Raw genomic sequence first — 288,358 nt, 5'->3', positions numbered from 1 at the left:
AAGCTGAGCATCAATTCCAAAGGAATCTGTATGATCTGGAGGGTTACCCAAGTCCACTTTAAGGCTGTAAATTATGCTGGCCCACAAGCATACAGGTCACAACCTGATTAAATCAATCTAGATTGATTAAATCAATCTAGAGGCTCTATTTCTTTTTTTTAAAAAAAAAAAAAAGATTTATTTATTTATTTAGTATGCACTGGTGTTTTGCCTGTATATACTCTGTATGAGGGTATCGGATCCCCTGGAACTGGAGTTACAGACAATTATGAGCTGCCATGTGGGTGCTGGGAATTGAACCTGGGTCCCTGGAAGAGCAGCCAATGCTCTTAACCACTGAACCATCTCTCCAGCTCCCTAGAGGCTCTATTTCTACTTGGCTTCAGTAGAGGGGCTTTGTGTTGCCTCCTGGTATTGAACAATGCTCTTTGGACTGAGATCCAAAAAAATAGCTTTCTGTTTCCTGAGGGGCAGAATCTTGCTTCCAGCTTTGCAGCTCAAGATTAGAAGAGTGATGAGGACAGCCACTCTTCTGTGGCACAGTCTCAGAGCTCTGGCCAGGACAAGCATTTGTAGGCCTGCCTGGCACTGATTTCACAGAGACGGACATGACACAGTCTCAAATCTAAGACTGTATTTAACTCTTGCCCCTTCAACAAGTCCTATGCATTTCCCTTCAGGAGGCTTGGAGGTGAGGAAAGGTGACTAGGGAAACCCCTCCTTCTCTCTTTGTTCAGTGAATCTTCTCCTACTATCATAAAGCACCAAGGTCTCTCTCCTCACTCCTTTAACTGCTGTGAAGGTAGTTTGTTGTGTGAAAAGCTGTTCCAATTAGTACATCCAAGGAGAAATAGTCATCGCAGCAGTGGTTCTCAACCTGTGGGTCGTGACCCATTTGGGGGCCACTTTTCAGATATCTGTTATATCAAGTATTTAAATTACAATTCAAATCAGTAGCAAAATTACAGTTATGAAGTAGCAATGAAATGAAGGGGCACAGCATTAAGAAGACTGAGAACCACAGCACCATAGGATCTTTTACCTTTTTCTGCCTTCAGAAATAACTATGTTTATACAAAACTAAAAACCCATAGTTAGATCTAATGCACACAGAAATTTAGCATGATAAATATGTTACTTCAATCAAGTATCAGAGGATAGATTATTTAACAGACAAGTGATGATATACGTACAAAAATTATTTATAACTTTTGCCTTACACAAAGAAAACACAAATACATCAGGTAGTTAAATATAAAACTAGTCTAAAAGTGCTAAGATAAGCCATGATTTCTGTATTTTGTACAAACAAAAATTTCAGATGCTTAAAAAATGGTTTATATGCATGAACACATATTTTCTCAGAAATACCATCAAAATAAAAGACAAGTGGCAAATAGGAGAAATCTGAATTTTGCCACTGACATGTAATTTGTTTATATATCAGAATCTTATACCTCAATTAAGGAAAATCTAATACTACTTATAAAAGTAAATATTAGTAAAACTATGTGTCAGCTAGTATTCTGTTGCTGTGAAGAGACACCATGACCATGGCATCTCACAAAAGAAAGCATTTAATTGGGGCTGGCTTACAGTTTCAGAGGTTTAGTTTGTTATCATCCTGGTTGGAAGCATGGCAGCAGACAAGCAGACCTGGTGCTGGAGAAGTAGCAGTGAGTTCTACATCCAGGAAGGAGAGACTGTAGCAGGAAGGAGAGACTGAGCCTGGCTTGAGTTTTTGAAACTCCAAAACCCACCCTCAGTGACACATTTTCTCCAAAAAGGCCACACCTCCTAATCTCTCTCAAGTAATATCAGAGAGTGATATTACTTGAGAGAGATTAGGAGGGACCATTCTCATTCAAACAACCACAAACCATAAGAATAGATTATTTTATAATCTTTAGTAAATCAATTTTATACATAATAACTATAGAAATTATCTTATTGACTTGGTAATATACTGAAAATTGGACACACAAAAGGATAATTATCCTAACATTGTATTAGCAAAAGATTGTCAGGAATACAGATCTACAATAAACTGATAACCCAAAAGATGATTAAATAACTGTTCTTATATTCTAACATGGTGCTTCATTCCACAATAATGAATAGTGAAACATACATAATGTATGCACATATGGAGACAGCATATGGAACCCCATAAATATGTTCTATTTGTGCTATTATGTAGCAGGTTTTTTAAGTTTCAAAAAATGGTGAGTTTTATCATACATTTTTACCAGGGAAAAATCTCTAAGATACCCTAGGTACAAAATTCAGTACAGCCTCAAGAAGTACATGCATTAAAATAGTATAATGCTGATCATATATTTGACATACTGTTATATTATTGTCTTATAGATAGTTTATGATCCATAGTGCCCTGTACATATTTAAATATGTGCCTATGTACATTTGTAAATATTCAGTATTATAAAATATAAGGACTACTCAAACTCTCAAACAACCATTAAAGGAATTCTTTGTACTATTTGTATTATTTATGTTATGAATAATTAAAGTCATTTAATTACAAATTTAATGATTTAGTATATAAATATGATTGGAAAGGGATTACCACCTTTAGGCTCTCCTGTATGTGAGTAGGTAGAGCAAAGCAAGTCATGTGCCGTGACAAAGTCCTCTCCTGGACAGTCACTACATCTGAAGAAACAGAACTGCCTATGCCATAGCACACCAAACACACCGGATCTCATCTGGAAAAAATAAAAACAGAACCATAGTGTATTTTCTATCAACAATATCCTGTACATACTGTCTTCAATAAATTATCAAGTAAATAAGATAAAACCTTCATAGATTTAGTGAAATAAAGAGCCTGGACATTTATACTTTTGATAAAGATTGTAAAACACCTGTCCTTTAGGTTTTACTGGTTTTTACTTACATAAACATTATTGGACTTTTATTAAATTGAGAGGTAAAATATTGAAATATAAACAAATTAGTTCTATGTCATTGTTAAAACTGATTTTTCTCCTGTTTACCCTTTGTCTTTATTTTTTTAATTTCTATAGTATTGCTAGGAGTCTTAGCTGGGGTCATCCTTGTAGATTCTTGGGAGTTTCCCTTGTATCAGGTTTCTCCCTGACCCTGAAATGCCCCCTCTTTCTAGTCCTCTCTTTCAGTACTCTCCCCCTCCACCCATCCCCAACCTGATCCCTGGAGTTCCCATCCCCACCTATCCCCAGTCCACCCACAAGATCCCTCCAGGGAAGCACTTTTGAAGAGCAGTAGAAAGCATGCTTTTTGTTTTGCTGGGTGGGAGACTGAGATGTCACTTGTCAATAGTCACTCACTTGTAAAGTTGTTTAAAGAACATTAATTTTCTACATTTCTCAATGTGGGAAGTGTTCTGTGGGATGTGGACTACCAAGTTTGTTGGGAAATGTCAAGAAAAACAGCAATGGCTTAAGTAGTAGCCATGTGTGTGCACTGGAACATGTGTGTGTGCACTGGAACATGTGTGTGTGTGCACTGGAACATGTGTGTGTGTGCACTGGAACATGTGTGTGTGTGCACTGGAACATGTGTGTGTGCACTGGAACATGTGTGTGTGCACTGGAACATGTGTGTGTGCACTGGAACATGCTACCACAGGTGGGACAAACAGATATGGTGGGTGGAGAAGGAGGAGCAGGTGGAGGAGGAGGAGAGGAAGAAAGAAGGAAAGAGAAGAGGAAGAAGTGGAGAAGGAAAAGAAGGAGGAGAAGAAGAGGAGGAGGAGGAGGAGGAATTCTCTGATGCAAAGAAATAAAATGGAAGGCTGAAGGCTGTAGCTAAAAGAGAAACTACCTCATCAATGCATTTCCATCATACCATATGTGATATCTCCAAATGTCTCTAAACTTCATCCTGCAGATGGCTGTTATCTGGCAAGGTTTAGTGAGCAAGGCATAGAGAGCCTTGTGTACTTGGGGACATATTTGCAAATTTGGGTATTTAATGAGCTTGATGGTAGTCACCAGTCAAAATGTTCATTTCAAATTTTATTTGGAAACTTCTACCAAATAAGATGAGGCCCCAAGTCAACAGTGTTCCCTACACATAGCTGTTCCTATTCACCAAGTTTAGTGCCTGTTGTAATGGAGCATTCTGACGTTCCTGCTTCTCTTTCATCATGACCCTCTCACAGGTGAGCAGCTGGAACCAGATTTCTTATCTTTTCCCCAAGTCACCTCATGAACTTGAGACTTCTATCTCCATTGACCCTCAGATCCTTTCTCTACAGAGTCTGCTGACCTGGCAGAGATTCACTCACCTAGCTTTCCAGAATGGCTCCTGAAATAGTCTTCCTAATTCAACCCTGCTCACCTCAACCAGCACCCCTTTCTCAGAAGTCCTTGGTGTTTGGGCTTCTTAGCACCTTCTAGCATTAGCAAGATGGAAAAAAAATCTCTAACTTTTGCTCCCTCTTTTTTCTCCTCTCCATCTTAAATATATGTTCTTATTTTTCATATCTTCAGATGAACTACATAATTATCCTACAGAGCAAAGAGCCCTAAGCATGGATTTGAGGGGTGAACTCTTCCAGGATATGGATGCCTTCATTAACTCAGAACTCAAATTTCAATGTTCAAGAGATTTCCATTATTAATTGCATTATTTCCCCTCCCCCTCTTTCCTCCAGCACCCCCAGAGCTCCATCTCTGGCCCCAAATATTTCTACTTCCCAGGTGCTTGGTTGGAGCTGAAATTTCCTTCATAGCCAATATATATTAATTTTTCTCTTTCCTTTTGACAAGCTAATTACCACTTGACCATCAATTTAAAGGTTTGAAACTTTTATTTCTGTTTTTCTTATCCTTGTCTCTATTTTCTTGTAGCTTTAACCTTCTGAAAATTACTTGGCTGTCATTTGAATCTAGTTTAAAGAATGAGTTGACACAGGTGCAGTCATTCCATTGGATTGAATCTTTATTATCTAAACATAATTACATGTGCTGGGGACATTTTATCGTTAGTGTTATTCTTTGAATAGTCCATGCATACACATAATAAACATGCTTGCTCGCATCCCCTTGTCTTTTATCCCCTCCCATCTCTGTCAACCCTTCTACCTTCCCTATCACTCCAATTCCCAAACTCATGGTTTGGATTTGCTTTGATGATTCATTTAGTTTAAACAGCACTTGTGTGACCACTGAACTGGAACTACCCAGTGGTCCATTGGTAAGATTGGTGATGGCTTTTCTTCCTTGAGCATCCTGTACAGAACCTTTGCAATTATGAAAGGCAGCAAGAAGAAGTTTTCAGTTAAGTTACAAGCTGATTTCTCTATGCCCTGCAACCAAGGTATACAAGGTCTTCAGCAACAGAGTCTTATCATTTAGTTCTGGTGGGCAATAAAGAGGAAAGGCCAGAACCTCTGTGACCTTTCTTGTTCAGCAATTTCTTAGGGCCTATCCCACTCCTGGCCTGGGGTTTTTGTTGAATACCCTCACAACTTCTAGAAGCACCTCTGCCCAGCTATCCAAGTCCTCCCCCCTCAAACTTTTTTTTAAAAAATATGTTATTTTTTTCATTTGATTATATGATAGTTGTTTCCCATGTAGCTTTTCATACCACCTTCATTTGGTCAGGCCTAGTGGTGGTTTGAATAAGAATGGTCCCCATAGGCCCATATATTTGAATGCTTAGTCAACAGGAAGTAGAACTGTTTGAAAGGATTAGAAGGACTGAGAAGTATAGACTTGTTGGAGGAAGTGTGTCACTGGGTGTGGTTATTAACTTTTCAAAAGCCCACACCAGGCCCAGTCACTCTTTCTGCCTATGGATCATAATGTAGCTCTCAGCTACTTCTCTAGCATTATGCCTGCCTGTGTACTACCATGCTCCTGCAATGATGACAATGGACTAACCCTCTGAAGCTATAAACAAGCCTCCAGTTAAATGCTCTCTTATATAATTCCCTTGGTCGTGGTGTCTCTTCACAGCTTTAAAAACAATAACTAAGACAACCCTCTTTCTGCATCCTCATATTCTCTAGTCCCCTATTTTCTTCCTGTTTAAACCTTTCGACACCCCTATTATTCCTCCTCTATATTTCTGTATTAGTTGCATTGTTATAGTTCTACTATATCCTGTACAGCATGTGGTAGGAATTTTAATAAATGAATATAGCCTATTTTCTCCTGAGCCTCTTCACAAAAAATATACATAAATTTACTTATAATTCAGATAAGACAGCCTTCTAAAATCCCACTTATCCTTCTGAGGCAATAACAATGTTTAGTGGATGGAATACCAGACACGTGTAAAACATCTAAATGCCCAGAATTTAGTCTTCCCATAGAAAGGGGAAGCTGTCTTGGAGAACAGATATACCTCTATGGCAGCTTACACAGGATGTAATACACAGATACAAACTGGTAAATAAGATCACAGGAAGAAAACCATTACAAGAACATGAAGTAAGAAATCTTGTCAGTAACACTCATCTACTTGATGGCTAGTCACATATAAACATACAGACACAAGCCATGATTGGGAGTGGCAGGGCCTTTAGGAATCATTCACACCACAGTTTAGGGTCAAAGCATTGCAGCCAGCCAGTAACCACTTCTATGAATGAGCTCTGTTGATTTTGTAGCTTTGAAGACATTTCCTAAGAGAAAAGAAATCACTCAGGAAAACAATGGCATATAGACCAGATTCTTGTTGATTGTTCTTTCAACCACTCCACCCATCAGCCTCTTCTAAATCATGCTAAACTCATTGTGGTGATTTGAAAAAATGCCGCCCAAAGGGAGTGTCACTATTAGGATGTGTGACCTTGTTGGAGGAAGTGTATCACTTTGGGGGCAGGCTTTGAGCTCTCTTTTTCTGAAGCTTCCCTCAGTGTGACAGTCAGCTGACTTCCTGTTGCCTGCAAGATGTGGCACTCTCAGCTCTATCACCACATTGCTGCACATCCACCATCAAGGTCCCCATGATGATGATAATGGACTGAACCTCTGAAACTGTAAGCAAGCCATCCCAACTAAATGTTTTCTTTGTAAGTGTTGCCATGGTCATGATCTCTCTAGACAGCAAAGAAAAACTCTAAGACACTCATGTACATGTATATATATATATATATATATATATATATATATATATATATATATATTCCACTTAGAAATTCATTTCCACTTCACATGTAAGTAACTAGAGACTAATGACTTTATAATGTTGTCTCTAGCATTATGAATTGTTGTCTTTTTCTTTTTCTATAAAAGCTTAGATTTCATTCAATTGGAAACAAAAACAAAATACTAAATATTTCATTGATTGAACACACTCTCAGCCCTTGTTATAACTACATACATATCTCAACTTTATGAAGGGGAGAAAAGGAAAAAGGGGAAAGAAGAGATTCTAACAATGTAGGTATTATCTCTATCAACAGATACTGCCACTGTCCATCTAATGGGGACAGTTTTTCTTTCTTCATTTGAATACTTTTGTGCAGTCTATCAATTCAGTGGGTGACTTTGCCAAAACCAGAAGTAGTAAGAGATAATTATCTCCTTTGAGGTTTTGCTTGTTTGATTTTCCTTCTTAACATGGCCTATTCATTCACCAAGTAATTAGAACAAGAAGAACGAAAGCTAAGGACTTTTCCACAGTGTTTGTCAAGAAGAGACACAATTTAGGAACTTCATATACCAGTTAGACCTTGTGATTAAAGGGTTTGATCTTCTGTAGTTCAAATTACTAAAACTTACCCCCTGCTTTTATTTACTTTTAGCATTTAAAAACTGATTTTAACTTTTAGAAATATAGATGAATTGCCTTTATGTTTATTTCTCTTTCAAATTTACAATAAAGAAAAATTCTGCTTTGGTTATAAGAAATGGATTGGTCCAGGAGAGGAAACGGAAGACCAGAATATATGATGCCATTTCTATGTGGCTGTCAAGCATTCAGCCTCAGGGCCAATTCAGGAAAAGTGAGTGTAATCTCCAAACACTCCTTAGACTGTTTCTTTCATGGAACTACCTCCACAACTCCTAAAACTAACCAGGTGGCATCATATACATCAACCTAGTTTTGTTTTTCTGTCTTCTTTGTTTCTTTCTTCTTCATTTCAACCTCTGAGTCTCTGGCTACACACCTCAACAGATTTTATTTTTCTCTATCACATATCTTGATAAAAAATATTTTTTTCTAGAGTTAGGTTTTTTTTGCTTTGTTGTATTTTTCCTTCTTTGCACAAAAGCACCAGAGACAGAGGTTGAGTAAGCAGGTAAGATACCAGATGCTTTCAGTTCCTATCCAATGTTGGGAGAAGAGAACCACTTCTAAAGACACTCATACTGATCAAAATAGAAAAAAAAAAAAAACACTGGGATATAGGCTAGAAGAGGCCACAGTCCTGTCAACCATCATCACTGAGACCTATTCACACTATGACAATATGGTAGCCACTGAGAAAGGTAGATGTATAATTTTTTGGAAGAAATAATTTGAATTTAACTACTAAGTAGTCAGCCATAAGCATGGATTTTACAAGCTGTCAACTGAACCAGTCACTTCCATGAGCCATCCGTGGCAGTGAGCAGGTCCCTACAGAGAAGGTAAGAAGTTGGACAGGGCCTGGAAGTGAGCCAGTCCATGGTGGTTGGGAAAATCTTGCAGCCTGACTGACTGGCAGCCAGAGGGCTTCTTTATTTATACAGAATTTAGTAAGCAAGGATGCATTTATGGTGTTCCAAAACATAGGTCATATCAATTTTGTTTCTGGACATGTGTTTCACTTCCTTTTGCCCTTCTTTTAGTCATCAACAATAAACTATGACAGAACAGAGTTATCATTTCCAATCTTTTTCCCTCAAGTTTTGACATCATTAATAAATAGAGTTATCATTCTTACTTATTAACCCCATAACCCAATTTTTAATAACCTAGAGGCATATGGCAGCCTATTTTCAGGCCAGTAGCTATTTCAGCTACAAGGACACTAGATCAAAACAAAATCTTCAAGCCAGTCCAGTCATATTGCCATATCCCAAGCAGAGTATTATTAACTCTTAATGGTCAGATTACCCAAGAAAAGTCCTCAGGCCAAAGCTGCTGTGCTGCAGTTATTATTCAAATTTTGGCAAACACAGTGTTTATATTCTATATCTATATAGAATTTGTCTATGAGTCTATTCCTGGCATTCTGTTGTTCTTTGATCATAACATATGACACCAGAATGGCTCTGCATGAGCTAACTTTTCTAAGAAAGGGGGGTATTGATATCTCATTCTTTTATCATCTTTCTATTCCATTCTTTGGTCATCAATTTAAGTCTCTGTTTAGGGCAGAGGTAATTTCAGCAAATCTAACTTTGTTGATGTATATGCCATGTAGTCGCCTGAGTGTATAGTCGGAAGAGGTTTGCAATCTAAACTATGACCAACTCCTCTAGCCCACTGAAACTTGTTGACCTTTTAAAGTTTACTTTGTTTTGATTATCTTGTTCCTGAGTAAGTACAGGGACAGACGTTTCAAAAATGTTTCATAGTCTCTATATAAAGATCTGTGTTCTTTTTTTTTTTTTTTTTTTTTTTTTTTTTTTTTTTTTTCTATTTCTGTGACCTCTGGCTTCTTTATGTGTTTCACAACCTCCAAGGCATAAGGAAGAACTTCAAGTAGGTAAGGATTTCTCCCTAAAAGTGGTAGGGATAGCATGTTCAGGGAAGCTTATAAACAGCATTCCTAGAAGAAAGCATAAATGATTCATAAGAAATTTTTCATCAATCCAATATCCCCAAATTGTACAAATATTAAAAGTGCCCCAAGTATGCAACAAGTGGAGATGAAACCAAAGTTGTCCTGGCATCCATCATGTGGCTCAGCTTTGCTGGATCTTTGCCAAACAGCTGTGTTGGCCTTATGACTTTTGCCATTCCCATCAGGTATGGCTGTGCCAAGTCATTCTTCACTTGGTTAATTGTTTTTAACTGTACAGAAGCATTTTGATTTTTTGAAGTTCTGCTGTCAACTATTGGCCTTGATTCTTGGGTAACTTCATTCCTATTCAGAAGATTCTTCCCTAAATTTGTATCATATAGGCTATAGATTATCTTTTCTTCTAGAATTTTCAGTGTTTTTGGTTTAGGTATTTTATCCATTTGTGGTTAGTTTCTGTGCAAGATGATAAATATGAGTCTAGTTTCATTCTTCTGTCTGTGGGCATCTAGTTTTCCCAGTGCTATTGAAGATGCTTTATTTCATTTACCTTATGTTTTTGGCATCTTTGTCAAGTATTAAGTGACTGAAATTGTGTATACTCATGACTGGATCTTCAGTTTTGTTTCACTGATCTGCACATCTGTTTTTATGTTAGTACCATATTATTTTCAATACTATGGCTCTGTTATATATATTAAGATCTGGAATGGTAATCCTTCAGTTTCGCTCAATTCTTTTATCTATCTGGGGTCTTTTGTAGCTCCATATGAATTTTATGATAGTTTTTTTTTCTATTTCTGTGGTGAATGGGATGGAGATTTTGATTAGGATGACATTGAATACATAAATAACATGGGCAACATGGTCATTTCACAATACTAATTCTATCAATCCATGAGCTTGGGATGTTTTTCATTTTCCAGTGTCTTTCTCTCTGTCATTTTTTAGAGATTTTAAAGTTTCCATTGTAGAAGTCCTTCACTTCCTTGCTTAGGTTCATTCCTAGATATTTTATTTTATTTGAGGCTATTGTGAATGGAAATATGTCCCTTATCTCTTTCTCTGTATTTTTATTGTTGGTATATAGACAAACCTTTGATTTGTGCAAGTTGATTATAGTGCTAGAGGTATACATAGGGGAAATCTGGTAAGTTAGTCACAGCTCAAATTCAAGATTATGGATTTGCATTGGAAAGCAGATTACAGGATGCTTTTGGGTCCTAGAAAACCATCTAATTATGGGATATTAAATATGATGTTAATTTCCTGTTATGAGGTGACATTTTTTTGGACCACAAGTAATATAACTGAGTGTACACAATAAGCATCATATAGTAGAAATGGTGTTTCTATAATGGAATGAGTCTAGCAAGCCTTGTGTCAGTCACATGTGACATGGTACCTAACTTTGCTGTACTTAGGCCTTTTCCTCAGTTCAGACCTCTGACTTCATGCGAGGTAATAAGTTAAGGGAGAGCCCTAAGCTCAGCTGAAGGCTGAAGAAGGTAAGCAGGTCTGTTCCATGGACCGACTGAGTAAATGTTTTAGTTAAATCTGAAAACTACTGTGAAACCTAATTCTTCTTGATTGTGGCCCTGAAATACAGACGTCATGGGAACATGTTCAGTGGCTAAGCTGTCAGCACTATATTTGATCTTCAAATGGGCACTGAGGAGTTGGGCCTAGTCATGCAGGCCTAGATCCCCAGCTGTGGAAGCTGGAAGTTCAAAACATTGATCTATATAAGTGAGTTCAAGAGCAGCCTGGGCAACTTACAGATGGTGTCTAAATTATTTTTAAAGGACTAGCAATATAGCTTAATCGTAACACACTCATTTACTATGCAGAAGGTCTGAGAGTCAATCCAAGTATAATACATAGGATGTTTAGCCTTATGGTGGGCTACAAGCCTCTATCTCAGTGATTCCACAATGGGTCTCTGAGTGGGATTAAAAAGGAAAACCTGGCAGGTATAAAGGTCAAACATAGGCCCACAGCAAGAGCTTTTTAGCCGTATTTGGTGGTCTATGTTTAAATCCCAAATTGTCAAAGTGTGAGTCACAGACTGAAGAGATGCTAAAACATAATGGCTTCCCTCGTTCATAGTAACTAGTCACATATTTGGACTAATTAGAGGAGTTAGGGAACTGTTTTTTTACAGCTTCTGCTCTGAAAGGTCAAGAAAGTAATCCTTACTGAGACTGTGTATGCTCCATTTGCCTTTCTTTCTCTCCTGACTTGAATAATACCATTATTCAAAGTCTCGCTGAAGAAATGGTCTACGAAACAAGAACCTATAGCATCTTGCCATGGATTAGAAGGACCACTTTATCACATAGGAGTCTGATCATGTCATCTGATAGAGTCTATTCATCCTACTAAGCATCATATGAAAGTGCCTAGTCCAGCTCAACATGGAAATTGATTCTCAATAGGCCATTTAATATATCAGTTCAGAATTAGCATTGTTCAGATTTGGGGCTTCTCCTTAACAGGCAAAGTAGCTATCACATGCTATGGTACTGCTCCTGGCTGCCATGAATGTGAGCCAGGCCAAGAGGTAGGAAGGTAAACACTAAGAACACACGTGATTTCTAGATGAGGGTTATAAATGGAGGTAGAATTTTTCTGTCCTGACCACCCAGCCCCAAATAAACACACAAAAGCTTATATTAATCACAAAATGCTCAGCCAATAGCTCAGGCTTATTATTAACTAGCTCTTACTTTTAAATTAACCCATTTTTATTAATCTAGGTGTTGCCACATGGCCAGTGGCTTTACAGGTCCTCTGGCATCTTGCTCCTTGGTTGGCTCACTCACTTGTGTCTCTCTCAACTCCTTCCTTCTTTATCCCAGTCCTGAGTTTTATTGTCGCAACTAACATTATCCTGCCTTGCTATAGGCCAAAACAGCTTTATTATTAACCAATGAGAGTAATAATATGCATTCACAGCATACAGAAGGATCATCCCACAGCAGAGGGGTGCTTCCATGTGTCAGTTAGTCAGTACAGTCAAGAAATCAGAAGTTGAAGATGCTCTTACAGTCTGTATGTCTGCAAATCAAGAAAAAAAATCTGAGGTCCCAGGTGAAAATGAGTAAAAAGTAATGCCTGCGTAGCTCAAGAATGGAAATTTGTGACACAGAAGTAGTACAGAGAAAATGTAACTAAGGGGACTTACTGTGTCTTTGCTTAGCGCTTTCATTCCAGATTATGCCTCGAAACAGGCAATTGTAGTAATCATAGCCTGACATGGGCACAGTAAACAAGGTTAAATAACTTTAGAGTGGTGATCCTCGTCATCCACTGGGAAGGAAACATACATCTGCAGAATTGCCAATTGAAATGAAGGAGCTCTACCATGCATAATACAGGAAGTTCATAATAAATGTCAAATGTATAGCCTGGGAGTCACATGTAGATGAATGAAACTATATCTCTCATGCTATACAAAAATCAATTTTAAATGGATCAGGGATCTTAATTTAAGAATCAAAACTCTAAAACTGGGAGAAAAGAATATAGCAATACCCTCTATGGTGTAGGGAAAGGCAAGGATTTTCTGACTATTGCTCAAGCAATAATACCAAGAACTCACAAATGAAATTGCATCAAATTTAAGACTTCTGTCTAACCTTACTGTTCTATTACTGTGAAGAGATACCATAACCAAGGCAACTCTTATAAGAGAACACATATAATTGGGGGCTTGCTTATAGTTTTAGAGGGTTAGTCCATGATCATCATGCTGGATACAGTACTGAAGCAGTAGCTTTATATCTTAATCTACTGGCAACAGGTAGAGAGACAGAGACAGAGAGAGAGACAGAGAGAGAGACTGGGCCTAGCATGGGCTTTTGAAATCTCAAAAACCACTCCCAGTAATACACCTCCTCTAACAAGGAATGTCATTCCTAATCTTTCCAAATAGTTCTACTAAGTGGGGACCAAGCATTCAAATATATGAGCCAATGAGAATCATTCTCATTTGAACTACCACAGGTTCTAAAAAGGAAAGCAAAGAATTAATTGAGTGACATATTACAGAATGGGAAGGAACCTTTTCTAAGTACTCTGACAAAGGATATTATCCTGAATACATAAAGAATTCAGAAATACCAACCCCCCCCCAAAAAAAGTCAATAAATATGCTAACAGGAAGCTCCCAGAAGAAAAAGTGAAAGTTGCCAATAAACATATTACAAAATGTTAAATATTTGTATTAGCCGATGTTCTTTAAAGGAACAGAACTGATGGAATGAATCTCATTCCTCCCTCCCTGTCTCTCTATCTCTGTCTCTGTCTCTGTCTCTGTCTCTCTCTCTCTCTGTCTCTCTCTCTCTCTCTCTCTCTCTCTCTGTGTGTGTGTGTGTGTGTGTGTGTGTGTGTGTGTGTGTGTATGATTCATTTAGAGTGGTTTACAGGATGTGGTCTGGAAGTCTACCATTGGCTGTCTCCCAACGGAAAGGCTAAGAATATGCTTGTTGTTCACTCCATGATACTGCATCTCACAGCAGTTCAATTCTGCTCCTGGGGTTCCTTGGGAATTCCTAAAGAGCTGCTGGTATTCAGTCTATGGTGGGATGCTGAAAAAGCAGGCTCTAATACTAGTGAAGGAATGTTTCACAGCAGGATAGATGGACTTGTAAGCAAGAGTAAGTGCAAGAAAATAAAAAGCAAAAATTTCTTCTGTCATGTCCTTTATGTGGGACCTTGAAAGGTCTGACCAAAAGGTGTGGTCCATAGTTAGGGTGGGTCTTTCCCCCTCAAATGATCTAATACAGAAAATCTCTCACAAGCACACCCCATTTCTAGGTTTTAGTTGATTACCTCTGTAGTCAAGTTGACAGGCAAGTTTAACCATCACAGCACTGTTTGCTACCAGGGAAATGTACCTGTAAATCAAGCAGAAAATCATGTTTCTGAGAGGACTGGAGAGACAGCTCAGCAAATAAGTGTTATGGGATAATCTTTTTGTATGCTATGAAGACATGTCTCTGCCTAAGGTGCCTTCTGATTGGTTTAATAAAGAGCTGAATGTCCAATAGGTAGGCAGGAGAGACTAGGCAGGATTCTGGGGAGAGAAAGGACTTGAGATGAATATGAAGCATGTAGGATTAAGCCAGCAAGTCATGGAGAAAGTTAGACTGATAGAATGGAGGAGAGGTAAAAATCCATTATGACAAAATATAGATTAATAGAAATGGGTTAAGTTATAAAAGCTAGCTGGAAACAAGCCTAAGCTAAGGCCAAGCTTTCATAATTAATAATGTCTCCATATCATTATTTGGGGGCCAGAGGTCCCGAAAAGCAAAGTCTGACAACAGATAAGAGCACTTTCTGCTCTTGCAGAGGACCTGTATTTGGTTCCCATTACCCACATCAGAAGGCTTACAACCATCTGTAATTACAGATCTAGGGGATCAGACACACTATAGTGTCCATTGGCACATGTCCTTAGGTAGCACACACAACAAGTAGATATACACACATACATTGATAAAAAATAATGAATCCCCCCTAAAAAAAAAAAACAAAAACAAAAAAACAACAACAAAAAAAAACCCGTGAAATTCCATCCCACCTATGTCAAGATGCTTATCACTGAGAAGGTACTACTAACAAATATTGGTAACAATGTAGGGGAAAAGGACCTTAATCCACTGCTAATGTGAATGTAAATAAGTCCAGCTACTATAGAAATAAAACTACAAAATGACATAGCTATGCCACTCACGGATCTGCATCAGAAGGACTCTAAGTCATCATATCACAGGCACTTGTACATTGATATTCTGGGAGTACTGCTAACAAAAACCAAGTTATAAAATCAACTTATGTGTCCACCAGCAGATTAACTGGTAAAGAAAAGGATGTGTATACGTGCAAAGAAAAATGAAAGTAAGTCATTTTCAGGAAAATTAGGTATAACTAGAGAGCCTATCAAGTGAAGTAAGTCAGAATGTCTTCTGTTGTTTGTAAGTACTAGGTTTACTCTAGATATAAACATTCACATACGTATGTGTGTACATATGCCATAAGTAGAAGTACCACTGTCTGGGGGGACGGAAGGGGAACTAGTAACAGAGAGAGAAGCAGGAAGGGTCTTGCCATAGTCCATCCCATGAAAATGTCTTTATGAAGTCCATCATTATGTACAATGAATATATACCAAAGAAAATTGGTGAAGGCCTCTCTTCTTCAAATTAAGCTAAAACATCTGAAAATAATATCATCTTGTTTCTTCTTTGTGAAGTTTCCTGATAGGAATATTTTTTTCCAAGTTCATACATCAGTGCCAGTATTTTCAGGAGCAGGTATGGTGTCCCAGCTCCTCATCAAGGGTCACAATGTGACACAGTACTTGTGTCCCACTTTCAGCAAGCTTTTTGAAACCTTAGAGTTGATCTTACTTCTACAATTTAGAGTAGGCCTTAGTTCTACTCCACATTTAACGTCTTTGTCCCACCAGAAGCATTTGGGATCTTCTACTCCAAATGTAAACTTCTCCTTCCGATGCTTACTAAATTCATGCTTGCCTTTTGAGCCTCAATGTAAACAAGAGTGTGTCCTGGCACCACATCAAAATTAAGTATCTTGATTATTATAGCTGGCAATATTTTATATTTTTACTGTCTCTCTTGTCATGATTTGTGTGTGTGCATGTGTTTGTGCTTGTATATGTGTTTTGTGTGTGTACATATGTTTGTGTGTATGTGTTTGTATATGTGTGTGTGTTTATGTTTGCTTGTATGTGTGTTTGTGTGTATGTGTGTGTGATTGTTTGTGTTTTTATGTGTGTATGTTTGTGTGTTTATGTGTGTGTGTATGGTAACTAACATCTGCCATGGTAGCTCAGCTCAGAGATCAAGCATCATACATGATAAGTTATTAAACAAATTAAAAGCTCATGGAAAACAATCAATGAAGATTTGGTGAAGAAAGAAATAAAAATAATTAAAAGAATAGAATTTTAAAAGCCCTCCTAGTCTTGTGATGGATTACCTAGGTTAGATACCTCATAGAAAGGAGCAAGTATGCTTTTCATTTTATTTTATCTGGTTTTGGCAGGACTGTAGCGTAGAATATCTTTTTAAATGTGATGCATAAAATATTTAAATTCCACAAATAAGCATTTCTTCTCTCTTTTATTCTGTAAGCTATAAATATTTAGTGCTTTATTCTTTTCATATTTTCTAGCATAAGCTAATTTCTCTTCTCTACAAACAGATAAGCAGGGCGAGAATCTGTGTGAATGGTTGGTGTTAGCATTTGTGCTTCCTAATCTTGGCTAAGCACTTGCATCCATCAAGGCCATGTGTTTTCTTTCAGCTCTCTCCTATTTGTTTCATTTCCTTTCTCTATGATAATTTTTCTTTGGACTTATTTTCTTCTCTTTACAATGCGGAGAGAGGCAAGGAAGCCAGTAAATATCATTAACAAGTTAAATGTCGTACTATGCAGTTGAAAACAGAATAATGAGCTATGTTTATGATTTGCTTTTGTTTTTCTTTTTCAGTTTTTTATTTTCTATGTCAGTATCATTATAATTTCTTTTTCTTTAACCACTTCCACTAAATGTCAACTTAACCTATTTCCCATGTAATGTCACATGTTGTGAATCTTCAACTAAACCAGATGCTCAATTCATTTAGGATCCACTGAATGAATATTGGTTGAATGAATGAATGAATTAGTGATTGTTTATTGTGATTATGTGTTGACTCCTAAATGAATTGACTTGGTTCAAATGCTTCTTTATGAACTAAGAATACAGCAGATGACAAAATGGGGACCTTGTCATCATGAAGTTTATATTTTTAGCAGAAGTATAGAAAAAAAGATAATATAAACAACCATATAAACACAGTATATGTGGACTCTGGAAAAATTATAAAAGATATTAACTATAAATGGCTGCAGGCAATTCTATGAGAATTATTTCTACTTTGAGCACAGCCAAGATTTAAACTGTGTTAGATTCTTTTAGAAGAAGGAGACAGGGAAAGAGGCAAGAATGAAGGAAGGGAGAGAGACATAATAAGGAATTGTCTAATGTAATGAGTATGTGCTGGTAAATATGAAACTTTCAGGACAGCTTGCCAAGTGTGGTAAGAGTTAATATTGAAATTTTGTGTTACATGCAAGTCTGAAGACAGAATCCCTCCTTCCATGGGGGACGTCAACCTCTTTTAACACTGACTTCTAATTGGATGAGGTCTGAAAGATGACCTCTGATTGGATGAGTTCTATCTGTGTTTTGGAGAGGAATTTGCTCTACTCAGAGTCACCAATTTAAATGTCAATCATACCACCATTTAGGCTAGTGTTTGACTTAACAACTGAATGTTATAGCCTAGCCAAACTGACACATAAAATAACACAGGCATATTTGAGGGGGAAAGTTGCAAAATGTTTCAAAGAGGACTTTTGAGTATCATGTGGCAAGGATGGGAAAAGATTTTCTAGGCATGGAAAATAGCTCCATGGTAATGTATTTCATGGACAGATAAGAAGAAGATGTAGATGAACTAAGGTTGTGTGCACATGAGTCACCAGGGAGGAAGACAGAGAAAGGAAGGAAGAAGGCAGGGAGAAATTGGACTATGAGTTTTGCAAGGGCAGCACCAGTTCTGGATTTTGGCTTGAGGCATAGTCAGATGTGATTTCACTTTTCTCAAGGATCATTTTGAGTGGAAAGTAAAAGGTAGTGAAGTGTAGGACTGAGGTTTATCGACCAGAGGACCCTTGATTGCACCAAGGTACTAAAGTTCTGCCTCCATCCAGGTCAGAGTTCTGCTTGTGACTGGAGTTATAGTCTAACAGTCCCAGTCAGAGTTTACCATGGGCCCAAGATACCCCAGTGGACCCAGAGTTCACAGAAAGACTGAAGTTCTAACTCAGCCATTTCACAGAATTCAGTGTGTGACCAGGCTTTCGATTCTTGCAGGTCATCTTGTTGACCAATATATGTCCCTGCCCAAATCCCACCGTCACCTAATCAAGATCAGATCATCTCAGTCACTCCATCCAGAAATCAATGCCAAGGTTCTTCAATCCAACTGAACTTCCTACTGACTTCCCTCCAGGAAGACTATCAGAAAGCAAAACAATCAAGTAGAATTAAAAGAAAGAAAAGCTAAAACTGGAAGTTAAGTCCATTCCAACAGAAACCAACCTAAAAAAAGGAACAAGGAGAAATGAACTCCCCACTATACCCACAACCCCCATCCCCAACCTTTGGAGTATAAAAACACAGAGACAGAAATAACTCAATAATAGTGTCTCAGAAATAATTCTGAGAAATAATTCAAACTATACCTTTTAGAAGAATTATTGACCACATGGAAGATTCAGACAACAGATTCATGAACTAAACAAATCTATGCAAGACCTTGACAAGACAATCTCCAAAGTGCATGAAATATTATATTGGGAGAAAAATTCAAAATATGTAGGGAAAAATTATCAATAAAATTGAAACATTTAAAAAATGCCTTAGTACTTCTTTAATAATTTAGAAGCTTAGCTAGTATGGCCTTGCCCTGAAGTCACCCATCTCTATGTTCCAGTGCTGAGCAGGAGGCCTCTTCTTAATACACTAATCACATATCTTTCAACATTAAGTTTGGTGGTGCTATTTTGTTCTTCAAACTGTACATTTCATATTTTTCCTACCCTACTTACTCTTTTTCATTGTAGACCTGCAAAACAGCCATTAATAATAATCATACTATAGACTTAGCATTTTGATACCTTGAAATTTCATCTACCAAAGAAATTGCTTTTTAATCTGACCTCTGGTAAGTTCTTAGGACAAGGACAAAAGGTATGCAGATTCTTCACCAAACAACAGGGGATTGCTATTACAGTCATTGCTTCCTTCAGGAACCTCTTCAACCATACCTCCATAGTGAACTCTGCTCTCAGAGTTGTCTTTAAGATCCTGTGAGGATGTTCTCTTAAGTTCTGCTTTCAGCATTCCACCATCTTCTAGTTCGAAGTTCCAAAATCTCCCATATTCCTTCAAAACTAAGAGTGAGGTTCTTCACAATATTCCACTCCCTGGTATCAATTTCTATATTAGTTACTTTCTGTTGCTATGGTAAGTCACTATGACCAAAGGCAGCTTAAGGAAAATAAAGTTCATTAGGGTTCCAGAAGAATAAGAGTCTATGGTAGAGTCATGGCAGCAAGTGGCAGGCACGATGGCAAGAACTGGAAGCTGAGGGTTCTCACTTTGAATGACAAACAGGAAGTGGAGAGAATGGACTGAAATTGGCATCAGAATTTTTAATCTCAAAGTCCATCCTCAATGACATACTTCCTCCAGCAAGGCTGAACCCAACCACATAAACCTCCCTAAACAGTGTCACCAAGTGGGAACTAAGTATTCAAAAATCACAAGACTCTAGGGGACATTCCTCACTCAAACCGCAACAGTATTCATAAAAGATTGGCCTATCCTTCTGTTTTTATTGTTGTTGGTTTTTCCCTGGTTTGAGTATCAAGGTAATATTGGGTGCATAAAAAGATTTGGAAGGAATCATTCCATCCTTTTGTGTCTTAGAGAACAATTTGAGAAGTACTGGCATGATTTCTCCTTTGAAGGTCTGGTACAATTATGTGGTAAATCTACCTGGCCTTAGACTGCTTTTAGTTGAGGTTTTTAAAAGTAACACTTCCTTCTTATTTGCTGTAGTGAATCTATTTAGATTATTTATTTCATTGTGATTTGATTTTACTGAATAACTAGACATAAATCTGTGTCTTCGATTTTCCAGCTCAGTGTACTATAGGTTTTAAAAGTCTGCTCCTATGCTCCTTTGAATTTCTTTAGTATCTGTTGTATTGTTCATTTCTGTCTCCTCTTTCTTTTGGTTAATTTGACTAAAGTTTTGTCAATAGCATTAATTTATTAAAAAGAACCAACTTTTTATTTCATTGATTATTTTTATTAGTTGATTGGTTGTCTCTTGTGGGAGCCTGTGTAAGTAAGCTATGAATTCACTGTGAACTATAGATGGGGCACAGTGAAGAATGTTCTTCCCACAAAGTGGCCTTCTAGAAAGAATTGGATAAGCTATGATAAGTGAATGCACTTGAAAACAATCACATGAAAGGAATGCCCTGAAACATCCCCGTTGTCTCTGTGGGAAAGACAAAGACCTGGGAGGAAAAGTCTTGGCTCCTTCACCTGGCTGAAGATAATATTCATGAGAAATAATGCAGGTACATTCCCTCACTGTACTTATATATGCTTAAGCCACTGTAAATATTACCTCATGTCTTGCTTGCTTTAATAGTAAAAATGAGAAGTACTTTGTTTGCACTACTTTTGTGCTCCATTGCCTCAAGCTCCTTGACCTCTCCATTCACATGGTTGGCATTTCCTTTGATTCACAGAGACTAAGCTTTACTGATGGAGTGGGTAGACTACCTCTATTATACATTGTCTGTATGTATATATGTATAATTTTTAAGCCTTTACCCCATCTCTGCCTAGCTGTTTCCATGTAAAATAAAACTAAGTTTTATTTCAGTTTTGCTTTTCTTCAAGGAGTCTATACCTTAATTAAATTCTGTTTTCATATCTTTCTTTCAATATTTCTTTCAGCTATTTGTGCTTTTGTGGTCTTTGTTCATGCAATTATTCATGTCTTCTTTGAGTTCCTTGAACATATTTATAATTACTGTTTTAGAATCACTGTCTTATAAGTCATCTAAGTTGCTTTTCTCATGGAATATTGCAATTGGGGTGTTCATTTCTGAAGGAGACATGTTGTCTTTGTTATTCATATCATTTGTGTTTTGGCAATAGAACTAGACATGTGGAGTAATATTATTACTGGTCTTTCTTGGTGTGAATTTCTGGTCACACATTTGTTTAACTTGTCTTGGAGCCTTATTTGTCATTTTGCTAACCAGCTGAATGGTGCTTGGAGTTTAGATTTGATTGACATGCTTGTGTTGATGTGTTAAGGGTGTCAGAAGTGCTTTCAGTTCAGCTAGAGATAAGAACAGCTTCTAAGCTTAGAAGCAAACCTTCTGTGGGCTTAAAAGATCCCCATTGTCAGAAAACTGTGGAATGTTTGTCAGGTTCTTAAGTTTTCATTGAGTGGCAAGGACTACAGCAACAGTGAGGGTGGATGGTGTCCTGTAAGGGTAGACCATTCCCAGGTCAAGATGGTTGAGATGGAGGATAGTCCAGGGGTCCTTATCTGAGGTCATTGGTGTAAGATGCCACAAAGTAATTGGGTATCTTTTTAGGCGAGGTAGTGAATTGACTCTGCCCTTCCTGGCATAGAAGTTGTAGGACATCACATAGTCACTGGACTGAGCTGTGTGGGGGTAGTTGATAGGCAGGTGGACTGGGACAGGGGGTATCTATCTGGAGTCATGGTTATATGATGCCACATCATCCTTGAGAGGTCAGGTGGATGGCTGACAAGTAGGTGGGAATTTTGGCTCTGGGTATTCCTACCTGGGGTTCTGGGACAAACTCCATATGGTCTCAGAGCAACACAGTATGTGAGTTGGCTGATGGGCAGGCAGACTGGCTCAGGGTGTCACTACTTGTGTTTCTAGGTTTGGATCCACTTGATGTCAGGGTTATATGACGGCTGATAGGTGGACATGTAGGCAGAGTAGGGCTGGTGGTTCTTAGCTGAGGTTCCGGGTCAGTCTTATCAAGTATTTATATTTATTTTCATTGGTGTTAATGCAGTGATTCGTGGTTTAAAAGGTGCTAAGAACATGGGACTCTTGAGTGTTCAGCCTTAAACGAGATACCTACACCACCATCATTAAGACTCTGGGAACATTCCAAGACTGGTGGCCCAAAGGACATGGCAGCCAGATGATTGGAAGGAAAGCTGTGACATGCTGTCTTAGGGGCATGACATGGTTATGGTACTCAGGAACTCACAATAGTCATATTAATCTGCATAAAATTTGTATAAGCCCATGGATACTCAATCATAAATGTGGGAGGAACTCATGGGGCCTTGCTCTTCCCAGGGGAATGAATAACAGTTGAGAACTGCTGGAAAAGAAATAATCTTTGTCTTTAGTGATGTAGCCACTGCTGAGTTACTCATGGTTCAGGCCCTAGTTTAACTCAGTAGTTCATAAAGTAAAAAGGGAAACAAAACAAAAAGACATGAAAATAGGATGATGACTTGTGGATTTGCTCTGATGTGGAGGGTATGAGGAGAAGGATGAAGAAAGGAGAGGTAGAGGGATGTCTGTGACCAGAATATTCTATCTATACATATGTGTATGTATATATAAAGTTGTCAAAAGGGGAATTAATTTTACAAAATAAAATATAATGGCTATTTGTCATGAACACAGGCACAGAAATAAAACAAAATATTTGCAATTTAAGTATAAAATTAAAATTTTTAATATTTTGTGATTACTTGAAGTTTATCTCAGGAATTCAGTTCCCTCAAAATTTTCAAACATGGATCAAGTTAATGAGACTAGCAGAACGAAAAGGGAAAACTATCTATGTGAAGGCCAATCTTAGCTGTTGACTTCACACATCTGGAGAACTAGACCCTTTATTCAGTAACTCCCTCCATCGGACTGACCTCCATGTCTGTGGAGCATTTCTTAATTGCGAATCAATGTGGGTGGGCTAAGCTCACTATGAGAAAGCACCCCTGCCCCCAGTCGGTGCATCTAAAGGTGGACCTGGAAGTAAGCCAGTAAGTGGTGTTCCTCCATGTGATCCTTTCTTCAATTCCTGCCTCCAGGTTCCTGCTTGTGCTCAGGCTCTGGCTTCCTTTAATGTTTGATGATAGACTATAATCTGTAAGAGGAAATAAATTCTTTTTTCCACTAAGTTGCTTTTGGTCAGTGTTTTACCACAGGAACAGAAAGAAGAGTAGCACACTATGTATACAAATGTGTACACATTTGTCAGAACCAAATAAACTATACAATTTTAATTGTGTTCAGGTTATAGGTATCTTAATGAAAATTTAGTGGGAATAGTTAGCCTCACTATTGCCTCTATAGGACCATATCCACAGACTGGAGGTGACCCTGGTGATACAGTAGGTAAGAGTCTAACAACTGGGTCAAAGGCTGCATAGAGCATCTAGAGAGGGAGGCTTGAGAACATGGTGCATTCACCTCTCTTAGTCATTACTGTGTATGTAACAGCTATAGATACTTGCAGCTGTCATTTCTGGTTTTCCAAGTTGCATATAAATTCCTTTAATGCAGAACCCTAAAGGGAGTTCTGGGGAACGGATTTGGTATTAACCAAGTCGATGCAGTATAAATCACCCCAGTAACTGAATTTCTTTCATTCTATGTAGCAGTGAGAACACCTGAGCCCAACAATTTCATCATCAGAGTTAGGAAAAGGTGTCTGTGGTAACTCATTGTAAGCACTTTTTGAATGGGTGTTTTTCATCTCCTTTTACACCCTAGTGTTTACTGTCTGGCTATTGCTGCGAACATCTCACAAATGTATAATTACACTTCAGGTTTGCACCTAGCTGAGCAGCCTTCTCCAGGAGGATGGGGATCTTCTACAGTGTAGCTGCCGTTGTTATTGAGCCGTTTCTCAGGCTTACCACCTAGGAGCAGGAAGAGTAAAAAGAAAAGGGCACGCCTCTGCTCATTATTCTTCTGGTGCTGGGACATGGATTTGTGGTCATAAATAATGATTTTTTCTTCCTACCAAGTTTAGATACTAGATGTGACTTCTCTTAGGCAGCTAATGAGCAACACCAGCATATGTGAGTGAGCTGCTGTAGGCAGAGCATTGATTCTTACCCTGGACTTAATGCTTCCACAGTTTCCAAACTGTTTCCCAGTTTGGGCTTCTTATTTTGTTATTAACATTTATATTATCTTAGTTTGTAAAAAATATACGTAAAACAAGTAAATTGTTTTCATCATCCTCTTAATTAGTTAATTATCAAATCCCATTACTTTTCATCTATTCTATTTGAGACTAAACATTTACCAGGTATTGTCAAAGAACATGAGCTGAGAGTGTTGGAGGAAAAACTATGAATATAGCATGGCTGTATTCACTCTTCTCCCATGAGTTGTATGTTTGGTTCTCTGTGTGAGACTCCAAAAGCCATTCGATGTCTTAGTCAAGCTCACTAAGCTTATATTGTTTGCCCCCTCCTGAAATTACTTGCTATGGCTTCTAGTAAATGGTGTGTGTGTGTGTGTGTGTGTGTGTGTGTGTGTGTGTGTGTGTGTGTAATACTATAGGGCCTCATCAGATTATATTTAGGAATTTATTACTAGTTGCAAATACATATATATGTGCAATAATAATCAGTGAAAGATGAAGCCCTGAATTTGAAGGAGAATGGGAAAGGATTGGAGGAAGGAGATGGAAGGGAGAAATGTTGTAATTAAATTATAATCTCAAAAATAAACAAAACAAGTTAATGATAACAAATCCTCATTCCATAAATGACTTTCCACCCCGGAAAGGTTACATCCTAGTATAATCTTATGAATCCATTGTTGTGCCTTTGTTTCCTAGGTACATGTTTTCCTAACCAATTTATTAATGAAGCATCACTTGTTTTATAATCTGCATAACTTCTGGCAGGCCGTTGAATTTGAAGACAGTTGTAATGTTGGGAGGATGAACCCATATCTGAAATTCCATGCTGGATTTCCAGCTTAGCTGCGCTCTGTGCGATCCCAGGCTTGCTGTTTCATTTCTCTCTGCATCAGTGCCTTCATCTGGAAAATGCTGATAACAGCATTGCCTCTCGAGGGGCTGCGGGAAGATTAAAGGAGTGAAGCCATTGGTCCAAGTGTGAGAACAGTCCCTGAGACACTGCCGAGTGCCGAGGAAAGACTGGGTACTATTAGCACCAAGGAAACAGTGGTTCACTGGAAATAAAGGGACACATGCACTAGAGTAAGCGAAAATGCTTAACAAAAATACAGACAAGTAGTCACTCCTTCTGTGTGGTCAATATATATATACTCCTTCCAGTTTCTCCATGTGTCACATTTGCCTGGCAAACTCCCTCTCCTGAAAGCTCTTCAAACGGTTCTTTCTTCACTGACTGTTTCTCTTTTGCACAGATGAGCATATGTGAAGAAAACCAACCACACTGGCTCACCTCAATTTAAATTTGTGAACACTGAATGTCAGTCAGTCCTCAGAATTATGTGTCCAGTCCATGACAGTCACCGTGCTCTCATAATCCTTGGCCAAGTATTTCACACCTTCTTACTTCTTAATGCTCTAACTGTTTCTTCCCCCATTCTTTTGTATCTTTCCATATATTCATGGTGCATAATGATGGATGGGTTTAACAAAGAGAAAAATACATGTATATTTATCTGAATATTTTTTCTGAATCTGGCTTATTTCACTCAATATGATGATCTCTGATCTCCAGGTACATCAACTTTCTTTCAGATGACATAACTTCATTTTTATGAAGGAATGAAGCTCCACTATACACATACCACATTTAATTTGTCAATTCATTGGGTGATAGACACATTGGCCGATCTATAACCTGTCTATTTTGAACAGTGTTGGTATAGGCACGAGTGCGCAGGTATGTCTGTAATACCCTGGCTTACATCTGCTGGGTATATTTGCAGAATAGATGTAACTTGTTTGTGTTGTAGTTCTACTTTTGTTTTTTTGTTTTTTGATGAACCTCCACATTGATTTCTAGAATGGCTGGACTAATTGACATTCCCATCAGCAGTGTGTGAGAGTTCTCTTTTCTATTCATCCTGACCAGCATTTGTTGTTACATGTGTGTGAAAGTCAGAGGACAACTTGTGGGTGTCAGTTCTCTGCTTCCACAGTGTGGGGCTTGAACTCAGGTTGGCAGTAATCACCTTTTCTCTCTGAGACCCCTCGCAGGCCTACAGATCATTGCTTAGTGTAATGAATTGCACTTGTTTGTGCTTGACTTGGAAGTCTTTCCCTCTGCACTGATCTGAAAAAGACGTCTTTGTTGAGTATAATTATCTTGGTTGGCAGATAGTTACTTTTGGGATTTAAAGTGTATTATTCTATTTTTTTTGGATTTTAGGGTTTCTGATGAGAGTTCTTATATTACTTGGGCTTGCCTTTGTGAATAGTGTTTTTCTCTGGCAACGTTTGTCATTAGAAGTTCAACTAGAATATGTCATAGTGAGTTTCACTTCTGGCCATGTCTATTTAGAATTATAAATGACTCTTGTACTAAGATGTCCATTTTCCCCTAGATTTGGGTAAATTTCTACTTTGATGTCAAAGAGTATTCTATAACTTTATTTTATGTCTCAGCTCCCTCTTCTACCCCATAGATTCTTGGATTTGCTCCCTTGATCATGTCCAAGAGTTCTTGTAAGTTGTAGCTGTGATATTACTTGTTTAATTGTTTATTTATTGGTGTCTTTATAACATACATTTCCTGGGGAGATGCAACACACACACACACACACACACACACACACACACACACACACACACACATCCCTACTCACCCCAGAAAGGGAGCCCACAAGAAACAAAGTAATGATTGCATCAAAGTCTAATTTGATATACCAATGAGTTTGTACTAGCAGGAATAGGAGTGGGTGGTTAGAGGGACAAGGACAATTCAAAAAAAAAAAAAAAGCAGCTGGATCATCTAAACAGCACACCGTCCACAGGTGACATCTTGGGAAAGCCACAACCCTGACAGCTTGCAGGTAGATTGGCAATCTGAGCCTCTTTCCTCTGCAGCTCTGTGGTCAGTCTCATTTCTCAACAGTTGTTAATTTGTTTTATAAAACTAGAGAGGAGACTTCAAGAATCTTTGAACTCTCTTCTTTTCTAGATGTGGCCTTTTCTCCACATGCTGAGACTCGTGAGCCTCCACACTCTTCCTAGAGCAAATGTGTCTTTTGGAGGAGGTTGCTATATAACACATCTGAAGATAACATTTCCTCACCATGTCTTCTATTGCTCATATTCTCTCTTCTGCTTCATATAGTATATTAACAGTGATTTCTTCTGTGGTTTTATTTCATTTCTTGGGTTTTTCATTTCCCACCTTTCTGTCTGTGTCCCCCAACTTCCCCAGCAAAATCTCAACTTCCTGGCTGAATTTCTCATTCATGTTCTGATTTCCTTATCCAGATTTTGAATTGATAACCTCACTTTGTTCATCTAGTTTTTATCATCTATGAAGTCATTGTTTAAGCAGGCTCTTGATTTTTTATCTGGTATTTTACTTATTTTCTTGTGTTTCCTGTGTTTCTTTCTTCTGATGTACATGTTGTACTGGTCAAGTGAGGGCAGCGTTTTCTTGATGGGCTTCCCTTCTCTGCCCACAATCTAAGAGCTGTTGCTGACCTCACTCAGATTTCACCCCATGGGTTGGGAAGATTCTCATTCAGTCTAAAGAATCCAAGAACTGGCTAGTGTTCTAACCAAGAGATATGTCCCTAGTAACTGAAGAGTGGGAGGGGTGTGGGCTGTCATGCCCTTTCTGCTGAGAATGACTGGCATGGGGGAGGAGACTGGAAATTGAATGTCCTGCTGAACCCGAGCTTTAAAGCTTTCAATGCCATGGGCTGGTAAGATGGTTACGTGGGTAAAGATGCCTGCCAGCATGCCTGACAATCTGAGTTTAATCCCCAGAACACACATGGGTGGAAGAAGAGAAATCATTTTTGTGTGAATACACACACACATACACACACACACACACACATGTATACACACATATGCACGCACATATGCACAAACACACACACATACACACATACATACACACACACATATGCACGCACATGTGCACAAACACACACACACTAAAATAAATAAGGAAGGAAGAAAGAAAAAATAAAGAGGGAGAGAGGGAGGGGGGGAGGGAGGAGGGAGGGGGAGGAGGGAGGGAGGGAGGGAGGGAGGGAGGAAGAGAGATGTAAAATGCTCATTCCCATTGGCAATAAATGATTTGGCAAAAGGTAACTCTAGAGACTGTGCAGGCTAGATAGAAAATAGTCAGGCTGGTAATTGAGGGATCAGGGCAGTAAATACAGAGGCCAAGGAGACTTCTGGACAAGGACTCAGGGTTACAAGTCCTGTCTTCTTCAGGCAAATTTTGCTCCTTGCCATAGGGTTAGGGCCTCTAATCACCATGTTGTCACAGCCCTGGCTTTTTGCCACTGGATTTCTCAGTGGGTTGACTTTCAGCCTGCCTCACAAGACATCTCCCACCCAGGGACTGTGACAGGGTGTCCCCTATTTCTATCACTTGTGATTGTTACTTTTCAGGCCTAAGAGTAGGTCATTCTCACAATAGACTGTCAGCCAAGGACTCACCTGGATAGAAATCCTCTAAGACAGCAGTTCTCAACCTGTTTGACATGACCCCTATGGTGGTCCCTGTTCAGATATCTGGCATATCAGATATTTACATTATGATTCAAAACTAGCAAAATTACAGTTATGAATTAACAATGAAATAATTTTATAGATGGTGGGTCACCACAACATGAGGAACTGTACTAAAGGGTCACATCATTAAGAAAGTTGAGAACCACTGCTCTAAGATATAGTGAGTGACAGAATAGTAGTTACCTCCAGTGCCAACTACAACATAGAACAGATACTGCTATATCTAATCACCCAAGTTAAGTCTTAAGCAAACTGTGAGGTTTTTCCTGTGAGTAACATTGACTTCAGTCTCTTTTCACTAGGTCTATCTTGGTCCTCGCCTGAGAACTGAAGTCAGAGCCAGGACTGCTTTCTTACATTTACTGTGCAGTCACTCTGTTCCTCTTTGTCTTTCAGCTGCCCCCTTTATCTCTTTTGTGCTTTCTTATGCCCTTTCCTCATTTTCTCTCATTAGAATAGAGTCCATCATTTCTCTCTCAGGCCTCTCTCATTCACAGGATCCCAGCATCCGATCACCACCATTATTATTATCATTACCATTTATAAACTAAAAGTTTGTGGCAAGTCTCCATCAAGTACGTTTATCAAGTTCAGTTTTCCAAACAACACGAGCTCACTTTTGTGTGTGTGCACTCTGTGTAACGTTTTAATAATCTTTGCATCATTCCAAGGTTTTCCTTGTTATGATGTTCCGGTGGTCTGTGATCTTGCAGTTTTAATCCTACTATTAAAATTGTTCTAGGGATGCCAGGAACAACATGCAGAGAAGATGGCTAACTGGATTAATAAATGACATGTATGCTCTTACTGTTCCATTGTCTGGTATGTTGCACACATTTCTACATCCCCTTTTAAGTTTCCCACTTCCTGAGAAACACAGTATTGAAACCATGCCAATTAATCTCTTTATAATGGCCGCTAAGTGTTAAAGTGAAAGGAAGAAGAACAGCACATCCTCACTTGAAATCAGCAGCCAGAAATGATTGCATTTAGTGAGTAAGTCATGTTGAAAGCTTGGCACCTTGAGCCAATTAGACACATTGTGAATGCAAAGGAAACATTCTTGAAAAAAATTACAAGTGCTATTTCAATGAATACATGAATAATAAAAAAGCAAAACAACCTTATTGCTTGAGGAAGGAGACAGTTTTAATGGTTTGTGGAGACCAATCCAATCACAACAGTCCCTTAAACCAGAATCTAATCCACAACAAGGTAAACTCCTTTCCATTTATAAAGGTGTGGAAATGGGAGGAAGCTGCAGAAGGAAGTTGAAGTTTAGCAGAGATTGGTACATGACACTTAAGACAGAAAGCATTACAATGACATCAGAATATAATATTTAGCCATAAGTGTTGATACAGAAGCTTCAGGAAGTTTCCCAGAGGATGGCACTGTAATTGATTAAGGTCACTACTAAACACCAGATGTTTTTTTAAAAAAAAAAAACAAAAACCTTACTTTATTTTTATGTGTATGTGTGCTTTGCCTGAAGTATGTGTGAGTACCATTCACATGCCTGGTGTATTAGGAGGCCAGAAGAGGGAATTATATTCTCTGGAACTGGCATTATAGATGGATGTGAGCCACTGTGTGAGTGCTGGGAACTGAACCTGGGTCTTTTAGGTGAGAAACAAGGGCTCTTAACTTCTGAGCCATCTCTCCAGACTCCAATTTTTAATATAGTGAAAACAGCCTTCTCTTAAAAGTTGGTATCTAGAATTTTCATAGCTAGAGAGGAGTCACTGTCTAGATTAAAAGCCTCAAAGAACCTACTGAGTCTTATTTACAGGACTAACATAGATGATGACTTTAAATTGAAGTCAATGCTCATATACCACACCCAAAACTGTAGACTACTTAATAATGTTCAATGTTCTCTGTGTATGCTTTATAAATAGAAAAACAAAACAAGGTATACTGGTTAGTTTTGTCAACTTGACACAAACTAAAGTGATTTGAGAAGAAGAAAACTCAACTTATGATTTCTCTCTACAAGACTGACCTATGGGACATTTTCATGATGCATGATTGATATAGGAGCTTCTTGCCTGCAGTGAGCGGTGGCATCATCCCTGGGCAGGTGGTCTTGTATCGTTCAAGACAGCAAGCTAAGGAAGCCAAAGAAATCAAGTCAATAAGCAGCATTATGCTGTAGACTCTGTGTCAGTTCCTGACTCCAAAGTTTCTACCTAATGATGGACTGTAACCAGTAAGGCAAATAAACCTTTTCCTCCCCAAGTTGCTTTTGGTCATGGTGTTTATCACAACAGAAACCTAACTGGAATATTTGGATTATATTGCATCTTCTTACAACATGTTTAGTTGAATAGTTTGAGCACACTGTTGAGATCTACTGCTCAGGAAGAAAAAAAGATTCCTTTAAAAATATTAATGTTCCTTGCTAGTGAACTTGGTCACCCAAGAGCTCTGAGGGAGATATGTAATGAGATCAATGCTGTACATATACTGGATAACACATAAATTCTGTAGACAATTGAGTGATTTTAACTTTTTAGTTTTATTATTAAGAAAACTACATTCCATAAAACCATAGCTGCCAATGGTGGTGAATCCTTCAATTGTTCTGGGCAAAATGAACTGAAACCTTCTGGAATGGAAACATATCTATTCTATGTTCTGCTAAAAGTATCCATGTAGTCAGCTGAAGAAGTAAGCACCTCTAATCCCATCACCTAGGAGGTAGAGTCTAGAAGACAGCAAGTTTGAGGCCAGCCTGGGCTTCACAGTAAGACCCTGACCCCCAAAAAATTCATAATAAGTCAGCATTTCAATATTAATAGGAATTTGGATTGAATGAATTTATTTCAATTCCGAAAGAAATTCCCCTAGGTGGGCTAAGGTTTAGATCTTAATGTTTCCTGTCACCAGGCTGTGGTGCTACTGGGAGGTGATAGGAAGAATCTTTACGAGGTGGGTTCTAGATTTGTCATTGTTGGTCAGCCCTTTGAAGGACTTACTGAGGCCTTAGCTTCTTATTCTTGTTCTCTGATTCCCAGCATTTATAAGGCAAGCAAATTTATTCCAACACACACTCTCTGTTTTGATGTTCTTCTTCCCCATAAACCCCCCCCTTTCAAAAACAAAAATGTGTCCAAGTGACCATGAATGGAAATCTCTGACACCATATGCTATAATAAACCTTTTTCCCCCGTTTTAAGTCACTAATCTTGGGTAGTTTATCATAATAACAGAAAACTGACTAACACAGTAGGAAACATGATATCATAGTATACTACAAAGGAATTGTTCATCAAAGAAAAGCTAATCAATGCAGCAAACTTCACTATTGTTTTCTATTGTGAAATTTCCACAGCCACTCCAGTCATCAGAATAAGGCACTCTTATCTGTCAGTAGCCACCAACATCAGGCAAAACTCTGCCAATAATAGCAAAAATTATAACTTATCAAGCTCAGATGATCATCAAAATTTTTGGCAATGAAGAAAATTTCAAAGTTAGAATATATACATTTTTAAGAAGGTGAGTTTAGTAACTTGTATATTTGGTTAGGCTTTCTATTGTTGTGAAGAGACACCATGACCACCATGGCAATTCTTACAAAGGAAAACATTTATTTGGGGTGGCTCAATTAAAGTTCAGTGATTCAGTCCATTATCATCATGGTGAGACATGGTGGCACACAGACAGATATGATGCTGGAGAAGTAGCTGAGAGTCCTACATCTAGCAGGCAACAGGAAGTAATCTCAGTGTTACCACTGAAAAAAGAAGCATGAGCAAAATAGACCTCAAAGCCTTCCCTCATGGTGACACACTTCCTCCAACAAGGCCACACCTACTTCAACAAAGCCACACCTCCTAATAGTGCCCCTCCCTTTGGGGGACCATTTTCTTTCAAACTACCACAATAATAATGTAATAGTATTTTTATGAGCAATGAGAAAATGAAAATTCTGCAGCTACTTTGTTGTGATGGCAGCTTTATTATTGTGGTCTCTAAGCAAACCCACAGTATCAGAGATATATTCCTGCACCTAAATGCAGGAATTAGCACCTCCAGGCACCCAACAGAAAAGGAAGACATACAAAACTTCATAGAATTTTGAGACTCATTGCCCATAAAAGAAGGTGCTATAGACAGAAGAAAGGAAGAAGAGAGAGAGAGAGAGAGAGAGAGAGAGAGAGAGAGAGAGAGAGAGAGAGAGAGAGAGAGTCCTGAGTACCATACACTGGAGAACACTTAGGAGGCCCTTTCTGTGAAAATAAAAGAACAGAGCAGAAGCTAGACCCACTAAGAGAAAGAAATGTGAATGAAGCTGTGCAAGGACACAGCAAACCAGCTGTCAACCTTATCTTTAGAACTGTGGTTAGAACCCAAGCATCATCTACTCTTCTCATCATTTTCATTGTTAGGTCAGTTAGCTTGACTTTAAGGAGAAAACAAAAAGAAAATTATAAATGAAATAAAAGTAAAATTGGCTCAATCTGGGAAGAGGGGACTGGACCTGCCTGGACTGAGTCTATCAGGTCAATCTCAGTCCTCGGGGGTGGCCTTGATCTGGAGGTGGTGGGAATGGGGGGTGGGCTGGGGGGAAGGGAGGGGGCAGGAGGGGCTGTTATGTAGAACTGAATAGTATTGTAAAATAAAATTTAAAAAAGTAAAAAAAATAAATAAATAAATAAAAAGAAAAAGTAAAATTGCTTGAAAAAGGAAAGAGGATAATTAAAACTCAGTGAGATTTCAAATGTTCATTGAAAACCTTTGAAATAAAAGTATAGTATAAAATCGAAATTGCCACTAAGAAAGGTAAAATCACAAGACTCCAAGAATATAGGGCACAAGATAAAAACAACATAATCAACAAGGGGTTTGGTTGTTATTGTTTTAATTTGTTTTCTTACATTGGAAATGGATTTTTTTCATATACTATACTCTGGTTATAGTTTCCCCTCTCCCTACTCCTCCCAGTTACTCCCCACCTCTCCTTCTATCCAGATCCACACCCATTCTGTTTCTCCTCAGAAACAAACAGGAATTTAAGGAATAATAATAAAATAAAATAAGAGAAAGAAAAAACAAACTAATTGGAATATGATAAAACAACCAAATAAGAAAAAGAAAGAAAATGTACAAGAAATGTATAGAAATGCAGAGACATGCATTTTTGAAAACTCAGGAGTCCCATAAGAACACAAAATCTGAAGACATGATATATATAAGGACCTGTAATGGGGGGAGCATCAAACAGAACAAAAATACCCTAACAACATTATGAGACAAAGAACCTCCAAAGATTGCTAAGCTCATTTCGTATTGTCTATCTGCTGCTGACTACAGGCCTACTCTTCAGAGTGGTTTGTTTCCACAGTGGAAATCCCTTCGATAAAACTAATTTTTCATTTGCAAGTCATTATCAATTAGAGATAGCTTCTGAGTAAAAGAGGGAATGTCTGACTCCTACTCCTTTCAACTTAGGACCCTTCTGGTGCAGACCTCTGAAGGCATGTGCATGCTGCCAATATATGTACCTGCCCTGTTGAGTCTAGAATGCCTTGATTCCTTGGTGTCCTCCATCCTTGGTACGACCCTCTCTAACTCCTTTTTTGGTGGGTTCCCTGAGCCCTGAGGGAAAGGATTTGATGGAGACATCTCACTGATGTCAGAGTATTCCAAACTCTCTGCATAATGTATGCTGACTGTGAGTCTCTATATTTGTTCCCACCTGATGCAGGGGGAAACTTCTCTGACGATGACTGAGCAAGACAGAGATCTACAAGTCTAGCAAAATGTTTTTAGGAGTCATTTTATTGCTATGTACCTGTAGAAGAATAGTAGTACTTGGATTTCCTCCAGGTCCCTGGCCTATCTAGTCCCATTAGGTACGGGTTCCATTTCACAGTGTGGGTCTTAACTCAAATCAGATATTAGCTGGTTACTCCCACAAGCTTCGTGCCACTATTCCATCCTTCTATATCCAGCCATGCAATCTGGCCAGCACCACTGTTGAAGATACTGTGTTTTCTTCCTCCTGTGTGTATTTCTAGATTCTTAATAAAAAAAAAATCAGGTGTTCATAGGTGTGTGAACTTATTTCTGGGTCTTCAATTCTGTTCCATTGACCAACATGTCTTTTTTTGTGGCAGTACCAATATTAAGAGTTATTAATGTACACTATGTGTTGATTCCTGTTGTTTTGTTATTGTAGTATAGCTCCACCTCCCTTTTGATTTTTTGGTCTGATATCATTTTCTCGTGTTTCTTAGATATGGCTAACTTCCTGGATTGAAGTTTTTCTTCTAGCACTTTCTGTAGGCCTAGATTTGTAGATATAAATTGCTTAGATTTGGTCTTAATTATAGAATGTCTTTCTTTCTCCATCTATTATGATTGAAAATTTTGCTGGGTATAATAGTATGGGCCGGCATATGTTGTCTCTTAGAGGTTGTAGAACATCCATCTAGGCCCTTCTGACTTTTAGAGTCTCCATTGGGAAAAAAAGAGGTGTTATTCTAGTAGGTCTGCCCTTATAGGTTATTTTGTCATTTTCCCTCGCAACTTTCAATACTCTTTCTATGTTCTGTACATTTGATATTTTGATTATTACACGCCATAGAGAATTTCTTTTCTATAGTCAAATCTATTTGTGGTTCTGTCTGTTTCTTGTACCTTAGTAGTAAACACCTGCTTTTTAGGCTATGGAAATATTTTTCTATGATATTGCTGAAAATATTTTCTCTACCTTTGACCTGGGTTCTTCTCCTTCCTCTATTACTATTATCTGTAGATGTAGTCTTTTCATAGCATCCTGGATCTTGTGGATGTTTTGTCCCTGGTCTATTTTAGATTAGGTATTTTCTTTGACAAAAGTATGCAATTCTTATATCTTGTCTTCAGTGCCTGGGATTTTTCTCTTCTATTTCTTGTATTCTGTTGGTGAGGCTTGCTGCTGGGGTTCCCGTTCAAGTTCCTAATTTTGTCCTTTCTAGTTTTCCCTCGGTTTGGGTTTCCTTTGTTGACTGTATTTCCACTTGCATGCCTTAAGCTGTTTTCTTCATTTAATTTCACTCTTTCATTGTACTTTCATAGATTTCTTTAATGGGTTTAGCCATTTCCTCTTTAAGGACCTTTAACTTACCCATAAAGGCTGTTTTGAGGTCCTTGTCTTGTGCTTCAGCTATAGTTCATTTCCCAGGGCCTACTGAAGTAGGGTTGCTAAACTCTGGTGTACTCAACTGTAATTCATTTTGTTTTTACATTGATGTGTAGGCATCTGAGTTTTGGATAATTGTAATTCTAGGTGCTAATACATGGTCCTGTCTTCATTGGGTCGGTGTTCTGGTCCTCTGTTTCTGTTACTCTCTCTGGTTCTTAGAACCTATGTTTGCTAAACATTGCCTTTCTTTTAATACTAAGGAGAAATAAAGAAAGGTAGCTTTGATTAAATACATGTAATTATTTGTGTCTGTACTAGACATGTATGGACTCTTTTCTCATTCTTTAAACAGCACATGTGTCAAATGCTTATGAGGCACTTTTGTTGTATAAGGTATTATAAGTAATAGAGATGATTGAAAGTACAATCTATGTACATCTGAATATTTTAGTATATAAGTTGTAAGAAATATAAAAGATAAAATTCATGATTATATAGCTATAGCTTATAAAATATAATAACAACAGAACGGGGCATAAACATGTCACCAACCTTACCAGAATGCTTCAACCTAATTTTACTTATTCATTTTATTTTATTTTTTTAAGTGAATGTGTGTTTTGCCTCTGTGCATGTATGTGTGTACATGGAATTGAATAAAATGTAATTAATAAATCACAAATTGAACTCTGATGTTGTCATGCCTATACAGATAGATTCAAATAACCATACAAAGGACATCAAGTAAATTACCTGACCCAAGTAAATTAAGAAGCTGTATTTTTCTTGTTTAGTTTCTGTCTGTCTGAGCCCTCAAAGTTGCCATTAAATTACCTTATTGGCTACATCTTAAATTCAACTGGTATTTTCATTATGATTTCAAATCTATTTCCTTAATTAATGCAAAAGTACAATGAAAAGTTTTCTGAAATGAATGTGTAACTGTAAACATTTAAACATTTAGAGTGAAATTCCAAACTTCAATGTTAGGTGTAGTGTGAATCTTAAAAGCTCTTATTAATAAGAACAAACCTGGAGCCAGGTATTGGGGTGACCACTGGAAGATCAGAGAAGCAGAACAAGCCAGAGCTAACCTCTACATCACCAGTTCCTCAGCTGATCTTGTTTCCTCACACTGGAAGCCTTTGTGTCCTCATCCAAATGGATCTCAGCTGAACTGCTGCTAAAAGCCTAAAAGCTTAAAAAAGGCTCTAGTTCTTGGTCCTCATGTCTTATATACCTTTCTGCTTCCTGCCATCACTCCCTGGAATTAAAGGCATGTGTCTTTCCCAAGCAAGACATTAGATCTCAAGTGCTTGGATTAAAGCTGTGTTAATTACAGGCATTAATCACCATGCCTGATTGTTTCCAGTGTGGCTTTGAACTCACAAAGATTCAGATGTATCTCTGCATCTTGAATGCTAGGATTAAAGACGTATGCTACCACTGCCTAATCCCATGTTTAATATAGTAGCTGCTCTGTTCTATGACCCCCAGATAAGTTCATTGGGGTGCACAATAGATCAACCACATTTCCCCCTTTTTGTTTAAAATTTAAAAAGTTATAGCAAATATAAGAATAAGTATATATAACAAGTATATACAATATACAGTAAAGAGTTACATTAACAATGTCTAGTGCATTCACATTTAACAGATTCAGACAAAAAACTCCATTATATACATTATAAATGTCCAATCCATTAACATTTGACAAATTCAGACAAAAAATCATTATTTATCCTATTTTGGTGAGTCCAATACAAAATTTGTAAGCAACATAGAAAAATTCAATCTAATGTAAAATATTTAAAAACAACTAGTTCCTTTTTAAAAGTAGATTCAATAACCTTCCTTTTATCATATCCAGTTAGACAATATATTTGAAAACATAGCACTCTTTTTGGACAAATTACCATGTATGCACAAACATGTATCTATGCAAATACACATTATTCTATGGTAATAAGTGCTGGAAAGTTATCCTGGCATGTCAAGGGTGCTCAGGCCACAACCTTTTCTTGGGCCAGCATCTTCATTTCTAGCCACTGTGAGTGATTCCTTCTAATGACACATAATCCCTCATTGTTCTGTGGAATTGTCCTCAGTTCAAGGAGCTCAGGGAAGTGCATGGTTCTCACATCACTCCCAGCTATACATACGCACAGCCAAGAATAACCAACTTGTCAGCCACTTACCTGAATGAAACAAGAGAATTGTTAGTCATTGAGTACACTGGTGTTCCCTGGCCTGATTCTTCTGCTGCTCCCAGGCCAAGGCTTAGTGCTATGTAAAGCAAACTGTATTCTGCTTCGACTCTCTGTTTCCATCCTGCCACATGCACTCTTTCCGGGAAATGGCATGCCCTTGATGAACCATGCAATGGAAACCCTCATCTGCTTCCAGGGAAACCAGCAAAAGCAATGTAGCAACTTCTTTTCTCAGGAGTTGCTTGACATCTAATTTCATTATTTTTTTAACTAACTCAAAAAAATCACAATACCCATTTGCTAATAAAAATATGGAAAAGATAGATAAACTAGAGAAGATGGAAGCTACATCTGTTTCTGAGTATTTAAGTTTTTCTTTTTTTCCTTTGACTAAATATATGCATTCCTGAGTCATATAGATCATACTTCAAGCCAGGAATAGCTCCTCCCAAGCTCAATATTATTCATAATCTTCATGACTTTTTTTCACAAATCATGTCCACCCTAAAGCCTGTTTGGATCATCAAACTCAATGCTCATTGCCTGTGCATATGAATAAACCTATGCTTTTGCTGGAGGACTTACTGAGGTCACTTTGTCAAATTCCTTTTTTTTACATATTTAGACAGACTTCACAAATCCATTGCATAACAGGCAGCAAGAAGATACTGAAATAAAACATTTGCTTAGAAATAAAACAGTAGAAACACAGCAACTGTGTTTATAACCCATTCGTGGGGGAAAACACAAGCATTTCGATTTCCCAGAAATGCATGTGCAAGCTTCAATATTTCAGAAATATTTTTGTCTGTTTTCAGCTTCCTTGTTAATGAGCAAATAAACCATCCTGTCACCTGGAATATAAAGGTAAGGGATCTGAAAACAAACTGTGCAGCATGAGCACTTTTTCTTTGCATTGCTGTCGTCTAATCTACAGAGAAAGGGGGCTTGTAACAAGACATAAGTAGTTGGGAGAAAAGACATCACAGGCGGCTTCCTGACAGAAAGACGAAGATTTAATCACCCCAAGCTGCGGATGCGGCATGTTAGCTTCAGCATCAGGAAGCAGACTGCTCATCAAGACAGCAGTAAAGTAAAGGAAGGAGACTTCTGCCAACGCACTGCCCGCAGACAACCAGATGAGCCTCAGCTGCCATTCATTTCACGTCAGTACGTTTTTGAACTTGTGTTATCTGTAGAAAACACAGCACCTGTATATCACTACAAGGGACAACGGGGCCGGGGAGATAGGTATTAACCCTACGAAGGGGGATGGTGAGAGTGTTTGGAAGTTAAAGATCCTCGTCAGAATCCTGCTGCCGAGCAAAGTACAGATTCATTTTAGTCATAACTTCAAAAGCTGTTACATCCTAAAGGCACATAATTAAAATTTCTGGCATAGAAAGAGGGATGGGATAATGAGGTTTATGTATTCTGTATACTGTAGTAATAGCTATAGGTAAAAATCTCCTTCAAGTCAGCCAAGTCAATCACACTGCTAATGTGACCTTGAGAAAATGACTTCACAATTGTGACATTCTCATAGGCACCTCTTCATTTAATAGAACAAGTGTGTTAATGTATATAACAACCATAAATGGATTAATTTCTCTCCATTCCAGAATGAATTTCCACATTATACAATTTTATGTTCTGTGTCATCTTCAAATTATGGTTACTCATAACAGTTCAATAAATATTTCATATAAAAACAAAACAAAAGGAGTAATTATATATTGTAATGCTTACTTATCCTGGGCACATGTGAGACTACATAGATGATTGAAAGAAGAAAAAAAGTAGAATGTTGTCACAGTAGAAGATGACCTCGTGCAGAATTGTCATTAATTTCATAATGTTACAGTTTACTACATTGTTGTGTCTGTGGGAGAAGAATTACATGAAACTTAACTCATGTAATACATTCAAACAATTTTTTTATAAAAGGGGTTTTTAGTACCTATTTAATTATAAAATTAAATAATGGTAAAAAATAACGACTGCCCATGGAGCAGACAGTACACACTCTCCTAAAGGACCTAAAGCAAGTTGAATGATGTTGTCTGTTTTCAAAGGCAGACCTGCCCAGAAACTATGAATATGAATGTGTTGGGGAAAGGGTGACAGTATAGTAAGGATCTTGATATAAGGTGTCTCTAGATTGAGCATGTGCTACATCCATTGGTATGTGTCTTTAGGAGAGAAACAGCAGAAAGCAAAGGCCCAGAAGAGGTCTATAGAGGTAGATCAGATCTGCAATGATGTGACATGGGTTCCTGAGTCATTGTGACTCTTGACTAGAGCTCACAGGGGAATGAGGTCCTGGGAACATTTTACTTTAAGGTTTCAGGACAACAGAATTTAAGAGAGAAGTTTCTGTCCTTAGCCTCCAAGTGTGGCATAGGAAAGTAATACAGTATCTTTAATTTGTTTTCATAATAACTACAGGAAATAGAGGCTAGTCTCCCATTTTCCAATTTAAGAAACTATCTCAGCTGGAAAGGGGCTGATACAGTGCAGTGGTTTGATGAGAATGGCTGGATAGGCTAATATATGTGAGTACTTAGTTCCCAGCTGGCAGAACTGTTTGGGAAGGATTAGGAGGCACATCCTTGTTGAAGGAGGTATGCCATTGGGGATGGGCTTTGAGGTATCAAAAGATGCATGTTATTCCTGGTCTCTCCCCTCCCCAACTCTGTCTCCTACCTGTAGATCAAGTTGTGAGCTCTCTGCTTTTCCTGCCGTCATGCCTTCACTTCGCCATCATGAAATTGTAGGCCCAAGTTACAAGCTTTCTTTGGTAAGTTTCCTTGGTCATGGTGTCTTCTCTCAGCAATAGAAAAGTAACTAAGACACTCAGTCATTTGAGCTGGTGGCTGATCCTAGGTATATATAACCTAGATTTCCCAGCAGAGTGCCTTCTCCAAAGCAAAGTCTCGATCTCTTCCTGAAATAATCCTCTAACCTATGAATTTTTCTTGCCATTTATGTTTCCCAGAAAATAACAGTTTATTCTGAACATGCATTAAAGGTCACTCCCTTCACACTTTTTAATGGACATTGAAGTTCTACATAGGCCAGGCATGTCCACTCTGAGATACTGCTGGCTGAATTACTACTGTGTTTCCTGACTCCTACTTATTCCTGATTTGTAAAAAGGCCCAAGGGTTCTCAAACATGAGTTGCCAAGGATCTGGAAGTTCTGAGATCATCTCTGAGACAACTCTGATGGGCAACAAGAGAAACAAGCAGCTGTGTAAAAATAGTGACTGCCAGGGGATATCTCAAGACAACGTCAAACCTGCCAATCAAATGCAGCCTTAGGCATCCAATTGCACTTCCACAAGGTCAATTGTCACAGACTATTTACACAAAGAAGTCTAGTATGTCTTCTCATCCCATTCTCTATATTATTTCCTTTTATTTATTCACAAATCCTCACATTTATTCACACATTTTTAAGTTTTTACAAATCACAATTTGAGATTAAAATTAATCATTTAAGTATGCACTTCATGCATATTGGCAGAGTATATATTCCTTTAACTATACTGATTGTACAAATAACAAATATTGTATAGGACATTGTGTTTAAATCTATGTAGTATAAATATTTTCATCACCATAAACCCTCTGATTTTTGAAGATCAGTCTCCTCCACACCCAGTCTTAGGCATCCCCCTCCTGTTTTCTCTTACTACAGTTGTTGAAGCATCATATGAATGCAGTCATGAATTAAAAATGTTTTCTGTCTGATTTCTTTCACTAACCATGGTGGCTTGCTTATTTAAAATGACTTTTTCAATGTTCAGTCATTTGTTCTTATTAATTGCTGAATTTCTATTGCATGGTTACTTTATAATAATGAATTGATGGACATAGGGATTATCATCAGATTGAGTCTGGTTATGAATTATTCTAATATCTAACTCTATTTGCCTCTTATCTTCCTTTCTACTATACTGTTAAAGAACATCTTCCTCTTTCTTATCCCAAACTGATGAAAAATTGAGTTCTATATTGCTGACTTTGTCTCTCAACTAAGGATGACTGTGGGTTCCAGAAGATCTGTAATGATACCTGAAATAGTTATGATTATTACAAATCGGTGTGTGGATTATCCTACTATCTAGTATAAAGAACTCAGTGACGCTAACAAACACCCCATAATATTCAGGAAAACCACCCACAACATGAGACCATGCAATCCAAAATATCATGAGTGCCATGACTGAGAAAGAAAAGCCTATAAAATAATCTTGGAAAGAAGGAATATCATAGGAAATTATTACTATTGATCTTAATGTTACTGTCCAGTCAAAATTCATATCCTGGACCTTAACTTCTAGTATGATCATATCAGAAGGAGGAACCTTTTGAGATGTGACTGAGAAACCACAGCTTTGTACCCATAAAACCAAGAAGAAGGCATTGGATCCTTGGTACTGGAGATACAGATGGTTGTAAGCCACCATGCAGATGCTGGAAATCAAACCTAAGGCTTCTGGAAAAGCAACAAGTGCTCTTAACTGCTCAGCCATCTCTCGGTTGAATTAGTGATGTTGTTTGAGAGACATAAACCATCTCTTTTCCCTTGTGCACTATCCCCTTGTCTATGCATGATTTTTAAATTTTTACACCTCCCTTTTGAATTGCAGAACCATTTGAGATACATTGTGCTTAGAAGGTATTGTGGAAAACAAAATTACATTGCATTATCACATTCTAATTTGTAATGTAAATATGTTCACACTTCAAATGAAAATTTAAGTAGAAAACCTCTGTCTCTTTCTTTAATAACTAGGTACAAAAGCAATGAAGGGACAAGGGGAGGGAGGAGGGAAGGGAAGAGGGAAGGAAATGCAAGGGTAGAAAACTGCCTGCTTCCGTTAACCGGCAGCCGAACACCCTTCTGTGCACGAAGCCCTTTGCATCCTCTTGTCTGGAGACCTTATTTCTTGGTCTCTGAGTCTGCGCCTCATGGAAAGTGCTAAGCTCATGATAGTAATGTATTCAATGATGTATAGAGAGTCTGTTCTTCCTCACAGGGATAAAGGAAACAGATGTCTTTCTTTATGCAAGAATTCCTCGGGGAATTACATCACTTGAAGAGGGGGGCTGAAAGAAGGGAAGAGAAAGGCTATACTCCCAGAAGCAAAAATGCAGAGTGGAATTTTTATGTGCTGGTCTCATAGAGATTATGTGCACTGTTGGAGCAGGAGAGACAAGCATTCTGCCATTCAGAATGGCTTTTTCAAATATGATTTTCAAGTAGATAATTCCAGATGTATTTTTAGTACATTTAGTTAAAATCCAAGTGCTATTTCTTGCTTGGAAAGACATATGAGGGCATCTCAACATTCTCCCCTAACAGCAGTTTCAAGGATTTTATTCTACCTCTAAATTCTTGTAAGGGAGTTTCAGGTGAAATCAAATAAGGTATTGTAAAAACATCTTTAAAAAGGGGAAGAAAGATTGCAAAAAAAAATTGGGTTAAAATATACAATTACTTGCATTTAAATTGAAGATGTCTTCAAGGTCATTAAAACAAACCTAATCCTGCTGTCTTTTTGCTCAATTTTTGAGTGCTTTCCCTAATAAACTGTTTTTGTTTTGTGTAAACATGACATCAGCCTTGACCACTGAGTTCTCCCTGGGGTGCTCAGCTTCAACTGTGCTGCTCCCTGACAAAGAGTGCCCATTTTCTCCTAAGTGCCTTGATCACTCCATGTCACTGTCACTACCGGGAGTCCAACCAAACTTATGTTCCAAGTTGCACCCTCTATGGCAGGATCTGGTTCTACCCACCTGACTTTTCTATTTCTCTGTACCACTGTCTTTGTACTCTGTACATACCTGCTGTATGAACATCCAAAAATGATTATCACTGTGACTGTTAATTAGCTATCAAGTGACATTATGAGCACAGAATAATTTCCCACAATTATGAACTTCTACAAAGGATTTATTGTCTAAAAACCCGAATAAATAAATGAGCAGATGGATGGACCTATAAACTGACTATCCTTAGAAACCAAAGGTGCCTATACACCCACAAACAGCACCTCCTCAGACTCGCAGAGGGTCAGTATTGGTTTTTATAAGCAGAACTTAGAAATGTAACCTGAACGCCTGTAGGACTCAATCCTATTACTTCACCAGTCACCCAAACACACCTACATATGTAATAATCATATAAACAACATAACCTTGTTCCCATTTACCACAAAATCTTATCCCCACAAAAAATATGCCCCCTGGTACTCAAAACCTTTATGGGATTGCAAGTCTCCTGAGTGCCTTCTTATGACCAAGTTTCTTCCCAGCAATAACTTTTGCTCCCATGAAGGTACTTCACTGTTGTAATTCCCAATGGAGGCATCCTCTAGCAGTCAAGATATGGTCTCCAAGGATCCTAAATTTGCCAATTACTGGCAAGACCACCTGCCCCTGTGTCTATTGGTGCTCATCTGGTATCTCAAATTGAGTCTGCATCTGAGTTCTTAAAGTGAACCTTCTCCCTATGCCTGTTTCACAGTTGCTTAAGTAAATACATAAGGAACTTAGCTTCTTCATTGTTATCTGTATCTCCTCAAAGATCAGTGCGCCAACCTCTTCTCTAATCCTGCAACAAAAATTACCAGGATTTTATGTAAATAGATGACTGATTGACTCTGATGGAAGTTCCTCAAATAGATCAACTTGATTTGAATTCTCCCCAGGATCATCAAGCATTCATTCTGGCTACAAAATTATTACACTGATGTAATAATTTCAGAATACTACCCTCCTACTCTGAAAAGGTTACCTCAAAGTCTATTTCATACATCTTTTATCTGGCCACAGAAAATGATCACAAGTAATATTTAGAAGAAACATTTGCTATTCACCCACTGGCAGTTCTGAAGACATGCATAACAATGAACAGTGCAACTCCTTTGGAAATGAGAAGATGGAGTAGATAAGACACACAGAGTTTAGAACATATATAATAAAGGGGGAAATTATAGAAGTTGCCATATTTCTAAGAAAATTGTGATCATGTTGTCATCTGCAACAAATAGCTGTCTAATGGCTTTACAATCAGTTGAATCAGACAGTGACAGATTTTTTTTCAAGTGAACATACTTTGGCAACCCAACCACTCAGTGACCATGTTTCATGTTGGAACATCAGTCACTTATGAATAGGCTTACTCTAATAAATAAGCCTCTAATAGCCAATCTATCAAGTGCACTGTTACTTAAGTAACCATATATCTGTAGGTGACACAAGCCCATCTTTTAAGCACCAATTCCCAAACTCAGTATTTCCCAACAACCATTTATGAATCACCTGCTTGTTCTGCTCAAAGAGGCAGTAATTAACCAACATAACATTCCCTCACTCTTGTAAGCAAAAGTCCAGCTCAGTGCATATTCTCAGATACTAAATGGTACTCTTATCCTTCACTATCACCAATTTGAACAGGTGCCATTGGCTGGCAACAATGTCCCAAGAAATTTCAATGTTAATGGTAATTACTATCAGACCACTTCTAGCTTAATGTCAAGCCAATACATGAAGAACAGTTATTCCTATTCCCAATCAACATTTTTTTAGATTTTATTTGTTATTATTATTTAATGTGTGTGTGTGTGTGTGTGTGCATGGAGGAGGGTGCATACATCATGGCAAGCATACACAGATCTGAGAACAACATTATGGAATCTGTTCTCTCCTTCTATCATGTGAGTTCTAGGACCAAATCATTACCCAGGTTTGAGCAGCACATGTCTTCACCTACTGACCTTACTCCATGGCCTCAAACAGTGACTCTGGAATAACTTCATGGTCCTTATTTTCACAAGATTATGGGCTTAAACATTCTTAGTCTTCCATTTATTCCTGTAATATAGATAACAACAGTGTCTTTCTGTGCTAATGTAATTGTTTAATTACATAATAATGGTGTTATAGATTACCAAGCATTAAATGCTGGTAAGTGTTCATTAAGAATCTACACAGCTTCATGCATTCTGGGAATCAGAAAGGTACAGAGAAAAGAAAAGAGAAAAGCACTTCCTCCTGCCCCTGCACTAACCTCCCTTCTTCCCTTTCATGTGGTGGATATGTTGTGCACCCCAATAAACTTATCTGGGGGTCAGAGAACAGAACAGCCATAATATTAAACATAGAGGTTAGGCAGTATTAGCACACGCCTTTAATCCTCGCATTCCAGAGGCAGAGACCCGTCTGGATCTCTGTGAATTCAAAGCCACACTGGAAACAGCCAGGCATGGTGACTCATGCCTTTAATCCCAGGAAGTGATGACAGGAAGCAGAAAGGTTTATAAGGCATGAGGACCAGGAACTAGAGACTGGTTAAGCTTTTAGGCTGTTAGCAGTAGTTCAGCTGAGATTCATTTGGGTGAGTACTCAGAGGCTTCCAGTTCAAGGATACAGGATCAGCTAAGAATATGGCGAGGTGAGATCAGCTGTGGTTTGTGTTCTGTCTCTCTGATCTTCCAGTATTCACCCCAATACCTGGCCCTGGGTTTGTTTGTTATTAACAAGGCCTTTTAAGATTCATGTTACACTGTAAATATATGTATATTTTCATATACATATAAATATATTTATATGTATATGAAAATACACATATCATGAATGAATAACAATTCATGTTACACATATACAGTAGATGTGAGGAGTTTCTGCTAACTTATCCCAGATTCATTCATATTCTAATGTAAGTATTTGAGTATGTTCTTACAAGCGTACAAATTTTCTCTATTTTAATCCTATTCTGTGCCTAACATTTTTCATTAACTGTTAATCTGAATGTTCATTCTGTAACAACATAAATAAAACTGTTGTGTGTTTAATGTTTCTCTATGTGTGTGCATGTAGGGGGGGTGATACTCTTTCTACCTTTGTGTTTTTGATCACATAGATAAAATAAACTCAGTGACAGTACAAACATTAAATCCCCTTACCAATTATTCCCCTAAACTAATTATACAGTCTTTATTGTCAAATCATTATAATTTGTCTTTTTTTTTTAATTTGGGTGTGTGCCACCATACCCATAACCAAGCACTATGGAAACTGAGGCAAAAGATCCGAAGTACTAATTCAGTCTAAAATATATAGTGAAACACATCTCTCCAAACCATAAAATCAAAAATTTTTTTAAAAGATCTTTTTAGAGAAGAACTGAAAGGCCAGTTTGTTTACTTTGTTTATTTAGCACAATGATAGTGTTAGACTCTCCCCTAGGTAGCGTGACAGAGCCAGACATGGAGTTTCTAAGCAGTTAATGGTACGGGCGTGGACTCCTTCTTGTGAAGTGGGCTTTCAGATCAGCCAGAAATTGGTTGGTTGCTCCCAACATGCTAGTGCCATTATTGTACCCGTGGGCATATCTCGCCAGGCCAGTCATTATTACAGCTCAACAGGGTTCAAAGATATGTATGACTATTGATGAGTTTTCTGTCCCAGTAGCACACACAGAACCTTCTAGCCTATGAAAGTCGAGAAGAAACTTCTTCTGTACCAGGTTGATTTTCCCCATGTCCCATAACTCAGGTGTATGGTGTCTTTAGCAATAGAGTGTTACCACCAAGTGCTAAAGGGTAACAAAGATGAACGACAATAGCCTATAGCATTTGTGGAAGTGTCCATGGCTGACCACAACTCAAAAACCGGTAACTAATATATGACGCTAGGTTTTTAATTGAATAGGCTATGGTATTTTGGGGAGGCATTCTACCCATTATAGGATGCCCTCACTTAAATTCCCTTTTATGCATGCATATGTATATATTTTAGGAAGCTTCTCTAATAGGTTTCCTATGGCATTTTCAAAAGTCCTTAGTGTTCTCCTTCCTCAGACTCCTGAGAGAGAGAACTCATAAATATGGGAAGGAAATGTGGTGTGAGAATTGCAGGAAGACATGGACAGGAAGGAATAAGAGATGGATTGGATTAAAACACATTATATACATATATATATATGCTTCCATAGGTGGCTGACTTAAGTTGGGCTTTTAGATGGCCTTGGGTTAAAATAAAAGAGAGAGAAAAGAATATGCTATAGATTTTAATTACTCCTTTGCCAACCACACCATGAACAGGAACTATAAAAGTTTATCATCTGACAAATGTTCCCTTTTACTGAAGTGTAAATGCTGCTCTAACAGTCATTGTGTTCTAAGCTATTGACTTTAAACTGTTAGAAAGGGAAGAAAACGCAGGCAGAGGTGCCAGGCTCTGCAGACGCAGCACCTTCTCAATTTCAACAGCTTCCCTTTGGGGATCAGCCAGCCTCAAGTGGCTGGCAGCGCCCAAAGAAACACAGTAAAAACATCTGCAATGCCTCTCTCAATGCTTTGTGAAACAATGTGGAAGTCCTCTCTTCAAAGACAAAGTCTAAAAATCTGAAACTTGGCATGAGACTTTGGGCACAAGCAAATTACAACTTTAGCTTGTATGACATCAGTTAGAATAAACTACTCTGTTTCTCCCCTTCTGTGGTGTGTGTGTGTGTGTGTGTGTGTGTGTGTGTGTGTGTGTGTGTGTTTATATGTGTATGTGTATGAACATAGATTCATCCACATTCTTTCTAAGTAAGAATACATACTTAGAAAAGCATCTGTCAACATTAAGAACTCATTCACTAACCCACAAACTTTTGAAAGCCCTTGTGATTCTTTTGGGTTTTAGTAAGAGAGAGGAGAGGAGGAGAGAATTGAAAGAGGGACTCTGGATGAGACAGACAGAACAGATAGTAGAGCAGGGGTATGAAATAAAGCCCCAGCCCAATGCCCCATGACAGACAAAGCAAAAATGTCTTTTAATTTAGGGAGCATGGAAGCTTTACAGCTCAAAGATACAGGGAAAGGTCTGAGTTAGGTTGAAAGAAACGATTTGCCTAGGGATTTGGTCTGAAAGGGGAGGTGCCTGGGAAAGGTAAGGCACATATTAAGGTAAATGTTCAGATGGAGACTTTTGCAGAATAATGGGCCTGTTTAGTCTGTGACAGGCAGAACACACTGGGGTGGTAAAGGTGATCTGTGAGACAGGACCTTACTCAGGCTGCCTCTAACCCAGCAGTAATTAACCTGTAGGCCACCATCTCTTTGGGGGTTGAATGACCCTTCCACAAGCCTTTCCTAAGACCATCAGAAAACACAGATATTTACATTATGATTCGTAATGGAAGCAAAATTACAGCAGCAAAAACAACTTTATGGTTGAGGGTCACCACAACAGGAGGAACAGTATTAAAGAGTAGAAGCATTAGGAAGGTCAAGAACCACTGCTTAACCCCAAAGGGTAAGGAAGGTGGTGTGGTTTTCTCCCTTTCTGCTTAGGGCCTGCTTACAAGGAAGTCCTGCATCCCTCTCTGTGTGACATGACATTTACAAGGCAGAGCAACACAGGCTATGTGAATTGTGCATGATAGCCCTGTGCAAAAGCAAAACAAAGTAGTACACATGAAGATTTGATTCCATATTCTTAGTAGATGTTCAACCAATTCAGACACAGGTAAATGTATGCTAAGTAAACAAAAATAATAACACCAACCACAGTTGCCAATATTTATTGAGTGCAATCATGCTAAATAAGATGTATGTAGCTGGAGTTTTCTCTCCAGGTCCCGCCAAGCCCTGACAGTCCGACAGCCCACTTGCCCCGTGACTCGTGGCTTACCGGCATCTTCACATGCTGCTTGTCATGGCAGCGGCTGGCAGTGTCTCCCTCCACCTTCCTGTTCCCTCAATTCTCTTCTCTGTTAGTCCCGCCTATACTTCCTGCCTGGCCACTGGCCAATCAGTGTTTTATTTATTGACCAATCAGAGCAATTTGACATACAAACCATCCCACAGCAGATGTATATGTGTATTCTCATATAATCTTTTTTTCTACAGAAAACTATGTAATTCTTCAGCATCATTCATCAAGTCCTTCATTTGCAAAGATTAGCATCTCCCCAATACAACCACATCCTGTGATGTGTCTTCTAATATCCCTGGACATTCAAGCAGTCATGCAGATGATTCGCCTTTCATTTCTCAGGTGACATATTTTGAACACACCATCAGAGACTTCCCAAAGGTGCTGATAGTAAGATGTTATTACATTCTGCCCCCATGAAGACAGAGCAGGAGAACACTGAGCACTGTAGCAGTCCCCAAAAGATGAGATTGCTTGAAAATCTCCACACTGTACTGTGCTGATGGCAGGAACCTCTATTAAGGTGTATTCGTCTTATCATTGCTGTCGTTATTATTATTATTATTATTATTATTAATTGGAAATGGCTCAATGATGTGGCCCGGCCAGTGGGATCTTCAGCAGAGACCCTAGAAGGGGGAATGGCAAGTGAAATGGACAAGAGACACAAAGAATTGACAGCAAGACAGTATTCTGATCAAGCTGCAAAATTTGATTTTTCTCAGGTGGGTTTTATAGTAAGCAGACCAGGAAACTTTCTTTGGAAAAAGATCAGGGGACTGTTGAGTTGCCAAGCAACCCAACCAAGAAACCTAACCACAAAACATTGTTACTAATGGTCACTGTAGCAGAAAGATAAGGAAATGTTAAGTTATTTTCTAGTAACTCAAGACTTGTCCAGGCACGTCAAAAGTTTCTGGTTAGTGGCTCAATACTGGACAACAGAAACTTAACTCAGGCAGACAATATGGCATGGCTCTTAAAACTGTCTTCAGCAATGATGGACTACTGAAATCAGCTGGCGGAGATGAAACACCACTGTCACCCCCCTCTCCCGTTGTCTTTGGTGTGATAACTCCTGTTTCTGACATTCCAGAAGCCAATGGTGCCAGCTTTCTGCTCAGTGGACATACATTCCAGCTCTGATGGATGTTAGCAAAAACATACGTCAGATCAGGTTACTATACCCCTATAAGAAAAAAATGACAGGCCAGTGGGAACCATCCACCAAGCTGAAACGGTCATATGAGGCAGAAGATGACAACAGGACAGTTAAGGACTTGCCCATATCCTTTCTGAAAGCACTAGCACATGACTCAGGGCTTCAGAAAGCTGCAGAGATATTTCATTCTGGAGTCTCTAAATTATTCACCTTTATCATTTGGCCTTGGTTTGTGGCTCTCAAAGTTTAAGGAAATGAACGCTCTCTTTTTTCCATAATATTTTTCTTGATTCTTTGGGAATTTCACATCATGAACCCTGAGCACACTCACTCCCTAGTCCTCTAAGGTCCGACTCCCACCCTTGTGGCTTCCCCTGAACCCCCTCACACACAAAAATAAAAAAAGAGTAAGAGGCCAATTTGTGTTGCCCATTTACTACCTGGAGCATGGTCAAACTCACAGTGAGCAGCCCCTTAAAGAAAACTGCGTCTATACCGGGCACTAAAACAAGGAGAAACCCTGTCTCAAAAAAACAAAAAAAAAAAGAAAGAAAGAAAGAAAAAGAAAAAAAGAAAAGAAAACTGAGTCTTTTTCCACCCTCACCTCGCCAGAAGCCATCAATTGTGGAGAGTTATACTTTAACATCATTACCACAGTTTTAAAGAGTTCCCTTCAGTGGCTTTCTGTCTAGGCTGGTCATTTTTTGGGGGGTTGGAGTGGGGTGGGGTGGGGTGGGGTAGGGGTTGTCATGGAAGCTTTCTATGTCCCTTTCTCAACTGTGAGTCTGCAGCCATCAATACCATGGCAAATGTAGCTCCCTTGCCCTTTACAATCAGCAAGAACATGAATCATGGACTTACATATGGTGTCCAGCAACAACACAGAGCGTGGACATCCATATGGTCTCCAGTCAGCAAGTGCCATGGACCTCAGCATAGTCCCCAGTGGCAGTACTTGTGTTGGTTTGTTTATTTGCTTGGGTTCTGGTTTTTTGAGACAGGGTTTCTCTGTGTAACCGTGGCTGACATGGAACTTGCTCTGTAGACCAGGCTGGCCTCGAACTCACAGAGATCTGCCTGCCCCTGGTTTCTGAGTGCTGGGATTAAAGGTGTTCACCACCATGCCTGGCTAAATGTGGCAGTACTTTTAAAGTGTACTCCCAAGATCAGAAATTCCAAGGTATCTCAAGGACCAAATGGGAGAGATTTCACAGCACAAGTACTGAAGGAGAAAGTGTTTGTGCGTTTTATTGACGTTCAAACAAAGCAACTCCACTGTGTGGAATTAATGGCTGGGAAAAAATGGTTCAACTATTAAAGAATTTTTGAAGGCCATTGATTTAGTAACAGTGTCATCAAAAAGGTTTGTGAAATGAATATGTAAATCTCTTGATACAGACTGTTCCCATGCATAGCCTTTAAAACAGTGAGTCACCAAGCAATACCCAAGATCTTATTTATAATTCTCACAACAGCTGTAGATCTGAAGTTATATAAACTTATCTGTTAGAGAAACAGACAGACATACAGAGCTGAGAGAGGGGCGAGAGGAGAGGAAACCAGTCCCCTCGGGAGATTATGAAGTGTGGAGAACATGTTCTATTTTGGATCACATGCCTTACGACAAAACATGTTAAGGGTGGGGGTTGGAAAGGTGGGAGGGTGGTTTAAATATTTAACAGCTCTCAGTGAGATTTTGCTTTAACACATAAACATAAATTGTGAATCCTTGTGGAGATGTACGGCTAAAAATGCTTGCCATGCCTGTGCTGTGGGTGAAAGGATTTCTGTCAGACAGTTCCGTGGAGAGCCGTACTGTGAGGGAGCTGCCATGTGGGGAGCCACAGGAGAAAGAGAAGAACTCAGAACTAGGAAAAGTTGCTTGATGTCACAGAAGAGAATCTCAGAGGACAGAGGGATATGCAAATGCATGACTTGCGTGCATAATTACACAAAATAATGGCAGGCTAATTATAGAGGTAAATGTCCTTCTGAGGAACAAAAATCTCTTGGAAATCCTGGAACATCAAACTTCAGAACAGCTGAGAAAAAAAAAAAGGAAAGTACAGGCACTGACAGACTGGAGAATCAACAGGTTTTCACAGTTCACCTACTGTGACAGAGAAGTTCATTGCTCCTATATCTAGATGAGTTTGAGCTCCTTCTTGTCTTTGCTAAGTTCTCCTTTCATATATTGCCAATACTAATACCAATTCCATTTTGTAAAATTGTCTTATTTCTTTGATATCGTCATTATTGCATCATTTTCCTCCCTTCCCTTTCCTCCCTCCACACACTCCCATGTACACCCTCTTACTGTCTTTTAAATTCATGGTCTCTTTTTCTTTAATTGTTGTTATGCAAGTGCATGAGTGTGTGTATATCCAAATGTCAGATTTTCAATAAAGCAAGATTTTAATAGCAATGAATAAAATGATTTGTGCAATTTCTAAATGTGAAGTTGTGTTACACAGAAAAGGTAAATGTTTAAAAAAAATGAGTCAATATCCAAACAGATAAATTATTGTTTTCTTTTTTTTGTTTGTTTGTTTGTTTTCTTAAATTCAAATCAAGTTTATTATTCCTACTTATGGAAGGAAATTCCAGTTTTTTCTTAATATTCAAGAAATATATTATTTGGATGAACACAATGCTGCTAAACTGACATCACAGCTAGTGCGGTCTTGTACCTATATCTCAGTCTATGGCTTGTACATAGAAGTGTCCAGATTGCAAGTATTGTCCTTATCAGAAGATGGGTGGGTATCCTTCTCCCTGATTCTCATCTTTGCTCTTTGCAAATGTAACAGCCATAGTCTGACACCAGATACATGACCATGGATCCCAACACCATTCTCAGATGTGAAGATTAGCTCACAGTAGCTAACCAGACTCATGGAACACAGAAAAGCTATTATACTCACTGAGAATTATTACAGATGAAAGGAAACAGACTTTATTGGCAATGGAACAAGACAGACAAGATAGAATCCAGGAGCTGGAGCAAGCTGGATAATAGGTCCCCTCCCTAGTGACCCAGTCACTTCCCTAAGATGTCACCTCCTAATACCAGTGTCTTGGCAAAACCAAGGCAGGGAACAACAGAGGGAAATGTAGAAGAGTACTTTGAAAATTTTGACAAAGAACTCCATATTTTCCCAGGCCTAAAATAAGCAAGCAAAGAAAAAAATCAAAATCTTTCCCTAATGAGTGGAAGAGCAAGAATTAGTAGTGACCGTCAAACAGCATCTACTAACACTGTCCAAGTGGTACCACTCGACACTGCCACTGGCAGAGGTAGAGCTATTCTTACTTCCGTCACAGAATGGAGACCAGCAGTTTATATTAGCAGCATGTATTCATTGACATAACACAGATTATCTTTATGTCTCATTCACCTTGGATTCAGTAAGAATATCTACAGTTTAATCCCTTTTAATTCATTACTATATAAAACAACCTTTAATTTCTCAATGGCCATTTATTGTTTATCATATTGACAATAAACAGATCTTCTCTGTGTACCTGGGAGTGCTATCTTTATAATTAATGTCAATTCTTTAATGTTACCATTAATAGGGATATCTTGATTCCTTTTCAATATAGTTTGGTATTAATGTACAGAAATAATATTGATTTTTGTAGATCAGTTTGGGACCACAAACTTACTTATGAGTTTTAGTAAAACTTTGGTAGCAAAAAATTTTTTATTTGGTTTTTTGAGATAGGTTTCTCTGTGTGGCTGCAAAAAATTTTTTTTAGAGATTTCTACAAATAAGACCATACCATCTCTATGCAGAAGCAATTCTGTTATTTTGTTTCTTCCTTTTTGTTGTGCATTATTTTTGTTTGTTTTGTTTTTCAAGAAAGGGTTTCCCTGTGTAGTCCTTGCTGTCCTGGAACTTATGCCAAGCAGGCTCGAACTCACAGAGATCCACCTGCCTCTGTCTCCTGAGTGCTAGGACTAAAGGATATGTGTCACCATCCCTAGACAGGTTTGCATATTTTTATAATTTTTCTTATTTATTCACTTTGCTCTGACTAGACTTTCTACTAATATGTTGAAAAAAAGGGCTAAAAATAGATATCTGTATTATTCATCTTTCCATTGCAAAATACCTGAGGTAGCTAAGTTTACAAAAGAAAGAATTTTACTAAGTTTGTGTGGTTTTGTAATTTCACACACATGATGACTACATTAGTTCAGTTTTGGCAAGACTCTTCTGACTGCATCACATTGTGGTAGGAGTATCTGAGGAAGGAAGTGGTCATTCAGGAGTCAGGAGCACTTTGTTGTATCACTTTCAGTTGTGAGACTTCTTAAAGGTACCACAGCACCATACAGTACAGAACTCTGGTGACTAGGTATTAAGTCCATGAACCATCAGAAACAAAACTATATCAAAACTACAGAAGCTGAAGAGAAGGTGGAGCCATTAAGAACACATATTGCTTTTTGCAGATAACACATCAATTCCCAGCACTCATAGGGGGCAGACCACAAATGCCTGTAACTCTAGTTCCAGGGGCTCTAAAAGTCCATTCTGGCCTCCATGGGTACCTGCACTCAGGTGCACATACACAGACATAGAGGATCACACATAATTAAAAATAAAAATATAGCTACATCAAAGTCCCAATATATCAATGCAATGCTTCTCATCTTGGAGGAAAGACCATTCAACTTTCACCACTGAGAATGATGTGAAACAGGTTTATTATGAATTATCTTTATTTTGTAGAGGTATGTTCCTTATATATTTAATTTGTTGACAGTTTTATGTAACAGATTGTTGTTTTGTCAAATACTTTTTCTACACCTATTGAAATGATCATATGATATTTCTTATTCTTCATTCTATTATTATGATACACTATATTTAGAGATGCATATGTCAAATCATTCTTGTCTTCTGAGGCTTACATTCATCTCATCATAAAGAGTGGTCCTTTTAATATTCTTGGAACTTCATTTGCTAATATTTTGTTGAGAATGTTTTGTATCTGTTTCTGAAATACAAAAGGAAAAACAGTGTTCTCTATGGTATAGAAAATTAATCACAAACTATATGTCTGTCCACATAAGGAAGCATAATAGAAGGAGCTTACAGCTCAATAGCAAAGAGAGCAGGAACTAGTTAAAAATGGGCAAATTACCTAGATAAATGTTTTTCCAAAGATTAAATTTGAACAACCAATAAGGTTATGGAAAAATGTTTCCCACTAATTATCAGAGACTAATGATATTTTATCTTTTATCCAAGATGTATCCAAGGGCTGGAGAGATGGCTCAGAGGTTAAGAGCACCAACTGCTGTTCCAGAGGTCCTGAGTTCAATTCCCAGCACCTACATGGTGGCTCAGATCCATCTGTAGTGAGATCTGGCACCCTCTTCTGTGTACATAATAAATAAATAAATCTTTTTTAAAAAGATGTATCCAATACAGCAACAGCAACACACACACACACACACACACACACACACACACACACACACACACCCACAAGCACATACACATATCAGATTAAAGGATTTGCCTTTCGAGAGACAAGGAGATTGAAATTAGAATAAAGCCCATGTCTCATTCTAAGTACATAGGGCTTGGCTAAAACAGGTAAAAGCTGGATAAGGATAGGTACAATCTCTATCCAAATGAAAAACAGGTAACTGAAGTCTAGAGTTAAAAGACAGAAAACGGAGAGAGAACGTCATTGCATAAAGTAGAACAGCAACAATAAACCTGGAAAAATCCACCCAGCACTTCAAATCAACACTAGAACAGTAATCTACAGTCTGTGTCATGAGAAATGTAAAGGCTTTGCATTGCTGAATTTAGGCATAGCAAAAAGCAAAAACAAATCTTAGAAGAACTACTGATGAGAATTTTTCAATCCTCAAAGCTAATAACTAGAGAGAACAGCATCTCAACAGTTTAAATAGAAATACTATTTATAAATATAAAAACCACAAAAAATCGAGATGTAATATTTAATAATCTGCAGATGAAATCCACATATGTTCAAATGTTAGATCTATTAAATTAAATCTTTAAAATAACAATACTTATTACACTCAGTGTTTCTGCAGTAAAAGACAGAACATAAGATCCCCTGGGAAATTGAACAAAAGGTGGAAGTGATGGGTCAAATAGAAATACAAGAAATAAACACATGAAGATGAAGAATCCTCTGGGTGTACCTATCAAACCCGGAAAAGCTGAGAAAATAATAACGCCGAAGGTAGGTCAGTAGAATTTATCAAAACAAAAAGAAAAGTGAAGTGAAAAATCAAAACAGAATTCCAGAGTTGCAAGACAATAACAAATGGTCTAATAAGTTCTGGAAGAAGAAAACAAAGCAGAAGACATATTTAAAGAAATAGCAGCTGAGAATTCTCAAAAATCACTAAATGATGACAAGCCATAGTTCTAAGAAGTGTGAAGGACTTTGAGTGTCATATGGACTTGCAAATAGTCACATCAACACTAATGTGCTGAAAGACAAAGAAAAGAGGAAAATAATGAAGATGACCAAATGACAAGTACACATTGTTATCTATCAAAGTGCATACCAGATTTCTTGACAGAAATTCATAATGCAAAACTAATCACAATGTAGCTTTGAGACAAAAACTGTCAAAGCAGAAACCATTGCTCCACAAAAACAGTTCACATGATACAGCAAAACAAAGAGTTGTCCAGACACTAGAGAGTAAGATGCATTATCAGAAGATCGTCGACTGTAACCCACGTCAAAGGGGCAGGGGTGGTGGCACAGCTCTGTGACCTCAGCACTTGGAAATTGGAGCTGAGAGCATCAAGAATTCAAGACCATCTTCAGATATATGGTGAGTTAAGGCTAGCAGAGAGAACCTAAGACCTTCTCTCAGAAAAATATTCATGAAAAAATATTAAAGTTCATTAGGCTACAACCATTTTACTAGATTAAAATTTTTATTTATTTGATGAATTAAAGACCTACAGGAAAGACAAAAATTAAGTGATTTTTAAGCTCTGTGGGTTGGGTTTTTTTTGTTGTTGTTGTTGTTTGTTTGTTTGGTTGGTTGGTTGGTTGGTTGTTTTTTTACTCAAACCTTTTTAAAAACAATTGCCAAAACTTAGGTGGAGAGGTTGTGTTATAGATGTTTTGGTTAAGATTGGGCACCCCACAGTCAGTTCTCTGCATCTTGACAAGTAGACTACTGTAATGGTCTCCATCTACTGCTAAAAAAAGCATCTTTGATGATGGATGAGAGCCACACTCATCTATAGATATAATGGTAAGTTCTAGAATGTAGTTAGAAGCTATACTGGTCTAGGAAAGCAGCAGTTGGATGTTCTACTCTGGGTTCTGTAACTTCATCAGCCATGGATAGTGAGTTAGGTTTGCAGTTTCTGACATGAATTACTTCTTTTTGAGTGGACCTTAAACCCAATTAGACGGTTATTGGTTACCCTCAAATGTACCACTATTCCACCTTTAGAGATACCCAGCCATGCTGATCAATGTTGTAGCTTGTAGGTTTTACTGCTTGGTAGGACTTCTGATCACTTTTTTCCATTGATAATGTACATAACACCTTCCAATACTGTGGAAGTTAGCCATCAGGAAGGAGGTTTCCAGACCAGTTCTAGCTTGATTGCCCCAAGTCCTGTGCCCAGAAGTATATATTGTCTTCCGCAATAGGTCTTACCTTCCAATTCTGGGAGGCAATCAATGGAAATTGCAATAGTCTTTGTTCTTTGGGGAGTATCTTCAACTCCCCTGACACAACTCAAAGGGAGATTTCCCATGTCTGGCACTAGGGCTTTTGTTAGAAGGTCTACAGATCTTTAGGGAACCCAAGTGGCATTGTTTCAGTGGGGGAGGGATGTGTGGGGAGGGGTGGATGTGTATGGGTGTGTGTGGATTTTCAATACCCTTAGTGGTTTTCATCCTTCCTCTGACACTCACCCTTTAATTTGTCTCCCTCCCCATTCCCAAGTTAATCCCCCCATAATTTTTAGATTTACCACTTCATATACCATGGGTCCTACTATGCTCCTCTCAAGAGCTCTTTCTCTGTCCTTCTCCCACCTATGGTCCCTTTTCACTTTCCTGATTTGTGCGGTGACTCCAGGTTATATACTCACAGCTATAGATCCAAAGCTAGTCTCCACAAATGGAGTGGAATATGTGGCATCTTTCCTTCTGGGCTTGGGTTACCTCACACAGTATAAGGTTTTCTAGTTCTATCCATTTGTCTACAAATTTCATCTTTCTTTGAACTGAATAGAATTCAATTGTTTATATGTACTGTAGTTTCATTACCCACTCATCAGTTGAACAACATTTAGGTTGTTTTCATTTCCTAGCAACTGTAACTAGAGCAGCAATGAACATGGCTGAGCACATATCTACAGAGTAGGATGTCCTTTGAGTAAATGTTGAGTGGTGGTGTAGCTGGATAATATGATAGATCTGCTTTTAGCCTTTTTTGGGGATTCTCCACACTCATTTCCATAATAGCTGTACCAGTTTGCAATCCCAACAACAGTGAATAAGGATGTATTGTGATATTTATACATATTATGGAAATAAATCTAATGACAACATTATAACAAATGGAGAATGTAGAAAGGCAAGAAAACGTTACACAAATGAATCTATGACAAGCTATGATAAATGCTGTGAAGGATACACTAGGCTTTCAAGAACTGGATCATTTATCATTTGACAGCGTGTGGTAAGAATGCAGGACCGCGTCAAGAGCAGAGAGTGGTTGTGAGGAAATGCTACACTGGGAGAGCTGTGGAGAACCTGCTTACTTCAAGGGAAGGGGCAGCACAGACTCAAGGGCAGCAATCGGAGGCTACCGCACAGTCCAGGGACAAACAGAAGCTGGAAACCCGAGTGGGTGCAAGGTCGTACAGGCTGACTGGAAACACAATGAAGACATTAAAAAAGGAGGGATAAAAAGTGACAAGGGAAGTCCTGGTGCTTCTTTTCTCCACTAGTATCATGCCGGACTCCTAGTAACACCGAAATTTCCCTTCCCAAGTAAAACAAATAATATTCAGAAAAAAAATATTTATGTAAAGTTTTCTAGATCCAAATACGGTTATAATTTAAGATATAGAACATATTACAATATTTTTTTCTAATTCGGGTGTCAAATTGATAGCCAGTACATATTGTAGACATTTAAGTTCCTTCCCAGTCATTTGATCCCTGGCTTTGTACGTTCCTGCAGGCTGCCATTTACGAGGACTGTGAGCTGCGGGATTTTAAATATAGATGGTCATTAGTACACAACCATGACATTTTCTCACAGTTTGCTGCCGTTGATTTTTAATAACACATTAAGCACCCTGTCGCACCCATTTGCACAACTACAACACTTGCAACTTCCAAGAAATGTAACTTGCTGCAATGGTCACTGCTCCAGCCCTTGCCGTTGAAAAGACCTTGAATCTGCACAAAGCAAAATAGGATTATTTATCATGCTTTACTTGGAATTTACTTCTTCAAGTTTTTTTAAAAAAAAGACTACTGGCAATCTCTTAAATAGTACCTCCAACATCACAGTTTTGAAGCAATTCCTCTGGTGATTTATGCTGGATGTTCTAAATATTAATTTGATGATGCTTTGCTTCTCTGATGTTTCTTTCTATCTGCTATTTGTACTCATTCAAAAATTGAAAGTATAGACACAGTAGATCAGTCTCTAGACTGTATAAAACACACACACACACACACACAGAGAGAGAGAGAGAGAGAGAGAGAGAGAGAGAGAGAGAGAGAGAGAGAGAGAGAGAATTTTAAAATGTTTTATGTTTACAGTTTGGATTCAGCATTCTATTAATTAAATGTTGCTGTGCTGGACTATCCTCTTAGCCAAACAACTGCTGTCTTCATAAAATCAGCTATCTCTGCTTGCATGACGTCATCAGAGCTAGGATTGTTGACTGGTAATGTCTGTTCATAGAAGGGAGGGGCAGACAGGTTCACTGAATCCTCATTGAACCTCCAGCCACTCTTCATGGTCACTTGTGTTCAATTCTGCCCTAACTACATGTGGCCTTGCCTCTTGATTTTAGGGAGCAGGTAGAGTATACAGGATGAGGGAGACAAAGGGTAGGGGGCCTCACCTATGCTGCTGAGTAAAAGGCATCATCCAATCTGGGTAAAAAATTTCCTCTGTGGCAGCTTTTGGGTCACCAGTGCTCCCATTTATAACCCCTCACCCATGCTCTGTTAGTAAACCTAAGAAACCCATTGGTTACCCAGAGTGAAACAGGATTGTTATTGGGGCCTAAGGCCTAATAAGAATGAGATAGATACTCCTTAACCTCTCTCAACCCCCTACCAAGGAGAACCCAAGAAGAAGTTCTCACAACAGATGGTCTATTTGTTAATCTACTAGGGTTTGCAGTATTAAAAATGAAATAAAATGAAAGGGAAACACTAAGTAGAAAAAAAGATTAAAATGGTGTGAAAATAAACACATTTTTAATAAAGAAGAATTTGTGTCTTTAGACTGAGATCGCTGGATGCTTTTTCAGAATAGGGATAAAAGGCTGGCAAACCTGAGTAACTTTTAAAGGCAAGCTATATAAGTGAGCTATGTAAGACATGTAAAAGGTGAGGCTTGGAGATGACATGATTTTAAATTTTCTAAGGTCAAAGTTCAATACATTGATGTCAAATTTCTACTTATACCAAAAGAGTTCTCCAAAGTCATTAATCCTGTCTTGGTAATAGTTGAAAATACTGTGTTAAAAGAGTGAACGTATATGTCCCATCAGAATTTATTTAAAAGTATTTGGATTTCAAGCTTTATCTGAATACTGAACAATGGTTAAAAGTACCAGAGTGTTGTAGCTGACTTTCTGGATGTTCAATGGCCATACTTGAAAGCCCAGACTTGAGGGATTAAAGGGAAAATATTCTCTCCCCTCCCAGACCTCCAAAGTCAAATAGCTCTCAGGAAAATGTGGGATACCTCTCAAAATATTCTAAGGCCTGGTGGGTCCCCTGTCACTTTCAGGGAGGTCATGGCTATCTCACTGGGTTGACTATGACCAGTGTCTGGTCTACAAAGGAAAGGGCCAGCACAGAGGGAGAAACATGCTCTCAGTGCTTCTAAAACAAGCAAGTCTTTCAACTTAGCTTCACAAAGATGGAACCACTGGTTGTTTAAAAAAAAAAGACTAAAAGAACCAGAGACTCTTGCTAAGCCCAAGTAAGGACCAGAGCCTCTACTAGCATTAGCAACCAAAAGGAAATGCTTCATCTTGTCTACTTATGTAGTTTTAAACACTTAGCAGCAAAGTATAAACAAAGACTAAAAGATGGCACATTTCAAATAATTCAAGGGATCATATCTCTCAGGCATTATGTATAAGTCCAAATGAGATATAGATTAGAAAACTATTTTTCACTAATGATTTTCTTCTTGATGAATGTGATGGTTTGAATGAGAATGGCCCCCACAGGCTCCTATATTTGAAAGTTTGGATCCCTGTTGGTGGGCTGCTTCAAAAGATTAGGAGGTGTGGCCTGGTTAGAGGAGGTGTATCATTAGGGGTGGGCTTTGAGGTTTGCAAAGCCCATACCAGACCTAGTACTGTTCCAATGCTATGCCTGCCTGCCTGCCTGCCTGCTGCTCCCAGTTAAATGCTTTACTTTATAAGTGGCCTTTGGTCATGGTGTCTCTCTCTGGACAGCAGTAAAACAGTAACTAAGGCAATGAGAAAAATTCTTCCCAGGTCTAAGAATGGCCTTAGCTCAGATTCAACACAGTAGCACTTACCTAAAACCAAGGCAGACAGATTCACTATTGCTTCAACCAAAGAAATGAAAGATGGTTAAAGTTCTTCCATCTTTTCCTCTCTGGAAGCCATTGTGGTATCTCTCTCACTATGATTCTAACTAATTCTACAGCTATCAGAGTGCTCCTCAAGTCTAGCCTTGGAGGCCAAAGGAAAAGCAGGAGGAACCCAACAGATGGATGCTTTTGTAAGCCCACTGAAGTACAAGAGTTTAATGAACGATCTGGACATTTTAAAGGTACCCTGTTCTGGCTTTTCCTGGGACACATAATTCTAATAACTCTTACCTTTTCTTCTCCCTCATATCTCTTTCCAGGCACTAGTCAGAGATTTCCTTTCCTCCTGCCATTTAGCAATTATACAAATTAAATCACTGGTGTACTTTTGTGGTCTTTTGGATAGGCTCACTGCCACAGTTCGAGTTACCTCTGGGGGAATATTGAGATATGGAAGATAAAACCCAAAGAGACAGTTCAGTGCAGTGACCCCAAACATAACAGGTCCAAAAATAATCTTTACCTGGCAGATAGTGACAGAAGGAAGCTCTCATTTCTCAATTTCCTCCTGGATATGCAGACCTGCTTAAAGACTATCTGTGAGGGAAGGGCCTAGAACTCCGCTCCAGCATTGATCTTTTCTGATGAACAACTTTGGAACTGGATCTCTACATTTTCATGGTAAAGTGGGTTTATCTATTATCCAGCTTCAGACTATCCCCTACATGATTTTAAGGTTACCTCTTCAGAAGGGGTTATGTTTTAAAGAATAGAACATACCTCTAGGTGGAGACATGCCATTAAGAGAGTCCTCCATATAGAGTATCCAGTTGGGCAGGACCATGACCCAGCCAAGGGTCCCCTCTCATAAAAGCAGGACCACCCACAGGAAGGCCTGTTCACCTTAAGCCCTGCTAAAGAGACAGGCAGAATAATTAGCTCTTTAATGAGATAATGTACTTTTCCATCACAGAATTCTGGTCTACCGGTGCAGCGTTTCAGAGTGCACCCAAGCTGCTTTGTAAGCTAGCCCAATTTTTTCATTAAAGAGTGATTTTTTTCTTCTCCTCTTTCTGTCTGTTCAAACCTGCTTTCCCTAACATTTTTGGCTTGGCTCTTTCTCTAAAGCTCCCTTTCCTGCCACGTGGCTGCCTGCCACCAAGTAACTAGCCTCTATGACTGCCTAACTCAAGGGCCGTCTTTTCTTTTCCTTCCCCTCTGAGCAGCACCTAGGATTTACAGCTGCCTACTTGCTCTGTCGTGCTATTTTCTTAAACTGAATAAAATTTCCAAGAAGAAGAGCAGGAGGAGAAGGAGGAAGGGGAGGGAGAGAAAGAGAGACTAGAGAATAACAAAGAAGGAAAGCTCAAAGGCATAAAAACGTTCTGAAATTCAGATTCACATCTATATTGTTTTCTTTTAAATTCATTGGCTAATATGATCATGTTGATTTTCAAAAAATACAATGATAAGGAATCTAAATAAAAATATGTAATTAGAAAAATATCCACTATACTTAATGTCCTGGCACTGCATCATATATATGTGTGTATGTGTGTGTGTGTGTGTGTGTGTGTGTGTGTGTGTGTGTGTGTGTGTGTGTGTGTGCTGGCATTGCATCATTCACATATACATTTCGTTTATGATCTTGCTGAAATTATAGAAAAATGTAAAAAAAAAAAAAAAATAGCACATCCCTAAAAGCTTTCAATGCCGGAGAAGCTCTGTGGAGAACAGCTTCTCTGCCCTATTAAGTCCCCAGTGGAAGTTCAAGGTGTCATTCACTGTGGCAGAAAATAAGAAAGGACCCTGAAGTGATGATTGAGGTTATTCTTAAAGACCACAAAAGAACTGATGGGTCCATTTCTAGATGTTGTGGTTAAAAGTTATTACTGTACTCATCATATCCTACTAGTGTACATCACAGCAGCCACCAGTCTGTGTTATAGCTCCAGATGTCATGAACCATGGGAGAAAATTGTCATTTTAACTTCCCTTAAAAATTACCCTTTTATGTAGATTTTACAACTCTCTCAATAGAGCTGTATCTAGCATGCACTGCTGAACTATTTAGATACTGGCTACACATATTTATGTACATTTTCTTAATTTATTTTTCCTACTATTTGGTTTTTTTTAAGTCATAATAACCTTTGTAGCCCCCTTAAAACATATAAAGTTTTGTACTTTTAGTATAACACTAGGTATTCCTAAACACTTCCGCTTTCATTCGGCTCATGCTTATCATATTTATTACCCATATACTTTGCAAGACAGCCTTGTAAATCTTCTAGTAGCGTTACCAACATTGCCCAGTTCAGTCAGTGATTATCACAATGGCACAAATTTTATTCAGCACCCATCCCTACTTAAGTTTTTCAATGACTTCTGGTTATGTATCCACTGGGAAAAAGGCAAATTCTAAGATCTCTAAAAATTCTGTACCCAAACATCCTCCCCTTGTCCTCCCCATTTTATCCACACCAGACTCCTATGAGTGGGTCATTTCCTCATTCTGCTGGCCATTCCTCTGCTAGGAACATTCACCCTGGCTATCTTTAGTTGCATCTGGTCCAATCTCCTTCATATCATAGGTGAAATATTGTTTCTCAGACAAAATCCTTGAATAGTCAAGGTCTCTAAGACAGTCATTCCAGCACTCTTCGCTGTCTCATTCCTCATAGCCCCCGCCCCAAACATGGCTTGTACTATTGAGTGAGACTACTCATTTCTATTTCTCTAACTTACTGGAAGCAAGAGCAAACACCCACTAATTGAGCTCCTACTCTACTGGAAGACATGGATTTCATGGGCATCCAATACATTTTTACTAGTTTAACTAATGAGGTTAAATCTATGAAATTTTGAGATGAGATACTGCTATAGGATGGACAGGAAAACCTTTGCATTTGAAAGGAAACACTTTTAAGTTCTCGAACCGCTCTGACTCCTCATCAAATCTGATTTATTAATAATTTTTGTATTGAGTATCTCCTTGTTTATCTCCAAGTTTCTTTTCCATGAATATAAAATATATCTGTTTTAGGTTGTTTTCTTGGAGACTTTTTTAACTCTACCATTTTAATGTATGTTATCAAGTGTGTAGTTTTAATATTTAAGGATGCTTTAGATACTTGGCACCTGTCACAGAGTATTATCTCTTTTAAACTTTCCTTCCAGCCTATGTGTTGCTTCTATTTTCCTTTAATTCCACTTCCTATCTACTATGCTAAGCTTTGGACTTCACTGTGTAGGTGTCCCTCAAGTGTTTAACAATCATTTTCAGTTTTTTTATTGTTGTGATTAGTGGACATTTTAGAAATTTCACATGTATGAGCATATTTTCTTTCAGTGGAATCCAAAGAATTTGTTGAGATTTCCCCAAGTGTTGGTAACTTGCTACAGAAACTGTACAAATTCTTAAGAAAGAATGTACTGAGTAAACTTTAAATGCTCAGCAGTGTTGTACCAAGAAACATAAATACAAATCTAAAAGAGAGCTAGATTGTCTCACCATTCAGAATGCAAGTTTTCACGGATTAGTCTTTTTGTAGTAAGGTAACAATAGCTTATATTTTTATATTTGCTTTCTGTCCCTTACCCAAAGTCTCTTGATTCAATTATCCCAAAGATGAAACCCCCAGATCTCCACCTAAGTAAGAGACAGACAGATTCTTATCTGTTTAGAATGACAGAGAGGATTGCTTTCTTTATAGTCTTCAATTTGCACTATTGGAGGTTTTCATAAAAACCACTGTATTTTAGAACATAAATGTGCATATGCTATGTTTATGTGTATGTGTGTGCTATGTGTATAATGCATAGGTTTATGTGCATGTGTGATGTGTCTATGTGTATGTGCTTATGTGTGTGATGTGTGTATTTGTGTATGTATGGTGTGTGTGTGTGTGTGTGTGTGTGTGTGTGTGTGTGTGTGTGTGTGTGATTCTATGACTCAGATGAAGAGCAATAAACAACATTGGCTGTGCAAGCCTTTCAACCTGAGTTTAATCCTCAGAACCCATCTAAAGATTTTGGAAGGAGGGAATTCTACAAAGTTGGTCTCTAACCCTCACACTTGAATTATACAGGTCTGAGGAAACACTGAAGGAGATCCCAGACTCAAATAGTATGTAAAAGCAAAGAGTGTTTATTAATATTCCAGCATGCATGCAGGGTAGCTCACTTGTACAAAATGGCGATGGCACAGAGTTTTTCTCTCCGACTCCTGTCAAGTCCCTGGCAGTCCCTTGCCCACTTATAAAATAAACATGCAGATGCTTATATTATTTAAACTGCTTGGCCATTAGCTCAGGCCTACCATTGTCTAGCTCTTACTCTTATACTCAGCCCATTTCTGTTAATCTATATGTTGCCACGTGTTCCGTGGCTTTATCTGCTGCCTTTACAAGATGCTCCCTGGACAGCAGGCTGGTGTCTCCCCCTCTCTGCCTTCCTGTTCTCTCAATTCTGCTCTCTGCTCATCCCACCTATCTTCCTGCCTGGCTACTGGCCAATCAGTGTTTTATTTATCAATCAATCATCCACAACATGTTTCAGTTAAGTATTCTCATACATAATTGGTTAAACAAGCAGCAGTTACACTGGTATACTTTTAATTGGTTGAGGTTTAGTCTTATCATTTTGGACACATCTGCACAAGCTTGAGCAAGTCCCAATGTGGACTCAGAAGGGGGCTGCTGGATTTGTCCTTGAGACACTGTGAAGATTGCTTAGGCCTTGTGTTTGTTCTCTCCCTTGTCCCTGAATGCAAGGGTATTGTGCATAAATAGCCCTTTGTTGGGAGAGACACCTGTTTTGCTCTTCTCAGAGAACTAAATTCAGTTGTGAGAGTGGGAGAGTTTAACCCTTTCAGAATCATGGCATGTACCTCACCAGCCACACACACGTACATACATCATAGTAAGAAAAAATATTAAAATGGTTCTGTAATTATGCTTACGACATTATTCTGAGACTAAAGTGCTTCAAAATTAGTGGCCATTTATTGGAAATCTCTCCCTGGTTGCCACATCTCCTACATCCAGAAGATAGCTCATCCCATGTTTTTCCTTGGGTGTTTCTTCTCGGACAGTAGACTGGAGTTTGCAGGTAGGCTTGAGTGACTAAACAATCACAGCTGCTGTAGTTAGGAGCTAGATTTTTCTCAAGAATAACAAGGATCAATGAGAAAAATGTATCAGTTTGAGAATACAATGACATAAACAGCAATTCTCACTTCCTCAAAATGTTTAATCCTGTCTTTTCACAGCTCAGTTACCTTAGCTGGACATATATGGTAGGGCTTTTGTATAAAAAAGATGAGACTGGATTAGAGACTACTAAGATCATTTCTGTGTTGTGTGCCCCAGGACTGGCAAGTGTGGTAAGACTGAGTGTCAAGTACATTTTAATGGTAGAAAATTATGTATTAGATTTGTAGTAGAGCATCTTGACTAAGAAATTAACTATAGTCACCCAAATATGGAAATAGCATAGCATATATGTCTTAGATACTTTTTGATTGCTATGATGAGATACCATGACCAAGGCAACTTACAAAAAAAAGCATTTAACTTGGGATTCACAGTTCCAAAGGATTAGAGTCCATGACCATCAGGGTGGGAAGCGTGGCAGCAAGCAGGCATGGTATGGGAGCATTAGCTGAGAGCTTACCTCTGATCCACAAACACAAGGCAGAAAAAGCTAACTGGGAAGTGGCATGGGCTTTTGAAACCTCAAAACTTACCCCCAGTGGCACACCTCCTCCAACAAAACCACACCTTCTAAGCCTTCCCAAATAGTTCCACCAATGGGGTAGGGACTGAGGAGCAAGTAGTCAAATATTTAAGCCTATGGGGCTGTTCTCATTCAAATCAATACAATGTCCATATTACACTATGTGACTTCCAAAACCTTAGGTCTGGGGCTGGGGAGACAGCTCAGAGATTACAGAAACTATTGTTTTGAAAGATGACACAAGTTTGATGTCCAGAACCAATGTTGAGTGGCTCACAACTATCTCTAACTCTAATTCTACGGGATCTGACACATCATCTAGCCCCCACAGACACATACACATGCACACTAACATATACTCACACACTGACATGCATCACATGCTTAAAAAATAATTTTTTAAAATTTAGTTAGTCTCAGGTTTACGTTTTTTAAGTCAAATAATGTAACGTGAACACATTATAATATCTTCATCTTTGGGTAGCTTTGTAGTTCATCTTGACATCCTTTGAGTGAGGAAGCCTTAGTGTAAGCTCAGTAGGTACTGATCTCCTGCCATAACCTACTTGATGCTCAGGCTCATCATTCTTCTCAATACTGTGTCTAATACTCAGTCCTTCAATGGTTCTTTCTTAATACTGCCAGTGCTTGGTTTCTTTATACAAATGTATATATGAGTTTCATATGTGTATATATGATTTTATATTTTTCAATATATTTACTTGAATTTTTAATCTAACTACAATAATAACAACAAGGAAATTGGTAAAACAGGTTTTGACATTATGTCCATTTTTCAGTGGACTCCTGTGAGGGCCAATCTTCACTGTCAATTTGACTGGACTAGGAATCACCCAGAAGACACATCTCTGGGCATGTCTGTGAAATCATTTCCATAAAAATTTAATCGAGGAGGGAAAACCCACCCCAAATGTGAGTTATATCATCCCATGTGTCTGCTTCTCAGAGTAACTAAAACAGGTGAAAGCAAGCTAAACACCCATATCAGCTGTCTCTCTGCTTCCTGACTACTGACAAAATGTGACTAGATGGGGCTCCTGCTACCCCTCGTCCTGCCATGATGGACTCTTTCCCATCTTAACCCAGGAGACAAAAGCAGTTCTCCTTCCTAAAGGTGATTCTCTAAGGTCATTTGGGCAAAGCAATGAGAAAAGTAACTATGATAGCCATATAAAGAGCCTCCAAGTGTCTCAAAGAGCGAAATGAGCAAAACAAGGACTTTTGTCGTCAGTCTGGTTTCAATGTCTAATGTTGTCTAATGTTACTTTCCCTGTAGGAAGAGTTCTGAAGTGAATACACTGTTCTTGTAAAGATATAGCTGAAGAGTTTATTAAAAGCCAAAATTAAGTGAATGTTATAAATCAGTTCTGGATACAATGTCTCATAGTATTCATGCTTAATGTAACATTTCATTTCACAACTTCATTTCAGAATTGGTAGCAGTCAAAGCTATATGTGTCATCTAATTTCTACAAGGTTCTCTCTAATGTACATAGTTAAAATAATCATCTCTATGAGTATGACCTTCTCCTGGGGAGTCTATCTCCATTCACCCAGTTAGGGAAGGCAGCAAGAGCACAAAGAATTAACTTCATTCAAGTGCAGCTTGATGGGCTGTGTTCCTAGCTCGGTAGTGTAGCTTTGGCCTAGCAGGTGCAAAGGCCCAGCACTGTATAAATGCAAACAAAAACAAATTCAGTTAGGTGAACTATTGAGTTTATTGGGACTTCAAAAGGAGTATGAGTAAGGGAGTTGTTTATAAGAATATGAGCAGCTTATGAGAAACTGCGTCACTGCGAAACACCCTCCCAACACACAAATAATTGTTAACCCTCATGCGCTCTTCTCACCTTCAACAAAGCCATGTCAATGAGCCTAATCTGCTAAGAGTCTCATATCTGTTGTCAAAGCTGCTCTAATTTCAAGGTGTTCATGGCCATGTCATGCCTGAAGGCCAGCACTTATCCACAATTCTCCCACAGTCATTTTCATGACTTCTCATCTTTATGGGCCGCGGAACTTAGAGAACAAAGTACATTTAGATTTTATTATTTCACTTGCCCATGAAAAGTGGGGCATCTTTTGCTTAACTTCTTCGTGCCCTCGACTTTAAAGGGGCAATAACAATTTCCAGTAGTACCCTCTACATAGATAAGCACACTTCCAAAAAAAAAGAAAAAAAAGTCACATTATGGCCATGGTAAATATCCCTTCACATCACTAGCTACTATCTTTCCTGGGGCTAAAGGATGCCACCTTTGTTTCCTCAGTTGCTTCTCCTAGGCTTCAGAGACAATGACAGAGTCCCCTTGAATCATCTATGATGGATGTCTCATGCACTGTCACCTTCATTGCAAGCAGGCATGACCCCATCCTGACAGCAAAGCTCTTGCTTCTCAGGAGTGAGTCACTGAGAACGCACACTCCACAGAAGCTGCCAGGGTTGGAGGGATGAATTTTCATCCAGAATTCACTGAAGCAAGCAATGAGCTGAAATGTATCATTTACCCAACTTCCTGTGAATAAGTCCCAGTCCTAACTTAGATCCTTGAAAATCATATCCTTTCTATAATGAAATGGAAAATAGAGGATAAAATTATAATGTAGCATCCAACATTTTCATCCTGAGATTGCCCAGCAATGTAGGGAACTATTGACTTACATAACTGACCTGTATGGATATCTGGAGGATAAAGTGACTTGACACAGTTACTCCAAGAACATCACCCAGGCTTTGCTTCTATCTAAGCTCCACTGTGCTTTGCTAATACAAAGCCTCACCCTCAGTTTCCCACCATTACTATCATGGTGCCCTCTTCTTTTACAGTAAGAAAATACCTGTGTGTTTTATAAAATTCCTATCCTCATGTCCTACCATGACTTTTCCTCCATCTGACTGACTTTGACTGGGTCACTTACCACCTCCCAGTAGGTCTCTATAGAGGATAATTTCCAAGTTCAGTTCAACCACATTCAAACCATTTTATATAAGATGAATGATGGAAATGAGACATGACCACTTCTAGGTATGTTTGAGGAGAAGGTTTTTATTGTAGATATGAGTGGGAGAACACCAAAAGGCATCTAGGAGAATCCAAACCGAATGTGGCCACCAAAATAGATCAGGTCATGAAAGAATGGTGGGGAAAGAGTGAGATAGGAAGAGAAGAGAAAGGAGCAAGAGAGGGGACAAGGAGAGGGAGAAGAACCAAGAGGCCAAGGGCTCCAAGAGAGCCAATAACCAGGAGAGATTGTAGCCAAAATAGCAGAGTTACATAGGAATTAGAAGCTGGGAAACAAAAGCAGGACTCAGGGGCTAGAGTGGTCTTGGGTGGGGGGCTGAGTAAGAGAGACTGGTGGCCAGAGTCTGCTCTGATATGTTAATTAGCATCTCAGTTAGCCATTTGTCCTGGGTCTCTTTGGGACTTAACTGAACATTTCCCAAACTGTGGATTCATTTGTGAGGCATACATTCAAGACAATGTATGACCAGTGCTGATTTTTAAAAGAATATTATAAGTAGAAGTATGACAGAAAATCACCAGTCAAAAGATTATTTTACCTTGAGACTTGTTTAGTTGTATATAAAGTTACATTATTTGGTGAAAAGTCATGTGCTGCTTTTCCTACAAATTGCAGTAAAATGTTTGAAAGGGCACACAGAATAAGAGAAAGTCGAGTCATCCCAAGAAAAGCCAAGGTACTGATTAGTAATGGGAATGAATGCCAGAGCACCACAGATAAATATAAACTACATGGTATGAATATGCCACCCACTGATTTATAATCTTTCTAATATGCAAATGATTTGTTCTCTCTTTACTAACTATATTTTGAGTATGAGTAATAGCAGTTTGACAAATGTCTTCTGTGCATTTAGGAAAGCAATATTTTAAAGGCCATTTAAATCTATCTTCTCTGTCACCATCAGTAGAAAGTATTTTTTTAATCTAATGAGCTTATCCACCCATGACATAGAGTGAGAGCTTCATATCTAAAGCCCACCTGTACATTCAAATATAAATTTCTTCAAAACAATGCTGTATGTTAAATGATACCTTAAGATACAGATTTCTCTGTCTCTGGGTAAGTGGATACAGAAGGAAATGAGTCGGACAATGTAAGGACTGCCAGACACTAGGCCATGCTCCGCTGTCAATCAGCCCCAGAGTCCTGAACGAAATCCAGGTTCACTGTGATTCAGTTTCTTAAAATGTTAAAAGAAGGAAGATGGTGAAGTCCATGCCTAAAAGAACTTTATGTAAGATATTTGGGAAACAAGAACACGAGCAGAGTTGTAGAGGTGGCAATAATATTAATAATAATAATAATAATAATAATAATAATAATTTTTCTGTTTTACCATTTCATATCACAACAGAAAAAGAAAGTAACTGACTTCAGTTAACAAAACAAAAACATATTCAGCAGAAGAAACCACAGTAGGCTGAGTAAAAGTGGTCAGAAGTTTCCTTTCAGCACCTTAGATCCACACTCACTCCTGCCTCCTTCTTTGTATACCGTCTGAGCATTTTACACATCCCTCATCTCTTGTTTATTAATTAACAGTGTGTGCATCACATCCCCACACACTGATTTTCCTTTTCTGAGGTGATAATTATGTGGTCAAGAGCCTAGAATCCTAAGAATTGGAAGACAGACAGAACCTCTCACATATTAGCTCTGAAATCTCCTCAGGTTACTTAAATCCTTGTTTTTAACAAAATAGAGATAAAATATAAGCCTCACAACATCAAGTTTGTTAAACAAATTAATATGCATGCAGTGTCTAGCACATTGAGTGTTGGTAAGCTCTCAATAAGAGGGGAGGAATGTCAATAAATATGTGGGAAATAATGTTTTATTTCATCATCAACTAAAGAAATACAAATAGTACAGTAATATGTTACTTCTTACCCAGAATCTCAGCAAAGATGAGTGCTAGTAATTGTGTCCAAAATTATTTTAAGAATGAAACAGGTTGAGGGGCCCCCAACGGGATCAGGCCCTCTGAATGGGTGAGACAGTTGATTGGCTTGATCTGTTTGGGAGGCATCTAGGCAGTGGGACCAGGTCCCGTGCTCATTGCATGAGTTGACTGTTTGAAACCTGGGGCTTATGCAGGGATGTTTGGCTCAGTCTGGGAGGAGGGGACTGGACCTGTCTGGACTGAGTCTCCCAGGTTGATCTCAGTCCTCAGGGGAGGCTTTGCCCTGGAGGAGGTGGGAATGGGGGTGGGCTGGGGGGAAGGGGAAGGGGCAGGAGGGGGGAGAACAAGGGAATCTGTGGCTGATATGTAGAACTGAATGGTATTGTAAAATAAAATAAAAGGAAAAAAATTTAAAAAAGAATGAAACATAAACATACAGACATACACATAAGAAGTATCAAGGAAAGTATAATAGTTAATTCTGGGTTGAGGTAAAAGCAGTGAACAGAAATGTAGAGAAAATGTTTACAAGCTCCAAGACCATATCCTTGACAAAGCACTCCAAGGCTCCAATTCTGTTTCACATATGGCATGTCTTCTAGAGTTCCTGATCCCTTGTCCAAACCTGTAAGGAGCATTTAATTTGAGCTGTGTCTATTACCTGCTAATTTTGGAGCTGTGGATTGTGGTGAACATATACCAAGAACTAATTTTATAAAACAGATAAGCCTATTGGGAAGACTCCACATTAGAGAAGACAGCCTCCTTGTAGCAATGCATACAAGCCTAGTCATAAGCAGCTGGCTGTGGGGTAAGTGGTATGGCGCACCCATGAAGAAGTATAGACAGACTATTGAGGAAAAGAGAGTTCTCTTGGCAAGACAGAGTCTATTACATCCTTCTACAGGGTGTCTGCACTGACCCCTGAATAAACCAAGATATGAATTTAACACATATGTCTGAGGGCTCAGGTTAACAATACCAAAGAAAGGATGAAATGGTGCTTGGAAAAACATTTCAAAGTGATGCTAGTGGATTCAATATCCAGTCACCTTCTGCCTTCTCCATAACTTCCAAGTGTCGAGGCTGTTTTGTGCTTGAGATGCTCACATGGGTCACTCTACAGCTATAACTGGTATAATTGCTCTGCACCTTCTTCGAGGCTGTCACACACCCATCTCTACAGGGATGAAATGATGGTATATAGTGTAGTGTGGGGGGATATAATTAGTAGCAGGTGCTAGTAGGCTCAAAACTTATGGAGCATTTCTGCAGGAGAGAAAAACAAAACTGTGCAAGACATAAACATCAGAGCAATTTCAGCGGAGCCTTCACTATGAGATTTTGTGAGGCTGAGGGAATCTTATAAGATGCCCTCAATTACAGGGACAATCTCAAGGAGACGCTCCAGTGAGGACAGGTTGTTCTAGAAATGCAGAATGTGCCTGAAAAGGTGGCTTCTCAGCAGACTGCAGGGTCTTAACAGCGGGATTCTTCATCACTGCAGTGCATTCCAAAGTAGGGGCATCAAATCTTCAATGCTGAAGTCGAAATCTGGGTGGTACATAGGTGGCCATCACGTGGTCCAGTTGTTAAGGTGTCATCAAGGGACTCATGCAGAGTTCTAGGGTGCTTCTCCCCACATGCATTGCCCTTCTCTTTGATGCTATTGCTTAAAGACTTCAACCTACACCTAATAATGGAAAGGTAGGTGGGATGTAAGGATTGTTTCATGGTGGATTTTTACCTTTTTCTGCCTAGCTATCTTACACAAGTAGAGTGTATGAAGAGCAATTCTGAGAGAGTAGAAAGACAGCATCATTAAAAGAGGTTGACTCTCAGGGGCTCACAGCGCTATAGCATCTATAACAAAGGAAGGTAACATGAAAAGACGACTTGTAACATGAAGACAGCAGAGAGTGTCTATGACGTTGGGACTCAGTACGGGTAAAGCACATACATTGTGCCCTGAAGAAGAGCTCCAGCAGTCTAAGGCTCTGACCACAGGTTGCTGCAATGTACAGGATATTTCAACAGACCACATATGTCAGGGATTTTGTGTGAAATGTACAAGTTTTTTTAATTTCACCACTAATTCAAGTTTTTTTTTTCATTCCATTCAGTTTCTACAAGCTCTAAATTTTATATGAGAATAAAAGTAAGGACGAAATGATAAACCATAGACTATCAATGATATACAGCTAGTTTGGCTTTTCTTTGCTGATTCTTCTCAGTATTTCATGCACACAGACTACTTCTTGCTAAAAGAAACCTGTGACATCATAAAAAAAAGCACAGTGGTGAGCCCTAACTGTGTAAGATTCCAAGCTGTGTATTTGCATTTATACAAAGCCACACATAGACTTATGAAAGTGATCATTTGGGGGAAAAAAGTGCTCCATGATGATGCTCACTGTGTGACGAACACACAAGGAAATCTTTTATTTTTCCACAACTTCCAAATTCTCTTTCTAAGTCCACCCATCCTTCTATTATCACTTCTCATAAGCAATGCCCTCATATCACATATTCCATCTCTCTACATAAATCCAGGATGCATGATCACAGAAGATGAAGAATTTGTTCAATCCTTTCACCTCACTCACTACTACAATATCCTGGTTGACAGAAGATGACAGAAGCATGAACCAGGGGACCAAACCTCCCCCAAGAAAACAGCCATCAGTCCTAGTTTGTCAGATTCAAGCCAGATGAGCAATGGTAGCCAAAAAAAGAAGCCAGACTTCGATATCTGTCCAAGAGACTAATCAAGGCCATTTCTATATGCTGCATCTTGTAACTGCTGGGTTACTTCTGGGTTGGACTAATCCAGTGGTGTATACTTCCGTATCATGGCTAATAATGACCCTATGCATTTCTTGGTGTTGTTTCTAAGGTTGAAAGGTTATGGGACATGTTTAATGTCTGAGAGTGAGAGACAAAGGACTGTGCAACAAGGATATTTATAGGAGGATCCTCTCTGACCTTCGCACCTGAAGAGCAATTTCATAGGCAATAATGGGCCCTAAACTTACCTAAGGCAAGTATTGGGCCCTAAACAGGTGGTTCTAGGGTTCCAAGCGTCCTGTGGGTAGCTGCACAGAAACCACAGTCTCTAATCAAGCAAAAGATCTCTCAGTGGAAACTGTGCAAAGCTTCCATTCCTGCAATGCTCACATTAGTGGGACCATTGGTGCTATAATGTGCCCCACCAAACAACCACAGAACTCAGAAATGTAGGAAGCCAGGTCCTACCGCTACGATTTGTATTCTCACTAGCTGCCTTTCGGTCATATTTTTTCTTACTCTCTATGTGAGTTTAGCTGAGTTTCTGAGTCACAGAGAGCCACAAAAAAAATTAATCTAAAACAGTCATTATGAGAAAAATTGAAGTCTGGAGAAGAAGCAGTGGCATCAGGAAAGGTCCTGTGTAGAGACCAGGAAGGCAGAACATCAGGGAGCCCCGAGAAGAGACACAAGCAGAGTTCAGTAACCAACTGACAGCCCCCTAGGAGAACAGATGGATTAAACACACTGCAATGAAAGTCACTTGGACAGTGTAGTTAAATAAAAGTAATGGCCTATTAAAGGTGAAGAAAACTTCATCTCATTTCTCAGATTTATAAAAGAAATACAGAGCTTATAGGAGAAGCAGCAGACCAAGAAACTCGTTAAGATATGATAAGGTGTTTAACACAGAAAGCTCTTATTGAAGCCAGGGTAAAGACATAGATGATTGCAGTTACAGGACATATGTTCCAGACTGGAGTATAATTAGCCAGAAAGGCCCCCAATGTCCTATATGTAATCCATGACTTATTTTAAAATATGTCAAAGAGTCAGCTGTTTTATAAATCTAGTTTGAGGGAACATGAACTATGAATGTTTGGATCTGTTGACTTACATAAAAAGACAAAACTCAATGCAAACTGCAACATACTTAAAGTGAACCTACAATTCAAAATGGAAGGACTGTTCATCCTAAAGATGTAAATCAGAGTATGCCACTGCATTGAATGAAGAGCCAATAACCGAGGTCCCATCACAAACGTCAGTAAGCTGCAAAATTAGATTCTCTCTTCTAATTTAAAGCATAAATGACTTCTTACTTAGGATTAGGAGGGGAAAAGACACTTCATTTTGTGGCAAATAATGTACAATCTGTCTGGAGAGGAGATTTAAAATATTTCTTTTCTTTATAGATTAAATGCATTAAAAAAACTCATTTGGATAAATGTAGTCAAATAAAGGCAATGAGCTATTTAATGTGAGGATAAAAGTCATCGTGCCTTTCAGATTTTACAAGAGGTATCTGTATCAAGTCAAATAGAATGCAAGATCGGCAGTCTGACAATCTGAACATAGAATATGGCTTAAAGATTTCCTGGGAGTTATTCAGATCTGTTCTGTGCATAAAACACTCTGGAACTGAAAGGGAATTTCACTGCTTTTTGGCTTTTTCACTTTGTGTTGAATCTGCCACTCTTTCTAGCCAAACAAGTAAGTGAGCATGTGCCTCACCCTAGGCATAGGGTACTAACTGAGTTTGCTTTGCAAATAGCTGAAGTATTCTAAGATTGCATTATTTCTGGTTCAGTGTGATGTGAAAGTTATGTGCCAAGGGTGGGAAACTAAGTAGAGCTGAGATTTCTCACAAGAATGCTGACTGAGGCCCAGAGAACTTGTTTGTCGATCAAATTGGAATTAATTTCCCACTTCCACTGAGCTCTCTGCCATACAGTTCTGATGAAGGCTAAACTGTGACACTGGGACCTGCCAAGGCTGGCTCTTTGAGCTGCCCAGTGCAAAAGAAAGCAGTGCCCTGCACCTGAGGGTCTTGGAAGATGGAGCTGGGGTTCACTTGCTGATTTCTTGGAATGGGTTCATCACAGCCATAAAGAACGTGTGCAAGCTACATAAGGTTTTATAAAAACATGAATACTTTTGTTTCCAGCAGGAAAAGGAATACCAATGTATTTTTTAAAAAATCTTTTAAAATACATCAAGGAAGAAATAGAGAGAAGCCATGGAACAGTAAAATAAAAGCAGTAAATCGAGTATAGCCCTCATCTGCTGAACACATGTCACGAAGCAAGGCGACAGTTACCCGGGCCCTTCCCCCATAGAAGCTAAAAAGGCATCAAACAAACAAAGGCATGAAGTGCTGGTTTCACAAGGTCAGAACATGGCTGCTTTGAAGGGATGGTGTGGAGGTTAAGCCTGTTTTTGTTCTGGAGCTATGTCATTTGCTCCAGTTTTTAAAGGATGGGCAGCACACAGGGCAGCATGTTTCCTGTAATTAGAAGTACAAAGATTCGGAAATTAATTTATTTCCATGAAGTGTGCCCAAGACTACACAGTATGCTGAGGCAAACGATTGCTGTCTGTGCGGAGTTGCAGGGAGCATCCCGGTGTATGGCAGAGCAACACAAAGATACTGTCGTCTATCTGGTAAAAATTGGAATTCTCCTTTCTCACAGTTTTCCAGCCATGTGGTCCCCAGGGTATATTTACTAAGGTTCTTCCGGCCTTAGTCTTGGTATTATTTTTCAAAGACAGTTGAATAAAATTCCCTAAAATTCATACCCACCCAAAACATCCAAATGTGACTTTATTTGAAAACAAGAACTTTCAAGAAGTAATTTATTGTGGGTCTTAAAGGGTAATCATGTTGAAAATAGTGTGGTCCTTGAATCCAGTTCAAGCATACAAATAGTATTAAGAGATTCAGAAATACCCAAATAAGTGTGCCACATGAAAATAAGGGGCAAAGAGTGAAAACTGAAGTGACATGTCTTTAAGCCAAAAAAAAAAAAAAAAAGCCTGTTCTGAGACTGTGACCTTGTAGGTATTCTAAAAGCCCAGGTGGCTAAGTTTCAGACCCCATCTTGGCATCACTGGGAGTGATAGAAGCTGTTAAAGGCAGGACCTGGTAGAGTTCTTCAGTCACAGGGGGATGTCTTTACAGGAAACTGTAGGACACCTCCCTCTTCATTTCTGTCCCAGTAATAAGGAGAACAGCTTTGCTCATCCTTTTTCTCTACTCCATGGCTACCAAGAGTCAAATAGCTAGGGATGGAAACCTCAAAAAATGGGAGGTAAAATTAACCTTTTTTATTCTAAATTAATTATTTCAGGTGCACGTTTCAGCAACAGAACTCTGACAATCTGAACAAAGGAGGGATAGATACACATCAAAATACAAAATCGTACTTCAAAAAAGTCATACTGCCACACATGGAAGTATGCAGACAAGCGTGAAACTTAGTTAGAAAGCCAATATACACCTGCTCAATTATATCAGTTTCTGCAGCAAACCGAGGTCTGTTTGGAAATACAAGTAGATGAGATGGGGAGAGCATATTTCATTAGATAAGAAAGCTTAAGTGAATCTCAGTGACACATATTTTTACACCAGGTCCTGAAACCAAACCCAGAGACAGATGTCTGAGCTGACATTGGGATCCATATGTTAAGTAGGAAATGGATAGAGGACAAGCTGAAGACGAGGGGATGAGACTTTTTACATGAATGTTTCACTAAATCAATAGATTAATACAATACACACATTTAAAGACATTCACTTTTTAAAAGCTACAATTTACATGTCTAAAACTAATAATTAAACTAATAATTCCTACCCTTCCTTCACTTTCCCTCTGAGCCAGGCCGTAGATTTTTACTTGTGATAACATTACACACAACGTTTTGTTTTCCACTCTTTTCTATTAACCTGCCATTCTACTTCAGCTTGAATCACCTTCATATATTCTGTGTTATAACACAATGATAGCACATGACCTGGTTACATCTTGATTCAGTAAGTTGGTTCTATATATTAAATGTATTCTTATTTGTTCATTATAATCATCTCTGTAATGAGCTCTTTGTATGTACCTTTCTTAAGTGTTTCTTGAGGGTAACTTCCTAAATAATGAAAGCACAATGTCAGAGAGCGTAACTTCTCTGCGGTTTATGACATGTAATATTAAACTGTTACATAAGAACTATATGGATTCACCTTTCATGTGCCAGCCTTATTGGTGCTAATTTAAAAGTTGTTACCAATGCTGTGTTGTCTTGTAGATTTGTCTTCCCTTAGATATTTAGTAACGTCAAATGTTTATAATAATATATGGTACACTGGATTACATATTTAAACAATATTTTTCTTTTCCTAGGTGAAATGTAGAAACAAGCTACTTCATTATGTATCCTAACAGCACAGTAACCCTGAAGAAAGAGAAGGAGGTGGAGGTAGGGCTTCCTCCGGCCATGCCAGTATCCAACACAGCCTACAAAATCACTCATGGTTAAAATCATCAATTCATGGGACTATTTTCCTGGAAAAAGTTCTACAATAGGGTGTTCTTATATTCTAAATATATAGAGGGAGTTAAATAAGTATTTTCTGTACAGCATTTTTACTTAATTCTGAGATAGTTCTATGTGCTTGGATCAGAAAATAAGACAATGACAATATTTACTCATAGGCTAGTCATTATTATCAATACTAGTTTTGTCTGGATTCCCAAGGAGTAAAGAGAACACAGGACACTTTAATGCCCCTTTAGAACTGAACCTAAATACAAGCTATCCTTCGAGGAGTGATTTGGACACACGGCATTTTCACACATCCCTTACAGAGCCCACGCTTCCTGCCTTTTCCATAGTGTGGTTTTGGAGTGAGATGTCTCTTTATCAGGTTCACTGAAGCTATAAAATATCTCTCTGATTTGAGGAAAATCTATTCATCTTATTTTTGCTGGCAGTAATTCAAAAGAGACAAGGGGATGTCGCAAGAAGGACTATTTCTAGATGTCTCCAGATTATTTTTCCCTGTTGTTTTCTTAAAATGGAACAGAAAATAAATGTTACATGGTTAAAATAGATGTCATGAAATTGAGTTTAAGAGCTGAAAAAAGAATTATACCAAGTGTTAATATTAGTTATTTAAAACTTATTTTCATGATTTTTCTTTAAGTTTTAGAGTAGATTGATAATGAAAGGTCCTTTTAACACTCAAGAGAAGGCAAGTTCCCATTTTATCAGTTAATGTTATTTATAGCTAGAGGTTGAAAATATTCTAAGAAATCATGAACTACGGAAATGCACGTGCACTACAAATAGAGAAGAGATACACATAGGGCAGAAAGGGGAGATGCAAGGGCAAGGAAAGGAAGGAAGATTAAAGAATAATGTGGAATAGAAAATTCTAGAAAACAGAGGTAAATATTTAATCCCATCTCGAGCTGCAGGAAAAAAATCTTATAGAATCAATTAATCTAATCCTTAAAAATGAGATTTGTATCGCTTCATAACAAAATGGTAAGAGGTTCTATAGACCAAAAAAAAGCAGTAGAAAGAAAGACAAAAAGTGAAATCATACAGAATCATAGTTAACAATTATCATATGCAAAGTGAGGACTGTTAAGAAATTCTCCAAAGCGCGGAGTGAAGACATCAGAGAGGAAAAGTTCTGTTTAATTATAAATTCCAATTTTAGTTTTAACCAAAGGCATGCAAGTTAAAACAGTGAAATTCCACATTTTACCCATCAAATTTCTGAAGATTTGGCAACTGTGTAGTAGAATATAAGGAAAAACTCCCAGTGTGGTAGAAAGTATCAGCTGGCACACCCTGCTGGGAAAGCAAATTTTAAATATGCACCAAATGTCTTAAAAATATCCATACCATTTGATGAAGCATCTCTATGAGGGATGAGTCCAAAAGGGGGAAAGAATCCAACCTATGAACAAAAACATATGTGAAGAAGCAGCTCCATACGTTACATCATTTTATGACAGCGAACCTGATCAGCCCACTTAGACTTTTGTGAATATGTGTTTATATAAGATCAATCATCTTTGTAAACATGTGCATTCATAAGTGTATATGTAAGCGTATTCATTTCATTTCTTCATCTCATAGATATGTATAATTATATGCAAAGATGTATTAAAGGCTAATAAAGTTTATTTTCTAATAACTTCTATAACATATTGCCTAAGTGATCAGAAATATTAAAAGAACATTTAAAGTGAAATTTTTAATGTTATATTGTGCGTTCATTTTAGAACATAATGCTAATTATGTAAAGAAAGCAGATTCTTACTTTCCCTGGAAAGTTAAAAGTTTATAATTTTGTAGGATATAGGAGAGCCTTGGATTGTCCTAAGCAGCTAGAGACAAAGACTGTGTGTAACTCTGTATGGGACACCACTAACAGTTTCTCCTCATTTTGGGCCTTTTGGCTTTTCCATTTAGATCAGGATACTTAAATTGTTCTATTGTGTGCTTTTGTAAAACTCTTTGGTTTCTTCATCACTAATACAAGATTGAATTTATCTAACAAGCTCATAACCAAATAAATCACCTCTCTCTCTTTCTCTCTCCCTCTTGCCCTCTCTCTCTCTCTCTCTCTCTCTCTCTCTCTCTCTCTCTCTCTCTCTCTCTCTCTCTCTCTCTCTCTCTCTCGGACAGGGACCAAAAACTGCTGTAAAAAATTCCAGCTCCCAGGTCTAAAAAGGAAGGCAGCCCCTTTTTCTCTCATTTATCCTTTCACCTTTTAATTATGGAATCAAATTTAAAGTATTCTTAAATGTACTCTGAAATTAAATATTTGAATCTTAAGCAGGTTGCAATTTTATCCAGTTTCCTGTTATACAAATGTGAACAACTATACATTCTTCTAACAGCCAAGTATATATGACTTAAATTTTGGAACAAACAAGCCTTTCAGCTTCCAAATTACTTAACTGTCCTTCCCGTCTGACCTTTCAGTACATCTCAGAATCAAAAGAGAAAAAAAAATCAAAGGACCTTCACAACCCTAAACTTAAAAAAGCATCAGAGAGCAGATTTTATGCAAAATATTTCCCGGAGGCTAAAGGGTGAGATCACACAAGCATTCTCTAGTTCCTTAGAAACTTAATTCTTTGTCTTGCACTTTCTGATAAAAGAGAACTCAGACCATGAATGATGATGCTGTACAGAGGGACAAATTGCAGCTAGAGTGCCCATTAACCCACAAGACTGTGGACATTTGTGACGTTAATGACAAACGATGCTTTTCTATATTAATGCATTACTTTATTCACCATAATTATTGATCCCTAAAAGCCCTTCTTTAGACTAAAGTGCTTTAACCACTGTGGATGAAGATTCCTGGAAAGAAGACACACTTGCTTGACAGTGTGCGGATCCGAACTCCCGTGATTGTGGAGATGTCGCAGGTCCAAGGGTAATTACAAGTTATCCTGGGCTTTCTGTGGCCCTAAATAGCCATTCGTTATCATCTTTTATGTTATTTAACACTTCCGTGACTACTAATGTATTCTTTAGAATATACTTTAAAAAAAAAACAACCTCCAATTTCCACTCAGCAAAAGGCTAAGAATGCCATCAGAGTGTATCTGATGTCTATAGTGAGATTCCTCTAATCTTTAGAAACACATCTACCTGATGTTTCTATCAACATATGCAAAAGTGTGGCGGTTTATGATTTCTTTTGTTCTATTACTACTAAGACTTCATGGAGCTGTTACTAGATTGGAACATAGAATTAGAAGTAACCAGAATCTGTGTTCCTGGGCCATGCCCACCTATAGTTAGCTTCAGAATAAACAATCACTATCCCCTTTGAGGTAAGAGTTGTTTTTGTCTGGAGGCCACAGTGCCCTGACAGAAAGTTCATTTGTGACCTCATAAAATGATACATGAGCAAAAGGAAAATATTTAGGGGAGTTCAAGCACACACATAACACATTCTTGAAAATACCATGTGTCATTACAAATCCTTCAACAGATTTCACATATAAACAAGTAATATAAAGAACAATCCAAAGCATGTGGACACTGGGCTGGGCCTAAAATGGAGACAACTAAGATTCCCTGCAGGGAAGCTATAACCACCAGTCACTGGACAGACATAGCAAGACTGTGAGGAAAATTGGGATAAAGTGTTGAAACACACTTTGAGTAGTCTTCCGATCAAATCCTGGAAATCTACCAATAATGGATTTTAAGAGGATGAATGTGTTCTGGCATAGTACAGTCACTCTTTTTTCACCTAGTAAGGTATAACACACACACACACACACACACACACACACACACACACACACACACACGTAAATCATTTTGTGTTGAATCTGTTTGTACTGTGTGTGGCTTTGTACAAGAGCTGGGCATGGTTGAGCTAAGAAGAAACACTAAAGCACTCAGACAAGGAAAGGTTATAGTCCCTTGATGGCAGCCCAGAATTCATTTGTACTAATCTATGATTAGAATCGAGTTCTTTGTGGCTGCTGGAATTAGAAACAGCAGAGCTAAGACAACTAGGAATCTTGCATTCAAATCATTACTACACTAGCAGGAAGCAATACTCAGTAAGAACTAAAAAACTCACATGCTTTGTGTTCTCGCTGTGCTGTCCACAATGTTACATTTCCAGTGAGCAATTTAAAAATAGAAACAAATTCATTTGATCGATTTCTTTCTCTCTTTCTTTTTTGAGACACTCTAATGTATTTTTTATATTTTTATTCATTTTACATACTAACTAACATTCCCTCTCCCCCCCTCCTCCACTCCCCCCTCCTCCCCCAATCCACCCCATCCACTCCTCAGAAAGGGTAAGGCCTCCCATGGCATTTGATCAGTTTCTGTGGGAGAAAGCCTTGCGCTCTCTTTCCAGAGACAGAGTCTGCAGTCAGTAGGTTACACATTCGTTATTTTTAATAATTACTAGTATATTTGACATTATGGTTTACATGCCACTCCCACCTCACCAATTCTCTTTTGTTATTTATTTATTCTACTGTATTCTTCTCAGTACATACTTTGGATATTTATTTTATTTTATATATTTATATATTTTTATTATGAGAAGAGTTAAATACACTATAGAATGTATTGTGAACAATGTTGTTTGTCTAATAAAGATGTCACCTAGAAAAATTACTAACTCTGTTTTGTAGCGTTGATCATTCCAATGATGTGTTTATCTACTTAAGATGATTTTTCACTTAACACTATGACAGCTCTGAAGTTGTGACCTACTATTTTCCTTAGCAATTAAATTGATATTTAGTAGTAATAAGCATGACCCTAAACAGTTTTGGTCATGTTCAATAATTCATAAGTACTTTAACTACATGGTTTATCATATTAGAAAAGTCACCTGATCCTAAACTGAAACTGATGACGAAAGCTAAAATCTCAAGTCTAACCCATGGTCTGTCCAGACAGAGCAAATGTCAAACTGGTAGAAGGAAAGACTTCAGCCTCTGCTTTTCGCTGTGGCAGGTGACAGTGTCACCAAGACCAAACCGGTAATACATCTCCTTCCTGCTGCTGTGTGAAGGCCTCAGGCTGAACCTCCCACTTTTATATTCTCCTGATAATATTATGTTTGATGAAAAACTTTGATCTCTTCAGTGATGCTTCAGGCACATGAGCATGTGTTTTGGGCAGAACTCAGGGCGGTCAGTCCTAGCATAAGCATGCAAGCACTTGTGATCAAAGTCTATACCCTCCTTTCCTCCTCTGTGAAAAAGACATTGTTCGTGCTGTGGTTCCTTTATCTTTGTGTCCCAGGATCCATGCGCCCTCCTCCACTACAATTCAGTCAAGAAAATATGGGAGGAGAGAAGAGATGTTAATAAGAAACAATAATGTATTATTTAAAGATCAAGCCATAGTACCTCTCACAGGAATTTGATGGGAATCTGCTGCCCCTGTGGAGCATCTGGCACTTACAGAGGGGTGAAGATTCATCTTCATCTCTAATTTTAGAGCTTCATGAAGTAATTTCATTTTATTATTCTCTTCACTCTGCTTCAAGGCTCTTCAATCATTCTAATTTTATTTTCAGTGGGTTTTTGCAGTACCAAATTCTTGCTGAAATAAAGCCCAACTGTGAGTGCTTATACGATTTGTTGTCAGTGTGACCTTTCATCATAAACATGTCCCCTGCCTCCACTATATCTCCATTCTTTAAGGGCCTAATGCAACACTAGCATGTTGTTTATGGGAAGAAGTGTTTTCATGTTTGAAATCATAAGCAAAGAAAATCACACAGCACTAAATTATTTGGAAATTTTAGGATAAAAAAAAGTACAGAAAAAATGACAAAAATGTTTATAAGTCAATTTCTAACTCTGCTTACTAATTATAACTTTCATTTATAGACTTGATAATTTAAGTAAAGAGACTGTGTCCCAAATTATAGCACATGAGAACTATCAGAATTCATAGGGCTGGGGAAGAAAGGGATACTTTAAATCCTTAAATATCGCATAGTTTCATGTCAGAGGTAAGGGAAATTTAGGAAGAAGGGGAATTGGGAACCTTCTGCTTCACAATGCACTGGAATCACATACAGCCATTGGTAAAATGCAGCTACCTAACATTCCCCACCAGAGGCTGAGTAAGTAGGTCTTCGTAGATTTAGAAGGATCCTCATTTTAGCAACTCTTCTCCCTGATTCAGATTTAGAATCTGAGAAGCACTGGTCTAGGCAAACAGTACTCGGCCAAAGCCTCCAGGTTTGATGCTGCTTCTTGTGATTTGGCGGTGACTTTCAGAAAGTAGTAAACAGTCCTTTCTTAGAGCACCTGACTGCTTAACTGCACAGAAGTCACTTAGCCTCTGTCCATACTGCTGTGTTATGACATGAGAGAGGAATGACTAAGATGTGATTTGTGGCTCTGACTTAATATATAGTTGGGGGCATGCACTAGAACAGAATCTCTGACGAGTGGTGAGATTTACAAGGACACCACCACCTTGAACACACCTGGGAGCACAGAACAGCCTTTGATTTAATAGCATAGAATGCATTCTGGTAAGATGGGCTGAGCTTCTCTGCAGTTGGAAGCGATCCTTAAAACAGAAAATCATTAAAATACTTTATACTGAAACTTAAAAAAAAATAAAACTGCATCAAAATAAAATCTGGAGCCATGCATGAAGTAATTTTCATTGTGCTAAACAGCTTTCTTCCCCACCTGGTCGAAGGAGAAGCCTCTGCCCACTCTACCTTGATCAATCAGAAAAGTTACTGGATATAAAACTATGCAAAATATAAGGCATTGTCAATCAAAGTTTTTTTTTTAATTTTCATAATGAGAAGGAAAGATTCAGCTATACGGAGTAATTATGAGATTTTGTAACAAATAAATATTTTTATAACAACCATTAGCATGGCATGAAAAATGATACATGACAAGAAATCAATCGTCATTTTCATAAAAATAAGTGGATTGTTCTGGGGTATGAGCAACCATGGTTGAAGCCTCATTCTTCTAGTAACTTGAAACTCTGACATTCTTGCCTTCTTCACCAGTGAATGCACAAGTGATCATCTAAGGATTCCTTGAAACTGTGTCCAAAAGGCAAGACTAACAAATGCAGGGGAAGATGCAGAGAAAAGAGATGCATATGCTGGTAAGAAAGTAAATTAGTGCAGTCGTGAACCAGAACAGTATGGAAGCTACTTTAGAACCTAAAATAAAACCACATTATGGTCCAGCTATCCCACTCAGGGCACACATCCATAGGAAAAGGGATCAGTGTACTGAACAGGTCGCTTCACCCATTTGTCTATGTAATAACAAACACAATAATTATGATGTAGAACCAGACAGCAGATGAATCAATAATATTTTCATAAAATAGTTATTCGTAGCAATAGAAGGAATTATATTAACTAAAGTGGACTAGATAGAGAAAAAACAGTAAATGCCCAGCATTCATATGCATAAACTAATAAAGCCCCAAAATAGGGACACTAGTGACTTCTGGGATGCTAGAAATGGTTAGTTGCAAGGGTGAATAGGGACATTGAGCAATGGGGGACCAAACACAGGAAGGAGGAATAGTCTGTTACCCAGCCGCCAGGTAGGACGGCCATATTTTACAACAACCAGTTACATATTTTAAGAACAACTAGAGAAGAAGAATCTCATGCCCTAAACATAAAGAAAGGATAACAGAACAAAACGGCCAATGATAACAATTTGCCCATTACTATTACATATATGTATTCAATTATTGAATACATATATGCATTCAATCCCTTGAAAGCCTACAGTTACCATCTTTTAATTAACAACATTTGCAAGTATTTCTTGGGTTCACAATAAAGCTATTAGGCAATTCCTCCTCAGCTCCTCAAAGTTCTAAAGCCCACATCATGCATGGTGATGTTCCTGGAGTCATAGGGTCAGAGCCTGGGTCCTAACAGCCAGAGCAAATAAGCCTCAGGTGCCCATCCTCAACAGGCCAACTAAAAGAACTACCACAGGAAATGCAGGGAAAGGAGATGCACTCAATGTGTCCACATGGGGAAGAGAAGCAAAGAGGACCAGTGACCACCTCCATCTCCCAAATTCATGGTGTGGATTGGGCAAGAGGTTTAGGTCCAAACAGGGGGTGAGAGACATTTATCACTGAAAAGTCCAGGTCAAGGTTTGGTCCTTGTGGCAGGTTTCCTGCAACACGTTCTCACAAATTGCCAGAGCTGTGTGAAATCTCTACCTGGGAGACACGTTACTCCTCTGGTTTGCACCAGCTCCATGAGTGTCTGAGGAAATTCCAGTTCCCTGGGCAGCATCTCTCCATAGCCTGATAGCTCTCTGTAGTCAGATAGCCAACAGGATGGAAGTAGAAATCTCTCTTTGGAATATCTCCAATACAATCATAGAGCTCGTATTCATACTCAAAGCTGCTGGACTGGTGATGAGCGTTTCAACATCAAGTCAAAGCTCAGCTCTTCCCGGGGCTCTTCAGTAGCAGCACTCCCCCTTATAAGAAAACCCAGGAGAAAATTTTACAGTTGAAAACCAGAGTTGCATTTTTAATCTCACCTGTATTTTAGCTTTCTAATGATAAAATCTGTTTGTTTGCTTGCTTGCTTGCTTGCTTGCTTGCTTGTTTTAATTCCCTGTATGATCCTGAGAAGTTATCAGATTTAAAAACTGTTAGGTACAAAGTGGACCCCAACCCGCAAAATGACAATCTGGACTCCGGTCAAGCGGACTCTGATTAGTAAATGGAAGGATTGTGAGCAACTATACAAAGGCCTAAAATCAACAATCCTCAGACACTCGTGAAGAGAGTTTCTGTTTGTCAGGAGGAGCCACTACCTCCTTTGCCTGCCCCTACAGCTGACTATTTCCTGCATCTAGTCCCCTATTTGCACATGCCGGTAACACATACCAAAGTCTCCAGCTAGCTCCCAGCTCTTCTGGCCCAAACCTTCTCCCCACTACCCTATCTTCCAAGCTCTCCTGGATTGCAACACCTCCCTCCTGGCAGCTGTCTGCTCCCTTTAAAACTGTCAAGGCTTTCTCTACTTTTTGTTATCCTGTCTTTGGAGAGATAGCCATGCAGCTTTAAATTTCCCACAGTAAACGCTCTTCCTACCCATGGAGCAGTCCAGTTGGGTTGCTGATGTCACTGTGCCCTCACTTATACAAACAAGCTACTCCCCCCTCCACAAAAACCCCCCAGTACCAGTTGTCTCCCCCAGTACTCTCTCGCTCTGTCTTTCCCACCATCCACCTGATCCCTCCTCTTCCCATCCCCCCCCCCTGCCCCAGTCCACCCACAAAATCTATTCTGATTGAGGCATACCTCCTTTGAGCCCTTGTTACTTAGCCTTTCTGGGTCTGTGGATTGGAGCGTGATTGTCCTTTACTTAACAGCTAATGTCTGCTTATGAGTGAGTACTGCTGTGGATATCGCTCTGTATAAATAAACACTGATTGGCCAGTAGCCAGACAGGAAGTATAGGCGGGACTAACAGAGAGGAGAATTGAGGGAACAGGAAGGCAGAGGGGGAGACTGCTGGAGCCCGCTGCCAGGACAAGGAAGATGTAAGGTACCAGTAAGTCACGAGCCACGTGGCAAAGTATAGATTAATAAAAATGGGCTAAATATAAAGTAGGAACTAGACAATGATAGGCCTGAGCTAATGGCCAAGCAGTTTAAATAATATAAGCATCTGTATGTTTATTTTGTAAGTGGGGTAAGGGACTGCCAGGACTTGGCAGGCCCCGGAGAGAAAACTCCAGCTACAGAGTACATAACATGTTTGTCTTTCTGGGTCTGGGTTACCTCACTCAGGGTGATATTTTCTAGTTCCATCCATTTTCCTACAAATTTCATAATGTCATTGATTTTAACAGCTGAGTAATTGTGTAAACATACCACATTTTCTTTATCCATAATTCAGTTGAAGGAGATCTAGGTTGTTTCCAGTTTTGACTATTATAAATAAAGCTGCTATGAACATAGTTGAACAAGTGTCCTTGTGGTAGGATGGATTGTCCTTTGGGTATATACCTAAGAGTGATATAACTGGGTCTTGAAGTAGATTGATTCACAATTTTCTGAGGAACAGCCTATTGATATCCATCGTGTCTGTGCTAGTTTATACTCCCACCAGCAATGGAGGAGTGTTCCCCTTGCTCCACATCCTTTCCATCATGAGCTGTCACTTGTGTTGTTGGTCTCAGCCATTCCAACAGGTATAAAATGGAATCTCAGAGTTATTTTGATTTGCATTTCCCTGACAGCTAAGAATGTTGAACATTTCTGTAATGTTTCTAAGCCATTTAAGATTCCTCTGTTGAGAATTCTTTGATTAGATCTGTATCCCATTTTTTAATTATATTATTTGGCTTGTTGATGTCTAGTTTCTTGGGTTCTTTATATATTGTGGATATTAGTTCTCTGTTGGATGAAGGGTTGGTGAAAATCTATTCCCATTCTGTGGATGACCACTTTGTCCTATTGATGGTTTCCTTTACTTTACAAGCTGTAGACTGCTTTTAGTAAGATGGTCATCTTTACTATGTCATTTCTACCAATTCATGAGTATGGGAAATCTTCCCCATCTTCAGATATCATCTTCAATTTCTTTCTTTAGAGACATGAAGCTTTTATCATCTAGGTCTTTCATGTGCTTGGTTATGATTACCTCTAGCTATTTCATTTTATTTGTAGATATTGTGAAGAGTGCTGTTTCCCTGATTCCTTTTTCAGTCCATTTGTCATTTGTGCATAGGAGAGCTATTGATTTTTTTTAGTTAATCTTGTATCCAGCCACTTCACTAAAGGTGTTTATCAGCTGAAGAGTTCCCTGAGAAAATATTTGGGGTTGCTTATGTATACTATCATATCATCTGCAAATAACAAAGCTTTCTTCTTTCTTCCCAATTGGTATCCTCTTGGTCTCCGCGAGTTGTCTTATTAGAAACCTAGTGCAGTGGAAACCCCCTGGAATCTATGTGAGTAACTCTATCAAAGTCTCCTAATAATGGGGGGGATACAGAGCCTGAACCAGTCATCTTTGATAACTAAGCAGGCCTCCTAGAAATGGGACTGGGGGATCAACCCAGCCACAAAACCTTCAACCTATTATCTGTCCTGTCTGCAAGACTTGCTGGGACAATGGTGGCACTAAACTTATGAGAGTGGCCCACCCATGACTTGTCCAACTTGTAGCCCATACCACAAGAAGGAGCCCTCACCTGAAACTGCCGGGATTGCCAGGAGCCAGAGGCAGGGCTGCCCAGATAGAGGTAGGATAGAGCCAAACACAACTGGGGAAAAAAATCAATAAAATGATTCCTAATGATACTCTGCTATAGTCATAGCTCAGTGTCTAGCCCAGTTTTCATCAGAGAGGTGTCCTCCAGAAACAGATGGGAGCAGATGCAGAGACCTGCAGTCAAACAGTAGGCAGAGCCAGAGGAACCCCACAGAAGAGACGGAGGAAGGATTATAGGAGCCAGAGGGTTTGGTGACACCACAAGAACATGGCCGACAGAATCACCTAAGCAGGGCTCATAAGGGCTCACAGAGTCCGAAGTGACAAACATGGACCCTTTATGGGTCTGAGCTAGGTCCTCTGCATATACCTTATGGTTGTGTAGCTTGGTGTTCTTGTGGGACTCCTAAAAGTGGGAGTGTATGTGAGTGGGGAGAGGGGGTCTCTGACTCTTTTGCCTGTGCTTGGGACCCTTTTCCTCCTACTGGGTTGCCATGTCCAGCAGTGATATGTGGGTTTGTGCCCAATCTTATTATATCTTGTTATCCTGTGCGTGGTGGTAGATATCCCTGGAAGGCCTGCTGATTTTATTTTGTCTTGAGGAGGAGTTGATCTAGGAGAGCGGGGAGATGTGGGGAGGGACTGGGAAGAGTAGAGGGAGGAGAAACTTCAGTCTGCAGTTGGGGATGTAATATATGAGAGAAGAATAAAAATTAAAAGAAACTAATTTTTCTTTCGTTAATCTATAAGTTGAAAAAAATAATGATAATAAATAATAATATAGCATATTGTCTAGACACTAAATCCTTAAACTGGCATGTGATTCCATATGAGAGTCTCATAACTTCATGTGTAATTATGAAAAACTGGTAACAGTAAAAAGCCTTTGAAGAAGCAATGCCCCCAAATTATTTCCAAATCAAATTTGTAACAGATCTGAGATGGTTCTGGCAGCACCTGCCAATGTGGCCATGTGAGGTTTCATTGTGGTCTTGGTTCTGAACATAATTTGAATACTGTCACACTGTTTCACACTAATGAACACCATCTAAAAAAAACCATCAGCTCAGATTCAAGACAATTCTCAGTGTTTTTATTGCACATGCATAGTTTTCTGTCCTTATAGAAAGGTGATAGTTTAATTACAGAAAATAGACTTTAATGCTTTTCTATTATCTTTTTTTTTAAAAAAAAAAAAAAAAAGCAAGCTACAAGCCTCTGCTGTACACAGTGCAATGTGCACCATTGGAAACAGGCACCAGAACCACTGCAGTGCTAAGATACACACCTAAGCAGCCTAGGCTCAGTTCAGGAAAGCAGTGAGCACTGTGGCTGTGCCTGCTCTGACAGGAGCTCTGGAAAGGGAAAGCTTATGAGTGCTGACTGCAACCTGTGTTTACAGTGACTCTGTGATCACCAACTTTTTCAAAGGTCTCCCTGAACACTTCACCATCACATCCCAGGGCTCAGGTCCCAGAAATCTGGCTATGACAGAGAAGGAATAAAGAAAGGACAGATATACATACAGTGAATCTGAGATCAAATGGGGTTCTCTAACTGCTAACACTATAACTCAGAACCTTACCACATTTATGGGGGCTGGGGGCAGGCTGCTAGCCTTCATTGGAGCTCTCTGTAGGTGGTCTCAGGCTGTTAACATCTGGCAGGAGGAAGCCCTGGTTCCTAGTCTTTATCCACATTGATAAATCCTTCATAAACACTCATATTAGACTCCTGAGGCAAGATTTACCATTCCTCTGGAGCCTGGTCCATACAAGTACTAGCTTTGCAAATTTCCCAAGGGTCAATTGGCCTTGGAATCCTCAATAGGTTGTGCCCGTGTCAAAATATACATTCACTTAAGACTTTGCCCATTAAGGCTTCCTCTGTTACCCATACATCATGCCTTTGCATTCTACTCTCCTTGTCTCCCAAGGAGCTCATATGAACAGGCTACTCACACCAGTCAAAGTGGGCATTAATGCAGTGACCAGAACCCCTCTTTACCATGACTTGGTCTAGCAGATAAGATTTTTGCAGATTTACAAAATTCAGGTGTGCATTTACTTATACTCAATTTTGGTGCCCTTCTCTGATCACATGTGAAATAAATTAATACACATTTCATGAAAATAATCTTATTTTAGTCATAGAAGATATTTTTATAAATTAGATTTAGGTTTTGGAACCCCTGGGACTGAAGTGACAGAGAGTTGTGAGGCACCACATGGGTACTGGGAATCAAACTAGGTTCCTCTGCAAAAACAAGTTCTCTTAACCACTGAGCCAACACCCCACCCGACAAAATACAGTTTTTATTGGAGCACTAAGATGCATTTATCACGTAGCTGTCTGTTAACAGTTTAGATGTAATAGATCACTCATAAGCATGTCTGAATACTTGTTTGCTAGCTGGTGAGGATTTTGTGGGATGGTGAAATCTTTTTATGTTTTGTTTTGTTTTGAGACAGGGTTTCTTTGTGTAGCTTTGAAGCCTGTCCTGGAACTCACTCTGTAGACCAAGATAGCCTTGGACTCACAGAAACCTGCCTGCCTCTGCCTCCAGAGTACTGGGGGATTAACGGCGTGCGCCACCACCCCCCAGCTGGGATGTGAATCTTTAGGCAGTAGAGTCTAGCTGGAGAAAGTAGGTGGCTCCGGTCTGGGCTTTGGGGATGACAGCCCCACGCCACTCTCGTCTCTCTCTCTCTCTGGTTCACTATGGCTGCCTCAGCCACCTGTGTCCACAGGCAGGAGCTAACTCTGATGCAAGGTAAGTAAACCTCTCCTCTGGAAGGTTGCTTCTGTCATGGTGAGGAGAACAGTAACTAATACAATACCCAACAAAAATGCAATTACTCAGCCATAGGCAGTCAAGGAAAAGGGAGGTGAGGAGAGGAGGGAGCTGAGGTGAGGAGGCAATTGCTTATGCTGAGTAGTGTATAAAGCAGGCTTTCTTGGACCACCAGCCCCCAAAACATGACACAGAAACTTACTAATTATGGAAGCTCAGCCTATAGCTTAGATTTGTCCCTAAGCTCTTATACCTTAAATTACCACATTTATATTAATCTACGTTTCACCTCAGGACTTTTTACCTCATTTCCATCTTATACCTTCTGTTTCCCCTCCGTGTCCTCTGGCATCTTCATCTCCTCTTCCTGTCTCTCTGCCTGCAAGTCCTACCTAACCTCTTCCTGCCTAGCTATTGGCCATTCAGCTCTTTATTAAACAAATCAGAAGGCGCCTTGGCAAAAACACATCTTCACAGTGTACAAAAAGATTGTTCCACAACAAATGTAAAAGGAGATGTCTGTGATGAAAGACAGAAATCATGGAAATCTGACTTGTTCTGGAGTTTCATGGAAATAAATGAAAGATGTGAACGGGAATTCCTTCAAAGAAGCTGTGTCTGCAGAGAATGATTAAATAGACCTTTAGTACTCTGAAATGTCACAGCCAGAGCTAATTACCTTATTGTGGGCTATCTTCAGCCACCGTATTAGCATACTTGCTCACCTCTGTGTTGGAACTAGCACCCTACGGCTAATAGATAAAAACATTTGAAATCTATTAACTTTGAAGATCATTGGCTTCCACCAACCCAGAAGCTGAGAATGTCATCAGATTGCACCTTAGGCCTAAGAAAAGCTTCCCCCATCTTGCTGTAACTACCTCTCTGATGTATCCATCAATGTATTTTAAATTTGCTTTGATTTATTATAGAAATGTTAGGATTAAAAGGTAGATTATTGAATGTACTTTTTGTATATAAAAAAAGCAACTTCTAATCTCAAATATTTTACATTGGTATGGATTTTTGTATACTGATATAAATTTAAGGTTATTTTTGTCACACTGTATATATGTTTTTACTCTTGTTTAAGTACTGTATCTATACAGATCATTTAAAATGTACAATATAAAGATGTAAAGTTCTAGTCCTTAAAAGCTATTATTACAAACTGTTTGGGATAATTAAGAAATACAGGTTAGTAGTTAGTCATTTATAACAATCAAACTTGTAGTCATGTTAAGGTATGTTTTTAAGGTTAAACAGATATCAGTTTAGATACATAGGTAGTCTTCAAGCACTTTCAGAGACTTACAGAATATGGCATTTAAGATGTTTTAATAGCATAGGCTTTTGTGACAGTGAGACACATCTGCTCCTGGAAATACCAATTTCCTTTAAAAAAATAAAGTATCAAAGAATCTCCATATGGAATTTGCTTTCACTGTGGCAATGTTAGCCACTGGGCAAGGAAACTGCCCATGCCTTGACTGCTGAGAGTATGCTGTCCAAACTGGACATACAGGATATAAAGGAAGGTAGACTGCCTAACTTTGCTAAGACAAGGTAGGACATTCCTTCAAAATTTTTGCTTCACATAAAAGTCTGTCAGATATTCTAGGCCAGTAGGCCAAAGATGGATGCCCCAATGTTGCAGAGGAACCTTGAGTGACTGTTCAGACAGCCAGCTGTTTCTGTCATTTCTACAGTTTTGAAAGTTGTTTGCTTTGCACTTCCTCAAGTAATATTTTCTCAATATTATATCCTTCTCGGGTCTTCGATGGGGTTGAAAACTAGATAGTTGTAGTTGCACTTTTCCTTGTTGCCAAATTCAGAAAAGAAATTCACAAAAGAGGTGTAAAGTGTTTTAGGGTGAGAGACATAAAAGCTTAAGTTGTTTATCTAAGAAGATGTTTTAAGGTCCAAAATGATATTTTCAGGATGGTAATCCAAGTTATGATAGAAAGCAGTTTAGGTTTAAAACTTTGGACTCATTAAAATAGGATAAATAATATAGTAGTTTCTCCAAATTTGCCAAATATATATGCACTGGACATTGTGAATCTCCATGTCATTATTTGTGGGCTGGCAGTCCCAATGAGAAAGTACTACATATTTATGACTTTCTTTGTTGTATAAAACATAAAACTTCATCCTACATTGGAATACGGAATTTAAAGTGAACTAAATCTGTGTTTTCAGCCCATGGTCACTCAAAATGGCTCTGAAATAAACTATCTTATTCCCTTTTTGAAATGAAAGCTGTTCTTTGCATTGACAGAGAACTCAACTGAATTTTCAAGGGAGGGTCCACTTAGGTAAACATACAGAGATCATACAAGCTGACAGGTTGAGCAAAGTTGGAGGAATGACCTAAATAAGGCTTTTTGGGGACAGACAGCTTTACTAGAGTTAGAAAGTGTATTAGGAGATAAACTTATGAATAGATACTGAGTATAAGGAGCCATAACTGCTAAAAGCCTTGAACTTGAGAAAAATTTAATAAAAATCCTCAAAGTAAGATTTAGCAAATTTTCAACTTTAAACACTATAAGTAATGATATGGCAAGTTTGAGTTTGCATGAATGTTCAACTGGCAAATGAAAATTTAAACAATTACATCTTTGCTTGTGAAAATATAAAAGTTAAGTAATAATCTGATACCCATCAGTGAATGTAAAAGATCTAGATAATTTATTTGTGTATTTAAAATAAACCACATCAGTGGAGTTTCCAAACATCTGATGTCTCTGCTTAGTTATTGAGATTTTCTGTAGATAGAAATGAATGACCCAAATGAGGTTTTAATGATTGGACATAACTTACAGAATGGACAGGGTAGTCTTCCCCAATCAGATAACATTTATCTGATTGGTTTTTGTCCACATTATAATTATATATTTTAAGTTAATTTCAACAAGCATTATCTTATTGACAGAGAAGCTGTGCCATTTAAGTATTACATACATTTAATATAAAATTCTTCCTTAAAAAAACTTAGGGCAAAATATTAAAAAAGAATATATCAAAGTGTCTCTAGAGAGAAGACATCTCGGGGTGCAAAGTAATAGGGGGTGTTTCTTTTTTTTGGTATGGATTGGGTTTTCCAAGTCACCAATAAATAGCATGAATTGCTAGAGTAAACAATAAAGCTGAAACACAGCCCAGTTAATCTGTACTTTTTAAGGTAATTCCACATTCAGTGATAAACAAACAGAATAGCACTGGCAGCTTAGAGAGGTGCTCAAGCTTACTAGGACTGCCCTTGTACCTCCAGTCTCTTTCTCTCAAGGCCCCCATCCCCCAAAGGTGTAACCCTTAACTAGTTGTTCCAGTAAAGTTGTAGCTGAGTCCTAGGCTTTGAGATACAAACAGATATAAAAAGGAAAAGAAGAAAAAAAGAGGGCAAAATAAGAGCCAACTGTCACTATGGTGTGTGGTGGCTGTTTGTCAACACATAACAAATTGCCAGTGAAAAAGCAACAAGGGCAACTAGCAATTGTTTTCTCAGGGTTTTCACAGGCCAGGAGTACAAACACATCTCAGTTCAGGAATATGGACACGGAGTAGTTCTTCTGCTTAAGTGTTCTCAGTGCTATCAAGATATTGGCTGTGCCACATTCCCATGTGGGGGCTCATCTGGGGCATATCCATTTCCATGCTTACTTGAGCTGTTAACAGGGTTCATCTCCTAATTTCAAACTAAGGGCCCAGCTTCTTGCCGGCTGTTGTTGTTGGTTAAAAGGCGCGCTGCTTGTGGCTGGCATGCCGGAGGAGGAGAGTGCTGATTGAAAGAATCACAGCCATGGTTACCTTCTTAGAGCTTTATTGGGGGAGGGGGGAAGAGAGGGAGAGAGAGGACAGATGGAAGGAAGGAAGGAGCAGAAAGAAAAGAGGGGGGGGCACACAGAGTACCCACCCGCTCTTTAGGCTGTGATGCAGTCGCAGGCTGATGACGTAATTAAGCACAGAATCCTTACAGTTGCTCGATACCCTACAGTGTCCTATTTATGGGTTGCTTGCCACATAAGCCCATTCATTGTGGTCACTCAGTACACCAGGCCAAAAAAGAACTCTGACGGAAGGGAACAAGCATAGTGGCATTGGTTATAAATGAGCTACATGTCCTATCTGTGCTCCAGGGAAAGGTATTTTACAAGGCTCTGACCATCGGCAGGTGGACTTCAGTGATGCTTTCCCAATGTTGTCCCCCACAGGAAGACTCCCAGACACCATCCACTCCTTTGATGAGCCCATTGGCAACAACTGAGCCAGAGTTGGACAACACAGCCATTTTTTCCTAGATGCCCATGCAGAGTAAAACAAATGCTCTTATTACGACTAGATGCAGCTTTGTGAATAGAATAAAAATTAAAGTCTTTTAAAAGAAAACAGGTGATGTGGCTGGAGAGATGATTCAGTGGTTAAGAGTGTGTGCTGCTCTTCCAGAGAACCCAAGTTCAGCTCCCAGAACCCACATCAGGTAGCTCACATTCTCCTGTCACTGGGGCTTGCGGGAGAATCCGAAGACACTGACCTTCACAGGAACACACACATGTACACATAATTAAAAATAATAACAATAAATATTTTTTGAAAGAAGATGTGTGACTATAAATCGTGTTCTTTTCCTCACTAAGATCTTGTTTCAAATAAATCAAATTTAGCTAAAGCTGTGATTTTTCACTCTTGCACACATGACTGATCTGTACATATATATATGTACATATATATATATACACACAGATATATAAATCTGTTGTCTTCATGTAATCCTTTAAGAACATCATACCCTTCACATATGCTTTATTCTAAAGTGCCCTTTCAAGGCTCCATTCCTTATTAGGTCAAGGAACAAGCCCAAAACTAAATAACTGACAAGAGACGCTGCCTCTACCAAGACTTCACTGTGTTGCAAGGCCAAAAAATTGACATCATTGAAGAAAAATGCAATTTGCTAATCATTTTCCAGAAATGTGGGGAGGCGAGATAAGAAGACATTGTTACCGGCCCTCGCTGCTCTGCTGAATGCCCTGTGCCCTCCAGCTGAAAAAATGGGTGAGAAGAAAAAAGAGAAGGCGAGGAAGCCAGAGGGAAGAGTTACCGAGGGATCCTTCTAGGACTAAAGAATTTTAACACGCGGGTGTGTGTGAGAAGTTTTCCAGTAAAGAAAATGGTTACGGGCTGGAGAGATGGCTCAGAGGTTAAGAGCACTGGCTGCTTTTCCAGAGGTCCTGAGTTCAATTCCCAGCAACCACATGGTGGCTCACAACCATCTGTAATGAGATCTGATGCCCTCTTCTGTCGTACAGGCATACATGCAGACTGAACACTGTATACATAATAAATAAATCTTAAAAGAAAAAAAAAAAAAAGAAAATGGTTACTTACATCATTAAACCAATTCTCTATGGGAAAGAATGGGATAATGGGCTGCAAGACAGACACCCTTCCTATTTAAGGTGCCTCCCACCATTCCTCTACTCACCTCTCTAATGCTCTGAATTCTCTGTGGGCTCTGCGGTGTGTGCGTGTGTGCATGTGTATGTGCATGTGCGTGGGTGTGTGGCTATGAGTGTGTGTGTGTGTGTGTGTGTGTGTGTGTCCTGCTGAATAAAAAAATAAATTGAACTAGATTGCTCGATTGACTGAAAATCAGCCTCTCCCCCTCTCCACATCACCTTTCAGTCTTTCCCATTTTCCTTAGGTTGGTCACTTTGCCATGCGGTACTTAAGACAGAAACAGCTATTACAACTCATATTGTCATTAACTTAACATGAAAATAGATGAACCAAAACATTATAAAAATCAGGTGGTCAGAGGCTTTTGCATCCATTCCTAGCTCACTGTGTGCTATTTCTGGAACACAGCACAGACAGCATGGTATGGTGCCATCACACATATTTACTAACTCATGAAAATAACAAATTCATTGGGAAATGGTGTCAATTTGGTAAAATTATCCTGCATAAAATATAATTTCTGCCTTTTCTTCCCCCAGTTTACCTAATCCACATGGAATGTGACTAGCGTGTGTTTAGATTGCCTACACTTGATTTTTCCACTTCTACATAATTAGAATAAATCTGTTTTGTTTCTGCCTTTGCAAACTGTCTAACACAGCATGTACAAAGCTAAGACTTATGACAAGTGCTTTCCTGGCCAGTCCTGATGTCAGGAGGCTAACAGACGTAGGTCTGGGTACAAACTACTAATAGACTCTTTTCAAATATTAATTATATTTTATCTAATGGCCTGAAGAAAAAAACAATTTTAATGATCAAATTCATTTGTCCAATTGGTATTTACCTCTTTCCATGAGGGTAATTTTCAGAAGGAAAACAAACTGAGTATAGATACTCACAATTAAAATTAACATCTATTGGGGAAAATTATAAAGGCCACTCCACGTAGTTAAAAGGAAGATTTATTTAGTGGATGACTTACAAATGAAGGAATGGATAGGTTGCGGGGGTCTGGGGAAGGTGTATCGCAATCACGGTGTTCTGGAGCTCTGCACAGTCAATCTCCACGTCCAGGGTCAGCGCAGAGAGCACGCCAGAGAGAGCGCTTGCATCAGCTCTCGGTTTCAGCACTCCTCGCCCGCCTCGTAGCGGACAGTTGCCAGATCTCAATGGGTTGAACTTCCAGATCCAAGCTGGAATGGCTACCCACTACAAACATCTATGCTTGAACATCATCTCTTATAATTTCATTGTGTCCAGGTTCACACCTTTGATTCATGGATGAGTGGCAGGAATGATGGGTAAGAGCATCTGCTACCTTTGCTTTCAGAATGTGGAAGATGGTGCACAATACTTAAAGCCAGTGCATGCCAGCAAGGGCACCTGCTTGTGTTAGAGGGGTATGAAGGTTATCTCTGCTCCCTTGCTGTGGATGTGATGTGAACACCGTGACATCCTTTTTTTTTTTTTTTTTTTTTTTTTTTTTGGATGAATTCCTAAAGGTCGTATAATAAAAAACCTGGAGCCAGATATTGAGGTAAATGCTGAAAGATCAGAGAGACAAAGGAACAAGCCACTAGAGAAACTTCTCATCATTACCATATCCTCAGGCCAAATGGAAAGCAAGATCCTATCTCCATGAATCCTCAGACTGAAAGCCTCTGAGTGCTCAGCCAAAAACTCTAGTTCCTGTTTCCTCACACCTTCCTTCCTAGCGCTGGGATTAATGGCGTGTGTGCTTCCCAAATACTGGTAGCAAAGGCATGAGATCTCAAGTGCTGGGATTAAAGGCCTGTGACTCCCGAGTACTAGGATATAAAGTGTGTGCCACCACTGCCTGGCTCTGTTTATCTCCTAGACTGAATCAATCTCATACAGTCCAGGATGGCTTTGAACTCACAGAGATCCAGACAGATTCTGCCCGCCAAGTGCTAGGATGAAAGGTGTGTGCCACCACTGCCTAACTTCAGTGTTTAATCTAGTAGCTGGCTCTGTCCTCTGATCCTTAGGCAAGCTTTATTTGATACCACACCCTTTCCCTGATGGTGGACCATATCTTGTGGCAAAATAAACTGTTTCTCCTTCACTTTACTTTCAGGGTGTTTTATCGCAGCTACAGGAAGCCTGACCAAGATAAAAAAAAAAAAAAGAGGGAAACAATTAAAATTTCAATGTTCATACTAACAGACCTCTAAGGTACATTTGGTGAGGGACTCTGTAAAACCTTAAGCCTAAGACTATTGGATTTTTGTTCATAATGTACAAGGCAACTCCATTTGTTACCTCTACTTCTCTGTATTCTAACAACCCCCAATCACTACTGTAAAACACAGCTTCAAAATTGATTCACACAACTACTTGAATATTTAATGTTTTCTTCAACCTCTTGAAATCCAGTGATCAGATGTAATGGAGAAATATCACAGTTAGGTGGTAGTGAATATTTTCTGGGGTCTTCACAAAGCTTCTTTTCAGACAAAATGAGAAAGAAATCATCCATTTTATTCCCACAATGTATCTCTCTCTACTGCATGGCATGAGGCCAAGCTATAAAACGATGTTTTAATGTGGCAAGCTACATGAAAGAAACACCTTAATGATGTTTGGTCCTGCCTGAATATTAAGAGATAGCTTTGAAGACTCACACAATAAGGTCTACAATCTGATGATTGCTTGTATTTTCCCATTAAAGATGCAGCAAATGTTATTTGAAAGGTTTATGCTAGGCCTACCTATAGATAGGAATGTTTTTATTGCCAAGTTGTCATCACCCAAAGCTCGCAATTGACGACACAGCTTATGATCGGACATAAAATTGTAAATTAGTATCACATGGGAAAAGCTATTGCTGAGGACAACACATTTACAAATTGAAATGGAATTATACAAAATAATGAGGAGAGGGAGTTCACTTAGCTAAGAAAAAAAATTTTTTTTTTAATTCAGACAGAATAGGACAAAGTGGTGTCCTTTGAGGACATGATAAAATAGGACATACATAACTAAGCAATTTCCCTTTTCTTTATTGTAAATTAAATGACCTTTAATGTACAAGGCACAAAAAACACAGAAAGAGCTAGTGATGCAGGAATCCCTCTGAGGTGAGAACAGAGCTCCCATTTGCCAGTTTCTAGACTTACTACTTTAAAGTGAGACATTATCTAACTGATCATATAGAAACCAGTGAAAAGTACCGAGTTTATTGTATATTTATTTAGATTAAGGAATAAATCCAAAACTTTGGAAACTAAATAGCTTATATAGACACAAACATTTACTCTTGAAAATGTGGAAAAATACATTCTGTTACCAAAGTTGGCTTTTCTTGAATTGTGGATAGTTGCAACTGAGCATTTGTTGAAATGCAGATTCTTGGGCCCCTGCCTGATAGAAAGCACTGAGGGTAGATAGAGCACAGTGTCCTGAACCAAATCCCCAGGCAACCCTGATGTCCACTAAAGCTGGAGCCACACCTCCAATCCTCCCACTGAACCACAAATCTGTTTCTTAAAACAAGACCTTTGGTTCCATGTAGTTCTTTGTCTGGGGGCCATACCCTATTAGTTTCCCCACTTAGACATTAGCAAGTCTACAGACACTGTCATTGTTGTTCAGGTATTGCTTAGGCTGAGAGGGGGAATTAGTGTCACACAGGGATGAGTCCCCTAATTGATTACCCAACACAAAGTCATCAGCTCTGAAATCATATCTACATAAACAACATAAATGGACTTAGCAGATCGGTGCAAATCGATATACGGAACAACAACAAGGCCATCAGTTTGAGAAGGAGTGGGGAGTGCATGGGAGGAGTTGGAAAGAGGAAAGGGAAGAAGCGATATAATTACATTTTAATTAAAAATTATATTTTTAAAAAGGCCTTTATACCATCTACTCCCCCTGGTTCGTTTATAAGGGGCTCTCCGTAAGAACACTGGAAGAAGGCAGAGGTAACTTCTCTGTCTGCAGCTGCGTAACATCCTGACTCCACGCAGGTCCCTCTTCAATCAGTCATTTTGGGGGGATGTTTGGTTTGGGTCCGTTTTCAAATGACCATCTTTTGAGACAGTAAGAAAAGCATGTCTCCCCTTCCTTGGCTAAGTTAGAAGTTGGTAGCTAGAGTATATTCTATTAAGTCCTCACCCCATTGCCTTAAGCATATCCACAGAGTTACTACTACAAGTCTTAGCTGAAGATTTTAAAAGAAATTGTAACACACACACTTATTAGTTGTTTCAGATAAAAATAATATGTCATTTTCATTTTTTAATCTTTTCTCAATAAAGTAATGCATGGATTGAATTTAGACATTGAAAAATTGAAGAGAACTCTGCAAATATAAGTTCTCAAAATCCTTTCATAATCAGTACCCTCCACCTAGAAGCATTTAGATGAGGAAGAAAATCCCATCAAAGGTTGTAATTTTAATTTATATAAGGCATGTTATTAAATCTCTACATCATCATGAGTTACTATCAGATGCTGTCTGTCAGAGTGGCTAAATACAGGATTAATTATTTCAATATATAAAAATGCACTGTTTTGTTATTTTTGTTTTTTTGTTTTTAATCATTCCTGTAGATTTTTAATTTATAGGCAGATTCTCGTTTGGGGTTTCTTTTTTTTTTTAAAGATGGGTCTCTGATAAACAAAATGTCTCATAAAATCTAGGCCAAATAAAGTAACACTGAAAGTGGGGGAAAGTAGATACATTTTTCTGCCTTTCCCTTGCTTGTAGTGTATTGCTATGGGGTGGGCAGTATAAGATTTCAGTGAATGGACCAGAGTCACAAATCCACACACTCCTGAATGTTCCTCCATGCGTAGTCAGGTTTGGAAATGGCATTCACTTTTCATCTTTTTCTATCTTCTCTGCACGAAAGGAAAAAAAAAAAAACCACAGGGAACCTCTTTAGCCTATTTAAGACTGACTGTCTTTTGAAATTGCCGGGTCAGGTGGAACAGGCGGAGTCCTTGACAGAAGTCTAAACCTCTTCTACTTCTGAGGCCCTCGATATTTGCATAAATAGTAAAAACAGAAAGAACGAAGGTGGTTATGAAGAGGTCAGTGCTAATATAACTCATTTATCACATTAAACATATTGAAGCTAATTGGGAAATGAGTAAATTTGAGGTGCTTCCCCAATGTGAAGCCCGGATTCAGATGGGCACAGGTTCTTCGTTGCCTATGGTGAAGCACACGGCACTGGGGTATCTGTCTACTAGAGAAAAAATAGTTCCCTGGCCTGTTGTCCCCACATAAGGTAAAGAAAACAGGAAAGAAGGGCTAAAGTGAGCAATGTTGTCCCTCGTGTGTGGCCCCTATTTATCTCTGCCAGGCAAATAGTTCAGGGGTGGAAGGAAATACAGGGAACAGATCTGCTGTCATACATATTCGTAGATGTAAACTTCTATAGCAGAGCTATGAGATTTCGGTGTATCTTGGGAGAAGACAGCCTATCCCTTAGCCATCTGCATTTGCAAATGGATGGCTAGGAACACCAGGTAAAAGCAGCAGCAGGCTCCAAAGCACCCAGGAAGCTGACTGCGCCTGTTCCACCTGACCCGGGAATTTCAAAAGACAGTCAGTCTTAAATAGGCTAAAGAGGTTCCCTGTGCTTTTTTTTTTTTTTTTCCTTTCGTGCAGAGAAGATAGAAAAAGATGAAAAGTGAATGCCATTTCCAAACCTGACTACGCATGGAGGAACATTCAGAAGTGTGTGGATTTGTGACTCTGGTCCATTCACTGAAATCTTATACTGCCCACCCCATAGCAATACATTACAAGCAAGGGAAAGGCAGAAAAATGTATCTACTTTCCCCACTTTCAGTGTTACTTTATTCCCAGAGCCACTCAGTTCTTGTTCAATACTCTTCTATATCTATTTACTTTTTAATTGAAAACAGATTTTTTTTTCATACAACGTATTCTGATCATGGTCCCCCACCCCCGCCTACTCCTCCCAGTTCTTCCCCACCTCCCCTACCATCTGGATCCATACCCTTTCTGTCTCTCTTTATAAAACAAATGAGCATCTAAGAAATAATTATAAGATAAAACAACAACAACAAAAAAAACAAATCAGAATAGGACAATCAAACATGAAAAAGTACAAGAAACACATAGAGACGCAGAGACACAGGTTTACATGCACAGGAATTACAAAAACATTAAACTGGAAGCTGTAATTTATATACAAAGGACCTGTAAGAAAAAAAAATATTATCAAGAGACAAAGATGCCACTGAGCTTGTGTTCTGTTGGACATCTACTGCTGGACATGGGGCCTACTCTTAAGAAGAATTTGCTTCCCCAGTGAGATTCCCTTGGAGAAAACTAAGTCTTTATTTGCAAGTGATTATCAATTGGAGATGGCTTATGGGTTAGGGATGAGGGTACGTGTCCACTTCTCTTTCTAGGACCCGTCCGGTGCAGACCTGTGCATGCTGCCTCAGTCCCCATGAGTTCATATGTGTGCCAACAGCTGTTGTGTCTAGAAAGCCTTGATTCCTCAGTGTCCTCCATCCCCTCTGGCTCATCTATTAGGGAAGGGGGGTTGTGGGCCCTGGTGTGAAGGTCAGAGGGCAATTTGTAGAAGTTGGTTCTCTCCTCCCACCACGTGGGGCTGTTCGAACTGAACTCGGGTTCTCTGACTTAGTGGCAAGTCTCTTCATTCTTGAGCCATCTCCCAACCAGAAGTTTCCTACCGCTACATGGACGCTGTGGAGCAGGGCAGGCTCTCTGGAGTAAGCATATAAACACAAACAGGGTGTTTCTTGGAAGACACAAGACTCTCAAGAGAGACTCCAACAACAGAAAATAAAAGTAGGAGATTCATTCTCATACCTGTCATCTAGCCAAAGAATTTTACTTGCCTAATACTTCTGTAGCTCCAGCAGAGATTGTTTCCCTCACTTCTCTATACTCTTCTACTCATGGAGCAAGAAAAAGATGGATTTTTTTCTGACTTAGAAAGAAAAAGGCAGAAGGCCAGATTAGGGATGTGGCTCAGTGGCATAGTGTTTGCTTAGTATCTACACGGTTCTGGGTTTCATCCCCCCAGCACCTAATAATAATACACCAAAAAAAAAAAAAATGAAATGAAATGCCAACTAACTCAAGATATTGTAATCTGCTGAAGGCACTGTACATCCGAATGTCATTATAAATGTCCTTATACATCCAAAGGCTGTATACATCCGAATGTCTTCCTAAAATCATCAAGCGATACAAAGTGTTTGATTTCTCAATCATCTGTATCCCTTTCTTTCACTACTAGTTTCCAGAAAATATAAGCGGACCTGTCTTAAGCCAAAAGTCCATTTATGGATTCTTGTACGACAACACGTAAAGGTGGGAGGTATCAGTCTCACCGGGGTTCAAAGCGCACCTGTGCGCGCGCGATCTCCAAAACCTATGTTTGCATCCCTGAACAGGAGCGCTGTCTTCAGCCCTCAGAGGACCGTGAAACTTCAGCTGCGCTTCACTCGTCAGAACTCAACATACGACAGCACACTTGCATAGGCAGGGCCCCAAAACATCTACAAATGGAATCTTTTGTCTCTGGATGGCTAAGCTTGGTCACGTACTAATCCTAACCACCGAGAAAACATGGTGCCACCTTTGGCCAGACCTGAGTTCGATAGCCCCAAGTCTGAGCATTGACCTATGTCACTTAAAGCAAGTGGGACGTGGCACCCTGTGAGGTGGTGACTGGTCCTCTAAGTATTATCATGTCCACAGAAATGTCCTTTACAAGTTACCATTGGTGGATTGCCCCTGTCTCAAACTGCTTTGCCTTGGTGTGGCCGACAGTGTCTTGGAAGACACCTTCCCTTCGAGCTTTCGCCCACCCTCACCTTGAATTTAAAAATGCCTCTTTATCTGTCTTTGACCTGGCGCCAGTCTTCTGGGCTGGAGAGGACCCGGCCCTAGGAGGCTAGTGAGCAGGAGGAAAGCGCGCGGGATGTGCTATCCGGTGCTGGGCACCGGCACCTGTGGTGTGGCTCTGCCCGTCCCTGAACCCCTCCCGCAGCTTCGAGGGCTGGCAGGAGCTGGGTCCTGGCTCGCGCCTCCTCCGCTCCGGCGGGCGTGCGCAAGCTGCAGGAACCCGGAGACTGCGCCGCGGCGTGGGGCGAGGACCGGTCCCAGAGCGCGCGCCAGGGCGGGGCCCTCCGCCCCGAGCGCCTGGACCACTCGCCCTGCAAGCCCCGCCCGCCCCGCGCGCCCATCCCACTCGGCCGGCCGGCGAGCCCGGGCTGGGGGGAGGCCGCCGCTGCGGTGGCCGCGCCGCGGTAGCGCAGAGAGGAGGTGGACCGGGAAGCAGGATGCCGGCGCTCCGCAGCCCGAGGTAATCTCTAGGATGGCGGGCAGGTTCCACACCTAGGATCCCACCCCTGGCCACTTGAAATGCGGACACTAGAAATGGCAGCGCGCGACCATCGCAAGTTTCTAGCGACTGGAAACGAAGGGTCTCGAGGTCGACACTCGTTGAATTTACAGTCCACGTCTCCTTTTCCGTCTTAAATGCGTTGATTTTAAACAATGCAGAGACAAACCTCCTGAGTCACTGTGGGTTGTAAATATAATAATGAAAGTTTTTTTGCATGGTGTGGTTCTTTGCTTTCTCGTGTTTATTAACCTGTTAACTCGGGCTAGTCAGAAACTGGCCTTTAAAATCTTCTTTGAGGAACAAGGGCAAGTTTCGCTGCTGCTTTCAGACATCTGGTATTTATCAGCTTAGTTAGCATCTGTCTTCCCTGAAGTGGTCCCAGCGCTGGTCCCTTGGAGATGGGTCTTGCATGTGTCACTCTTGCCCTCTAGTGCCTCACCCGCTTGGTAGCAGTCTGATGGCTAATATTAATAAGATGTTACATAACATGAGGGGACCGGCCAGGACTGGCCTCACTGCCACTTGCAAAGGCAGAAAGCCCAACCGAAGGCTGCACATGCTCCTCTTTCTGGCTTTTTTGTCTGTCGATTGAAACTTTTCCCTGCATTTTCCAACTCTCTGAACTTTAATTTCAGGTAAGTGCATCTGTTTATTTATACTTTGTATTGCCAGTTCACTTAGAGGGGCTTTCAATAAGAGATAACTTTGTTTTCATCCCATCCAGAATCACTGTACTGAACAAGTGCCTAATTTTGTTAGCTAAGATACGGAGATAGCCAGTAAGGTATTTCATCGTCTAAAGATCATTTTAAAGTTGCACTTTCTTTAGGTTAAAGAATTAAGGAGGTGACTCTCTCAGTTGGTTAAGGTGGACACTAACAAATTCATTATGCAGTAGTAGCATGGTTAATCAACTGCATGTCCTTTGGCTGTTCTGAATTTTGGAAATAATATTAAAGATTTAAACTCTAATCAGCAGTTTATCGTGTAGTCACAATGCTTAGCAAAGCTTCATATTTGGTATAGTTTAATAACATTTTTAAGATGATATGATAGAAACATTAAGTATAAACTGAAATAAATAATTTGCCTAACTATTGAATAAAGAAGCTTTCAATCAAATGAAAATAATTTTTTTTCCATTTAATATAGCCACTTTGGGGGAGGGAATAGGGGAAAATCAAATTACATTCTCAGGAGCTTAGTCCGGTCACTTCCCAACTACTTTTTCCAATACATGGGCACTGTTTAGACTTGAAACTCATTTAATACCTATATTTTTTATAAACACATTAGGATATAGTAACATCTGTAGTTAGGGAGAGCATTCAAGAAATCAGCATAAACACATGAGTCCCTAATATTAGGTTTAAGGTACATGTTAAAATAGGGAGTCGGGATGAAGCTGAGCTCAGGTCAATGATTTTTCTTTTTGTCCTTAGAAAATATCATATGATCCACTATGGAACAATGCTGTTCATGGGAGCAGAATAATGAGAGGTGGTCTACTCTTCAGCTGAAAAGATTTCTTTTCCTTTTTTCCAGTCATGATTCCTTGTCAGTTTTGTATTTGAGGAGGTTCAACTATAACTATACATATGAAAGAGCTGACTTTTCAGATTCTCCTGAGGATACCAGTGGCTTGCACCAGCAGAGGCTTCCTCCTGCCTTGTCTACTTAGCACTGTGTCTGTACTCTGTAATGCTGTCTTTGTCCTCTCTGGGCTATGGACGGTAAAGCAGGAGGCTTGCCTCTTCCTGGAAGCAAATGCCAGCTGAGTTGGTAATTTACCCTCTAGTCTTTCTCAGGTTACTAAAATGTTTGACATCAAATGAGGTTTCTATCTCTTTGTAGAGAATTTTGTAACGGTTTGGTTTGGTTTAGGTCTACTATAATCTTCTCTTGGGATAAATTTTCTCAAAGAAAAATCTTATTTCTGAACATTCCAGCAAATAGGAGATTTACTTTTTGTTGTAAATGGAAGATTTCCTGAGATCCCTTCCTTCCTTTGAACCACATCCCTCTCTGAAGAAGCTATTAGGATCTACAGTTGAAATGTGCAGGGGCTGTCTTTACTTAAACACTTTAAAGCCATAAAGAGATAATCATCAGTTTACTTTGATTCAAGATACCTGATTATATGGATTCATTTATCATGGCTGAGGTTTCACCTAATATTTGGTGATTATGGTCAACTTCTAAACTGGCAAGTATATTTGCTGAGTTATTTCCAAAGGACACTGCTTAAATACATATGTTTATGGTTCCTCTGAACTTTATATGAGAACAAAGAAATAGAATTAAGGATAACCACACTATTCCCAGCTGCTTAGCATCTTAGACAGCAATGGTACTTCCTTTCCCCAGGATGTGGTCACTGCAGAGGAGCTGGCCACAGACGTGCAGGACCTCTGAAGGCTGGTACAGATGAAGGGTACTACTGGGTCACAATAATATCAGCTGTGCTCTAAAGATCATTAATCTGAACCATACTCCAAAAAATTATATGGTTTAAGTTCCCCTTATAATTGTAGAAAAGAAGTAAGCTATAGTTCTTGTCGTTTTAGTAAAATCTATACAAGTAAAGTACCTGGTTACCATAGTGAATACTTTTTTAAAATTTCATTTTTATTTTACGTGTATGAATACTTTTCCTGCATGTATGTATTTGTACCATGTGCTTGACTTGGGCCTGTGAAGGTCAGAAGAGAGCATCAGATCACCTGGAACTGGAATTACAAATGGTTGTAAGCCACCATGTGGGTGCTGGGAACTGAACCTGGATCCTCTGCAAGAGCAGCAAGTGCTCTTAACCACTGAGACATCTCTCCAGCTCTGATTTATACTTTTATATTATTCTAAATATTTTGATCAGTTTCATGCAAGTTATATGGCTAGAAAGAAGTTCAGCCCTATTATGATTAATGCCCATAACACACAATTTCACAACATTTCTCAAATTACTGAGGCTATAATTGCTGAATACCTGTTGCTGAACCAGAGTTTATAAACATCCAGCATCATAGACCTTAACTGCAACTCTTAATTATCTCAATCATGGCATCCATTTTACATACAGGCCAAGTTTCGGTCCTTTTGTTTAATTACAATGCTTGTAAAAGCCACAGTAGACTGGATTCCGGTCCTGGCTCTGCCGCAACAAAGTCCCCAGAAGGCCCTCTCTGGCTCTGGGATTGGTTTTGTCACCCTTGTAATGATCTCAGGGCCTCTTCCCTGGCCTTTTGTCCAGAGCTGCAGAAATCCTGTGAAACACCATCAGAGAATGACACAAATCTTAACTTGGAGAGTTATTTTCTAGAGCTGTTAGCAGTTACAATAACAGTTACAGCCATTTACCTTATACAGTCACTGTTGACACACTTCACATATAAAATTTTAATATGTGCAGTCTTCATGAAGCCCCTTTCAGCTAGATACTATTCCCATTTAAACTGAGGCACTGAGAGATGAACTATGTAAGATCACACCCCTGGCCAGCTGTGGAGCTGGAATTCAGACTGAATCTAGCTTCAAATGCGCACGCAAGGCAATAACCACTGCTCTGTTCTGTCAGCATCTCTGCCATCAGATGTGCCTGTTTGATATGCCTCTTGCTATAATGTAAACAAGCAATCCAGTTCTTCTCCAGCCATTTCATAGCATTCTACCCTAGCATGGGAGATACGGCATTTATAAGAAGGTATTTGCTGAGCACGGGTTCTGTACCAGACGTAAAGCAGTACCCAGGACGATTAAATGTAGCCCGTTCCTTAATGAAGTATAAACAGTCAAGTTTAGTTGCTATTTCAACTGCTTGGTGCCCACAGAAGAAGAGGAAACTTTAATCTGACTTCATTGTGAATGAATTTCTAGGCTAGAGCCATGGGACCAGCACCCACACCCCGGTCAGAATTCCCTATTGCCTTCTCTAGTCTTCAGTTCCTACTTTGGACCCACTTTCTCTTTAGAGATTGACCACCTGCCTTTTCTGGCTTATGTAATCTACCTAAGACATCGCCCACAATCATACAGTCAACTACATTATACAGCCAAACCGTATCTTGTAGGAAAGACACCAGTGACTCCCCTGGTTCTCAGATATGTTATGAACAGATTATACTCTTAGTGCTGCTGAACGTGCCTGCCATTAGGTGCATATTCTAGCTCCACCTAAGAAATAATAGGCAGATGTTCTTCCCCTTCAGCTTTACAAGCAGGCAGAACTGGCAGCAAACCGTAATGCAATGTTTTTCTTCTCTGCCTTGCTCAATGGCATAACTCTGAAGGAAATGAGCTAACTATGATCTTCCCTTCATGACTTCTAAATATGAAGAGGATGGGGACATTATGGCAGTCATTTTCTTTTTAATTTACTATACAAAGCTAATGATCCCAACTGCAGCTTTCCTCCCATCCTTTTTTTAAAGCCCCTGTTCCAGAGACAGAGTGTGTTCTTGATAGTCCTCCACAGAAATCAATTTATGTGCCTACCACAGCAGGGTTCAATTAACATGACACAATTTCCCACATTCTTTCCAAGAGGCAAGCATGTTCGTTGTCAGTTTTTAATGCTGCTAAATTACTCTTAGCATAGTCAGTAAAAAGTAGTTGAAGGCTCCCAATGCATTTTTCAACACATACATAATGAATTTGAGAAAGAGGAATATTGTTTAGACTCCAATGTCTTTCAACTGTGTTAGAACCTGTGGCTCCTTAGTTACTAATACTCATTTTCTAGATGGCCATTTATTTTAACATTTTATGTTCTGCCAATTTCCACACGGTTCTATTCCATTTGAAATTGATTTTTACTTTAATATGATGATAGGTGTCAGTGGAAGAGAAATGTTACCTTGGTAAACCAGTCCTTCTTGTGGATATTGTAGGACCTTACAGAATGTTTGTATATATTCAGTTCCTCCCTACATGTTTGGAATGGCTTGTTATTACACTTTTACTTTTTCTTAATGAAAAATAATTACAAAATGGCTAATATTTTCTTTGTGGAATCTTTTTTTTTTTGATACATCCAAAGAAACTCTAGCCACACTAAGTTCTGCAAAATGTCAGAATTGACAAATAGAATCCAAGTAAGAATCCAAGTGAGAGGTACATTCTGTAGGTCCTGATTTATGGCTCTGGTCAAGATGGTCATTGCTGCTCTCAATGTTTATATTATTGACCTGACTGTTTGAGGCCAGTGTGATTGATAGTTTGACTTGAGTATTGCCCTAGTTTGTGAATGAGCTGCTATTTATAAAATTGAGTAAAGGCCCCTTTTCACCCATTGAACAAGTATTTAATGGGATGTTCTTCTATTAAGAACTGTTTTTGTAGTCACTGAGAACAAAGTGAACCATGAGAGTACTCACAGATGTTTCTCCATCTATGGAAAACACTACATAGAACATTACAAGACTAGAAACTGTGGGATGTGCCACAGAAAAGGTGCAGGGCAATGGGAAGATGTTTCATCAGCGAGGCATTGAAGATCTGGGATTGATGGGTGACCTCTATGAGCTGAGACATTTATGCTTAGAATTAAGATACAGCAGATGAAATGGAGAAAAAACTTCCAGACATAGGCAATACCATGGGAAAAGACCCTGAGACAAGGAGATGGTCTCTTTGGGAGAGTAAGAGAAAATCCACTTTACTGGAGTGAACCACACCATCTGATCAAGCAATACAGGTCAGAGTAGGCTACTAACCACACAGGGCCTTGTGGCCATGTGTAGAAATCTGAATTTTAATCAGCAATTTTTGCAGCCGCTGATAAAACTCTAGCTCTAAAAAACAATTTGAGTTCCACTTTGATGCCACACAGAAGAAAAGTAGTGGGGACTGGTCATACCTGTGCAGGATCCTTTGCATGATGGTTTCATGTCTTCTGGATGAGGAGAGATGTACCTGAATGAAATGAGTTTGGGTAAATGGAGTTGGAAAGGTGTGGTTTCATTTACATATGCTGGACTGGAATGAAAGACTGTCAAGCATGAACCATTAGGTGCTGTGTGGAGACAAAGAAGAATTCAGGCTGTTGTGGATCAACCTTTCATTTTAGAGGGAAACTTAGGTGGGGGTGTTTACAGGCAAGTGATATAACAGAATGTTCTAAAGGGAGAGAGGCTTCTTAAGACAGGAAGTTAGCAACACTAAACTGCTTCAGGAAGTCCATGAAACTGACCAAATTCACTAGGACCCTCCCTCTTTCAAGAGTACACAAATGATAAAGACTTCCAAGAGTCACTCTCCTCTGAGAAGACAAGCTTCAAAGAAGTCTCTCAAACAGTCCCAGCCCCTGGAAGAAGCAGAGACCAGGAAATCTGCCTAGAAAAAACAGATGAGTGGTACAGACTAGAAGAAGCTTAGACCAACTGGGCCACCTGGAATGGACACTCTACAACCTGCTGAGCTGCCTGCAGGTTGTACAGTGTCCTCAAGGCTGTCAGCCCTGCTGATCTGTCATGTTGGGATAGGCTTTGGTGATGCAACCATCTTTGTATCATTTCTGCTTCTGTAAGAAAGTAACCCTTCACCCCTATTCCTGTAAGTAACCCAATAAAATTCATTGGTTCACAAAAGTGGCCTTTCATGGTCCACTAGTTTTGTGTGTCAAATTGACACAAGCCAGAGTAAAGAGAAAGAAAGGAGTCCCAGTTGAGGAATACCTCCATTAGATCCAGCTGGAAGGCATTTTCTCAATTACTGATCAATGGGGGAGGACTCAGCCTAGGTGCCATCCCTGGGCTGGTGGTCCTGGGTTCTATAAGAAATCAGGCTGAGCAAGCCATGGAGAGCAAGTCAGTAAGCAGCTCCCTTCATGCCTCTGTGTCAGCTCCTGACTCTTGAGGTCCTGCCTTGTTTGAGTTCCTGTCCTGACTTCCTTTGGTGATGAACAGCAATGTGGAGAGTGTAAGCCAAATAAGTCCTTTTCTCCACAACTTGGTTTTTTATCATGTTGTTTCATTGCAGCCCTAGAACCCTAACTAAGACAGGTGGTATCCATACTTTGTCACCAGCTTCCTATCTGGGATGAGTAAACATTTGTTCCTATCTCCTGGGGGGGGGGAGGAATCTTCAAACAACATAGACAGAAGATCACAAATTCAATTTTGAATATGTTGAGTTTGCTTTCAAATGATTCCATTGGAGTTAACTGGCTACACAGTTGATATGACTTGATATTGCTATTTTATCAAGTTTCTGGTTGTTTTTGAAGAACTAGGCCTTAGACTGTGGGTGTCTGGGATTCAAATAAGCATTTGGAATTTATTGGAGAGTAGATGGTAATAAAAACTAGGGAATGTGTGACTCATCTAAGGAAAGAGAGGGTGGAAAGGAGCCCATGGATGTGGTAATGTGATGCCTCTGAGCCTCCTCTTTGCTTGGAAGCCCATGTGACTCTCCAAGGGTTGGTATCTGTGCCTGCCACAGCTCCACTCAAGGTGAAATGTATGCAGCTGCCCTTATGGTGCTCAGTGAACTTTAATTGTCAGATATTTCTGCCATGGTTCATTTCTATATCAATCTTCCTAATAATTAAAAACAGGTTGCTTTGTTTATTCGTTCTCTGTGTATCAGATGCTATTCTGAGGAAGTTTAATGGTTTATATTCCAGCTTCTCTAATCGTAGGTCATGATATTATACGGGATTGAGGTAATGAATGTGGGGTTGTGAAAAATTCAACACTAGTAAGAGGTCTCTGAGTGTGCAGTGACCACAAGTTGGCTCACAGTCCATCCTGTGATGAAGCCGAGGTGTGTCTGGTGGTGCTAGCCCAGGCTGTATCACACAGCTTCAGACCAGCTTTGGTTCAGAACAAGCAGCAGACAGTGCTGCCTGTGTGATGAAGCCTGCCGGAGAGGCTTCAGCTCAAGTTTGGGAGCATGCAGAGGAAGTTTTTCGCTCTTAGGGACAATGTCTAGTTACAGAAAACAGACTCAGTATTTTCCTGCCGTTATTCCTCAGCATGTAACTATCAAGTTAGCATTTCTTTGGATTTCATTATTCTAGATTGTTGAGCTTTTAAAATTGCTGTTTGAGTCGCTGACTTGAGCTTCATAAAAAAAAAAAAAGTTGTTAAATTAATGTAGGCTTAAGAATAGAACATAATTTTCAACAATTTCTGAAATGGCTCTGAACATGCTTCTGCCATTTTGTTGCTACATATTTATGCAAAACAGTATTCTCGGCATTGGTGATCATAAAATCAAAGTATTAATCCACTCTGAAAAGCTGAATATGCTGCACATTCTGAAGCATCAAATGTTCAGCAACACTTAATTCTCTGTATGAAAATAAATAAGAACATCTATTTGTTAGTATGCAAATTTGCTTTAATGTTTAAGAAGTGGTAAAATCATATATGCACCAATAAGTAATAAATTTGTATATTAGTTTACATACCTATATGCCCAGGGTCACATAAAAGTTTCTTGAATGAAAAAAGATTATGAGAAAAAAGGTTAAGAAGTCTTCTTTAATAGCATTATCATTCAGAACCCTAGCATATAAAGTACCTGGGGGAGGCACAGCTGAGTCATCCATGCCCATTGCTTCTCTATTCACAAGATCTGGGGAATGGAATCAGTCTAGATGTGTGGTACATGTGCATGATGGGATTTTATTCAGCTATGAAGGAAAAATGAACATTTCAAGAAACTGAATAGAACTGCAAAACATTATATGTGATATACCCAAAGCTCAGAAAGACAAATAGAATCTACATATGGGAGAGAACATAGACTAACTCTTACTCCTGGTATGGTAGGTATATCTAGGTGAGGGTAAGTGTGAGTAATGTCAGAAATTAGAACTGGACCATGAGACTGGGGAGAAGGAGGCTTTGAGGCAGACAATAGGACAAAAGTAAGGAGAAATACTGGGAATAAAGGGGTACAGAAGGAAAGAGAGGTGGGTAGGTAAAGAAGGACTGGGGCAGTGGAATCAAGCAAAATGAAATATGTATGAAAATGTCACATGAAAGCTTGTTATAGTGTAAGTAAATTTTAAAAATTAGTATGAAAGATTAAAAGCAAACTCAAGGACGTAGCAACCACAGTACCACTGCTTCCATGTGAGGATGCTGAAGTGTTCCTTTCCTATATGTCCCCAGCAAGGGAGAGAAGGTGTGCTGTAAGTCTCTTTGGTGCAGGCTGTCAGCTCATCTTGCACAAGCTGTGACATCTTGGGCTGTTGCTCAGTCGCTAGAGAGTCAGGACAAGGTCTGCACAGGCCAACTCCTCTTAATACCTTTGAGGCTATTGCTCCAACTTCCTGGGTGGTACTTCCTTCAGGGTGGCCTACAGGAGAACCTCCTGAAGTGGAAATATGAAGCTGGGCCAACCTTCCTGTACCTGTGTTTATTCACAATGCTGCCTACATAGTTTATTTTCCAAATGTAACACACATTTTTAAATGCCATTCAGCCTCCTTTCCTCATCCTAAAATGACTAGGAAGCATGATGCCTCACAGCCATCAATTCTGTAGTGCTGGTGGAGACCCTGGTCAGTATGCTTGTTTCTTTAGTTATCACAGTTAATCCCCGAAAAGGAGGAAATGCCTGTAATTTCCCATGTATTTGTGGGAGCATTTCAAAAATACAGTGTATAAAGTGTTTTCCTATTGATCTTGGTTTTTAAAACTTTTTTCTGTGAAAAATAACAAGATACCCTTTGCCTTTGAAAATGTCAGCCTAACAAGGAACAGACACATTGAACAAATAGTTTTGCCAACAATATTTTAGGAAGATTCACATTGAAGATTCACGTGGGGGTGATCTGACCTTAAAGGGAACAAGGCTGGCTCGAGCTGGGGTTTTCCTGAGGAACTGGGTTTGTGTAGCTTGTTGAGATTTCAAAGATTCTCTTGTCTTCAGTCAGTTACTTGACAGTGCCCTGCTCCTCTGCATGCTGTCACACAGCAGTTACCCTGCCTGGCTGCCTCTGAAATGAACAGCACCAGCTCAAGTCCATTTCCCCTCGAAGCTTTGTGCTTCCATTACTGACCCGACAGCTTTAGCTTTTAATCCTCAAGTGTGCCTCTACTCCAACCATGACTTCTGCTCTCCTCCCACGAGTTTCTTCATTCACGTTCTCCCTGATGGCCATCTTAGTCTGGACTCAGATCTCTTCCCGTGGAATCGCAGCAGCAGCCCTTAGCTGTGCCTCTCTGGAGTCTGCGCTCCATCCTGTGTAGCATAGGCAGTCTGTCCTTTCACTGCTGTGTGCTCACTGCCCCACTAAATGCTTGTGCACACTGTTTTCGCTGGCTTTCTGTTCAAGTAGTCTAATGCTGTTTCTGAGTTGAAAGACACGCGTTAATCTGCTGTACTTTTTAACCAGGTATTATTTCCAATTTTATCGCAGTACATGGTGTCATAGAATTAGTCTAGTCTGACTCTTGGACAAACACACTGTAGTCATTTGGTTTCTTCTGCCTGGCCAGAGGCTTTTCCTGACGTTCCCTCCCATGCTCACATCCATGCCTTCACCACTGTGTTAGGTGTTCCTTAGGTGCTGTGGCTCCCGGGGACTGTCACTGACTTCCCCGGGTCTTATTGATCTCTCTCTCTCTCTCCCTCCTCCCTCCCCTCAGAAGGTACAAAAATGCCTTACTTTTAAGCACAATTTACCCTATACGACAGAGTTGGCTGTTTTCTACCATAAGTCACATCTTACCATGCGTGCCGTGGTGTTGACTGTTGTCTCCCAGGTCTCATTGCTGTCGGTGAATCCATCCTTACAGATGCAGTGATTGTTCCTAATTTCAGTTCTGTGCTGTCTTCAGCATTGACTACAGCACTAATCTCAAATTAGTTTTTCAGTAATTACCTCATGGCTGATTGCAGAGCAATTTGTGGGTCGTTTTTTTTTTATGTTGTTGTTCTTGTAGTCTGCCTCTCTCTCTCTCTCTCTCTCTCTCTCTCTCTCTCTCTCTCTCTCTCTCTCTCTCTCTCTGTGTGTATGATGATTTATATCAACATTTATCACATGCCAGGGAGTTATGATTGCATTTACTCCACATTCAATAAAGCAGACATCCAACATGAAATCCAGCAATTTTTAGCAACTATAATCATTAATAGTCATGGTAACCTTAAAAGATACATTATGACATTAGCATGAAGTAGAAGTGTCTAATAAACCTACAGGCACAATGAGCCATTGAATTTAATAAATTCTACCAACAGTCACTGAGCTTATTTAATGCTGGGAACAGGGCTGCAATGATAGATAAATGAGGATTTAATTCTGTCTTCTTAAAACTTCCACCCAATAGGAAGGATGATCTAAAACAAAATTTTCATTATTATGGTAGTTAGTACAAGGGAGAGGATTTTATCATGACCGTGTGTTATCTACTGGGTCTTTGCAAGTTTGAAAAGTCAGAAATTTTGCCAAGAGAATTGTGTGGGCAAGATTAGTTTTCCACATTTACCTGTCCTAGGGATGGCTCATTCATGACCGACTCAGAAGTTGATATCCTTGCCTCTGCCTGTTCCTACAGTGCCATGCCCTAAAAGAGGAGGAACACCATCATTTCAGTCCATCCTGAGGTTTTTCACAAGCACAAGAAAAAGCATGGGACAGGAAGTGGCTATTTGTGAGTCCACACTGAGGCTAAAGTTGGCCATGGGCAAATGAGGCATTTGTTTGAAAAGATTTGCATAGAAGCCAGGCATGGTAGTTAATGCCTATAATCCCAGCACTGGAGAGGCTGAGGCAGGAGGATTCAGAGTTTTAGAGATCCAGACCAAGCTGACTACATAATGAGAGCCTATCTTTAAAAAAAATAATGGTTCAGAAAGCAGGAGAGTTTTCACTTATCCATGTTAAACTAACTCTTGCCCTTGGGAATATAAATAGGATAACCTTTGATATCTGAAGGAAATTTGGAGAATTGGATGTAAAAGAAATGACTTTGGCATTTTATATCTACAAAATCTAGTGAAAACAGGGCCTGTCATTGCACTTAAGGATTTATCACTCGCTATAATTTGCATTAGCAGTGTGTAGTCACAGTTAATTTTTGAATACTTTTATCTTATTTTTCTACTTTCCATTCATGACTTTTTCCCAATATCGTGCTTACTCCTATGTCTATAACATTTTCTAAATCTTATATATCTATACAAATTACCCTCCTTTAGCTTTGGCCCAAGTCTTCTCCACTGTGTCTTTCTTTCATAGACTATGCCCCACTTGTCATGGTTTCTTTCCTCTCTTATCTCATTATAGCCTCTAATCCACAACCACATGTTAGCATTCTAATCACTGTATCCTCTTCATAATTTAGAAGTTTTAAAAGACATCTAATATGTTGAAAATGTCTAGTTTAAGTAGAAAAAATAAGTTCTCCATAAATACTTGAATGAATGACACAGATACCCAAGTATTTGAGTAATAAACTGCAACATGTGATTTTTAGGATAAATTCATAAATATCTTATACTTATATCTCAAGATGTAATTATTCATAAAGATATAAATATTATTCAAATTCTGATTTGCTGTATATTTCTTAGATAAATACTACAGAATTTTAACCCTGTGATTCTTAGTGACTCTTTATTCTGGCTTCATCATTATATCTGAAAAGTACATGATAGAAATATTGCAATTAAGAAACATAGGAACAGCCCTAAATGCATTGTAACCATCAAATGCAGGATTTCCCACCACTGATTGTCCCACAGCTATCTGTGAGCACACCATGAGGACAGGACAATGGCACAACTTTTCTTTAAATTTTTTGTATTCCTCATGGAGTGCTGGGACTATAAGATCCTACCAAACATGTGCTCTAAAAATATACTTCTCTGCTTGTTTTTCAAAGTAAACAGGTTTTCAGAGGTTACTAAGACTTGAAACTGTTGGAGCATAAAGCATTTCATGGCATCACAACTTTTTTCATGACATTTTTATCATGCCTTTATAGTACTGTTGATGTAATTACTGAGCTCAAAAAGCAGAAGCAGATCAGACTGAAACATCTGGGCAGAGCTACTGTGGGGCACATGCCTGAAGGAGGGCATCTCGCTCCAGACCTGAAGGAACCTAGCAGAGCTGTGGTGTGCATGCCTGAAGCAGGCCACCTCACTCTAGACCTGAAGGAATATAAGAAGCTTTGCACTCCTCACACTCACTTCTCAATATGGTTGTTACAATGTTTTAAATCTGTGTAATCTGAAATAACCAATTGGGTTGCTAAGCCATCTTTGCATATAGAAAGGATTTAGAGGATAATTTCTCTAATGAATTATAAATGTAGGTATAATGACAAAGTTCATTACATTAAGAAATTTCTGAAAAAGAAGAAGGCCACTGTTGTAATTTTGGCACTTAAAATGATATATGTCCACATTTTGTAAACCTTTCATGCATGTAATTCAACATTCACAGTTTGAGTATACACTGCAAGATATGTGTCTATGTGACAGGAGCTACTGCATGTATTTGAGAATCTCTGTGTTACTGTCAGAATTTGATGCAAAGCTTGGTGAGTCTGGGCCTTGTCAGCCCAGACACTTGTTTGGTGTTAGAAATAGATAGTGGCCCTGTATTGAGTGGAGCCCTCTTCCTCATTCTATCCCTCACAAGTCCTCATCCACAGCTATAAGAAGAAATCAAGATTTTCTAATGTCACTTACACCAACTGATCCGCACATAACCCGCCATGCAAGGTAGCCAGTATGATAAAAACTCACTCATTTTGATACTGAAGACAATGTTTTATACTCTGTCCTATTTTGTTTTAATTTTCAGACTGTGTTTCCTGTGAGTCCTGACTGTGTAATCCAGATGTGCTGCAATGGTGACATAAACTATTGACTGAGACCAGGGGCGTGGCTGAAACTCCATCCTTCCTCCTATTTTTTTTAAATGGTGCTTCTATCAGAATAGTCAAAGAAGTCCACCCAACATGAGTTTTATCATGAAACTTCACAGACACTTTCAGAGAACACTGATTCTGCTTGCCACTTTTTGTATGGTAAGCATTATTATCTCTGCTTACTACCTGTACAGTGGATACAAACAGGAAAGTGAACTTTCTGGGAGGGCTTCAGAAGTGGACTGTGGTGACATCCAGCACATACCATCCAGGCTGATGGAAGTGAAGAGGACAATGCTTTCTGATGCTTCAAGGACAGATCCCACAGTCCTGGTGTTTGTGGAGAGCCAGTACTCATCCCTCGGCCAAGACATCATTATGATGCTAGAATCCATTCGATTCCACTATCACACTGAAATCGCTCCTGGAAAGGGGGACCTTCCAGCCCTTACAGACAACGTGAAAGGCAAATATGTTCTCATTATATATGAGAATATTTTAAAGTATATAAACATGGACTCTTGGAATAGAAGCCTCTTAGATAAATACTGTGTGGAGTATGGTGTGGGTATCATTGGATTCCACAAAACCAGTGAGAAAAACCTCCAGAGCTTTCAGTTCAGAGGTTTCCCCTTTTCCATAAGTGGAAACCTGGCAGTAAAAGATTGCTGTATTAATCCTCACTCCCCATTGCTTCATGTGACCAAATCATCCAAGCTGGACAGAGGTTCTTTACCTGGAACTGACTGGACAGTTTTTCAAATTAACCACTCCACCTACCAGCCAGTGATATTTGCCAAAGTTAAGACTCCAGAAAACCTTTCTCCACCCATCTCTAAAGGTGCTTTTTATGCCACTATCATACATGACCTGGGGCTTCATGACGGGATCCAGCGTGTTCTTTTTGGCAACAACTTGAACTTTTGGCTGCACAAGCTCATCTTCATAGATGCCATCTCCTTCCTGTCAGGAAAGAGGTTGACATTGTCCTTGGACAGATACATCCTTGTGGACATTGATGACATATTTGTGGGGAAGGAGGGAACAAGAATGAACACCAATGATGTGAAGGTAAGGCCCTGTTATCTTAGAGTTCCCCAGTTGATAACTTCCCCAAGATAACAGCACTCCTGTCTTCTGTAGGACTGACTTTTCTAGACCATGGGACTTCTGTTTCATCAAGAGAATTTGGGAGACAGTAATGTAATTGGGTTACCCTCATCCTATATCACCTAAGTTCCTAGTATATTTCTATCTGAATTGGGAAAAATGAAGATTGTATTAAAATATTAAGTGTGGTGAGATCCAGAAATGGTTTTCTATGTGTACTTATAGCTAAAAAATAGAAATTATTTTTGCTGAGCTGCTTTCTAGAAGCTATCGACTTAGAAAACAAGGGTATCCATTAAAATACAAAGTCAAAGTGAATTAGTTTGGCTGAGACAAGGTACACACAAGTTTTGGGGAATTACAAATCTCAATAGGGAGCAAATTCAGATATTTTAGAAAGTCTAAGGTGAGGTTCATTTTACTAGCCATGGAAACTATGATGTGACTGTGGCAGCAGGTTTATTCACGTGGAATCGTAAGGGCTTAGCTCCTTTCAGGGATACTTCTGGCATTCACCTGATGTCACTGTGCTGCATGTAAACCACATCCACTTCTCCCTGTGTGAAACTGCTTCCGGTCAACAACAAACAAACAAAAAAAACAAGCATTTAATTATAGTAGAAGCCACTGTGTTACATAAACAATGAGTTATGTAGCAGTAAGAAAGACAAAGTTGAAATTATCTGCATTTGGCCGGGCGGTGGTGGCGCACGCCTTTAATCCCAGCACTCGGGAGGCAGAGGCAGGCGGATCTTTGTGAGTTCGAGGCCAGCCTGGGCTACCAAGTGAGCTCCAGGAAAGGCGCAAAGCTACACAGAGAAACCCTGTCTCAAAAAACCAAAAAAAAAAAAAAAAAAAAAAAAGAAATTATCTGCATTATGTTGGTTCTCACAGAAGGGAGAGCTTTGGGTACATAATTTTTATTCTTTACAGCATTAGCCTTCTAATAAAATATCTATAACTAAAGCACATATCAATAATACTATTTTGAGGAGATAGCTCAGTTGGCAAATGCAAACAACCTGAGTGTGACCCCTGGACCTTCCTGGTGGCAAGAGAGATCCTGAAAGTTGTTCTGTGACCTCCACACGTGTGCACATTCATACACACACAGAGAGAGAGAGAGAGAGAGAGAGAGAGAGAGAGAGAGAGAGAAAATAAGTATATAGAATTTTGTATAAAAAAAGATTATCTAGACAATTGCATCTTTTCTAAGCCATTAAGTTTCTAACAAATAGTAAGTTTCATCATACCATTTAAATAAAGCATCAGTGCCAGAGAGAATACTCTTTACTATAAGAGAGTGTAGAAACTGAAGAAGAAAACACTTTCATATTATGGCTGTGGTTTCTAATTAATTATATTTATTAAATTGTGTTTAAATTTACATTAATGTTTTTGTAATTTACTTTTGAAAGTATAGATAAATTAAAAATAAGCTGCTAAATTAAGCATTTGTTGTTATGTATTTATACACTAAAAACAATATTTAATTCCTCCAATTTTCCATTTCTAATTACTATGATAAAAAGTTATACATATATACATATACATATATATGATGTAAAACGTTTAAACTGTCAAAACCACACTACTAGGGCATTCTAAAATGTGCCAGGTAAACTTGTGTGGTCCAGTGCATCCTCCTCCATCCCCGAATATCCAGCATCACAAAGTGCCTTTTGATCCTGCGTGGTGGTGTGTGCCTATGACTCCAACACTCCGGAGAATGAGGCAAGAGAATTACAAGAGGCCAGCCTGGCCTATCCCGGCACACCAAATCTCAAAAACATAAAGTACCTTTTGTGCTTTATATGTTAACTCAAGTTTTAGGGACACAGAAATTAAAGGCATACTGAGCACATTAAAGAAAAATGTAGCGTGTGTACTTTATGGGTTGATCACAGTTACAGGTGACTACGTTTGCTAAACTCCCTGTATGTTTTTTAAAACATGTCTTGGACTATTTGGGTTTTTAAACTGCTTCTAGACTGCCTATGTTTCAAAACACTAACTCATTGCAGATAACTATGCAGAGGACACAAACAAATTCATTCATCCTTGTGTTAGCTACTGTTGTCACTGTGGCAAAATGCCCAACAAAAGCACTTTAAGTAAGGAAAGAAAAGGTTATCTTGCCTAATAGTGTGAGAGTCCGGCCCACCATGGTGGGGATGGCATAGTGTCAGGAGAGGGAAGGAGCACAGGAGCTACTCTTGTAGCACAGTGAGGAAGCAGAGAAAGATGAATGCTGGGGCTCAGATGGCTTCATCCTTGTTATTTAGTCTTGGATCTCAATTTATAGAATGCTGCCATTCACGTTTAGAATGAGTCCTCCAACCTCAGCAAACCCAATCTAGAAACTCTCTCATGGACATGCCCAGAGGTTTGTCTCATAGATGTTTCTGGATGCTTTCAAGTTGAAAAGCAATATGAACTATCATAATTCTGTATATAGTTTCACTTAGGTTTTATGTGTACAAGATTAAGCACTTTGGAAGAGCGAGCATCTACCTGTTCATCGCTTGGTGTGTCCATATCATGTCAGTTACCAAACATACAAATGCAAAGATAAAGCTAATGAAGCAGAGTTGGGGAGGAGAAGTGGTGTCCTACTCAGAGTTGTTAATGCAGTGAGGAAACACCATTACCAAAAGCAATTTGGGAAGGAAGGAGCTTATTTCATCTTACAGCTTATAGTCCACCATCCAGAGAAGTCTTGACAAAAGCCTGGAAACAGGAACTGATGCAGAGACCATGCAGGAGCGTTGCTTACTGGCTTGTTTCTTATGGCTTGCTTAGCCTGCTTTCTTATAGAACCCAGGACCACCAGCTGCCCAGGAGGGCCACTACTGATAATGAGCTGAGCCCTCCAACATCATTGATTGAGAAAATGTACTACAGCTTTGCCTACAGGCCAATGTTAATGGAAGCACTTTCTAAACTGAGAGTTTCTCTTCCTAGATATATCTCTAACTTCTGTCAAGTTGACAATAAACTAGGCAGGACAAGTAGATAGATTGCTTGCAATATGGTAAGGGGAAGGAATCAGTATGGTCTTATGTAAAACTTGCTGTGGAAAGTACAATAGTACACCACCATTTCCCAGAAACTAGTAAATGTGCAGGAAAAGCTTGAAGTCAAAACTAGAATGGTGCTATGGCATTAATTCAAACAAGAATGAAATTTCCTGAAACTAGGGAATGGCAATGAGAGTGGAGAAGTGAGAGTAATTTAAAAATTATTCAGGACATAACTGAACAATGTAGTAATTAATTGGTTAAGTGGAGATGAAAGACTACAATCAAGAATAGAATTTGAATTTTTATCATTGGTGAGCAGTTGTAGGGAAGACCAATAAGACAGAGTAAGAGTATGGTAGCTAAGGTCATTCCAGATTCTGAAGAAAATTTCAGCTTCCTAGAAAGCCCATTCTCTCTGTTGTGACTTTTAGTGACTGATGTCTGTTTTTGTGTTAGTTTAGAAGCAGGTATCTGATGCTAATACTTTAAATTTGCTAAAATTATCTTATAACCGCATTTAAGTATTTTAATGAACACACATTCTCCACTTGAGATGTAACTATTAGCTCAACTTTACTATGGTGTGTGTGTGTGTGTGTGTGTTGGCCTGTGCATGAAAGTTTGGAGGCCAGAAGTCAATTCTAATTATCTTCTACTCTCCACCTTATCTTTTGAGACATGGTCTTTCATTGAACCTGGATTTGGCATTATAGTTAGACGAGCACTTTCTGCACTGAGTGATCTCCCCAGGCCCACTTGATGTGGATTTTAGATCTATTTTTGTACTGCTCTGATTTCTTAAAGAGGGAGTGGAAAGGTTGGTGTTAGCAGAGAATGTCTGTTTAATTCTCCAGCACTAATGAGGGGTTATACATAGACTGTTACTCTTCTGACAGTTGTTGCTTCATGTATTTTGAAAATATGAAGTCCATGTGTCACAAATTATATTTTCATTTGGTATTTTATCATTCTGTGACTGTTGTTTTGCAAATTCAGTGGCATTATTTGCCTTTACACCCATTTTCCCTAACAGACATCCCTGTGCTAGCCTTTGGGTTTCTACTTAGAAAGTGTGCCTTATCCTATTGCATCTTGTTCCCAACTTCCGTTGTATACTTCCACTGGCTACTGAGTTGCTCTAGATGTCAACATGCTATTGTTTAACCCAGGTGTTAGACATTATTGTTTCACTGCCAGCAAAGCTTGGTTGGATCAGCCAGGACCCTACATTGCTAACCATTCTCCTTTTCATATAAGACTGTATGCGTCTACCCCACCCCACCCCCGTTCCATTTTAACTTTTAAGTTACGTTTTTAACTAGTCTGTGTGTGTGTGTGTGTGTGCGCGCGCGCGCGCGCGCGCGCACGCACGCATGGACATGCCTACATGTGTTGTGTGCATGCATGTATCAGGGGACAACCTCCAGAAGCTTTCTTGTTCCACCATGTGGGTCCAGGGAATTGAGCTAATGTCTCCAAGTTTGTCAGCAAGAGCCCTCACCCACTGAGTCATCACCTCCAGTTTTAATGGAGCTGCCAGCATGATGCCCTCAGTGTATCATTGAGTTCATGTCCCTTCTCTACTCCGACCACTTCAGTGACTTCTAGAACAGCTAGAATTCCTACAGTCTTTCACACTGTCCCTTTATCTTCCTGATCACACGTCTTCCTCCTGTTTGCCTTTTTGGTGTGCCACTTTACTGAAATGCAGCTGTCAAGAGAGCAACATTTCCTCCTGTTTTCCTCACTGAAGTATCTCCATTGTATACCTGGATCATTGCTTATTTGGTGTGTGAATGGGATTTTTGGCAACTTCTTCAGAAACCAGCAGATATGCTAGAGAAGTGTTATGCTAAAATAACTCTTTTTCAAACACCCATCAAAAATTCCGGGTGCCTTTTCTAAGGTGCATCTTTTAGAAACTCTTTAATGAAGTACCTCCCATGTTACAGAATACTATCTTCATTTACCCCATTCCTTAAGTGACTGTTCTGCTGTGTTGAAATGTCTATGTGATAAACACCTGCATTTTTAAAAATTCTTCTCTTAATGGGGACACAGGGATCCCCTCCTAGTCACCTAACATTTGTGGAAGTAAAATTTGCCTAATTCCACTCCCTCCCAATTATTTTATTATTGATATAAAGCTAGGCAATGTGTAACTGTTACGGCACACACATAAAACCACCTCTTCCTTGCTTTCCTACTTTGGTGGAATATTTTCTTATAAACATGATATGAGATCATAATACATATGAAAACAAATAACTTTCCATATCATTTTCATGTTTAGATCTCCATAGTGCCCTAGTAAATACGTAGGTATTTTAAGAGAATAAAATTTAAGAAATCCATAGATTTCTGCTGCTTCCAACCTTGGTCAAAGAAACTTTTTTTTCAGTGAATAGTGATTAATTTGGAGATGTATTACTGCACATTGGTGTTGTAAGCTCTGAGAGTAAGTCACGTTGAGTGCTCAGCCATAGATGTGACATCTATCAACCCCTGTTCACCTCTCCAGACAGAGTGGGAAGAATGTCGGAGCGAGAAGATGGGGAGGGGAACTGTGCAATGCTTTCCTCTAGACATGACATGGCTGTTGTACACATGTTATATTGAAGAAACCTAATATAACCCGGGGAAATTAGAGGTTATTTAACAAAGAAAAAATAACCTCGTATTTATAATTCATATGTGCTGGGTTCATTTTGTTAAATTTGTTGCTGCATTTTAAGAAAGTATCCTTATTGTAATTAATATTAAAGAGTCATTGGCTATGCAAAGACATTCCACAAGAATGCATTCTAAATGATTTAAAGAGGGCAAAATTCTGCCACAGAATGATCAATAATGTATAAACAGTATTGGATGGTTGGTTATATTGTTTTAAGATTTTTATTTTATTCTTTGAAAATTTCATACATGTAAACAGTGTGTCTTGATCATAGCCACTCTTCACTCTCCTTTCTCTCTCCCCCAAGACTCCTCCATCACATCACCTCCTAACTGCATGTCCTTCTTTTAAAAGTATATTTAGTTTTAAACCCACCAAGTGCAATTTGAGCTGTCCATTTGTGCACATGTGTGGGGTCATCCACTGGGTCATGGCCAACCTGACAGCAGCCGTACCCTCAAAAGGAAGTGGTTCTCCCTCCCGTAATATCCATTATGCCAAGAGTTCTTCGGTGAAAGCAGGGACTTGGAAGCCCCTCCCTACTCCGTGCCTGAATTTTTAGCTGGTTTGACCTTGTGCAGGTCTCGTACAGGTAGCACAGTGGCTGTGGGTTCATGTGTATGAAGCTGTGTCATGTCTAAAGGACAGCATTGCACAGCTCCTCTCCCCATCTTCTCGCTCCGACATTCTTCCCACTCTGTCTGGAGAGGTGAACAGGAGTTGATAGATGTCCTATCTATGGCTGAGCACTCAATGTGACTTACTCTCAGAGCTTACAACAGAAATGTACAGTAATATATATCTCCGAATTAATCACTACCCACTCCAAAAAGAAGTTTCTCTGACCAAGGCTGAGAGCAGCAGAAATCTATGGATATAAACATAAATTTTTAGAAGGCAGCTTAATAATGGTGACCATTAAAAACACATCAATAGATTCTGCTCTAGGGCCTGTAACTTCCCTAGACATGTGTTTTGACCAAGTTTATAGTACAAGGGATGAATTTCTTCCTGTGACTCAGGCTGTAAATCAAATCATGGAATCAGTTGGTGACCCCCACAAACAGTCTTACCACTATCTTGCCTGGCATGCAGGTTCCAGTGCTGGTTAAAACTGTTAATAATGTGTTTTCTTCTGAAACAGCCTGCATAGCACCTTCTAACACTATAGAAGCTAGCCAGTGAAGAGAGACTTCTCTGGTCAGTTCAAGATTAATTTATCTAATAATCAAATAATAATAATAATAATAATAATAATAGTAATAATAATAATAAAATTCAAAGTGTGCAGTCCCCAACTATATAGTCTTAACATCTAGTTATGGTGGGAAACCAAGAGCAATGGCAATAGAATATATTGTTTTGGTGCCATTAGGGCAACCTTGACCAATAACCCATAAGAGGCAATTAATGAATTGACTTGTAATTAGTTAAGAAGCAAAATACAGGGTTGTTTGGTTTCTGTTTTTGTTTTTCTTGAGCAAATTTACTGCTAATTTCATCTTAATGCTGAAAGGGTTTTATTTTTACTTGTTTTGAACTTCGTACTAAGACTACATGACAATATTTGGGCACTCACTCCAGATATCTGGAAAACTGCCTGTGGAGTTAGACAGGGTAGTTTTGCTTGAAAGGAGAAGTAGAGGGTCATAACAGCTGCTGTCTCCAACAAAAACAAGAGCAATGTTGCAGCAAGTACCAAAGGATCTGAAGCCTTGAAGCTCATTAAACATCATTTCTGCAATGAATGTAGCAGGAGAAACCAAGTTGGCCATAGGGCTTTTGCTTTTCTAGGATGTGCCCATGTAATTGGGTCCTATCCATGCTGTCATTATGTAGGTTTAAGCATATAATTGATGGGTCCCAATTAATTCACAATTATCCTGTTTAAACTGCAGGGCTGTAACCCACCCCAATAGTTGACCTATGCTCTTGGGACTCCAGTTGGTTAGAGCACAGTCCTCTAAAGAAGAGACTCATTAATAGAAACAGGTGTGGAAGGATGTGACCAAGCCACTGGATGGAAAAGCATTGGCCCTAGTAACCTTCTGTCCTGACTGATGTTACCCATATGACTTCAACTGCCAGACCCAAAGCATTTTTAAAGCCACCAGAACTTCACTTTGGGCTATGGTTCTGGGTCACATCACATTTGCCCTGGGTATAGTCAGAGCACAAACTTCCCAAGCCCAGTTCTGGGCTCCAGAGGGTTGGGCTGCCCCTGGTGGCCCACACAGCTGCAGTCATCTGTCATTTGCCCCCCTCCTCCCTTGATTTTATCAAAAGTGACCTGAAAGCAGTTGAGCCAAAAGAAAAAAAAATGGGAGCATTCTAGGGTCCCTCGTCTATATAGCCATTCCTCAGTTTTCCTATATTTTTATTTCGAGTAACCAAATTCATCACCCCATTCTCTGAAAACTATGGGCATGCCTCCCCAACACAGCCTCAACCTTCACTTCTGAGGTTTCCCCAAATCATCCCCAAAGTATCAACATAGAACTAACTATCTCTAAATTCTATTTGTCCCACATTTCTTACACCTAGCACTTAGAATTTCACTCATTTTCTTTGTTATCTTTATTATTTCCCCTTTCTCAGGAGTGTTTCCTCATCTAATCAATGAGAGTTCCCTCAAAACCAGAGTCTAGCGTCCCTATTCCTGTCTCTAGACAGTTGTTACTTTGCTGAATCCTTGGCATAGCTCTAGAGAATTGAATCTGACTGGAGCAGTGAGAGAATGAAGAAAAGTCCAACACGTCAGACGAGCACACAAAGAAGCTATGGTGGACTGTGCTCACAGCTACAGAAGCCCATGATAATAATGCACACCCACTCAGGGCTTATTCCACCTCGTACAAAAAAATAGTGCTTGGAATTTTTAATAAAAAATAGCAATATAAGCCATATTAAAAACTGCAGAGCCGAGGAAGTCCTGAGTGAGTGAATGTGTATTTTTGACATTGGCATGGCATTTCTCAGATGCAGAAGGAAATGATAGAACTTTCCCTTCTGGTCTATGTGTGGATGTTGACAGTGTGCATTCAGTTTTGTATTGCTGTATATGAAGTAGCTCTTCACAAGGAAAAGATGAATGTCTTAAACAAAAGAAAGTCTTTCCCCTGCGTTGGCATATCAGCCGTTATTTTCATTCATTTCTCAAATAAAGGGGAGAATTAAATTCCTTGACTTTTCAATCGTTTTCCTGTTATTTCACAGACTGTAAGGTAAAAATGTATATTCTTAATTCAGTTATAGCCTTTTTATATGCATAGTCTTAGAAAACTTAATGGGAATTCTTGTAAATTAAATTTAAGAACCTCATTGATATAAAGGGGAAAGCCAAAGGAACCTCTTGTGGATAGGGAGCCTCAGCAGCCAGCACTGGATTCTTGGGGTGTGGTCAGTTGACTGACAGGCAACCTCTGGAGCCCATCCCCAACCCCTGCAACAGTGGCAACAAGAAGAACAGCATTGCCTTCATTTCAGGAATGCTGTAAGAGTATGAATGAGCCCTCAGACCTATGGCTTTACCAATTAGCTGTCACTACCCCTGTGTCTTCTTCTGAGGCTGGAGCACTGGACATACTATATTTATTTTTGAGGTCTCAGTTCAGATCATGAGACTCTTTAGCCATTACTAAGGGGAGCCCAGCACCAACAGACCTGAGCAGAATGATTATCTAGTGAACTAGAATGAGCAGAAACCCTCTTCTGAGAACTGAGATTCCCATAACTTTCCCTGTGGTGAGCTTTGCCTGACAGTGCTAAAGATGGGTATGTTCAGATGTGCTGGGTCTACCTGATGTCATCCTACAAGGCGTAGAATTCCAAAGCACTCAAGTTTCCCAGCAGAACTGATTATCTATCTACTATATAATACCATATATCCCTGCCATTTTCACTCTAATGTTTTACAAAATTATTTTTGTTCTAAAACAAATTTCCTAGACTCTTGCTCTTACCAGTTCTGTGATCCTCCTGGCCTGCCCCAAGTCTTGCAGCATTTAACCATTCTCCTCTTGACTTCCGAATTTTGTGGAGTGCATAGCTAAAGTTGCTGACAGTGGCATGTGAGCAACAGACACAAAGTGGAATCGAGGACAGTGCCCAAGATTGGGCCAGACAGACGCTCTGAGTCCTGGTCCTGCAGTGGCTGAAAGCCATGCCCCCTAGACGCAGACTGAGTTTCCATCTTGTCTTTAGCTCTCATGTCTTGGCCAACATCTTAGCTTGTTTACATCAGCTTCTTTTGGTATAAAATCAAAATCATGGCAGCATCTATCTCAGCAATATACCTTAGCTATCAAATAGTTAAATACATATGAAGCATTCAGAATAGTACATATCTTATGATACTGTTAAGTTATTAAAGCCTAGTGTGGTGGCTTCAAAGAAAATGGCCCCCAAAGGGAGTGGCACTATTGGGAGGTGTGGCTTTGTTGGAGTAGGTGGGGTCTTGTTGGAGGAAGTGTTTGAATGTGGAGGTGTCTTTGAGGGTTCATATATATGCTCAAGCCACAGCCAGTGAGACAGTCCACTTCCTGTTGCCTTCTGATCAAGATGAGGGCAGCACCATGTCTGCCTGCACCCTGCCATGCTCCCTGCCATGATGACAAAGGACCTAACCTCTGAGCTGTGAGCCGCCACCTCAATTAAATGTTTTCCTTTATAAGATTTGTGGTGGTCATGGTATCCCTCCACAGCAATAGAAATGTTAATTAAGACACCTAGTAATATTAATTATTAAGTGAGTAAAGCAGACCACAAGTTCTCTCTTGTATCTGGCAGATTTGTGCTGTGTAGAGATGTATATACAGAGATATACAGGTATGGAGGTGTTCAAGTCTTGAGTACAAAGTCTTAGGGAAAGATAAAAAATAGGAATGCATTAGAATTTGTATGACATCTATAGTCCTGGCATTGGATGGAATCTAGTATGAAAAGACAGTAGAGAGGAGGAAGGAAGGATCAGGCACTCAACATTAAAGACATGGCCTAGATCTATAGTCACAGAAGTAGCTTGAGAGTCTGAATCAAATTTATTATTTTCAGGAAATATCCTATTCCTGAGTTACTCCATGGAAGTCTCTTTTGCAGTTCTGGGTCACAGCAGCTGTCCCTTTTGCATTTCACAGTTCCCCTACCCCATCCGATTTAGGCTGCTCGTGGTGAAGACTGACATACTTTGTCCCTATCACATTTTTACACAGTCTCTCAATAAAAATGACTGTTGAGTCACTTAAAGAAACAGTGAAAGTTCTGTCTTTTGCATGGCACCATAAATTCTAGCAACTAGGGATATAGATTATTCTCTATAGGGAATATTTTTTTAATTAATTAAACTCATTTTATTGGGGGATATATGTTATCCTTGGGATGGGGGATGAATCTAGACTCATAAAGCAACTTGCCTTCCTAGAGCCCATACTTGTGTGCTGCACAAGGAACAGGTCTTCAGACTTGGTTAACTGTGCTTCTGTCTCAGATCTATGCTGGTTGTGACCCATGCATGTGTGCTCAGCTCATTTCAATATGTACTTTCATCTCTAAAACAGTGAACAACAATTGTGATATTTTAATTGTGCTGAAAGGTGATTTTATTTGTATGGCGGTGGTAGCACATGCCCTTAATCCAATCACATGGCAGGCAGAGTCTCTGTGTGGTCAAGGACACAGCCAAGCGTGGTGACACGAACCTTTAATCCCAGTACCAACCACAGAGACCAGAAGGTCTATATAGACAGGCAGTGATGAGGAAGTCATGTGGCTGGTCTTAGAGCCAATGAGAAAGCAGAACAGGAAAGCAATAAAAACACAAGTCGGAAATTAGAAGGTCTCTCTCTCAGGGGAAGCGACAGCAGTGAGTGGTAAGCTAAAGGGAGTCATGGCTCTTGCTCTGATCTCTTAGGCTTTAACTCTGTATTTGGCTCTGTGTTTCTTATTTACTAAGACCGTTTAGAATTTCATCTACAAAGAAGGTCTATGTAGCATAAATAGAACTTTCACATGGTGGTTTCCTTATTTCTCCTATAGTAAGATTCTTATGTGTTGATCCGTTAATCTCATTACATAGACCACAATGGCATCTAGTAATACGTGGGTTGATTATGAGCATACATCCTGAGAAATGTGTCCTTGTGCAGTTCCATCATTGTGTGAATATTGGAGGTTGCAGTTATCCAAAGCAAATGGCCTAGGTCAGTCCTTTGACCTGGTTCTTGATGTGATAAAGAGATGGAATAAGAATGAGATGTATGCGGCTACAGGCATGCTTTCTCACAACAAAGGTTAGTAGAAGGGATGCACTGTAAAATAATAATAAGTGACAGTATAGTAGACACACAAGCAAGTTGCAGTCATCTATTAACTGTTATCAAGCATTGTTTAACACACGTGATTTACATGCAGGGTAGCCCATGGGTGTGCTCACACTGGCATCACCACAAGCATCGATGATTAGCTGTGTGTTGCTATGGTGGTACAGTGACTGCCAATTGACTGGGCAGTTTAGAAATGCTTCAGCTCCTCTATATTATAAAACCACCATCACATATGTAGTCTGTTGCTTGTCGAGGCATCATCATGTGATACTGAATTACACATATAAAGTTTGCCTTATTAAAGTGGTGTACACAATGCAAGTGTGGACATCGATGTTGTGTGTATGGTCTGTGGGTACTAAAGGATGCTGCACTACTCATATGAACTGCTGAGTTTTATGTAAGTGATTTTACTTTTCTTTAAATGAAAACATATTACATATAACTGTCAGGATTTGTTACATGCTGGGAGTTCATTGCTTTTAAATAGTCTTAGAAATATTTAGAGGAAAGGACTGTTTTGGCCTCATTTTCTGTCCCCACCTCAGGCTTGACTGTGTTGAGTGCATTTAAAGGGAACAGTGCCTCTTTGCTACATCCATAGCTGCTGTCTCTGCTTACTGGTACTTGCCACAATTTATTAACTGTGAAGTACTCCTCACATTAAACTAACCCTTCTTTCTCTACTCAGTTTTCCAGATAAAACTTGCCAAGTTACAAACCAACCAGTTAGCTTTCTGAAGATACAGATATGAAACAATTTTCCTCAGCACTGAACCTCAAAAGAGTTACTAGCTTTTGTGAATCTCACATCAGTGCTCATTTTCAAGGAAGGGGCACACATATGAATCACACTGAGCACAGCACACCTATTTTCAGAAAGCCATTAGCTTTTTTGTGGTTTCAAGCAATATGTTTCTTTGCTTGGACTTATGTGAGTTCCTATCACTTGGCCTTGTGGATGATGCTTTCTCCCACCTACATCCATGAGCTATTGCTTCAGGTAGTCCCTTAAATAAACAGGCTCTTTCCTTGTCCAGCATTGTTAATGAGCTTCCTTTAATCAGCGAAGACAAGGTGTGAAGTCTAAGAACTTACATGCAAGCTAACAGTCAGTCTGCCATGGTTTGGCAGATCCTAGCAGGGGTCAGAGAGAACAGCAATGCTCTTAGCCACAAAAGAGTGCCACACAGAGGGCTACACACACACAGGGGAAAAAAATGAACCTCTGAACTCTGAGAACTCAAATCTTTTCCAATGAGCTATAAGCCTGAAGGATCCTTGAAAGGACATTACAAAGCGGAAGCAGTTCCAGCTGCTGCTTACCAGGCAAGCAGAGTCAAGAGAGCCCAGTGAATGGCTTTCAGCGACATTGAAGGCTTTTCTTCTTGGATATGTTTAGTTAGTGTTGTCAACAGTGAGATGGTTCAGTAGGTAAAAACACTTACTGCCAAACCTGATGAGTTCAATTCCTGGGTTCCATGTGGTAGAAAGGAGAGAACAAGTTGTCCTCTGATCTCCACACTTGCAAACATACACACACACACACACACACACACACACACACACACACACACACACACCACAGGATAAATGAATGTAACAGGATTTTTTTTTGGGGGGGGGGGTTGAGACAGGGTTTCTCTGTGTAGCTTTGCGCCTTTCCTGGAACTCACACCTGGCTTTTCAAGTGCATGCTGAGATCTGATCAGGTCCTCATTCTTGCCCAGAAAGCTTTTAACCCACAGAACCATTCCCCAACCCTGATAGCAGCTTCTTAGAAATAACTATTTTAGAGATGAACAAACAGATTCAGACATTGCTGAAGGCCACAGCTTGTGAGTGACAGAGTCAGAATCTCTGCCTTTTCAGCTTTGACTTTCCTCACCCCTCTCTCATCTTTTGGCACTGCCTGTGGGATTGGAAGAGAAAATCTTCTTGACTCTCCGGATTTCCATGTTGGTGGGGATCTTAGGTTCTAAGTGGCAACATCAATTACGTGTTCTTTTAAAAATGGTGTCTGTCTCCATATCTTTGACTCTATTTCCTTTAGAGGAAAGTATGAGATAAAGGTCAGAGAATACAAAGTGGCTTATATGTGGGGTATAAGCACAGAGATTGGTAACTAATTTTGAATGTAAACTCGCCAGAACTTAGAATAAGTGGAATGAGAGTCTCAGTTAAATAACTGTCTTTATGAAGTTGATCTGTATGCATGTCTTTGGTTGATTGTCTTGATTGTTAATTGATCTAACCCATTCTACTGTAGAGAGCACTGTCACCTAGACAGGGGACCCTAGACTGTGTGAGGTAGGAGAAATCAGCTGGAAGCAAACGCTGTGGGCACATTCCTTTCTCTCCATCTTTGACAGTGGATGTGACAGACGTGACCAGCTGTCTCACACTCTCACCCATGTGACTCACCTATAATGATGTTCTGCAATGTGGATTTAGGAGCCAAAATAAATCCTTTCCTCCCCTGTGTTGTTTTTGGTCAAGATATTTTAACACAGTGACAGAAATGAAATTAGAACAGAGACCTAATACACAAAATCGGACCAAAGCTAATAACACCGTTCTGCACTGGAGTTTGCTGCTGAGTGACTAGGTTTTAGTTGCTCTTGTCCATTTTTTTTAAAGACTAACTAGGCAGGGTGATGGAGGTGTTAATTTGTTTCGTTATATACACATTATTTACTTCCCATGTATGTTCCAGAACTTCTGGCATTTGACAGACTTTCCTGGGGAGACAATAGCATGCACACATCACCCCAGAGAGCCCACAGTAGACCAAAGGATTGTACCAATGGCCAATTTGGTGGACCAAACAGTTTTTATTGGGCTTACTAAAGGGGATATGGCAGCCCTGAGCATGGCAAACATGGCTCTGACAGGCCTTGCCCTTCCCCCACTCCCTCTGCCTTGCTAAACTGTTAGGTCATTTTCCTAAAGCTAGCCACAAGTCTATTCCCTTATTTGGCCACTTCCTCCCCTTGAGGTTGATTACCAAGGTCCAGTAATTTCAGGATTGAAGTCCAACAATCAAAAACCCCCTTTGGCTCAACTAATTAGCATGTTCAATATAAATTAAACACCTCATCCTAACAAGGAGTTTCCCCTTTTCCCTTTATAAACCGCCATTTGCCTGTGGGCCATGTCTGTTCCCTCTCTATCAAGAGGCAGTCCTTTGTCCCTCCTGGGCAAATATCCCTCCTCCCCCCTTCATGTTCCCTTCCCCTTCTTCCTAGTCCTCTATCTACTGTTTTTTGTCTCTTATTCCCTTTGTTTCTATGGGGCAAATAAATCCCTTTTATGCTGAGAGTTTGGTCTTGGTGTGTCTTGTGCCAACTTCAACATCCTTTCAGTTACTAACAGGAATATGTGTGAGGCGTTAGTTGCAAGGATCAGGTATAACTCAAAAGCAACTGCACCAGCAGAGAGCCATCCCAACATGGGTGACACTCCGGAGAACTTGGAAGTCTCATGCAGTGGTCACATATCCCCAAGGTCCAAACATGTTTCTCTTCTTTCTGTAGTTTGGTTGAGGTCTCCACCCTCAGCCACTGTTCACTCACGATTATACGGTAGGGTAGGGGCTCTCAAGAATCACCTAAGCTTCTGTTCCCTGGGAAAAGTAACCTTTTGTTCACCCATACATCTCCTCTCCTGCCTTGTCACCTGAGACCCTGAACCACTTCCCTCCTGCAGTAAGGATTTCCATCTGTAAAGACTGTTGAGATCAGGAGGAGCATGCCCTACAACAACTTCACGTTGCATACCTTAAATATGTGCAATAAAGTTATATACAAATGTCTGGGCTGTTTGCCTGGGCTCAGCAGTAGAATATGTACATAACATACACAAATCCCTGGTCTCCAGGGGAAAAAAAAAGATACACACAGTGTGCTCCATTTGAGAAGTACTTAGTGGTCCAAAGCTACTTTTGTTCCACAACCCATACCAGACCAGCAGGCTCAATCAACATATTTTTTGACTGTCTTTGAACATATGATTCCCAGTCCAGCACCTTTTAAACTTCTCTCTCAGTGTCAGAAAATGCAAACCTAATTTTTGTTCTGTGGTATGGCTTCTATAAAAGACACTTCATTAAATAGAAAATATGTGATAGAAACTTTTAATTATAACAAAACACTTATTCAGATAAATTCTCAGAAATCACTTTTTTTCCCTTAAAGTTATAGATTCTATAATTACACTGAAACAAAGATGAAAAATGTTCTCCTTTTCCACCGGATTCCAAGAGGATTTTTTTTTTTTTTTCATATCAACTGCTCGGAAAATAAGCAAAGTTAGGGCAGGAATTCAAGCAGGGCAGGAACCTGGTGGCAGGAATTGATACAGAGACCGTGGAGGAGCGCTACTTACTGGCTTGCTCCGCATGGCTTGCTCAGCCGGCTTTCTTATAGCACCCAGGACCGCTTGCCTAGGTGTGGCACCACCCACAGTGAGCTGGCCCTCCTACATCAGTCAGTAATATAATCAAAGAAAAAAGAAGCTATCAACTTAAGTGTGGAGTGTGTGGAGGTTTTGAGGGACAGCAGCTAGGGTGGATTAGAGGGAAGAAAGTGAGGGGGAAGTGACGTAATTAGGGTAACATATAAAAGGGGGTGGCTAAAAAAAAAAGAATAGAAAAAAACACACACATGTTAAATTGATATAAAACTAGCCAATACAGATAATGTTGGTGTTTCATTGGCTTTATCCTTTTAAATACAGTCTGAAGTTCCAATTCCGTGGATAGTGCCACCCACGTTTAGGGTGCATATTCCCACTTTAGTGAAACCAGTCTAAAGAAACCCCCTCACAGACATGCCCTAAGGTTTCTCTCCTAAGGGATTCATATTCAATACTGACCATCATCCTCCTGAAGTCATTTTGTTATTGTTTTATGAAACAGTATCACTCTGGCCCAGCATGGCCTTGAACTTTAAGGCAACCATCCTTCCTCAACCTTTCAAGTGATACAGCTGCAGATGTGACCCACCATGCCTGGCTCTGAAATCTTTATCGACAGTAGCAGATCCTATGAATAATCTTATGAAATAATGTCTAAGTCTCTCAAAAACACAAAGTTTCTAGTGACAGAGGTCAGACAGTCATCTCAGAGCTACCCGGAGATATTCAAAATTCATGTAATAATCCTTAGGTAGACATGGAGAGAAAATGTATTAGTAGAAATTATCCTGGCTCTGTCACTGAGGAAAATCACACAGTTCCCGAAGATAGACCCTTGTTCTGATGGAGGGTAAGTGCAAGTGGAAACTCACAGTGCTTTGTTGATAACATTAATTCAGGAACTGTTACTCAGGTTGATCTTTCTTATGATCTAATTATCATGGTGGCTGTTGTTATGTGAGACAATGTATCAAGTTAGCTAGCCTGCCTTGAAGCCACAGCCCAGGCTGGCCTCAAACTCATTACAGTCTTCCTGTCTCTGCCCCCCCCCCAACGCCCTGTGTGCATGTGTGGGGATTACAGGAGTTAGCCACCAAGCTCCTCAACAGCTATTATTGTTAGTATTTTATTTGTTTTATTTTGTTTTCTACACGAAGAAAAGAAAACTCAGCTTTTTTGGTTTTGTTCTCCATTGGGCTTGGTTTTGTTTCACCCCCTTCTGATTTGTAGGGAAAACAATACCAGAAATATCTGCCAGGGTCTCCCAAGAAAATCAGAACAGGAAGCAAGTGAGCACAGCATTTCACTCTGCCCATGTGGTCTGCTGTCCCCCAAAGCCAATACTGCATAAGCTTTGGTCTGTTCCACTGAGATTTTCTGAGTGCTCCATCCATGTGGGAGCCCGTTCTTGGGTTCCTCGTGGCTTTACCCAGCAGGTCCACATGGAGGATGATTAGGACCACGGGCCTGAGTGCAGGTGTCTGAGATGCTCTGCACTTGGCTGTGCTGGGGGAGGAGGTCTTTTGCTCCACCCCTTGGCGTCTCTATAAAAACCCTGGGCCAGAGACAGTCGGGGCCTGTTGGAATAGGTTCCAGGCCCTCTCAAGGCTATCCTTTATTTTCTGTTTATCTCTGCAAGATTCTCCACTATAAATCCTTCTATCTAATGTTTCCTGCTGCTCGCACTCAAGAAAACTCTGGGGAACTGTGGGGGTGGTGGGTAAACGCCCCACACGTCCATACCTCACTGTGGCCATGAGAAGATATTTTCCCAGGGTTTCTCTGGAGGTTTTTGTTCTATTCTGTGATACCACCATTCATAGGAAAGCTTTGTTATTTTGCTTGAATGCAACAAAGAGTATGCTATTCATTCTCTCCTGTGGCTATTTCTGAGAAATGCTATGGCTTTATAGATATGGTGTGTGTGTAGGTAGATAGATGATAGATAGATGGATGGGTGGATGGGTGGATGGATGGATGGATGATGGATGGATGGATGATGGATGGGTGGATGGATGGATGGATGGATGGATAGATAGATAGATCTGCTCCTTTCATACGGTGTTCTTTTTTCCTAATTTTTACATTGTGTGTATATGTGTATGTGTTTGCACACCATTATGTTTATGTAAAGGGGTCAAAGACAACATATAGAAATCAGTTCTTGTCTTCCACCATGTGATAGAACTCAGGTTGTTAGGCTTGGCCACAAGCGCCCTACCCCCTGAGCAATCTTGCGACTCCACTATTTCCATAGGAATACCCTGCAGTTCATCCATTGTCATGAAGGGCCTTGCTAAAATCTACCTCATAGTACTGAGTATTTGCAATGGGTAAACTAAAGGAGGTAAGTAGTGCTTCACTGTAGTTGAGAAGTTCAGGGATTAACTCACACCTTTATGCAAGGCTGCTGGGAGCACTCTGACAACACCTTTATTATTGATATAGTGATTACATCCCACTAAAGACAAACAGAAGACTACTGATCCTATAGGTTTATTACAGTAAGGCAGCTCGTGTTCATACGTTCAGAAAGCGACAAGTTCAATTATGAAGCAGTCATCCATTTCTATTATCAGAAAATGCCTGAGACAGGCTAACTTTGGAAAGAAAGAAAGTTTCTAACTTATAATTCTTCAGATTTAAGTGCATATGTTAGCATTGGCCCTGTTCTTGTGAGGGCTTTGTTGGTTGCCATAACTGGTAAACACGTAAATAAGAGGAAGTAGTCCCATTGCAGACAAAAACAAAAAACCAAGGGACTGAGACTGTGCTTTGTCTCTAAAGGGCATGACCACAGTTGACATGAGGATATTTTACTGGACTTAACCTTGTGAAGGTCTCACAACTCCCAGTGCTTTCACACTGGGGACATAGATACCAATAAGTGAACCTTTGGGAGATGAACATCTAAGTCTCTGTTGAGGCCCCTTCCCACTGCCCCACTGGGCACAACTCCATCGGGCTCCAGGCAGGGGATCATTTCTACTGACATCTTGGGCATCCTTTGAAGGGGCATCTTCCATGACCCTTCACTCTTACATTAGGTTAAATATAAGCCAGCCCCAGGTGGACAGCATCAAGGACCACCATTAATACAAGCTGTGTCTGGGCCTACTTTAAGCCAGGCTCAGTGAGTGAACGGTGCTCTGGAAAATAAGCAGTAGGATCCTGAGTGGTTCTGAATGGTGAATTCAACCCCTGAAAATATTCACTTAATGGTGAGAGTGAGTGCTCAAGGATTGCCAAGAGGGGTGGGGCCCTTTCCACTCATCCTGAAGACTGGCAATCCCTGTGCATCTAGTTAGCATGTCCCTGCTCTCTGACTCCCTCTTCAGGACACACACACACACACACACATACACACACACACACACACACCACCTTCCTAAGTCAGCTTGCAGTTTTTCCACACCCTTGCACTCTGCTTTCTTTTGCTTCTGAGTCTGACTGTAGATCCAAGAGCAGCCAGCAATGGACGTGCTTCAGCTGACTGCTTTGTTTTGAACCTTCTCTGCCAAATCCATTGCAGACTAGTTCTGTGGTTGCCTCACACTAGGCCTTGGGGCAAGGACACAAAGCTGCCAGGTCCTTGGAAGGAATGTTACAGGAATGGCCTCTTCTTTAGCCTCAATTTGAACCCTCATTTATATTAGCATTCTGGCTATGACCACTCAGCAATCACTAAGACATCCTGGCTCATCTCTCTAGTCTCCTCCATTTTGGATGCTTTATGAGAATAACCCACAATGCTCCAGGTTTAGGACACTAGGTGTTTTCTGGCCTGTACCTGCAAGGTCTTCTCACCTCCACTTGCTACCTAATACCAGAGCTGCCACATTTTCAGGTATGGTTATTGCAAAAGCACTACTCCTCTATACCAGCTTTCTGTATTAGCCCATTTTCCTTACTACAAGATATCCAAGACAAGCTGGCTTTATGAAAAGAGTTTTATTTAGTCCATGGCTTTGGAAGTGGGATATTTAAGCCACAGTGTGGCATCAGCCCTGTCAAGGGCCACTCCCACCCCAACCCACTCACTCCACCTTGGATATATCACCTGCAGAGGTACATGTGGAATTTCAAAACCACATCACCAAACAGGAAGCCAGAAAGTGTGGGTCCCATAATGCTCTTCCAAGTTCTTTCTACTTAGCCTAAGGACCGCTGCCAAGCCTCTCTTAAGGTTCCAGAGTAAAGAGTAGCCTTACCACACTGATAACCAAGCTTCCAGCACACAAACCTTTGCATATTCAAACACATCCAAAACGTGGCCTACTCCTACTTAAAATTGGCAGTTTGGGAAATATTGTGTAAAAAGAACACATTCTAAGGGCTTTTTAAAGTTTCTTAACCAATGCTATCTTTCTCTGAATCATTCTGTATTCAACACTGAAGTGGTAAAGTGAATGAGAAAGATTAGCTTGGTAAAGTGAACGAGAAAGATTAGCTTTTAGAAGTGAATCATTTTGATGGTCAACACGCTCCTCTTCCTGAGTAATGCGATATGCACCTTTTCATTGTTTCTTAGACAATTATCTAAAACTTACGAGACATGGACCACTGTATCATTGACAACATTTTAATTTAAGTCTTACTCGAAGTTATCTTTATAAAGGAAAAATAATTTGGTTGTTAGGGACCTGAGGAAGGCTCTCTCTGGGGAAACCGAAATGTCATTTATTTCCATCTGAGCTGGGTCACTGAGAGCAAACGACTGTTTAGTGTCCTAGATAGAACAAAACAGTGGCATCTCTCCCAGTTTTAGAGTCACCTTACCAATTACAAGCCGGAAATATAAATCAAGCCTGTGACCTCTTAGAAGAAACACTTGTCAGAGGTTGCAAAGTGGCTGTGCTCTCCGATATTCTGTTCCGTGATGTCGGAGATTGAAGTTTAGGTTGATGCTGTGTGCCTCACCAGGTTCGGGAGAAACTCCCACATCCGTTACACACAACGTCTGCTCTGTATTTATATTTTGATGCATTCACTTCTTCGGGAAGAGGCCTAAGGTGAAGTATTTTATGGAAAGAGATACATTAGCGATGCAAAGCTGGGTTGGTAAGTTGGTACAGTCGGTACAGTGCTGGGCAAACCTGGAGACCTGAGCAGCACCACTCAGAAGCCAGGCAGAATGGTCGTGCTTGCACCTAGAGGAAGGGGGAGGCTAATCCTTGAGCTCATCAGTGAGCCCTAGGTCCCAGTGAGAGACCTCATTTCAACAAAAAGAGGTAGGGCCGGTGAGTTGGGTCAACAGGAAAATGTTCATGTTAGGCAAGCCTAATAGCCTGAGTGTGATCCCTGAAATCTACAGGAAAGGACAGAACCAACTCCCAAAAGTTGTTTTCTGATCTCCACATGTTTCCTTGTCTGCATTCACACAAACACATCATACACAGCATGCACATGAATGTGTGTGTGTGTGTACATGCTCTCTCTCTCTCTCTCTCTCTCACACACACACACACACACACACACACACACACACACACAAACACACACACACACACACACACACACACACACACACACACACACACACACACACCAATAGTAATAAATAAAAGCAGAACATGTTAAAGGTAGATAGCTCCTGAGAAATGGCCAAGGTAGACTTCCGTCCACATGCAGGTTCACCCACATAAACTGGCACCCATACTCACACAAAGAGTAAGAGAGGCTTCCAGTGAGAGAGCATACTATTGATCCTGAGCAGAAGAAACACATGAGCTTTGAAAACAAGGTAGAAGCTGAGGCGATAACCATTGTGGTGGTTCAAACGAAAATGGCCTCCATAAGCTCGGATATTTAAATACGTAATCCCCAGTTGGTGGAACTGTTTGGGAAGGGTTAGGAGATGTGGACTTGTTGGAGGACGTGTGTCAATAGGAGTGACTGAGGTTTCAAAAGGCTCGCACCATTTCCAGAGTCTCTGCTTCCTACATGTAGCTCTGACAACATGAAAAATGCTGAGTTCAGCCACAGGTAAGGTCTTCAGCTCTGACATGCTGTTGTCATTCATGTGATCTTTTCATAGACAAGCAGAGAACTCTCTAGTTAGGGTCTGACTATTCATACCCAATGAGGAAATGGAGGTCATCTTTATGAAAGAACCCCTAGGTCTTTCCCTTCCAGGGGTAGCAGGTGCCCTCCGCCCTCAAGACTGTGCCTGATGCAGAGCGGTCAGGCTCAGCTGTCATCAGTACTCAAAGCCCTGTGTCCATGTCTATCTATACAGTGACCAGCATGCCTCTGTTGTCTCTGGTGCCTCGTCACCGCAGTGGTAAGATAGTGCAGACTTATAAATCCACAAACTAGTCATGCTTTCCTTTGTTAAACTTTCTTTTATTTTCTACAATAAGAAGGGAGACTTGGGAAAGATACTTGGCCAAAGGGAAAAGTTACTCAGTGTCCAGGGAGCTGGGATCAGGCCAGGAACCATCCTTCCAGAGGACATGTTCATTATCTTTCTGAATAGCCTCTTGGGTTTCTGTTTGTTTTGATTTTAACCCTCAAACTGCATTGCAGCATCCTCGTTGATTTTAACCCAGAACTGTACTTCAGGGTCAGACCTGCAAATTACAAGCATTCATGGATTTACTCAACAAATGTTTCTGGGCATCTACTCCATGACTCTGGACAACATGCAAATGAGGAAACAGTCAGACTCCCTATTCAGGAGCCTCTTATGCTCAATGGAAGCAAAGAGCGAGGAACAATAAGTATGCATAATAACATCTTGGAGCCTGGTCAGTCTGGTGGAGAAACCAGTGTGAGGCAAAGGACACCAGGGTGTCTGATCCTCGGGGCTATACACATACCTGTGTCAAGGTTTTAAGGCTATTTTCTTCATTTCGGAAAAAGCTCCTTGGTAATGTACTGTGTAAAGGAAGACATAAAAGATTCAGATGTGATCATATAAAAAGGGTTTCAGTAACAGAGAAAAAACAGGAAAAGCCAAGGCCTAGACACCAGAGTGCCCTTGTCCTGACTCCCTGGTGATGAGAAGGCCTGTTGATGAAGCTAAGTGAGAAGAGTTGACATCTAAATTACCTTGACATCTGGAATTCATTCAAGGATGCCACTTGACAATGTGAACAATTTTCCCAAGATTTTATTTTAAAGTATCGTGATCACTTTATACATTTGTTCAGCTAAAGCATAAAAAGATCTTTTTTTAAAAAAATCTCATTTTCTCCTCAAAACATCCTGTCACTGAATGACAGATTTAATTTGATTATCCCAGCAACTAACAAAAGATATGACACACAGTAGACATTCACTAAATGTGATTTGAATTAGCAATGTGACTTAGAATTCTATGGTACGACGTTAACTCTCACTGAAGCGCGGAGGACAGATACAGTGAGAGAGATGTGTCCTCTTCTCCCCATACCCTAATTTGCATATATGTGTGATTTTTTTTTTTAGGCTAGTTCACTCTTCCCCTGCCTAATTCTTTCATTAATTTCTTCAACATCTTTCTTTGAGATCAGTTTATAGAATTTAATTTGTTCTGTCTTCAGAAACTAGATCCCAAATCCTACCAGAATAATGTGAGAAGGGAAGCGATTCAAAGTGACAGTTACCTTCCTTAAAAATTAAATCTGCCTTAGTGTGTTAGGGTGCTGTAATAAAACATTCCACACTGTTGTATGATATTTTGTTTGTGTTCTGACAAATTAAGCTTGCCTGGAGATCAGAGGGCGGAGATAGCCACTAGTTAACCAAGGAGGCCAGGCAGTAGTGGCACACACCTTTACTCCCAACACTTGAGGAAGCAGGAAGATGAGGAGTTCAAGGCCACCCTGGGCTCCTCGAGATTGATCCAGTCTAAAAGAGGAACAGAGCTCAGCGGTGGTGGTGTACACCTTTAAGCCCAGCACTTGGGATCTCATGTCTTTGATCCCAGCACTCGGAAGGTGGAGACAGGATCTGGCCCATTCAGTCTGAGGATTTGTAGAGACAGAATCCACCCTGCCCACTCCACCCCAGTTTGGTCTGAGGATTCATAGAGACAGTATCTGGCCCCATTCAGGAGGATGCATAGAAACAGGATCCCCCCATTTGCTTGGAAGATTCATAGAGGTAAGAAGTGACTGGCTGTTCTGCTTCTCTGATCTTTCAGCTTTCACCCTAATATCTGACTCTGGATTTTTATTGTTAAGACTAATTAGAATCATGCTTTACCACACTGGTAACTGTTACATGATAGACTCTTTCTGTCAATCTGGAGGCTGGAAGGCGGCAGCAGCAGCTTCCATGTGCACCAAGGCCCAAGCATTTCTATCCAGATGGATTTGTTGCCACAATACCAGGAAGCAGATGCTGATGCTACACCCTAACTTGTGGAAGTACAGAAAAGACAGGCACCATGTCTAGTTCTGTACAGGGCCCCCAGTTCATCCTGGAGATCCCCATTTTGGTGACTCCATCATCCTAAAGCCCCTCCAGTTATTATACATGGGTGACTAAATTTCAATATATGAACTTTGGTAGCACATTCAGATCATAACTCAACTTTTCTATTTTCTTCCTAGTGGCTTTCTGATCTCATAGGCTTTGTAAGTTCCAGAGAAATAAAGCTGCTAGGCAAAGTAGATATTTGTGTCTTTTTTCCCTAGCTTATATCAACAAAAATTATAAAGCATTTTAATCAACCTAAAACAAGTTCTGCAGTCTGGTGTGAAGCTATGCAGAGGGGTTCAAGAGACTAATCCTGGGTCTGTACGGACCATTCATAGCTTGCAGATCTCTGAGAGCCTCACTTTCCCTCAATAAGGGCTCTTATCTGACAGTAATTGTAGCTGGAGTGCTTCTCCCCAGGTCCCGCCAAGCCCCCGCAGTCCCACAACCCACGTGTATATAAAAAAATCACTCAGGTGCTTACATTATTTAAACTGCTTGGCCATTAGCTCAGGCCTATCATTGTCTAGCTCTTACTCTTATATTTAGCCCATTTCTATTAATCTATACTTTGCCACATGGCTCGTGGCTTATCGGTACCTTACATCTTCCTTGTCCTGGTGGCAGCTCCAGCAGTCTCCTCCTCTGCCTTCCTGTTTCCTCTTTTCTTCTCTCTGTTAGTCCCGCCTATATTTTCTGCCTGGCCACTGGCCAATCAGTGTTTATTTATACAGAGCGATATCCACAGAAAGTAATGATTTACCCACCTGCTTGATTTAACTATTTTGCAATGTATATATGTCTCAAAATATGACACTTTACACTGTAAATGTATATAATTTTTATTTGTCAATTATGCCTTAATGAAGTTGAGGGTTTTTCTTTCTTTAATAATATAGAAGACAAAAGAAAGCCACACCAAGGTTATGTAATCAGAGATCTGGAAAACTGAATGAACTTTGTATGTGGGAAAAGCTTGTCTTTAAGAATTAACAAAAGTACTGAAGTCCTTGAGAAGTGAGAAATAACCAGGATTCTCATGGAGACCAGCATGGCCAGAGCCAGGTGACCAGGAGGACAGTGACAGGGGGTAAAACTGAAGCCAGACCAAGTGCTAGAAACTGGTTGCAGCTCTTCCAAAGAGCCTGGCTGTTTGAATTCACACTGTGAAAAACTTTGATGCCAGTGTGAAGGACAGAAGACATCTACCAGGAAAACCCTGTTTAGTAATTCAAGTAAACCCACACAGACATGGGTGCTCACGGTTGTAAACTCTAAAACTCCTGTTCACAGAGGTGAGATTCACTATTGTGTAATTAACCATCCAGTTCAAATTAGAACAGTGGCTACTGGCACATTTATGCCCAGGCACAACCACTACCTCTGCCTAGCTCAGACACTATCTGTACATCATATGGACCCCACACCCATGTCTCATTTTCCCCTCACTCCCAGATCCTGCAAGCAGCCTGCCTTCCCTCTCTGTGGATTCATATACTGCACATAGATAGGCTCATGCAGTCTGGGACATCCCTGCCTATGTGTTCACTTGCTTGCTTGTATGGTTTTTCTGTACTATGACATATAGTGGCACATTGGCTTCATAGGTGAATACTATCACATCTATACATGTACCACAATCTGTCTATCCATTTGTTCATCAGTAGGCATTCAGGGTTGTTTTCATGATTTGGTGATTATGACTCTTGCTACTATGAACTAGTGTACAAACATTTGTCTAAAAACTTTTCAGTTTTTGGAGAATCTACCTAGAAGTGGAACTACTGAATTATAAAGTGATCCTATTTAATGTTGTAAGGAACCACCAAGCCATTGTCCTCAGAGGCTGGACCATTTTCCACTATGAAATGGTGATTCTCCAGCCACCTCTGGATCCCATGAGCACCTACTCCCTCAAACTTGCCTTCCAGAGGATGGAGCTGCCTACATATGTTATGTGCTTTGCCTGTCCAGGCAGTCTGATTAGCTGCTTCTCCCAGCCAGGCTGAAGTGAACTTTTATACTGTTAACTATGAAAAAACTATTTTTGAGGAAGAAAAACTGAGGTTTCACATCTCAGTTTGAGTCTCAGAGGAAAAAAAAGTCCCAGTTTGAGACAGTCATGTGAGAAGAGTTCCCTCTCCTCTCTTTGTTCTGTTCACATCTTCAGCTGATCTGGTTAAGCCCCCTGAAAACAAGGAAGGCAGTCAGTATGACTCTACTGTTTCTGATGTTAATCTCCTCCAAAAACAGCCTCTCAGGTACCAACTACCTGGGTAACTCATCTCCCATTCAAATTGAAACAAAAAACTAAACCCAGGGTACATCCATGCCAGTGAAATTCCCAGAACTGCTACTGAATTCACCTCAACCTCAAAAGTTAAATTGATTGCAAGACTTTTAATTTGAAAATACACGATGTCTATTACTTAAGTTGTTTATGGAGCTGTTGACTACCTCCTGCCTACTATACGTCAGGAACCTACGAAGCTAACAGTCTTCGGCATATTTTCAGATGCTGAAGAAAAGAACAGGTCCATAGATGAGCTAGAGCTACTTTGAATTATCAGCATTCCAAATCAGGAAATGCACTGCTGGTGCTTAGAGTGTTGTGTGATACCACACACACAAAAATCACCCTGGGTCTTGCTTCAGGAGAACTGCTCAGTGTCTGGGTTAGAACCCACAAGTCTACATTCTGGTAAGCTTTTCATGTGATCTACTGCTACTTCAGAGCAGATCTTTTACTTACTGAAATCACTGTGCTAGCGTAACTCTTTTCTACATAGTAGGTTTATGAGATGTAGCTGACAGTTTCCTAAGGGTGACGCACTAGGATTGTGAAGTATTGTTGCCCTTATTTCTTTTCAATCAGTCCTGAGAAGCACTGACACAGGATATACTTTCTCAAAAAAAAAAAAAAGTGAAGTAAAATGTTTTCTAATTTTATTTTTCAACTTGAGTTATAATGACATTTTTAATCAAGATTCCAGTTTATAAAAAACAAAACCAAAGAGTAAAAAAAAATACTCAAATAAATGAGTATATAGATGCTCCACAAGCCTTTTGATTTCATGACTGATCAATCAAAAATTTACTCCTATCCCACTAAACAAGCATGCTTGCATGGCCGGCTCCTAGCATCATGCTGAGACACAGTAAATGTAGCTACTGCCTCATGGAGTGGATAGCCTCAGCCCCAGTTTTCTTTTAAAGTTTAAGTGGAAGGATGCTGAGGGCCTTTTCCATGTGTGTTTGTAAGTACTTAGCATTTTTACTTCTTAGAAAGACTAGATGACATTATTTACATGTATTAAAGTATTTTTATGACATATAAAATCCTTTTTCTAAATAGTTAAATGATAAGACATAGCCAATAGTCCTCTAAAGATACTGTAATATAAGGATTTGTGAACTGCTTTGTATATTTATTTTTCCTTTTAAAAGTACATCAGTATTTTGCCTATGTATGTGTATCAGCCAAACACTAAATAAAATATGCATAAAAATCTCAAACACCCAGTGAAGAATAACACTTAAGAATTTTCTGTTTCCTAGTTACAAATAATTTTTGCCAATCTCAGCCCAAAAACTGAAGAAAAATAACCCTCATCATATAATTTAAAGTTTATGCATAATGTATGTTCTAGATGAGTTAAAAGATGTAGCAATTTAGTATTACTATGTAACTCTTTCCCCTTACCTTCCACACAAACATACATGTCCTTACTCTGCTAATACAGAGCAAACATAAAAAGCATGAATATTCCTGTGGGGAATGAAGGACACGATAGCATCATTTAGAAAGACTCGGAACCCTGTGATGGTTCCTGTCACACAGCTGATTGGGGCACCTACTCTTTAGTGCCAATAGACACCCACATTACTAAAGAGACATTTGGAATACAGCCAGAAACTGTGGGCATATGATTTTTTTTTTTTTTAACATGGGTAGCAAGAGGAAACAGAGATGGAATCTTGTGGCAAGGAAAAAAGAAGTTTTCAAGCTTGGTAAAAAGGGCAACAGGCCCTCCTGGGGCCACAGCTGCATTTCTACACGTTAGGGCTGTTGTAGCTGCTTCTCCATTTCATCTGAAATGGGTAACACTGCTACCCTGAGTAGCTCTGATGTTTGAATTCGTATGTGTGTGACATAGAGACACAATACAGGTCTTTATGAATAGCTACCCAATTGCTTTCATTTAATTCAGCAAATGTAGGTACTTACATTTTTGACAATACATATTTTCCCTCCTGCTCAAAAGCATACTTGTCCTGGTTTGGTTTCTGTGGGTGTGATCAAACACTGACTAATACAACCTTGAGAAGAAAGGGTTTGTTTGCCTTGCACTGCTCTGTCGTAGCCCATCACCAAGGGAACTCCAGGCAGGAACCTGGAGACAGGAACCAAAGCAGAGACCATGGAGGAATACTACTTATTTCCTTACACCCCTCGAGTTACTGAGCCTGCTTCCTGATACAGCCCAGGACCACCAGCCTAGGGTGGCCCCGCACACATCACTCAGTAGTCAAGGAGATGCCCACAGATGTGGTCCCAGGGGACTCCTCAGTTAGCTTCCCTCTTGTCAGGCATTTCTAGTTTTTGTCAAACTCACTAACTAACTAACTAACTAACTAACACAAACAAACTAACCTGCACAATCTCAACATATAAAACATCTTCCTCGTCTTTGATTGTCTTATCAGCCTAGTCTATTCACTTACAAATGATGAAGTGGTTCAAAATATTATCTAGGTGGTATAAATAAGAAATGAAAAATTAGCAGATGTTCTCCTGAAGAGTGTCACACATTTGCGGAATATAAAAACGACTCATACAAAAATGTTTTGCAATTATGTTTAATTTTAATTTTTGCCTCTCATTTTCTCTCTTTGGTATATTCATTCTGTTAAGGAAAATTGAGTGAAATCCAAAGACACATAAAAGCTTCCATTTGACTCAATCCTTGGAGCTCAATTTCTTTAAATTAGATCTGTTTTTGCCTTTAACCAGATCTTGCAAATGTTCTTGACTTTGCATAATGAGAACTTGAAAAGCTAAGAAAGAACAGCATATAGATTAGACTTTAAAAATGATTTTTAAATTTTTGTGAATTATGTTTGAATGCAAATGTCTTAGAGTTTTATTGGACATTATGTTCCCTTTCAGTACTCTATTAAGCATTTTCGAATCTTCTGCAGTTTGTTTGTTTATTAAAAAGTGAACAGAATTACTTGACTCTTGGGATGGTTTCTTACTATGTAAATACAGACTTATACAGAGAACAAGATTTATGTTTGCCAAAGTGAAAGGAACTCAAATGTACAATAAGCAGAAATGATCAAATCAATTATAGTACAGCCATTTGATGTGAACAGTATTCTGCACTGATTAGAAGGTTTGATTTGCAGTGAAAGGATAAAGCCCATCCACAATGTGCTATTAAATAAAGAATGTGAACCTGTTCTTTTCATTCTAATTCTAGCATACTCCAGTTCCTCTGTCATAGCACAAGGGCTATCTCTATGACTCTGTTATCCCCTTTATATCTGCGTGTATACAGATTGGCTTAGTTATTGAGTGGTAACAGTACTACCAATAGATGACTTTAAAATGTCTTATTTTAAAAACAATCAATGGTATATGGAATTGTAAAAATGTACCATACTGTTAAATACATGCTATATTTTGGAATTCCTAAAAATAAAAGTGCTACTTTTCAGTAACAAACACACGTAAAACAAGTGCCATGCTTTCAAGGCTCCTGCACTAATGTCTGAATGGGCAGGGCTATTTGCCTTTTCCATCAGACTCTACTTCCCAGAGAGGGTTTGCTTGCCCAAAATCTATGTAGTATTTTGTTTCCATTTTAGTGTTGTAGCAATAATTTCATTTACTGCTAGTTTTTGATACTGTCACATCATTTTAGACATATCACAAATAGAGAATAAAAACATAGAATCATTTTTTAATATTTGTTCTTAGTGATGAGCACGCTGCTTTAGGTAATCACATCATTCCAATAATAACAAGCTTAGGGAATCAAGCCAATCAACTGTCTCACCCATTCAGAGGACCTGATCCAGTTGGGGGCCCCTCAGCCATTGGTTCATAGTTCATGTGTTTCCATTCATTTGGCTATTTGTCCCTGTGCTCTATCCAACCTTGGTTTCAACAATTCTCGCTCATATAAACCCTCCTCTTTCTCACTAATTAGACTCCCAGAGCTCCACCCAGGGCCTAGCCGTGGATCTCTGCATCCAGATTCCTCAGTCCTTGGATGGGGTTTCTGGCATGACTATTAGGGTGCTTGGCCATCCCATCACCAGAGTAGGTCAGTTCCAGCTGTCTCTCGACCATTGCCAGCAGTCTATTGTGGGGGTATCTTTGTGGATTTCTGTGGGCCTCTCTAGCACTTTGTTTCTTCCTTTTCTCATGTGGTCTTCATTTACCATGGTCTCCTATTCCTTGTTCTCCCTCTCTGTTCTTGATCCAGCTGGGATCTCCTGCTCCCACAGGCTCTCTTTCCCTCGACCCTCGCCCTTCATTACTCCCACTCATGTCCAGGTTGTTCATGTAGAAAAGGATGTTGTCTCAAAACATTCCCGGGTACTTAAATTTTTTACACAAAACCTTCAATATATTTTAAAACAATGGAAATAATGCATAAATATAAGACATTTTTTTCATGCACATTCCCAAAATCTGGTTTGTTAAATCAATTCAAGTATGAGACGTATTGCTGTTTATCCTAAGTACACAAATACCATCTGGACACAAATTCCCTCTTTACCATGTGTTGACTACTCAGTTTTTATCCCTATGACCAAATATCTGGGAGAACTTAAGGGAAGAAAGATTGATTTTGGCTTCTGGTTTCAGAAGCATCTTCACAGCAGAGGGTGTGGGGGGAACAGAACAGTGCACTGTAATGGCCCACAAGTAGAGAAAGGGGGTACACAGAGGGATCAGGGCACCATACAACCCCCAAGGATAAGGCCTAGTATCCTACTTCCTCCAGCCAGGCCCCGCTCCCTCCCTTTGTTCACCTCCCAGTAATGCCATCATATTTTGAATCCACCAAGAGTTGGTCCAGTCAGTGAGTCAGAGCCCTCAGGATCCAGCCACCCCTAGAATGCCCTTGCGGGCATCTCCAGGTGTACTTTACTAATGTTTTGAACACTTCTCAGTTCAATCAGCTTGACAAATAGGATGTACCATCTCACCATACATGGCATAATTAGTATGACCATATGTTTCAGTATATCTTCTAAGTGTTTGAGTGTTTGCTTTTAAAATATATTATAAATGTGTGAAATATTCAAACTGGCAACCACCGGGGTAGTTGAGTCATTGGAATCCATATATTCTAGTTGTTAAAGATATTATTTTGCAGGAACTTAATTTAGCTTCTAAGGCCCAGAAATAAGAGGTTTGTTTGTTTTCTCCTAACAAATAGTGATCACAACTATACATTAAAAAATTAGCATATAGTCACAAAACATTCCATTGATGGCTGGTTCCAACAAAAAGGGCAGAAGGCAAAAGGAAAGAATGGTGGCTTCCCAGTTTTAAGGTAGGGTCATTTGATATGTAAGAAATAATTTTATAGAAGATTTTGAATGTTTAGCCACTGAGTGAATAATAAAAGATGAATTGGAGTAAAATAGGAAAAGAAGCAAGGTAAGACTTAAGTCATACAGGAAAAGTTAGCTAGAATGTTCAACTGGAGAGAAACAATGACAGGAAGAAAAGAACAGGCAAGGAAGGGCAGAAGAAACATTGTAAATCAAATAAAGACAGCACACTAAGAAATGAATGGATGGGTGGGTGGGTGGGTAGGTGGATGGATAGATGATAAATAAGTAGACATGACTGATAGGCAGATGCTAGATAGACAGGTGATATATAAATGATATTTAAAGATAGATGATAGAAGATAGATAGATAGATAGATAGATAGATAGATAGATAGATAGATAGATGGATGGATGGTAAATGATAGAAGGCATAGGTAGAATATAGCAAAATAGTTATTAGATAAATAGTAGGTAGATATTATAGATGATGGATGGATGGATGACAGATAGATATAGATGGATATTTTAATGGCTTTTTAGCAAACTTCACTAAACACTCCTGTGTGGTGATATATTTTGTACCCTAATAAACTTGCCTGAAGATCAAAGGACAGAGCCAGCCACTAGATTAGACATAGAGGTCAGGGAGTGGTGGCACACACCTTTAATCCCAACACTGGGAGGCACACACATCCCAGGAAGTGATGTCTAGGCAGAGAAAGGTATATAAGGCATGAAGAAACAGGGACTCACTCTCTTGGGGATGAGGATTTTGTAGAGGTAAGAGTTAGTGGCTGGCTGTTCTGCTTCCCTGATTTTTCAGCTTTCACCCTGATATCTGGCTCTCGGTGTTTTTTTTTGTTTTTTTTTTTTTTCTTTTCTTTTTTTTTTTTTTTTTTTTTTTTGAAGACCGTCTTAGATTCCAACAACACTTCCACATGTGTGATTCACCCTCATTACACTCTGAGTCAGAAGACCGTCTGAACTTTACAAATGAAGACCGAGCTCTTCTAGAACTGGGTGGTCCCAGCATGTCAGCTGTAGCAATGCTTGCAGCGGCAGGGATGGCCAAGCAGCAAGCTCAGTGCTGCTCACGGATTATGTTCCAGTCACTGCACCAACAGCACAAACGAATTGTCTTGTTTAATCTTCCGCGAGAGCTCTGACTTTAACAATGGCGAGACGTGGGGCTTTGAAAGTTTAATAACATGCCAGAAAGTGGAAAGGGGGAGATCCAGAATCCCAGTTAAGACCCGCTGACGTCCAGCCCTGTTCTTTTAAAGCCTGCACTGTAAGTGCCACAGGGGCTGAAGGAAAGGGCACAGAATTTACCCCTGTACAGCTCTCTCCCTGCAACAGAGCCTAGCTCCTCAGCTCCTGGGAGAAGGAAGAAATCCCCTTCCTCACTGCTGCGCATTCACGCATCCAGTTTTCCTTCCTGAGCCCATCCTATGCCCCACCCTTATAAGAACAAGACCTCACCTGTCTCCAGTGACAGTGACATCAATTAAACATCACACTCCCATAGCTCGGTGTGGAGATCTGTCTGCAGGCCTCCCATCCATCAGTGTCATGTAGACCAACTTAGTATATCATTCAGTCATGCATAGCAGGGAGGTAGTTCTTGCAAACGAAGAGATGTTAGGAAAACAATTACATACTTTCATTTCAGTAATCAATGATTGATTAGACGAGTTGAAGTTTGGGAAGAAATAATTTCTTCCTCTGCATATACACAGACTCAGTTGTATTCTATCGAGGCAGGCAATCATCATGTGGTTACTGGATAAAAAGATAGAGACTCTGAACATGGCAGCAGTTCAGGTACTGCTGAGCATCCCTTCTGCTATTGAGAACACAAGGTTAGTTGTGGGCCTGGATGTACTAAAGGAAAAAAGATCTGGATAGAAGGTCACCATGAGAGCCTATAAGCTATGTCTGTGCTTTTAATTTAGGATCTTTTTGCCTCCGTCTCCTCATTCGTAACCAAGATGTTTTTGAAAACCAACAGTGCTATTTATGTTTGGTTGAAGTGGTCACTAAGTTATAAAGACACATACACACACAGGAGGGGGGGGAGGGAGGGAGAGAGGGAGGGAGGGGAGGAAGGAGGGAGAGAGAGAGGAACATAGTAATTGGAATCATTGGAATTTAAATAAGAATCAGGAAGTAAAGGAGAAGAAACAATGTAAGTCCACCAAATACTCACAGACAATAGAATTAAAAGTAAAACCAGGTTTCCAGCTCACACCTTAGGAGAAATGCATTGTGTGTACTCTGACTGATGACAAAATGCTTGCCTACCACTGGCAAAATGCTTGCCCTGGCTTAGACAGAGGGCCTATTTATTTTGACTCATGAGTTCAGTGCATCACAGCATGCATCAGAGCAGAGTTTACATCGTGACGGCCAGGAAGCACAAAAGCACAGAGCCAGAGCCTGCCTACCCTACCTGGATTTCTCCATTTCCCCTCATCTATTCCACCTTAGTCCCAATCTACTGGATGATGCTGTTCATATTCAAGAGGCCACGTCTCTTAGCTAATCCCACTTGCAAATCCTCTCATAGACACAACCAGGGGTGCACTTTGTTAATCCCATAGGATTAGTAATTAATTCCATCAAAACCAGTCCTCAGTCAAGATGAACCATCATGGATATCTGCTTGTTTTAATGGGCAAATTATAAATTTGCTTTACCCTGATATCTTCTTTTGAATAGCAAGCATTATCTTTTGGGAATCTCATATTTGAAAGTTAAGAATTTTGTGTTTTGAAGAACAAAGATATATCTGAGAAATGCCAGTGTGTTTTTTTCCACATATATTCTTGCCAAGCTTCATTTAAATTGAATGTCCTTTTGGAATTGGTTTTCTATGTCCCTGAAGGGTAAAAAGAGATATATACTCCTTCCTTCATACATATGGATTAAACTTTTCTTTTCGCAGGCAACATTTTTTTCTTCTGATTTTTTATGGACTTAAGTCTTAGTACATGTATGTGCTATATAATCTCAACATTAGCCACACTCTACCATTGGATCTGAAGAGTGGTTTTACTCTTTGAATGTATATAAAGCCATTTAGTACCTTGTCATCCTGAAACACCTTTTGTTCATTCTGTATTTCAGGCCCTGCTTGACACTCAGAATCTTTTGCGTGCACAAATCACAAATTTTACGTTCAACCTTGGATTTTCAGGGAAATTTTATCACACAGGTAAGGCTCATCTGCCCATTCGGTTTGAAATCACACTTCCCTCCTGCCCCCACCCCTCTCCTGCACCCTTTATGTCTTTTCCCCATTTTTCTTCATTTAATTTAACTCCAGTTAGCATGCTACTTTTAACCTTTAGAAAATATTAATGAGCCAGGCACTGATGGCACATGCCTTTAATCCTAGGCAGAGGCAGGTGAATCTTTGAGTTCAAGGCCAGCCTGGTCGACAGAGGGAGTCCCAGAATAGCCAGGTCTACACAGAGAAACCCTTTCTCAGAAAGAGAAAAGGTAGACAGATAGGAAGGAAGGGAAGGAGGGAGAGAGGGAAGGAAGGAAGGAAGGAAGGAAGGAAGGAAGGAAGGAAGGAAGGAAGGAAGGAAGGAAGGAAGGAAGGAAAAATAAGAAAATGTTAATGGTTCTAAAGCTTATGGTATTTTTCTAATGACCCTCCTTTTTGTTGAACTGTGATTTATAAACAGAAAAGTCCATAAATAACAAACATGATCATTAGTGGATTTTCACAAACTGTACACAGTTGTTTAACTCTCAAGCAGAGCAAGAAAAAGCTTTATCATACCCCCATCCTATCCCCTTCTTGTAGTCTCTAGCCTCTTGCTTCTAACACTTCTAAACTGCTCCCCTGGCTACCAGTACCTTGTTAGCTGCACCTGGCTCTTACGTAAGTGTAAACTCACCATAGCCAGCTTTTGCTGTTGTTCTACATTGTGTTAGTCACACAGATACGGTGCATAGATTACCATTATCTTTTTTTTTTTTGGTAGCGTTTCATTTGTGCATACCAACACCTTATTCATTCTTCTGCAATGTGGATGGTTATTTCTAGCCTTTGACATTTCTTAGATCATCCTGTTAGGCATTCATCCCTGTCTCTCAGAGGATGTAAGTTCTTTTCTGTTGGATCTCAGCCCAGAGTGTAGTTGTTGACACGACACATACATGAAAACTTGAAGAGGAAATACCAACCAATTTTACACACTGATTTTTCCAGCATATATTTCTAGCTGTCTGAGGGCTGTACCTCATGTTTCATGCTATTTCCCTTTTAAATTTTAGCTGTGCTGTGGGAATGTAGAAATTCATATGATGTTTTCCACACATATATTTCCTAGGAATAGGAAGCGAGCTATGGACATGATTACTGGCTGTTTGAGGTCCTCTTCTGAGGAGCACTTGTTTCTAGGTTTTTCTCTTTGGTACTGACTTGTAGATTCTTGAACCATTCTGTGTGATGATTTCTTAGTTACATGTATTATAAGCTCTTTCCTCTCACTGTCTGGGCTGTCTGCTCTCTCTCTCCATGTTTGTGGATAGTGAAAATAATTAATTTAAATAACAATTTTATCTTTTTAATAGCTTTTCTTGAGTTTTGTGCAACATAAAAAATCAGTTATGTTTTTGCACACCATCATCAAAGTCATAGATAAATAAAACAAAGTATCATTTACTATTCCATCAACAAAGTTTCAGGAATAAGTTTTAGAATTATACAGTTGTATTGGGTATAACTTTAAAAAGCTGAAACATGTCCAAGGATTGGAAGACTAGATTTAAGAATTCAGTCCTCTCCAACATGATCTATAATTAATACAGTCTCAGACACAATTCTAGTAAGTTTCTTGTTGGGTATTGGTAACATGATTCTAAAATTTATATGAAAATTCAAATAACCAAGAATAGCCAAAGCAGTTATAAGAAAGATGAACCAAACTGCCATGGTTGCACTAGCAAACACTATTATTAATTACAAAGGTACTTCCAGTAAGTTGTGTGATGGAAACAAGCAGATCCAGCAAGCTAAAAAGGGAGAAAGAAACAAGGGCCACAGAAACACACTAATCTCATCTCTGAGGAGGGGGGGCTTTCCAATAATTCATGCTGCTTACAGAACTGTACCATGGAAAGAAGGTCGCTTGAACCAGAGCTGAGAAAAACCACAAAATAAGTCCCATATTAGTCACAGATTTCCAGTTTTGTGATATCCAAAGATTTCTTAAACTAGAAACAATGGAGTGCTCCCCATGAAAGGATCTCCAGTGTACAGGAGCTCAGGTCCTGGTTCTAGCAATGTTAGGCCCACCATGCTGCTGCCTTTCACAACAGAGAATAGAAAAAGCCTAAAGAAACAGACTGTCCATGGTCACCTCCCTAATGTCAAGCTGTTAGATGCTCTGACATCCGTAAAGAGAGGGAAATCAAGATGTGGAGAAGGAATCAGAACACATACTGAATATATAGTATCTTTGAAAGAGGTTGTATTACCCAGGCTGTTACTGCAGTACCTGTGGGAAGTTTTAAGAGAAAAAGGGTTTGAATTCTGTTTTCTAAAGTTTCTCCCATGGCCTGCTTTGCCCATCATGCCTGGGCCTGTGGTGGGGCAGAACATCATGGTGGCTGTGTGTGGTACAGCAGCCATTAGCCTCATAGCAGTCGTGAAACAGAAGAGAAAGGGGCTAGGGAGGAGGCGTGCTCCTAGAGACCCGCCTCCAGTGACCTGCTTCTTCCTCTAACTAGGCCCTTCAAGTCTCTGCCCCCTCCCAAAATAGCAGCACACTGAGGACCAAGCCTTCCACACACGAGTCTATGGGGCTCAGTTCTGTGTTCAAACCAAATGGAAGGTGATGAGATGAAGACCTATAGACTTAACACCAGGCCAGCCCAAACTCAGGAAACACACAAACGTCTCCTGGCAACTCAGTCTTCTCCTCTCAACCCTGGACACTAGAAATGATGTCATTTGTGAAACCCCTTCCTTCTAAGCTTTGAAAGGGTTGTGTTGTATTTTGGGGGGGGGGTTGTTTCTAATAAAAGCACTTCTCACAGCTCACAATGAGGGTGCTCTCTCTAAATCAACAGGAGACCTGCACACGGGGGGTGGGGGTAGGGGGTTGGGAGCAGGGGGTGGAGGCAGAGCCAAGGGCGGCGAGATCTCATGCTCTGTGTAGAAGAGGAAAGGTCCTGCCAGGCAATTATAGCCAGGGCTGTCTAAGACCAGAGAAATCATTTTTCATGGGAATAAATATAAAATTTAAGTCTCAGCCTTTCAAATTACATGTTATAAAACTTAATTAAAGTACATTGTCTTCCTTTGTAATTGATTCCTGCCTCTGTTGAAAACTGTCCTTTTTATTCAGTCTTGAAGGGAAAAAAGAAAAATGGGGCTGCTTTAATGTAAAAAATGTGTCAGGAAAAAAAAAAAACTTTCTTTTTAAAAATTTATTTCATATGTATGGGTGTTCTGCCTGTGTGTGTGTCTGTGCACCATATGTGTGCCTGGTGCTGGTGGAGGCCATGAAAGAATGTCAGGGCCCCTGGAACTGGAGCTACAAATGGCTGTGAGTTGCCGTGTGGGTTCTGGGAATAGAACCTGGGTCCTCTGGAAGAGCAGCCAGTGCTCTTAACCACTAAGCCATCTATCCAGCCTGAGGCTTTCCTTCTTTGAGTTATTTTCATTTCAACATTATCTTGGATTTTGAAGGGCCCAAAGTTATGTAGCTAGTAAAGTGCCCAGACAGTCTTCACTCTCAGTTAACCAGAAGATAGTCTTCGCCCTCAGTTAACCAGAGTGCAGTTTTCCTATAGAGCTTATTATTTAATTGGCAATCGTTCATTGGGGAAGTTAGGTGGTAAAAAGAGTTCTGATGTCTACGGGTTGGTGAGGCTAGAACATATCAGGAAAACACTGCTAAGTGTAAGTTAGAACATCAGAATTACTTGAAAATACGGAAAGCACTATGGTATTGAATTGGGAAATTCTGACCCTATTTCTGGAGTCTATATTTGGCCAATGAAAAACAACTAAGGGCCCTGAATGTAGAGTTGCTTAATTAAATTGGTACTCAGGGCACTTCTAACCTTCGCTTTAACTCAGAGCCTGCTCCTTGGCCTCTGTAAAGATCAGCCTCCTTATTTGAGAAAGTGAAGTTACCTGTGACCTTTGACAGGGTGTCGTGAGAACTGAACAGCACAGTGCCATAAAACTCTTCACAGCCGTGTTACCTCCGCTGATGTCTCAGTTGGTGGCAGTTTACAATGTAAAAGCAAAGGAGGATGCACTCCAGAGTAAGGTTTTTAAGTACACATATAGCAAAATAAGTTGCTCCTGACAGTGATTTTATTGGGCTCAAGAATCATTTGTAATAACACAAGAGATGTGACTTCTCATTTCTGTCCCCTGGTTCCTACAGAGGATGCCAGAGTAATCCAAACACAGGCAACTACATTCACTTCATTTGTTTTATCATCATCTTGAAAGTAATAAATAGATACTTCCACTCAATATAATTGATTCTGGTCTAAAATATACCCAAACTGGGATTCAAGGAAGTCAGATAAAGAGAGCTATTAAAAAAAAATGAAAGACATAAAATTATGTTTCCTGTGAATTAAGATAAATCTGTCAGATGGTAGAAATCATTTCTTTAAATCGAGCATGCTTCCAATGTATAAAAGTTGCAAGTGAAATTTTACTATGATGTTCAGAAAAGGCTAACTATCATGCCTGAACCATCTTTCTAAAGGACCCTGAGATCCGTTGCTCTCTCCCCTCATTAAACTAGCTGGAAAATTAAGGAATGCTGACAGACAGACACAGGGAAAGACAGAAGTTACATGTGACAGGAAGGGGAAGCAGAAAAAGCAGCCTAGAAACAGTTCACACACTAGGGAGCCCCAGCTAACTCTGTCGGAGTCTCGTGGCTAGGGAGGTAGAGCTCAGGATGAGATGACAATGGAGACGCCTCAAGAAACTTTTCTGTTTCCACTGTGAAAGGCGAGGCAAGGAACTGGCATAGACACCACTGTGTGCCAGCACCATGCACAAACCAGGAAGCTATTTTCTTGCATCTGAATGTACAAGCTGTGTCAAAATCATTTACGTCCTCTTCTGCAGTCCTGCTATTTGTAAAATACCTGATATTGTGCCTTATTCTCTATCCTACAAGCTGTACGAAGACTCTGATGATTAAAGAGCCTAATGTCTTTGTGAATGATTATATTTATTATTAAATATTATATTTAAATATTAATTTTAAAGATGACATTAAAATGTTTTGATATTCATATCTCATGTTTAATAGCTTTTTTAAGGTTTTGGGGCTGGAGAGATGGCTCAGCACTTAAGAGTGTGTACTGCTCTTTCAGAGAGTCAGAGGTCTGTTACTACAACCTGTACCAAGCTCTTGTTGGACTACCTTTGAATCACCAGCCCCCAAATAGTGACATGGAGACTTATTAATTATGAAAGCTTAGGCTTGCCTGCAACTAGCTCTTATAACAAATTAATCTGCTTCTAGTAATTTACCACATGGTTTTTACCTTTCCTCAGTATGGCATGTCCAACTTGCTCTGAGTCTGCTGGTGTCTTCACCTTTCTTCTTCCCAGAGTCCTCTCTGTCCCTGGAAGTCATGTCTAACCTCTTCCTGCCTACCTATTGACCATTCAGCTCTTTATTCAACCAATCACAGTGACACATCTTCACACAGTGTAAAGAAATATTTCACAACATTGACCTATGTCGGATGGCTCATAATCAGCTGTAACACAGCTCCAGAGGCTCTGACACCCTCTTGAGGCCTTTGCTGACACCACACATATATACAGATACCCACACACAGAAAAACACATGCACATAATTTAAAATATAAAAAAAAATCTTTTAAAAAATTTTGTCACAGCTTCTTATTGTTCCCTAACAAATTTTCCTTTTCTAAATTTGGGTTCAGTGACTTATGTGCATGTGAGATAATGGTGTCTTCTAAATAAAGTACATGATAAATGATTGAGATTGATAGACAGGTAATAATATAGATGATAAATGTATAATATGTTGATACTACATAAATGACAGATGATACAGATAATAGATAAATTAGATAGATAGATAGATAGATAGATAGATAGATAGATAGATAGATAGATAGATAGAGGTAGAGAGATAGAGAGATAAAGATGCAGTTGGAATTAACCGGATAATCATTTCTGCCCCTACAGGAACTGAAGAGGAAGATGAAGGGGATGACTGTCTTTTGGGGTCTGTGGATGAGTTCTGGTGGTTCCCTCACATGTGGAGCCACATGCAGCCCCACCTCTTCCATAATGAATCATCTTTAGTGGAGCAGATGATTCTCAACAAAAAATTCGCCTTAGTAAGTAGCTCACACTGACTACTGCATGGAACTCATGTACAATTGTGAGGAAGGTAGCAAGGTGTGAATTGTAGATTGCCTCAAGGGTTTGATGTGCTGGATTTCCTTAAGCAGCTTTTCTCAGTAACCATTAGACTCTTGGTATTATGTCCTTTCCATATATGGCTCTTGAGTTTGTACTATGCTCTCATTGCTGGGTTTAATGCTTTAACAGGTCTAACTTAACAGAGACTTTATAAAACACAAAGCTCAATTACATGTATTATTATTATATTATTATCACATTATTGCATTATGGTCAGTGTTCACAAGACACATCTCCTATTCAGGAGCTTCCTGCTACACTGCACTGAGAAACAAAATAAGTCCATAGCAGAATGAGATATTCTGTGACCTGATGTCCTGTGATAAGAACACAAGCCCCCAGTTCAGAGAATAATTGTTATTGGGGTGGGGAAGATTAAGTTATGGTAGAAATGAGACTCAATATGTCCAGAAATTCAAATAAAACTAAGGTATAGATTGAAATGAAGTTGGGGTAACAAACCAAATGGGATACCATAAAATAGACACAAGTCAAGTCAATGAAGATTCAGAAAACCAATGAAGAGATACTGCAAACCTGTTAGGGTAAAACATTCCCTCATCAGAAGAAAAGAACACTAGTTTAAATGGAAGGCACTATGATTTGGGGGCAGAGAAACTTACGGTAAAACTTCTAATAAGTACTATATGAAGGGAAATGTTTCCTTGTCAGAGAGGACCCAAATCCATTCACATGGAGAGGTATTCTACACCAGCTGCAGGAGCCAAGACATTTTCGCAATCAATACTATAGTTCCTTACTCAGACTTACACACAAATCAGTTAAAATTGGCAGACTGTATTTTTTTTCTTAAAGATACAAAAAAATCTCTTTGCAGGGAGCTTATGTTTATCTTGAATTAATTTAGTTAATCCTACTCTCCGAGCAGAGTCTCAAGCGTACCTTTCTCGTATACTGATATTTTGACAATGAAGCAAGATTAGGGCTTCTCAAAACTGATATAGGGACAGGATTTAGACAGCATTTGCAAACTTCTATGAAATGAGAGTTACCTTTCTCCCTGGAACTATAAATGGCCATGGTCATGTAAAATTGAGTAACACTGCCACACATCGTCATGGAATTGAAAGTTCCCAGTGCTCTGTCTAGAAGTCTGAGATTGCCAAGTCTAGCAATGTTGATCAGTGAGAGGTGGGATGGACAAAAATGATGACTTAGGTGCTTCATAAATCTAGGAAGAACAACAAAAGGGAACTTGGGAGAAGGAAAAATAACAACAGGACAGTAAGGCATCAGAGAAAGGAATGAGGACAGGTATTTGCTGTTACTGTTGTTCTCATAACCTTTACAAGAGTAGAGTGTTCTTTAAAACTGAAACAAGTCGGCTGGCAGAGCAGTTCAGAGCACTGGCTGCTCTTCCAGAGGACCAGTGTTCAATTCCCAGCACCCACTTGGTGGCTCACAACCATCTGTAATCTCAATTCCACAGGACCCAAGGCCCTCTTCTGGCCTCTGTAGGCACCAGGACTGTATGTGATGGACAGACATACATGCAGACAAAAAATCCTACACACATAAAATAATAATAATTTTCTTTTCAATGAAACCAGAACAGTATAGTATATATTGACAAGAGTCATCTACTGCTACTTGAATCAACCGAAGGATGGCAACGCTGTGCTCATAGCCAAAAGAGTATTAAATATACTTGAAAGTAAACAGTAAAAACAGATTTGTGCAGGACTTTTAAGCATTTTTTTATAATTTCATCCTAAATTATAAGAATGATTCACAATTGAAATCTTGTCTTTTTTTTCTTTTCTTTTTTCTTTTTAGTTTTTCAAGATAGTGTTTCTCTATGTAACTTTGGCGCCTTTCCTGGAACACACTCTGTAGCCCAGGCTGGCCTCAAACTCACAGAGATCCACCTGCCTCTGCCTCCTGAGTGCTGGGATTAAAGGCATATGCCAACACTGCTCGGGGGAAATCTTGTTTTCCTTAATCTGACTCAAGTTTCAGGCAAAGATTTGTGAATGTCATTTCTAACTACACATTGACAGCTCAAATTATGATTCTTAAGGCCATAGAAAATGATCGTGAAAGACCTTAAGAAAAGAAACCCAAGATTTATCTTAAAAAACAAAAATGAAAACCAACTTATCTTCATTGTTTGATTGGATATAGATGAGTGAACTTTTAATTTGGTCAAAGCATGTTATATAAAGAAGAAAAGAGACTGAACTTAAAACTTGGGACTAGCCACAAACCACAAAATAGAATACATTATATATTACATACATATATAAGCCATGTGAAATAGTGACTAGGAAATAACAGTCAATGGACACCAACTGTTGTTTTTATCTTTATATTTAGTATCTTAAAACTATCATCTTCAATTTTTACCTTGACTCCTGAGGTGTTCAACATTACAGGTAATGGGAATGAAATCTTTAAATAATTTTTATTTTGTATTGATATGGCAATTGCTTAATGTGCTTACAGGTTGTAAGTACATATATTAGTTAATTCACCTCCCATTAAGGTATTAGGCCTCCAAAGTTACATTGTTACTAAATATGAAGATGAAAAGAATATAGGTTTCATTTTTTAACCTATTGTCCATTGTTTCTTTTAATTTTCTTAACAACCTTGAATTCTAAGCACATTCTCCCTTTATAGGTGAAAATCATAGAATGCACACTAGGATTATAAAACTCATTGGTAGAATTAAAGACTGAAATCCAAGTCCTCTAATACAAATGTATCCCCCAGGCTTCCTCACCCAATTCACAGTGTCAATCTAGTCTCTGCTACTTAGTAATTATGGGTATATATGGCCATCTGGGCAACATAAGGGACTTGGAAAACTTGAGGGAGGACTCCCAGGGAAACTCTTTCCTTGGCATCCCCCAGTTCCCTGCACAGGCAGATTCCCTTAATGATTCAAAAGACAACCTGAGACCTGAGGCCAAGCAGCTTTTTCTTTTTTTTTTTTTTTTTTTTTTTTTTTTTTTTTTTTTGGTTTTTTGAGACAGGGTTTCTCTATGTAGCTTTGCACCTTTCCTGGAACTCACTTTGTAGACCAGGCTGGCCTCAAACTTACAGAGATCCACCTGCCTCTGCTTCCCAAGTGCTGGGATTAAAGGCATGCACCACCACCGCCCGGCCTAAGCAGCTTTCCATGTGACTGAATACTATTTAATCCATGCAAAAGCTTCTTGAAGTCCGTGCAAGCTACCTAGTAGGCAATGCAATCCGGACCATCTACTCATTAAAGGCAGTAATGATATGCTTGACCTGTGTGCATGGTTCATCTCTAATGGGTGATACCCTGCTCTTCTCTTTCAGCTTGAAGGAGCTTAACAAAAACATGAATGTTTCCCAATAAGATAGACAGGGGAAATTACAAAAAGCAGTGGGCTGCCTTGGAAGCCAAAGGGTATTCAGCCAGGAGTTGGAGATGGGGAAAGGCAATGTTTAAATGAATGACTGAATTAAAAGATATTTAAAATGCCCTTCCAACTAAGAATCTGAGACTGTGGTCCAGTACCCCAGGCCCTGCTTTCTCTGTGGGCCGGACACAGCTGTTTCCACTTAAGTAGCAAGTCTGTCTGAATTGTTAGGTTTCTGCATGGTGTTGACTCTTCTCACTCCCAAAGGAACTATTGTTCATTTTAGTGGCTTCTTACGGAAGGTCAGACAGATCCTTTAAGCAACCTTAGATTTGCTGGCTGCAGCTATCAAAGGAAATACAGCCTTACAGACTAATCAGGGAAAAAAATATTTAATGACCAAATATAGACTAATTCAAAATTTAAAAAAAATTAAAAAGCAATTTAATTTTGAAATTATCAACCTTGCATTCAGGATTAATTGTAATGTTAATGATTGGCTATTATGCAGTTTGAAATGTCTATTATACAGCCTTAAAAACTGATAAAATATCACTAGAAAACTAAAATTAAATTTGAGCCTCAAAAAAAAACCATCACTAATACACTGTATCATTTCAAAGATTGGGCCTAAATTTTAGCAAGTAGTTTAATATTTAATAATAAGATAATTACTAGAGACTGTTATCATAAAACTGCCATCCTCTATTATATGGTACTAACATTTTGGGGTGTTGTTGTCTGTGTTTGTTTGTTGTTGTTGTTGTTGTTAGATTAGAGATAGGGTCTCATTGTATATCCCTGGCTGATTTTAAAACTCACTTTGTAGACCAGACTGGTCTTGAACTCACAGAGATCCACCTGCCTCTGCCTCTGGAGTTCTGGAATGAAAGGCATGTGCCACCATACCCAGTGAATGGTTTAACATTGTTACAGGCAATCTTATTAAAATTAGTAGCAGTGAAACAATGTTCCTGGGGAAAGGAAGTCTTCCAGTATGCTGTATTCTTGATTGTATCATATCATTCTTTGAAATAACAGCCCTGTTCTGTAATCTTTTCCAGACTAGCAAGACACATTCATTCACCTTAGGGGGACTGTCTATTGTCATTACATATGTTTTTAGATTAGTGAGCATATCACTTTTCCAATATGGAAATAAAGATTATACTATCAAAATATAATTTTAAATATATTAAAAACCTTGCCAGAATACATGACCATCTTTCAATTCACTTGCTTACAGCTAGAGAAGGGAGAAAAATCTATCATTTTTCTTTCAGTAAAGCTCTTTGCTAAAAGACACATCATGTTTTCATCTTATATTAATATTTAATGCAAAGTATAATTTTAGCAGTCTTGGTAAAAGAGAATTCCAGTCAGGACGCAGAATCTAATCTGAACTGATGGGCCACACTCTGGAGTAATCCAAGCAGCATTGTGCATGAAGGTCACTCATTATAAGTCAGAGCAGACTGACTGAAGCATATAATTTACTTCATAAAATGAATGTAAGGGAAGAGACAGAAAACTGAAGGACAAGTTATAGGGCTCATGTTCAACTTTAGAGTACTGGGATTCCATGCCAGTTCCTACAATATAAAATATGACACGAGTGTTCTTCTTAACCCCACTATCACCACTAACACTTCCCCCAAGACAAAACCTTGCCACTACTCAGCCACTCAAGGGTTCTGACCTAGAAAATGTCCCCATCATCCAGCTCTGACTTTATAGCTAGCAGCAGTTCTGAGTAGTCAAAAGAATGTTATAAACAGTGGTAAGTATGTTGAGAACACTGAATGTGTCACTTGAATATTAATTAGTCAATCTTAAAACCTGAATACAACTGGAATCAGTATATTCATAATGGAAATCATAGAAGGGAGCAAGAATTAGTGTCTTCCTTGCAATTTAAGTAAGTGTATAAACAGAGTAAAGTTTGCATATAGGTGTTCAATAAATGGTTGTTAAAATACAACTAGATACTTCTTGAAGATCCTAAGAGTCTGTTAACCATGATCTCAAACTGTATGTTTTTATCATCAGGAGACAAGTAACACCAAAAGGACAGGTTGTTACTCAAATACCAAGAGGAAGAGGCATGCTACACTGTGCAGGGCCATGTGGGGAAGCACAGAGTGGTTAGGAGAATGTGGAAGAGTACTTTCTTTATGATTTCCATGGGTGAGACAAGGCAAAGCAGGCCAGTGGGCTCCAAGGGTTAGGCACTGGTTTCCTGGACTTTGGCCCTGTGTGACTAGGGCAGAATACTTTGCTCATCACCTGAGTCGTGAACACCAGAGATGTGGATAACCACTAGAGTAGTGGGTCACATCTGAAGTGTACTCCTGAGCAGGAGTTCATTATGTCTGGGAACTGGCTAACAGTCTCTTCAGGGTCAGCAAGGCCAAGAGACATCAAAGCATCACAAACAAAGAAAGTAAATAGGCATGATTAATGCATTCGCATATGCTTCTCTCCAGACTTTGCATCTTGGGTCATTCAATGGGATTGAAAACCTCTCCTCATCCCAGATGCAGTATTTGTTCTCATCCTAAATGCAGCATCATGGTCCACTCATGTGGTCTCATTGTATCAGAAAACAGAAAAGATTATTATATAAAAGGGCATTTTATTCTTAGTAATGGAGCCAAATATCACATTAAACTTTGTTGAACCATTATGCCACGCCCATGTCTCACAGACCTGGGACAGGGAGTTTTGCTAACACTATATGGTGATTTTGTCCAGTTGATTCTGTTAATTATAGATTAGCCTTGAGATTGCCGCTGTCACTATTTTAATAGATAGACATCCTGCTAAAAGTTGATTCTACTCCGTGACTTCCACGTGTCTTTGCCAGCTCTGCACCATTCCTGAATTCATATGTATGACTTCTACATTTGTATCAAGTCATTGCTAAAGTTGAACATAGTCATTTGTAGATTTGTAGTTGAACATTCCAGATTTCATTCCACAGTGGCTTGTGTCCTCTGATCACCATCATGTCATAATAGTTGACATACCAACTGCAAATCTACTTAAACAAACTAATATCTAGAAAGATCACACTAAGTGTGCCAGACATCAGGGATGAAGATGTGTGTGTGACACTTTTCCAAATCCAGTTTAGAACTTTTACTTCAAAGGACTTCTGCATGCTACTAACCAATTCTTCCTCATTGTTCCTGCTTTCTTCTTTATTCTCAGTCACTTCAAGAATCATTTCTTCTTACATTTCATGGGTTGACATTAAGCTTGTTGAGTCACAGAGTTCAAAGGGCTAGCATTCTTTTTTGAAAACCCAACATATTTCCCATCCGTGACTACTACTACTTGCTGTTTCATTATGGGCAGTAAAAGTATTGGCACATTAAATCCACAGTCTTTTCTATCAATTGCCATAAGATATCTACTCTTAGTCTGGAAAAACTTAAATGGTTTAGTTTATGTCATACTTGATACTTCATATAATTATCTCTTCATCAACTTTTGTGTCCTTCTCATCATAAATGTCCTGCAAAACGCTTCTCTTTGCTGAGGTAGAAATGGAAGACAGGCACACCTTTTCACTCTACCATTAGCTAAAGCATTTTAAACTCTCCCTCCCCAGCCTGTGTGACCCAGGAAAATTGATCTCTTGACTGATAAAAATCATTTTACCTTAGTCATTCCTGGAAAGTAAATGCTCTGCTTTAACAGCTTCCTCGGCATGATTTGTCTACCTCTTATGTGTTTATTTACTAAGTTTTGTCTTCTCTTCTAGTCTCTTGTGTTTTTAAAACCCTTATTAGGAGAAGAGGTCCAGAGTCACTATGTAGCTGGAGCATGGGTGGACTCAATAAACATGTCTCCTCCTCTTCACAACCCCTGCTGCCATCTCCACCTTCTCTCCGGCAAGGCTAGTGTGGGAAGGTTGAGTTCTCCCCTCAGACGCACAGCGAAATCATAGATCTGGCACTTGGATGCCAAGTGCTCTGGCTGTTCCCCAGAGTTACCCAAATGTTTCCTCCCATTTTTTTCAGGTGTAATCTTGGGAGGAAATGAGATGGTTTTGAGTGCCTTATCCTGTAGTTCTGCGCCAGAGGTATATTCCCAGCACCTGCTTCACAACTATTTGTTCATCCGAAATACCCCAACTTCTATTTTCCTAAGTTGAAAAATTCACCAACTTGTTTTCAGAATTATGTATTGTATATATTTTGAACTTCAGAGATGACATTGTCATTTTCGCCTCCAGACTTCTCACATTTCCATGGAGATGACAAAATCATAGAACACTAGTGTGGGAGTGTTAAGGACAGACAGGCAGAGAAGGATTGGGGGGTGAACAGACAAAGTGGATTACTGGCAAGAGAACCACAGAAGACAAAGTAAAAGCCAGGCTGACTAAGTCAATGGAAAGGGGACTATAAAAAGAGAGCCATGGGGACTGTTTCTGGTGTAGAAAAAATTCAGCCTTTCATTGGACAGATGCATAGTAAATTGAAACAACAGGTCAAAATGTACATAAATGGACAAGCCACCCACTTTTCTCTCCGCATACCCTTGTTTGCATTTTTGAAAACATGAACTGCTGGTTTTCTTTTAAAGTTCCATAGTTCACCTGTGCAAAAAGACTCACCTACCTCCTCTACAATTGCATAAAACTTCTTATTTGAAAATAATCATTCAGCTATTATTAAATGACTTTTATCTTATCAGATGAAAACACCACTGTAATTTACTTTTATGTGCTGCTATTGTTTATTGCCTAGGGGTTGTTTTTAATTCTTTGATGGTTTTATACATTTATGTAGTGGATTTTAGCTTTGTTTCCATTACTTCTCTTATCCTGTCCTTCATTCCAAGAACTCTCTTATTCTGCTATTCTGCATTCTCTCTCTCTCTCTCTCTCTCTCTCTCTCTCTCTCTCTCTCTCTCTCTCTCACTGTGTGTCTGTGTGCACACGTGCGCGTATATGTGTGTGTGTGCATGTGTGTGCACACACACGCATGTGCATATTTCATTGAGTTTACTTTGTGTTGCCTGCATTAACATAGATGTCAGGTTATTTATTGGAGCCTGAACAACTTATCAGTGGCTAAGCCACTGAAGAGAATGACCTCCCTCCCCCAGCAACCATTAGCTGCCGGTAGACTCCCAATGATTGTAGAACCTCATGAACACCTCCCCCATCCATGATGAAATGTTGATGGGCACAATCATGTCCAGGTACTACGTGGACAACCACGGCTGAAGTGAGTTCATGAATGCAGTGTCTCTATCATGTCCAAAAGATGCCTTTTTGTGTCACACCTCCTCATCTTCCACCTCTTACATTTCCCCATCCCATGATGTCACCTAAGCCTTAAGGGATTGTGTCCGCTTAGGACTGAGCACTCCACCCTCATTTATTCTTGATATTTTGATGAGATACTACTCAGTATTAATGGCCACTATAGAGTGCTTTTCAAATGAAGGACAAGATCAGCACAAATTTAGGGACATACGCAGAAAGGAATTTAACAATATGTCCCTTTATCAAAACAATAGTAATAGGTTCTCCTCTAAAGGTTATGATCTCTTGATCATGTTCACAGACATAGACAAGGATTCCTTTCTGTGGAGAGGGCCCCAATCCAACCAGAAAGCATTTGGTTACCTCCATTTTAATCATGCTCTTATTGCAGTGGTAGGCACAACTTACTGGGTAGGTTGGTGGTATATCATGCATGGTTCACAGCTGGGCAAGACTATTGTCCTTCAGCTGATGAATGGCTAAAAAAGATGTGGTCCATATACCCAATGAAATTTTATTCAGTTGTAACGAAAATGTAAATTTATAGGGAAATGGAAAAAATTATACTGGGTGATGAACCCCAGGTCCACAAAGTTGCATGTTCTCTTACATGTGTGGATCCTGACTATGCATTCTCTAGTAGCGCATTAGACTTGTGGTACCTCTAGAGGCCAAGACGGTAAGAAAGGATACTGGAGAGGGAAATAAAAAGGCCTCAAGACAGAGGGATTAACAGAACACGTAGGATATGAAAGGAAGCAAAGGGGTAACTATAGATGGAAGGTTAAAGTGCGGGGGCGGGGCGGGGGGGGGGGCGCCGCGATGCTGAGGAAGGGCATAAGAAGGGAGAGGTAACCAAAACCAAAGGTGTGTGGAAAAAAAGGGAAACCTATGTCTTTAAACTTTTAGAGTGTGGTTTTGATAGCCTCAGGAGCTTGAGGGTTACTTTGTAAATTCCTCTTCAGGTTACACTCATTCAGTCTACGGGAAGCTTTCAAACTTTATAATAAGGGAGTGTAGAAAATACATCTCTCAGTTCCTTTCCCCCTTTTCCTCCAGCACAAATGCTAGACTTCCGTGCCAGCATGCATACCATTGACAAACTGGTTTTGTAAAAGAGAGATAAATTTAGTGCATGTACTGTTTGAGTAGTCCCTCTCTGCCCACGGTCATGTGGACATGAGGCAAACTAAAAGCTTTTATGAATCTGTCTATAAATTCCTACTGCTGGGCTGAGCAGGATGTGGAGAGGGACAAGTTCTGCTTCCAGATCCGCAAATGCTGCTCCTAAATTCTGTCTTCCCATTCTTCTGTCTTCTTATGGCACATGGTAGCTGAGATGTGGCTAGAAATGGGGCTGAGATGGAAGGGGAAGCAGGAAGAAAAGTGGCACGGGACTCTTTCTGTGGAAACATCTGTTCACCCCACGTAGGACGTTAATGGCAGACCACAGAAGCAGAAACAGTCTCTCCCAAATCTGGCTTGGGAACCAGAAGTTTATTGGGGGTGACTTGCAGGGTCAAGAATGACTCAAAAGCAGCTGCATCACTGAAAAGCCCACCCCAGCAGGGTGACAGCTCAGAAACAATGAATCCCTGGAGCTCCCTGCAGGATTTACACACAGTTCAGCCCATGGAAGAGTCTGCTATCTCCAGAATTGTCCCCACTTATGTTTATATCACTTCAAGAAGGGGACTTGTGAAGCCTGTAAACTTCGGTAACTTCCTAGGCCTTGTATGCTTAAATTTTGTTTACATCCTTAGGAATGTTTCAATTCAGAGGAAATGGCTATGCAACAATTCTATAGCCAATTCTATAGCCAATTCTATAGCCAATTCTATAGCTCAGGTCACCTTTGGTAATCTTTTAAGTGTGTGTGTGTGTGTGTGTGTGTGTGTGTGTGTGTGTGTGTGTGTGTACACGTGCTTCTCTAAGTGTACATGTGGAGGACACCAGGAATCTTCTTTGATCCCTCCCCACGTTTCTCACTGAGGTATGTTCTCTCAAGCCCAGGCTTTTGTCCGTGGTGACTGTGGTGATATTGTGTTCCCCAAATGTTGGGCACCCTAATAAACTTATCTGGGGTCAGAGAACAGAACAGCCACTAGATATAGAGGCCAGAAAATGGTGGCACACACACTTTTAATCCTAGCATTCCAAAGGCAGAGATCCCTCTGGATCTCTGTGAGTTCAAAGCCACACTGGAAACAGCCAGGCATGGTGCCACACGCTTTTAATCCCAGGAAGTGATGGCAGGAAGCAGAAAGGTATGTAAGGCGTGAGGACCAGGAACTAGAGGTTGGTTAAGCTTTTAGGCTTTTAGCAGCAGTTTAGCTGAGATTCATTCTGGATGAGGACTCAGAGGCTTCCAGTCTGAGGAAACAGGACAGCTGAGGAATTGGCAAGGTGAGGTGGCTGTGGCTTGTTCTACTTCTCTGATCTTCCAGCGTTCACCTCAATACGTGGCACCGGGTTTGATTCTATTAATAAGACCTTTTGAAATCCATGCTACAGGTGACTATTCTGGCCACTTTGCCCAAGCCATCCTACTGCAGCCTTCTGAGAGCGGAAGGTACAACCACTGAGCATCTACATGGGGTCAGGTCTGCAAACTCTGGCGCTCACACTCGAAGCATGCCATTGACCCCACTGAGCCATCTCCTCAACCACAGCTTTAGCTTTTTCACGTCTCGTAGCCCCCGTTCCTGCCTTTCCATGATGTCTGATCTTTTGCTCCACTGTATCATTTTCTGTTCTTTTTCAACTGTTCTTCTCCAACTGCCTCCAGATCTTATGCCTATTTTTAGATCATTGTAGCAACTTATCTAATTCCCCGAACCCCCATTCTTTTTTATTTAATTTATGCTCAGACTGGGGAATATTGATTTTTTTAAAAAGTACATTATTCTCTGCTCTCTTATAAATGTAACAAAAAGGTACATTCCAGTCTTGATTCCTAAGGAAATGAAGAAAGAGAAATTGCTGAGCTCCAACTGTGACTCATATATACTTATTTCATGAATTCCCACAGCCATCTATACAGCTGATGATTCCTGCATTACAAAGATCAGAGAATTTGCATAATTTTACTAAGCTCACACAGCTGGTGGAAGCTGGGGCAGAGGCTTTCATCCTGATTTGTCAAGCTCAAAAGCCCATGAGACCACCACAGTTTGTTTAGATGCAGGCCCCAGCACCGTTGACACTAGTGACCGTGATATTTTTAAAACAAATTGAGTGCATCACAGTGTGGCTTTTTATGAAGCTTTCCTCTTGCATAGCCATTTATATGACATGTCATTTGTGGTGTCTATGAAATACCACCAGCATCACTGCCTTGGTAACTACCATGAACACCAGAGGGTGTGCAATAACCATGACAGACCAATGTCTTCACTAGCTTTCTTTTAGGAATATCAAACTACAATTAAAATTAGTGTTATGCAGACTTAAACATCTCTAGCTAGCCAACTGGGTGTGTTTTCTTAAAGATCAAATGTACTTGAAGGGATTCTGGGGATCTGCAACTGTCTTTGAATTGTCTACAGCTTTACTATGTCTTAAAAACCTCCAATGTCCCAATCAAATTCATTGCTTCAAACTCAGAGAAAGCTAGTGTAAACCAAACCCTACAACACATCCGTTGTATCCCCAGCCAATGATCTTTTCAACCATTTAAATATAAAAATAAAGCTTCCTCAATCATATTTCTTTTATATTTCTGAAAGCCCCCCTTCTTGTGTTTCACTTGAGTAAATCTAAACAATTTAAAACAAAACTCAACCTGGTGTATACAGAGTACAAGTGCTCACATGATTCTTCTGAGTGTTCTCAAAAAAGCACATCCTCTAGTGGCATGTTTTCTTAGGAGCCACTCGACACAAATGTGACATTTCCAACATTCTGAAAGAAGCTCCAAGAGAAGGGAAAATATGCCCCGTTAAATGAAAATGTTCATACAATAAATTATTCAGTTACTAGGGAAGATAGAGATAGGCTCAGGCACCTGGCCCTAATAACTTTTAGTGATTGCAAATGGATGAGGCTGAACCAAGGTAGACACATCATGTGGCACCTTTTTAGTACGTGTACTGAAGTTTTAGCTTAACTTTTGTACCTGGTGCTTACTTATGCATTTGTCTTATTAAATACCATTCAAGCTCATCAAATAGCAAAGCTATTCAGTTGTAGTAGGACTGGAAGAGGGTGTATACTGTTGAGAAAGGGGCATTGCTAAGGTCATTGCTACAACCCTATCGTGTATACCAGGGCTGATCCTCAACTCATGTATAAACATAGCATCAGTTATCTTTGCCAAAATATATTTATGGTTGATATCTTCATTTGTTCAGCTTTCTAGATTACAGTGCTAACTTAAACCTTTATTAAATACTGTTGATCATGATAGTGTCCTTTATGCATGTGTGCCCTTACATAAAAATTCTGAGGTTTGGGGAGAGGGACACAGAAGTAACAGTGGAAGGATTCTTTTAACTCATATATTTTTTAATTTTTAAATTAAAATATGACTATATCATTTCCTCCTCCCCTCCCCTACCTCTAAGTCTTTTCATATGCCATATATGTGCTATGTATAGTAAAGACGTCCTCTTTGCCAGCAGCCAGCCTGCTTCTCAGCACTGGCCAACAGCCTCTGCTTCTTCTCCTTCTTGTCGCTGGCTTATGGTTGTAGGAAAGCTTAAACAGCTGCTGGTTGCTGGTCCAGTGCCTAAGTGAATGGGCTCATTGCAGGAAGAGCTTGCAGACACTTACAGGTGGCGTCTCTTGCAGCTGGTTGTGGATGGTGAGATCTCCCTCGCCTTGGGTGGCCTATCTAATGCCAAATTTCTTGAGCCTTTTCTTAAACAGATTCACTACCTTTTTGTCCTGGGCTTCTTTAGGACAGCAGGGGATGGGGTCACTTTCTCGCCTTAGCTCTCTTCCCTTTGAGCATCATGCTTGGCTGGAGAAGATGAAATTGTCATCTGCATTGCCCCAACAGTGGGAAGAGAAGAGGTTGAGGTGTGGTATGGATAAACAGTCTACCCAGGACACTGTTCAGTAAAGCACATGGACACAAGGCCCAGGACTCAGCCCAGGCTATCTCCCCATACCCAGCTGCATGTCTTTGGGTCCCTGTGACACTGAGAATCTCATTCTCTTGCATTTGTATTTTTGGATACTGAAAGAATAGGAGCCCTTTCTTATCATTGAGTTAAAGACCGTACCATGTTTCTCAAAGGTGTTGCTTCAGAATGGTAGGGTCACACTTCTACTTTATGAGCTACTATAATGCCTTTCTACCTTACAAGATCTCATTATTAATTCCACTAACACCTTTATCCAAGGGTTTTTGTTAATTTCATTATTGTAGCATGTTTTCGTTCTCCAGACAGCAAGACAAAGAACGTTAACTTCTGGAGGTTTCTGGGTCTGTGTGAGTATTACCATTCAGGGAATAAGCCTCAAATCCCAGTTTTTATTAAGGTTTCACTACGTCAGCTTGATGGATTGACTCACTGTCCTTGTGACCAAACTCACTCTCCCACTCTCCCCTCTTGCCCGGAGGTCAACTCTATTACCCGCCTCAGTGCTCCACTCTCTAATTACATGGTTGGTCCTTCGGGCCTGACAGGTTCCATTCTAAGCATAGACTCAAATGTGATGCCAGGTTTGCCTTGTCATGAGCAACAAAGTCCCTATTTGGGGCTTTGGGAAATTGGGACAAGGATTTAGGGGTTGCCTCCCAGGAGCCTAAAATGAGGAAGAGCAAGCAAATTATTCATACCATGGCTGCCAACAGACTCTAAATCCTTAAGGCAAATTCATTCAAAACAGCATTGTCATCAGAGCAGGGCTTTCACATACTAGCCAGAGTAGACAGCCATTTGTACTACAAATTGAAGAGCATATATAAGAAAGGCAGCGGTGTGCAGTAGCCAGACCTACAAATTACTGACCAATTGTTTATGAATGTGTCATAACTCCTGTAAAACCTGACTGGGAAAGTATGCTTGTTTAAGATTAAACCAAAAATTAAAAATAATGAATTAATATTTAGCATCTCAACATAAAAATCATTTATAAAAGCACAAAGATAAAATGAAATCAATATAAAATTTAATTTAATATAATTTTTAAAGACAGGTTGATTTTGAACTTGCAGTCATCGTGAATCTTCAGAGTGCTGGGGTTGTGGGATGTATCACTGTACCCTAAGGGGAATGGTATTTTTATTTTATTTTTTGTTAAATTTTTTATATTTATTTTATATACAAACCATAGTTTTCCCTCCCTCCTCTCCTCCCACCCCCTCTCTCTACCTCTTTCTACCCTGCCACCATCTACTCTTCATCCATCTCCATTCAGAAAGGGTAAGGCCTCCCGTCAAAGTCAACAGCATGGCATATTAAACTGAGGCAGGACCAAGCTCCTCACCCCCTGCAACAAGGCTAAGGGAGGCATCTCACCATAAGGAATAGGTTCCAAAAAGCCTGCTCATGTGACAGGTCCTGGTCCCATTGCTAGGGGTCCCACAAACAGGCCAAGCTACACAACTGTCACCCACATGCAGAGGGCATAGGTAGGTGCCATGTAGGCTCCCTAACTTTTGGTCTAGAGTCCCTGACCTCCCATGAGCTCTGGTCAGCTGTCTCTGTCGATTTCCTCATTATGATCTTGACCCCCCCCCTTGCTCATATAATCCCTCCCTCTCTTCAACAGGACTCCCAGAGCTCGGCCCAGTGCTTGGCTGTGGATCTCTGCATCTGTCTGCTTCTATCATTTACTGGATAAAGCCTCTATGATGACAATTAGAGTAGTCTCCAATCTGATTATAAAAGAAGGCCAGTTCAAGCACCCTCTCCACTATTGCTAGGAGTCTTAGCTGGGGTCATCCTTGTGGATTCCTGGGAGCTTCCCTGGCACCAGAGGGAATAATATTTTTAATCTGAAACTTAGTGATTGCTTGTACAATTTGTTTATTTCACATTTGGTTGTGAAAAAAAATAAAGTTCCTTGGCTAGTTATCTTCCAAGAATTTTAATTTTAAACTATATCAAAAATACCATCACTTGTTATAGAAATTGTTCTAGTATTTAACAGTCTTAGCACACTGACCAAACCCTAACTCTTCAACCCAGAGATAGATCCTGAATTACCTGGTTATTACCTGAATTACACTGTATTTTGTTCAGTTTCCTTGAACAGTCTTCACATACATTGGTCCACTCTAACAACAGCCACTGCCATTCTATACTTACCCTCAGTCATCCCTGCTGCTACAGTCTCCTCTTTGGGTACAATAGGTCCTGTAGGTACTCAGAACCTGAAATGTGTATTTGGGCTATCCATTTTACCTTAGGAAAAACAAACTGTCTTTAAATGCTCCTTGTATTCAAGAAATATCTTCGAGAAATCGTGTGTGTGTGTGTGTGTGTGTGTGTGTGTGTGTGTGTGTGAATTATATGAAGAGAATATACTCAAACCTTGATTCTAATCTTATTTTCCAAATATGCTCCCATCTTCTAGATAAGTGTACTCTGTGAAACAGTATCTCCAACAGCCACAATCCTAAAGGAAGTCATTTTTAAAAAAAAAAATCAAAGAAAAAGAGCCTTCTTCCCTAGAAACAGCACCATAATACGAAGATTAAATAGAAGGAAACTTTACCTCAAATTCATGCAAATTGCAAATTTGAATCTCAGTGTTGTGAGGTAGTTAACCAAAGCATGACTTCTATATTCTGAGAAAATGGGACATTCCAACCGAAACAGAGAGCAGAAAAGCATCTAGAAGTTTCCCAAAGTACGTTGCTGCAGTTTCCGGCTGTTTTCTCTGTAGACAACAGAGTATCTAACAGATTGTAGACTGCCACTGCGGGCTTAGAAATTTCAATAGTCTACAGATTTACTTCTCTCTGAAATTGGAAAAAAAAAAAAACAGTGGGCTATCTAGCCATGGATGGGAAAAGCTAAGTTTCTTCTATTCAGAAAGATTGAAACTGAGATAAGCACTTAAGTAAAACACGATTCTTAATCACCAGCAAGAGTTTAAGTAAGTAAGTACTATCAGCATCAGTACTTTGGTAATGAAGTGAATGTGTTGTTTGAATACTTAAATATTGATTTGGTTTTCTTCCTTCTTTTAGTCTTTGAGGGGATTTTACTAAGGACTACAGCATTATTTGCCTTTTAAGTTATCTTTACATTATCTGTTTGGAAAATCTTGAATGATAAGAAAAGTTTTGTAATGTTACATCTTTTATCATAAAACATTACTATTTTGAAATTTATATATCTAAATTTTGCCTCTAAAACAATAATTTCAACTAGTTTCAAACATGTTTGCAAGTATTATTTATGCAGTTATTAAAATTTCTCAGTGAGTTACCTCATGTCTGTACTTCAGATAAACTGACAGTTGAGCTAAGACCACTGAGAAGGTGAAAAATTAAAAAGAGAAGAGGTGGGCAGTGTCAGCACCGTTTTCACACTTGTTCACAGATGCTTGTCTCTTGTTTGCAGTTGGTAAGACAATGAGCCGCCAAGAGTGGTGAACAAACAGAACCCAGACTTCTTAGAGTCAGTGCTCAGTGCAGAAGAGGCTCAAAGAAACAATTATTTACAAAATGATGCTGTGTCACCATGAAAAACAAAGGCTAATCATCAGGAGTCATTTTATTGCTAAGTTTCATTAGAAGAATAATAGTAGTAGGTATTCTGCCTAGGCCCATGACTTACCTAGTCTCAGATTCTTGGCCATTTTAGCATTGTTGTGTATGGGTTCAACCTTACAGGAGGGACGTTAAATACGATCACAAGGTGGTTGATTAATCCCATAATATGTGTGCCACTGTTGGGCCATTGTATCTTGTATGCAAGTCTATTCTGTAGATTTACTCAGAAGTAAGTCTAGGAAGCTACACAGAGTGGTGTGTGCCTTCAATCCCAGCACTCAGAAGGCAGAGGCAGGCAGATCTATGAGTCTGAGGTCAACCTGGTCTACACAGTGAGTTTCGGGGCAGCCACAGCAATATAAAGAGACCCTGTCTCAAAAAGGAAAAACAGAAAGATTCAGAATAGCATGGCACCGGGGTAGGAAAGAGTTTGGTGAATGTCAGGAAAGGTTAACACGATGAAAGAGTAGACAAGGCGTGAACAATGAAAGGCCCAATTTAAGGAGCAAGGGTTATATGATGCAGAGATCATGATCTGGCTATAACTTTGTATTTCAGTGCCAGGGACTGCCTGGAAGATTTTAAATAGAAAGTCATATGATCATAATTGAGTCTGTCAAATATTACTTTGGCTACTATACTATATGGAGAATGGTTTGGAAGAAGGCAAATGAGAGGAGACAATGTATAGAATATTAGAAACCTATACCAAATTGCCATAAGTAGCAGTGTACTGGGCGACTGTGGTAAACATAGGGAAGAGTAGACATATTTAAGGTTTTTCACTAGTTGCAGTATTCATAGGACATGATAATGGGCTATATTTAGGAGCACTGGGTACAGATTTGGTACGATGTGTTTATGTAGCCCTTATATAAAATCATTTCTAAGGGACCTACTCTACCAGAGAGCTTTGTGAAATGGTTGCAATTGGATGGGCCCAAAGGAAATGCCCCCACACACACACAAAGAAGACATGAGATATGACCCCCAAATCCACAGGAGAGGTAGAGAAAAGGAGATTGTATCTTTTAGTAATTAATTAATAAATGAAGGTTCAAAACTGTCATGGTTTCCAGGTAAAGTTGTGTGTTCAGATCACCACACACAAGAGCATTAGAGATGGGGTCAAAACAATCAGCAGGACTCATAGAGTGTGTCATGTTGCAAGAACCATTCGAAATGTGTCCCACATATGAATTACTGGCTTCTCAACACTTTGAGCTATGTGACCTTCTGTGCAATAGGATAGAAAATGGGGCTAGGGATTCGATGTGGTCAGTTTTTCTCACAAATGTAAGAGAGTAAATGTGAGTGTGAAAATGCCCCATCACTGCACCAGACTGCAAAGAAAAGGCAAAACTTTAATAACTAAAGCTAGCAAACAAACAAACAAACAAATAAAATCTGTATAGACCATAGTGGTCAAACATTCTTCAAGAATTCAAAAGAAGGAAATATCCTTTACATGTGAAATCATCTTTTTGTTATACATCCAGTGTCCTGGAATCACAAGAGTGCTTGGCAAACATTGAAAAACTCCCTTGACCTTTAGATCAACATCATTGCTTGTGAATCCCTGGGTATTTGGAGTTTGTAATAGAGCTCTGGCTGTTGTGGATTGCTTCTTCACAAAGATCTCCAAGAAGTTCTTAACATGTAATTGTTCCTTGTTTTCTTTCAAACTTTTTTTAATGGAAATCCATTTTCTTTTGTCTGATCTTTTAAGTTGCACCCCTATTCTTCAACCATTTGCAATTGATAGTTTAGTAACCTTTTCTAACAAAATTACATATTGATTCACAATTCTTAGTGGAAGAAATTGCCTTAATCTGAATTATTTAAAACTAGAGGGGGAAGCAAGGAGGTATTTCACTTCTATTTGAATGAAGTCTGCTGTGGGATGGTCTGTATATCAAATGCTCTGATTGGTCAATAAATAAAACACTGATTGGCCAGTGGCCAGGCAGGAAGTATAGGCGGGACTAACAAAAAGGAGAATTGAGAGAACAGAAAGGTGTGAGGAGACACTGCGAGCCGCCGCCATGACAAACAGCATGTGAAGATGCCAGTAAGCCACGAGCCACATGGCAAGGTATAGATTTATAGAAATGGATTAATTTAAGATATAAGAACAGTTAGCAAGAATCCTGCCACAGCCATACAGTTTGTAAGCAATATAAGTCTCTGTGTTTACTTGGTTGGGTCTGAGCGGCTGTGAGACTGGCTGGTGACAGAGATTTGTACTGACTGTGGGCAAGGCAGGAAAACTCTAGCTACAGAAGTCCTAAATTATATGGTAATGATTGCATACATATTGAAATGTCTACAGAAGTTGAAAATAAAAGAAAAAGTGTCAATCCTTCCCAGTAATCCTGCAGTCTGTCTCTTGCATGCTCCCTGTCTCATCTCTGTTTCCATCAGCATCAATGTGTAGCTCTCAGTTCTAGCATCCTTACTAGAGAGGACTTATGGAAGTTTTGAATAGTGAGTAAAGGTCCTGAAAGGAAGTGAAATTAGGGATGTAATGAGCCCCTCACTGAGAGGTGGTAATGCCTGGCAGCCAGCTTTCTAGTGTATAGATGCTACATGTGTGTCTCTCCCCTTTTGGATGTTCTCTGGGTTGAGAAACAAAGATGGCTGTATCCCTTTGCCTTCCATTTCTATTTGTAGCACACTTTGTCAAGGCAGTCTATTTGACAGCCTGATACTATGATTGTCTGTGTGAAATTGCTCTTTGGTGTGAAGAAAACCATGACTAATTCAAAGAAAGATTATTTCAGTGGAATCTTTGAAAGTTGTCAAGCAATTGGAAAATACAAACAGAAAGCAAAACAAATCATTCAGGAAAAAATATCCGTCAATATTAAAACCTTGGGTGTTCTTATAAAAGACTGATTTCACACCTTGTGTCTGGGAAACCGACTCTATACCAAGAGTAATAGAAGAGGATTCATGGTCCACCTGAAGCTGAGAACAATTACAATGATTCTGAGTTGACCCAAATCCTCTCCAAAATAAGCTAGTATCCATTGGGATTTGGCAGGACCTGGACAGGACCAGTAGTTAAGGAACACCTTGACCCATCATTAGTCACTTCCTCAGTATATATTGTGCATGTGTAGTTTGGAAGGTATTTGTTTCTAGCTGGTATCATTTTATACATATGATAGTTTAATTTAAAAGTCATGTAAATTCCCATATTATTTATCTCTTTGGGTACCTTCTGCTTGAAAGATGAGGACTTCTAAAACAAACAAACAAACAAACAAACAAAAACTCTATAAAATTTCCTACAGTTTGCAATCAAATCTATGTGCTTCTACTGAGATTTCATTGTGTTACTGCTGCACATGCTGAGGCTTCAATAGAAATATAGCAGACTTGGTAGAAAGTACAGCAGACACTATAAGATCCTTGGAGCAGGCCAGTTAAAGTTGGAAGTTTCGTCATTCTTTGTGTCCAGTGGAATGGGCTGAATGTTGTTTATAGAAAGTATTTGTTATTTAATTTTTTGAAATTGTGATCAATGGAAAGAACAGATAGCCAAGAATGTGTTAAGTGGAGTGCAATGTTTTGTCCATCCTGCCACCACCCAGTTACTAACGCAGTAAGAAGGTTGGCTGACAGCATCCAACTTCAAGAATTCTAATGGTCTTAATAGATGCCATTTTAATTCCACCAAACAATAACTGATGATAGATTTAAACATGTGTATTTATAGTACATTTCAAAACCCTAAATTAAAACTATAATCAAGACAAATCTTAGTCCTAGCATGGCTGAAGCAGGAGAATCACTGTGAATTCACAGTAAGTTCAGGGTTGGGCTGTGCAGTGAGACTCTAGAGAGGAGAAGAAACCAAAGGACAAACCTTCCCATGTTCTAATGAGAGTTTGCTTGGTCTTAGGAGCACGGCATTCCTACCGACATGGGCTACGCAGTGTCCCCTCACCACTCCGGCGTCTACCCTGTCCACGTTCAGCTTTACGAGGCCTGGAAGAAGGTTTGGAATATTAAAATCACCAGCACTGAAGAATATCCTCACCTGAAACCGGCTAGGTATCGGAGAGGCTTCATCCACAAAAACATCATGGTGAGCTCCTGCATGTGTAGGATTTGGCTAGTTCGTCCAGATGACAGCACACACGCACAGGCAGAGAAAAAGGAGAGCAAAGCGTGACTCAGGAGAGGGCGTGCTTTGTGAAGAGTGTTGTTATACCTAAGGAAGGGGTTCTTGTGATAGCTGTGTCTTCCTGTTCAATAGAACTCTGAAAAAATAAAATAAAAAGCTTCTTTTCCTGTCACTCCTGCTGGCAAGCAATCTCTGGTGTAAAAAATACCAGGAAAACATTACATCAAAGTTACAAATAATTTTAGACTATCATTTCTTACAAAAGTCATGTAGTAGTTCAAAGTCATGGCAGCTCTCCATATATGGTCCATCCTGCGCTTTTATAAGCTGGCCGAGTTGCACCTCTTTACCATACCAGGTCCCCCAAAACACTGCAGTGTGTATAGAAAAAAGCCACATGTGAGGTCATGACTTGTTGCCAGATGCCAGAGAACAAATGGCCCTGAGTTAAACTGATGCATGTGAACAGATATGTGCTCTCAGATATCTAGAGCAGGGGCAGCTGACTTCTTTCCACACAATTTTCCAATGTCTGCCAAAAGTCAAGTGGATGATGGCATCTAACTTGGATCAACCCCCATTTCAATGTGTCCCTCAACAAGAAAAATGCTGTAAATGCTAGATGAGGGTATAATGGACACCTTCTTCTCTCAGCTTGCCCTTCCTTGGCACTCAAAATGAATTTATCATCTGGCCAGCTTTCTGATGAGAGAGAGTTCTAAAAGCCTGCACAAGGTCATAATTTAAAAGACGCACTTTTGCTAGTGTGATGTCATAGGCAGCCCCACAGTGGTGAACGTCAGTCTCTGGAGACTGTATTCAACATGGTTCTGTCTTGTTTCTGCCTCTGCCCAAAGGACTTCATTTCCCATACCTCCTCAAAACTGTATTTTGCCTGTGTTGCAAATGCATGCATGTTGCAGATAACCAGAGCTCAGGCAGATTTCCTGTTGACACAATTACACCTGTCATTCTGCTTTCACGTGGATTTGATTCACGTGCCCCTGCATGAGAATTTCCAGATGAAAAGTGTTCAGCAGGCTATAGACTATGCAGGAAGAGAGACGGGATATCACCAGGAGCCATACAAACAGACATACAAATTGAGAACTGGAGAGCCGAATGCCCTCCTAATAGAGATGGGAAGGAAAGAGCTAGGGACTGAGCCATGAACCCTAAATCTTACACCAGACCCATATTTTCTAACTGAAGTGAAATCATCCATTAATTAAAATCAAAAGACTTTAGGGTATTCTTTTTCCTTCCAAGCCATCATTGATCCTGCTATCACTAGTTCAGTTACATAATCCAAACTTCCCACTAGGACTTCTAAACCTTCTCTGAGTTCTAGTCCCTTTAGAGTACCTTCATTTGTTCTCCGGCAGCCACTGATCTTAAACTCGCTGCTTGGTTTTCGTGTTGACTGTGGTACAGGCTCCCACTTGGTAAATCTTCACCTTCTGCCCACCATTCAGTGAAGGCTAACATGTAGGCAGTGCCAGCCCTTGACTCCTCCCGACCTCTCTAACCTTCCAAGTCTCAGCTGTTCCCACACTCTTTAATGCATCCTTTACAGATGGAACATGCTCAGCAGCACACCTGCATTTCTGTCTTCCACGGCCCATCATGGAACACTCTGTTGACTGGGAATGGCTTCCCAGGCACACTCTGCCTCTTCTTATCCCAGCTAACCTTCATTTTAACTTGTGTAACTAATGGAAGCACTGTGGTTCTCCTCTGAACTCGTGTGTTCCATGGGGACACAAAGCCTCTCTGTTGGGCACGTTTTATCCTCACACATAAGGAATGAATAGAAAACTAAGTTTTGAACTCTGAACCCTGGTCATTAAATGAGACCCTCTGGATAGACACAGAGGCCTGTGAGCAGCAGGACTCACACTCTCTCTACACACTGTGCGCAAAGGGAGCCCCAGGAGTAGGCCTCTCTAGTCGGAGTGTACCCCCCTAACATACACAATGGCCAGCAGTCTTGGGTCACCTCACCGTTGGCAGAGTTGCCTGTTGGAAGCCTTTCCAGGCATTCTATTGGTGTGCCTTAAGATGTTTTGACTGAGATTTCACCGTTGCCCAAGAACTGTCAGGCACTACAAAGATGACAGTTTGCAAGTCTGAATTTCACAGTGTTACACTACCACCCTTCTCTGAGGGGCAGTCCATATTAAAATGCCTTGGAAAAGTTTCTCATTCCATCTGTAGCATAAGAGCTGTTTCAGGAAATGTGTTCATCTCCCTATAGCTGTATCTCGAATCAAGACAATGGAAGAGGACCCTGATCCCTGCTCCAGCCTGTCTGCTAGCCTCCCATGGGGGCCCACTGAGGCCCTAAGACTCAGAGTAAAGGCCTCCCCTTTACTCTTTTCAAACTCACAGAATTTAAGAAAAAAAAAATTCAAGTTTCTTCACAGTTGTATCCACTTAACCAAATGACCTGGACAGGCGAACTTCCTGGACAGCCCTGCATGTTCTATGCAAGATAAACTAAATCCTGAAAGTGATTGATTTGAAGTCATTCACTTTTAAAATGTAGCAGGACCCCGGCACTTAATCACATGTAGACATTTTCTTATTTAGTTTTGGATACTCATCCTTACCCTGATATATTGTTAATACTATTTTTAGTAATTTTTTTAAGAATTCCATGGACTTTATTTTAGTCATACCCCTGATAAATTTTATATCCTCTCAGAATAGAACACACACACACACACACACACACACACACACACACACACACACACATTTCTCTTCTACATGAACTAGCATAGAATTTAGAGCAAATATTTGCCAAATTCATTAGTAAAGATTATAAATGGCTTTAACTGACATGAAATTACATGTCAAGTTATTGATAGTAAACATATCTGAAACAGTTGGAATTTTTTGGTTGTGGTTTTGTGTACAGCATTATAACAGCTTATGATGTTTTCAGGCATGAAAAAACCCTGAGCTAATAAGCATTGGATTTAAACTAAAATGCTTTAACTGATCAAAGTAAAATAGCTTTCTCACTGTGTATGTTTTAGCAAAATGAGTGAGATATATAGAGTCTTGACTGACTCAGAAATATCTGATGCACTAATTGAGCTGAGAATTATATTTCCTGGGAAAACTTCTAAGTAGAGTGGAACCTCTCCCAGTGCTGTTTAAACTAATGGAAAAGAAGTCGTATATACATAGAAAGCTGAAAACCTGGAAGTCTTCAACAGGTAGTGTTTACAAAGCAGTCAGTGAACCAAAATGTTTTGGGTTAAGGCAATAAAAATGATGATTTGTTTCCTTAAAGCAATGAGCAGAATGCCTGACTACATGGTGTTGAAAGCCGCTCAGCTTCCCACACACGCTCATGGGTTGGCTGTGTCTTCAAGTGCGGCGAGCAGAGGCCACTGTGGGTCTCACTGTGTGACTGAGCTGAAAACAGCAAAACTTCTTTTATCAGTGCACTTTCATGTAAGAAATCTGGACCTGGGGGGGGGGGGGCGCGGTGCAAAAAGACCTCATCACAGATGTGGACATTGGAAGCAAAGGATGAAAAGACCTTCTGCTAAGTGACCATTTGTCATTCTGTTTGTTACACTTTCTAAAGCTAACTGCTAAACAGATACACTCTCACTTTGGGATCTGGCAGCCTTCACACTTGGAAGCTGGGGTCCCTTTGCTGCAGTGTTTTTCAAGCTAGAGCAGAAAATGAACTGTTGCTTTGAAAGGTTTATCCTGTTTAAAATGCCACTTTCTAAGAAGTACCTTGTTAATACCTGACTTCATTTCCAAATGTGTGGCAGAAGGACTTACCCCCATTTTACCAATGAGGTTTATACACAATTCCAGTATTTTAAAGTCTTGCTTAATTTTATTTCTTATGGTGCTAAAACATATTAGACCCTGTAATAAAAGTACTAACTTTGAGACTTAAAATAGAGAAATGGCTAAAATAATTCAAAGTTTATTTCAGTTTTAATTATTTCTTTAATTTCCCTGACTGTCCCTTCTGCTTTATGAGATCTTTTCACTCCCAACAGTGGAGGGTTCTTCCAGGTCCCAGCTAGAGCTCAATAAATACCACCTTTATATCCTCTTCCATGAGGAAAAAGCAAGTTAAGACTCAATAAAGATAAACTAGAGCTCTCTCCTTACGTGGCCATCTTTTCTTCAGGTTCTTCCAAGGCAAACCTGTGGGCTCTTCACTCACACAATTTTCTACAAAGAATATCCAGGAGGTCCCAAGGAACTGGACAAGAGTATTCATGGAGGGGAGCTCTTTTTCACTGTGGTTCTCAACCCAGTAAGTACCTAAGAGTTGCTCTTAAAACAAATCATGTTTAAAACGACAAGGTGCATAAAAATTACCTTGAGGAAGAAACAGGGAATTGGGTAGTTACCAGTCAAGTAGTGTGAAGCTTGCTGCTCTCCTCCCTCCCTCCTCCTCCTCCTCCCTCCTCCTCCTCCTCCCTCCTCCTCCTCCCTCCTCCTCCCTCTTTACCTCCTCCCTCCTCCTCCTCTCCTCCTCTCACACCTCTCTCCTCTCTGTCCTCTGACCCTTCCCTTTTCTTTCACTGTTCTCTCTTCCTCTTTCTCTATTTCTCCCCTTTTCTCTCTCTCCCTTTCTCCTCTCTGATACAAGAAAGCACAGATTTTGTCAGTACAAAGAAAGGAGCTGGATAACTGCCTCTGTCATTCTCCATCCGTGCTCAGGTCTGCCCTGCTGGGTTACAGAGCATCTCTGATTAATGGTGGGATGCTCTTTCTCCTTCACTTCTTTATACTAGCATATCAGCAATGCAGTGAGCCACTGGCAAATTAATTTTCCTGGAGGTGCGTGTCATAAAGTCGTGTGGTGAAAGAAAAGCTATTGAAGTGAGCTGCAGAAGGAAAAGGCTGTTAGTGGTTTTCTTCCATGAAAGAGAACAGAAAAAAAATAGAGATAAATTTTTTTTAAACAGGATGAAAGTTGGATAAGATAGAAATAAATAATAAAATTTGAGTCTTAGTTTGACCTTAATTTTACAGGCTCTATAAATAAAATTGCAAGTATTTTTTATCATCTACTCTATTCAAAAGCATATCTATATTTTAGAAGCTAGAAAATGAGATAGATGAAAAGGTAGCTCAATCTTTGATGGCATCTGCATGAGTTCACGCCTCAGGGTCCTTTGTGACTTTCAGCCTTTAGGAAGGTTATCAAACTTCTGAACCCTCCCCAAGCAGATATATGCTCCACAAATAACCCCCTCTTCTAGATTACCTATATTTTGGGTTACTCTGTATGGATTTCTTATCTTTTTGCCCAATTTAACCAATAATGTGCAGGGTAAAGGAAGTTTGCCAGTGTGTGCTTTTAAACCAAAGACCTGTGAGATGCTAACAACTTTATCAATGGTTTTCAGACCCTTGAATATGTATTCTGCAAGATTCTGATGGAGCAATGTAGTCTGTGTGACTGTCTAGCCATTGGTGATTTAATAGTTGAAAACCTCCTGATATTATTGTCTCTGAACCAAATGATCTCTACTCATCACAGAAGAAATTTAAAGATCAGTCACTCATATATTATGAACTTATATTAATTTTTACCTATTATCTGATAAGTAATGTTTTTCATTAATAAAAAACACATAAATTTTTAAACTAGAAATATTAACAGCGAGGTTATGTTGGCCTTGGTGCCAGTTTAGGCTAACATATAAATTTTCCTTTCTAGATTGGAAAACTTTCCAAAGATAATTATTTTCAGTTTACAAAAAATTGGCCCAAATTAACTAGGAGCTTTTGTCATATACCATGGGATAGACAATGGTCTGAGATGATTCATCTGGTATACAAGGCCCAATCTAGAGTAGAAATTCTCTTTCCCTGGTAGAGAAAGGTGCTTCTGAAGTCAACATTAGACTCTCGCCATGAGGGCGTGTGCTATCCTTAGTGATGTCTGCCTGGATAACCAAAGGGAGGAATGGAGCATGCTTCCAAGAATTCTCATTCCAAAATTAAATGGTCCAAGACAGCCATGTTCACACTTCAAAACCTCCAGCTTCAGTGAAGCATCTATGACATTAGCAGATGACATGTTTTATTAGGTCAGAATGAGAATGAAAAACTCTTTATCAGATCATAGGATGTGTTAGCTGTAAGAAAGATGGAAATTTTAATGATAGTGGGTTTGAAAGATGGACTGCTGGATGATCACATAATAACACAGGCCTTAATTAAATGTAGTATTTTCTAAAAATACTAAGTGATTGTTGTTTCCTAGGAAAAGGTAGATGAGTACTGGAAACATGGAACTTAAGTACATTTAGATACACTTGGTGGAAAGGGAAAATTCATTCAGGGCTGTGATTAAAGGCCTTTTAAAATATTACTCCTTACATCAACACTTGAAGGTACCAGAACATCAGTGTTGGGAGAGAGGTGGCTACAATTACGGGTGTTTCAGAGTTAAACTTGAAAAGAAAACAGCAAGGATAAAACTCCTTAAACTGATTAACTTTCTGTTACACAGCTACCAAGGAATTTTTCATGGCTAAAAAGAAGGGTCAATCAAGTGAATATAACACAATTAGCAAAGTACAGAGACGAACTAGCACAACAGAGGAGAGAAAACCTTGGCTGTCTTTCAAAAGCTTTCTGGTGTCGTGGGCCAGGAACCTCTGACATGAGTGTAGATGTGTCCACTGACTGGGGTTTAAATCCAGGTTCTGTATGGGTTCTGTTATAGAAAGATTATGTTGATCATAGGACTTATTGCTACTGGGGTAGCAAATTGCAAAATAGTTGTATGAACATCTATCTTATGTTAGTGAATATTACCCAAGCAGGCCCAAGAAGGGGCCCTCTATTTCTCTATGTTTCTTTACACAGTTCCTCCATGAAGGCACCTTCAAATTGCATGTCACTTTACACATTTCCCCCATAGAAGGGACTCTCTCACTGACCTTTTGTTAAATTAATTTCTTTTGTTTTATGTGCGTGGATGTTTTACTTGCATATATGTTTGTGCACTGTGTGGGTGCCTAGTGCCTGTGGAAACCCTAAGATGGCATCAGATACCCTGGAATTGGAGTTATAGGTAGTTGTAAGCAACTATGTGGGTGCTGGGAACCAAACATGGCCTTCTGAAAGAGCAACAAGTGCTCTTTATTGCTGGGTCATCTCTACACACACACACACACACACACACACACACACACACACACACACACACACACCTTTATGTCCTAACTTGCTTTCTGTTGCTGTGATAAAATATTGGCCATAAAAATAAATGGCTATCAAGCCACAGCATTTTCTCTCTTGTTTTACCCTACTATCTCATAATATTACTATCATAATACAAAACAGTTAAATTTTTAATTTATCACTGTCTTTAAAATCTTTAACACTCTAAAAGTTCAATTTCTCTTTAAAATATCCAAAGTCTCATACCTGATGGATCCTGTAAAATCCAAAATAAATTAAATATTTCTCATTCAAAAAGGAAAGAACCAGATCATAAAAACAATCTCACCCAAGCAAACCAAAATACAACAGCAAAACTATCCCAGTGCCCAACATCTGGGACCCACATTGTGGACTGTAAGCTCCATAGGCTCCAAAGGGCTTGCATAGCCCCATCCCTCCAGCTCTGCCATTCACAGCACATGCAACCTATCCAGCAGCCTCAGTCTAGCTCTACTACACAGCCACCACTGTTCTTGATCATTATCTGTGTTACTGTCATCTCTCGTTTGCTGAGGTCTCCACTGAGTACTCATTGGCGTTTCTAACCCAAACCTCTAAAATTCTCCACCTTCCTGCCATAAACCACGCTAAAGCATACAAGTCACACAGTCTGGTCTATCACAACAAGATCCTACTCTCTGGTATCAATTTCTGCCATGGTTTGCTTTTTATTGCTGTGATAAACACACTGACTAAAAGCAGCTTGAGGAGGAAGGGTCTGTTGGTGCTTACAGGTTCTAGTCCATCATTGAGGGGAAGCCAGGGCAAGGCAAGAACTCAAGGCAAGAACCTGGATGTAGAAACTGAAACATAACCATGGAGAAATGTTGTTTACTGGCTCGAATTCCCTGGCTTACTCAGCTACTGCCCAGGACCACCATCTGCCTAAGGATGGTACCATCCAAAGTGGGTCCTCATATATGAATTAACAATCAAGAAAATGCCACATAGACAAGCCCATGGACCAATATGATGGAGGCAATTCTTCAATTGAGGTTCCCTCTTCCTAGGTGACTCTAGTTTGTGTTAAGTTGTTAAAGACTGATCAACACAATGCAACTCCTCCATAGAAGGGACCCTCAAATTATACATGGTTCTTTACACACTTCCCCCATATTAGTCATCTGCCTTAAACTAATAGATGCCAACCTCTTTACTTACTGGTTTCATGGGCATGACTAATCTGACCGCTCCCTCTGTGTGTGGAGATGAATGAGGTCTTAAGCCAAAGAGCAGACGCTGAAGTATTTATGTTTGCTCCATGACAACAGTAAAGGAAATTAGGTTGCATTATGTTATACCTTTGGAGACAGCTGCAAAAATACCTCAGAATCCAAGATGACTCAGCTGAAAAAGTGCTTACCATGCAAACATGAATCCCTGAGTTCCATTCTCAGCACCTACATAAAAAGCCAGCTGCACAGGCAGGCAACTAGAATCCCAGCACTGGGGAGGTAGAGACAGAAAGATCTCGGGCCAGCTGGCCTAGCCAAATTAGTGAGTTCTCAAAAACTAAGGTAGAAATGAATGAAGGAAGACACCCACCATCAATCTATGGCCCAAACACTCATGTTCACATGTGATACACACACACACACACACACACACACACATGCGCATGTGCAAGAAATAGACACAAACACAAATTTCAGTGCTCTCAGATACAGATATTACTGATCAAGTCACAATTCAACAAATCTGTATGTATATATATATATATATATATATATATATATATATATATATATATAAAGATAGATAGATAGATAGATACATAGATACATAGATAGATAGATACTTTTAAACAATGAGGAAATTCCTAGTTACCTTAAGACATCTCTATAATTTATATATAAATGAGTTATGAAAATTAAAATTTATAGGATCTGGAGAGATGGCCCCGTGGTTAAGAGCACTGGCTACTTTTCCAGAGGACCAGAGTTTGATTCCCAACACCCACATGATGGTTCATAATGGGCTGTGACTCCAGCCCCAAGAGATCTGGTGGCCTCTTTTGGCCTTCCCAGGCACCAGGCATGCATACATGATACACAGAAATACATGTAGGCAAAACACTCGTGCATATTTAACAATTAAAATTGATTAAAGTGACAAAAAGTATTGATTGATAATGATTATGTTTGTCCTCAATAAAGAAATCCCTATATAATTTATGGCATATATGTTTATACAAAATGAGCTAGTAAGAGAACCACACATTTTAAGTTTCCAGTTCCATTTGTCCTAACCCACATCCCTAGGTATGAGGAATGGAGTTGCTTTAACTAGGCAGAACTGCATCTCCATGTTACTAGGGCAGATCAATGAGCAAGGATGCCACCTTCCCGCTTCACTGTTTTTTGATTTGGAGTCATCAGATGATCTGAGTTGTTTTATGTTTAACAAACACATGGTAGGTATTGGATCATTAATACTTCTCTGAGAATAAAATCAGTGCTTGCTTCGTTTGTTTATCCAAAAGGCTGTGGCTCACCAGAGGACTCGTTATTTCACCACACTTGCTTGGCATCTGGGGGAAGTTCTTGACAGCATGCACATAGTGTGAGCCTTTCTGTATCTGCACCCCATAGCGCCAGTGGTTACCGTCTTTATGCCTGTTATCCATTCTTTGTCTCTCTCAACTTGATATACTCACTCTTTCCTCATGTCCTCAATGCCCTTCTACCCAAATTCCAAAGTAAAATCAAAGAAAAATAAACATCGATGTGGTTATCTTAAATTGGGAGTAATATGTGGGTCAATTACAATTAAAACAATAAATTTTGTATGACAATAGTCTGTATGAAGTCATATTAAATATTGAAAACTATACATTGCATGTGAGTGTATAAAATTCAAATGAAAGGAAACTCTTTTTTTTTTTTTTTTTTTTTTTTTACTGATGAGAAGTGTTACACTTTCCATTGTCATTTGGTCCTACAGAACACTCTGTTATAGAAAAGGGAACAAATGGACCATCACAGCTGCCCTAGACAATGAAAACTGACTGCTGAACTCTCCAGTAGTGAGCACTAACCAAGGCCCTTGAATAAAAATTTCAAACAATGATTTAGGACTTCCAGGGGAGTTTTAAGACTCAGATATTTATCCCGTGCTTAACTGAGGTCGTTATTATACTCAAGCAGACTAGGAACACACACACACACACACACACACACACACACACACACACACTAAATACTACACTAAAAATAACAAAGAGTTCTCTAGTATTGAAAGATAAAAATTTCAGTTATTTTGGTGGTATTAGTACATAAGAGTATAATTAATTTTCTAGGTTCCTGTTGTCTATAAGGCTTGTATTTATGTTTATCACTTACCCCATAGCATGGTTATCTACATGCATATCTTTTCCATTACATAAGAAAAATCTGTGCATCATTCACCTCTGCACTTCCCATGATGTCTAGATCTGTGCTTTGCATCCAGTAAGAGCTCACTAGATGCTTTGTAAATGGTTGGCTGAATTCATGAAAAGCTGTGTTTGGGGACATGACTAGTGACATAGCCAAATGTGAATCCTATCAAGCATCAATTTCATAAAACTACATTCTGGCAGCTTCTTTGCTTGCAAGTAAATGAAATGTAAGATTCAGAGGGAAATTCAGTTGGCACAAGTATTTTCACAGATTCCCACAAACGATGATGAAGTGGTGTGCCACATGACACAAACCCTTAAGGATAGAAAGGACCAGGAGGATGACAAATTCAACGTCTTGATTCTAGTTGGAATCCCAGTGAGATGACCTGAGCTGCTCAAGATCACTCTGCTAGTATTCTGATGAGAATATCATCCTTCCTGATAACAGTTCAGGGCATCTACTAGGGTCGCATGCTGCTTCTGCATGTGGCTGAAATGGCATTATACTATACAGTGGTTCTTAATGTGCTTCAGGTTCCTGGCAGTGGGGAAGTGTATAAATGCCTGGAAATTTCAGTCTAACTCTTCATTGACTTTTTTTTCAGTGCTTTAGAAAAGTCTGTTACAAGTGATGACTGGTGGAAGATGCCTCGTGGGCTTTGTAGGAACTATAAACAAACAACTATGTTCTTACTTCTTTGAATGATAAATCTGATTGGCATTACTTATAAATTGATAAGATACTTATGCTGGTAAAAGTCAAAACTTCCTATTTCACACATTCCCTGTCTGCCAAAGAAATTCTGGTTTTGCTGACATTAATGTTTTCACTACTGACTGTGCTGTTTAATCAATCAATAATCAATTGCCACTGTGAAATTAAGAAAACCATAGGAAGCATAATTCACTCTTTCAGCTTCCACACTTAAGAAAACCAGGTGGTGGTGGCATGTACCTTTAATCCCAGCACCTGGGAGGCAGAGGCAGGCGGGCAGAGGCAGGGGGAAGAGAGAAAAGAAATTAAAGAAAATGTCGGTAAATAGGTTAAAGAAAGGAAATTCATTGCACTTCGTTGGACAAGCTGTCTCTCAGATTTGTTCAGTTGAAGGATATATCCCTGTATTTTTGCACTTAAACACACTAAAACGACTAAGAAGGAACATGAGACAGGACCGAGAAAGAGAGAAGATGAGATAGCCCAAGAGGGAACAAGAGACAGGAGGTGTTCTTTGGCTTAAGCACATTAGGAACCCTGGAGAGAACAAAAAGGTTATTGTGCATCACCCAAGAGTCTGTGATGGTGAAATGGGCTACTACACTTTGCAAAACAGGTTGCTATTGGAATTGATGGCAGCAATTTCCACATAAATCAGCAGCTGGTTAGTAGGCAGCATCTATAATACCAAAAGCCCACAGCTCCCTTTCTGGAATCTTATCTTCAAAACAAGTTCAGGTGTTCAATTGATCAAAGAAATGAATATTGTCATGTGTAGCAGGAATCTTAAAAGGTCGTATTAATAAAAATAAACCTAATGCCAGGTATTGGGGTGAATGCTGGAAGATCAGAGAAGCAGAACAAGCCACAGCTTCCTCGCCTCACCAGTTCCTCAGCTGATCCTGTTTCCTCAGACTGGAAGTCCTTATCCAAAATGAATCTCAGCTGAACTATTTCTCGAACGCCTGAATGCTTAACCAGGCCAAAAGCTTCTAGTTTCTGGTCTTCACACCTTATATATACCTTTCTGCTTCCTGCCATCACTCCCATGGCATGTTTCCAATGTGGCCTTGAACTCACATAGATCCAGAGGGATCTCTGCCTTTGGAATGCTAGGATTAAAGGCATTTGAGTGCCACCATTTTCTAGCCTCTGTATCTAGTGGCTGTTCTGTTCTCTGACCCCAGATAAGTTTATTATGGTATACAATATTTTGAGAAACACAATACCACCACAGTCATGTCTTAGTTAATCCTTGAAAGTATCCCATAACCTTCAGCACAAACAGAAACATCTTTCACTTGAGTGGAAAAGTCACATTGGGTGTCTTCGTTTTCTAGACTCTTTTTAAAAGATAATCTTCTGTGCATGCCTTTTAACTCTCTGAACACAGTGTGCTGCTTTGTAACTTCATGAACTAATGATAGTTTCAAGTCTGGATGCTTTAGTGAAATCTGAGCTCATGAATCACCTTTTTGTAGAGTTCCCTCACACTCCAGTTTTGTTTATATTTCTCCTCTATTATCTTATGAAATGGTGGCTTAAACACAACTTCTCCATGATGCTGTAGCTAATCTTTTTTCTCATAGTTTGTGAGCTTCTTGATGTAAAAAATAGTGCTCTGTTCAGTTTTATATTCACAAAACATCACAAAACTTTTGGTACATGGTATGGTAATTCATTATCTTCTCCCAGCAGCAAATGTTCTAAGTTAAAATCTATCTTAAAAACCTAACCATAAAATTTGTGTTAACTCAGGAAAGTGTGCATTATTGGACTTTTATTCTCTCCCAACAAAGCATGTAAAGAAACCTTTGGGAAAAACCTTCAAATTTATAAAAAGATGTTAAGTTCAGCTCAAAATAATACAACACAAAATTAAGTTATTTTGAAATACAATTACTTTTCTCTACAGGTTAAAAATAAAGTAATGGCAAACAATTCTGTTAGCAAGGCTATGAAACCTGGCTCACATGTGTCCCAGTGGCTGTGAAAGCTGGTCCACATGTGTCCAGTGTGGTTGTGAAAGGTGGTCCACATGTGTCCAATGTGACTATAAAACCTGGCCCATATGTATCCCAGTGGCTCTGAAACCCAACCCATATATATCCCAGTGGCTGTGAAAGCTGGCCTACATGCATCCCAGTGGCTGTGGAAAATGGTGAAAGATACAGACACAGCAAACACTGTACACAAAACCTTTAGTCCCACAATTTTGATTTTAGAAGTCTTATTTCACAGAAAGAAATATTACAGGGTCTGCTCTTCACACATAACTGAGATATATAATAAATATCAAAATTATATAGTAGAAACACCTTGAATATACATCTATTAGAGACTAGTTAAATCATCTTTGTTACAACTACACAAACTACTGTGCACTTAAAATAGGGATTATGTTCAATTCTACACACACACACACACACACACACACACACACACACACACACACACACAAAGACAGACAGAGAAGAGAGAAAGAGTTCTCAGTGTGGTTTGTTTGTTTGTTTGTTTGTTTGTTTTTTTAAAGATATCTGGCCTGGGTGGAGGCTCAGTCAGTAAAGTGTCTGCCTTGCAAGCATGAGGATTTAAGTTCATATCCCCAGTAACTACATAAGAATTGAGATATGGGGATATAGAATAGGGATATGTGCTCATAACTATAACACCTGTGGAGCAGAAACAGGAGGCTCTCTGGATCTCACTGACTATCCTGGCTAGTTTTATGTCAACTTAACACAAGCTAGAATCATCAGAGAGAAGGGATCCTCAATTGAGAAAATTCCTTCATAAGATTCAGCTGTAGGCAAGTCTGTTGGGTATTTTCTTAATTAGCAATTCATGGAGGGCCCATCCCATGATGGGTGGTGCCATTCCTGGACTGGTGATCCTGGGTTCTATAAGAAAGTAGGCAAAGCAAGCCACAAGGAGCAAGCCAGTAAGCATCACCCCTCCATTTGTCCGCATCAACTCCTGCCTCCAGGTTCCTGACTGTTTGAGTTCCCATCCTGACTTCCTCCAGTGATGAACAGTGTTATGGAAGTGTAAGCCAAATAATCCCTTTCCTCCCCAACTTACTTTTTGGTCATGGTGTTTCATCACAGCAATAGAAGCCCTAACTACAACACTGACCTGCTTGTCTAGCAGTCAGTAGGCTCCAGTTTCAGTGAGAGACCTGTCTCTAAACAGCCAAAGTAGAGAGTAGTTGAGAAGGACTCCAGTTAAAAACCTCTGGCCTCCACATCTATGCACATTCACAAACATGTATACATAAAACAAAACAAGCTAAAAGAGGAGAAACAGGGAGAAATATCCACACAAAAGTTTATGAGGTCTTTCAAATATCTAGCCCAGCTGATATTCAAGATACAGGGAGCTGTTTTTATGGAAAAAAAAAGTACATCTTAACACACAGTAATAATGTGCTTGAAAAAACAAGAAAGCGAGGCTAAATCAATAGATCAGAATAAGTTTCCAGAAAAATACCCTAAAAAAATGTCTGCAGAAGAATTACCTACAGAAAATGCACAATAACTATCATAGAGATATTGACCAAACTCAAGATCAAAGGGCCTTAAACAGTGTCAAAGTTACAAAAAAGTTGAAAAATATTTTTAAAAGAACCAAATAAAAATATTGGAACTAAAGAATGCAAAAACTAAACTGAATAGCTCACTGCAGAAGTTTAATAGCCTACATGATCAAGCAGATGGAAGACTAGGTGACTAACTGGCTTATGCTATTTGAAATAACATCATCCCATAACCTCTTGTCCATGGAGACACATCCCAAAACTCCTTTGCAAGCCTGAAACTGAAGATTGTACATGTTACCTGTCAGGACCAACCGACCTGTCAAACAGTACCTGAAGCAGGGTGCGGGGGTTAGAAGAAAGAGACAAGACAAAGAGTTGCCTACGGAAGGGCTGTCAGTGAATACCGCAGCCTGGATTTTATTCTGCCTAGTGCTTATATACAGCTCAGAAATAGACAAAGGAGCATCAGCCAAGAATACTACAGTGTTACAGACTTCTTTATCTGAAAGTACCTGAGGTTCAAGGAACAGTCAAACCACCTCCCTGTCCCCAAGGTTCTCTTGACAAAGCATCCTGTTTGTCCTATTTCAGCAAAGCTGAGCAAAACGAGTGTGCACTTTTGACCCATCAGACCAAGATGGAGTCACTCAAGCTCCCACAGTTACCCGTGAATTCTGTGCTTTTCCTATTCATAATATATAAACCCAATGCCTTTTTCTTCTTTATTAATGACTTATCCTGCACAGAACTTAAAAATTGTGAAGTTTAAAGTACAACACCAAAACCAGCATGAATTTATTTTTTTCTTCCACAGAATCTCGTGGATGTAAGATTGGAGCTTGTATGTCTTATAAATTTTAATACATGATTTTTGTCCTTCCTAGTTGAGAGCTTTCTCTTTTTGCTTAAAGGGAGTACCTATGGCCTCTCATTAACATGACAGAGTCACTAGCATCATTATCTGGTGCTGTGAATTCATTATTAGGTAAAATAAAGGTTATTGAACCCAGCTCTTAAATTCCAGCAAATGCTATGATGGATTACCCAGCTACTTATGGAACAGATGGATAGATAACATAGATAGATGCCCTGATGCAGACACACAGACAGAATGGAGCAGGAGAAGCCCCTGTGCTACTTACACTACAATTTATGGATTGTTTGCTTCTGGAATTTTCCACTTAATATTTGCAGACCACTGCTGCTTCAAATCATTGAAACCACAGAAGGTAATACCATAATCAAAGTGGAGTACTGTATTCAGTCAGAAAGAAAAATGTGGTAAATAAGTAAAGACAGCCTAAGGGCAAGACATCAAACAGTTAACGGGTAATGGAAGGGAGCGAGAGGAAAGAAAACTCATTTGAAGAAATAACGACTAAAAGCTTCCCAAATCTGAAAAGGGAATAGATACCAAGACACAAGAAGACTACAAACTCCAGCAAGAACTGAGTTTCATAGCAGCGTACGTTAGGATCAAAATGTCAGAAATGAAGAAGGATTTTGAAAGTAGCAAAAGAAACAATCTCCACATTAATAAGAGCCTTCCTAAAGCTTCGAGTATATTTCTCCAAAAAAAAACTTCAAGGGCAGAAGTGTGTGTGTTGAGGGCAGGGGCGGGGGATGCGGGGGGATGGTCTATTCAAAGTACTGAGTGAAAAGAAAAAAAGCCTGGCAAGCAAGAAAACCACATCCAGCAAAGCTGCCCTTCAAAAGTGAAGGGTACTTCAAAATATCAAAAATAAACAATAAATAAAGACATTCCCAAATAAGTGAAATAAGCTTTATTTACCTCACAGTGTAAAGGGGGTTCTTCCAATTGAGCTGGTCAGCAAAAAGAAAGCACATCACTCTCCAGTGAGAACTCACAGAGAGCACTGTGACCCTGGGATGGCAGGGCATGCATCACTTAGTCATGATGTAGAAGTTAGAAAACGAAAGTGAAATATCTAGGTATCCAGAAAATCCTGTTTAAATCGCACAACGTAAAAAGATGTGTTCTGTTGTAGCAATGAGAAACGAAAGAGCAAAGTCAGTTTTACTGAAGTTGAAGGTAAAATTATTAAGAGCTGAGAGTGTCAGCTTATACTTGCTGACAGATTTTAGTGTCTTGGTAATCACGAAAACATGCTTCCATAAGGTACAAAATTACAAAATGAGAATGAATCCAAGTATATCACAGTAAATATTAGAAATCCAAAGGAAGTCAATGGGGGAAGACAAAGGGTCAAATAGCTACCAGGACGGGTTAAAATATGTCATAATGGTGGCAATGGTTCCTATGGGCAGTAAGTAATATTAAACACAAATGAATTCAAGTTCCCAATCAAAGTACATAGGGTAACTAAATGAAGACAAAATCCAAAATTTCGCTACTGTTTACAGGACACTCACTTTACATTTACTGCCATACATAGACTAGTGTAATAAAATCCTTCGGATATATGTCCAAGAGTGGTAGAGCTGGGTCGTGTGGTAGATCTGGTTTCAGCTTTTTGAGGAACCTCTAAATCTACAGCAATTTCCATAGTGGTTGTACTCATTTGCACTCCCTCCAGCAATGAATAAGTAAGCGTTCCCTTTCTGCACATCCAGCACCAGCATCTGCTGTAGTTTGTTTCTTTGATCTTTGATTTTTTTTATCTTTGATCTTGGGCATTTTGGCTCACAAGTGCTGGGATTAAAGACTTGAACCCCCACAACCAGCTAGATTTTTTTTAATTGTTTGAGGTATTTAGCTATCAAGGAAATATAAGTTCAAACTACTTTGAGATTTCATCTTATTGCAATGTGAGTTTGAGGCCAGCCTGGTCTTGTGTTCTAGGAGAGCCAAAGCTACCTAACAGGGGGACCCTCCTCAAAACAACAACAATGAAAAGAAATTTTAAAAAATCGAAGCCATTTGTATTTCATCTTTTAAGAACTATTTAGATGCATGCTCCAGTTTTCAATTGGGTTGTTTGTCTTCTTGATGTTCAGATTTTTCAGTTCTTTGCATATTCTAGAATTTTAGCCCTTACCAGATATATTACTGGTAAAGCTTTTCACTGTTACTGTGTTGAGGTCAATCTGTGATTTTTATATCTAATGTTTGGTTTTATGAAGTTGGGTATCCTTATGTTTGGTATAGAAATATTTGGAATTATAATATCTTGATGAGTATGAAATGTTCTTCCTTATCTCTTCTGGGTTTGGTTTGAAAACTGTTTTATCAGATACTAGAAGAGCTACACCTGCCTCTGTTCCATCTGTTTGAAATACCTTCTTCCATCCTATGGTAATGCCTGTCCTTGGTGGTAAGGTGTGTTTTTTGGAGGCAAAAAGATGGATTCTGTTTTCTAATCCAGTCTGTTAGTCTCTGTCTTTTTTGGGGTGAACTTAGACTTAAAATTGAGAGTTATTGTTAAAAAATGTTTATTTCTGTTATTTTGCTGGAGTGATATTTTTTGGTGGTTAATTGTTCTGGGATTATGCATTCATTGTACCCTCTTTAGTATGTTTTAATCTTCTCTTCAGTCCAAAGTATTCCTTCTAATATTCCTCTGTAGAGCAGAGTTTGTAGACATAAAATTCCTTAAATCTGTTTTTATCATGGGAAGTTTTTCTTTCTCCTTCAATTATAGCTGATGGTTTTGCTTGGTTTGGAAGTTTGGACTGGCATATGTGGCCATTTAGAACTCGTAGAACATCTGTCCAGGCCCTTCTGCCTTTCAAAGTCTCCACTGAAAATCAGTTATTAGTCTGATAGGCCTGCCTCTATGTGGGACTTGGTCTTTCTCTCTTGCTGCTCTAATATCCTTTCTTTGTCCTGTGCATTTCATATTTGATTAGTATGTGCTGTGAAGAGTTTCTTTTCTGGTTCTGGCTACTTTGTGTTCTGAATGCCTCTTGCACGTTAGTAGGTGTCCCTTTCTTTAGATGTGGGGAATTTCTTCTATGATTTTGTTAAAAAATATTTTCTGTGCCTTTGACCTGGACTTCTGCTCCTTCTTGTATACCTACTGTTTGAGGTTTGGTAGTTTTTAGTGTCTCAGCTCTCCTGCATGTTCTTCTCTTGGGACTTTTTACATTTACCATTTTCTTTGATTGAGTGATCCACTTCCTCTACCTCGTCTTTGAGACCTACATTCTCTCTCTCAGGATTCCATCTGTTGTTGGTTACACTGTCCTGTCAGCTCTTTGGTTGATGTCTGAGTTTTTTGAGTTTTACTTGGTTTTGGCTTTTCTTCAGAGATTCTATCTCTTTATTAATTCCATTTTCTCGTCTTGAACTGTTTTCATTATTTCATTCAACTCTCTGTGTTTTTGTGTTCCTCATTCATATCCTCTCTGAGATTATTGAACATATTTATAATCGCTATTTTGAAGTCATTTTCCTATGCATTATCTAAGGTACTTTTCTCAAAAATCAGTATACTAAGAAATGCTCATTTGGAGAAGAGACCTGTAATCTTCATTTTTCATATAGTTTGTGTAATTGGGCCTAGACATCTGGAATTCGGTCGTCAGTGGTAGTTCTTGCTGGATTTCTGTTCTCTCCTTTGTTGAGTGGTTGTTCATTTCCTTGTTTGGTCTTATCCCGGCCTGCCGTAATGTGGGCCACTTGAATGTTGTTGGTTGGTGTTCAGTCTTGGGGCCACTATATTTTGGCTTGAAGTAGGGTGTCTAAAGTGGGCTTATCTCCGTGGCAGTTCTGGTGAGACTTCACAGGTGTGGGTGGGTGTCAGGGTGGTAAGCAGGGAAACTGGCAGGCAGGTAAAAGGGGGAACAGCCCAACAACCAGATTATATGTTTTAACCACATTTTAAAAGAAGAAATAACTAAAAATATCTTTCTTTACTCTTTTTTAAATAATATATTTTATTTTATTTTTATTTTTATGTGCATTGGTGTTTTGCCATGGGTGCTGAGTCCTCTGAAAGTGGAGTTACAGAAAGGTGTCAGCTGCCATGTGTGGGTGCTGGAAATTGAATTCTGGTCCTCTGGAAGAGAAGTCTTAACTGCTGAGTCATCTCTCCAGTCCCTCTTTCTTTACTTATATATATTGGGGGGCGGGGGAGACAGGGTTTCTCTGTAGTTTTGGTGCCTGTCCTGGATCTCACTCTGTAGAACAGGCTGGCCTCGAACTCACAGAGATCCACCTGGCTCTGCCACCCAAGTGCTAGGATTAAAGGCATGCACCACCACTGCCTGCCTGATAGTGTATTTTTAATATTAATCTAATCATGGAGATAAAAATCAAACAATTCTAAACATTGATATATTAAAACAAAGCAAATATCCTCAACTTGTGACAAAATATATACTGTTCTGTTTTTAAAAGCACATTATAGGGGTGGGAGAGATGGGTCGGTCAGTGGTTCCAAGAGCTCACTGCTCCTTCGGAGGCCCCAAGTTCAGTTTCCAGCATCCACACTGGGCAGTTTGTAACCACCTGAACTCCAACACTCTCTTCTCCTCAGGTACCAATACACACACATACACATCAATTTTTTAAAGTAAATCTTTTAAAGGAGTCTTAGAATTTAAAGAAGCTATAAGATATTGTAATCTAATGCAATTTGCAAATATAAGATTTCCTCAAACCAAGAACTTTTAAAAAATATACATTTGGTCATTTGTTCTCTGGTTGCCACTTCTGAATAACAAACAGTGGCCTTTAAAAAGAAGTCAGTATACAGTGAGCACTCGGCTCCACAGCACAGTGCTGAGGAAGGTGTGCACCGGGCTAAGTGTGGGGAGTGGGAAACTGGCAGCCAGGAAAGGGGAGAGTGGATCCAACATCCAGATTCTGTGTTTTTAACCACATTTTAAAAGAAGAAATGGTTAAAAATATCTTTCTTAACTCTTGAGAGTATATTTTGATATTAATATAATCATGAATATTAAGCTAAGGGAGGTCTACACTGGAATAAGGAAGGTGTGTACTGGGTAAGGAAGGTGTGCACTGGATAAGGAAGGTGTGCACTGGAGTAAGGAGGGTGTGCACTGGGTAAGGAAGGCGTGTACTGGGTAAGGAAGGTGTGCACTGGGTAAGGAAGGTGTGCACTGGAATAAGGAAGGTGTGCACTGGGTAAGGAAGGTGTGCACTGAATAAGGAGGGTGTGCACTGGGTAAGGAAGGCGTGTACTGGAGTAAGAAGGATGTGCACTGAATAAGGAAGGTGTGCACTGGGTAAGGAAGGTATCACTGGGTAAGGAAGGTATGCACTGGAATAAGGAGGGTGTGCACTGAATAAGGAGGGTGTGCACTGAATAAGGAGGGTGTGCACTGGGTAAGGAGGGTGTGAACTGGGTAAGGAAGGTGTGCACTGGGTAAGGAAGGTGTGCACTGGAATAAGGAGGGTGTGCACTGAATAAGGAGGGTGTTCACTGGGTAAGGAGGGTGTGAATTGGGTAAGGAAGGTGTGCACTGGGTAAGGAAAGTATGCACTGGGCAAGGAAGATGTGTATTGGGCTAAGGAAGGTATAGGTGTGGCAGTGGACTAAGGAAGGTGTGCAATAGGCTAAGGAAGGTATGCACTGGGTAAGGAACGTGTGCATTGGGCTGAGGAAGGTATGCACTGGGTAAGGAACATGTGCATTGGGCTGAGGAAGGTATGCACTGGGTAAGGAACGTGTGCATTGGGCTGAGGACGGTATGCAATGGGCAAAGAAAAGTGTGCAATGGCCTAAGGAAGGTGTTCAGGGGCAAAGGAAGGTGTGCACTGGGGTTTTTCTTCAAAGGCTTCCCCTGGTTTCAGCCACAGTGACAAGCTCTGAAAGCCAGGTGGCTGGCACAGCTGGAAGCTGCTGTGATATTTGTTCCTGACAATTCAGTCTTGGTTCTGAGCAGAACTGTGGGTGTCTCTAGAGGTCATATGATAGTGCTCCACAGAGAGGCGCTAATCCAATTGCACAAGAAATTGGATGATTGGGATTGGGCCTCATGTGTTTCAAGATTAGTTTATCAGACCTTGTCTTTCTAAACCAGTGAACTTTCTGTTGAGTGGAACCTGTTTATGGGGAGCATACAGCCAGGTCTGTGGCCCACTTAAGGACAACTCCGTTATCAGCATGCTATGGAATATTTTGCTGGTACAGCTTAAAAGCTGGAAGCAAAGCATCAGCTGGAGCTCTCTGTGCCACTGTGGTTTAAATCGAAGGCTGCTCTTTGTATAAACATGATTTGTGTGGTTTAACTTTAGGCTGTTTTCTGTGGTCCTCCCATGTAACAAGAATGCGTCACAGGAACAGCTTCGTTTCCTGCGAAGGCTGGAAACTGTTAGCAGCAAAGTTTGGAGACACTGTGAGTGAGTGCTTTGCCATATGTTAAACTAAACTTGATATGAAAAATCATATCGGTTTCCAGTTTCCCAGAACACTCAAAAAAAAAAAGCAGCTCCGGCTTTATAAATATCAAAAGCATCTGCCTGCACAGGAAATTCTGCTCTGTCATTTCACAAATGATCCCTACTTATATGTGCAAGAGAAATCAGCTCTGATGAACTATACAGGAAATGATGTACCGTTTTGTTTAACATTTGAAGTAGCTATCCATAGTTGCACATGGCTGGCTGGCTGGCTGTTGAGCTACCATTACATGGAGATCTCAGCAGCACTGCCCGGTATGGTCTTGAAGCCGTGATGTTTCCAAGCTAAACCCTCCAGTGAGATATGATGTTTGTGTGAATATGCTGCCCCCACCCCCATCTCGAACTCAAGAAGACTCGTGAGCGTTTGTGAATTGTTTGGCAGTTTCTCCCTAATGCTTTATTTCTTACTGACTTTCTGAGCCTCTAAAGAATGTCCCTAGAGTCAGTCGCCCGGATCCAAATGACCTTCACTTAATTATCAGTAACACTTTATGAAGGTTGTCCTTTCTTTGTCTGTTGAGACATGATCTTACCGTGTATCCCTGACTGGTCTGGAACTCCATATGTAGACCCAGCCAGCCTTGAACTCAGAACCCACAGAGAACAGTTGGCCGTGCCTCGTGTACCAGGATTAAAGTCCTGTGCCGCCACATCTGGCTGTTAGTAGCCCTTTTAAGAATATTTCTGAGACATCTCGTGGCCCGCTTCCCCAAAGGGACACGCCACTTTGCAACGTCTTGTGCTCTGATGCAGCTTCCTCTTCTGAAAGCCACACTGTCTTGTGGCTCTCGGAAGACCAACAGACACATACAACCAGAGCGCTGTCAATCGTCAGTCTGCGAGGCCTTCACGCCATCTGTTCACAGTCCCTGTCTCGGCGTCGGCAGCACTTGGCTCTCTTGACTACAAACTCGTGTCATCAATGTTTGTCCTTCACCTCATTGCCTGTTTTCTAGCACCGCAGACGTCACTGAGACTTTTTCTGGCAAGCTCTTGGCCTGTTTCAGGCAGTAGCTGTTCCTGCAATGTTTCCTATGAAAGTCCTTTAGCTGCAAAGCCATCCTGGTTTTGCTCTCTCTGCCTCATCTCATTCAGTTTCCTTATTTGGTAAACTGAGTCTGTCCTTGTCCTCGGTCACTTATTCCTGTCTCTCTAGTCAGGTTAATATCCCATACTCGGGATTCTTATTCCTACATCTCCAGCGGTCTCTTCATTTACAGCCTTCTGTATGTCAAAGGTTGCTTGCTATACTCTCATGCTTCTTTCTTTAGAAAGGCACTCTCTACTCCTTTATCCAATCTTAGAAGCATTAAAATGGTTCTCCCAGATTTGAAAAAAGGCATCTCTTCCTTCTTCCCTCAGAAACTGCCTGCCCTCTGTAACAGAACTAAAACTAAAACTGTATGGCATTGATAACACTCAGTGTGTCCTGTGTCCTCATTTTCCTGGGGATAGGATAATCAAAGTATTCTCTCAGCCTGGCATATATAGGAAAAGGACTTGACATCTATTAGAACAAGCAATTCTATCTTGAATTAAATGGCCTCTGGGAAAAAAAAAAGAAAGACTTGCTATAAATGTTTACTTTCAGCATTGAGAAAATACAAATATACATCTTTATGTTTGATTAGCTCTAGTAAAATGTCATCAAGAAGATTCAAACTAAGATGGGCATGGTGGTGTATTCCTTAATCCTAGCACTACAGAGGCAAAGGCAGGAAGATTGCTGTGAGTTCAAGGCCAGCCTGGTCTACATGGTGAGTTCCAGGACAACCAAGGCTATATAGAGAGACCCTATTTCGAAAAAAGGAAGAAAGGAAGGAAGGAGGGAGGGAGGGAAGGAAGGGGAAGGGAAGGGAAAAAAGAAAAGGAAAGAAAAGAAAGCCTGCGTTATTTGGGGATTTTCCTGGGTGCCCTTTTACCAACAGCTCAATCAGATATGACCCATTCCCGGCACTGGGGGTCTCACTTAGTTGTGAGAAAGATCTAGGTGGGGCCTTGTCTCTCCTGTTATTTGGTGATTCCATTCCTTTTTTCTTTTTCTTTCTTTCATGCATATATTTTAAGAAGCTTCTACTGTAGTCAGTTTCCATATGAGCTCCCAAATGGCCCTTAGTGTTAGCTATCCCTCCCCAATTTCGCTTGCCTACCTCCCCCTTTCCTCCCTCTGTTTGATCCCCTTTTCTAGTCTAGTTTTGGATATTAGCCCTCTATCAGAGCTAGAATTGGTAAAAATCTTTTCAAATTCTGTAGCCTTCCACTTTGCCTAAATGATGATGTCCTTTGACATGTAGAAGCTTTTCAGTTTCTTAAGTCATGTTTATTAATTGTTAGTTTTAGTGAGTGCACTATCAGTGTCCCGTTCAGAAACTCCTTTCCTGTATCAATAAGTTTGAGGATATCCCCCACTTTTTTAACAGGTTCAGTGGATCTCGTTTTATGTTGAGGTCCTTGATTTGTTTAGAGTTGAGTTTTGTTCAGGATGATAGGCGTGGATCTAATTCTATTCTACATACAGCCATTAGTTTGACCAGCACCATTTATTGAAGATGTTGTCTTTTTTCCAGTGTGTATTTCTGAATTCTTTTTTTTTTTAGATTTATTTATTTATTATGTATACAGTGTTCTGCCTGCATGTATGCCTGCAGACCAGAAGAGGGAACTATCTCATTGTAGATGGCTGTGAGCCACCATGTGGTTGCTGGGAATTGAACTCAGGACCTCTGGAAGAGCAGCCAATGCTCTTAACCTCTCAGCCATCTCTCCAGCCCCCAGTACTTCTGTATTCTTTGTCAAAAATCAGGTGTCCAAGAGGTGTGTGGACTTATGTCTGGGTTTCCACTTTGATTCCTAAGTAAAAAGTGTTTCTTAGTATTAGGTACTAACAGGAAGCAATGGCTATGGGTTAGGGAATAGAGGACTGAGAGGGTCCACAGGAAGGAGAAAAATCGTCCACTCCAAGATTTGGCAGTCCACTGGGAATGGACATAGGATGGAAGGAGAGGCCCCTGCAGGCAGTCTGCTCGTGGCTGGGACTGGGACTGGAAAATTGTGATGGAGTACAAGAAAGAGAACAAAGATCACCTACCTGATTCCCAGTTGGGTTCCCATGTAAAATAGGAAGGTTAAATTTTTAGTAACTTTTATCATTTGAGATTAAAACTTTGGCCTGACCTCATTCTAAAATTCTAGCCTATGGCATATACAACAGTATGTATCAGAATTAACGATATATGGGCTCAGTGAGTAATCCATACAGCAGTGTACCACCTAGTTTTACATCAACTTAACACAAGTCATAGTCATTGGAGAGAAGGGAACTTCAACTGAGAAATTGCCTCTATAAGATCAGGCTATAGGCAAGCCTATATGATATTTTCTTAATTAGTGATTGATATGTGAGGGCCCAGACAATTGTGGGTGGTGCCATCCCTGGCCTGGTGGTTCTGGGTTCTATAAGAAAGCAGTCTGAGCAAGCCATGAAAAACAAGTAAGCAGCTCTCCTCCATGGCCTCTGCATCAGCTCCTGTCTTTAGGTTCCTGCCCTGTTTTTCCTGTCCTAATATATTTCAGTGATGAACAGTGATGTGGAATTGTAAACCAAATAAACCTTTTTCCTCCACAAGTTGTTTTTCATTATAGTGTGTCATCACACTAATAGTCATAACTAAGAAACAACTGTCCATGTTAAAATTAGAGATAAATGGGCTCAGTGAGAAATCAAATAGTCATATATGTTAACAGAGAGATACATAGGCTCACTAGGAAATACATATAACAATATATACTATCATAATTAGGGAAAACTTGCACTGAAGCATGAGGGTGTATGTATGTATGTATGTATGTAAAGATACAGAACATTTCAAAGCTATTCAAATAAAAGGCAGTATATAGAATTACATGTACCATATTTTTATACTTTTGTACTTGTGGTTACAGACTTAAAGAGGGAAACCTCAAAGCCCACTTTCAGTGACATACTTCCTCTAACAAGGCCACACTTCCTAATTCTTCTCAAGGTGTGCTGTTCCTGATGACTAAGCATTCAAATATATGAGCCATAGGGGCCATTCTTATTCAAACCACCATACCTGTAATGACATTTTTCCAGTGCTACTGAATAACAGCCTGTTGTACCTGCAACCTTTGCAGTACATGGCCATTACTGTTTTGACTCACAAAACTTAAGCTGTTTTCATATATTTTTGTTACTTCTACATCTTTACATGGCTTCATGCCTGACTCTTACAGCTGAAATTAACTTGCCCTGTTAGGCCCTGGAAAACTACTGCTCTTAACTTATTTTTTATGCCAAATTTCATTTATTAAAATACCATGTTTCAGTTGAACATTACTTGCAGCTTCTATGGGAACAACCCAACACCAGTTCTTACTCATAAAGGTAGAGCATCTTGGGTTGTTTCATCAATGTCCAGCAGGTGGATTTTCTTCATTCTATTCTTTCTTGTCATTTGAATATCTACCCTATACATAAAGAAATGAAATTCTGAACTCTCAAAAGTATAATTGCTAGTGGTCAATCAATATATGAAAAAAAAACAATGTTGAACATCCTTAGATATCAGAGAAATGCTAGTAAACACCTGCTTTGCAAGTCCCTCAACCTAGTCAAAAGGGCTGTCATCAAGACAACAGGCAAAAACTGCTGCCTAGTGGGAATACAAACCAGCCACTCTAGAACTAGTGTGGAGGTTCCTCACCAAACTGAAAATGGAATTCAACTATAGCATTCAAAATTAAATATGTTGTTTGTATGCTCATTAAAAATAATAGTAAGTAAATGAAGCAGAAATTTAGCAGGGAACTTCCACCTTTTAAAGGTGTAGTAGCACTTTTTAATTCACAAAATGAATGAACGAGTTTGAGGTTTTGTTTTCCCTGTCCAGGCAGGATCCAGCCCTATGAGCTAATGTGCTAACAGAAGCCTCCCAACAGTGAGTTCAGTCTTTGTGGTTGCCCAAATTCAGTTTCTTCACATATGAACCAAAGTCAGATTTTCATGTGGTCCATTTTCTTTCCGTCTCTTTTTCGTCTAGCAAGTCTTTGAAATTAAATTAGATACATTTCTCAAACCTTTCATTCAATTTCCTCTCTATATTTTCATCATGTTGTGGGAGCAGTGCTTTAAAACTAAGAAGGAAAATGGTTTCCACGGGAGAAGAAACATGCTTGCATTGCAAAACTGAGTAACACATCTGTGGTTTGCTCCTGTCTGCGCAAGAAAGGTTTTCTTCTAATTAATCGCTTCCGACGCCATCATCAGCTGTGACTGTGTTCTTTGCTCTGTCACCTTAAGGCTGAAGCTACAAGCTCGGCTGTGTCTGTTCTCTAACTCTCTGAGGTAGGGTCTTTGAGAGTAATGAAAAACAACAGCAGAAGCTGTGGACACCATGCAGACTGAACTGAAAGTCACTGGCCTAAGAGTTGGAGTGACACTGTGTAATGTAAACATTTGTTCCCAAGCTGAAGCAGCAGCGGTGCCTTCCAGTAGCATTACTTACGATATCCAGCAGAAACATTCATTCTCCAATCAGTTGCTTATAAGCAAAGGGCTGAAGTTGCAGTTCTCAATGTAGAGCCAGAAGAACTAAGCAAGTAATTGTGAAGAAGACAAAACACTTCAAGCTAAATTGCTTTAGATTACATTGACCTCGTCCCTGTACCTCTGAAACCTGTCCCTAATTGAGAGCAATTGATTTGCCCTCGTGGCTTTCTTTTAAAGCTGTCAGATCTCAAATTAAAAATGTTAAGGCCTTTCTAAGAATCATTCTGCAATTGAGTTTTCCTCTGAGATTATTAAATGATGAGTATGGTACAAGGCAAGTACTAAAACAGAACTCGGTGGATTTAAACCTTTGAAATCAAAGTCGCATCTGTTTGCTGCCATTGGAAGCAAAAAAAAAAAAAAAGAAATGAATAAAAATGTTTTTGGCATGAAACAGGATGGCACAAAATATGGAAGATATGCCAAGTTCTCAAAATTATTATCTCATATATCAGCTGTATTTTCTCCTCTTTTACTTGCATAGCCCCATAGAGAGTGACCAGAAACTGCAGTAAGCAAGAGAAGAGGTTGAATCATCACTGGCTGGTGATTACGTTTTACCCCTGGTGGTTTGCACAGCACATTCCAGCACTACTAAAAAGAAAGGCTACATTTAATGAGGTAGACTTCAATTCTATTCAACAAACACGAGTAGCCTATTCCATTCAATTTTTAAATATTTCCTTAATTACTCAGTGAAGGCTATAATATAGTCACTGATCTTGGTGAATTATATTTAGCAACAAGACCCAATAGCAATTAAAGGCAATATACTACAATAGTTGTTAAAAGAGAGCACAAAGTATGATGGAGTGGAAGCACCAAATGGAGTGGAAACATGAGAGGGTATACCAGGAGAAATAAGTCACAGGCATGATTGCAGGGATACATTCCCTGGAATGGAAAACAAAAGACGATAAATGAAAACATGAGACACAAAGAAGTTTGCTGGACTCTGGAAGATCAAAGGGTACAGCCTGTAGGGCTATAGTATGCAGTATGGTGGCCATGTGGTACTCTACACTGAGGTGTACTATGGCTATCATAGACCACATCAGATTCGGGAGACCTAGTATTAAGGGTTCAGAACACTGCAGGTTCATACACCTGATATATGTGCTTAGCTAACGAGCCAGTGGAAAAAAGTTACTCACAGGGATTATGACTGAATGTCTCAAAGTCAGAATCCTGCCCAAGCACAAAACTGTCTCATTCCTGAAGGACCCTCAGTTGCAGTCAGATAGCCAAATCAGGCTAATGGTTGTGTCATCACTGTCTCCCCATTCCCCCTCCGCAGCAGACACATCACGACCAGATCCTGATCAAAGAATGATTGGTCCTGGGAAAACTCACAAAGGGGGCATCATCTCACCACCCACCATGTGACACATGGAACCTGCCAGTAAACCACTCATATCAACCTGTTTCTGAGTCTGGGTTTCTAAATGTAGAAGAGTAACTCCTTCACTACAGTGTCCTGAAAGTCAGCCCCTCAGCCCAAGAGGATTGTAAAAGTGAAGATTAATTGAAAGAAAAATAAATGAATGATGCAAGACATCCCAAGTAGATACTTAGAGGTTCACGTGTGAAATTTAGAAAGATATAGATAGGAGTAGTTTGAAATTAGTGAATCAACGTGGCGTTTCCCTCTAAAGACACAGCAGGGAAAAAACAAAGCCCAGAACAGCCTAGCCAAACAATGCAAGCTTTTGTTTCCAAAGAGAGATCCTACCTCAAAGGAATGAGGTGGAGAGTTATAGAGAAAACCCAATGCCCTCCTCTGGTCTTCATATGCTCCTGGGTCTACATACACACTCATGCCCCTATGAATGCTTCACATACACATACAAGAAGAGACTGCTTCTGCCAGGGAGAGACCTCAGCAAGTAAAAATGCTTGTTCTAAATCTGAGGAGCAAAATTCAATCCCACTTAATTAATTAACTTTTAGGAAAAAGATGAGGAAGAGGATAAAGAGATTGGGACCATACACTGACTGTTATGAGTAGCTGTCATTGTGTTTTCCCCGAGGCTGTGCTGAAATATCTCTGTTTGGAGGGAAATCAGTGGGAGAACTGCTTCCAAGTCTCAGATTGGCAGGTTAGTGAAAAAGATGATTTACGAAGCTATGAGTTGGGGGCTGGAAACATGGCTCAGTGGTTAAGAGCACTGACTGCTCTTCCAGAGTACCTGGGTTCAAGTCTCAACACCCACATGGCAACTCACAACTGTTTGTAACTCTGAGATTTGAAGCCCTTTCATAGACATTCATGCTGGCAAAACACCAATGCACAAAAAATAAGAATAAATTATTTATTTTAAAAAAAATAAGCTATGAGTGGATGGTATGAAGGAAATCCCAAGTCACTGGCAGTGGAATCTTGCCTCGTAGAAAAGATCAGAAGATGGATGCAGAAAAATGAGTGTTACAAGGTGGCAGATCTGAGCTGGTGAGTTGCTAGAACACTGCTATAAATGAGAAAAATGTTTCTTCAAACCAGCAGGAGCATCGATGACCATAATACTATAAATAGCAGGAGCATCAATGACCGTATTACTATAAATAGCCATTGCTTGTTGTGCAGTTGTTAAGCACAACGCGAGGCTGTGCTTTGGGTTTCTTTATGACTGTAAATGGCAACCCTAAGGTCAGTATTACTGTTAACTCATGTTATTTGTTCTAGATAAAATCCTGGGAATTGAAAACTTTAAAGATCTCAGAGCCAGAAGGTATTAGAGCCTACTTTCTTAAACAGTATGTAGGACAAAGCTAAAGGCATAAAGATATTCTTTATCAGCAATGTGAACAGAGAGAAGTGGCCAGGAAGAAGACCACTGGAGAGGAACATGCCACAGTCGGGTGAGAGGAAGAAATGGGAGGTGTCAAGTTAGCGGAGACAAGAATGAATCCTTGACAGAACTAACAATTTTGTTTTTTTTTTTTTTTTTGGTTTGTGTTGGGAAATATTGTTTTAAGGTGTGTTGCTTTTGTTCATGTTGCATTTGTTTAACTCTGTGAAGCTGTGTTACTGTGTCTATCTAAAACACCTGATGGTTAATAAAGAACTGAACAGCCAATAGCAAGGCAGGAGAAAGGATAGGTGGGGCTGGCAGGCAGGGAGAATAGATAGAAGGAGAAATCTGAGAGAAAGTACAAGTAGCCAGAGAAGGAGGATGACTCCAGGGGCCAGCCACCCAGCTACACAGCAAGCCACGGAGTAAGAGTAAGATTTACAGAAGTAAGAGAATGGGAAAAGCCCAGAGACAAAATGTAGATGAGATAAGTTAAGGAAAGCTGGCAAGAAAAAAGCTAAGCTAAGGCTGAGCATTTCTAATTAAGAATAAGCCTCCATGTGTGATTTATTTGGGAACTGGATGGCACCACCACCCCAAAAAAAAACAAACAAACAACAGGTTTGCATTTTTATTTCAGTTTTTTTATATTCTATAATATTTTAGCAGCTCTTGATTTGGTGGTCTTTCATATGATTTCAAGACTGACCATTTAGTATTGGATAACCAGTTGAGGGGACTCTTCCCTGGAAGACTGTTTCTCCCACATTCAGCATTTCTTACTTGCCTGTAGTTCTTTGTCTAGCGGGGGGAACCATGAGAGTCAGCCCCTCCTTCCATGTTAGCATATCTGTTGAGGTGTTGATGTCATCCTTGTTTAGGTCTTATGTAGGTAGCCATGGTGTTGAGACTTCATGGTTTCACCTCCCTGACATTTCTAGAAGACACAGTCTCACAGCAGGCAGCCTGTTCCTCAGGTTTCTACAACCTCTGGTTCCTACAACCTTTCCACTCCCTCTTCTGCCATGATCCCTGAGCCTTGGCTTTAAGAGGTGTGTTGTAGATGTATGGGTTGGGACTGGGGACCACATGGTCACTTGTTCTCTGCTTTTTTGATCAATTGTGGTTTTCTGTAATAATCTCCATCTGTTGCAAAGAGAAATTTCTTTGATGGGGGGCAAGAACTACGTGTAGGTATAAGGATAAATATTTAGAATGCACTTAGGAATTGTGCTGTTTTAGTAAAGTGGTGGTTACAGGTTCTCTCCTCCAAGATCCATTACCTCACTAGACCCAGACAATTTGCTAGATTTCCAGTACTGGGTGTGATTCTCCCCATTGGGTTTTCCTTAAGTCCAATTAGAGAGTTGTTAGTTACCATCAAGACATGAGTACCACTATTGCACCTTTAGGGTTATTGTGTCATGTTGACAGTTGTTGAAGTCCATAAGCACCATAGCTGGGTAGGAATATTGGCTCCTTCACTCTCTTGGAAGCTTGATTGGCACATGTACCATGAAAGCTAGTTCTCAGGGAGGAGGCTTCCAGGTCAGTTCCAGTTAGGATTCTCTACGTCTTGTGTCTGAAGTAAGTGGTGTCTTCAGCAATAGGGATTTACCTTCCCCCTCTGAAAGGCAACCGGGGCAACAGCTAACTTTCTGACCAGATATATTCGCTTTGTGTATTTGTTCAAACTAATCCTGTTGTTTGTTGCATACGCCTTTGTAACTAAACCAATAATGAAAATTTGGGTAGGTTACTTGTTTGGCAAAAGATGCACAATATCCATTTCTGAGTGGGAAGTATGATTCATTAAAAAATATTTCTAAAACAAATTGAAGTGTTTTATATTCTGAAGAATTGTACTCCCTCTTTGCCTTCTATTTCTTTAAGAGCACAAAACAAATTTTAGGCTGAATTCCAAAATCTAAAAGGGTCAAGAGGTGACATGCCTCTCTTTGCTTACATTGCACTCTGTCTTATGTTAGGTTGGCATACAAAAATAGAGTTGGAAATCCAGGAGATGTGCTGTGCTCACAGACTTAAGATTTTTCTCCTATGAGGCATCCTTGTTGATGGTGGTTTGGTTTGGTTTGGTTTCTGTCAGCTTAATACAAGCTGGAAAGAACCATTAAGAAAAATGTCTCTATCAGATTGCCTGTAGACAAGTTGGTGGAGCATTTTCTTGATCAGCGGTTGATGTGGGAAAGCCCAGTTCACTGCGGGTGGTGCCACCCCTAGGACGGTGGTCCAGGGGTGTGTAAGAAAGCCAGGGGAGGCAGACAAATCATCCCTCATGCCTTCTGCTTCATTCTTGCCTTGAGCTCCTGCCCTGACTCCCCACAGTGATGCGGTGTCACCTGAGAGTTATAAGGTGAAGTAAACTCTTTCGTCCCTAATTTACTTTTGGTCATGGTGTTTTATCATAGAAATAAAAAACCTAACTAAGAGAGGAGCTAAGTGAAATGCTTTATAAATATTGCCTCAGTTGTTACAAATGAGCTTTAGTTTCAGCAAAGCAACATCATTAACTAGCTGGTAACTCATTTTGGGTAGCCTGACTTTATCAATCCCGGTCCCATTTTGCTTTCTGTAGTTGTGCAAGTAAAAAGGTAGGTGCCGTGCTCCATCCCAGTACAGACCGTTGTTCGGTGACTGAGTAGTGAACTCAGCTGCATTAGTGCACGAGTCCTAACACACTCAAATTACATATGACACATGCCAGAAATACAGATGTACTACAGCATGTATATTTCTCACTTTCTATCTGATGCAGACACTGTTCAGGGAGGTATAATATGTAACTAGGTCTTTCATAAAAACAAAGCAAAAAATATGACCAGCAACCAACTAGGTTAAAATACATCTTTAATTAGTGTACTTACAAGCAGACCTGAGTTTAATAACCAGAAACACATACAGGAAGCCTGGCCATGGGGGTACACGCTTGTACTCCCAGTGTGAGAAGGCAGAGACCCAGGGCTCACTAGCTAACTAGCTCCCCTATTAGAAAAATTCCAATCAAGTAAAAGACCATGCCTCAAAGGAAGGTGAGAGGAAGTTAGGCAGCATCTGAGGAATAATACATAAGGTTGGCCTCTGACCTCCACTTGTACACGTGAATCTGTGTGCACACATACAAAGCAGAGGTAGGGGTAACCCGAATCATAATAGAAAGGGTAGCTAGAATCATAATAGGCTGCCAGTTGTACATGACTGTAATGTTAACACCCTGAGGGACTGTGAGGTTGGGGTCAGCCAGTGGGACCCTGACTCAACAAGAGAGAGAATTGCCACAGACTTGATGCTATTTTAAGAAAAGTAACCAGAAGGATAATTTTTTAAAGCTTCAGTTTTCAGAGTCAAAAATAATAAAAAATGATGTGTCTCATCAGAGAATTGTATCTGCATTGACAAGCTGGTGACTACTTAAAAGTCACCTTCCAAGTGTCTTGAAACTTCTAAGATCTGTTCAGGAAGAAGGGCTAAAACACAACTGAATAATCATGTTGAGAACTGTAGCTTTTCACACGAATGCCTGGAGACTCTGCCCCATGAAATAAAGGATAGTGATGCTCCATCTTAAGTTGTACAGACCACATTTCCACATATCATGTCAGATATCAGTGCGACTTGTTCTTAGACCTTGATTGAAATCCTTATACAGACCATTTAATTTAAAAAATTAAGTCTAATGTTGGTTCATCATACTGCCCTCTAGTGTTAAAATAACCTATGTTTATGCCAAAGTTCATTTGCCTTTTTCAGATCAGTATTTTCATGACCCATTTGTCTAACTATGGAAATGACCGGCTGGGATTGTATACGTTTGTGAATCTAGCCAATTTTGTGCAGACCTGGACCAACCTGCGTCTTCAGACCTTGCCTCCGGCTCAGCTGGCCCACAAGTATTTTGAGCTCTTTCCTGATCAGAAAGACCCTCTCTGGCAGGTAAAATCAGATCAGTAACTGGTTTAAATGATTAATCCCACAAATGGTCTGTTGTTGTGTGAAGTTATCCAAATGTAAGAATTCAGAGTAAAAGTAAAGCTGTGCATTTGGGAAACATTGAGATTTGAGAAACTACTTCCTACTGGTTTGTAGGCCTATATTATTGCTAACCACTGAGGCACATTTTCTGTTCCTTTTCCCATTAGAAAGTGTAGCATATTGAGTGTGCGATTCTGCAGGCGGCGATGTTTTCAATCAGGTGTGAGAAACCAATTTTCAGACTGTCATAAGTTGAAAACAGGAAAATGGCAAACAAGTTGTGTGTTAGGCAGTTGGCCCACTGTTCAGTCTTACACATGCACACACACTCACTCTACTCGCACATCACACACACACACACACACACACACACACACACCCCTATCTGTAGTTCCCAGTCCACATTGGCAGCTCTCTGGAGTAAGCTTGGTGCTGATAGCCTGTGTTAGTTTTCGTTGGTGTCACAAGCATCGTTTCTTCTCACGTCCTACAAATCACCAAATGTTAGTCACTTGACGCACATACAATTTTCCCACTCATTTCACCCCGTATCTTTAAGCTGAAATCATTATCATTATGAGAGAGTGGTTTAATACAAAGAGTAGTAACCAAAAGGAGTGCATCACTTTTGTCTTTGCTACATATAAACAAGCTTATTGAACTTCACACACCTATCGTGTTAACCGACCAGAAGGAAAGAGTGCTCCTGTTTGCCCGTTCATGGAAGAGTACTAGAGAATGCTGTGATCCTTCCCCTTTACATTAATGCAGAGACTGTGTCTTAGGAGAAATTGTGCTCTAAATACAAGTACAACTGTCTTATTTATTAAATAGATCAAAAAATAACCCATGTTCACCTTCATTTTGCACATCAGCTAAAATTGGGTACTTTCGGCATCATAGTAAAGTTACAATCTTAGATAAATACCAAATTTTGAAGGTAGCTAGAAGGAATTGACTATCTCTTTAAATTAGTGTGACTTGATCTCTCTCCTCTTGAAGGAAGCTCAGTTACTTAGAATAAAAATAATAATAATAATAAGGTCCAAGAGAACCTTCAGTAGAGTGACTTAGTGAGTGCTGAGAGCATACCTCCCTTTAGAGAAGTGCTTCTCAACCTTCCTAATAATGTGATCCTCATGTTGTGGTGACCCCCAACCATAAAAGTATTTTTGTTGCTGCTTCCTAACTGTGATTTGGCTACTGTGATGAGTTGTAATGGAGGGAGAGGTTTGCCATAGGGGTTGTGACCCACAGGTTGAGAATCACTGCTGTAGACTAACAGAAAGAATAGTTTCTTCCCAACAAATTTACTACTTTAAGGGGAGAGGGTAACTATAGAATTCCAGGAGCAGGAAAACATGATCTACTGGGCACTTGGCTGTTTACCTGAAGTCGAACCTCTCCCCTGCCCACCCCCTCACTCTTGACCAAAGGACAGAAAGAAATCCTTCCCAAGCTTTTGTGATGCCATCTCACAGCTTTCAGTTTCCAGAAGAAACCCTGATTTATCATTCTGTCTCCTTGGGTATATGAAAACAAAGATTGGAGATTATAGCTCAAAAATGAATACACACATCCACAAGCGTGACATCTCTGTATTCCTCTCCCATACAGAACCCCTGTGATGACAAACGCCACAGAGACATTTGGTCTAAAGAAAAAACCTGTGATCGTTTACCAAAATTCTTGGTAATAGGACCCCAGAAAACTGGTAAGAAATTTTAATATTATTATTAAATAATGTAAAATAACTAGACAGTCAGTCCTTCTGCAGCAGGGCTTTGAGCCTCCTGTAAAAAGAATGAAGCAATAGCATACATCCCGGCATACTCTGATGCAATCTTGTTCAGCTGAATAGCATACTAAAGGCTTTGCCAGGCTCTTTTTAAAAGGAAGAGGGGAAACGAAACGGATGTCACTTGAAAAACACAGCAGTCAGTTTGCTGGCAGGTCTTATTTTTTCCCCAAGGCTCTTACACCAGAAGTGTAGTTAACATTTCTAAAATTAAAACTAATTTTGTGTTTAGAAAGTGATTGACAGGATTTACTCAAATGCCAAGAGAGACATGTGTAAGTACCTGGATCTTCACAAGAAATCTTCTCCAGAAAAATAGTCTCAACTTTTCAGATACCATTTACATTCTTGCAGAGATGTCTTTTTTTTAAGATCCAAAAAATGTTTGACAAGCAGAATTCCTAGACGTAAACAAAACTTTCTGCTATCAAGGTGTTTATTCACACCCAGGAGGAATCCATTGCGTGCCTTCTTAAATGGGTGTGCAATTTGTTCCCCCATAAACTTCTTGTTTCTGTAAAACTCAGTATTAAAGTGAAGCCCAGTGGAAGTTTTAATGGCAAACATTTGAGCTGCATCTTGCATGATAAATTACTTGGGGCCCTTGGATTCTGGCTTTATAGAAAACAGCCACGAAAACTACCTTGCATGGCAGTCCCTTTTCTTGTCTCTAAAGATAACTTGGAATTCTGTGCAAGATCAGCATTCTCTGACACTTCATTATGTTTAAAGCCGTTTGCAAATACCAGAGAGCATGCGTAAGAGTGGCAGACATCCTTTCTCTGATGTCTTCCCTTGCCCTTTTCCACTGAAAGCCTAAAGATGCTTAGGAAAACATTGAAACTGAAATATCCTCCGTGAACTCCCTCAGTCAGCACATAACCTCGTCATTACTGGTCACCTCTGTCTGAACCTCGGCATATCCAGTTTGCACTGGAGCCCTGCAGGATACATTGCTTCTCCTACCGCACCGGATGCAGACACTTTAACATCATGCTTAGGCAGCAGAAGCATTACTGGGCATCCTAAACTCTACTGGGTTTTGAATGTTTATGTTACCATTTAGATATGACATTTGCCTTTGGCATAAAATCATTATAGAAAAAAATGATTGTTCTGTGGAAATTAATTTTTCCCAGGTTTTTTTTTTTGAGGTGTAATTTACATCATCTAATAAAATTTACCCATTCTGAATGCTGAATTAGGCAAATGTTACATGGCTGTGTTTGGGTGATATTTATGAAACCCTGATAGTGAGTTTTTTCTTCCCTAGTAAACAGATTAGGAAGCTAAGACATAGAGTTCAAATAGCTAGTGATGCTGGAAATGCTTGACCCTAGGATTTGCCCGACTCTCAATCTCTCACTGTGACTTTCAGTTGGGACAGTTCTTCCCCACCCCAACCCCCCACATAAGTTTTAAAGACTGCTTCACTTTTCTCCTTGTTCTTTAATTTAAAAAAAAAATACAGTCACTGTTGATGTAACCAACCGTCTTATTAAATAAGAAACACAGAAACAATGTAAAAGAGAAAGCCAAGAGGTCAGAGCTCAGAGCTAAATCTCACCCTTCCTTCTGCTGTCCCAGCTTCGCGAAAAAAAAGACCTACTTCCTGTCGGTTAGTTTTTTTAAAGTATGTTGTTCTGCCTTCTCATTGGTTGTAAACCCAAACACACGACTGCCTCGTCACCGTCTGAATGTACAGCCCCCTAGGTCTTAAAGGTATATGTCTCCAATGCTGACTGTATCCCTGAACACACAGAGATCTTATGGGATTAAAGGCGTGTGCCACCACCGCCACACTCTTGCTATGGCTCTAATAGCTCTGACCCTGAACACACAGAGATCTTGTGGGATTAAAGGCGTGTGCCACCACCGCCACACTCTTGCTATGGCTCTAATAGCTCTGACCCCCAGACAACTTTATTTATTACATACAATCAAAATAATATTTCAGTACAATTAGATTACCACCACATTTCCCCTTTTCTATTTTAATAAAAAGAAAAAAAGCAAAAGGTTATAACTAACAAAAGAAAAACTATATACAAAAGTACAATAACTATATACAATATATACAAGTAATAAATACCTAAACAGGTATTTGACAAATCAGAGAAAATAATTCCATTTTCTATCCTATTTTGGTAAATCCAAGATGTATCTAATGCACTTTCTATCCTAATTAATTTTCAACTATAACTAACTAATCTTCAACCATAACTAACTAATCTTCAACTCCCTCAGAGACCCAAGAAGGGAATAATATTAGCTAACAAAAATAAAAACAGGAAGTGCATGCAAGCAACTTCCAAAAAATTTTGTGAGTTGACAGAAACAGCCAGCTGCCTGGGCAGTCACCTGAGGTTTCTCCGCAGTGTTGGGGCATCATCTTCAGCCTATAGGCTTAGTGTATCTGACAGACTCATTTGTGAAGTAGGATGTACACAAGGTCAACAGTTCAACCTCACATTGGGTGAGAGCAGTCCACGTACCAGAAACACCTGAATTCCACTAATGTCCTGTCATGATTCAGGATTTTAAATTCTGGAAATTGTTGACAGTTTTTAAATTCAGCTGTCCATTCTTCTTGGCTGTGTATATATGGCTTCATCTCAGCATCCCCTTCTTCTCCACATCCCTCTATTAAATGCCAGTCTACTTTTGAGAGGCATGAGCTTTTAGCTGCTGTTCCATTGTACAACAGAATCCATCGGCCCTCTGCCTGTTAAGCTGCTTTGAAGAAAAGGGCACCGTACCTTTTCCGGATGCGAAGGCCATTTCAGGGATGGGGCCGTATTGTCCTGGCCTCAGAAGATGCCTTTTGATAAAGCCATAACCACACTTGTTTTGGCAAGAATCAGTAGTCCCTTGTTTAGTGTTCTGTCTGTCCATTTTGTCCTGTTGATTCGAGGATACTTTGTTGTCCAGTGGCTAACTTTTGCCACAAGGAAAGTTGACTCCATATGCAGTTTCTTCAATGCCCATATTTTCTCTGAAGTAGATTAGTACTGCCAGGAGCTGACATGTCTCAAAAAAGAAAAATTTTCTAAGTTATTAAAACATTTTAAATGCCATATTCTGTAGATCTCTGAAGGGTTTGAAGATGACCTGTCTAAAACATCTCTGCTTAATTTTTAAAACATATCTAATCTGACTACAAGTTCTATGATAATGTCTAACTACTAGCTTTCATTTCTTTATATCCTAATAGTTGATAATAATAACATTCAAGGATCAGAAATTTGCATTACATTGTTAAATGGATGGAATAAATACAATTAGAAATATACATATAGCATTTTCTAACAATATCAGTTTCAAATTTGTATACAATATAAAACAATCCAATCCAATGTAAAGTATTTAAAATTAGTAATTGTCTTTTTCTTTTCTTTTTTTTTTTTAAACAAGAACCTTAAATCTAATCTCCTTTGCTTAGCCTTTTTCCTAACCCTTGACAATAACTTGTAACCAACCCCCTAAATACTGAAAATTATCCCAGACCCAAAACCCATTAAAAAGACCAAAAAACCACCCGCCCCACACCACCTCTTTGGGAATGTGGGCGTCGTATTCTTAAAATTGCTTCCTGCTGGGTATGGGCGATGTTTTCTTTATCCTGAAAGAAAAATTTTAGGTTAATTGTCAAATTCTAGGAGAGGTAACTATATCCTTCATTATCCAGTCTGTGTATAATGCCAAAGTTCAGGGTTTATCTCAAGTCCTTATTCAAGTAGTCTTTGAGACTGGATCATCTCAGCTAGTCATCTCAAATTTGCTCTGAGCACCTTGTAGTTCAAAGCTGATCTATGGATGATGTTTGTCAGCTTAATGATATTATTATTGTCCACGTGGAATTGTTGTTGTTGTGGGGCCCCATCTTCTTTCTGGAGACTTCAGTTGATGTTAGGCCTGGCCGTGATTTCCTGCAGAAAACTGATAAGAGACTCGAACACAAAAACATATATATGCAGCTAGCCTTTTTTCTAGAATTAGTTAGTACTCTATGTGACCATTCATATCTTAACAAAGTTTAAAATGTATATATATATTAATCTTGTAAATTTTGATGTAAAATTTATACTTTGAGAAAAGTTTAAAGAATCAGAATAGAATCAAAGAGTTGAGATTAGTAATAGAATAGTCCCTTAATTAATTTTACTTTTGTCCTGTACCATAGCAGAAGATGGCTCTTATTCTGGCATGATACAGGGAGTTTGCATTTTCCTTTTAACAACATGCTTGATTTTAAAGAAGGAGAGAGCCATTCTCCAACTCCAAAGTCAGCTTTAAATTTTAATTGAACTGGGACTGTTAGAAGACCAATAGTGTTAAATCTTTAGAGAAAAGCAGAAACAAACATTTAGGAAGACATAAAAATTTTTTAGATAATATATACCCATACACCGTTTCACTCTGTTTCTTGGGATAGATGATTTGTCCCTTTTCTTCAGTTGTCTCATTTGTCCAGTGTTCTTCAGATTCCTTAACCTTCATTCTCCTAATAAGACAAAAACAAAAACCTTTCCCCAAGACTAATTTTGGGGATGTTTCCTGTTGACAAGTTATTATCTGATTAAATGAAAAGGCATGTGTTATTGATACAAGTTAGTTTAAATTGGATGTTCATGCTGGTTGATGAACTATCACCTCCTCAATTAAGAGGTCTCTCTTGTTCAAATCGAACCTTTATCAATTTTGATGGTACCCACAGCTTATCTTCTCCTGTAGAAACAAAAGCAAAACCACGTCCCCAATGTAATACATACCCTGGTTTCCATTCTGAGGTAAGCACATCCTTAAAGTATATAGGCTGATTTAATTCTGTAGTTTTTTCTATTATCCAATGTCTCTCTGCAGCTGTTGTTCCTTTCTCATTGGCATTCAGAAAATTCAAAGTTAGAAGAGCATTATGCAGTCTATTTCTGGGGGTTTTTGTTACCCATTTCTGTTTATTTAGCATATCCTTTAGAGTTCTGTTTGATCTTTCTATAACTGCTTGACCTGTAGGATTATGTGGTATGCCTGTAATATGCTTTATATTGTAATAAGCAAAAAAATGTTTCATTTTAACAGAGACATATGATGGAGCATTGTCAGTTTTGATTTGTGCAGGTATACCCATGATGGCCATAACTTCTAGCAAATGAGTGATTGCAGAATCAGCCTTTTCAGAACTCAAAGCAGTTGCCCATTGAAATCCTGAAAAAGTATCAATGGTGTGGTGTACATATTTCAGTTTTCCAAATTCTGCAAAGTGAAACACGTCCATCTGCCAGATTTCATTTCTCTGAGTACCCTTTGGGTTACATCCTGCTGGTAATGGCGTTTGATTGTAGAAGGAACAAGTAGGACATTTCTTTACTATTTCTTTGGCTTGTTGCCAGGTTATGGAAAAATCCTTTTTTAAACCTTTACTATTGACGTGATGTTTTTTATGAAATTCTGAGGCTTCCAGCACATTTCCTATCAATAATTTATCAATCTCATCATTGCCTTGTGCCAAAGGGCCTGGCAGACCAGTATGGGATCGAATGTGAGTTATATATAAAGGATGATCCCTTTTCCTGATTGTATCTTGTAATTGAATAAATAGTGAAGTTAATTCTGAACCATCAGGGATAAATTCTGCAGTCTCAATATGTAACACCACTCTTTCAGCATACTGAGAGTCAGTTACTATGTTGAGAGGTTCTGAAAAATCCATTAATACCAACAGAATAGCATACAATTCTGATTTTTGAACTGAATTATACGGACTTTGAACCACTTTACTTAAATTTTCTGATTTGTAACCAGCCTTTCCTTCTTTGTTGGCATCTGTATAAAATGTACGAACTCTAGATATGGGTTTTTGCCGTACAATTTGAGGCAAGATCCATTCAGCTCTCTTTATAAGATCAATTCTATTGCTTTTGGGATATTTGCTGTTAATTTCTCCCAAAAAATTACTGCAAGCTCTTTGCCAAGGTTCACTTTCTGTCCATAATTTTTCAATGTCCTCCTTAGTTAATGGTACGACAATTTCTGCTGGGTCTATGCCTGCTAATTGACGAAGTCTCAATTTTCCTTTGTAAATCAAGTCAGAGATTTTTTCCACATAAGTTTTTAATTTTTTATTTGGTTTATTTGGTAAAAATATCCATTCCAATATAATATCTTCCCTCTGCATTAATATTCCAGTAGGAGAACGCCTAGAAGGTAAAATAACCAAAATGCAATCCAGCTTTGGATCAATACGATCCACGTGTCCTTCATGCACTTTCTTTTCTACCAAGGCCAATTCTTTCTCAGCTTCAGGTGATAATTCTCTTGGACTATTTAAGTCCTTGTCACCTTCTAAGGTTCTGAAAAAATTAGTCAGTTCATCATTTTTTACCCCAACAATAGTTCGTAGATGAGAAATATCTCCAAATAATCTTTGAAAGTCATTAAGAGTCTGTAGTCTATCTCTTCGAATTTGCACCTTTTGGGGTCTAATTTTTTGTAGCTCTATTTTATATCCTAAATAATTAATAGAATCTCCTCTTTGTATCTTTTCAGGAGCAATTTGTAATCCCCAGCAAGGCAAAATTTTCTTTACTTCTTCAAATATTATTTCTAAAGTATCTGCATTTGAGTCAGCTAGTAAAATATCATCCATATAATGATAAATTATAGATTTAGGAAATTTTTTACGTATCACTTCCAATGGCTGTTGTACAAAATATTGGCACAGAGTTGGGCTATTCAACATTCCCTGAGGGAGGACCCTCCATTGAAATCTTTTAACCGGTTGAGAATTATTATAAGTAGGCACTGTAAAAGCAAATCTTTCTTTGTCTTTTTCTTGTAAGGGTATTGAAAAGAAACAGTCTTTTAAATCAATAACTATGAGAGGCCATCCTTTTGGTAACAGAGTAGGCAAAGGCATCCCAGATTGTAGAGAGCCCATTGGCTGAATTACTTTGTTAATTGCTCTAAGGTCTGTTACCATTCTCCATTTACCAGATTTCTTTTTAATAACAAATACAGGAGAATTCCAAGGGCTGGTTGATTCTTCAATATGCTGAGCATTTAACTGTTCTTCTACCAGCTCTTCTAAAGCCTGGAGTTTCTCTGTTGTTAAAGGCCATTGCTGGACCCATACAGGCTTGTCTGTTAACCATTTTAAAGGTAGAGCTGTTGGTGTCTTTGGAAGATCATCAGTTATTGTGCCCTGTTCTTGTATAATATGGATGGCTGGTGACCACTCATTAGAACAATATCTTCTAATATTTCTCTCAGTAACATGTGCTAGTTTATGATTTGTTTCTGAGATTGGAGGGATGTTAATCTGAGTATTCCATTGTTGCAACAAGTCTCGACCCCACAGGTTCATAGTTATGTTAGCCACATATGGTTTTAATTTTCCTCTCTGTCCTTCTGGACCTATACATTCGAGCCATCTTGCACTCTGTTTCACCTGAGATAATGTCCCAATTCCTAACAGTTGAACGTTTACCTCCTGAAGAGGCCAAGTTGGATGCCAAAATTCTGGTGCAATTATGGTAACGTCCGCACCTGTGTCTACCAGACCAGACAACAAAACACCATTTATTTTTATTGTTAATTTTGGTCTTTGTTCATTAATAGAAGTTTGCCAAAAAATTTTCTTTATGTTTTCTCCTGAATTTTCTATTCTCTCTGTTTCATCATCCTGACCAGCATGATTTATTCCAATAGGCATTTGGTTATTTAATCGCTCTCCAGAGCAGGGATTTCCTCTATGGCTGCAGGAAAGGTTTGAACTGGATTTGCACTGGGGGCCTGCCTGAGGCCCCTCTGGGAGTTTCCCGAAGACTGAGGCAAAGGATTACCCTGTCTGTCCTTTGTTGATCTACATTCGTTGGTCCAGTGTTTTCCCTTACCACACCTTCTGCATACTCCAGAAGGAAGGGGCCTTCTGTTGCCATTGTTCCTTGAAGAAACATTGTTTCTGGGAATGACCTGTCTACAGTCCCTTTTCAAATGTCCTTGCTTTCCACATCCAAAACATCTAACACTCCTCAAACCTTTTGAAATTACTTCTCCTACCCATGTATCATCATGCTCATCAGCTTCAACATTAATTGTTTCTCTAATCCAATCTTCCATAGGTGCAGAACTTGCCCTTAATGGCCTGATTATTCTTTTGCATGCTGCATTCGCATTCTCAAAGGCCAAAGATTCAATTATTGCCTTACTAGCTTCTGAATCCGAGACCATTCTCTTTACTGCTGAAGCCAGTCTTTGTAAAAAATCTGTAAAAGACTCTTTTGGGCCTTGCTTCACCTTTGTAAATGACTCAGATTTTTTTCCTGGTTCCTCAACTTTGTCCCATGCATTCAAGGCTGCCGTTCGACATAAAATTAGGGTTTGGACATCATATAAACATTGTGTTTGTGCTGAAGCATATTGGCCTTCGCCCATAAGCTGATCCTGGCAAACTTGTATTCCTTTATCCCTCCATTGTTTTTCTATGTTTTTAGCCTCCTCCTTAAACCAAGTCAGAAATTGAAGTCTCTGGCTGGGTTCCAGAACACCTTGTGCCAGGTCCCGCCAGTCCTGTGGTACTATCCTATTATATGTTGACCAAGAGTTTAACATTTGCTTTACATATGGGGAATGCATGCCATAAGATACTATTGCCTCCTTAAACCTTTTTAAATCCAACATTTCAATTGGAGCCCAATTATTTTGTGTAGCCATTTGATCAGGCATCTGCTGTACGGTTACAGGATAAATTAAGGGTGACTGTGTGAAAACAGGCTTTCTTTCTGCAACCTTATGATCCCGACTTGAAACAACTTCACTGTTAATTTCTTCTGTCTGAATTTTTACAGGTTTAGCAAGTTCTTCTAAAGCTGTTATCCTGGCACTTAAATTGACTATCTTTTTAAATATTAAAATGTGGATTATTATAGTGATAAGGTGCATAATTCCACCAATACTAATATTATATAGTTGTTCCATTGCCAGACTGCCTAAAATTTCGAACAAAAACCAATTTTCTTCCAATGTACACATAAAACCCATTTTTTTTTTGATGTGGAAAAAATTCTCTTTTAGATAGTTTCCTTTAAAATATCTGATATGTTATGACTTACCAAATCTGCGTAGAACAGTAGAAATCCGAGGGGATTTTCAAAGCAGCCACCTAGTGTCCCAGGTGTAAATCCAAAGAGAAAGAGAGAGAGAGAGAGAGAGAGAGAGAGAGCGCAAGAAAGCGTAGCTGGCTAAAGTTTAAATGCAGCCACGTGTTCCCTCTTGTGCCGAATCAAGGCTTGGGTCTGGCTTCCTTAAGCTCCGACCACGTGCGTTGGCTTTACAGGCAGGGCCCTGTTCCGCAGGGCAACTCTGAGTTGTTTGTAGCACCGGCTTTAAGCAAGCAGGATTTAAGCAAGCAGCTCACCGATAGTCCAGCCTGAGGTCAAGCAGAACTAGACCCAGGCTAAGGACTAAGAAGCCGATCGCCGCCGGCCGCCACGTGCCGCCGCCGCTGCCGCCGCCGCGGGCCGCCTGCCGCCCTTGCGGGAAAGCGGACCTGCCGTCAAGCCAAGCAGTTTTTAATGGATTCTTGTCACGTTGGGCGCCAGATGTTGATGTAACCAACCGTCTTATTAAATAAGAAACACAGAAACAATGTAAAAGAGAAAGCCAAGAGGTCAGAGCTCAGAGCTAAATCTCACCCTTCCTTCTGCTGTCCCAGCTTCGCGAAAAAAAGACCTACTTCCTGTCGGTTAGTTTTTTTAAAGTATGTTGTTCTGCCTTCTCATTGGTTGTAAACCCAAACACATGACTGCCTCGTCACCGTCTGAATGTACAGCCCCCTAGGTCTTAAAGGTATATGTCTCCAATGCTGACTGTATCCCTGAACACACAGAGATCTTATGGGATTAAAGGCGTGTGCCACCACCGCCACACTCTTGCTATGGCTCTAATAGCTCTGACCCTGAACACACAGAGATCTTGTGGGATTAAAGGCGTGTGCCACCACCGCCACACTCTTGCTATAGCTCTAATAGCTCTGACCCCCAGACAACTTTATTTATTACATACAATCAAAATAATATTTCAGTACAATTAGATTACCACCACAAGTCACCAGAACACCAACATAGATACCACAGAGCTCTGTAGAAGTACAAACTCTTGAACCACACCTTAGACCTAACTGAGTCAGAAACCCTGAGATGGGTACCGATGTCTGTGTGAATCAGTCTTATGTGAAGTGGCAACAGCCAGAGTTTGAGGGTCAGTGTTGAGTGGAGGTGCTGAAGAACACCTTGTCTATCTCAGGTCCTTGCATTTCATCTTCTGGTCTCCTTGGTTGTGGGTAGAGTGCTCTTTATTTAGCTTAGATACTTGATCTTAGTATACTGCCTCTTTTAATTCATTCTCTAGACAGTCTTGTTGTTGACAGATATTTTAACCACTTTTATACTGTACAGATACTATGTATTGAAGTACAGTTTTAAAGAAAACTGAGTACTAAGAGAACAGCAAATGTTGTACAAATGGCAGCATGATAGTATTACTGGCAAAATTAGAATGGCGACTTCTTCAAGTGAGATTGCTCTTGCTATCTTTTGACCTGAAATAAAACTGACAGTGTACATCCCATTAGATCACATTAGTTAGATCACATGAGTGTGTAGAAAACATAGGGGACATTTGTGTTTTAGGAATACTGAATGTATAGACCAGAGATACCTTTATGTGATGATCTTCTAAACACAGTCATAGGTGCAAATAACTCTTTAATCTTGGGCAAACTGAACCCAAACTGCCTTCCTTGCTCCTGGAGTAGCCTGAGCTACATGCTTTTCCTCCTGATTTAGGTGAAAACAACACTAGCTTTACACCATTAAAAATGACACTCTTACTCCCAAACTATGTGAGTACCTGTGATGTCCCATTCTGTGTCCAATAAATGTAAATTTTGTGTGAATGGCCCTAAAAAGAACACCACTTCTTCTCAAATTTAATGGAGCAATTTAAATGATTTTTGATCATTTGTTGTGTGTAGGTAAACTCAAGCTTATGCAAACTTGTTAAAAGATTAAATTCTTAATTAGCTTTCACAGGCCTCAGGAAAAACATTATATCAAAGTTTATATTATATCAAACAAGTATCAGTTTGGGTAATGAAATATATTCAATAATGATATAGTTCACTTATATTTTTAATTTAAAAAATCCAGTTATAGGATGTCTTTTTTCTTTTTATTTTTTGTTTATTCTTCTCTCATATACTACATCCTGACCACAGCTGACCCCCTCTGCTCCACCCAGTCCCCCACCTACTTCCCCTCTCCCCCAGATCGGCTGCTCCTCTGTTTCCCTTCAGAAAAGAGCATGCCATAACAAGATGCATTAAGACTAGGCACAAACCTTCATATCAAGACTGGATGAGGGAACCCAGTAGGAGGAAAGGGGTCCGAAGAGCAGATGAAAGAGTCAGAGACACCCCCACTCCTGCTGTTAGGAATCCCACAGATACCCCAAGCTAAACAACCACAGCATGTATGCAGAGAATATAGGATGTCTTTTAGCATCAGAGAAAATCTGTGAAATAGATGAAGCGATGATTTTTTTTTCCTTTAAGAAAACTGCAATAAAGAAAAGCTAACAGCCGAAGTCACAGATCAAACCTGTGACTTAGCTGACATCAAAAGCCAGTTTCCCAGCATTGGCTGGGGACTCCCCTCTCACTGCGCTATCTCCATTGGTAAGAAGGCGCCTCCCATTAGCTGCAGGTGGTCTGTTCGGTTGCCTGGGAGTACATCAAAAGAGTCTGCCTGGATCATTATGATATTGCGTTTATTAGTGACTGAAATACTAGAAGTGAGTAACTGTCTTTTCCACTCGTTGATCTCCAACCCTTGCTGTCATTTCAGGTACCACTGCCTTGTGTCTGTTCCTGATTATGCATCCTTCCATCCTTAGTAACTCCCCCAGCCCAAAATCCTTTGAGGAGGTACAGTTCTTTAATAGAAATAACTACCACAGGGGGATTGATTGGTAAGATGGGTTACTAGTATAAATCTAAAAGTATATGTACCGTGCACAGTATAAACTTGGTGCTAATATTTAGAAACCCAGAAGTTTGTGACCACAGATAAAATTCATGCTGCACATCTTAGAAATTGGTTGGCCAGCATAAAGTAGCACAAAAGGCTTTCCAGTTAATGGGAGGTCTTCTTGCCTCAGGAGACCCAGGTATCAGTTGGCATTAGTTATCTTTGAAGGTAATTGCAGATGTGCATTCGTAGAAATAGGGTAAGCCCCAAGAATGTCACTCTGCCCTTGTGCACCTTTCATAAAGTGATGCTGTGGTCAGAATATATCATTTCCTATCATGTTTCAATGAAAAGGCAAAAAAGTAACTAAAAATAGAAATGTATGTGTGTTTTATGAATAGTGAAAGCTGGTTTTAAAGATATCAAAAAAAGTAATTTTATTCTTCGAATTAAAATTAAAATATGCTAATATCTGAAGAAAATGATAAACATTAGAAATAATAATATAGATATAAACAAGCTATATAAAAATATGTTAAAATGGGTGATAGAAAATAACTTGTTGAGCATAAGATGTGTTAGAAGTGCTCTCTATTGCTGTCAATGTTGAACACCTTGGGAAACAGCGCATCCTCCCCGAGCACAGAAATAACCTCCTTGCATTCACTGTAGAGTAGACAGGAGCGCAAGCCTCTGTGGTCAGGCTGGTTGCATGATCTCAGTTTGCTAAGGATCAGCTATCCCAAGAGGTCCTTATGGGTAATCTGTAAAAACTAAGGAGGTGAGTATCACTGGAGCATCTACAGAAGTTGTATCCTAATTGCCCTGTAGTGCATGGCCTATTCTTCCACACAGTGTCATCTATTAACTAATTGTGTGGTGTTAAATAAACTAACTACTTCAACCTCAGTAACCACTCTCTCCAGTAGACTAGAACATTGACAGTAGGACAAAATTAGGGCAAAAAACAACTTCTTTAGGAGTAAATACTAGTAAAATCCTTGGCATTGCTGGAACTTAAGAATAATCAATTTTGTTACAAATTATATCAAACAAAACCTTTTTGATCATAAGCTAATAATGTTTATCAAAACTGTAATAAAAATTAAAATTTCTTCAAATAGCGTACAAGAAGATGACACAAATAACTAAGCATAACTCACTAGGAGCAAGGGTGTAGCTCAGTAGTAAGTGTTGCCTGGTACGTGCAGGGCCTGGGTACATCTCCAACACTGCAAAACATAAGTAAATAAATGAAGAATGCATTGTAGATCTAAATACAGCTCACCAAGAGTACCCCAAATACTTTTGATTGACAAATTACACATTATAAAAGGCAATTTATGCAAATAATAGATAATGGTAACTGCAAATGTCATTTTATAGCTATAATTAGAGCTTTGCTCCCAACAGCATCAGGTGTGTTCCCAGGCAGACTGCCTGGGTTCCTTGTGAAGCCTCACCCCATCGGATGTGATTTGGGGGTTTTGATTCCACAGCCTGAAGACTATATGCCCTCAGAGTTCTGGAACCATTTTAACAATTCGTTTAAGTACACTTAATTAATCTAGTGTGGATCGGCTTTTGTTTTAAGATCTGGATAAAACCCGGACTGTCTTAACTGACAGGTAGTCTAAGTATACAAAGAAGGTGCAGCAAATAGCGCAAGTGAAAAATTTAAAATTCCATTTTTGACGAAATAGCCAGAACCTGCAGTGAGAAAGTCTCAGGAAAATATCTGGCTTATTCATGCATGTAAGTTTTATGCTTCGTGATTTAGTGCTGTTTTTAATGTAAGGGCTGTAGTGGAGAGCTAGAATTGGTGTAGACAGCCAAAGACCCCTGTTAGCATTTGGAACCTCAACGGTTATTGCCTGGCTTTGAGTACAATCAACTGAAAAGTCTTAGGATCAGATCTTGGAAAATATGTCTCAGTAAGAAAAAGTACTTGTTAGGGATGGAAAGAGAAGGAACCCTGAGGGCTTGCAGGCCAGCAGTCTAGCAAAATGGCCAGTTACAGGTCCAGCGAAGGAACCTGTCTCAAATTTAAAAAAAAAAAAAAGTGGAGAATAATAGAGAAAGCACCCAGCTGACCTCCACATATGCATGCAGGGGTAAGCACACACACACACACACACACACACACACACACACACACACACACACACAAACACACACACACATAAAAAAAAATTAAGAGATCCAGTGTCAATGCAAATCACAAATAAATATACAGTGCTACAAAAAGTACATCTTTTGAATTATTTTTCTCTTGGTGCTGAAGTCTTATTCTCTTCGGAAGTCTGAAAGCTTGAGGGGCCTGCGTTCATGTGTAACCCCCGAAGTCACTATAATGGGCTTGCTGATCCTTTGGCTGTCCTAAATATTTAACCTCCAGGAGTGACACTACTGGAGGAAATTCCAGGTCCCCATCTGTAAATGTGGACCAGTATTTGCTAGTTTACAAATCAAACATTTCTCAAGTGTCTGCACCTTTGAACTCCTAGAGAATATGACAATATGGGCAAACAAAATGGATGGTTTTCTGTGCAAACCTCTGAGTCTAGGGAAGATCACCAGCAGAGGTCCAACATTCAGGATTACTTTAAGGGATTTTCAAAGCCTGAATTGTTACAGAGGTAAAAGACAGATGGAAAAGTGGAACGTCTTTCAATGTTAAAAGCTGTCTAATGTCAGCACCTCTGTCCATTCTACTCGTCATTTTTTGGACGCTTTTTCAGAAGAAGCAGGTTTGATTAAGCTTGTAGCAAATAGGGTCAGACACTCATGGAAATCCTAGCCCCTCCAAGCAGTATAAGCTCCAAAATGAGAAAGCCAAAATGTGGCACTTCTGTAAATAGAATGTACACCGCAAGAGACAGCAGGTCAAATGCCCCTCAAATGTTTTCATATCTCTTTCCTCTGAAAGGGAGCCGAATGGCCTGCACAGAAGGGCAGTTCCTGGAACACACAGCAAGATTTTGTTTTTCTAGGTGTGGAGATGTCTCTGTGACCTCAGTTATACTTTGTTTTGTGAGAACAGCTGGAATCCTAGCAGAAACCCAGCCAGGTTAAAAGGCAATGTCATATGAAAGAATCATGTGACCTTTCGGGTGAAATGAAGCCTGCTATAAACTGAAGCCATTATGTGAATGTTGATGACTCCTGTTCAGTAATTTTTGAACTGTCCCCATCCTGAAGGGGTGGTGGCTTGGGAGGTGAAGGGAGGAGGGGAGCAGAGTGAGGCTGTTATTATAAAATGTATACAAATTCAATTTTAAACAAAAGCCCTTACTGCTATGGAAATCTGGATTATCACAAGCTGGTGTTGTTAGGCTGACCTTTGCATCAGTGGAACATTAGCAGATGTCTACATTTCTATGCTTGGACCAGCAGGTGTTACTGGGTTCACACTCCTGGTGATTTGACTTCTCATAACCAGGAAATATTGATAAGATTTTGTAGTAAATTACGAAGAGAAACAGCATAACATTGTGTTTTAAAAGGAAACAAATGGACGGTGTTTACAACAGACACTTTCTGTGCTTTGACACTCGTAATTAAACATACCCACCAGACCCAGTGGTGGGAGTGATATTTGTCTACTGTGAGGGCAAAAAAACTATCTTGCATGAATTTTTTCTGAGTGTCTTTTAACTAAATGTAGCCTCTGTTCCCTCACATTCTCTTTGGTCTAGGGTCTCTGTGCTGGGTTCTATGTTTCCCTGCATTCTGCCAGGAGCTACAGTTTGATTTTTGTTCCTCTAGCTTTACTTCCCCATAACATTTTTTTTCCTGCAATTAAGCAAAACAAAACATATTGTGTAGGAGAACACTGCTGGTGTTTTGAATGTGTTTCCTTTGCCTACTGGAGGAACAACTGCCATAGAGAAAACCTTGGTTGTCAGTTTTTTAAGGGACAGATGAATTTTTGTTGGCCACATTTAATGTCTTCAGTCACCAGCACATAAACGTGAGAGGCTTGTTTTGAAGAAAGATACTCCTTTCTAGGTACATGGATTTCTTCCCAGTCCCATCTAATGTCACCAGTGACTTTCTGTTTGAGAAGAGTGCCAATTACTTCCATTCAGAGGAAGCTCCTAAAAGGGCTGCTTCTCTAGTCCCCAAAGCCAAGATCATCACCATACTCATTGATCCATCGGACCGAGCATACTCCTGGTACCAGGTAAGGAGAAAATATGCCCAGCAGAGAGAAGGAGAGTATGCACAGTGGAGGGTCATTCCTGAAAAACTGTTACCTCCATTTGGAGGGCAGATCTTCTTTGAATGGATGCATATGTGGTTCCACATGCAGCTCTCTCTCTCTCTCTCTCTCTCTCTCTCTCTCTCTGTCTCTTTCTCTCTCTCTCTCTCTCTCTCTTTCTCTCTCTCTGTCTCTTTCTCTCTCTCTCTCTCTCTCTTTCTCTCTCTCTGTCTCTTTCTCTCTCTCTGTCTCTTTCTCTCTCTCTCTCTCTCTCTCTGTGTGTGTGTGTGTGTGTGTGTGTGTGTGTGTGTGTGTGTGTGCTTGTGAGTGTGTGGCAAAGGTCATCCATGGATGTTATTTCTCTGGAGGTTTGTGAGACAGGGTCTCTTGATGAGCACTGAGACTCACTGGTTAAGCCCTACAGACTGTCCACTGAGCGCCAGGGATCTGCCTGCCTCTGGCCCCCAAGCACTGAGATTATAAACATATACCACCACATCTGGCCTTGTATGTGAGTTCTGAGGATGAAACTCAGGTGGGTCCTGACAGTTACAAAGCAAGCCATCTGCCAGCTGAATTGTCTCCCCAGCCCCAACATCTCAGATTTGAATAGACAAGAAGACCTACTAGTTCACTGATGCCTGCAGCAAGTAGATTCTTGGTTTCCCAGAAGAAACAAACACGATCAGGGATTTTTTAAATTTTCTTTTAATTTGATAACTTTACTTAATAAAAGTATTAGTGTCATGAATTGCAATTGAAAAAATATAATAAAATGTTACATGTTTTTGTATATACATGTGTATGTTTATAAATTTGCATTTTAAAGTAATTGTAACAATTTAAAATAGTTCTTCAAACACATGCATAAAGTACAAAATACTTGCTAATTTTTATCCAGGTTTTATAGGTTATAAGGGTTCTTTGGCAACTCTACATTATGGTTCAAAAGCAGCAATAGAGGATGTGCAAAGGGGTGAACATGGCCATGTTCATTGAGACTGCTGACCCCAGCCCCAAAGTCTCTCAAATGACTGCTTCTACTGAAAAAGGGATAGGGTAGCAAAGCATATGCAGAATCCTCCACCCCTCAAAGCCCAGCCTGTCTAAACAGCTCCATGCCATCTTCACGGTGCTTATTGTCATTTTGTCTCTAATGTTCATTAGAACTTAGCAAAGAATCACTTACTTTGAGATAATTTAATGCACTCTCAGTGAGTCTTTACAATGCCCAGTGATATTTTAATCACCTGATAAAAAGCAGACAAAGGATATTTTAATCACCTGATAAAAAGCAGACAAAGTTAAGCATACACATACAACAAAATTGATGTGTTTAATCACTACGAGTCTTTAGTTAACCTTCTCAGTTCTGTAATTTGGTTTGGTTTGGTTTTTTTGAGACAGGGACCTGTGTATCCCAACTGGCCTGGAATTTGCTTTTTGGCAGAGAATGACTTAACTCTTCATCTCTCTGTCTTCACCTCCCAAGTACTGGGATGACAGGTGTGCACTACCATGTCTAGGTGATCATTTTTAAGTACGTTCTTAATGCTCATATTCCTCTAGTCATCAAAGAATTGTAATCTTTGCTAAGTATTGTTTGAAAAGTGATTTGAGTTAATAAATGTTAACACTGCTTTTGGTATGGTGGAGAAATAACATGTATAAATAAGCATAAAAACTAGAAAAATGTAAATAGTGTACAGACTCATTCGGTGATAAAGCCTAACTTAAAACCAAGTTAGATTTATTAGTAGAGTTGGAGCATTAAAAGCACCATTGGGCAGTCTTTAAGGAAGGATTTGTAAGAGTAAAATAAGTAAAAATTCAACTGGAGTGCTTTAATAGTACACATGGAGCTATGTGTAAAGGGGGCATCAACAGGGCAGGGCAGAAACAGAGGCCAATGTTCTATTTCCCTGGAAACTGCAATGTTAAGATAAATGTAGAAAGTCATGTTTACAAAAACTTATATCTGAGATTCTGCAGGTGGGTTAGACATAAGGTTCATCCCCTGTGTTCTAAGTGGCCCATGCAGTTCAGAGCCTCCAACATGAGTTGGTGTTATGCTGCTGTTGCTGTGATTTCAGACACCTAACTTCTTTCGTTTTTAAGATTTATTTTAAACTATATGTACGTGTGTCCGTGTATAGGTATATATGTGCATGTGAGTACAGGTGCCCAAAGAGGCCAAAAGAGGGTATTGGATCCCCTGTAGCTAGACTTACAAGTGGCTGTGAGTTGGCTGGCATGGGTGCTAAGGACTGAACTTGGGTCCTGTGCCACTCAAGAGTGCTTGCTCTTGACCACTGAGCCATCTCTACAGTCCCCAATAGCTAACTTCTCCACAGTTATGCTATTAAAGAATAAAGTGTTCCAAAGCAACAAATCCTTTTCTGTTTAGCAAAAGCAGTTACTTCAGGTTCACAAGTAGAAGGACATGTTGTGAGATGGCTCAGTGACAGGGACTGGGAGGAGGGTCACAGGAAGGGATAGACCTTAGGGAGGCAACTGCAAAGATCATCTACACAAGAGGGCATGGAGCCATCCTGGAGAGAGAAGATCACAGAAATCCAGAGCCTCACATCAATTGTTTATGACAAACCCAGAGACATCTCTCAAGCCAAAATATACATAAAATTGCAAGTTGACAGATTTTATTTTCTGCCATCTACTTTTTCCAAAAAGTATCTGGGGAAAAGGAAAAAATGCACCTTGATTGGCTCAAAAGAAAAGCAGATAATTGGAGCTTGGCAACTGAACCACTTAGGCCCTGAAAATTGGGTATACACACACACACACACACACACACACACACACACACACACACACACACACACACACACAAAGGCTGCAAGACTTTGAACTAACAAAACTTCATAAATATTGCAAATACATCACTCCATGGTGGACAGACAGAGGATGGCAGAGGCTGTAGTGCAGTAACCAGGATTCCAGTGGCAGCAGATTCGCTCTTCAACTAGATGTGGTGAACAGCCACAGACTGAGTGCTTATTGATCGCTTTAAGGAAAACGTGATTGTCTTGAGCCCATGGACCGGAGACTGAGCCATTAGGAAACATTTTCATATTTCAGTTGCTGCTGTCTACATTTTCTTATTCTGGTTCACCACAAAGGTTGCCATTAGATGAAAGAACCTTGGCTTTTAGACGCTGGGTAATGTATGGCAGAGTCTGTAGCTCTCACATCATGTGCATGCCAGAGTTTGTATTAGTCTCTCCATTTAAAGTGGCCAGTAAGAGCTTTCTAATCAAAATCTATCTTAAGGGTCGGATTAGCAGGGTGCTTTTATATTAGAGATATCTAGTGAGCATGATCTTTGGTTAGATTATGAGCTGGCAAAGAACATGAATGCATGTTTTAAAAGTTTACTTTCAGAATAAAATCTATAAACTGAGGGAAAACTGGTAACATTGGTTAAGAAGCCCTATCAACAGTAATTCAGCCTCTCCTACCTACATTCCTAAACAGTACAATCTCACTGTAGCGCAAATTCTAATCGATCTTAATAATAAAAACCCAGAATCAGATATCAGGGTGAAAGCTGAAAGATCAGAGAAGCAGAGCAGCCAGCCACAAGAAAGACTTCTTAACTCTACCAAATCCTCATACTGAAAGGGCTGAGCTCCTGTCTCCACCTTGCCTTATCACTTCCTCTCTCCGCCCAGCCATATCACTTCCTGTTTCCTCCTCCAAAGTGCTGAAATTAAAGATGTGTGCCACCACTGCCTGGCCTCTATGGTTAACTAGTAGCTAGTTCTGCCCTCTGATCTCCAGGCAAGCTTTGTTAGAGCACAAACAGAATATCACCACATCTCACCAATATCTTAACTTTAAACTTTGATGCTCCAAGCACAGTTTCATCTTTTATTAATTTCAAAACAACTGTCCAGTAGTGTGGCATTCCTTCCTTTAGCTTTGAGTCTTTCCAAAAAATTGGGTTTTAATTATTACGCCTATAGTTCAAGTTAATTTAATTATCCACCTTCTCATTGTAGCATCAGCGATCCCATGAAGACCCTGCAGCTCTGAAGTTTAGCTTCTATGAAGTGATCTCTGCTGGGCCCCATGCACCCTGGGAACTTCGAACCCTGCAGAAGAGGTGCTTGGTCCCGGGGTGGTATGCCAGCCACATTGAGAGATGGCTTGTTTATTTCCCGCCCTTTCAGGTATGAAGCAACCAGGATTTACAGCTTGTAACAATCTCATTAAGTGGATGGCTTTGCCTCAGACTCAGCTAAAACATTGCAAGGTTTCATCCTTTAGTTGTAGATAATGATTCTGGCAGAGAAAAACAGGCAGAAGTCAGAAAATGGGTTAACTTTCTAAGGGTATCTCAGGATAATTCTCCCTGATCATTTGTTGGCATTAGCATGCTGTCTCTGACTGTGCAGAAATTGAGAAGCTTCAGCTCACTAAGCCCTGTTCTGACATGAATAAAGCCTGATGAAAGGGGATGTCTTCACCAAACAGACAGACGTCATTTTGTTTAATGAAGTGCCTTGATTTCTGTTCTGAAACACTTTGCTGAAGTCGTCCCTGAGTCCTGTTCCTCTCATTCCTTGATTTCTCTCTTTTGCTTGGCATCATCTTTCATAGACACCCACTTGTCCCTCCTCTGGATTGCATAAGCAGCCAAGTGACATCAGAAGTGAGGTCTGTGGGTCTAAAGCCATGTGTCCAAAGTGATGGCTATAACAACTTACAGCTTATTAAACATATTACAGTTAAATAAAACAAAAAACTCTGCTCATCTTCGTTAGGTATGTGTGAAAGCTGAGTAACTTCATATTAGGTGTAGCCGTCTGTCCATATCATGGTATAAAGTTCTATTGAATATCAATGTAGACTAACTAAAAACACTGGAAACAGGGCTTCCACAAAGTTGTGTGACAGAGACTATGACTTCCATCATGGCCTACTGTCACTTTGTCTTGCTGGGTTATCTTCCACCACTCACCAGAGAAACAAATTCTTTCCCATGGTTTCTTTTGTGTTTGGCTTTATTGTTATTGTTCACCTTTGTTTTCTTGAGGCAGGGTCTCACTCCATAGCACAGACTGACTTCATGTCCACAAAAGCCTCCCAAGTGCTGGCATTATAGATGTGGTCCCTGTTAGATTCTTCTTTATATATTATTTTTATTATGTGCATATGTCTGTGTGGATGTATGTCACATGTGTGTGGATTCCCACAGAGGCCAGAAGATGGCATCAGAACACAGGGAACTGGAGTTACAGGAGATTGTGAACCACCTTATGTGGGTTCTGGGAACTGACCCCTGGCACACTACAGCAGAAGTATGCATTCTTAACCACTAAACCATAGCTTCATTCCCTTCCACTTCACTTCTTTCGTTAATGTTTTTCAAAGCAGGGTTTCTCAGTGTAGCTCTGGCCATACTGGAAATCACTCTGTAGACCAGGCTGGCCTCAAACACAGAAATCCACCTGCCTCTGCCTCCTGAATGCTGGGATTAAAGGTGTGTGCTGGCACCACCTGGCCCCATTCATTTCTTGAGCAGCGTTCTGCCCGTGTTCAGGTCTCTGGAAATCTTGCCTACTTCCTCATGGATTATCAAAGGATTTCTCAAATGCTGCTTCTGAATGGAACTGGGAGGTGATAGGTCTCTACCTCATTACACCTAAGCTTATTATAACCTTTCTGTTAGGGAGGTGAGGCCAGAGCAAGGAGGTGATGGTGACTGCTGCTTTAGGCACAGAATCTCACACTTCCTGGCCTTAAACTCACGATCTTCCTGACTTGGTCTTTTGAGTCTGGGATTTGAGGCATGAGCCAACTTTCTGACTTAACTGAAATCTTTCTTCTACCCTGCATCTTCTGTGCCAGCATGAGTGATGCCACCCTTTGTGTTGTGGTCTCACAGTCACATTCCTAAGCCCACTTTCTCCCCATGACTGTTTATTACTGTTTTCATATCATTTCCCTCACTCTCAGATAATATAAGAATATTTAATTAGCATGACTTATTTATAAGTCATTAATGAAAAATGACTTGGTTAGCAACTCCAAATAGTGTGTGCATATCCCCAAGGGTGGTGCCTGAATAAGAATTTTGTCATTATACAGATGCCACATGTTTTTTCAACATCTATGTCTTTTTTCCCCCTTATTATTACTTTGGTGATTTAGTTGCTAATTATCGATGGGCAGCAGCTAAGAACTGACCCGGCAACAGTGATGGATGAAGTCCAGAAGTTTCTAGGAGTCTCGCCTCATTATAATTACTCTGAAGCTTTAACGTAAGTTTATATTCTAATTGGTTTATTGAAGTTTCAGGAAGGAACTGAATGTAAATAAATTATCATTGGATAATATGATTGGCTGGCTAGTGGCTCTTTGGACACTGACTATCTTCTAGGTTACTCTAGAAGATACTCTCCAATTGAGGAAGAACATTTAGACAGTGTGACAAAGAAATGTCCCAAGTCTTCTTGATTCTAAGCTAGGCAGATTTCCCCTAGAAGGAACATGGAGAAAAAAAAAACAAAAAACAGTTGTGGCTCATTAAACTAACGAGGAACCTTAGAAGAGGCTGCTTGAAATAAGTAGGTGTTCTGTCTAGTTTTATGTCAACTTGACACAAGCTAGAGTCGTCTGAAAGGAGGGAAACTCAATTGAGAAAATGCCTCTGTAAGATCCAACTGTAAGGCATTTTCTTAATTACTGATTATGGGGGCAGGTCTAGCCCATTGTGGGTGGTGCCATCCTTGGGCTGGTGGTCCTGGATTCTATAAGAAAACAGGCTGAGCAAGCCATGATGAGTAAGCCAGTAAGCAGTACCCCTCCATGGCCTCTCCATCAGCTCTTGCCTCTAGGTTCCTACTGTATTTGAGTTCCTGTTCTGACTTACTTTGATAATGAACTATGATGTAGAAGAGTGAGCCAAATAAATCCTCCCATCCCCCATAAGCCAAATAAACCCTTCCCTCCTCCATATGCCAAATAAACCCTTTCCTTGCTTTGGTCATGGTGTTTTGTCATAGCAATAGTAATCCTAACAAAGACAGTGGGTAAGAGCAAAGCCCACTTAACAAGTGGTATTGGGACGTCTTGGGGACATGAAGACATGACTGGCAAGGTTTATGAACTGACCTTTGTGTGACTTTAGCAAGAAACGCCCAGTGGTTGACTGGATGGGGTGGCACTGTTATGAGCCTAGGCATGCTTCTCTCTCTTGCTCGTCTTTACCCACTGTGACTCTTACCCTGCCGTCTTCCTTCAGCGTTATATGCTCATTTGGGTTTGGTCTGTTGGGGATTTTTTGGTTTGGGGGTTTGCTAGCTTTTGCTGTTTTTATCAAGTAGCTGACTGGAAACTAGGACTAGGGAGAGGAAAGAGGACCATAAATGTTAAGGAAGTATTTGCTCTTATACTGTGTCCATGCCTTGAAGTTTGTACCCAGTGTCTTTCTTACATTGCCCTGGTCCTCCCTCTGCAATCAGTCATGAGGGTTGTGCTTGCTCCCATCTCAACTGAGCAACTCAGCAGAGGTACCGAGGTGGACTGACTACAAACCGTATTCTCACTATGTATTTCTTTAATTCTATGATTGGGGGTTGATTCTTAAAGGAACTTAAAAAGACTATAGTGTGAAATATCTCTACCATTCTTTTCTTAAAATATAATATTTTATTAATTTTGGAATCCCATGCAATATGTTTTAATCATATTCACCTCCCCACTCCTCCTAACTCCTTCCATATCCATCCCACTGCAGCATCCCCCTTCATACTTTTCTCTTTCCCTCCACATTTAATATCATCATCACCATCACCATCACATCATCATCATCATCATCATCATCATCATCATCATCGTATTAATTTCTTTGGCCATGTCACCCCTTCCTCCAACTCCTCCCAAATAAAACTCAGTTCTATAATCCATCTGGTTTTGCTTCTGCTGTTACATTCTATTCCATAACAATTTAGAAAGTAAGGAAAAGGTTTCTTTTTCCTTTCAGCCTCCCTTGCAGTAAAGAGTTGGTAGAAAAACATCAAATACTGCTTACATCAGGTACCAACCATATGTAAAGACTTCTGGCTTAGAGGCCAAAGGATACTGTAACTCGAGAGTTTTGAGCTTTCTTCCCAGGAGTCTCTTACTTTGCAGTTACCATTCACATGCTGAGCTAGTTTTTTTTATGCTCCTAGTCCATCCAGTTTTGTGGAGTTTTAGTTCAATGATTGATAGACTCTAGCTTTAAGTATTTAACATTCAACTTAACCTTAAAGAAAGCAGAGTGCTTTTAGTTTTCAGTTAGAGATTCAAGTGCACCTTCTGCTCTCTGCCTTAAGTATCTCTCTGAAAAGGAAGCTTTTGTTGTCCAAACGATTTCCTATTTCAAGTTGGCTTATCATTGTATGTTTTTATAGGGTATCTGGGAAAGCATTGTGTTGCAGAGAATAGGAGTAAAGTAGTCTATACAGACATAATTTCTTTTTCCTGTAACATGGTCCTTGACCTGCATGCTGTGTGTTTGTCCTCTCTGCATCCTGCTCAGCAGAAAGCTTTTTTATTCATCTCCATTGCTGGAAAAGGCAATGTGAACTCGAGAGAATGAATATCAAAGGGACATACCATATACAAAGAATGGCAGGTCACTGTGCACCGGGAATGTACCTAGCTAAAATTACCCATTATGCGATTCTCTTACCTGGCTGGGGAAGGTAACAGGGTAAGAGAGGTGTAATCTGTGAAAGCAGTTTCTGGTCCAGCAGGGCTGCCCGAGCTGTCGCCTTGCTGACATAGACAATGGACTTCCAGGCTGTTTCTGTCCCCATTTTCTCGTCAGTCATTGACTGGCCTGACACACCAGGTAAAAACCAAATGTGCACTTGCTGTAAGGTGTTTGGACAATACGTTTCATTGTCCTTGCTTTGAAATGCCCTCTCCTCACCACATGCCCTTCTCTGTTATTTATCTGGATCCTGTCCTAACAATCCCTTCCACCTATCAGAGTAGTGACTCAACAGCTCTATGACCCCACAGCTGTTTCCCAGTGCTTTGAAAACAGGGCCTACCATAAAGACATGCATCTCAGCACATTGACACAACTCCCAAGAGACTACTCAGTGTATACTTTAGCATTGCTTATTATTTTCCTACTAATAATAGCAAAGATTATCTCTTTTTGTACTAAAAAGGAACAAAAAGAAATATTTTTGTTAGCCATAAGCAATTGTAGCACTCCAACACTTAGCATTTCTAGGTGCCCTCATGTAGATACGCAGAAGATTGAAGTTATTATCACCACTGCATTTTTCTTAAAGTTCTCTATAGATGTAGTAAGCTACAAACCACATCAATTCAGTGTTTACATGCAGTGCAATAGGGGAATAGGAGGCAGTCTGTACAACTTGGCATGCAGGAACATTCCCAAAAGGCTCTATGCTGATTATCTTCAGTAGAGCTAACTCTAGTATCAAAAGTACTTTCCAAGAGGAATGGCCAAAAAAACCTCAACAATCGAGATTATTTCTTTCCACAACTGCTGAGGAAAGTGTTTAAGAATTCTAAATTTCACACAGAACCACCAGATAATATATGATATTTTAACTGTCGTGATGGGCCTCTAACTTATTTTTTTAAATTTGATTCTCTTGGTGAGTTTGTGATTTGAAATAAACAGTATAAACCTAAAATAATATAAATAGGAATTATCTGATTGGATCGTTGTATAGCTCTTGTATGTACAGACCATTGTACAGCCCTTGTTTAACGTAAGCTTAACCCTAACCTTTGAAAGCATTGCTGTAGTGATGCTGCTACGTAAACTGTGTTACAGAGTATAGGAAGCTGACTAGTCATTTGATAGAAAAGAGGGATAACAATGCCGGACACAGATCATGCTAATTTACGTAAATCAAAATCAAAAATATCAACTTTTAATTTTGCTGTATATCTGTGGCAGGCTGTATGTAATTGGCCCCCATAATTTCATAGAGAGTGGCACTATTAGGAGGTGTGCCTTTGTTGGAGTGGATATAGCCTTGTTGAAGGAAGTGTGTCACTCTTGAGGTAAACTTTAAGGTTTCTTATGCTCAGAATACTACCCAGTGTCTCAGTCAAATTCCTGTTGCCTGCAAGATATACGACTCTCAGCTACTACAGCACTACATCTGTCTGCATGCTGCCATGCTCCCCGACATGATGATAATGAACTGAACCTCTGAACTGTAAGTGAGCCATCCCAATTAAATGTTTTCTTTATAAGTGTTGCTGTGGTCATAATGTCTCTTCATAGCAATAAAAACTCAAACTAAGACAATATCCATTCAGAATTATTACTGGTCAACAGATGTCTTCACTTTCAAAATGCTAACCTTGCAGATCATTTCTCAGTCAGGGGCATATTTTTTCAGATTAATGAAACCAGATTGTGTTTTATGAATATTTAATGCTAATGCACTTTGAAAATGTCAATAGTGAGCAAAGAAAATGGAAGGCGAGAGATTGACATAGTCTGTGATTATCTTTTGTTTTGCTGTGTTTTCTGGTTGAGGCTTGGCTGACTCACAAGGGAATTTTGAACCCTCTTGATAATTTGGAAAAACTTCTATTATCTCTTTAATTACAGCCAAGTTAATATTGGCCAGGAAGTCCCCCCAAATCACTGCTGATAAGCCTACGTAAAATTTGCCATGTTAAAACTGCCAGAAATTAGTAGTGATAAGAACTACAATTTGTTGGCTTTCTGGCTATCTATAAGACAGCACCTAGAAAATGCTAAGGGTTGGTAAGAAAACAGGAAGCCCACTCCAAATGGTTATAATATATTCATAAATATTTATATGAGATGCAAACACACTGTTATTTACTGGGTATCGAACACCATTGTTAGTTTCTTTCTCTTCTTATTGAAAATAGACTTTTTTTTTCTTATAATATATTCTGATTGGGTTTCCCCTCCCATAACTCCTCCCAGATCCTGCCCACCTTCCCACCCACTCAAATCCATACCCTTTCTTATTCTTTCTTATTAGAAAACAAGCAGGCATACAAAAATAAATAAGCAAATATTATGATGATAGTACAAAATAAAAACAAACCTGAAAGGACAAAATAAGCAAATGAACAGATTTTTAAAAGAAGCCAAAGGAAAAAAAGCACAAGAAACCTATAAATAGACACAGAGACATACATCCATATATAGAGAAATCCCATAAAGACACAAAATCAGAAACCATAGTATATAAGCAAAACACCTGCAGGTTAAAACATTTTAAAATGCCAGACAAAGCATTATGAAACAACAACTAAAAAAGATCCTCCAAAAGTACCACCAAGTTCCTTCTTGTGTTGATCACTACAGCTGGATCGGGGGCCTGCCCTTAAGTGTGGTTTGTATACCCAGTGAGACTCCATTGGAGAAAACGAATTTTTCGTTTGTAAGCAGTTGTCATTGGGAGATAAGCTTCGGGTTGTGGATAGGATTTTGTGTCCACACCTCCTCTCAAGCACTAGGGCAGCATCTGACTTGAGTTTGCTGCCATAGTCTCTGTGAGTTCATATGTGCATCAGTCCTGTTGTGTGTAGAAGGCTTTGTTTCCTTGATGTCTTTCACCTTCATTGGCTCTTACAGTCTTTCTGTCTCTTCTACATCAGAATTCCCTGAATCCTCAGAGAAGAGATTTCATAGAGACCTCCCATTTAGGGATGAATGTTCCAAGGGTCTCTCACTCTCTGCATTTTGTCCAGTTGTGAGTCTCTGTTTTCATCTACTGCAGAAAGAAGCTTCTCTGATGATAGCTGACCAAGACTTTGATATATAAGTATAGCAGAATATTATCATGAGTTATTTATTGCTACATTCCTTTAGCAGAACAGTAGTATTTGGTTTTCGTCTGGGTACATGGTTTATCTGCTCTCAGATTCTTGGCCACCCAAGCAGTGCTGGACATGGGTTCCATCTGAAGTGAACCTTAAATCCAATCAGATAGTGATTGGTTACTCCCACGAATTTTGTGCCACTGCTGGACCAGTGTATCTTGCAGGAAAGTCACCATTGTAAATCAAAGGGTTTATAGCTAGGCTGGTGTTTATCTTTCTCCTCTGGTAGCATGAACTGTAACTTCAGGACCATGAACATTAGTCAGAAGGGGTGAAGGCTCCAAGTAGGCACCAGCTCAAGTTCTCTGGGTTCTATGAGTTGTGCAGGTGTTGTCTTCAGTAATAGAGCCTTATCATCAGTTCGTAGAGAGCAACCAATAGCTTTGACAATTGTCTGGGTTGTTTGGAGTCTCCCATAAAGCCCCTTTGGCCAACAACTCAATTAGATGTAACCCATTCCTGGCACTGGAGATTTCATTTGGTGGCAAGAGAGGTCTAGGGGCTTTGCCTTGCCTATTACTTGGTGATTCTATTTAGACTTCTTTCACATATGTGTATATTTTAAGAAGCTTCTATTGTAGTGGGTTTCTATACAGCACCTTAACTAACACTCTCCATAATTTCTCCCTAACCGCTCTCTTCCTTCCCACTCTGTTTGATCTCCATTCCAGCCCATTCCCCTTCCATCCATATTTATCTATTCTATTTCCCTTTCCTAGGAGAGCCTTCCCCACTTCTTAGTCCTTTACTCTATACCTAACCTCTGTGGTTATTTGGATTATAGCCTGCTTAACAAAGGCTTAGCATCTACATATAAACAAATACATATTAAATTTGTCTTATGGGGTTTGGGTTACCTCACTCGGGGTGATTTTTTTCTGGCACCACCCATTTTCTTGTAAATTTAATGATTTCATTTTTAATGACTAAACAATAGTCCATTGTGTAAATGTATAATTTCTTTATCCATTCATCCATTGATGCACAACTAGGCTGTTTCCGATTTCTGACTATTATGAATAGAGCATCAATGAACATGGTTGAGCAAATATCTCTGTAGTAGGATGTGGGAGACCTTTGGGTAAATGCCCAAGAGTAGTATAGCTGGACCTTGAAGTAGATTGATTCCCATCTTCCTGCTTGAAGTAGATTGATTCCCATCTTCCTGAGGAACCACCATACTGAATTCCATAGTGATTGTTCAAGTTTGCACTCACACTAGCAATGGATGAGTGGTTCCTTTACTCCACATCCTCACCAAAATGAGCTGTGATTTGTTTTATTGATCTTGGCCATTCTGACTGGTGTGGTGAAATCTCAAAATGGTTTTGATTTGGATTTCCCTGATGACTAAGGATGTTGACCATTTATTTAAGTGTTTCTCAGCCATATGTGTTTCTTTTTTTAAGAATGCTCTCAAAAAATGTTTAGATCTGTGTCTCATTGTGGGGGTCCAGCTCCTACCTTTTGAAGGGTGCTTAGGTGGAGGAGAGAGGAATGAGGAAATATCAAATAGAAAGAGAGACCTATCAGACAAGAAGAAAGACAAAAACACAGGATAGCTTTGGTGGGGGGGGTGGGGCTGGATCAATACAACAGCTTCACCCTTTATTGAAAAGGACTTTTTATAATATGCCAAGAGGAAGAGCAAAAGACCTCCCCCCTTGCAAGATCATACCCATAGTGCAGACGCTTCCAAACACATGGTAACATGCAGGTGATCAAACTGTTTGTTATGCAACCCTGCTGGGTAAACAAGCTCAGATTCTCTAACCCTGAGTAAGTTCTCACTAGGAAGCCTCTGTGGGCTCCCACACTCCATTAGTTCTACTTTTTAGACATAAAAACTAAAGCACAGAAAAAGTAAGCCAAAAGTCACCCAACAAGTGAGTTGGGAAGGCAGGATTGAAAATCAGTTATTGTAATGTACACTTCCCATCTTTAAGCTCTTCCAAGATGTTTGAATCGGAGAAAACCAATACTATGCCTCTCTCCTAATGTATAGTACATCTCCTGACTTTAAAACTGAAATCTGGGGGCTGGAGAGGTGGCTCAGAGGTTAAGAACACTGGCTGTTCTTCTAGAGGTCCTGAGTTCAATTCCCAGCACCCACATGGTGGCTCACAACCATCTGTAATGAGATCTGGCTCCCTCTTCTGGCCTGCAGGGATACATGCAAACAGAACACTGTATACATAATAAATAAATAAATCTTTTTTTTAAAAAAAAAAAAAAAAAACCTGAAATCTGGGCCAGCAAGATGCCTCACTGGATGTAGACTCTTTCCCTAAAGTCTGACAACCTGTGTTTGGTCCCCAGATCCCTCAGGATAGGAAGAAAGAGCTGACTGCCACAAGCTGTCTTCTGAGCACCACATATGTGCTGTGGCATGTATGTGCACACAACACAAAGATGTGTGTGTAAGCTATATATATAATGTAGAAAATATGTTTTCTTTTAATCTGGACACTTAAGATGAGATTTTTGTATTTTATTAATTCGTTGAGACGTTCATGTCATGGATTTGGTCATATTCACCCCTCCTCTTCCCACTCCTCCCATGTCTACCTTCATCTCCCTACCCACTGAACGTTGAGCTTTCTCTCTTTCTTTCTTTTTTATTTCCATAATGTCCAGTTTGTGCTGCCCTCCTACTCCTGGTAATGCTGCCTGCTCTGGAATGTGGTCAGGAGATTTGACATGCCACTTTCCACATGAACATGTAACCAGAAAGATACAAATTAAAATCACATTGAGATACCACTCAATGCCAAAGGATGGCTGTCCTTCAAAGGACAAACCAAATGGACATGGACCCAAAAGATAATACCAAATGTTGGCAATAATTAGGGGAATTTTTAAATTTTGTTTAAAATTTAAAGCTTGCATAATACATAGCCCCTTTGGTGAGTAGTTTTGTAGTTTCATGAAAATTAAACACAATCTCACCAACAGCCCAACTTTGCTTGGAGGAATCTATCTCAAGATAAATAAAAGCCTACGACAATTAAAAATTTGTAAGTAAACATTTATAGAAGCATTATTCATTACATATAAAAGCAAGAAATGATCTAAATGCCTATCACCTGGTAAATGGATTGATTTGGCATATCCATGTGGGGGGGCAATATTAATAAATGATGAAGTTAGACTTAGGTGCATAACATAGACCCATAATTTAAGCACTTGGAAGCTGAGGCAGGAGGGTTGGTGTGAGTTTAAGACCAGCCTGGCCTGTATTGTGTGTATCAGACTGTCCTGGACTACATAACAAGACCATGTCTCAAGAGAAAACAGAATAGAATGAAATCAAGGATTGTCTAAGAAGGGTTGAGTTTGAGTTTCAGTTTTTGTGAGGCAATAAAAATGTTCTGAAACTATGATAATTTCATAGTCATTGGATTGTACACCTAACATTCAAGTATTAGTATATTTAAACATATCTTGCAAAGGTTAATATATATGTATCCTGTTCTTGTCCTGTATTCATAACATAAATTATGTTATGTTATGCCCCTTTGAAAAAAACAAAATTTGATTTTGAAAGCCCATCTGCTCTAGTTTCACATGGAAATGCAATTGCAGTTTGAAGATATTTCAGACACACTTTCTAAGTGTCCCCTGAATATTCTCTGTCATTCATCTATCCAAGGTGAATTGTGTTTTCACTAATACAGAATGTTAAGAACTATCATTCTCCTTGGAGAATCTTCTTCTCCTGACCCAAGTCTACTTTATTATGTCCACATGTCCCCAGGTGATTTTCTTCACAAGCTTACAAGCATTTTTATCCTCTCTAACTTTACTCTTTAATTCAAGTTTATTAAAAACTATCATATACGTGACTCTGGGGACACAGCATGGGTTACTTTTGACTCCACTGTGGGGCACCCTCAAGGTCAAACACTAAGCAGTATATTATACTTCTTCCAAAGGCTCATTTCCTGAAAGCCTTGGAAGGAGGGACCCAGCTATAAAATGGCTACAAGTGCCTACATTAAAAAGGCTAATGCTCCCTCAGACACAGTGGTCCTGGGGTTATTCTTACAGGGAAGACCATTACTGCTTTTTTAAATAGATACGGAGACAGCTTTCTCCATCCTCTATCCAACCGTTTCACTTAGGCTCTGAAATAATGTTGTGTCCTCAGCCCTATAAGGACCTTCCTCAACAGCGATCCCTTTGTTTTCCTCTGTGACTGTTCATGGTGAGCAATCAAACCTGATGATTCCTCAGGCCCCCTGGAAAGCAGACACAGTGGCCTGCCTTCGTCCTCTACACTCAGGCCACTAACTTAAACATTTACATGCTGCCTTAGGTGATGGTTACAAACAACCCCCTCCCGTAACACACACACACACACACACACACACACACACACACACACATTTTTCCCTCAGTAAAGCCCTGCACAATGCTTTCTGTGACATACCTGACCAAGTTTCTTTCAACAAGTAGTTGAAAGAAAACCTATTTTCCTTTTTTTTTTTTTCCAAATTGTGATTGTGTGTGTATACAATGTATGTGTGTAAGAGCACACATGCCATGGGGGGTGGGAGTGTCATGTCAGAATGCGACTTTGAGAAGTCTGTTCTCTCCTCTACCTTTACATGGGTTCTGGGCATTGAACTCGGGTCCCCAGGCTTGTGCCTTTACGGGCTGAACCATCTCACTACCCTTATTTTACTTTTGCTAATTAATTTTAACATCAGTATCCCTGGGGAAAAAAATTTCTCTTACAAGGGTTGCTGCTGCTCCTATTTGGTTGTTCATCTTGATCTGTTGTGTTTGCAAGAAGGTAACCCAATCCAGCTTAGTAGTCTACTCACAGCTCAGGTTGCCCTTGAACTTGTGACCTTCTTGTGTTGACCTCCTGAGTGCTACAGTTGCAAATGTAATACACCAACTGGGAACTGGTGGCACACACCTTTAATCCCAGCACTCAGGAAGCAGAGGCAGGTGAATCTCTGAGTTCAAGACCAGCCTGGTCTACAGGGTGAGTTCCAGGACAGCCAGGGTTACACAGAAAAAAAGCCTGTCTCAAAAAGAAAAAAAAAAAGCAAATGTAATACACCTGGAAAAGTTCTTCACAAAGCATCTATGTGTCCTAGTCATATATCTGTAATAAGATATATTAGCAATATAATATCAGTTGTTCTGGATTCTGAATCTTGATCACTTGCAGGCTTGCAATGAGACTAATTCAAATGTGGAACCTTCTGGTACTGAAGTGTTAGTGAAAACTACTGCAGCAGAGCAGACTTCTTTCTAGAAGTGTTCTGGAAGCTTCTTCTGGAAACTTCTGCACAGAGGTAGTTAAATAAGACTGCCTTGTTGATGCTTTCTTTGACCTCTGAATGTAAAATTAACTTTTGAGCTGCCTGACTCAAACAAGAATATATACAACATAATGACATACCGTGTGTTCTGGTCTCATGTGGTCACTTTAGTAGTAGCAAGAAGTGGGCTTGTGTAAGTGGGCTGCAATTGTGATTCATAGCTGAAGAAGGGCAGGTGCAGAAATACAAGTTCATGTTGTTTTCATAGGGCAATAGTTTTAAACTATAAAACTGGCCACACATAGACTTCACGTATGCGTACATCAATACTATTATTTAAGATATTTTATTAATATATGATTTTTCATAAATAAAACTCCCCAATTATAATATTTATGGGTTCAGTAAATTTTAACAAATACAAGTAAAATGTATCCACAACAATAAAATTACAGAGCACCTCTCCCTCCAAAGCGCCCCTTCTTCCAGGGCACCCCCCGCCCCGCAGGATTGTGTTTTATGCTTTTTATGCTCTTGGGCAATCAAGCTGTTTCCCTTTTGCTCGGCCCCTGAAAACCAGATCAGCTACTTCCTTTAATTTAGCATTACGTTTTTAAGTGTGCTCCATGCTCTTGCACCAAATAACCATCTGTCTACCTTTGTCATAGACTGTTCCTTTCATCAGTTGATGGATAGGGTGCTGATTCTGAAGTTGTTTTTTTTTTCTATTTTTATTTTTGTTTTTGTTTTGCTGCTATGAACAAAGCTACTATGAACATTTAAGCAAAATTTTTGCATGATCACATGTTTTATTCAGTAAATGCCTTCAAGAAAACCATATATTCATAAATTGTCAAATTTAAAAGAAACAGCAATGTGGCTCTTTACTTCACATCTTTACTGTTGTTTCATTTGGGACTTTAAATTCCATCGTTTAAATTCATGAGTGTTATTTCACTTTTAATGTTAATTTGTGTTTTCCTGATGATCAATGAAGTTGAGTAAATTTAACACTCATTCTCTGGTTGGATCATTTTCAAAATTTTACTCAATTCTTGAAAGTTATATATACTTTTTAGAACCATGTGCATGAACAGGACATCTATATCACTCCTGCCCTCCCTCTTCCTCAAACTCCTCCTGCCTCCCAAATTCATAAACTCTTAATTATTATTGTTAACCATACATACATATCTATATATCCATATAGATATAGATAAAACATACCAAGTCCACTTAGTTTTTTATATGCACATGCATTCATTGGGATTCTACAACCTATGTGGGACTTTGTCCCAAGAGGAAACTGATTCTTCTCTTAGTAGTCATTGACCAGCTGTAGTGCTTCATCTGGGGATAGACCATCCACGTTAGTTTGTCAACTGGTATTGTCATCATCAGGTCTTCAGGGAACCATATTGTTGAGAGTTCATTGTCCTTGTCATGTCTAAGGGACACTGTCAAGCAACAGGCATCCAGGTTGTCTTACTGCCTTCCTGCCCTTCTTCTATTATGTTCCCTGAGCTTTAGGTATATGGGTTGTGTTGCAGATGTAGCCACTGGCCTTGAGCACCCCGTGGACATTTATTCTCTGTGTTTTGACCAATTGTGGATTTCTATAATAGTCTCCCTCTAATCCAAAAAGAAGTTTCTGTGATGAAGGATGAACACTCCATGAATCTGTGGATATGAGGCTCTTTAGAATATGGTTAGAAATTGCATTAGTTTAGGTAAATGATATTAATGAGTTCTTCTCTAGGGTCTATGACCTCACTAACCAAGGGCAGTTGGCTAGGTTTACAGTACCAGACATGAATTCCTTTCCACTTAGCGGGCCTTATGTCCAATTAAACAGCTGCTGGTTACCCCCAGGATAAAAGTGCCACTGTTGCACCATCGTGGAGCTATCACTGGGCTCAGCATTGCTGTGATTCGTGGGCTTTGCAGTTGGGTAGGACTACCGTCTGTTCCTCTCCCTTGGAAGTTTGCACAGCACCTGCCACGACTGTGAAAGCCAGTCCCCAGGGGGAGGGCTTCCAGTTCAGTTCCAACTTGATTCCTTCAAGTGCGCAGTTTCTTCAGTAATAGGGTCTGACCTTACTAAGAGCAATGGCAATAGCACATACTGTTTTGAAAAACCTTTATATTCCCCCAATGAACAACTCAAGATGTTTCCCATGTAAGGCACTGGGGTTTTGTTAGATGCTGAATGGCTTTTAGGAGAGCACCATCACCCAAATGACATAACTCTATTAAAAAATGTATATACATATATACATATATGTGTATATATATGTATGTATGTACACATGTATGTTAATGTGTATTTTAAGTAAGCATATAAAGTAATATATTTCCCTATGGTTTCTCTCACACATATGAATGTTATTTATCCCTTCCTCTCTCACTATATTGCCTTTCCTCCCCATCCATAATTAAAGTCCCTTCCATTTTTCCATTAGCCCTTCATCTTTCATACACTAAATATAAATTTCTTTTCAGATACACATTTTACAAATATTTTCTCTAGTCTCTAATTTTCTATTTCTTTTATGAAGTATCTTCAGAAGAACAAAGTTTTAATATATTCAAAATTATGATTTTATAACTTATCTTAAGAAATATTTGCCCAACCTAAGGGTATGAAGATGTTTCATGTAGGGTGGGGATATAGGTAAGTTGGTGGAGTGCTTGCTTAGCATGCAGAAAGTCCCGGGTGTGATCCTCAGCACTGCATGAACCAGGGGCTTGGTAGTGCGTACCTGTTATCCAAGCATTAAGGACTCTAGAGGTAGAAACAGGAGGATTAGGAATTCAAAGTCCTCCTTGGATACCTAGTAAGTTGAGACCAGTTTGTGATAAACAAGACCCTTTCTAAAAAAAATCTACATTTTTTTCTTCCAGAATTTTTGTAGTTTTAACTTAAAACTTTAGGTCAGTGACCTATTTCATATTAAATTATCGATCAATGTGATGAAACTGTCAATGTTCTTTATTTTCCATGTTGATATTCATTTTTTTCTAGTACAGTTGGTTTTAGTCCCCTCATTGAATTAAGTTCTTAGATGTGAAGGTCTCTTTGTGCATCCTTTATTTTGCTCCATTGGTCCATCACTGTGAGTATGGTGAAGATCTCTTTGTGCATCCTTTATTTTGCTCCATTGGTCCATCACTGTGACTGTGAGCAGCACTGATTGCTCAGCATTCAAGAAACATTGAAAGTATGGAGTATAAGATCTCCAAGGTGACTCTCTGTTTCAAACGTTTTAAAATGTTTTACCTTATCTAGGTCCTTTATTTCCATATATATTTCAAAGTCATTTTCAATTTCTACAAAAAAAAAAAAAAAAAAACAGCAGAGTGTAGTCAAGTTCTCATTGGAGTCATATGACTCTGTGTGTGGTGCTGGAGCCAGAGGGTTTGAAGTACTCGGTCTTCTTTGTGAATGAAACAGCGCATTTGGTCACACCTTTGGTGTTTTTGCAGTTGTCATGGTGGCATGGTTTTTGTTTATTTTATTTTTAGGAACTTCAAGACTATAATTTAAATTTTTTATTTAAATTTCATTATAATTTGAACATGTTTCCATTTAAATTTTCAGAATTGTTCACGAGAAGATTTTAAGCAATGCAAACTGAACACCAAAGGAGATGTAACCCTAGGTAATTCTTCCTAGCAGAGAAGAAGCTGTGACAGTCAAATAATTAATTAACAAAGGTGAAGGAATACCATTGCTGTCACTTCCACATTTACATCGGAGCATGGAAATCACTGCTTTGCTTACAACAAATAACACAAATAGATCCGTTGTGTAGACATAAATACAGAATAGAAAGATTGGCCCTTGACTGTAGGATGGAGAGGCCTAGACTTGAACTCAGCAGAATACTAAGGAAACATGCAGTCTACAGAAACTAGGCCTTGACAAACATTTTCTTTATTTCATTGTTACCTGGTGTGTGTGTGTGTGTGTGTGTGTGTGTGTGTGTGTGTGTGTGTGTGTGTGGTTTTTGAGACAAAGTCTCACTGTGTAGCTCTGGCTGTCCTGGAGCTCATTTTATAGACCAAGTTGGCCTGGCCCTGCCTCCTAAGTTCTGGGGTTAAAGGCATGGCACCCAGTCCAATTATCTACCTTGTATTAGTGAGTATTCACAGAGCAGAACCTGCGCGATTGCTTCCTAGAAAGCTATAATGAAGGCCCGAATGAGAAATAAATGCAGGAAACAGTGCTGTAAGTAGAAATGTAAATTTAGCATATTACTATCATTGTTTTTGTAATTACAGCAAAAAAAATCGATTTATAGGTATTTCCATTTAATACTAACCTCATACCGAAATTTTAAAAGATCATTAAACAGAAATTTAGTGGATTATAGCTACAGAATTCAAATTTTAACACTCCAAAGTACAAAAGGCCTGGTTGCCTTTCAGGGGGTGAGGGTAGACCCCTGCTGCTGACATATAAGCTTCTATTTATAGGAAGTCTTCTGGAAATTGTTCTATTAAGAACCTGGCAAACTCATAAATATGACAGATGGGCTGAGAATTAGGAAGTGTGCCAGAAGACTTTATGTAAGAGGTTGTATGAAAAAAAAAAAAAAAAAAACCACTCCATTTCCCTGCTTATGAATTGATAGCTGGTCATCGTGGCTTATAAACTGCTTGAATTTGGTCAATTTCCTCTGTTTTTAGGTTTGATTCTCATAAAGGCTTCTGGTGTCAGCTATTGGAAGAAGGAAAAACAAAATGCCTTGGAAAGAGTAAAGGAAGAAAATATCCACCGATGGATTCTGATGTAAGTATAGAACCTGAAAATATAAAATGTAGAAATGATAAATAATAGTAATACCACATATTTTCTTAGAAAAATGGTTAAGTACATACTAAAATTCAGTGGGTCCCCTTCTACTTTCCTGTCCACTTTGGGTTACAGAGTTATCTCCTGCACAGAGTGGGAAGGTGTTCTGTAGGGCAAGGGCCATTTGTCTGTGACTACACCACAAAGAAAGTGACATCCATCCCTACCCTAACAAGCATTAGTTATCCCTCAGGAGGAGGAGGGAGGGAAGCGGAGTTGAAAATATTAAATTTCATTATATAAATGTATGAAGGCTGTCAAACAGTTAAAAATGGGAAATAAAAATTATACAATACAGTATTTCAAAGAAAGACAATGGTATTAAAATATTATAAATTACTAAGGAAAGAAAGGAAGGAAGGAAGGAAGGAAGGAAGGAAGGAAGGAAGGAAGGAAGGAAGGAAGGAAGGAAGATAGACAGATAGATAGATAGATAGATAGATAGATAGATAGATAGATAGATAGATAAATAGATAGATAGATAGATAGATTAAGGGTGGAAGAGAAGGCTTAGTGTATGAAGGCTCCTGCCACCGAATCAGAAGACCTGACTGTGATCCTAGGACACATATGGTGGAAAGGGAGAACCAACTGCTGCAGACTGTCTCCTGACATCCTCCCATATGCCATGGCGTGTGTGTGTGTGTGTGTGTGTGTGTGTGTGTGTGTGTGTGTGTGTGTGTATGCCACAGCATGTGTGTATACACACACATATACACGCACACGTGCACATACACACATGCTAAAATAAATGAAATGCAATAAAATAACATCTTAATTAAAATTGAAACTCGTATTTGTGTTTCAATATTATCTAGGAAGGTTGCTTTGATTTTTCCATTTATATCACTGATATCTGTCTTGAAAGAATGAAAGAAAATAGAATTTGTGATTATAAATCTGAAAAGCAGATAATGATAGCTGCGCAGAATTGATCTACTAAAAATGTCAACTAAAAATCAGGATAGGAAATATACCAACTAGAAAGGGAAAAATATTTTCTGTTTTCAATGTCAAATGATTCTATAGGACATAGATTATAATGTTAACTGATAATGTGATATACTAAGTATACTAAGCTTTGAACTGTTAATGTGCTAGTGAGATAAGATAATTAACATATCTCTCAATTGTCTAGCACACCAACACATAGTCTAGGCTATGAAATGGACACATGCATGTTGTTACTCAGTACTTCGTTTATTCTGCCTACAACAATGAATAGCATGGTGAATGCCTGAGGCTGCCGTTTTCATAGTTCCTGTATTTTTCCTTTATGCTTATTTTGTATACACTAAGATTTATTTATAGTATATTTAGTATGTAGTTTGACTATAAAAAAATAAGTTGATTACTATAATTTTTTAGAACTCAAAAATTTAAATATTGTGGATTTTTTTTCTTCACAGTATTAAATACATGTGTTAACTGACAATACTGAGGTGGTTGAAATTTCTCAGAAATCTGTATTTATTTAACAAATTTTTATCTTTAAATGTTTGGAGGACAATGCATTGTGCCAGTCTGATAGACAGGACCTTGGTCAGGTCACAACTAAAGTCTGTACAGAAGACAGAAGGGAGAGAGGGACTTACTGTTTCCATGAGATTACTTTGTAAAAATTCTAATTCTACACCTTTAATCTCGGTACTCAGGAGGCAGAGCCAGGCAGAGCTCTGTGAGTTCAAGGCCAGCCTGGTCTACAGAGTGAGATCCAGGACAGGCACCAAAACTACACAGAGAAACCCTGTCTCAGGGTGAAAAAAAAGAATTCTAATTCTGTTATTCTGTTTGAGGGACTATCAAAATACACCATCAGATCACTGTGAAAACAGTCAGAATACACTAAAACATGCCAAAAGGTAATTTTCCCCCATTGTTTCAATAAAAAAATTTAAACATATTAATTTTCACATCAAAGCTACTTCCATGTATAATTACTAGAAGGCACTCAGGTGTATCCTGGTGTTTTAGTTCCCTGTGCTCTACCTAGACAAAACTGAGATACTCTACAAAATTGGTGCTAGTCTAGATTAATAAGAAAAAAGTCGGCTTTTCAGAATGTTGACGTGGATGCCAGCGAGGTTACTCTGTATACATACTGAGTTTACCTAAGGAAGTAAAGTGTTTAACTTTACGCAATTCATCCCCAAATGCGAGGCTCCATGGAGGGCTGGAAACAGAAGCATGTAGCATGGCTGGAGCAGCAATCTTTCTCACTGCAGTCGTCGTCTCGGCTACAGCAGACTCCAGACAGAAAGCAGAGCATCATAGGGTGTTACTTACCAACGCAGTCCACGTGCTTCATGCAAATTTTGACCCACAGTTGGTAGAGGAGGCACTTATTTCAGCAGAGTCAACATGCATGAAATATAGTTTAATAAAATAAAGTATGTGTTTCTCCCCCTCCGCACTCAGAGTAGAGCGTTTCTGTCCAGTTACTACCGGGACCACAACGTGGAGCTCTCGAAGCTGCTGCACAGGCTGGGGCAGCCTCTGCCGTCATGGCTGAGACAGGAGCTGCAGAAGGTGAGGTAGCACAGAGAAGCGACGTGAATCTCCTCCAGAGCTCACAGAAGCTACCAAAAAGCTGTCAAACACATACCTCTTCGTCAAGAAAAACAAGCAAGGCTCCTTCCATGTGCTGGCATGTGGATGATTGTGGGGAGTGGGGGCGTATAAAGTATCTTGAAGAAGCTTCGTGGCCCGTGGCCTTCCACTCTGTACTCGTGTGGAAGCCCAGCAACAACCAATGTGAATTAAATAACAAAAACAGAGAAACAAAACACTGATACACACCTGTTCCATGTCACACTAATATTTACAATTTTGTGTATCAACTAAAGTTGAATTTCCGTAGATTTCTGGACCATTGTTTGACTGTAAAATGTTCTTTTTGTTTTTGTTTTTGTTTTGACTCTGTGAAGTATCTTCTACGATGATAAATGTCACATTGTAAAATTCCAAAAGCGTGGGGGAAAAAATAGGCTGCCAGCATAGACCGTTGACTGTGTGAGACCAGAGACAGGAAGTGGGGTACCGGCTTTGTCTCCACTAAACAGAAGCAAAGGAGGTACAGGAGCAAAGGCTCCTTGTGCATAGCCCATCGTGCTTGTGGAGCTGGAGCTCTGTATTGAAAACTCGTCAGACAGCAAAGAGAAACCTTTCTGTACATCAAAATAGTAAGTACCCACGGAAGAGCCCTGACGAAGTCCTCTGAGAGAGAGATGGTGAGCATCCAAAGGGACGCCACTGAGAACACTGTGCTTTCCGCTGTAAGCTGTGGGTCTATCCCGGTCACCTTCAGTTGTAGAGAAACACAAGCAGAGTCTGCAGGAAGTGTCCTCTCTGTGACACACAGACCTTTAAATGTGCAGAGCAGCTACTGAACAAACTCAGTTCCTTGAGGTGCTTTACTAGAGTCCTCAGACTGACATTATTGAAAAAACTGCATTTTTCCAGGTGATCCCAAGGGAAATTATATAATGTACGGATTTATGTAAAAATGAATTACTATACAAATTTTAATCTAATATTTGAAGTGATTCTTGTGCTACAAAGTGGAGACAGCTGAGCGGGTAAAGTCCAGTGTTTGAGACTATCTCACATATCTTCCACATCCCTGCCCGACAGCGAGCACAGTCGAATATATGGACTATCTGTAAAAACAAGCACAGAAGTGCAAAGATGAGCCTGGCTCTTGAAATATATTCCATTTAAATTAAACGTGTGAGCCAGGAATTCAGAACAAGAGTACAGTAGATCATACTTTCCTGTGTTAATATTTACCTAATTTTGTATTGTAATTGACACATGTGTAAATATTAAGTAGTACATGCCCTGCTGTGACCACACAAGCTCTTAGAAAGTATTTTACAAGACATATTTAGAAAAAAAGATACGCAAGAAAGTCAATGATCTAAAGATTTGGACTGTCATTATAGTGCATAAAAGTATTCTTTCAGTTATTTACCAGTTAGGAAACAGAAGTGGAATGCTTCCTCTCACCGTGTATTTCCTTATACTCATCACAATTATTGCTTTGTCTATTTAAGGTTTTCCCATGTTTTATGTACTCACAGAACACAGTCATTTTTAAGCACTTACCAGAAAGAATTGAACACACAACCCAATTTTAAGAACCCTGACTGAGAAGCAAAAGCAAAAGACGGTGAGATCAGCCTTCCCTCTTACGGCTGTGGCTTCGGAAGCGTCGCCTGCCAAACCCAGCAGGACAATCAGCCTTCACTTCCATGTCCATTCATTTAAGAAAATTGGCTCAAGGGGGTCGTGAGCCCTGGCAGCTCCAGCTGTTACAGTCTCACTGGCAGCAGCCTGTCAGCTCGTGAAGGGAGTGAGGAGGTGAGTTCACATGTGTCTCCACATGTGAACCTCTGGATAAATTGGCTACTGACATCCTTTAGTCTAGGTAGACGGTACCTGTAAAATAAATGGCAAAAATAGCACTTATAATGAATCAGATAAAAGGAGAGAGGGCGCCAAGACCTGCTCGCTCACAAGTACGTGTTGATGCAATGTGGAACAGCAGCCCTTTGAAAGGGTTTTGACCACTCCGCATGTCACAGAGACAGTTCCAAATTCTTGAGGACACCCACAGGCTTCACACTGGGAGCTCCAGCTGGCTATTATGCTATCCTGAAAGTAACAGAAACCTATGAGAAAAGAATGAGAGGGGACATGATTTCAAACTAGCTTTGTATAGAATTCTTTTTCATTGCTTATAATATGGGGCTTCCTCAGGAAGAAATGAAATGGTTATTTCAATGTTTATAGCTATAATATTCTTGTCATTCACATTGAATGAAAATTATTGGGAACATTTTTTCCTCTGGGTTTTTTAAATTAAAAAAAAACCCTCAATATAATTCTAAAAGTGGCATGATACCTCATATGTATAACAATAAACTCTGATAAGAAAATAAAGATGTTTGGACCTGGTGATTTTAGGTAATGAGCGGGTATTTGTTTAGCTGGTGTTGGGGGTGGAAATGGGACATGGTCAGAGTTCAAAGGGACACCGTTATGACTGAAAATGGAGAGGTAGTTGAAAAGCTTAGTAGGCTGTGAGAGATTTTTCTTCCAGTTTTGCCTGCTGTGTTTTTATTTGTCTCCTGATAGAACAAAGCTGCAGCTTTCAAGACATTGCTGGGCCCTTTTCTCTCTGTAGTGTTTCAATAGATGTGAACTAGTCCCTTTCACAAAAATCTAGAAAATGATCTCTGCAAGAAAATCACAAAATGAGGAGAGGAGCTAGACATGTATCCTCATTCTCCACAAAGTGTCTCTGCTTGGATCTCTTTCTCTTCAAAAGAGAGAAATGGGTTTTCTCACATTACAATTCCTCCCACCCCTGCATTATTAGTGCCCAGAATACAGCTGATTCACGTTCTTCTTTCCAAAGTGTGGGATGACATAGGTTACATCCGCTTCAGGACCAGTCAATGAGCTAGTAATGAACCTACCCATCAGTATTCAGGGTTTAAAATAGCAAACTAGTGTGGTTTCAGAAGATCAGACCTGCAGCTTGGAAGCACTTACTTAAGCAACAACTCGCTAATGAAGGGGCACTGAACTAGTGATGCCAATATACTTCTTTAATTTCAAATTGCACTCTGTACATGAATTCTCTTCTGACAATGGTAGCAACACCATGGTTTCCTCTGTGTGTATGTGTGTGTGTGTGTGTGTGTGTGTGTGTGTGTGTGTGTGAGTGTGAGTGTGTGTGTGTGTGTGTGTGTGTGTGTGTGTGAGAGAGAGAGAGAGAGAGAGAGAGAGAGAGAGAGAGAGAGATCCTCTGGAGAATCATAACAGATACAGTAATGAAAGACTTCACTAGAATGTTGCAAGGGAGTATCTTTTTTTCATTTTTTTGAAACTATTTATAATTCTTCCATCTCTAGGAGAGCTTTCTAAATAAGTTGTTGACATGCTGCTGGCTCTAATTTTAGTGATTTAACAATCTTTGTATTTTTAACTCCTAGAGGTGAAACTCACAGAAACTCACAGATTCTTCCTGTCTTCATCACACCTCCAAAACACCCTGTAGCTAACTCAGACAGTTAGGAATCGTATGGGGAAACATCCTCCGTGGTTGACAAGTCTCAAGAAATTATTTCTGTGTTGGCTTGGCTGTTCAATGTTTTCACTTACTTTAGACAAGGGCTGCTTCAATTCTGTGAAGCCAAACCATGAACTTGCCCTTTGGCAGTAAAGGAAAAGAAAAGTGTGGTCAATTTTATGTGAAGTTGACTAAGTAAGATTAACTATTACTTCTGGGTCTTTCTGGGAGAGAGAGGTTAGTCTTTGAGTTAGGGGCTTCAGGAAAGTAGACTGTCCTCCCCAGTGTGGATGACATCTGAACAAAAGAAAGATGGGGAGCTCTTCCTGGCTCCCTGGCTAATGGCAACATCTCCTCTTTTCCATTTGACTGGGATTGGCACCAATGCCCACCATGGTTCTCAGGCTTCACCATCAGAATGAATTACAGCAGTCTCCTATGTTCAGGTGGTAGATCAAGGAACTTCTTAGCAGGTACAAACGTGACTAAATCCTTTACTAGCTACTGTGGTGATTTGAATACGAAATATCTCCCATAGACTCATATATTTGAGCGCTTGGTCCCCAGTGGCTGACATCACTTGAGGAGGTCATGAGACCTTTAGGAGGTGGAGACTTGCTGGAGGAAGCACATCACGGGGGCCAGGCTTTGAGAGTCTGTAGCTTGTTTCCAGTGTGCCTTCTGCTTCCTGCATTACCTGAGATGTGATCACCCATCTTCCTGTACTGACTGCCTGCTGTTGCCATGCCTCACCCGCCATATTGACTCTCCCTCTGGCACTGTAAGCTCAAACAAACTCTTCTGACTCTTCCTTCTAGTAGCTGCTTTTGGTCCTGGGTTTTATCACAGCAACAGAAAAGTAACCAATATAATATATAATCATAGTATGTACTATATTATATTTAGCGTGTGGTTATGAGAGAGAGAGAGAGAGCAGTTCTGTTTCTCTGAACAACCCTGATATATAAAATGTAACACTAATTCTATCTCAGGAAAAGTCTACAGAGGACCTTGTGAAGGCACACCTGTAATCCAGTGCACCCAGCAACCAAGAGCCACTTCTTCACTTTTAGTACAACCACTGGTTCTTTCCATTTGTTCTTACCAATGCCTGTTCATGAGAATCCTCTGTATATTCAGTGCTCTTCATGAATGTTAGAGTCAGTGTTGTAGAATATTGTTTTAAGGTGTGTTACTTTTGTTTATGTTGCATTTGTTTAACTCTGTGAGGTTGTGTTGCTGTGCCTGTCTAAAACACTTGATGGTCTAATAAAGAGCTGAACAGCCAATAGTAAGTCAGGAGAGAGAGATAGGCGAGGCTGGCAGGCAGAGAGGATAAATAGAAGGAGAATTCTGAGAGAAAGGAAGAGGAAGAAGTAGCCAGAGAAGGAGGAGAACTCCAGCTGCCAGCCACCCAGCTACACAGCCAGCCACTGAGTAAGAGTAAGATTTACAGAAGTAAAAGAATGGGAAAATCCCAGAGGCAAAAGGTAGATGGGATAAGTTAAGCTAAGGAAAGCTGACAAGAAACTAAGCCAAGCTAAGGTCGGGCATTCATAATTAAGAATAAGCCTCCATGTGTGATTTATTTGGGAGCTGGGTGGCAGGCCCCCAAAATTAGCCAAAATAACAACAAGTCAGATTCATGCATTTATTCCTTCATATATTAAAGTTATATTTAACCTTTCCTAACACTTTCTTCCACTAATCATACAACCATCCTAATCTTTAAGTTCCTATCCTTTCATTGTCTATTGCCAAGAGAAACAAATACAAAGATCTGTCAGTTGCTAAATTTGGGACTGGCTACATGCCAACAACTTACTTAGGCAGATCTCTTAGAGAAGGAGGAATTATGAACAATGTCAATAAATAAGAAGAGACATTCACTTGCAAAATTCCCATCAAATATCTTGCTGACTATTGTGTTAGGATTCTCCAGCAAAATAGCATGGAAAGGGGAGCGTTCTCAGAAAAATACTGCACCTTCCACTGAATCTCTACAAAACCAATAAATGATTAAAGCTTTACTGGTTGTGGAGAAGTTGTAGTGTTGCTGATCCAGAGCCTAATTGCAATTATCCTGGGTTGTGTTTGGCCCCCTAATAGACAATCCTTGCCCACTCTGTGTCTGACTTAAAATCCTATGACTTAACTGATAAAAAACCTTTTGGAATGTATTAACAAAACCCTAGCTTCCACCAAGCAAAAGGTTAAGAGTATCATCGATGACATTTGGTGCCTACAACTGAGATTTCCCCGTTCCTGTAACCACCTACTTAATGTTTCCACCAGTGAATTTGAAAAGAGCCTTGATTCCTGACTTTCTTTGTCCTGGTACCAGAGTGGAGCATGAAATTTGGAGTAACCTCAGTCTGTATTCCCAGGCTATGTTCACACATGTGTGGCTTCAGACTAAATGATCTCTTACCCCCTTTTAGGTGAGAATTGTGGGTTGTTTCGTTTTGTTTTGTTGTTTGTACTAATAATATATAATAGATAGATAGAGATATATAGAATAGTTACACATATGCATTTACTTTTATAATTTTATATAAAAGCTACAGAAGGAAGGATGAAAAAATTCCTCAGTAAAGCACCTGCCATGCAAACCTGAGGTCCTGAGTTTACCTCCTGCACCCACATAAAAGGGAGAGACCGCAGTGTTCTTTGTAACCCCAGTGCTGGAAGAGGCAGAGGTAGGAGTATCCATGAAGCTCATTGACCAACCAGTCTAGAAAAATTAATGTGCTGCAAGTTCAGTGGAAGATCTTGTCTCAAAAAATAATGTAGAGTGCTACTGAGGAAGACAGCCAATATTTACCTCTGGCCTCCACACACTTCCACTCATACATACAAATGTATGTGTGCATACACACACACACACACACACACACTGCACACAAGAGCTCTAAAAAAATACATTCATTCAAGCCTTGAAAGGCAGCCTGGATGTGGTGTAAGATTCCAGTCTCATTGGACGTAGAGCATCCAGAACCAACCAGCTTCCAGCCTAAGCACCGAAGCAGAAGTGATCCAACCTTCTTCCATATGGGTTGGACTTTTTCAACTTACTGATATTAATGCTGATTTCAGCATTCACCCTTCCAGCCACACTCAGAAACAACAGCTAGCCAGCCATCTGAGCATCCTGCCCCAACCAAGATGACCAGTAATATGAGCCATCATAATTTACCTAACAAGCCCTTTGAAAGAAGTAAAGCAGATTTCACTAATAAAAACTCACAGTGGTTTAAAGTCCCTATAGATTTCCTACTATAGAAGACTAAATTGAGGAATTAGAGGAATTTTCAAAGCACGCTGACTTTATGGTAGGTTTTACATGAAATTCTCAACATTAAGCCTCTTTGTTATGAGAGAATGCATTAAATAAAGGAAATGGCTGCTGTCTGTATTTCTGGGCCAAATGTTCTTTTCAATCAACAACTAAAATGGCAATCTGACTTTGTTCTTAGGCAGTATGCATGGTTTACAGAGTTGGACCAGAGAAGATTCATCTTTTTTTCCCCTCTACTTGGTAAATGACATTCTGACCCTAAATTCTACTTTCCTTCAAGTTTTAACAGTTCCTAGAGATTTTAAAGTAAAAGGTGGGCTCCAATGGTACCTGTAGTCTCAGCTCAGCCACCCATCCCAATATAGCAACTGAAGAGACTAAAGGAATGGTGAGTTATAGAGATTTATTCAGTGAGGCCACACTGTCAAATGGGACTGGTAAAGGTGTTCAGTGACATCCAAGTTCATCTTTAGGGTAGTGACATGAGGTTTAGGTTTGAGTAGAGAACATGATTGGAGAGCAAGTAAGGTGAGGACAAGAGATACACCTAATTAATTAGTCCTGATCAAGTATGGTCCTTGTTCATCACTGCCTTGCTTCTACTTCTGCAGGACAGTACTGAAGGGCAATGTGCACCAGACATTGAGAGCTACACAGAATTGAGGCTGTGGGCATGAATGCTTCTCAATTAATGGACATTAAAAGGCTGGGCAACCCACCATCTTTCTCCAAAATACCCAAGGTTGGAAATATAGAATCCAGAACCTATCTGTAGGGCAGAAGCCCTTGATTGTAGTGAGACTAGGCTGTGGAAAAGATTGGCCCCAAACTCTCAAAACAACTAGCTTGATGTGGCTTCAGAGATAGCTCAGCAGTTAAGAGCACTCGATGCTCTTACAAAGAACCTACATTTGGTTCCTAGCACCCACATTGGGAAGGTCACTACTGGAGTTGGAGCTTGATCTCCACGGGCACCAGCACTCATGTGTACAGACATATACATACACATATTTGGGGGGGGGCAAGAAAACCCCTAAGTGAATGTGTATTATTGACAAGGACCAATGAATGGCACAGACCCACGGGGATTTGCAAAGTCTTCCTCTAGGTGAGGATCAGGGACATGGCAAAACCTTCCTCTGGCCTGAGTACAAGCATTTATGAATAATTGACCAGTGTGTGCAAAAAGTAGCAATTACAGTTTCCTCTTCCCAAATGACTATAACCTGAGACTCCTCCTCTACAAAGACCTCCTACCAAGACTAGCTAACCCCTCCTTCAGCTGTACGTAAGAAACTTGGTTCTGAATCAGTGTATAGTTAGTGCTGCTTCATCAGAGTGGGCACAATCATTGTGTGTGTGTGTGTGTGTGTGTGTGTGTGTGTGTGTGTGTGTGTGTGTGTGTTTTCATTCCCTCATCACCCCAGGCAGGTTTCTAGGACCAAGGCATGCAGGATGTGGTACATATACATACAATTAACAAATAAATCTTTATTTTAAAAAAAAAGAATTGCCTTGACAAACAACAAAGGTACCAGATGGTCTTAGTTAATGAAGACGCTGCAGAGGACCAAGGATGCCCAGGGACTCCATAACCCTTTCATCTCCAATCATTTTTCCCATAAGAGCTGTGGGTGTGGCCAACAGTGGGGAACATGCCCTTGAACATTCCTGTTGACACTGGAGCTACAAAGTCAGTTTTAATGATGAAAGTATCTTATGAACTGTGCCTATTAGAGGAGATCAAGAAAGCCTCCGGGCTGGCTTTCTAACAGCCACTGGACAATGCCCACCTGAAGCTCAGTGTTCCATTACTAGGGAATGATTTGCTACGTACTGGTCTTCCCTGAGAAAAGCATATGCAGGTACAAATTCCACCTGAGCAGACCCTTCATCTGCAGCTATGAACCCTGAAACCACCAAATTGTCAACTCACATGTATGGGCCAGGGGACTCCAGGAAGAGCTAAAACACTGTGCCTGTTTGTATTTTAAAACAAAGTACATCAACTCTACCTTAAGCAAAGCAATACTTTGGGAGGTTGGAGGTACTTGAGCAAATCCAAATCATGCTTCAAACTTTTCTAGAAAACAATTTGACTCGGCCATGCCTATCTCCTTAAAAATGTTCCTAGTCTGTCAGTTTTTTTTAAAGTCCCAGATCTAAGGAATATAATTTTATTCAATACCTACAAGCTATTAGTAAAATTGCCCATGACAATCTCTCCTACAAAGCCAAATCCTTGCACTTTTTAAAATAAGCAGCACAGTGAAAATGTTTCACTATCCTTAATACAAAAGGCTTTTGCATTCCTCCTGATGGGTAGTCACAGTTACTTTTTGGCTTCAAATGGACAGACACTAAAATCAGAAAGCACTTTAACACTTCGGGTGTGTTCCTACATGTATTCAAAACCTCCCCTGTGGTCTTTGGAGAGAGATTGACTGCACGCTTGAAAATGTTTCAGTTAAATCAGGGACCGCTGATGCAGTACGCAGATGACAATGATTTCCAGTCTGGCTTACAAGCTGTGCCTAGGAAACACCAATCAATCCATTAGTCACTTCATTGACTGCATGGGTAAGATGCTGGATTAATGACCTTTCTCCTTGCTGTAGCAAAATGCCTGACGAAATGAACTTAAGGAACAAAGGATTTATGGTACAGTCCCCTCGGGGTGGGGAGAGCAGGGCAACAAGTGCATGAGGCAGCTGGTCATATGGCACCCACAGTCAGGAAGCTGAGAGATGAAGGTTGCTGGTGGGTCACTTCCCCATTTCTGTTCAGTCTGAGATCCCAGTCCGTGGTATGATGCCACCTCAGTCAAAACAGGCTTTCCCTCCTCAGTCAAAATAGTCTAGAAAGTCCCTCACAAGCATATCCAGAGGTTTGTCTCTAGGGCTATTTTAGATCCCATGAAGTTGACAGTCAGCACTCTCATGGTGGCCTGTTCTAAACTGCAAATCTACAAAGAACAAAGTATTTTCCTAGGCTTCCAATTCCAGCTCAATCACCAGTGCCTAGTGACTGACTAGAAAATGGCTATTGTCAGCATCCAGATTCTAGGGCCTATAAAGAATTGTGAGGGTTCCTGGGGATGGCACATGACTGCAGCATAAAGGGTTACTTAGGGACTTACAGCAAAGACTTGACATGGGGCTTTGGTTGAGGCTGATCTTGTGCTCTTAATTTTATGTACAGGATGTCAAGCTGTATTGAGAACTCTGAAGGACCTTCTGACACCCACTTCTTTTGGGAACTGCTTAAGTTAACAAAACCTTCAATGTGGTGATGAGGAATCAGGCTGGGGGTTCTTGTCAGCTGCTGTTTGAAGTTTCACACCCTTTAAATAAAATAGCTCATAATAAAATGATCAAAACAAAGTGTAAGACCAAAAACATTCCTGCCTTTCCAGTAATACTATTTACCACACATTTCTTTAAAAAAAAAATCACAAAATTCTGCCTGTTTCCTTCTATAAATGAAAAGGGGGCTTGAAAATGAAAGATAGCTTTCCAAGGTTCAAAGTAACAAAAAAAAAAGTTAAGCATGTGAGTGCTAGTTTATCACATACTGAACATCTTTCTGCCTTTACACACAGCGTCAATGAGGAGTGTGGGCTATTAGCCAGGCCAACTACATTCTAGTCTCACTTTTGATCAATGTGTCAACCTAGTCCTCTGTAAAATGAAGATAATGATTTTGCATCTTTCATATAATTTTTTTTTTATAATTTATCTTACTTGTGTGTGTTTGTATGAGGGTATGCTCACCCAGGTATTCAACAAGTCCTGGAGAGGGCACCGAATCTCTCAGAGACAGTTACAGGCATTTGCAGGTTGCCTGGCTTGTTATGCAAGTACTGGAATTTAACTCTGGTCCTCATGACTGAGCAACAAGAACTCTCTTAACTGCTAAGCTATCTCTCCAGCCCTCATATGATTCTTATAAGGATTAGATGAGTTTGTGAACACAAATGGACTCAGCAAGAATTGACTGCATTCTATGTTACATTCATGAGGTGCAATAAGTAACCATTATGGGCAGGACCTTTCCATCTCATGCATCTGTTTTCTTTTAGAGCTCTGTTTTGTTTAGTACCTAGAAGAATTACAGTTTCTTTTTTTAATTCTTACTCATCTTTATCAAATTTAAGTCCTAAATTCCAGGATTTTCCTGAGCCCTATTCTTTACTACTTGCTTACATAAATTAGCAAACAGATAAAAGGTTTTAAAGTAGAGAAAGACAAAAATACATACATTATTTACAATATTGGTTCTAAATCTACTTGGTTTTCTATAAATTTTTGGAGACAAAAAAAGCCTGCTAAAATTCATATACTTGAAGAATTCTCACATATCATCCAAAGTCTTTTTTTTTTTCTTTCAAAAAACAGCATTTATTGCCAAATTACATTTCCTGGATCTCCGTGTCCTATTTCCAGTTACCAGTAATTTTTTTAATTAAGAAAAATTTTTCATTAATTTTACAGACCAAAGATCCCCCTCTTCCCTCCTCCTTCCCCGCTAGCCTCTCCCCACAACTCACCCTCCACTCCCCCACAAAAGAAGGCAAGGCCTCCTCAGCAGAGAAAAACAATGACATCATGAAATTTGCAGGCAAATGGATGGAACTAGAAAATATCATCCTGAGTGAGGTAACCCAGACTCATAAGGACAAACTCGTAAGTGGATACTAGAAGTAAAGCAAAGGATAACCAGACTGCAACTCACAACTCCAGAGAAGCTAGCTTACAAGGAAGATCCAAATTTGTTATTTGTATGTAAATAAATAAAGTTGCCCGGAGGTCAGAGCTATTAGCAAGCCATAGGAAAGCTGGGTGGTGGTGGTACACGCCTTTAATCCCAGCACTTGGTAGGCAGAGCTAAGTAGATCTCGGTGTGTTCAAGGATACGGCCAGCATTGGAGACACATGCCTTTAATCTCAATACCAACCATAGAAGACCTGGAGGTCTGTACAGACAGGCAGTGATGAGGCGGTCATGTGGTTGGGTTTACAACCAATGAGAAGGCAGAACAGAAAGTCTTTATAAAGACAAAAACACAGGAAGTAGCTCTCTTTTAGAGAGGTAGGACCACTGCCATAGTGAAGGGTAAGATTTTTTAGCTCTTAGCTATTGCTCTGACCTCTTGGCTTTTATCTCTGTATTGGCTCTGTGTTTCTTATTTAATAAGATGGTTGTTTACTTCTACAGAGGGGACACATGGATCACCCTGGGAAGGGGAAATAGATGAGGTCTTTTTCTTTAAAATAAGGGTATATTAAGATTTCCTAGGGACTCAGGATGTAGCTCCACTAGTAGAGTGCTTACCTAACATGAACAAAGGCCTGGGTTCGATCCCCAGCATGACATAAACAGCAGGAAGACACATGACTGTTACCCCAGGACTGGGAGAAGGAGAAGAAAGAGAACTTCAAAAGTTGAAGGTCAGCCTCAGTTACTCGGCAAGTGTGAGTTACCCTGGGTTACAGGAGACCACATTTGATTTAAGGAGGGAACAAAAAAAGATTTTCTAGATTCAATTTAAGAAATGAAACAGAAATTAATCAGTATAATCCTTGGTTTCTGACCAAAATGAAAATGAAATCTAATTTTCTAATTCCAAACAGTCATCATCTGTTCTAATTATAAATATTGGGAAACAGGAATCAGGGCCAAGTTTGGCGTTTTCTGTGAAATTACTTTCATTATAAAATCTAAAAGAAATGCATTTCCTTGGTGGGAGGGTAAAATTTTGGCAGAGACACCGGAAAGATTTGGCCAAAGTCAAGAGCTGTCAATTATGCTGTAGTACAGTGTTCCCCCTGCCTTCGGCCGGTGATGTGCATATTTCTGTCATTTCTATCAGCCTGGCTTTCTCATTTGAACAGTTGTGCTTGCAACGTGCAAACAGCACTGTTGGGCTAAGATGGATAGGATGCCTCTTCGCCCTCTGGTGGACCAGACAGAAACATCACACTCCACACGACCAGTGTATTCAATACTTCAGACAGTAGCAGATGAATTAAACCACTGCTCATCAGCTGAATGTGTGTGAGGCTAGTCTTGGTTGTCAATTGGACTACATCTGGAATTAGCTAAAATTTCTGGCTGGGCACACCTATGAGGGTTTTTTTTTTTTCTTAATTGAATCTTTTGAAGCAAGAAGGCATACTTCTAATCCAGATCTTTGAAGTGGGGAGGTCCACCTTTCATCTGAGTCTCCCCTTCTGCTGGCACCTATATAAAGGACATGAAAAAAGAAAGTTTGCTCTCTCTTTGGCTACTTGCTCTCACTCTCACTCCATTCCTTCACTGGCATCAGAGCCAACTTCTTTGGTATTACAGCACATACTGAAGACGAACTGAGACCTCCAACCCAGTGCACTGAACTACTGAATTCATGGCCCTTCCATGGGTAGTCAGCCATTGCTGGACTAGCTGGACTACAGCCCATAAGCCATTCTAAGACAAAGTACTTAAGAGCACTTGTTACTCTTGCAGAGGACTTGAGTTTGATTCCCAACATCCCATTCAGGAAGTTCACAGCTGCCTGGAACTCTACTCTAGAGAATCCGAGGCTCCCTTCTGAGTTTTGCACTCATAGACACAGACCCACCTACAAACGCACACATACACATAATTAAAAATAAAATCTTCCTGTCTCGAAAAACCAAAAAATAAATAAATAAATAAAATCTTACAAAAGAAAGGCATGTTGTATTTTAGTTTTATTTGTAGGATATGCTCTGCAGTTACTGCTTTCTAATAAAAATCAAGATTTTCAAAACTCATTTTCAAAACTCATTATTATATAAGACAGAGTCTATGGGGCAGATTGGTGGAGCCATTAAGAATTCTGGCACTTTCACATAATTATTCACAATAAATTACAACAATAAATCCATGCATGATAATAAACGATTGTATTTAATTCAAATTTTCTAGTGGTTTAAACATGATTAACTAGTAGGATAATGGCACCACCTAGTGGCCATATAAAATTTATGTTTCATTCCATCCCATTTTAAGTAAATATCAATTCCTCTCACTGCTCTACATTGGGATGGGCTAGTAGAGCAAATGGCTAGTTTCACCCCATGAAGCATCTATGATGTATATTGTGACAATCAAAGAAAAGCAGCAGAATTTAATAAGTGACCATTAAACTTCCAAAATGATTTTAATATACCTGATATAAAAAGCATGAGTAGTTTACAGATGTCAGATAACAAACATTCCAAAAGTCTTTCATTTAATATGCTATATCAAAGGTTACCTAAATAATAATTTCTGCACACATGAATGTAGCCAAAAAGAAAAGAAGAGTGAAAGAGAAAGCCTCATAAGTCATTTGGAAATGGCAGAGAAGAAAAAAGCCAAGGTTTTTTTTTTTTTTTTTTGAGACATTAAGTATTTAATTGTGCATGTGTATAGCATCCTATCTCACTGATATGTATGCAAAGTCCTAGAAGCAAGTTCATTCTTAAAGTGACACAGCTAACATCTTATGAGAACACCTGAGCAGTTCTAGTTATTCTGGACAGACCGTAAGAGATGCAGTAAGCCGCTTGTTGATGTCTCAGTAAGCATGCTGGGTGTTTCCTGATGCCAAATGCTTACCCAGGTACTCCAAGTTCCAACACATTGTCACCTCCAGTTCTGTTGATGCTACTGTCCCATTCATCCCTTAAATTCCATAAGAAATCAATATAGCTCTTCCCTTGCAAGAATCTGCCCTGTCTCTCCTCCCTGTGAGCTGCGCTCTTGAACCTAAGCAGATGAACATGCTCTGGAGAAAATACAGAATCGGGCTAGATTTGAATTCAAATTCATTCCAAGAATTCCAATAAATTCCCACTGAAATCCAAGAATTCGGCTACATTTCTAAGTCCAGTGACATTATCCTCTAATTATATTCTGTTCTTTTCCTCCAATTTCCAAGTCTCCCTTGTCCTAACTAGAAGTTGATGGCATTCCTTTGCATTGTCCTGAAAACAAAAACAAAACACTTCAAATCGAGAGAAGAATACAGTCAAACTGTACTCAAAGTTTACACCATTACTTCCAATAGCCAACCACCATCCATTCCCACCTGTGTTTCCATAGAGGTCTTAGCTGTTATGTCAGGCCAGTGGTTCTCAGCCTTCCTAATGCTACACCCCTTTAATACAGTTCATGTTGTGGTGACCCCAACCATAAAATTATTTTGTTGCTACTTCACCACTGTAATTTTGCTACTGTTATGAACCACAAATGATGTAATAATACCTGATAAGCAACCCCAGGGGCCGTGACCCACAGTTTGAGAGCCACTGCCTTAGACTGCTCTGACCTTTGTGCACTAGCTCCTGTTCACCTATGCTCTCCAGCATTATCTGTTCCCATCCCACCATATCCCCACTTAGAACGCCTTCATTTCTCTCCTGTTCCGTGCTCTTCATCTCACTGCTTAACTTCTCAGAATTTTCCAAATTATTCTCCCTGCAACTCTTATTTAAAAGACCCCCAAATAGCCTGTGTATTGCTCACTCCAGGGCTCAATTTTCAGCCATCACTTTGCCTGTATTACTAACAGTGGACTGCTTCTTTCTTTGAAAACTTAAATTTTTCAGGATCTCGTAACCCGACCCTACCTCTTTAAGTCTCTGTAAATTTTTTTTCTATTAGATTGTGAGGAATGCTCAGTCCCTCCTCCCTCTTTATATTTATATTATCTGATTGGTTTCTTCAGCCCAGACCTTTCCCAGAATGTCGTACACATTTCAACTCCTTTCTTGCTAGGGAAATGGTGCAGCATTTTCCATAACAGTTGCACCAACTGAACGTCCCAGACCCACAGGGGACCTAAGGTTTCCTTCCTTTCCAGCTCTTCAGATTGGCTATTGCTTTCTCTTTTTATAACAGTCATCCCAGCTGGCTTTAAGTTGAATTTCTCTGATAGTTGATGACACTGAGCATTTTCCCATGCACTTATTTCTTTGTATTAGTGTTCAAGAAATGTCTATTCAAACTAGGGTTTGTCTTCAGAACAAATATTTGCTGGAGTCTAGTAAATATTTAACAAACAAGTCTTTTTTAACTGAAAACACACACACACACACACACACACACACACACAGACTGGGAAGAACTCTTATCACACTACATTAAAGCAAAAACAATCTTCTTTGTAGTAGGATCACATTTTAAAATCACAAATGACTGAATGCTTAGGTGCATTCCTATGACTGAACACTACTGAAATTAAGTAAAACAAAAATAAAATAAAATAAAATTAAGTAAAAACTGAAATTAGGTAAAAATGAAAAAACAAGCTTCAGGCTATTTTCTGACTATGGTTTCTCCTATGGAAGTCAGTCTTCATTTAAGAGGTGGATAAGTGAATACTAATTATGGTTTTCTGATTATTACTAGTTCCCTCACTAAAATCAAATGGGAAAGAGGCTTATAGAAGGAGCTCAGCTGAGGAATGAGCATTCTACAGTGAAACGTTCAGTTCATTCAAATGCAGAAGGGAAACATGCCCAGTAAGTTCGCTTCTCCCAGCTTCATTTATTCTTGGTAAATGAAATTAGCTTTCATTACAAGTAATTTCCAATTCTTCTACTTCCACATTCTCTCAAGTGTATTCTAAGACTCAAGGCCTTGGCGTGGTAGTGATGGAATTCACTAAGTTTAAACTCAAATCTCCACTGATTAGAAATGTTATCTCTGTCTCAAATCCATAGTAGAGATGGACCATCACTAAAGTAGCACTTGTCTTAAAAGAGATATGATCGGTTATAAAAGCATGACTGCTTTTGTGCTAAACTTCATTTCTGAAGTTTTAGACTTACAGAAAATTTCCAAAAAAAAAAAAAAAAGGCACAGTGTTGATTTTATCTAATTATCTAAAAGAATTAGATAAGCACAGTTTTGTCTTGTCGTCCCCCCCTCCCCCATGGTCAGAATACAGTGTGGACTTTGAGGAGCAAGACCAGAGAGCGATGAACTTTTTTTTTTTTTTTTTACCCTACTATATCAGAATGCACTCTATCATCATGACTTATCGCTCATACATTTGTATTACCCAGAATGGGCAATGTCTATTACTTCCCTGCACCATTATTGTATACCTTCTCCTCTGTGCTGCTTATTTTTGTCAAGTTGACACAAGCTAGGGCATCTGAGAAGGGGGAACCTGATTTGAGATAATGCCTCTAAGGTATTGGCCTGTGGGCTTGTCTGTGGGGTATTTTCTTGATTAATGATTGATGTGGAGGGTCCAGTCCAGTGTGGGCAATGCCTCTCCTGGGCAGGTTAGTCCTCCGGTTGTATAAGAAAACAAGCTGAGTAAGCCAAGAAGAGCAAGCCAGTAAGCAGCATTCCTCCACGGTTTCTGCTTCAGTTCCTGTCTTCAGGTTCCTGCCTGGAGTGCCTGCCTTGGCTTTAGTGACAGACTATAACCTGGAAGCCAAATAAACCCTTTCCTCGCCAAGCCGCATTCAGTCATGTTTTATCACAGCACAGAAACCAAACTAGGATCTCCCCCTTTCTTTACCCTACACCTTGAAATCAAGTCATAAAACCCATGATGAAATTGGTGCTACAATTACGGAGAAAAATGACTTTTGTTTTTTTTTATTTTTATTTTTCCCTGTAGTGCTGGAAATTGTACACATGGCCTTGTGCATACTGGACAAACACTCCACTCTTAGTTATATTTCCAGCCCCTGCCCCCAAATAATTTTTTAAACTAAACAATAATAATAAATGTTTTTGAGCTAGGTTCTCATGTACCCTCGACTGTCCATAAACTTACTAGGTAGCCAAGGAAGACCCTGACCTTCTGAAAGCCCCTAGCGCTGGGGTTATAGATATGTGCCACCATGCCCAATATATGCCTTGCTGGGGACTGACCCCAGGGCTTTGCGCTGATGGGTAAGCACTCACAAATGAAGTGCCATCCCAAACTCTAGTAACAAATCCAAATCTTTTTCAGTATCACAAATAGATATGGTACACTTCAAAGCATTTGGCCATGGTCTCAAGTGAAATCAAGTCTTTCAGCCAGGTACTTTGATGAAGGTCTTCACAGGAGTTTATAATAAAGACTCCATGCCAGGCGGTGGTGGCACGTGCCTTTAATCCCAGCACTCACTCGGGAGGCAGAGCCAGGCAGATCTCTGTGAGTTCGAGGCCAGCCTGGTCTACAGGGCGAGATCCAGGACAGGCACCAAAACTACACAGAGAAACCCTGTCTCGAAGAAGAAAAAAAAAGATGCCAAAAGAAAATGCAAACATTACTACATGTCGAAAACCAAATGCAGTTTTAGGGATGAACATTTTCATAACAATACTATACTTGACCATGACAATGAAACCGGAAAAGAATTTCGACAGATAAGAGATGTGGGTGAGGGGAGGGTAACAAGTCAAGAAAAGACCAAGAACAAAGCAAGGGAGAGGCCAAAGGCAGGTTTGAAAAGCCCAGTTTCCGACAAAACAAAGAAACATTCTAGTATGTAAACTCTCATTTATCCCTTCCTCGCTATCCAACAAAACGGAAATGTTATTTAAAATCTTCAGTAAGACGTCTTAGCATAAACATACGGTTCTATAACAAATTGTGCTCCCAAAACTTATGTTGAAGTCTTAATCCCTACTCTCTGAAAATTGCTGTATTAATAATGGGGTTTTTTAAGAAGGACTCTATCAAACCTGTCAGGTGCAGACAGGCAGAGGAAAAACCCACGATTAGACGCAGACTATCATCTACAGGCCAGGCCCTTCATCTCAGACTTCCCAGCTCCGGGGACTAACACAGACTCTGCATCTACCCTAGAGTTTAATGAAGTGTGTTTGGGCAAAGCCCTCGACCGTGCTTAGGTAGTTAAGCCTTGTTTAGTTCTTTCGGATCATTAATGATGTGTGGAGTAAAGTGAGAGACTGTGTGAACTCGGTGAGCTTTATGAACACCTCCAGGTCCTTCAAAGGCAAACGTTCCAGGTTTGTTCACTGGGACTCCAGCACAGAATTGCTCTAACTAACTCCATCCCTCCAGGCATGGAGTGAGTGACCCCCTGAAGCTTTTGCGGCTCTCCCTCGGGGCTTTGTAACCTTCTCCATGACAGCAACTGCCGCCTCAAACGGTCCATCACTACAGGTTTCCCCGGGGCCCTCTACGCTCTCTCAAACCGGAATACAGGCGGGGGCGAGGCTGGTGTGGCTAAGTGGGCATTCCTCGGAGGGAGATCCCTTCCCCGCCTGGACCAAGGCGACTCCACGGACTGCAGCCGGGAGGGGAGAGCTGCGTCCCTCCCTCCAGGAAACACGGTTGGAGGAGGGTCTGCGCGCCACCGACGCTCGCGCGGCCCACGACTTCCGGGTCTCTGTGTTCGAGAAGCCTCCGGTACGCGGTGCCGCGCGAAAACCCTCACGAGATCAGGCGGAAAGGGGCAGCTGAGGGGGGCCTGAGCCAGCGGAAACCGGAACCCCGGCGAGGGCAAAGGCGACGCGGACAGCTCCCGGAGGGGGGGGGGGCCAGGAGTGCGCCACCGGAAGTGACGTGTCGGGAGGCCGCAGTGCCCGGAAGCTGGACCTGCTAAAGAACGCTGCCAGGAGGCACAAATCTCTGCGCCACGACGAGACTTCAGACAGCGCGAGAGTTCTGGCTGGGGCTTTGTGTACCTCCTTCCACCCACCCACCTCATGACCCGCCCCTCGGGTCCCGGACGCCGAAGCCAATCAAAGCGACCGGGCCCGGAAGAGGTCGGGGCAGGGCGCCTAGGCCACGCCTCTCGCGCGGAGGCTCTCGGGAAAGCGTCACCGGGACTATAAAAGCGCACACGCAGCGCGTTGAAGTCCCTTTTGCTGCTCCCGGGACACTTTGCTTTGTGGCTTGTGCAATCCCCACGCCGAAGGGACCGTTAGGCCCGCATTTGAGAGCGGCCAGGATGCGGGAGGCACGAGGCCGTTGCAATGCAGGCCTCTGGCCGTCAGCACCGCAGGAGCGTGGTGAGGGCGAGCACAGGCTACTACGGCCGCCGCTGGCCGTCAGCACCGCAAGAGTATGGTGAGGGCGAGCACAGGCTACTACGGCCGCCGCTGGCCGTCAGCACCGCAGGAGCGTGGTGAGAGCGAGCACAGGCTACTATGGCCGCCGCTGGCCGTCAGCACCGCAGGAGCATGGTGAGGGCGAGCACAGGCTGCCACGGCCGTGTGAAGCCGATCCCGGGTTAGGCGGCGCCACGCCGAGGACCGCTACTGTGTGATCCGATGGTGAGTGACACCCTTGGGAGTTAAGCTGCTGGGTTGTGGAACTCCATGTATCTTTGGGACCTGCCGGCTGTGGCAGTCTCCCTTCCTAGCCATGGTAGAGCATGTTCTTGTTATTGGCAAAGCTGTCACCATTTAATTGGTATCAGATTCTGACTTGAACAAGCAACATTCTAAGTTGTTAAGAGTCGGCGCGGTGCCAGGAGGTTGGACATGCTTACTAAACTGTTGAAATGTATGTTTTTAGGTAACCTGAGTTTATTGCCGCTGGGTGATGGAAGACCCGTTAAGGTAAGTTTCGTCTTTTGAATGTTTTCGGGGTTCTGGGTGTTGAGAAAGCCGTTATTACGATTAGGCGCAGTTTGTTTGCACTTGGTCTGATATTATGTAACTTAGATAATGGCCAATTGTGTAGAAAGTCGCTGAGCTGATAGGGCCTCAGGACTGTGAGGGAAGTACACAGACATTCTGTAATGATTGGTTTTCTTTTCTTGCAGGTATTGTTTAAAAGCAAAATAAAAGTGGTTGAGATCTTCCAGGCACCTTACAAGTGATCTTCACATTTAAGTTTTGGAAATGAGTACTTTTAATATTAATATGGCACTATACGGTCCTGACCTTTATTTTATATAAAGTCATTCATAAGCCAAATAAAGCTTGGTTGATGGGTAATAAGAGTGTGTACTGTTTATTTCTGGAGACTGAGAGTTCTCATACAGGGGACATTTGCATAGTTACTGGGATAACCTTCAAGAGTGTGACTTAATTACACAGGCAACCAGTGTGAAGTTTCCTTTACAGAAAATGTACATTGCTCCCCAAGCCCGTCTGTAAGCTAGTGCCATATGAGGATGGGGTTTTAAAAAGACAAGGCCTTCAAGCACCCCCGAAGTGAAGAGTACAGCACCATTTGGTGGGTGGGGCATGCTTTGTGACAACAGATACCTAATGGTTATTTACAGCCATATCAGAGTGGGTAGCAACCTCACCATATTAATGAGTTTGGGATTTGAGAAGGCTCTGACAATACTCATGTTCAAGAGTATGATAGCATCTTGGGAACCATAGAGGAGAAGGGATCCATCAGCACTACCCTCCATCCTTCTTAGCCTGCTTTCCCATTTGAAATGGACCACTGTAAGATCTCCATGACTTCCCAAGTTGTCATTAAGTTGTACGGTCATGTGTGTATGCCTCGTTTTTAGGATGTACGCATATTTTTTTATTGCATGTGTAAAATGGGATGTGACTGGTTAGTCTTGAGAAATCTGTAGGCTTACTCGAAAGTGCCAGTAGATGGCACTCTTCTACCATAGTCCAAACACTAGTAAAATTCAAGTGATAACCTGCTTACTGTATTTTGGGGAAATGAGGATTTGGTAGTAGCTTATAGGTGGCTAAAACATGTCCTTGGGCTTGTTACTAACGTACTTGTGAGTAAATGGTTAAGTAAATGACTTGATCTACCTCAGCTTTTTAAGTTTGTCCCATTCTGTCCCCTGATTTCATGATTTAACAAATGCTAAGAAGATAATATGTTACAAAAGGTTATCAAACTTGATATGCCAGTCTTAGTGTAGGTAAGATCTGGTTTTAAGTAGTTTAGGTCAAATTTATAAACTTACAAAAATTACAATAGGCAAAGATGGTAAATCTCAGCATTACACTGAAGTGCCTGTACCCCAAAACTGCTGGAGGAGGGATCTCGGGCTCCAGGTGTTGTCTTCCCTGGCTTGTTGCCAAATACAGAGACTGGGTACTTCCCATCAGTTTTCTTTACTCTTCTTGAGCTTTCCATAAATTACAGTTTGGTGATGCTTTTTATCCAAGGTACAAAGGCAGGGACTCTGGTATAAACACCTGGAGTGTCTTTGATTCCACAGCCATACCCCCAGGAAGTCACCCCATATACAACCCAGGTCTCATCGGGTCTTTCGCACATAAGTGGTCCTCCACTGTCTCCCTGGCAGCTGTCCACACGGTTGTTTTCTTGGAGGTCTCCAGCACAGAGCATTCTCCCGGTAAATAGAGCCTTGTAGCGCTCTTTACAAAACCTCTTGGGGAGTAAAGGCACAGCCGCTTGTTGTAGAGTTCTGGAGTAAGCACGCCCTGCTCAGACCAAAGAAAACTGAGTTAGAGATTTCAGCTAATGGTCCGTTTAACACTGACCATTTAGTCATCCTAAAACACTGCAGCACTGACGGGATTTCAAAATGGGGATACTTCTAAGTAACTAGGATGGGAGCTGTTTAACATAGGGATGTGACAGTATGTATATAAGGATGGTTAGAAATATAAATGCACATAACTTCCCATATAAACAGGCGTAAGTCACACCACTGGTATTCATAGAGTCTGCCTCCTGATAGGCCATTATTTGTGGAACGACTTAAATGTACAACTGCTAATGTCCTCCATGTTCTCAGTCTACTAACTGGGAGTAACTAGGCCATCCTAGAAAATAACACTGTCCTGGTCATTGGATGTATCCAAAGGAAAGCAAATAATCTGAAAGAAATCACAGTTGGAAACAGCAGCCTTCTCAGAGGGATTGTTAGTGCTGTGAAGAAACAGGCAAGTTTAGCTTACTTCATAGTGAGGTTTGTTGGTACATGCAAAGCACATTTCCAACACCTGCGAAAAATACACTTGCTGGACACTTTTTTCAAGAGTGTGATTATCAGTGAATTTTCTTGATAGAAAACCACCAACCTAAAGATTTCTTCATACTCATTTTTTTTTTTTTTTTTTTTTTTTTTTGGTTTTTCAAGACAGGGTTTCTCTGCGTAGTTTTGCGCCTTTCCTGGAGCTCACTTGGTAGCCCAGGCTGGCCTCGAACTCACAGAGATCCGCCTGCCTCTGCCTCCCGAGTGCTGGGATTAAAGGCGTGCGCCACCACCGCCCGGCTCTTCATACTCATTTTTTAATTGAGCACCTGATCCTAGTGATACCTTGGTCTATTTTTAGGCCTGTAGTAGAGTATCTGCTACTTGATGTGCACTAGTTTGTCTCCACAGCAATACAGCCAACTGAAGCTGCTCCCTTTACCTAAGAACCCATGTTGAATACTACTACCACTGCTTAGAGGCTGGGAGCAGAAAGGATGAGGGAGACATTTCAGTGCTTCTCTTTCTTCGACTTTAGTCTCCCTCCACTGAAGCTTTGCTCTTTTCTGGCCAAATTTTAGGAAATCTTAAAAGTCAGCTTAATGGTGGTTCCCTGGCAAAGAGAACGAACACCAAAGCCCTTTACTGGGCCCACTACTTCAATCTTGTGGAGAGCTTTCGAAACTACATCGGATTCTAGATGGAATTCTTGGGCTGGGGTCTTTAAATCCCTTGGCTGTCCTCTCACTGGCCTGGGTGACTAAGAGTTGTAGAACACTTTCTACTCTGCTGGCAGGTGAGTTCTATCAGCTTGTGCTGACACTGGAATTTGAACCAACACTCTCAGGATGTAAATCTAGGCTCATGTGTACATTTCACAGCTGGCAGACTTCAAGCATCAAACTTAGGTCCATCTAAGCTCCTACTGCTGCACATCCTAAAATGTAGACACCAGACAGGAAGCTGCCCAGTTTTCCTAGTTTGTTTCTTTGTTTTTTATGTTACCTGTGTCTCCCCATCCTGTTATGTGACAATTGGAGGCTGTTTTCTGTGGCCTCTCTCTCCAGAGAGGTAAACAGGCTGGCAAAACATGGGTGCTTAGTCTGGCACATTGCTCCCCTGGTCCTTGTAATCTAACCAGGGCAATGTCATAGTCACTGCTGTCCG

General features: G+C 39.8%; 2 protein-coding genes, 1 long non-coding RNA gene and 1 other non-coding gene across 6 annotated transcripts in view; 3 read left to right on the top strand and 1 right to left on the bottom strand.

The window, feature by feature from the left end:
* Positions 1–108,911: 108,911 nt before the first annotated feature.
* On the top strand, positions 108,912–267,669 carry Ndst3 (N-deacetylase and N-sulfotransferase 3). 3 transcript variants are annotated; one of them, XM_028881474.2, is made up of 14 exons: positions 108,912–108,999; positions 122,813–123,950; positions 159,539–159,626; positions 165,636–165,790; positions 187,103–187,288; positions 191,499–191,627; positions 221,679–221,861; positions 223,518–223,614; positions 235,602–235,725; positions 239,736–239,910; positions 243,951–244,121; positions 246,106–246,215; positions 261,780–261,882; positions 264,364–267,669. In XM_028881474.2, exons 2-14 carry the CDS (start codon positions 122,970–122,972, stop codon positions 264,481–264,483), a joined length of 2,622 nt encoding a protein of 873 aa, XP_028737307.1. In that variant the 5' UTR covers positions 108,912–108,999; positions 122,813–122,969; the 3' UTR covers positions 264,484–267,669. The 3 variants fall into 3 exon arrangements, 2 of the variants coding, with proteins under 2 accessions (XP_028737307.1, XP_028737306.1); XM_028881473.2 differs by lacking the exon at positions 108,912–108,999 and adding an exon at positions 109,011–109,676; XR_003735816.1 differs by lacking the exons at positions 108,912–108,999; positions 264,364–267,669 and adding an exon at positions 109,011–109,676 and having other exon boundaries at positions 235,602–235,681.
* A 16,493-nt stretch (positions 267,670–284,162) lies between these two features.
* Positions 284,163–285,257, top strand: LOC119088220. Its single transcript, XR_005091841.1, has 3 exons — positions 284,163–284,588; positions 284,833–284,876; positions 285,083–285,257. It is a non-coding gene; the product is annotated as an uncharacterized LOC119088220 (long non-coding RNA).
* Positions 284,630–284,759, top strand: LOC114701389. The gene has a single exon (XR_003735817.1). It is a non-coding gene; the product is annotated as a small nucleolar RNA SNORA24 (small nucleolar RNA).
* A 105-nt stretch (positions 285,258–285,362) lies between the features above and the next one.
* The window catches only part of Prss12 (serine protease 12), a 62,222-nt gene continuing 59,226 nt past the window's right edge, over positions 285,363–288,358 (bottom strand). The window contains exons 10-11 of the mRNA XM_028881472.2: positions 288,197–288,358; positions 285,363–286,694 (exon numbers count right to left, since the gene is read on the bottom strand). The exon at positions 288,197–288,358 is cut by the window's right edge and continues 119 nt beyond it. Of these exons, the coding sequence (XP_028737305.1) occupies positions 286,387–286,694; positions 288,197–288,358 (470 nt within the window). The 3' untranslated portion in view covers positions 285,363–286,386. The remainder of the gene's footprint in view (positions 286,695–288,196) is intronic.

The sequence above is a fragment of the Peromyscus leucopus genome, chromosome 6 (assembly GCF_004664715.2).
Source record: "Peromyscus leucopus breed LL Stock chromosome 6, UCI_PerLeu_2.1, whole genome shotgun sequence".
Classification (NCBI taxonomy): domain Eukaryota; kingdom Metazoa; phylum Chordata; class Mammalia; order Rodentia; family Cricetidae; genus Peromyscus; species Peromyscus leucopus.
The sequence above is the reverse complement of the archived record's forward strand: the minus strand, read 5'-3'. Positions and strand labels throughout refer to the sequence as shown.

Bases quoted from the DNA above. Each gene is read 5' to 3' on its own strand.
- Ndst3 (XM_028881474.2), top strand. From the start codon at position 122,970: ATGAGTTTTATCATGAAACTTCACAGACACTTTCAGAGAACACTGATT. The intron at 187,289-191,498 runs GTGAGCTCCTGC...TCTTTTCTTCAG, and splicing joins TCATCCACAAAAACATCATG to GTTCTTCCAAGGCAAACCTG. The intron at 235,726-239,735 runs GTAAGATGGGTT...ACTCCTTTCTAG, and splicing joins TACCACAGGGGGATTGATTG to GTACATGGATTTCTTCCCAG.